The sequence below is a fragment of the Neoarius graeffei genome, chromosome 25 (genome assembly GCF_027579695.1).
Source record: "Neoarius graeffei isolate fNeoGra1 chromosome 25, fNeoGra1.pri, whole genome shotgun sequence".
NCBI lineage: Eukaryota > Metazoa > Chordata > Actinopteri > Siluriformes > Ariidae > Neoarius > Neoarius graeffei.
Window position 1 is genome coordinate 19,816,337 of NC_083593.1, and position 288,358 is coordinate 20,104,694.

General features: G+C 41.7%; 6 protein-coding genes across 12 annotated transcripts; 3 read left to right on the forward strand and 3 right to left on the reverse strand.

Moving 5' to 3' along the window:
* Positions 1 to 10,220: 10,220 nt before the first annotated feature.
* On the reverse strand, positions 10,221 to 62,120 carry si:dkey-5g14.1 (lysosomal proton-coupled steroid conjugate and bile acid symporter SLC46A3). Its single transcript, XM_060908313.1, has 6 exons — positions 62,027 to 62,120; positions 61,699 to 61,904; positions 49,679 to 50,546; positions 28,427 to 28,510; positions 27,997 to 28,153; positions 10,221 to 14,575 (listed from the first exon to the last, which is right to left on the reverse strand). The coding sequence occupies exons 2-6, from the start codon at positions 61,885 to 61,887 to the stop codon at positions 14,488 to 14,490; spliced, it is 1,386 nt and encodes a 461-aa protein (XP_060764296.1). The 5' UTR covers positions 61,888 to 61,904; positions 62,027 to 62,120; the 3' UTR covers positions 10,221 to 14,487.
* Positions 62,121 to 67,751: 5,631 nt separating this feature from the next.
* synj1 (synaptojanin 1) lies at positions 67,752 to 152,923 on the forward strand. Of its 3 annotated transcripts, none has more exons than XM_060908954.1 (29): positions 67,752 to 67,917; positions 79,881 to 80,034; positions 80,299 to 80,385; positions 80,703 to 80,970; positions 84,995 to 85,220; positions 85,335 to 85,418; positions 85,584 to 85,652; positions 91,981 to 92,042; positions 96,200 to 96,296; positions 96,632 to 96,807; positions 96,950 to 97,031; positions 98,463 to 98,615; positions 105,594 to 105,759; positions 116,396 to 116,587; positions 116,716 to 116,800; positions 119,505 to 119,645; positions 128,566 to 128,758; positions 128,895 to 129,053; positions 132,108 to 132,264; positions 132,399 to 132,516; positions 135,582 to 135,794; positions 135,990 to 136,068; positions 138,076 to 138,238; positions 138,328 to 138,513; positions 138,962 to 139,093; positions 142,428 to 142,468; positions 142,605 to 142,797; positions 144,962 to 145,281; positions 145,425 to 149,666. In XM_060908954.1, the coding sequence occupies exons 2-29, from the start codon at positions 79,911 to 79,913 to the stop codon at positions 145,434 to 145,436; spliced, it is 3,978 nt and encodes a 1,325-aa protein (XP_060764937.1). In that variant the 5' UTR covers positions 67,752 to 67,917; positions 79,881 to 79,910; the 3' UTR covers positions 145,437 to 149,666. The 3 variants fall into 3 exon arrangements, with proteins under 3 accessions (XP_060764937.1, XP_060764935.1, XP_060764936.1); XM_060908952.1 differs by lacking the exon at positions 145,425 to 149,666 and adding an exon at positions 149,673 to 152,923 and having other exon boundaries at positions 67,755 to 67,917; XM_060908953.1 differs by lacking the exons at positions 85,584 to 85,652; positions 145,425 to 149,666 and adding an exon at positions 149,673 to 152,923 and having other exon boundaries at positions 67,756 to 67,917.
* Positions 152,924 to 159,411: 6,488 nt separating this feature from the next.
* cfap298 (cilia and flagella associated protein 298) lies at positions 159,412 to 167,539 on the forward strand. 2 transcript variants are annotated; one of them, XM_060908202.1, is made up of 8 exons: positions 159,412 to 159,451; positions 160,025 to 160,191; positions 162,493 to 162,660; positions 162,747 to 162,814; positions 162,897 to 163,055; positions 163,604 to 163,735; positions 166,653 to 166,748; positions 166,941 to 167,539. In XM_060908202.1, the coding sequence occupies exons 2-8, from the start codon at positions 160,053 to 160,055 to the stop codon at positions 167,049 to 167,051; spliced, it is 873 nt and encodes a 290-aa protein (XP_060764185.1). In that variant the 5' UTR covers positions 159,412 to 159,451; positions 160,025 to 160,052; the 3' UTR covers positions 167,052 to 167,539. The 2 variants fall into 2 exon arrangements, with proteins under 2 accessions (XP_060764185.1, XP_060764186.1); XM_060908203.1 differs by having other exon boundaries at positions 159,440 to 159,499.
* Positions 167,540 to 167,564: 25 nt separating this feature from the next.
* On the reverse strand, positions 167,565 to 183,468 carry eva1c (eva-1 homolog C (C. elegans)). Of its 4 annotated transcripts, none has more exons than XM_060908200.1 (9): positions 183,202 to 183,468; positions 182,903 to 183,062; positions 175,966 to 176,123; positions 174,788 to 174,911; positions 170,936 to 171,088; positions 170,443 to 170,586; positions 168,425 to 168,502; positions 168,249 to 168,347; positions 167,565 to 168,125 (listed from the first exon to the last, which is right to left on the reverse strand). In XM_060908200.1, the coding sequence occupies exons 2-9, from the start codon at positions 183,045 to 183,047 to the stop codon at positions 167,755 to 167,757; spliced, it is 1,272 nt and encodes a 423-aa protein (XP_060764183.1). In that variant the 5' UTR covers positions 183,048 to 183,062; positions 183,202 to 183,468; the 3' UTR covers positions 167,565 to 167,754. The 4 variants fall into 4 exon arrangements, with proteins under 4 accessions (XP_060764183.1, XP_060764184.1, XP_060764181.1 ...); XM_060908201.1 differs by having other exon boundaries at positions 174,788 to 174,908; positions 183,154 to 183,468; XM_060908198.1 differs by having other exon boundaries at positions 183,154 to 183,468.
* Positions 183,469 to 200,923: 17,455 nt separating this feature from the next.
* On the forward strand, positions 200,924 to 213,535 carry mis18a (MIS18 kinetochore protein A). The gene is made up of 5 exons (XM_060909705.1): positions 200,924 to 201,209; positions 203,098 to 203,164; positions 203,330 to 203,452; positions 212,076 to 212,175; positions 213,210 to 213,535. Exons 1-5 carry the CDS (start codon positions 200,993 to 200,995, stop codon positions 213,288 to 213,290), a joined length of 588 nt encoding a protein of 195 aa, XP_060765688.1. The 5' UTR covers positions 200,924 to 200,992; the 3' UTR covers positions 213,291 to 213,535.
* Positions 213,536 to 235,812: 22,277 nt separating this feature from the next.
* hunk (hormonally up-regulated Neu-associated kinase) lies at positions 235,813 to 256,803 on the reverse strand. Its single transcript, XM_060909681.1, has 9 exons — positions 256,317 to 256,803; positions 252,418 to 252,710; positions 249,981 to 250,036; positions 248,735 to 248,870; positions 245,883 to 246,010; positions 242,773 to 242,899; positions 237,686 to 237,854; positions 237,237 to 237,390; positions 235,813 to 236,923 (listed from the first exon to the last, which is right to left on the reverse strand). Exons 1-9 carry the CDS (start codon positions 256,548 to 256,550, stop codon positions 236,199 to 236,201), a joined length of 2,022 nt encoding a protein of 673 aa, XP_060765664.1. The 5' UTR covers positions 256,551 to 256,803; the 3' UTR covers positions 235,813 to 236,198.
* Between the last annotated feature and the right edge of the window lie 31,555 nt (positions 256,804 to 288,358).

Consider the following 288,358-nt stretch of genomic DNA (forward strand, 5'->3'; position numbering starts at 1 on the left):
GAGATGGTAGCTATATAAACCTTGATGGTGGAGGCTGCAAGGCCTTTGTCAAGGCAGTACCAGAGAAAACTGAGAATTACTGGCATAGAACAGCATGTCGGTTCCTGATCTTGTGCATGGCACCATTCAGAAAAAAACTTCCATCTGTTAGTGTAGAACACATTGGTGGAAAGTGCCCAGGAGCTGTTGATGGTCCACACAACTGCTGGATTATAGGATCCTAACAATGGCTCATGCCCTTCAAAGGCCAGACCCAGAGTTGCAGCCGAGCTGGGTATGGATGCCAGATTTGACCCTCCAGCTGTGAGAGGGTCCTGTTGTACAGGGAGGCACCAGGGCTCCCTGTCCAGTAACCTGTGTAATATTGGGAACCACACTCTGCTGGGCCATCTGGGGGCCATTAGTAGCACCTTGTGATTCCGATTGAGGATCCTGACTAGAGTGGGCAGTATTAACAGTAGTGGAGGGAAAGCATACAGTAGCCAATCTGGCCACACATGAGCCAGCGCATCTTGGCCCAAGGGGTTTGTTGATTCCCCCAGACAATACCAGAGGGGATAGTGTGTTGTTGCCTGCGAGGTGAAAAGATCCAACTCTGCCTTGCCACATCTGTGCTAAATCTCTTGTACCACTTCAGATTGCAGTTGCTTCAGTTGGTCAGGTTGAGGCTCAGTAATGTTTTGGGGCAATAAAATGAAGTCAGCTGACAACCTGAATGTACTGAATGACCAGGTTATCACATCAGTGGAATTTTTTTTCTTCCCTGATGGCACGGGCATAAAATTAGGGCTCAGACTGTGAAAGAGTGGTTCAGGGAGCATGAAGAATCATTTTCATGCATGAATTGGCCACCACAGAGTCCCAACCTTAACCCCACTGAGAATTTTTGGGATGTACTGGAGAAGTTTTTATGCAGTAGTTTGACTCTCCCAACCTTAACACAAGATCTTGGTGAAAAATTAATACAACTCTGGACTGAAGTAAATGTTGTGACACTGCATAAGTTTATCGAAACAATGCCACAGCGAATGTACACTGTAATCAAAGCTAAAGGCAGTCCAACCAAAAATTAGCTTGCAAAGCTTTTTTTTTTTTTTTGGCAGGGCAGTGTATTAATCATGCTAACCGATAGTCAACTAGAGAAAAAATAGCCTATTTTGGTTTCATTTGTACACAACATTAACACAGAATAAAAATGTTCTCCAGATGAGGAAAATTATTTTCATACTTCAAAATCTGACTTTTGATGATTAATTCTTCAAATCTGGAATTAAGTTGCTACTCTTCTGCAGGCAGGCAAAGGATATTACTGAACACCCAATGTCTGTCACTGTTCACTTTATTAGCACAGTCATAGTCATCTAAATCAGCCACTCATATGGCAGCAGCATAATGCAATAAATAAATAAATAATCAATCAATCAATCAATCATGCAGATACAGGTCAAAAGCTTCAATTAATGTTCACATCAAACATCAGAATGGGGATAAATGTGATCTCAGTGGCTTTAACCATGGCATGGATGTTGGTACCAGATTTATTGGTTTGAGTATTTCAGAAACTGTTGAACTCCTGGGATTTTCACACACACACACACCAGTGTCTAGCGTTTACACAGAAAAGTGCTTAAAAGAAACTTGAGTATGAACATCATTAGAGTTTTAAGTTTCAGATTCTTGGATCAAACAGAAGTTATCGGCTGTTCAATGATAGAGACTTGAGTGTAAACTGTTTTTAGCAATTGCTGAAAGAACATCAACAGCCATCTTTATGGTGTATGTGTGGTACCATTCACAGTAAACCCATGGTGATCTCCAGGCTATCCATGTGGGGTTATCTTCAGCAGCAGCGAATGATTTTCAGATGAGCAAGGCTCCAAGCATCCATCAGGTCGGGAGGGCAGAAGGAGTCAGGATCACTGGTATACCAGGATACATACCATACTGGTATGTAGCTCGACAGAAACAGAGAACACCACAACCCTGAACAACTCCACAATACCGACTAAGATAAAGCGGTTCCTGAAGCGGGATTAATGAATGAATCATGTCCTGTGACTCAAAACTGCATAAACCCAATGTGAGCATCTAACATGGCACAACTACCCCCACCCCAATAACCCAGAATTAATGTGTAGTGTGTGGGCACTCACTAACAGCTGTGCCTTGCTTAATGACGTGCCCCACTGTTCTGTGTCTGCCTGCTATTAATGCCACCGGGGTGGTGTGTGTGGGTGTGAAACCTATATGGCAGATGAGAGAGCACACCACAAGCAGAGAGTGTGAGTGAGCTAGTAAATGAAAATGGTAGAGTGAGAGTGTACTTAAAAGAGAGAGCGTGCAAGAACAAAGCAGTCTCCCACAGCGCTGTGGTGCCGAGTCAGCTGCGAGGCAGAAAACAAAAAAGCCCACCATCCTCGGAGTCTAGATCTTGTATACTTCCCACACTTAGATGACTCCATGCATTCATGCATTACTGTTTCTGAACTTTTTCATCAAGCCCAAGGGAGGCTGGGAATGACACAAGAGAGGGTCTTGGTTTCAGGCAATAAATCATACATCGCACCAAATCATCTTAATATAGCTGATCTTATCTCCATAGACGATTCGGATTACTCTTAACTCCAATCTTACTTTGTGCATCTTCTCTGAAGGCATAACTGATATTTATACACTCCAAGTCTGATGTGTTTCTTTGGTAAACCTTAAGCAACACTACAACCCCGATTCCAAAAAAGTTGGGACAAAGTACAAATTGTAAATAAAAATGGAATGCAATAATTTACAAATCTCAAAAACTGATATTGTATTCACAATAGAACATAGACAACATATCAAATGTCGAAAGTGAGACATTTTGAAATTTCATGCCAAATATTGGCTCATTTGAAATTTCATGACAGCAACACATCTCAAAAAAGTTGGGACAGGGGCAATAAGAGGCTGGAAAAGTTAAAGGTACAAAAAAGGAACAGCTGGAGGACCAAATTGCAACTCATTAGGTCAATTAGCAATAGGTCATTAACATGACTGGGTATAAAAAGAGCATCTTGGAGTGGCAGCAGCTCTCAGAAGTAAAGATGGGAAGAGGATCACCAATCCCCCTAATTCTGTGCCGACAAATAGTGGAGCAATATCACAAAGGAGTTCGACAGTGTAAAATTGCAAAGAGTTTGAACATATCATCATCTACAGTGCATAATATCATCAAAAGAGTCAAAGAATCTGGAAGAATCTCTGTGCGTAAGGGTCAAGGCCGGAAAACCATACTGGGTGCCCGTGATCTTCGGGCCCTTAGACGGCACTGCATCACATACAGGCATGCTTCTGTATTGGAAATCACAAAATGGGCTCAGGAATATTTCCAGAGAACATTATCTGTAACACAATTCACCGTGCCACCCGCCGTTGCCAGCTAAAACTCTATAGTTCAAAGAAGAAGCCGTATCTAAACATGATCCAGAAGCGCAGACGTCTTCTCTGGGCCAAGGCTCATTTAAAATGGACTGTGGCAAAGTGGAAAACTGTTCTGTGGTCAGACGAATCAAAATTTGAAGTTCTTTATGGAAATCAGGGACGCTGTGTCATTCGGACTAAAGAGGAGAAGGACGACCCAAGTTGTTATCAGCGCTCAGTTCAGAAGCCTGCATCTCTGATGGTATGGGCTTGCATTAGTGTGTGTGGCATGGGTAGCTTACACATCTGGAAAGACACCATCAATGCTGAAAGGTATATCCAGGTTCTAGAGCAACATATGCTCCCATCCAGACGACGTCTCTTTCAGGGAAGACCTTGCATTTTCCAACATGACAATGCCAAACCACATACTGCATCAATTACAGCATCATGGCTGCGTAGAAGAAGGGTCCGGGTACTGAACTGGCCAGCCTGCAGTCCAGATCTTTCACCCATAGAAAACATTTGGCGCATCATCAAACGGAAGATACGACAAAAAAGACCTAAGACAGTTGAGCAACTAGAATCCTACATTAGACAAGAATGGGTTAACATTCCTATCCCTAAACTTGAGCAACTTGTCTCTTCAGTCCCCAGACATTTACAGATTGTTGTAAAGAGAAAAGGGGATGTGGTAAACATGACCTTGTCCCAATTTTTTTGAGATGTGTTGTTGTCATGAAATTTAAAATCACCTAATTTTTCTCTTTAAATGATACATTTTCTCAGTTTAAACATTTGATATGTCATCTATGTTCTATTCTGAATAAAATAAGGAATTTTGAAACTTCCACATCATTGCATTCTGTTTTTATTTACAATTTGTACTTTGTCCCAACTTTTTTGGAATCGGGGTTGTACATCAGACATACAGTTGCGATTAGAAGTTTCCATACACAGAGATGAATGTCATGGCAATATTGGCTTTCAGTGATTCTTCGAAACTGTTCTTTTTCTGTGGCAGAATGATTTTATAACATACATTTTTAAATGGGGGAAAAACAAGATTTTTTTTGCACAAGGTGTAATTTATTTTGGGTTTTCTGAAATCAACACAGGGTCAAAATTATACATACCATGTCAAAATTAAACATACACCCACATAGATTATTAATTCCATGGTGCTGAAAGTTCCAAAATGTCTTTAACTTGCCAAGACCGCTTAGCTTCCTGTTAGTGGTCATGACTGACTACAGCTGGTAGCTTCTCTGTGCACGACATAAAAAGGGTTTGTTTGACAGCATTCATCAGAATGACCAACACACAGCACAATTGGAAAGTCCCAGGAGCTCAGTGCAGATCTGAAAAAGATGATCATAGATTTACACAACTCTCTTGTGTAAATGTCTCTTGGAAACATTTCTAAACAACTGCAGACTCAATTTTCTGAAATCAACACGGGGTCAAACTTATGCATAACATGTCAAAATTATACATACACCCACATAGATTATTAATTCTGTGGTGCTGAAAGTTCCAAAATGTCTTTAACTTGTCAAGACTGCTTAACTTCCTGTTAGTGGTCATGACTGACTACAGCTGGTAGCTTCTCTGTGCACAACATAAAAAGGGTTTGTTTGACAGCATTCATCAGAATGACTAATTCTGACAACTGGAAAGTCCCAGGAGCTCAGGGCAGATCTGAAAAAAGATGATCGTAGATTTACACAACTCTCTTGTGTAAATGTCTCTTGGAGACATTTCTAAACAACTGCAGATTCAAAGATCATCATTTCAAATAATTGTATGTCAGTACAAGTTATTGACCAGCGAGTGGCCTAGTGGTTAGCGTGTCTGCCTCTCAATCGGGCAATCGCGAGTTCTACTCACGGTCGGGTCATACCAAAGACCATCATAAAAATGGTGCCTACTGCCATCTGGCAAGGTACGCAGCAATACAGATGTGAGTGGGGAGTCAAACTCTCGCTGTTACCAGAGGACTAGCCCCCCACTGTAACCCTAGCTATGTAATATAGGTGAGAGGCAGAGGGTTATGAAATGGAGATTGGCACCACCAAACGCGCCATGAATGGTGCGGGAAGGACTTTGACAAGTTATTGGGAGGTGTAGACACTTTGCTGGAAGAAGACCCAAATTGTCACCCTTAGCTGAGCGGAAATTGGTTTGGATGGTCAGGAACCACCAAAGCACAGGCCTGCCATGAACTGGAAGCTGCTGGAACAGTGTCTACAGTCAAGCGAGTTTTACATCGCCATGAACTGAGAAGCTGCCATCTAAGAAAGAAGCCACTGATCCAAAATCAACACCTTCAAACTCAACTAAATGTTGCAGCTGACCACATGGACAAAGAAAAGGCCTTCTGTATGAAGGTTTTATGGTCAGATGAGACAAAGATTGAGTTGTTTGGCCACAATTACCAGAACTACAGAAGAACACTATCAACTGTTAAGCACAGTGGTGGTCAAGGGCGGCTGGTGCATAAGGGCGATTGGGCAACGCACTGCCAAAACGAAAAAAAAAAAAGTTTTTTTCTTTTTTTAAAACAAACTTTCACCAGCGCTGCTCGAGGCCGTTTTAATCTGTCTCTGGGTATCATTGTCCAATCAGGGTGGTCTGGCTTCTAGAGTACCGCCCCTTTTGGGGCGATTTCAGTCACGCTGAAAATCGCCCAAGAGTTCACTGATAGAGTCCCATGTTAATACTGTATTTTTTTTTCTCCTGACTGACACTTCAATGCAATCTCTATGGGTTCCGGGGGGCTTGCCCTAACGTGCTTAAGTCACTGCGAAGTGTGGCAAAGTTGCGTTTGATCCGCTCAGTTTCTGAGGTGAGATGGATGCGGACATAGACATATAAACATAGACACCGCATTCTGCGTAGACTCATACGTCATCCTCGCTGCCATATTGGATGTGGCAAAGTGGAGATTCTTCAACCGCCTAGAATAAAGATGCCTCATTCATGTGCTGCGTTTAACTGTACCAACAGGTTTACCGTTCGAACAAGATCACATGGGATTACCTTTCACAGGTGAGACTGGAAAAATACTTTTCAATACTGTTCCTTCAGTCTTCAGTTTCCCAGCTCATCTCCACCGGGTAGGTGTATAGTTATAAGCAGTGAGAATAAGATAATACAGTGCCACACTATGATGAACATTTTTAACCTTTCTGAATGTGAAGGAATCAGTGATGTATTTTGTTTTGGTATGACGTTAGAACCTGGCCGAACTCAGTTTGGCGGTCATTCAGCTCACTTTATTCAACGAGAGTAGGTCTGTGTGGTGACTCAATAAATAAAACAGTAAATTATTTTCATTATTTCACTATTTCCAGTTTTTCCACTATTTCCATCATTTATCATATTCAGTCTTGTAGGTTGGTTATTGTGGCCTCAGGTTTTGGTAGCTTGCTACGGTATGCTGACTGATTAGCTTACCTGAGCTATCTATCGCGTATCTGTCGCTAGTTTGCAGTGTACAGGGTATTTCGCACACTATTTATAACCATCACATTAAAAGTTATGTGTTGTTTTGATGCCTGTTTGTTTCCCAAATATATACACGTGTGTGTCTTAATGGGTGAACAAAAGGCATCGAGTTAAATATTATTGTAGAAAGGGGCTTTATGAAGAAGTTCAGTCCATTTACTTGCATTGGTTTACGGGGAAGATTTGCCACATCAAATATGGCGGACACTCTGACGTATCCCAGCAACGGGGCCACCAGCTCAATGCGGCGTCTATGTTTATATGTCTATAGATGCGGAAAGCAATTCAGTGCAGTCCTTAAAAGAAGTTCCATTTAGTCAGCGATCAAATCGAGCTAAATTGGCAACAAAACAAGCTGGACCCCCCTCGACCAAATCTAAACATAAAACAAATTTCAACAAGGGGGGGGGGGGGGGGGGATCATATACTCGAGGTTTTACTTCAACATGGTCCCAGCGCAAATCCTGGCGAGCTGGCTGCGAGGACGCCTCAGCGGTTTTCTGCTCCCCCTGCTTATTTTTCCACCCTGGAGGTGGCTCCACGGACAACACTGCTTGGACGGTCACTGGAGTTTCGGACATGCATCATTTGTTGGAGAAAATAAAAAAACATGAGTCATCAAAGATTCACATGGGCAGCTGCCTGAAATTTTCGGCTTTTGGGAGAGTGAGCATCGCTACACAACCGGATGAGGGCTACAGGCTAGCAGTTCACCGCCACAACGATGAGGTGAGCAAGAACAGGCACATATTAAACCGGCTCACCCAATGCGTGAAATTTTGTGGAGTGTTCGAGTTAGCTCTACGAGGCAAAGACGAAACTGAGGGCTCCAGTCCCCGTGGTGTTTTTCTGGGTTTGGTTGACTATTGACTTGCTACCTAGGTCAATTTACTTCAGTCCTGTAGACATTTATGGTCCGTGTAGACATAACGGGGGAAAATTGCCCCCCCTGAAAAAAAATTCAGGAGCCACCACTGGTGGTGGTAGCATCATGCTTAGGGCCTGTTTTGCTGCCAGTGGAACTGGTGTATTGCGCAAAGTGGATGGAATAATGAAGGACCTCAGGATTCTTTAGCATTACCTCAACATATCAGCTAGACAGTTTAAACTTAGACACAATTTGGGTGTTCTAACAGGACAATGACCCCAAACACACATCAAAGCTGTTTCTCGTCCTGACAGGATGCAAGTCCTGACTGTAACCTTTTTGAAAATATGTGGACTGTGCTTAAGTCAGGTCTGTACCAGGAAACATACAAATTTAATTGAACTCTACCAATTCTGCCAAGAAGAGTGGTCAAATATCCAACCAGAATTTGGCCAGAAGCTTGTTGACAGCTCCCAAAAGGTGAAACTTGCTCAGGGACATTTAACCAAATATTAGGTGTGCTGTATGTATAATTTTGACCCTGTGTTGATTTCAGAAAACCCAAAATAAATTAAAACTTGTGCACCAAATCTTTGTTGTTTTTTTCCTATTGAAACTGTATGTTGTACAATCATTCTGCCAAAGAAAAAGAACAGTTCAAAGAAATCATTGAAAGCCCAATACTATTGCCATGACAGTCATGTCCATGCTGACATTCATATCCCTGCACGTAAACTTCTGAGCACAACCGTAGATCATGTGGGTTGTTTTGTCAGTTTTCAGCAGGACTGTTTAAATGTCTTAAGCCAGAGTTATGCAAAGATTATTAGTACATGGTGGTGATGATGAAACAGCCTCTTGTTCTGACACAAAAAAGATCTGGAACACATTAACGGAATAACATTTGTCAAACTCCATCCATCAGTGATTTTAAACAGCTAAAACATGTTTTTTGAACTTTAGCTTGTAATTAACTTTTAATTAGTTGCCGTCCATTTGGTATGTTACGTTACTTGTATACTATTGTAACGTGATTCGATTTTTACACACTTTTTTTTATTATACATCTAGAATATTTTATTATTTTCCTCTTATCACCGTTATTATTTATTTCACTGTTGAGCAGTCCAAAAAAGTAACTTCACAACTCAGAGATGCAAATAGTACCCTTTATTGTCCTAAATTGGAAGAAATCTGTTATTAGATGTTATTATGATGACAGCTCTACAACATAAGTCATAAACAGTAAAAGACAGTTGACTTTCAAAATAAAGTTGTTCAAACTGAGAAAAAATGTTTCAACTATTTAATGGGTCTTTTACTGAATAGCAGTGAAGAGACCAGGCCACATGGCTCATGGTGTGCTAATCACACACTGGCATCTAGTGGCCATTAAGAAAAGTGTATTGAATAAAGCAATATTTACAGTCAGTGGAAAACACCCTTTATTCATTTATGGGGGGAAAATATCCACCTTTTTTCCCTCCATAGTGAAAGTCCATACTTACAAACCAACTGTAAACACATAAAACATAACAGTGGTGATACCCAGTCACACTCCAAGGTGTAAAATTAGGGCTGGGCAATATGACAATATAATATCTATATCATGATAACTTATGGCATAGTACACTTTTCTGAGATATCATAGGTATAGCCATCTTTTATCTTTTTCTGTCTTTAAAATAGCAATCATAAACTCTGATCAAAAGCAAAAAATTTGATGTTAAAACATCTCATCTCATTATCTCTAGCCTCTTTATCCTGCTCTACAGGGTCGCAGGCAAGCTGGATCCTATCCCAGCTGACTACGGGCGAAAGGCGGGGTACACCCTGGACAAGTCGCCAGGTCATCACAGGGCTGACACATAGACACAGACAACCATTCACACTCACATTCACACCTACGGTCAATTTAGAGTCACCAGTTAACCTAACCTGCATGTCTTTGGACTGTGGGGGAAACCGGAGCACCCAGAGGAAACCCACACGGACACGGGGAGAACATGCAAACTCCGCACAGAAAGGCCCTCGCCGGCCCCGGGGCTCGAACCTGGACCTTCTTGCTGTGAGGCGACAGCGCTAACCACTACACCACTGTGCCGCCAATGTTAAAACATGTTGATTCTAAACCTTTAAAACAGTAAACATTTTTTTTTACACTCTTTTGTTGGCAGTTTCCTATATATTATGTAACATATCATGTACTGTGGGCGGCACAGTGGTGTAGTGGTTAGCGCTGTCGCCTCACAGCAAGAAGGTCCTGGGTTCGAGCCCCGGGGCTGGCGAGGGCCTTTCTGTGTGGAGTTTGCATGTTCTCCCCGTGTCTGCGTGGGTTTCCTCCGGGTGCTCCGGTTTCCCCCACAGTCCAAAGACATGCAGGTTAGGTTAACTGATGACTCTAAAATTGACCGTAGGTGTGAATGTGAGTGTGAATGGTTGTCTGTGTCTATGTGTCAGCCCTGTGATGACCTGGCGACTTGTCCAGGGTGTACCCCGCCTTTCGCCCGTAGTCAGCTGGGATAGGCTCCAGCTTGCCTACGACCCTGTAGAAGGATAAAGCGGCTAGAGATGATGAGATGAGATGAGATCATGTACTGTAAAAATGTCTGAGTATCATGATATTATATTTGTCATATCACCCACCCAAAAGTAAAATACAAGTAACATAAACTCATAAGGTCAGTGTCATTTCAATATAACAGAAGCCCATTAGAAAATCCTTCTAGGACTTGGATAATTATAAAAATGCAGGTGAACCTGACTTTTCTCTTGCATGGCGTAAAGTCAGTTTACGATGTGCTGCCTTCTTTTTTTTTTCTAAAATGTTTGGGTACTGAAATAATAATAATGCAGGGGTAGCAACCTCATTTTATGTAACAGGCCGCATAACACTAGGGGTCCAGTGAGCCAGAATACAACAAGCAGTTCAGTGGATCATCATCAACTCCTCTTAAACATGTGCACTTATTAGTATTCATCTAAAAGGCAATACATCCTGAATACACAAATTCATTGAACAGTTCCTTGCAAAAATATTTACCCTCCTTGAAATGGACTTCATTGGGTTTTCATGTCATTAATCTACGTGAAATACAAAAAAAAATACCCAACCAAACAAAAACACAATACAGCTAGCAAAGTCATTTACAAAATAAAAAAATAATTAAATATTATAATTGCACAACTACCAAAATATTCAGAGAAATGGTTACTGTGTCAGATATTTAGCTTTTTATTTAATACAGAATTATAGATCGTTCGCATATTTCGTTTGTAGAGGTCTTTATGGTACTGAGTTTATTGCTCTTTTTTTCCCTAGAGTCTAGGGTTTTTTGTTTTTCCCTTTTTCCTCAACTCTTTCAATGCACTTAAAGTCCACAAGATGATTTTAGTATTGAATATTTTATTCTAAATGCTTTTGGCTGGAACGGAACCTTTATTGGGCTGGTCCCGGCCCATGTGTTTGACACATCTGCCATAATATCTTATCTATTTATGACCTATTGCAACAAGCCAAATGTAGGGGGAAAAAAACCCACACAGATACAGTACCAGTCAAAAGTTTGGATACACCTTCTAATTCAATGGTTTTTCTTTATTTTTATGAATTAAAAGACACATCTTAAAGTAATGATGGATGTCATTTCTCTTTTCTTAGTTGTTCGGTTCTTGACAAAATATGGATTACTACAGTTGTGGAATTGGGCTATTTACTATATGTTTATTATTTACTATTTGATCTCAAATGCATTACGAAGGCAAGAAATTGCACTAATTAACTTTTGAGGAGGCATAACTGTTAATTGAAAAGCGTTCCAGGTGACTACCTCATGAAGCTGGTAAAGATAATGCCAATAGTGTATAAAGCGTCATCAAGGTAAACGCTGGCTATGCTGAAGAATCTAAAATATGAAACAGTTCGGTTTCTTAAACACTTTTTGTTTACCACATAATTACGGATATTATTTCATAGTTTTGATGACTTAAGTATTTCTCTACATTGTCAAAATACAGAAAACCCTAGGAATGAGTAGGGGTGTACAAACTTTTGACTGGTGCTGTAGAGGCAGAATGTGTTTAGTAAGATCAGCACCATGCAGGTTGAAATCAAGACCTGACATAGTAACCACTAAATACACCTGACATGACTTGTAACTCAGAGCCAGAATGAGAAATCCTGCATCTAGTTTACAATTTCATTTACACTTCATTTTACTTACAACACTTACACTTAACTTTTACAAAAACAGGATGAAAATGTTAATGTAACAATGTAGTTCAGCTTCTTCCTTTCAAACAGAAGGAACAAGGAGTGCTTGGAGAGCACAATATCCCCCACTGGCAACTATGCCATAACTCTGGTAAAATGCGACTGAATTGAACGAAATTGCAATATGCGTATTATCAACATCTAAAAAAGAATCCTGCCAAGTTTCGTGAAATTCCTCTAAAAGTTGTGAGAGGAGTTGATTTCAGAAAGTGAGTACCCCTCCCAGGATGGACAGATGGATGGACGGACGGACATCGCCACGATATAATCCCCTTCGGGCCTTATGGCAAGGGGGGAAATAAAACCTTTTTGCCAAATTACATGAAATTCCACCAAAAATTATGAGAGGAGTTGATTTCAGACTCTTTTAAACTCTTATGAAATTGCCAAAGTATAATTTTGTTAATCAAGGGCTGTAACTCTGGTAATATAGAGATTTAGGCACTGCCTAAAAGCGGAGCTCCCATCTGTTTCTGGATTGTAGAATTTTCTTATATCATAGCCAGCCTCTTTTGTTTTATTTCTTTACCGTTATAGTTACTATACTGTTTCCTTATGCTGTACAAAACATCGGGCGACAACAGCGACAAGTTACTCACTACTATACTGTCTCGACTACTACTCTCCTTCATACTTCACTACTTACTTCACTTGTTGGGTTTCCTGTGGTGGCAGGCACGCACGCACGCACGCACAGGACTGAAACCATCAGAAAACAACTCAATGGATTTTTTTATGTATCCACACTCTATGCCTATGGGTCTCTGCTAAGATGTGACCGAATTTAATGAAATTACAATATGCGTACTACCGACATATAACAATGCCTCTTGTCAGGTTTCGTGAAATTCCTCCACAAATTGTGAGAGGAGTTGATTTCAGAAGAACATACGCCCTCATGAAATTGTCAGCGTGCAAGTTATTTAATCAAGGGTCAAAACTTTGGTAAAAATTTCACAAACGAAATTAAATCGCAATACGTGTACTACCATCATATAACGAGGCCTTTTGCCAAGTTTCGAGAAATTTGTCCAAAAACTGTGAGAGAAGTTGAGGTCCGAAGGCAAGCACACCTTCATGAAATTGTGAAAACACAAGGTTGTTAATCAAGGGCCACAACTCTGGTAAAATGCAATCGAATTGAACGAAATAATAATATGCGTACTACCGACATATAACAATGCCTTTAACCAAGTTTGGTGAAATTCCTCCACAAATTGTGAAAGTTAATTTCAGAAGGAAAACACACTCTCATGAAATTGTCAAAGTATAATTTTGTTAATCAAGGGCTGTAACTCTGGTAAAATGTGACTGACTCTAACGAAATTACAATATGCATATTACTGACCTATAACAATGCCTCTTGTCAAGTTGTGTGAAATTCCTCCAAAAATTGTGAGAGGAGCTGATTTCAAAAGGTGAGTATCCTTTCCTGGGACGGACGGATGGACATCACCACGACATAATCCCCCTTCGGGCCTTTCAGCCAGCGGGGGATAAAAAGTAGAAAAGGTTTGACGATACCAGGACACTTTGTCCCTTCCCTTTATACCGTATTGGAATGACCTACTTCTGATATTGCCTTATTGCAAATGTAACCCGTATAAAAGGCACTTCATAATACCCAGAATCCCATAAAAACGATTTATAAAAATCTAACAATCTAATGATAATCAGGTTATTTCTAATGTTATATCTGATTTCATTCTCTTGTACAATGCTGAGGCTGTATAATATTTAATATTAATTTAAAGAAAATCTTACTGTACATTTGAAAAAGTACACACGTAGAAATCATTTTGAAACACTTCACATTTCACTGATAAAATTCTTCTGCAAACATAGTTTGCAAAGAACTGAAAATACATTTCCTCAGAAATGTGAAGTACAACATGGCCTGAAGTACCCTAAACTAAGTATATCTATCCTTCCTCAGCATTTTTGTAAATACCCTTTCTAAGCATTTTCACTTAGAATCACTGCATTCCTGAAGTCATGACTTTAGTCATATATAAAGTGCAAAAGAAAGTAAGTTACACTGCTCACAACTCCAAACACACAACTGCCCCAAGGCACACACACTCTAAAAAATAAAGGTGCTTCAGTGGTTCTTCAAATCTCTGGATGGTTCCATGGAGAGTCAAAACTCTGTGATGAACCATTACATTATGCGAAAGGTTCTTCACATTGGAAATGGTTCTTCAGATCCTGGCATTCTCTTCCCATTTGCTGGTCAATGCACATAGGCTATGTTTACACAAATCTGTCTTCACTGCTCAAACAAATGGTTTAAATGGTTCTTTAAAGAACTGTTGCATGAACGGTTCTTTGAAGCCCTGAAAAAGGTTCTTCTATGGCATCGCCCTGAAGAACCGGTACTGTCCCCATTATTTTTTAGAGTGCAGTTGTAGATAGAGTGATGAGAGGCTTCCTTCCTTTTTTAAACAACAGGTGTGCTGTCAGTTTCCTCTTCTGGCAAGAGTCTCTCAGTTTCATTGGCATTTTCTAGCCTGAAGCATCGAAGAGTGCTGAAACAAAAGGTGAAGTGAAACCTTAGTGAAACTTGCGTACAGCGGATATAAAAAGTCTAAACACCCCTGTCAAAATGGCAAAGGGGTTTTTTTTTTGAAGTAAGAAAAAAAACCCTGATGAATCATGTCAGAACTTTTCCCATCTTCAATGTGAACTTTAAAAAAAAAAGTATAAAAATTAAAGTCAACAAGAATCAGAAATATTTTAGGGAAAACAAGTAGAGAAAATGGAGCACCACGGTGACATTACCAAGAACAGGAAATCCCTCCAAAATGTACAAAAGGACAAGACAAAAACTTACCACGAAGGCTGCAACAACAAGACCTACGACAACATTAAAGTACTGAATCGTATCACAAAAAAACATCCAGGCCCAAATAAATCACCCTAAACCATGTAACGTGTTATGGTCTGATGAGAGCAATTCCAAAAGGTATAATAGCTCCATGATTCCAAGATACCGTATGCTTGGTACAAATAATAATAATAAATAATAATAATAATAATAATAATAAAGCACATCACCAAAAGATGTGCTTGTCATCAAAGCTGTCAAGTGCCGGGGGCAGCCATGGCCTGAAGGTTAAAGAAGCAACCTTGGGCCCAAAGGGTTGCTGGTTTGATTCCCAGGACCAGCAAGAAGAGTTGAGTGAATGAACAGCACTTTCCCCTCCCTCTGTATCATGGCTGAAGTGCCCTTGAGTAAGGCACCTAACCCTCAACTGCTCCCCAGGCACTGTACCATAGCTGCCCACTGCTCTGGGTATGTATGTGTGTGTTCGTGTTCATTGCTCATTTGTGTTTGCATGCATGTGTCCACTGCTTCAGATGGGTTAAATGCAGGGGAGGAATTTCACTGTGCTTGAGTGTACATGTGACAAATAAAGGCTTCTTCTTCTAAAATAAATAAATAAAATAAATAAATTACTTAAAATCAAGGTAAGCCGTGGCCATTTTAAAGAATCTAAAATATGAAACATTTTACCACAAAATTCCACATATGCTCCAGATGTTATTTCACAGCTTTGATGTCATCAGTATAGACAGTATAGACTTTTCTACAGTGTAGAAAAGTGTCAAAATACAGAAAAACCTTTGGATGAGTAGGGGTGTCTAAACTTTTGACTGGTACTGTGTATCAGCCTTCATAAAAGACTGAAGTGGAAGAACTCAGCATGATTATTTAGCCAACCGCTCCCTACACACACACACACACACACACACACACACACACATACAACTAAGAAACAGAAATAGAGTGAACAGAGTGACCATTCCCATAAAACTTTGTAAAATATTTCATCAATTAAATGTTAGGCTTTAAATCCATAAGAAATCAAAATTTAAACTGTTTAAAGCTCCACAAACCCATGTACAAACCAGGTTTGAAAGCCCCACATCAGTACGGGGCAAACTATTTATTTCAACTCAATGTGACTGTATTAGTTTGCTTTAAGGGGGACATCTTATTTAAAAAAATATATTTTTTCAGTTCTTATAGAAAGTAGGGTTGGTTTGTTACCAAAATTTGGGGTTCGATACGCTACTTGGAATGGTAACAGTACCAGTTTTGTACCAATGCAACCAACCAATCAATCAATATTCACACAAACTAGGAAGAAGAAGAAGTGTTTATTTTGGTCACACGTACACAAGCACAGCAAAATTCCTCCTCTGCATTTACATGTAACCCATCTGAAGCAGTGAACATGCATGCACACACAAGTGAGCAATGAGCACACACACATACCCAGAGAGGTGGGCAGCTATGCTACAGCCCCTGGGGAGCAGTTGGGGGTTAGGTGCCTTGCTCAAGGGTGCTTCAGCCATGATACAGCAAGGCACTTGATGAAACTGATGAAATTAATAAACATCAAAAATTGTACTGTATAAACACTGTATTAAATGAGTAAAGGCAGTGACTGTGCAATGTGTGCATTAATTTCTCATTCAGGCTTTTCAAAACAACAATAATAATAATAATAATAATAATAATATCCTCAGGCTTTTCAAAACGTACAACAGAGTAAATTCTGACCTTATTAGCATAGTCTGCACACGGTTTTTGGAGACTCCTTAAAAATGTAAATAACTAGATAGAACTTAACGCCAACGGTGTCGATGGGGATGCCTCCACCCGGTAGACTACATGCCTTATGAAGTTGTGATTTGGGGATGGACATTTGACCTCACAGTAATCTTGACCTGGTGAAATTACTTGTATCAGCCTTGGAGATATTGTGTTCGCAAGGTTTTCAGACAGACATTTGACCTCACAGTGACCTTGACAGACCTTTTGATCTCAAAATCTAATCAGTTTATCTTTGTCGCCAAATGCACAAATGCTGAAAGTTTGGTGAAATTCCTTTCATTAGCCTTTGAGATATCGTGTTCACAAGGTTTCGGGACGGACGCACGCACGGATGCACGCACAGACAGACAGACAACCCGAAAACATAATGCCTCCTGCACCTTACGGTGGTGGAGGCATAAAAATTTAGCCTAGGTCACAACTTTTACAACTCAACGTTAGCTCAGCTAATGGACACTCAAGACTGCAAATACTGTGAATAAGCTAACCATGGACAAATTTTGCTACCCATCCTTTAGACTATTTTATTTTTAACGGATTTGTGTGATCATCATGCACACCATTCGTTCTTGGAATCCTTTGTTTCAAGAAGTATATGTAGTCATGTAAAAAAAAAAAACTAGATAGAACTCGATGCCAACGGTGTCGATGGGGATGCCTCCGCCCGGTAGACTACACGCCTTATTAAGTTGTGATTTGGGGATGGACATTTGACCTCACAGTAATCTTGACCTGGTGAAATTACTTGTATCAGCCTTGGAGATATTGTGTTCACAAGGTTTTTGGACAGACATTTGACCTCACAGTGACCTTGACCTTAAACCTTTTGATCTGAAAATCTAATCAGTTTATCTTTGTCCCCAAATGCACAAAGGGTGAAAGTTTGGTGAAATTCCTTTGATTTGCCTTGGAGATATTGTGTTCACAAGGTTCTCGGACAGACATTTGATCTCACAGTGACCTTGACCTTAGACCTTTTGATCTCAAAATCTAATCAGTTGATGTTTGTCCCCAAATGCACAAATGGTGAAAGTTTGGTGAAATTCCTTTCATTAGCCTTTGAGATATCGCGTTCACAAGGTTTCAGGACGGACGCACGCACGGACAGACGGACAACCCAAAAAGAATGCCTCCTGCACCTTACGGTGGCGGAGGCATAAAAACGTACATCCCATGGAAATTGTAGACTTTTCTCAACATATTTAAACAAGCAAATATTTCACCCTTCTGATACAGTGCTGACAGATAAAGGTGATATACTTGAACAAAACAAGGAAAATTAGTGCTTTCAATACTTTATTCAACAAAAATAACAATAGATGTAATATTCTTCTGTGGAGAAAGTAAGTACACCCTTGACTTCAGAAGCTAGTATTGCCCCCTTTAACAGAAATAACTTCTTGTAGGCGTTTTGCATAATTGTCCACCAGTCTCTGACATTAGCTTGCTGAAATTTTTGACCACTCTTCCATGCAAAATTCCTTCAGTTGCAAGATGTTTGAGGGTTTTCTTGCATGTACTGCCCTTTTCAAATCTCCCTGCAACATTTCAATGGGGTTCAAATCTAGGCTTTGACTAGGCCATTCCATAACCCTCCATTTCTTCTTTTTGGGCCATTCCTTGGTGGATTTGCCAGTGTGCTTAGGACCGTTATCTTGTTGAAAGGTCCACCTCTGGTTCAACTTCAACTTTTGAACAGATGGCCTCACACTGTCTTCAAGCACTCTTTGATACGATTCAGAATTTATAGCTGAATCAATGAATGGAACTTCCCAGTCCCTGAGGCAGTGAAGCAACCCCAAACCATAATATTTCCACCACCATGCTTCACAGTTGGTATTAGGTTCTTCTCCTGAAAAGCCATCTTTGGTCTAAGCTACACATGTCCTCTTACTGTGGCCAAAAAACTCTACCTTTGATTCATCTGTCCAAAGCATGTTATTCCAAAAGGCCTGGTCTTTGCCTATATGTTCATTAGCAAACTGTAATCTTGCTTTAATGTTCCTTTTAGACAGCAATGGCTTTTTCTTGGCACACCTCTCCTGCAGGTCAAACTTGTTCAATCTCTTTCTGATTGTAGATGGAAACACTTTCATACCAACAGTTGCAAGAGTTACCTGCAGATCCAGTAATGAAATTTGGGGTTCTTGGAGACTTCTTTTAGCATCAAACGGTCTGCTCTTGGGCTGACTTTGCTGGGGCGGCCAGTCCTGTACAAACTGGCAATTGTTTGAAATCTATACCAATTGGAGATGATTTTCCTAACAGATTGTGGAATGATTAGATCTCTAATAATTTAGAGACCTTTTTAAATCCCTCACCAGGTTCAGAGGCATCCAAAACCTTTTTTCTGAGGTCCTTAGAGAGCGCTTTAGATCTTAGCATGATGACAACACACACTTCAATAGCAAAGAGAACGCCAGACCCTCAATGTCAGGTTTAAATAAGACGGGTTCCACCTGCACCTCCACCTGCAAGAGGTTCTAATCAATGCCCCCTAATCTGGAACACCTGATTCTAATTTTATGGACTTGAAAGTTTGATAAATGTAAGAGTGTACGTACTTTTTTTGACTGATTTTTTTTTCTAATTTAAATTCTGAAAATGACTACAAAATGTCAATTTTATGTGTTGTTTGTTGGAGTATATTACCTTTATCTGCAGGCATTGTATCAAAGAGACTGAAATGTTTACTTCTTTAAATACACTACCGTTCAAAAGTTTGGGGTCACTGAAATTTCCTTATTTTTGAAAGAAAAGCACTGTTCTTTTCAATGAAGATCACTTTAAACTAATCAGAAATCCACTCTATACATTGCTAATGTGGTAAATGACTATTCTAGCTGCAAATGTCTGGTTTTTGGTGCAATATCTCCATAGGTGTATAGAGGCCCATTTCCAGCAACTATCACACCAGTGTTCTAATGGTACAATGTGTTTGCTCATTGCCTCAGAAGGCTAATGGATGATTAGAAAACCCTTGTACAATCATGTTAGCACAGCTGAAAACAGTTGAGCTCTTTAGAGAAGCTATAAAACTGACCTTCCTTTGAGCAGATTGAGTTTCTGGAGCATCACATTTGTGGGGTCGATTAAATGCTCAAAATGGCCAGAAAAATGTCTTGACTATATTTTCTATTCATTTTACAACTTATGGTGGTAAATAAAAGTGTGACTTTTCATGGAAAACACAAAACTGTCTGGGTGACCCCAAACTTTTGAACAATAGTGTATGTTGAGAAAAGTCTACCATTTCCATGGGATGCACTTATTTTTTCACATGACTGCACACCAAATATTTCAACAGGTTACGACGTATTGCCTCCTCCCACCACGCATAACCTGAGGCATGTGAGTTTTTCCACTGTTAGACTTAGGTCAGTGCCCAAAAGCTGCTGGCTTAGTCTTAAAGGCTGGGTGCAAGAGCGAATTCTTAAACTCAAAGTGGAAAAGGCAGTGAAATGCAGCAACTTTAACTACCTAAATTTGCTAAATGTCAAATTTCAAATGTCAACTGAAGCAAACTGTGTACACATACATTTGGGGATCTGGAGTATCTACCAACCCACAAACTCTAAAATAAGACAACGCAGTCAGTTTCTTTCGGGCTGCCTATTTCAGAAGTCATGCTTTAACCAGCCTTTCAGATTTGGCTCCAGTTTCTCTGGGGAGTTCATTAGCATTATACCGCACTCCTCATATTATCTCCACTCACAGCTTGAGGGAATGAATATACATGAGGAAAGTGCTACCTGATTGGCTGGCAGAAGAGAGGAGATGGGGTGAGCAGTGGCTCATTATCATTTAAACATACAGGTAATCAAACTGGCTGCTCTGAACAGAGGTGGGTTTCCCAAAAGCCTCTTAATGCCAAGAGCATCTTAAAGTGTATGTAATGCCTTACTGCAAAGCTTTAAAATGAATACATGTCATTAGTAATGACCAAAATGAATAAAAGCAGGGGAAAATAATATTAATTATTTGTTATTTTATTATCAAGCCGGATCCCGGAAAAAGGCAGCATTGCCTCAGTGCTAATCTCGCATGATGTCATGTGTGGAACCCGGTTATCTGGGTAATTTCGGTTCATCTGACTCCGTGCTTGTTTACTCACTGAAATTGGATATTGTTGTTGGAATCTTACAAAAATAATGATGGGAAAGTGCTGCGTTGTGTTTGGATGCTCAAATCCATATAAAACAGGACATTCGGTTCATGAATTTCCGAGAAGAAGCACAATTCTAAAGCGACAGTGAGTGAGGTTTGTGCAAACGAAGCGGGCAGATTTCGTGTCGCCTACTAATAATAAATCTGATTCATCAAGTGTTCACCACCACCAGAACGACCACATGGGAATTATTGGAGCAAAAAGAAACCCATTTATTTAATAAATGATATTTGATCTGACATTTGGACAGTTCGTTGATTCCCCTATTATCACCCACTTCATATTTTCTTTCAGTAATTACACTGAATAAGTGTACGTTTTAAAGATTATATTTCTGCATTTATTGAGGTACATGTAAATATTTTCCCTATATTTCGCAGTGTCCAGCTTAGAATAAAAATCCAGAAACCAATCTGTGTTTCCAATTCTCTCTGGCTGGTGGTGCGCTATCGGCGGTGAGTGGGACTGTCGTGAATGGAGTGAACTGGCAGTTTCTCATCTTGGGGGCTTGAAAAGATAACCATTTACTCCGGAATCTCCTGGATAATCTTCTGCCCCTTCATCTGACATATAAGAATCCCAATCACTATCAGAATTCTCTCCAAAACGTGATTCCATATTGAGACTGGTCTAACCACTGCTGCATATGGGAACGAAATCGATACCGGAATTGTTACACGTGTGACGTCAAGCACCCCTTCAGGATCTTCCGGTTCAGTCTCGGCAGATTCCGTGAAAATCTGCTGATCTTATTGATTTTCCATTAATTTATGGCCTTTTGGATCAGCTATGGTTCAAAAACACATGGTCTATCAACATAATGATTGTTGCTTTGTACAAGGAAAAAAGTGGGGTTTAGGGACATTAAATTCACTTTAACTAGGAGAGAGAGCGTTCATTGTGCTGCTCCCTCTACCATTTAATGATGATCTTTGTGTTGCAATGTTTTTGGGAAATTCAGACCAGAGCTGTTTCGACAGGGTGAGAAGGATAAAGTACCACAGTAAGCTCAAGGTCCTTTTCTGGTTGGCATGTATTGACTTGGACATGCATGAGAGTCCAAACAGTTCAAATAACATGACTTTTTTTTTTTCCTATGTTTGTGAGCACTTGCCAAATTATAGTAAATTTAACAAAAAGCACCCACAAGTAAAAGATACATTTACATGAATTAATGTAGTACTGCTATTAAAGCTTTTAAGTAATTCTAATCATTTACTTTTTTGGGTATTTTTTTTTTCAGCATATAGAAGAAAATTGTAAACGGTAAAGTGTTGAGACTTTCAAAAAATTTGCCAAAAATATTCCTTTAATGTGGGCGGCACGGTGGTGTAGTGGTTAGCGCTGTCGCCTCACAGCAAGAAGGTCCGGGTACAAGCCCCGTGGCCGGCGAGGTCCTTTCTGTGTGGAGTTTGCATGTTCTCCCCGTGTCCACGTGGGTTTCCTCCGGGTGCTCCGGTTTCCCCCACAGTCCAAAGACATGCAGGTTAGGTTAACTGGTGACTCTAAATTGACCGTAGGTGTGAATGTGAGTGTGAATGGTTGTCTGTGTCTATGTGTCAGCCCTGTGATGACCTGGCGACTTGTCCAGGGTGTACCCCGCCTTTCGCCCGTAGTCAACTGGGATAGGCTCCAGCTTGCCTGCGACCCTGTAGAACAGGATAAAGCGGCTAGAGATAATGAGATGAGATGAGATTCCTTTAATGTTCAGTGACGTGTTCTTACTCTAACATATTATATTCTTGTACCTACGAACTGCTGCTGTAATCATCAAGACTGTCCTGTACTCCTATTCACAATAGCCTCAAGCTGAACATCCTTTCAACACAGTGAGTACTGTTGACTTTACAGTGTACAGTTGGGAAGTGTCGTCACGCAGAAGACGATGGGTTCCCTTTTGAGTCAAGCTCCTTGCAACGATAATTTCCCTGAAACAGTATGAGAAACTTTCCTTGTCACTGTTGCCTCTGGCTTACTCCTTTGAGATCTAAAACTAAAACATCTGTATTTCTGTAAAGCCGCTTGGTGATGGTGTCTAATGTTAAAAGTGCTACCAAAAAAAACCCTGAAGTTCTTCTCCAGCTATTAGTTTGACAATTAATCCTAATATTCGGTCACACATGATGATTGTGTGGCTCATGACTAGGCTTCATTTCCCAAAAGAACTCACTGACTTATACTTTTATGATGCTGACATAGACTTAACAAAATGTCATGTCATGATTGAACTGCTGTACAACTAGATATAAATGGTCCATGACTACTCATGACTGTATACAGCATCCGTAATGACAGTCATGATATGGTTGTGTCAGTTATAACTTGATAATCAGTCTGATAACACAAATTTGTGTAAGTAGCGCTGGATAAAGTTGTCTGCTAAATCCTGTCAATGTGAATATAAATCAAGGTAGAACTACTATAGTAATACTGATTAGGCCTCATACAAACCAGCATGATTTTTGGACTTTTGGATATTTGGGATGGAAGATATTACAAATATATCTTTTTTATGCCTCCGCCACCGTAAGGTGCAGGAGGCATTATGTTTTCGGGTTGTCCGTCTGTCCGTCCGTCCTGCAACCTTGTGAACGCGATATCTCAAAGACTAATGAAAGGAATTTCACCAAACTTTCACCATTTGTGCGCTTTGGGACAAACATGAACTGATTAGGTTTTGAGATCAAAAGGTCTAAGATCAAGGTCACTGTGAGGTCAAATGTCTGTCCGAAAACCTTGTGAACACAATATCTCCAAGGCTAATACAAGTAATTTCACCAGGTCAAGATTACTGTAAGGTCAAATGTTCATCCCCAAATCACAACTTAATAAGGCGTGTAGTCTACCGGACGGAGGCATCCCCATCGACACCGTTGGCGTCGAGTTCTATCTAGTATATGTTTGATATGATCATCACCAAGAACCTTTTTCGATAATAATAATTACTCACCATTATTTAAATGAGGAAGTATGATTCTAGCAAACTCGTGGCAGATCAAAACAGTGGTGTTTAACTGTGACTCAGTCAATGTTTTTTTTTACTCAGCATGGTAACAATAAATAACAAGTGCTCGGAGAGCACAATATTCCCCGCTGGCAACTATACCATAACTCTGGTAAAATGTGACTGAATTGAACGAAATTGCAATATGCATATTACAGACATAACACAAAGAATCCTGTCAAGTTTCGTGAAATTCCTCCAAAAATTGAGAGAGGAGTTGATTTCAGAAGGTGAGGGACAGACAGACAGACGGACATCGCCACGACGTAATCCCCCTTCGGGCCTTGCGGCCAGCGGAGAATAAAAATTGTGAGGGAAGTTGATTTCAGAAAGCAAACACACCTTGATGAAATTGCCAAAAGTATAACTTTGTTAATAATCATCAAGGGCATAACGCATAATGAAATTTCAATATGCATATAACTGTCATATAACAAAACCTTTTGCCAAGTTTGGCGAAATTCCTCCACAAATTGTGAGAAGAGTTGATTTCAGAAGAACGTACACCCTCATGAAATTGTCAAAGTACAAGTTATTTAATCAAGGGTCAAAACCAGGGCTTTGAACCAGAATTTTTTTCCTATTGGTTCGTTCCGAACAGAAACGGAATTTTAACGTTTCCAGTTTTGGGTTCCACCATTAAATAGACGTTCCCGAACCGGTTAGAACAAAAAAATTTCGTTCCCGGAACGGTTAATTACGTTCCCTGTCAGCTGTTTAACAAATGGCTATAAAATGATGTCTCTGTCTCATCCAGCTTAAGCCAAATGTAGGCTAATTCTATTACAACCGTCATTAAATAAGACAAGAAATAATTCAAAACAATTATTATTTCAAATGTTGGTGATTTGGATTCTCAGTATGTCTTCCCATCTACACAGACAGAAAAAGTGCCAAAAATGAAAGATAATTCGTTTAGTGTGTTACCAAAGGCTAGTCAGGCCCTATGCATTGATAGGCTAACAGAGGTTAACGTCATTTAATGTTCGCGAGCCTCTCATTAACGTGGACAAATATATTGATATCGTGTTTGAAATTGACGTTTTCGAATAACGATAGACTGCAATATTTACCTCTTATTTAAGATATGGAAACGTGATAGTAGTCCACCTTCCCGCTCTCTCCATTCAGTCAGCGAACGTCACACAGGAAGTGAACCCCAGCGGGTCATAGAAACTTGTGCAGGAGAAGAATTACTTTTTTATTTGTAGGCTACGGAAACTTTGAGGAACGAAATAAAAACCGGTATTAACCGGTTACCATTATTTTTAATAGGCGTTTCTGTTCCGGAACATAAAAAATAATAAAGTTCCCGGTTTTCGTTTTCGTTCCTTGAACCAGTTCAAAGCCCTGGTCAAAACTCTGGGAAAACTTTCACAAATAAAATTAAATTGCAATATGCGTATTACCGTTATATAACAAGGCCTTTTGCCAAGTTTCGAGAAATTTGTCCAAAAATTGAGAGAGGAGTTGATGTCAGAAAGCAAGCACACCTTCATGAAATTGTGAAAGCACAAGGTTTTTAATCAAGGGCCACAACTCTGGTAAAATAACCACTAACCACACCCACCAACTACTCCTAGCGATTTCGCGACTTCGCGCCCCCTTGCATTGTAGTGGTGAATAACATCGCGCACGCCTATTACTCCCCGCTCAACGATAAATTACAACTGTCTGTGAAAAGCTATCTGCGAAAGCCTTGTCGCAAGAGCATGCAGAGGCCTTAACTCTGGTAAAAGGTGACCCAATTTAACAAAATTATAATATGCATACTACCGACATATAACAATGTCTCTTGTCAAGTTTCATGAAATTCCTCCAAAAATGTGAGGGGAGCTGATTTCAGAAGGTGAGCACTCTTCCCGGGATAGAAGGACAGACGGAAATCGTCACGACATAATCCCCCTTCGGGCCTTTCAGCCAGCGGGGGATAAAAACTACCCCTAGCTCGCAGAAGATGACGACGACGACGACAACCTTTACTGTCACGTACCACAGCGCTGTTGATTTCTCTAATATGACTGGTCTGAATCTGAAGGTATTGATTAATAGTTCTGATAAAACCCAGCTTTAGTTTACCTTTTATGTATACATGAACACATGCTTTCTAATACATTATAGTTGCTATAGTAATAACACATTCACAGGGACTATGACCAATGATCTGCATAATCTAAAGACCCCATCACACTTATTCGGAATTAGCAGGAATCAAGCAGAACCAGCCGGAATGAAAATTTTTTCAAAATTCGTGCCACATTCGGGTGGGAATTTCAAACTGACCAACATTCTTACAGCTTTGTAAGAATGCTGTTCAAATACTTAGAACACGCTTCAAACGTGCCTCAAATGATTCTTGCACATTCTGGGTGTATTAACTTTCGAAAGCAGTTCAAATGTAGTTGGAAAACAGCAGGAATACCGAGAATGCTATTAGAATGCAGTAAAGAATGCACTTCGAATGCCGTACGAATGCAGTTCGATTGCTGCCCGAATACCACCTGAAGTCTGGTTGGAAGGTGCCTTGAATGCTGTACGAATTCACCTCAAATGCAGTCAGAATGCTCCCGGAATAACCGCTGAATATGTTTTGAACGTCTAAGGGCCCGTCCACACGAGTACGTTTTTGTCGAATCCGCATAAATACTTTATCGTTTTGTCCTTGCGTCCAGACGGATCTGGCTTTTTCGAAGTGTGAAACCGGTATTTTTTGAAAACGGGTCCCAGAGTGGGAAAATCCTAAAACGCCGCATAGCCTGGAGTCGTCTGGATGGCGAATGCGGATTTTTTCAGAAACTATGACGTATAAGCCCCGCCTCTCTAACCTTTAACCTCAGCCGCCGCCGCTAAACGCGTCATAACAACAACAATGGCGGACTACGGGCTTGTGCTCATACTGCAGAAACGTCCAATGTGACACGAAGTAGAAGTTCCACTTCATTGTCGGTCCACACAAAAGACTCTCCTCTTCTTCTCAGAGTTGCGCTGGCCATGATCATCCTCTTCTCGTGTTATGAGCTTGTTTGTAAACAGCGCGTGACCTTTATACGCATGCTCCATGGCTTCTCTTCCAGTTTTAGTGTATTGGTGTGGCAGCATCACAGCGCCACATACAGGCCTGGCATATGTACTATTGCATATTCAGGTTGTTTCCAGTGAATCCGTGTGGATGCAGATATTTCTGGAAACGACGCCGTGTTTACGGAGATTTTTTTCAAAACGACAGCGTATTGGGTGAGGCCACGTACTCGTGTGGACGGGCCCTAAGAATTCAAAGAGAACACAGCTCGAATACTTAGAATGTACTCCGAATATCCTGGAATATATGAAGAATTTTCATTCCAACGGCATTCCGGCTCATTCAGGACATTCTGGCAGGATTTGAAGTGGCTTGCCATTTCGATTTTTCCCTAGAACGCGATCAGAATGTTTCGAATGCTGTTGGAATGCCGTAAGAATATTTAGAATGCGGTCAGAATGCAGTCAGAATACACTTCGAATGCCGTTCGATATTTCTCCTCTTCAAATGGACCTCGAATGTTTTGAGCATGAGCAAAACATTTGGGCCGGCCACAAGAAGGGGCCCGAATGTTTGGAATGCACTCAGAATGCAGTCAGAATTTTTAGAATGCACTTCGAATATCCCGGAACATATGAAGAATTTTCATTCCGACGGCATTCCGGCTCATTCTGCCTCTAGTGTGACTCCCCTATAAGGTTAACAACCAGATTTTAAAAAACAGTTTTCAATGAAAAACATATAATCTTTCATAAGGCAAAGCTTTCCATAAAAGGAGGTGTTTAACGTTCATGGAAAGAGTCTTCAGCATCAGCATTTTGGAATTAAGTTACCGTACCTTTATTGCCCTGGGAGAATCTCCAGGATAGAGGACTTTGCACTTTCTGGCTTCTTGGTAATATGACACGACACTGGAAAGTGCAAAGTCCTCTGTTCTAAAGCTACATCATTTTTGTCTTATTAATTTAAAGAGGTAGGGAGAAACTGATGAGAGAACAACGGTTTATAATAGAAGTGAGAATTGGAACAGTACTCCATGCTGACCCCTTGGCCGCATCCTCCAGGGCACATGTTAACACCAGGAGTGAACAGGGCCTCTGTGTTGTCTAGAAAACCATATGCCTACATGCTTACCCCAGCAGACTCATGGGAATGAAGCAGACTCCAGCAGCGAGGAGGAAGGCAAAGCCAGGGAACCAAGCTACTGTAGCAGCATAGATGCTGTTAAATGCTGCATTTGCCAAGGTAGTTGTTAGGTTATCAATGGCCGTCACACAGGCAAAGAGTGCACCTTAAACAAGCATAGAAAAAAAGAAATATTACCCTATCATTGCTCTCGATGCTCAGATTACAGTATTTAAGAAATAATGCAACACTAATGGACATTTTTTTGTCCTGAGGTCGAGAATTTAATGACTATATATGGCTGAAACAAAAACTGCGCACAGTGAACGCACATTCCTATGAAACAGCAGGAATAACAGGAGAGCACTTATGACACAGAAACTTGACCGAGTAAGAGCTTTTAGTTGCGAAACAGTGATTTAGGTCTTTAAAAACATACCCTGCTCAGTCTTCGAGACCACCTTCGACATCATGGCGCGCATGACAGGAAACGGCATGATGGCCAGGAGCAAGGGAATCCTCACTACAGAAAATAAAACTGACAGACTTAGTTTAGCGTAAACTTGTATATCAAATATACAATTCACAAATACGCAGAGATCACTTAACCACAATAAAAGCACTAATGGAGATAACAGCTTGTCTTTTGGAGTTAAACATTTGTCAGAAAGTTACATAAGAAATGTTCACTTTGCTAGGTTTTGGTGGGTCATAGCTGATAAACACTACCAATTATTTCTCACAGTTGGTAGGGATTCCATTGAGTCCAGTGTAGAACTTGAAATTTCAAAAATATGTTTTTGTAATTATGCCATTATTAAGCGTAAACTGAAATAAGTGCATGTCCCTGGTGAAAATCCTTCAAGGACCTTCAAGGATCCGTAAAGTTCTTTGTGAGGGTCTTTGAGGATCTCAACAAAGATCCTCAAAAACTCTTCAAGGATCTTTAAAATTCTTCAGGAAATCTTCAAGGATCTTTAGCTTTCTTGCCAAGATCTTCAAAGATCTACAAAGATATATTTTCAAGATCTTCAAGGACCTTTAATATTCTTAGCAAGATCTTCAAGGACCTTTAATATTCTTAGCAAGATCTTCAAGGACCTACAAAGATCTTTTAGCTTCTTGCTAAGATCTTCAAGGATCTTCAAATTTTCTTGCCAAGATCTTCAAGGATCTACAAGGATCATCAAAGTTATTTTCAAGTTCTTCAAGGAGCTTTAGAATTCTTGCCAAGATCTTCAAGGAGCTTTAGAATTCTTGACAAGATCTACAAAAATCTTAAACAAAAAACACATTAAATTCCAAACAAAACAATTCTTTATTAATGCTACCATAACATATTATGAACACAAAGTTATGTTGAACATTCAGGAAAAAGCAAACAGATAGCAACATAATATTCGCATCAATCTGTTTGCTTTTTCCTGAATGTTCAACATAACTTTGTGTTCATAATATGTTATGGTAGCATTAATAAAGAATTCTTTTGTTTGGAATTGAATGTGGTTTTTGTTTAAGATTCTTGTAGAGCTTGTCAACAATATTAAAGATCCTTGAAGATCTTGCCAAGAATTTTAAAGACCCTTGAAAATCTTGCCAAGAATTTTAAAGATCCTTGATCTTTTGAGGATCTTTGTTGAGATCCCCAACAGGATCCTCAAAGACCCTCACAAAGAACTTTACGGATCCTTGAATATCCTTGAAAGACTTTCACCAGGAGTTCTTATGAAATATTTTTACTTCCTATAAATGAGTGCGACATGTCCCACTGAATTAGATAAATGAGATAAAAATGTTTCCCCTTGTATGTATGGGTTTTTTTATTAGTTTTATTGCTTGTTTTCCTTTTTTTTCCTTTCTATCCAAGGACAGCTTTAACGACAGGATTTCCTACATAATTTATTTTCAATTTTGTATGATGAGTTGTTTGAGATTTTTATTAGATTATTATTAAAGGGAACAATTTCTCTGTGACCTGGCGACTTGTCCAGGGTGTACCCTGCCTTTCGCCCGTAGTCAGCTGGGATAGGCTCCAGCTTGCCTGTGACCCTGTAGAAGGATAAAGCGGCTAGAGATAATGAGATGAGATGAGATAACAAGATGTTGCCATATTTGTTTTGTACATTTGTACTTTTTCAATAAAGTGTTATTTAAAAAAAATAAAAATACATTTAAAAATAGTGAGTGCTACATTTGCATCAGACAACAAAATGCAAGTGAACCTTGAGAATACTGGCCTTTTTTAAATACAGTCCCCTAGTTCATTTTCACCGCTTTGTTTCATTAATTGTCCATTTAAGTATATTCTCAGCTCAGGGTCCTTTGTGAGCTGTTTGTTATTTGGACAGTCATCAAAACTGCTTTCAGTGTTAATGGACGAATGCATGAAACCCAATGTACTCTAAGTACTGAGAGATTAAAAGGAATCGAACACACTGTAATCAGACACTCCGGCATTTAACTGTGGTTATAGAAAGCTGACAAAAGTCACCAAAATGATACAGAAAATAAAAAGACATTATGCTGATAGAAATGCAAAAAAAAAAAATCATCTCACAATGACAGTACCAGTCAAAAAAAGTTTGTACACCCCACTCCATAGGTTTTACAGTATTTTGACTATTCTCTACATTGTAGAACAATACTGAAGACATCAAAACTATGAAATAACACATGGAACATAATTCCATACATGTGGTAAACAAAAGTGTGACAAAAAAAACCCTAAAATTTTCATATTTTAGATTCTTCAAAAGTAGCCACCATTTATCTTAATGCCGCTTTGACCACTATTAGCATCATCTTAACCAACTTCATGAGATAGTCACCTGGAACGCTTTTCAATTAACATGCTTGCCTCGTCAAAAGTTAATTAGTGCAATTTCTTACCTTCTTAATGCGTTTGAGATCAAACAGAAAATAGTAAGTAATAAAAACACAGTAAATAGCCCTATTCCACAGCTGTCGTAATCCATATTATGTCAAGAACCGACCAAGTAAACAGAAACGACATCCATCAATACTTTAAGATATGAAATGTCTTTTAATTAATAAAAATAAACAAAAACATTGAATTCGAAGGTGTATCCAAACTTGACTGGTACTGTATACAAAAGCATGTGGACACCTGACCATTACACTAGTACAGTGGATACAAAAAGTGTACACACCCTGTTAAAATGATCGGTTTTTCTGATGTAAAAAAAATGAGACCACGATAAATTATTTCAAACCTTTTCCCACCTTTAATGTGACCTATAACCTGTACAATTCAATTGCAAAACAAACAAATCTGTTAGGGGGGAAAACATAAAAAATAAAAAATGTACAATAAGCTGGTTGCATAAGTGTGTACACCCTTAAACTAATACTTTGTTGAAGCACCTTTTGATTTAATTACAGCATTCAGTCTTTTCGGGTTCACGCCTGCCATCAATTAAAATGACTCTGATTAACCCCAAATAAAGTTCAGATATTTACTTAGTTGCATCCTCCAGCAAAAGCCAGGGTTCACCGAGAGCTTACAAAGCATCAAAGGGATCTCATTGTTGAAAGGTATCAGTCAGGAGAAGGGTACAAAAAAAAAACTTCCACGGCATTAGATATACCATGGAGCACAGTGAAGACAGTCATCAAGAAGTGGAGAAAATATGGGACAACAGTGACATTACCAAGAACTGGACGTCCCTCCAAAATTGATGAAAAGACAAGACAAAAACTGGTCAGGGAGGTTGCCGAGAGGCCTACAGCAACACTGAAGGAGCTGCAGGAATTTCTGGCAAGTACTGGTTGTGTACTACATGTGACAACAATCTCCCGTATTCTCCATACGTCTGGATTATGAGGTAGGGCCAAAGAAAAACATCCAGGCCCAGCTAAATTTTGCAAAAAAATACATCAACTCTCCCAAAAGCATGTGGGAAAATGTATTATGGTCTGATGAAACCAAGGTTGAACTTTTTGGCCACAATTCCAAAAGGTATGTTTGGTGCAAAAACAACACTGCGCATCACCAAAAGAACACCATACCCATGGTGAAGCATGGTGGTGGCAGCATCATGTTTTGGGGTTGTTTTTCTTCAGCTGGAACAGGGGCTTCAGTCAAGGTGGAGGGAATTATGAACAGTTCTAAATACCAGTCAATTTTGTCCCAAAACCTTCAGGTGTCTGCTAGAAAGCTGAAGATGAATTTCATCTTTCAGAATGACAATGACCCCAAAAAAGTTTTGAAATGGCCCAGCCAGAGCCCAGACCTAAATCCAGTTGAAAATCTGCGGGGTGACCTGAAGAGGGCTGTGCACAAGAGATGCCCTCACAATCTGACAGCTTTGGAGCGCTTTTGCAAGGAAGAGTGGGCAAATATTGCCAAGTGTAGATGTGGCAGGTTGATAGACTCCGACTCAAAAAGACTGAATGCTGTAATTAAATCAAAAGGTGCTTCAACAAAGTATTACAACCCCGATTCCAAAAAAGTTGGGACAAAGTACAAATTGTAAATAAAAACGGAATGCAATGATGTGGAAGTTTCAAAATTCCATATTTTATTCAGAATAGAACATAGATGACATATCAAATGTTTAAACTGAGAAAATGTATCATTTAAAGAGAAAAATTAGGTGATTTTAAATTTCATGACAACACATCTCAAAAAAGTTGGGACAAGGCCATGTTTACCACTGTGAGACATCCCCTTTTCTCTTTACAACAGTCTGTAAACGTCTGGGGACTGAGGAGACAAGTTGCTCAAGTTTAGGGATAGGAATGTTAACCCATTCTTGTCTAATGTAGGATTCTAGTTGCTCAACTGTCTTAGGTCTTTTTTGTCGTATCTTCCGTTTTATGATGCGCCAAATGTTTTCTATGGGTGAAAGATCTGGACTGCAGGCTGGCCAGTTCAGTACCCGGACCCTTCTTCTACGCAGCCATGATGCTGTAATTGATGCAGTATGTTGTTTGGCATTGTCATGTTGGAAAATGCAAGGTCTTCCCCGAAAGAGACGTCGTCTGGATGGGAGCATATGTTGCTCTAGAACCTGGATATACCTTTCAGCATTGATGGTGTCTTTCCAGATGTGTAAGCTGCCCATGCCACACGCACTGATGCAACCCCATACCATCAGAGATGCAGGCTTCTGAACTGAGCGCTGATAACAACTTGGGTCATCCTTCTCCTCTTTAGTCCAAATGACACGGCGTCCCTGATTTCCATAAAGAACTTCAAATTTTGATTCGTCTGACCACAGAACAGTTTTCCACTTTGCCACAGTCCATTTTAAATGAGCCTTGGCCCAGAGAAGACGTCTGCGCTTCTGGATCATGTTTAGATACAGCTTCTTCTTTGAACTATAGAGTTTTAGCTGGCAACTGTGGATGGCACGGTGAATTGTGTTCACAGATAATGTTCTCTGGAAATATTCCTGAGCCCATTTTGTGATTTCCAATACAGAAGCATGCCTGTATGTGATGCAGTGCCGTCTAAGGGCCCGAAGATCACGGGCACCCAGTATGGTTTTCCGGCCTTGACCCTTATGCACAGAGATTCTTCCAGATTCTCTGAATCTTTTGATGATATTATGCACTGTAGATGATGATATGTTCAAACTCTTTGCAATTTTACACTGTCAAACTCCTTTCTGATATTGCTCCACTATTTGTCGGCGCAGAATTAGGGGGATTGGTGATCCTCTTCCCATCTTTACTTCTGAGAGCCGCTGCCACTCCAAGATGCTCTTTTTATACCCAGTCATGTTAATGACCTATTGCCAATTGACCTAATGAGTTGCAATTTGGTCCTGCAGCTGTTCCTTTTTTGTACCTTTAACTTTTCCAGCCTCTTATTGCCCCTGTCCCAACTTTTTTGAGATGTGTTGCTGTCATGAAATTTCAAATGAGCCAATATTTGGCATGAAATTTCAAAATGTCTCACTTTTGACATGTGATATGTTGTCCATGTTCTATTGTGAATACAATATCAGTTTTTGAGATTTGTAAATTATTACATTCCATTTTTATTTACAATTTGTACTTTGTCCCAACTTTTTTGGAATCGGGGTTGTAGTTTAAAGGTGTGCACACTTATGCAACCAGCTTATTGTACTTTTTTTTTTATATTTTTCCCCTGAACAGATTTATTTGTTTTTCAATTGAATTGTACAGGTTATAGGTCACATTAAAGGTGGGAAAAGTTTTGAAATTATTTACCGTGGTCTCATTTACCTATCATTTTAACGGGGTGTGTACACTTTTTATATCCACTGTATGTCAGTTTTCTCATAACTGTTGTCACAAAGTTTGAAGCACACAGCTGTATAGAATGTCTTTGTATGCTGTAGTGTTAAGATTTTCTGAACTAAGAGAAAAACATGTTCCAGCATGACAACATCTCTGTGCACAAAGCAAGATCCATAAACACAGAGTTTACCAAGTTTGGTGTGGAAGAACTCGAGTGACTTGCACAGAGCCTTGACCTCAGCCTCACCGAACACCTTTAGGATGAATTGGAGGCACAATGACACCCCAGACCTCCTCACCCAATATCATTGCCTGAACTTGCTGATGTTTCTGTGGCTGAATGGATAAATCCCCACAGCCATGCTACAAAATCTAATGGAAAGCCTTCCCAGATGAGTGGAGCTTATTACAATAGCAAAGGGGTGACAACTCCATGTTAATGCCCATGGTTTTGGAATGAGCACACGTGTCTGTGATGGTCACATACTTTTGGCTATATGGTGTAATTAGAGTATGCTACGAAACTGAAATACAACAGACATGTTTCCAGGATACGTAACATGCAGGGGCAGTGTCTCCTTGAAATCAATATGCAATTTCAGCACATTTAGAAGAAAAAATAAAAATCATTTTTTTGTTGTGTCCTTAGAGATATGGCTAAATCAATGGGGGTTTGACGCATTACTGATCAGCATTTCACTCCTGTTGCTTTTAGCGATCATCTACTGTACATGTTGGAGCTTTTCTGGTTTAACAAAAGATAAAGGACTGGTGGGGAAATGAACAAAATTCACCTGTTTAGCTCCAAAACATCACAGCTACCTAGTCATCATTTTTATCAGAACAGTGGAAGTATGAACGTACTTTGTTATAGAGTTCTAATTTATGACTTCTACATCATCAGGTCAGTACAAAAACATTTTAGTGCTCCAAATGTTCATTTTCATCTCATTATCTCTAGCCGCTTTATCCTGTTCTACAGGGTTGCAGGCAAGCTGGAGCCTATCCCAGCTGACTACGGGCGAAAGGCGGGGTACACCCTGGAAAAGTCGCCAGGTCATCACAGGGCTGACACAGACACAGAAAAACATTCACACTCACATTCACACCTACGGTCAATTTAGAGTCACCAGTTAACCTAACCTGCATGTCTTTGGACTGTGGGGGAATCGGAGCACCCAGAGGAAACCCACATGGACACGGGGAGAACATGCAAACGCCGCACAGAAAGGCCCTCGCCGGCCACGGGGCTTGAACCCGGACCTTCTTGCTGTGAGGCGACAGCGCTAACCACTACACCACCATGCCGCCCCCAAACGTTCATTTTGCAGCACAAAATTAAATGTTACAGGGGAAAAAAAAACGTTTGTATCTGAGCAGCATATTACGTAAGAGACCACTTTTCAGATTAAAAAAGAAAACAATGATGAAGGCTACTGGGTTTTGGTGCAAAATTAAGAAGCGAGTGTGACCGTCAAAGTGTCCAGAAGAACTGTGGTGGGTTCTGCAAGATGCTCAGTAAAACCTACAGCTCATTTCCTTATCAAACTGCACTCACTGTACCTGAGACTATAGTCGTCTCACACCAAATACTGACTTTCATTAATTCTGGCTTACTGCTATTTATAGTTGGTTTGTTTGTGTTTTTTAAACATTTCATTTCATTATTTTTTAAGCCATTTATACTTAAGGTTAAAGTGCATATCCTGGACCAATTTCATTTTTTTTTTTTTTGGGGGGGGGGGGGGGGGGGGGGTTGTTATACGAAAGTACAAAAAACACTCATCCAGAAGGGTAATTTTGAACAAGGCCATCTGTCTACAGCAGAAAAAAATAAAATAACAAAACGCGTCTGGAAAAATCCCAAGGGAGTCTGGAGCCAGATTCATGACGGTACCTGCGGAAGCGCCAGCAGGCTGCGTGAGCTTTGCACGGTTTCAGTGCACAGCCTGTGTAGACCAAGCGCTCCCATTTCTCTCTCATTGTCCGGTCTTTTGGGAAACGATGAGTAGTAATCCCATCAAGATTGGTGTTGTTACACCCTCCTACGATACATCTGTTAACCATTTTAATAATTACATGATAACGTTGAAGAAATTTGCAGGAAACCACCAGGTCGTTTTCTCATAAACAAACCAGCGCTGACGTAGGATTCAGAGGGAGGCGTCCCGCACGCGACGTCACGAAAATCAACGTTTGCCAGGAAATTCAAATGCCAAGTTTTTTCAGAAGTGGACCAATTCGCCTCAAATGGCTTGATTTCAACTGAATTTTTCTGGTATTGCGCAAGGTAAAAAATTCCACAAAATGCAAAATGTGACAGATATTTGACCAAAGTTTAATATAAAATAGGAGAATTACATTGATCTTGCTCCTGAATTTACCCGTGATATGCACTTTAATGTAGTGAAGCATCTGCAAAACAAATCTTACGTTATAACAGCTATAAATGGCTGTTCCCTCCCCAGGCTCACTTTTTTATCTCTTGTGGTTAAGAAGAAAATAATGCAGCTTGTCCTGTTACCGATAAACCACATTGCTCTAGCAATGACTGCATATGCTTTCTGAATCCATTTATGTGAATTTTTCACCATACAAGTCCCTGGGCAAGTTGTTACTGTAGAAATGGTAATGTATTAGGACAGGGCTTTTCAAAGTGTGGGGTGCCAGAGTTCTTCAGGGCGCAACGTGAGAGACAAAATGGATCGGTTTTTAGTACCTAAAGCTACAGTGAGTGAGGAGACAAAGTCTGGGCCAAGCAAAAAAACAGAGCCTCCAGGATGTTGCGATTTGCAACTTCAGCGCAAATTCAACCAATCCCCGCGAATTCATGGCGGTGTTGCAATTATATCCAATCACCGCAACTTTCCCGCAAATTTGACCAATCGTTGGCGTCGTCTTGAGGTGACGTCGACAAACTACCTTCCGCCTTACTTCCGTGTGTTCAAGAGAAGCAGCATGCGCGTCGTGTTGCCAGATTGGATGATTTCAAGTGCATTTTGGCGGGTTTTGAACATATTTTGGACTGGAAAACGTCAGCAGTATCTGGCAACACTGAAGTGTGTTATGTTTACAGTGAAGGACTGTGTGCACTTTATTTTTTTTTTTTACTTAATGAAAGAAGTTAATGGATGCCAACATTTTTGCCAAAATGGTATTTTATTTTCCATTGTTTAGGCAGCTTCAGCATCATACTGTGAGATTCTGTTCAAATTGTTTTTTTTCTTCTATGAAGCCTGAGCCATTTATTTTATTAGTTTATAATTATTGTTTAATTTAGTCTTCAGGAGAGACTGCCTGCACACAGCACTAGTATTAATAGTTTTTTTTTCTTACATGAAAGCTGAGGCATTTATATTATATTTTAAGGTAACTTCATGTTGTGCTGTGAGGTTCTCTGCACTTTAACTTTTGAACCAACAGGTGCATTTGGATAAGTAAAGCCTATTTTTCTGCATTTTTGTAGTCCTGGTAATCTTTTATATTGGTAAAGTTGTTTATAGGACCATTTCTCTTTGTTTTTTTAATCAATAGTTTTTCAGTAATAACTTAATATTTAACATATCACTCAATTTTAATCACAAAAAGAGAAAATCGCAACAATTTCTCGCAACTTTCACTTCCTCCCACAATGCAATCGCAATAAAAACCTAAAAAACACCGCAACTTTCATCGCAATTTTTTTGGAAACCCCTGCAACATCAGACATTTTAGCCCACAACAATCACAAAAAAGGCCCGCGGAATCCTGGGGGACTGGAAAAAGAAGGAAGTATGACCACGATTATTTAAAGTTTGGATTTTCATGGACTGGATCTGAAGATGCTCCACTGCCACAGTGTGTTGTCTGCCAAGAGATGCTACCTAACGATGCTATGGGATGTTTAAAATGTGTAAAACAAGATGTTTTAAAAAGCACAGATGTTTAAAATGTGAAAAAGAAAAAAATAATGTGTACAACAACCATTTTTTTTTAAAAATACGAATGGAACATTAAGTATAGCAACAACAAAAATTGTAAGGGGGGGCGCTGTTGTTTATTTGCTCTCCGAGGGGGGGCTGACTCTCCCACACTTTGAAAACCCCTGTATTAGGACATAATCACGGATATAAACCTTTCAGGGAAATTACCGTCATAGTCCTGCCATTATAAACAATTATGCAACACCTTCTGACTGATCAGAATCAAGCACTGTGTTACAAAGCCATTTGCAACCAGGAACTGGCCGCCACGGAGTGCTTTTATACAAAGGGACTTGTGCAATACAGTTCAGATTGCATTCTTACCTTTCTGGATAAATTTGATTGCCATGTTAATAAATATACAACTGTACAGTGTCTTGCAAAAGTATTCATCCCCCTTGGTATTTGTCCTGTTTTGTTGCATTACAAGATGGAATTAAAATGGATTTTGGAGGGTTAGCACCATTTGATTTACACAACATGCCTACCACTTTAAAGGTGAACATTGTTGTTTTATTGTGACACAAACAATAATTACCTTACCTTACTGTGGCAGCGGGGGCGTGGTCAAGCGCCAGTCTGTGACAGGAGGGCGGAGTCGGGGAAGGTAAGTGGCAGAATCGCTACACCTGAGTGTAATTAACCTGTGTTTTGTGTGTTCTCCCCAGTAAACCGCGCCCTATTTAAGGAGGGAGAGTGAGAGCGGAGGGGAGCTTCCCGAGAGGAGACTACAGAGTGTGTGTGTGTGTGTGCGAGTCTCCGAGTGTGGCTTTTGAAGTGTCCGACTGTAAAGTGCGGCAATAAAGCCTGATATTTACCCTGATCTCTGTCCTGCCGTCTTCTGTGCTCCACCCATACCTGAATCTCACTACAGTGGTGCTGAAACCCGGGAAGGTGGAGCATCAGTCCTGCAGCCCCATGGAATCCTCCCCGTTCGCAGACTTGGTCCACGCCCTCGCCACGGCTCAGCAGAGCCAGCACCAGGCACTCGTCACGCTCCGGAAGGAGCAGGAGCGCCGCTACGAAGCCCTGGTGCTGGCTCAGCAGGAAGATCGAGAGGCGTTCCGGCGTCTCCTCGCGTTGGCGGGGTCCACCGGCGCCCCGGCCGCGGGCCCGTCTCCCCTCACCTTAACCAAGATGGGCCCGCAGGACGACCCTGAGGCTTTCATTACGTTGTTCGAGCAGGTCGCCGAAGACTCGGGGTGGCCGATGGAGCAGCGCACGGCACGCCTCCTCCCCCTCCTGACGGGAGAGGCGCAGCTGGCCGCACTACAGCTCCCCGCCGATCGCCGGCTGGCCTACGCCGACCTTAGCCGGGCTGTCCTCCAGCGCATGGGGCGCACGCCGGAGCAGCAGCGCCAGCGCTTCCGCGCGCTGCGGATGGAGGAAGTCGGCAGCCCGTTCGCGTTTGGCCAGCGGCTCCGGGACGCCTGCTGGCGGTGGCTGAGGGCCGAAGATGGCGACGCCGAGGGAATCATCAACCAGGTGGCGCTGGAACAGTTCATCGCCCACTTACCAGCCGGAACCGCGGAGTGGGTCCAGTGCCACCGCCCGGCGTCGCTGGATCAGGCCGTAGGACTGGCGGAGGATCATCTGGCGGCTGTTCCGGCGGCAGGACAACCAACGACATCGTCTTCTCTCTCCTCTTCTCTCTCTCCTCCCCCCCCCCCTCCTCCCGTGTCCCGTCCTCGCCCCATTCCCCCACCACGGAGGCGGGGGCCGGCTCCACCCCAGCCGGCCCGCCGCACCCGTGGTGCCCTCCCGTTTCTCCCTTCTGTGTCTGTCTCTCCCCCCCAGGTGAGTGAGCCTCAGAACACAGCTGCAGAGGGAAGGCCCGGGCCGGTTTGCTGGCGCTGCGGGGAACCGGGCCACCTGCAGCAACAGTGTGCAGCGATGGAGGTGGGGGCGGTGGTGCGGATCCCCGACGCGCCAGAGGCTGCCCTCGATCGGGCCAGAGCGTATCGCATACCGGTAAGTGTACAAGGGGCTACATATCAAGCGTTGGTGGATTCAGGCTGCAATCAGACCTCGATCCGCCAAAGCCTGGTGCAAGACGAGGCATTGGGGGGAGCACAAGGGGTGAAGGTGTTGTGTGTGCACGGGGATATTCACAGCTACCCGTTGGTGTCGGTCCACATACATTTCAGAGCGGAAAAATCAATAGTGAAGGCGGCGGTTAATCCTCGCCTTACCCACTCTTTGATCTTGGGGACTGATTGGCCGGGATTTCGGGGTTTGATGGCACACCTAGTAAAGAGTGGGTCCTGCCGGTTGATAGGGGAGGGTCCCGGTGTCGCTTTGGCTGGAGCTGCGGTCGCAGAGCCGTCTACGTCATCTCCGCGACAGAGTGAGGAGCGCCCGGCCTCTCCTCTTTCTAATGAGGAATCCCTCGCGGATTTCCCACTGGAACAATCGCGAGACAAGACTCTGCGACACGCGTTTGACCAAGTGAGAGTAATCGATGGTCAAACGCTCCAGCCGAACGCCACCCCCATCCTTCCCCTATTTTTCCATTTTGAAGGATAGGTTATACCGAGTGACGCAGGACACTCAGACAAAAGAGCGAGTCACCCAGTTGTTAATTCCAAAGAGCCGCCGGGAATTGGTATTCCAGGCGGCTCACTTTAATCCCATGGCTGGACACCTCGGGCAGGATAAGACACTCGCCCGGATAATGGCCCGATTCTATTGGCCGGGGATTCACGGCGACGTCCGTAAGTGGTGTATGGCGTGCCGCGAATGCCAGTTAGTAAATCCAGCGACCATTCCAAAAGCGCCCTTGCGCCCCCTACCATTAATCGAGACCCCGTTCGAAAGAATTGGGATGGATCTCGTCGGGCCATTAGATCGGTCAACACGAGGGTACCGCTTTATATTGGTTCTGGTGGACTATGCAACGCGATACCCGGAAGCGGTGCCTCTTCGCAATATCTCAGCACGCAGTATTGCAGAGGCCCTCTTCCACGTCATCTCCCAGGTTGGAATCCCGAAAGAGATTCTGACTGACCAGGGCACCTCGTTTATGTCACGAACACTGAGCGAACTGTATGGGCTACTGGGTATTAAGCCGATCTGCACCAGCATTTATCACCCACAGACAGACAGTTTAGTTGAACGGTTCAATCGCACCCTCAAGAATATTATCAAAAAATTCGTAAGTGAGGACGCACGTAACTGGGATAAGTGGCTCGAACCCTTGCTGTTTGCAGTGCGAGAGGTCCCCCAAGCCTCCATGGGGTTCTCTCCGTTTGAATTATTATATGGGCGTAAGCCGCGCGGCATCTTAGATGTACTGCGGGAAAATTGGGAGGAGGGACCTTCACAGAGCAAAAACGAGATTCAGTACGTTATGGATCTGCGCGCAAAACTCCACACGCTCACCCACCTAACTCAGGAGAATTTGCGGCAGGCCCAGGAATGGCAAACCCGCCTGTACAACAAGGGCACGCGCCTTAGAGAGTTCACTCCGGGAGATAAGGTACTCGTCCTGTTGCCCACGTCGAGCTCCAAATTAATCGCCAAGTGGCAAGGACTCTTTGAGGTCACACGGCGAGTCGGGGATGTCGACTATGAGGTTAGGCGAACGGACAGGGAGGGGGCGCTACAGATCTACCACCTCAATCTGCTAAAACTCTGGAACGAGGAGGTCCCCGTGGCGTTGGTGTCGGTATTTCCGGAGAAGGCGGAGCTGGGGCCGGAGGTCCAAAAAGGGACATTGGCATCTCGTACCTCTCCGGTCCCCTGTGGAGACCACCTCTCCCCGACGCAACTCACGGAGGTCGCCCAGTTGCAGGCCGAGTTTTCGGATGTGTTCTCGCCCCTGCCCGGTCGCACTAACCTCATAGAACACCACATAGAGACGCCCCCGGGGGTGGTAGTGCGTAGCCGTCCTTATAGATTACCCGAACACAAAAAAAAGGTGGTTCGGGAAGAACTTCAGGCCATGCTCGAAATGGGCATCGTCGAGGAGTCCCACAGTGACTGGAGCAGCCCGGTGGTCTTGGTTCCTAAGGCCGACGGCTCGGTCCGGTTCTGTGTGGACTATAGAAAAGTCAATGCGGTGTCTAAATTTGACGCATACCCAATGCCTCGTATTGATGAGCTGCTCGATCGACTAGGCATGGCTCGCTTTTACTCGACACTGGATTTGACGAAGGGATATTGGCAGATCCCCTTGACTCCATTACCCCGGGAAAAAACGGCCTTTTCCACACCGTTCGGCTTACACCAGTTCGTCACACTTCCGTTTGGGCTGTTTGGGGCGCCCGCTACGTTTCAGCGGCTGATGGACCGGGTCCTCCGGCCCCACGCCACCTATGCGGCCGCTTACCTAGACGACATCATTATTTATAGTAATGACTGGCAGCGGCACCTGCAACACCTGAGGGCTGTCCTTAGGTCACTGAGGCGGGCGGGGCTCACTGCCAACCCAAAGAAGTGTGCGATTGGGCGGGTGGAAGTACGGTATCTGGGCTTCCACTTGGGTAACGGGCAGGTGCGTCCCCAAATTAATAAGACAGCAGCGATTGCGGCCTGCCCGAGGCCCAAGACCAAAAAGGGGGTGAGGCAGTTCCTGGGGCTGGCTGGCTATTATCGTAGGTTTATACCTAATTATTCGGACGTCACCAGCCCGCTGACTGACCTCACTAAAAAGGGGGCGCCAGATCCGGTCCAGTGGACGGAGCAGTGCCAGCAGGCTTTCTCTGAGGTAAAGGCTGCACTGTGTGGGGGGCCACTTTTGCACTCCCCTGACTTCTCTCTCCCTTTTTTGTTGCAGACGGATGCGTCGGACAGAGGGCTGGGGGCCGTTTTGTCCCAGCGGGTGGAGGGAGAGGATCGCCCAGTCTTATACATCAGCTGAAAGCTGTCAGTGCGTGAGGGGCGCTACAGCACAATCGAGAAGGAGTGCCTGGCGATCAAGTGGGCGGTCCTCGCCCTCCGTTACTACCTGCTGGGGCGCTCTTTCACCCTCTGTTCGGACCACGTGCCCCTCCAGTGGCTCCACCGCATGAAGGATGCCAACGCGCGGATCACCCGTTGGTATCTGGCGCGCCAACCCTTCAATTTCAAGGTGGTCCACAGGCTAGGGGCGCAGATGGTCGTGGCGGACTTCCTCTCCCGTCAAGGGGGGGGGGGGGGGGGAGTCGGCTGCGGGCCGGACAGGCGCCCGGCCTGAGTCGGGCAGTGGGGGTATGTGGCAGCGGGGGCGTGGTCAAGCGCCGGTCTGTGACAGGAGGGCGGAGTCGGGGAAGGTAAGTGGCAGAATCGCTACACCTGAGTGTAATTAACCTGTGTTTTGTGTGTGTTCTCCCCAGTAAACTGCGCCCTATTTAAGGAGGGAGAGTGAGAGCGGAGGGGAGCTTCCCGAGAGGAGACTACAGAGTGTTTGTGTGTGTGCGAGTCTCCGAGTGTGGCTTTTGAAGTGTCCGACTGTAAAGTGCGGCAATAAAGCCTGATATTTACCCTGATCTCTGTCCTGCCGTCTTCTGTGCTCCACCCATACCTGAATCTCGCTACACTTACCTATCCTCCACGTGCCATGTGGCACATAGGGCCTCCACTGAAGCTTTCCATCTCTCTCTGTCAATCGCAACGCATCGCACCTCGTCCCACGAACCCCATCCTCCTTCTTTCATCTCTTTCTCCACCGTCCTTCTTCACGTTGTTTTTGGTCTTCCTCTTCTCCTTTTCCCCTCTGGTCTCCAACTTAGCACCGTTCTTGCATCGCTCGTTGTGTGCTGTCTTAGGATGTGACCAATCAATTTCCATCTTCTTCTCTTTACTTCCTGGCTCACTGGTAACATTTCTGCCCTTGTTAGTAATTCTTTGGTTGTGATATGATCTTACCATTGTATGCTATAAATCCTCCGGAGGCACTTGTTTTGAAACACGTCAAGAATGTGTTCATCACTCTTAGTTATTTTCCAGGTCTCACATCCATACATCAAGACGGGCAAGACCAGGGTCTTGTACAGTCTCATCTTCGTTCTTCTTGAGATGTTCTTGGAGTTCCAGATCTTATTTAGCCTAGCATACGTCCCTCTTGTTTTTGAAATTCTGTTCTGCAGATCTTCCATCCCGCCTCCTTCCTTGTTAACTTTGGCACCAAAATAAGTAAACTCTTCAACTTCTTTGATGTTTTTACCCGAAATACTGATTGGTTCTTGGTTCTTTGCATTGATTCGTATGATGTTGGTCTTGTCAAGGTTTATTCTAAAACCGACCCTTTTCGCTTCCATGTCTATTCTTGTGGTTTTGTCTTGCATTTGATTTCTTGTCGAGGATAGCAATGCTACATCATCTGCGAAATCTAGATAATTTAATTTCGTCGTTAGTCTCCATCTTATGCCGTTCTCTCCCTGGCCAACTGTCCTCCTCATACAAACAATAATTAAGATGAGAAAACAGAAATCTGGAGTGTGCATAGGTATTCACCTCCTTTCGTATGAAACCCCTAAATAAGAGCTAGTCCAACCGATTCACTTCATAAGTCACATAATTAGCTGATTAAGAGTCACCTGTGTGCAATCAAAGTGTCACATGATCTGTCACATGATGTCTGTATAAATCAACCTGTTCTGGAAGGACCCTGACTCTGCAACACTACTAAGCAAGCAACATGAAAACCAAGGAGCCTCCAAACAGGTCAGAGACAAAGTTGTGGAGAAGTATAGATCAGGGTTGGGTTATAAAAAAATATTCCAAACTTTGAATATCCCATGGAGCGCCATTAAATCCATTATCGCAAAATGGAAAGAATATGGCACCACTACATACCTGAGAAGAGAAGGCTGCCCACCAAAACTCACAGACCGGGCAAGGAGGGCATTAATCAGAGATGCAACAAAGCCACCAAAGATAACACTGAAGGAGCTGCAAAGATCCACGGCGGAGATGGGAGTATCTGTCCATAGGACCACTTTATGCCATACACTCCACAGAGCGGGGCTTTATGGAAAAGTGGCCAGAAAAAAGCCATTGCTTAAGAAAACACGTTTGGAGTTTGCCCAACAGCATGTGGCAGACTCCCCAAACGCATGGAAGAAGATTCTCTGGTCAAATGAGACTAAAATTTATCTTTTTGGCCATCATGGGAAATGCCACATGTGGCGCAAACCCAACACCCTGAGAACACCAATCCTACAGTGAAGCATGGTGGTGGCAGCATCATGCTGTGGGGATGTTTTTCATCTGCAGGGACAGGAAAGCTGGTGAGGACTGAAGGAAAGATGGATGGCACTAAATACAGGGCAATTCTAGAGGAAAACTTGTTTGAGTTGGCTAGAGGTTTGAGACTGGGACGAAGGTTCACATTCAAGCAGGACAATGACCCTAAACGTACTGCTAAAGCTACACTGGAGTGGTTAACCCTCTGGAGTCGAGAGTTTTGCCAGCGAAGCCTGACAGGTTTAGAATGAGTAGGTCATGTATTTAGATTAATATCTTTATGAGTTATTATCATACAAGCATGAGAAACATATTGACAAACTTTATACTTTCCAATGCGCCTACTGCCAAATACTATTATAGTTTTTAAATTACCTAAATTAGATGAAACATAAAACTTGTCACCTAACTCAGTCACACCGAAGTCGGATCGCTGAGCATGCACTTACGCATTCATAAAAGACTATTCACATGGTAACAACATGATAATCACTTTCATTCTTTCAGTTTCGATTGGTTTCTCTTTTGCGGTGGAAACGCCGACCGTAAACAGGATAAAGTCTGTCAGACATACAGTAGTTTAGGCTATTTGGAGGTAAAATCTGTTGCGAGACGGCATACAGGTTTTATGCGTTTCGGATGATTCAGGACAGCAATTCAATTCATGATTCATTTCATGATTCAGGACAGCAATTTGGTTCAATCTTGAGAACTGTGACACTAATGATGAGCGGTGCCTTTTTTCCCCCAAACTTCGACTCGATCCAGCCAAAGATCAACTCGAGTAACTGTAAATATTTTTTCTATTTATTATGAGCAGATCGGTTGATGTGTGTGCGCTGTAGTGCAGACACAGGAAAAATGACTGAGCAATTTTTTCCAGAGTTAAAAGTGTTTTCCTCAAAATAGTTAATTTTGCTCTATTTTGAGTTTAGAGAGTAAAATTTGGAGTTAGAGCAAAATTACAGAGCAATTGTGTAACAGAGTTGGTTGTGGCTCTAAACTGAGTAAAGTAGTACAAGAGTTCATTTCAAGACACACTGAATAGAGTCAAATACCAAAATAAAGTCAAATACCAGATAAATGAAGGTGTTGTAAAAAGCAGTTTTAGAATTGTGTTGGAATGTGTGAAAAAACATGACCTACCCATTGTGACTTGACCTGATGGGATTAAGAGTTAATCTGATGGGATTAAGAGATGGCAGTGGGAGAGGTTTTCCCTCTTCTCATTGAATGAATGGAAATTTTTACCCTTCCCACTGAATACCCCTCCCACTGAATACCCCTTATCCCAAAACAATAGGACATAAATTTTTTGATGGCCGGTTAATTGTCCAAATCAATGGACCAGAATTAAGTTTTTGTGCTTGATACATTCCTAAGACTGAACAGAATCACCTCAAGTGACCAAAACAGTTCGACAGAATGGGTAAGGTTATGTTTTATCACGCATTCCAACAGTTCTAAAACTGCTTTTTACAACATCTCCAAAATCTGTTGTTATTTTTTTTTAAAAGTACAATCATTACATAGATACTACATGGATATTATTGTAGCTGAACTTGCGCTGAATAAAAAAAAAAAAAAAGTCATATGACTTTGAAAATACTGCTTAGATTTGTTGAAATTGACAAAAAAATTAGAGTATGCCAATATCAGAGTGCCAGAAAATACCCTCAGACCCCAGAGGGTTAAAGGGAAACATTTAAATGTCTTGGAATGGCCTAATCAAAGCCCAGACCTCAGTCCAATTGAGAATGCGTGGCATAACTTGAAGATTGCTGTACACCAATGCAACCCATCTAACTTGAAGGACTTGGAGCAGTTTTGCCTTGAGGAATGGGCAAAAATCCCAATGGCTAGATGTGCTAAGCCAGAGTTGGGCAAACTACGGCCCGTGGGCCACATCTGGCCCGTTGGCGTTTTTAATCCGGCCCGCGGAAGACAATCATATAAACACGATTGAGCAGATCTATAAACTATAAGCGTCAGTGTTATCACGTAGACAGGTGTTCTAGAGATCCGTCTTTCCAGTCAGTCGTATTCAAGCGAGATTACATTTGCAGAGTGGTGCAGAGCGTGCCATGGAAATCATTCTGGCGCCCGTGCCACTGATGATCTCGAGAACACAGGATAAAACTTTACAATGAGTGGTCCTAAAAAAAGAAAAGTGGACAGTGAGTGCAGGGTGTTCAATAAAGAATGGACAACTAAATATTTTTTTGCTGAAGTCCGATCAAAGGCTGTATCCCTTATTTGCAAAGAAACCGTTGCAGTTTTAAAGGAATATAACATCAAACGGCACTTTTCCTCCAAGCATGCTAATTATGCTAACAACCAGTCAGCGCAAGCACGGACGAATACAGCTCAGCGGTTGCTGAGTGAATGGGAGTATTAACACTTTCTCTTTTTAAAACTATGTTGGAGCTGTAATAAGATGGTAGTCACATGTTTACAGACAATAATATAAAAAGTATAACTCTTAGTAATTTTGGTTGTCGTGGGTGGCTGCTGTAGTGCTGGTGTTTGTTTTTAAGTACCGTGTGCTTTTGGGTGTCTGCTCCGCCCCTCATTTATGTCCCTGTCTGCTATTATAGGTGTATTATGAGCAGCTGACCTTCCTTCTGCTTATATCTGTTCCTGGACTTTTGCCTGTGGAGGTTATTCTGATCTATGAGTGGCCTTTTGGAATATGAAAACCTGTTTGGAACCTGTGTTTTGATTTTTTGAGGACTGGAAATATTTCAGTGAGTGACTTTGAACCTGAAAACCAGTTTGGAGTTTTTTGCTTTCTTGAGCCGTTTTGTTTGATTTTGTGGGCTGGATGGATCCAGTGCCAAACCACTGAACTGCAAACATGTTGGCATGGTGTGGTACCCAAACTGTTGAACTGCAAACATGTTGGAATGGTGTGGTACCTCTCCTACTAATGGTGGTTGGTTGTACTGGCAGGCTGGAAGTGGATGGTTAAAAAAAAAAAACACTCGGGTGTAAATCTATGAGTTCAGTGAAATGTACAAAAATGATATGTACTGATATGTAATTTAGTTCAATTTAATGATATGCAGTTTAGTTGTATGTATAAAATGATACAAATATACAAATACACTGGCATCCTACTCATCCTGGCAGCTCAAAGATGTAATTTAAGAATTAAGTGTGCTACTTTTCTTACTATCATGTGTGTGTGTGTGTGTGTGTGTGTGTGTGTGTGTGTGTGTGTGTGTGTGTGTGTGTTACTTTTCTGGATGGATCCAGTGCCAATCTATTGAACTGCAAGCATTTTTCTGCTCTGCCTTTGTTGACTGAGAACTAAAATAAATGTCAATCTGATCTGCATTTGGGTCTCTGTCAGTGAAGGCCTTACAATAACACTAAAGCTTTTCCAGTTTATGTTCGATATGTATGAATTTGGTGCTGGCCCGGCCCGCCTGGCAAATTTCAAAAATCAATGTGGCCCCTGAGCCAAAAAGTTTGCCCACCCCTGTGCTAAGCTAATAGAGAAATACCCCAAAAGACTTACAGCTGTAATTGCAGCAAAAGGTGGCTCTACAAAACAAAGTATTGACTTTTTTTCTTTTTTTGGGGGGGGGTACCTATGCACACTCCAAATTTCTGTTTTTTCCTCTTAATTATTGTTTGTCACAATAAAACAACAATTTGCATCTTTAAAGTGGTAGGCATATTATATCTGTGAAGAATCTCAGTCATCCAGGTACATAGTAATCTGTGGTTGGTTGAAGAGAGCAACTGGACTTGCTTGAAGATTCTTGAAAACGTTTCACCTTTCATCCTAAAGGCTTCCTCAGTTCTGTCTGACTAATAGGGAGTATCCAGTATTTATCCTCTAATGGATCATCATAGAATCCAAATCAGAATGCTGATGGCTGCATTGTAGGTGGCTGATAAAAGATGACAAAAGAGGTGGGTGTCTATGACATCTTTTATCAGCCACCTACAATGCAGCCATCAGCATTCTGATTCGGATTCTATGATGATCCATGAGAGGATAAATACTGGATACTCCCTATTAGTCAGACAGAACTGAGGAAGCCTTTAGGATGAGAGGCGAAACGTTTTCAAGAATCTTCAAGCAAGTCCAGTTGCTCTCTTCAACCAACCACAGATTGGTAGGCATATTGTGTAAACCAAATGGTGCTAACCCTCCAAAAATCCATTTTAATTCCAGCTTGTAATGTGACAGAACAGGACAAACACCAAGGGAGATGAATACTTTTGCAAGACACTGTATATATTTTTTTAAAATGTCACCCTGTTTGAATGTATGCAGTCATAAGCAGATACTGTGATGAATTCATTGGAAACTTTACCAAGAAACATCAGAAGCGTGGTCTTGATGAAGGCCATCATAGCAAAGCCTGTGAAAACGGACAACATCCCAATGAAGATGATGCTCGTTTCAGAGAGGCAGCGTGAGAGCACGTACACACCAATGAAGCTGACAATGAACACAGCCGTGGAGAGAGCCGCGCCATAGCCAATGAGGATCTCGTTCCAGCAGAGTGGTTCATTCAGCTCATAAAGCGTGATCAAATTCAGGCCTCCAAAGTTCGCAAAGCTGAACGAGCAGAAGATGATAATCAAGAGTGCGAGCAGGTAGTTCCTCTTCCTGGTTCCCTGTGCAAAGAGGTTGTAGATCCCGAGTGTAAGCTTTGGCAATAGAGGACTGTTAGTTTCAGCATAAGCCACGCTGTCAATCTCCCTGCTCTCCTGCAGAATAAAGACTGCATAAACCAGATTGAGCACATGGAACATGGCAGCAGTGAAAATGGGCCAGTTAAATCCCGTCGCATGCATAAAGTAGCCAGTGGAGATTAAAGCCACGCCTGAGAGAAGCCCGAGCATCATGTCCAGCCCGGCCATACGCAGCATCTTCTGCTTTCCATCTTCGAACAAATCAGCCACGTAGGAAAAGCAGCCTCCCAGGATTGTGCCTATGCCACCGAAGAGTGAGCTGACAATGGCTGCTGCAATTAGCAGGTAGAGGTTAAGCTCAAAGAAGGACACTACTAGGAAGGACAAGCAGTAGACCAGAGAGCCGATAAGAGGGAGAATGATGGTGATTTTACGTCCACGCCGGTCGCTATAAGCCACCAGGACAAGGGTCACCAGGAGATTGGGGATCATGCAGAAAAGGTCCGAGTACATGAAGAACAGCGAGGCTGCTTTTTGCACTTCCTGAGAAAAGACAAAAAGTACAGTAAATGATAAACAAATAATCACAAGGATGAAACTGTGCAAATTGCCTAGGGGGAAAATACATGAGGTAGAAAACAATACTGCTGTCAGCCGGCGCAAAAGGTGCTTTTCATGGTGCTCGAAAAACAAAGTGGAAAGAGGAAGCAGAATGCAGAAGTTAGGAGAGGATTTAATAATATTTTGGCACAAGTACAGAGATTTGATGAAGTGTCAGAAAGCCTGCACCACGTCCCTCTGCTCTAGCAGACGGGCAAGGAATTTTTAAAGGAAAAATCCCCCATGAACGACTTTATGTGATCTTTGATGTTCAAGATTTATTTTGTAATGAAATTCCAAGTTGACATTTTTTTGTTTAATTAATTTGCATTGGGGGCGGCACGGTGGTGTAGTGGTTAGCGCTGTCGCCTCACAGCAAGAAGGTCCGGGTTTGAGCCCCGTGGCCGGCGAGGGCCTTTCTGTGCGGAGTTTGCATGTTCTCCCCGTGTCCGCATGGATTTCCTCCGGGTGCTCCGGTTTCCCCCACAGTCCAAAGACATGCAGGTTAGGTTAACTGGTGACTCTAAATTGAGCATAGGTGTGAATGTGAGTGTGAATGGTTGTCTGTGTCTATGTGTCAGCCCTGTGATGACCTGGCGACTTGTCCAGGGTGTACCCCGCCTTTCGCCCGTAGTCAGCTAGGATAGGCTCCAGCTTGCCTGCGACCCTGTAGAAGGATAAAGCGGCTAGAGATAATGAGAGATGAGAAATTGGTTTATTTTCACTTTGGTTCGCAGACAATTTGGTTAACGACATGACACACAATGTTGTTTGACTGCCTGTTGAAAGTAGCACCAAAGACCTTACTTCATCAGTACCTAAAAGGAGTGATGCAGCAGCACTTTGGTCTTTGAATCTGTAAGACTCCAAAGCATTCAAATGTCAGCTTGTAGATTGCTGAGTCACTGCCATAACTCAGCTGCTCAGTGTCCTGAGAGCTCGACATTAGATTCCTCGAGAATGTGAAAATAAGCCCTTGTTAATTTGCTTTTAGGAGCCAACAGAGCAACCTAATTACCCCTAATATTTGAAATCACGAGGAAATTTTCTCCTATTAAACACCTTTGTAGCTGCACTAGTGATGTCACCCTGTGATGTCAGCGTGACTCACAACATAACTTCCCACAGGAACAACCAGAATACCATATCAACTAACACATTAACACCAGAATCACAAAGCACATCACAAATATTTCAACCTAAACATAAATGTTAATACGTTAACGCTTACAATTAATATGAAAACTTTAATGTGATTAATTTCATCTCATCTCATTATCTCTAGCCGCTTTATCCTTCTACAGGGTCGCAGGCAAGCTGGAGCCTATCCCAGCTGACTACGGGCGAAAGGCGGAGTACACCCTGGACAAGTCGCCAGGTCATCACAGGGCTGACACATAGACACAGACAACCATTCATACTCACATTCACACCTACGGTCAATTTAGAGTCACCAGTTAACCTAACCTGCATGTCTTTGGACTGTGGGGGAAACCGGAGCACCCGGAGGAAACCCACGCGGACACGGGGAGAACATGCAAACTCCGCACAGAAAGGCCCTCGCCGGCCCCGGGGCTCGAACCCAGGACCTTCTTGCTGTGAGGCGACAGCGCTAACCACTACACCACCGTGCCGCCCGTGATTAATTTACGTTAAAAAAAAAAAAATCATGTTACCAAGTTTTACCCCAACTTCCTCCCATAATTCCAACGCAGACTCTTTAGAGAGAGTAGAGTGTACTTTATTGTCCCCAGGGGGGAAATTTGTATTAGGCTTAAACAGTCACTGCAACACATACAACATTCATACGGTACATTAAGACAATACATGGAACACATAAAAACATAGACCTATACATAAAAAACATAAAACTATATCTATATTAAAAAAAAAAACTGTGTACTGCATAGCATGGCTGCTATCTGTCATTGAGCATTTTGATGGCAGTTGGTAGAAAAGAGTTTTTATATTTGTTCAGTCTGCAATGTGGTGTTCTAAAACGTCTCCCTGAGGGTAGCAGTAAATTCCTGGTACAATATATGGGTGGGGTCATCTAAAATCTTCAGTGCCTCCCTGAGCACTGACTTTTCATAGAGAGATTGCATATAACCTTGATCTGTATGACCAACAATTTTAAGTGCAGTTTTGACCAGACGCCCCAACTTTGCTTTCAACTGGACAGTCAGATTCCCATACCAGGTTTCCATGCCATACTGTATCACACTTTCTAAAACCATTTGAAAAAATAAAAACAGAAGCCTGCTACTAACACCATACAGTCTTAGTCGTCTTAAAAAATACATCCTCTGCTGGAGTTTAGTGCATAGACTGTCAATGTGAACATGCCATGTAGCTAAGTGAGCTGTCCATGAGTACACCCAGGTATTTACACAAATAACACGATGACTGAGTGTGTTGAACAGCAAATTTCATTTTAAAAAGCTTCCAGATGGACGTTTAGATAAAACCAAACTTGTTTGCACATATTGCAGTGATGAACTGTCTTTCCACTGAAGTACAACAAGTCTGAAATATCATATTCAGGCAAAGCACGTCTTTTGCCCCTTTTCCACCAAAGCAGTTCCGGGGCTGGTTCGGGGCCAGTGCTTAGTTTGGAACCGGGTTTTCTGTTTCCACTGACAAAGAACTGGCTCTGGGGCCAGAAAAACCGGTTCCAGGCTAGCACCAACTCTCTGCTGGGCCAGAGGAAAGAACCGCTTACGTCAGCGGGGGGGCGGAGTTGTTAAGACCGACAACAATAACAAGACCGCGAAAGATCGCCATTTTTAAGCGACGAGAAGCAGCAGCTGTACAAACACGAAGTCATCCATTATTATTATTATTATTATTATTATTATTATTATTGTTGTTGTTGCTGCTGCTGCTTCCACGTTGTTTTTGCTTCGATATTCGCGCCAAGGTTTATGCAAACATAGCGACGTAACTGACGTATACAGCGACGTAATGACGTGTCTTCTCTTAGCACCGCGAGCGATGGAAAAGCAAGCTGGTTCTCAGCTGGCTCGCAAGTTGAACGAGTTGTGAACCAGCACCAGCACTGGCCCCGAACCAGCCCTGGAACTGATTTGGTGGAAAAGGGGTATTTGCAGATGTTAGCAAAGATGCTAGCACTGAGACAGTATCTAACGTTAGCCGTGTTCATCAAACTACATTGCCAGAGTGCAGGCCTGTCAACAAAGTGACAACAGCTCACAGTGTTCCCCCCAAGTTTACTGGTTGGGGAGGGGGGTCTGGTTAAGGATGGTCACCTGCAGGAACCTTCCCTGCGGCTCCTGTTAAAGAGCATTTGGACCCGAACAGTTAAAGGAGTCATATTTAAGTCTTCACATTTATTTTACAATAATTAGAACAATTTTTACAACAGATTTTTTTTTCCGGACCTTAAAAGTGTGTGTGTGTGTGTGTGTGTGTGTGTGTGTGTGTGTGTGTGTGTGTGTGTGTGAGAACCTCCCCAATATAATGGTAGGGGGAAACACTGGCTAATTAACCAATGCAATTGCTAAATTGATTGCCACATACTGTCAGCCCATCAACATTAGTGAAGACCAGGGAAAATTCAAGAAATGTTCCAGGTGATTACCCAGATTCAAGGACCTGCCCAGAGAAGAGGCACTCAGGTGCCTGCCCGGAGAAGAGAGGGAAGAGGTGTGGCGAAAGCTGAGTGAGATGCTGAAGGACAAAGAACCCTCCAGAGAGGAAACAGAACCAGAGGCACCAAAGAAGAAGATGGCCCTCCTACTGACAGGCAATGGCTAAAGGTTAGAGAAGCAGCCTTGGACCCAAAGGGTCGCCGGTTCAATTCCTAGGACCAGCGGGATAAGTGTGAGTGGACTTGAGTGAATTAACAGCACTTTCCCCTGCCTCTGTATCATGGCTGAAGTTCACTTGAACAAGGCATCTAACTCCCAACTGCTCCCCAGGGCTGTAGTATAGCTGCCCACTGCTCTGGGTATGTACGTGTGCTCATTGCTCACTTGTGTGTGCATGCATATGTTCACTCCTTCAGGTGGGTGAAATGCAGAGGAGGAATTTCACTGTGGGGGCGGCACAGTGGTGTAGTGGTTAGCACCGTCGCCTCACAGCAAGAAGGTCCTGGGTTCGAACCCAGCGACTGGCGAGGGCCTTTCAGTGTGGAGTTTGCATGTTCTCCCCGTGTCTGCGTGGGTTTCCTCCGGGTGCACCAGTTTCCCCCACAGTCCAAAGACATGCAGGTTAAGTTAACTGGTGGCTCTAAATTGACCGTAGGTGTGAATGGTTGTTTGTCTCTGTGTCAGCCTTGTGATGACCTGGCGACTTGTCCAGGGTGTACCCCGCCTCTCACCCATAGTCAGCTGGGATAGGTTCCAGCTTGCCTGCAACCCTGTAGAACAGCATAAGTGGCTACAGATAATGGATGAATTGACTGAAGTCTTTATTTGTCACTTGCACACTCAAGCACAGTGAAATTCATTCTCTGCATTTAACCCATCTGAAGCAGTGAACACATGCACATACCCCAGAGCAGTGGACAGCCACACTACAGCGCCCAGGGGAGCAGTTAGGGGTTAGGTACCTTGCTCAAGGGCACTTCAGCCCAAGGCCGCCCCAAGTTAACCTAACTGCATGTTTTTGGACTGTGGGGGAAACCCACGGAGACATGGGGAGAACATGGAAACTCCACACAGAAAGGCCAGAACCCAGAACCTTCTTGCTGTGAGGCGACAGTGCTAACCATTACACCACCATGCTGCCCGATGGATGGATGGATGGATGACTGTACATGTGACAAATAAAAGCTTCTTAAATACTTCCTTTGTGTTGATTCAACATTTATGCTGACTGCACATTATACATCATTACGAATAATGAATATACATTTTTACAAGCCTCAGGCTTCCAAAGAAAACTCGATTAATTGTGATTAATTGCAGCAAAATTGTATCGCTAATCTAAACATACAGTGCTCAGCGTAAATGAGTGCACCCCCTTTGAAAAGTAACATTTTAAACAATATCTCAATGAACACAAACAATTTCCAAAATGTTGACAAGACAAAGTTTAATATAACATCTGTTTAACTTATAATATGAAAGTAAGGTAAATAATATAACTTAGATTACACATTTTTTCAGTTTTACTCAAATTAGGATGGTGCAAAAATGAGTACGCCCCACAACAAAAACTACTACATCTAGTACTTTGTATGGCCTCCATGATTTTTAATGACAGCACCAAGTTTTCTAGACATGGAATGAACAAGTTGGCGACATTTTGCAACATCAATCTTTTTCCATTCTTCAACAATGACCTCTTTTAGTGACTGGATGCTGGATGGAGAGTGATGCTCAACTTGTCTCTTCAGAATTCCCCGTAGGTGTTCGATTGGGTTCAGATCAGGAGACATACTTGGCCACTGAATCACTTTCACCCTGTTCTTCTTCAGAAATCCAACAGTGGCCTTAGATGTGCGTTTAGTCATGTTGGAAAAGCGCACGACGACCAAGGGCACGGAGTGATGGTAGCATCTTCTCTTTCAGTATAGAGCAATACATCTGTGAATTCATGATGCCATCAATGAAATGCAGCTCCCCGACACCAGCAGCACTCATGCAGCCCCACATAAGGACACTGCCACCACCATGTTTCACTGTAGGCACCATGCATTTTGCTTTGTATTCCTCACCTTTGCGACACCATACAGTTCTGAAGCCATCAGTTCCAAAAACATTTATCTTGGTCTCATCGCTCCAGAGTATAGAGTCCCAGTAGTCTTCATCTTTGTCAGCACGGGCCCTGGCAAACTCTAGGCGGGCTTTTTTGTGCCTGGGCTTTAGGAGAGGCTTCTTTCATGGACGGCATCCATACATGCCATTCCTCTGCAGCGTACGCCGTATTGTGTCACGGGAAATAGTCACCCCAGTTTGGCTTTCTACTTCTTTAGATAACTGCAGTGAACTTGCATGCTGATTTTCTTCAACCCTTCTCATCAGAAGACGCTCCTGTCAAGGTGTTAACTTCCGTGGACGACCTTAATGTCTCTGTGAGACGGTTGCAGTTCCATCTTTCTTACATTTTTGTACCACTTTTGCTACAGTATTCTAACTGATAAGTAAAGCTTTGCTTGTAGCCTTCACCTTTGTGGTGTAAAGAAATTATTTTCTTCGGGGAATTCTGAAGAGACAAGTTGAGCATCACTCTCCATCCAGCATCCAGTCACTAAAAGAGGTCATTGTTGAAGAATGTTGCCAACTTGTTCATTCCATGCCGAGAAGACTTGGTGCTGTCATTAAAAATCATGGAGGCCATACAAAGTACTAGATGTAGTAGTTTTTGTTGTGGGGTGTACTCATTTTTGCACCACCCTAATTTGAGTAAAACTGAAAAATGTGTAATCTGAGTTATATTATTAACCTTCAGGGTTTCCCATACATAGACCATTGTGTGGCGCAGCGCCACACAATGGATTCCTATTGCCACACAATCAGACTCGCGATTTTGGAAGAAAAAAAAAAAATTCCGTTGCATATCGTTCCGTTCATTCATAGTGCTCTTTCTTCTCGTTCACGCGCACACACCCACACACAGAGACCGAGAGAGACAGAGAGGCATGTACACATGCCTGCCGTTGCGCATATACCCGGACTGCAAATAGGCCTGTTAGGCTAATTAAAAATAACACAGCCTTCCCGATTCGCCTTCCGACCCCTTATTTTAAAAGGTAGCCTACGTCGTGCTCGTGATGAGCTTTATCATAGCCTTCTTGGCTTACAGGAAACGGACATCCCTGAGTCAGGCTACAAACCAATTTTGATGCATACAGTAGCAGCTTGACGCGAGGAACCAGCCTTATTGCATTATCCTGTTTATCCCACTTCAGCATTCATGCAAGTTATTAATAATGGCTTGACATTCACAATAAATAAGGATTTCCCACTCGCCTAAATATGTTATACTCGCGGGGATGCCTAGTTGATGCTATCTATTTTATTATTATTTTGTTGTTACATTATACTATTTATTTCATTTTAGTATTGGTTGAGGTAAGTGTTGAGTTCAATATTTAAAATAAAAACCTCCAGCTTGTTTTTTGCAATTTATTCCTTGAATGTCAACTAAAGAATGATTGAAAGATTGCCACCAAAAAGGCAAAAAACTAAGGTAAAAACTAAACTTTAACTTCAATTTTGGTGAGTAATTTTCATAAATTTAAAAGACAGGTTTTCCACCAACATCAAGCCCAGCAAACTAATGGCCTGCCCTGTAATGTAAAGTTGGGTCAAGGAATGAAACCAGGCAGGGTTCTGGTAAAAATTGTTTTAGCTGTCAATCAGGGTACGCAAGCTAAAAATCACATTTAACACTTATTATCTTCAATATCAAAAGGCTTGATTAAATAAACTTGGTTGTTTATTGTAGCCCTGTGATAGCTCTATTTACCATGCAAAAAAAATTTTGGTGATAACATTATTTTTGGTGAATGTATGGCAATATATGTCATATTTAGCAAAATTACTCGTGTCATTTAGAAAAAGTGCTTTTTTGACCACAGGTAGCTCCAAAAGGGATGCACTTAAATCATTCTTTATATCATAAAACAAATATTTGGTTCCATATCATTGGAAACATAGTTAAGTTTTAATGTTGAATGCCAGTAAGTTTTCAGACTATTTTGATCAAATTAGTATGTAATTGTGTCAAAAAAAATGTCCTCTCCGAGACAGCTAATTTTTCAATATAAAATAACATATCTAAAATAATTATTTTCATCCTAAAATGTGGTCAAGATATTGGGACATAAATATTAGAGACAACTAACACAAAGCTTACAGCCTTATATTTAAAAGCACTATGGAAGTAGTGGATTCTGAATTGTCAAAAAAAAAAGTCCTCTCCGAGAATCACTTCATTTGTTTCTCCCATCTTATAGCAGATTACACAAAACTACCATACACATGTCAAAAAATTACCTGAAATCTGTTCTTTAACTTGTCCTTCACTTAAAAACTGGTACAAGAACCAGTTTGAATCAATTTGAATTTTGGACCCTGATTGTAAAATAACCCTTAAAGAACTTAAAAGAATTTAGATTGAACTGAATAATCTCAAATGCTTCTTGTAGCTTTAAAATAGTCCCAGCAGGTGACTCTGAAGAAAAATACTGTATGTTTGAACACCGCCCGCTGTAAACATTTTGCATACACCCCAATGACCGACTCCACCGACCGCCACGACACCACCGCGCACGATTCCCTCATCGGCACAGTGGAGCACCACAAATTGCTACCTGGTCTGTGGGAAACACTGACCTTACTTTCACGTTATAAGTTAAACAGATGTTCAGGCATGAAAACGGGTCAGGGGTGAAAAAGGTGAGAAGGGTGCGCGAGTGGTGACGTGGGTTCTGGTGTTGTTTTATTTTGTTTGGGGGGTCCTCCCCCAGAATAAATATTATAGCCTCCTTACTAAGTATACTGTATTGACATTTGCACAAGGACATACAGTACAAATACAAATTCAAATACATGTAGTTATAGTGAAATTATGCCCTGGAAAAAAATGTGAATAACAGAACGAAGAAAGTGGAGAACACACAAGGAATAGTGATCATTTTTTCCTTTTATTTGCCTGGACCACCAGTGTCTCCATGGCCCATTTTCGCCGAGTTGCCACATGTTTCAGCCTTGCCCACTTCTTTCCTTCAGCAGTCTGTTTCTTGGCCTGCTGAGCACTGCAAGTTGCTTGAGAGCCATACTTGCTCTGCTGCTGCTGCTTTTCCTCCTTGTTCACCCTCTGCTGGTGTTTGTATGTGGCTGCTGCAGAGTTAATGTTCTTGCACAATGTTCTGTCCACTTCCCCAAACTTCACGTCCTCCCTTCTAAAGAGCTGCATAGCTGTCTTCCCCCTGGACATCAGCGTGTACTTGACCATCTGTATTGCATTAAATGTTTCCACATTCATGTTGTCACTCCTCTGATCAATTACATCGTTCATCAGACTAAATGAGGACTCGACTCTAGGTCCATGAAAGATGGAGAGGCAACACTTAGCCAGCGCACCCAGGGAGGGGCACTTGTCTGGTTTGTCGAAGACATGACCCCACCACTCCACGATGCTCTCTCCCTCCTTGAAGCTGGGGATGGTCAGGTCAACACTGAACCGCACAAGTTCCCTCTAGATATCCTGGTCTGCTGGCAAGAGGTGCCCCAGCATACCACTCAGCCTGCCAAGATATGGAAGTACCTGCAGCTTTCAGTTCTTTTTAAATCAAGGCTGAATACTTTCTTCTTTGCTGCTGTCTTTTATTAAATCAAATTTGAGACTTTTAATTTGATTACTTTCAGCACGGACAGCACTACAAAATGGCGTCTCCACTATACAGTGCCCTATATAGTTAGTAGCGAGCAATTTCGGACACAGGGATTGTCAAAAGATGTACGCGCCCTCTTTCGAATGCTGACGTAATCAAGCCGGAAGTTTTGTTTGTTTTGATAGCGATCAGGAAAGTTTGAAAAAAGTAGGAAATTCAGTACGATGACTCAATCCAGCTTCCAGCTTCTGGTGGTCTGGTCTGCACTCTGACTGATGTCTGCATGCTCTGGCCAGCAGGAGAAGAGGCGCGAAATGATGCTGCTTGCCCTTCGCAGCGAGATGTACTCGTCGCTATGGCGTCAATATCAAAGCAGGAGGAGGAGGCGCAAACCGACACGAACTCTCTATGGGTGCGAAGCGACCTCCTTGCCCTTTGGGTCAATATCAAAACCCCCCCCAATTTTTTTTTCTCATCGGAGCTACACGATTCACGTAGGTCACCCATTTTGGTTCCAAAACGGCGAATTTCGCCGAAAGGTGAGGGATTTTCATGTATGGATGTTATATTAAACTTTGTCTTGTCAACATTTTGGAAATTGTTTGTGTTCATTGAGATATTGTTTAAAATGTTACTTTTCAAAGAGGGTGCGCTCATTTACACTGAGCACTGTAATTAATGTGTTGCAGGGAGGAGTTTTCCTTTAAGTAAAATGAGTTACCCAATACAAAAGTTGACACATACGCACCATGTGTTATGACAAAAGATTTGTTCATTGTAAAGTAATGTGAATCAGTTACCCAGTAAAAATGAAAAGTTCCTCCGATCATGATGCATTTTTGTTTTTATGTTCCTTTTGGTAAGAAAACACACTGGGTGAAATATTTTGACAAAATTCAAAAGTTTAATGGTGGCACCAGGAGCTTCAAGTTATGGAAAAAGCTGCTATTTTATGACAAAATTTCGACCACTTTTCATGAAACATTATGGCACCTTATAGAGTATACCAAATATCTTAGATACACATTTTTAGTACATATTCTAAATACATAATCAAGCACAGTTTGAGTTTTAGCTGTTCATTGAATCATTGTTCAACTACTTTTAAACAATGCAAATGTATTATGAATCACATTAATGCTGCTCAATCCCTTGCAAAGGTTCTTAACATGATCTCTGGGTCACAAGAAATCAATAAATGGAGTCCAACATTGTGATTCAAACCTTACGCGGAAACATAAAATAAGCGTTTTTTGGCAAAAAATGAACCTCATGGTGCCACCATTAGACTTCTGAATATGGTCAAAAAATTTTACAGGATGTCTTTAGGGCGGCACGGTGGTGTCGTGGTTAGCGCTGTCGCCTCACAGCAAGAAGGTCCGGGTTCGAGCCCCGTGGCCGGCGAGGGCCTTTCTGTGCGGAGTTTGCATGTTCTCCCCATGGGTTTCCTCCGGGTGCTCCGGTTTCCCCCACAGTCCAAAGACATGCAGGTTAGGTTAACTGGTGACTCTAAATTGACCGTAGGTGTGAATGGTTGTCTGTGTCTATGTGTCAGCCCTGTGATGACCTGGCGACTTGTCCAGGGTGTACCCCGCCTTTCGCCCGTAGTCAGCTGGGATAGGCTCCAGCCTGCCTGCGACCCTGTAGGACAGGATAAAGCGGCTAGAGATAATGAGATGAGATGAGAGGATGTCTTTATTGGTGAAAAGGAACACCCAAACAAAAATGCATCAGATTTTATGAAAGTGAGAGCAACTGATGCACCCTATTGTAGAGCTAAAGACTCACTCCGTACTGGCTGGACTGGTTGCTGCTGTTCGTGCCGCACTGGGAGGAAGTGCCCATTCCGGGGTACGATGTGTTGGTGATCTGCTGCCACAGACGGCGGTACACATACTGCTGCACCAGAGGATACACCATAAAACTGGCAAACGCGTACACCGCCACCACCGGCTCCACCAAGTACAAACCCGTCATTCCAACAGACACTGTAGCTGGAAGGGAAACACAAATGCCATTACATCTAAAACCACTACGATCAAATCCTATAGCGGTGTGTTAACACGCTCAAATTCACTATGTTTGCACCTTTCAAAGACACTAGAGAAATGTTTACCTAAGAAGCCTGATGAAGTAAGCACAGACGATATCGCGCATTTGTGATAAATAAAAACCGGGCAGCTTAGGAAATTATAGTGGCGTGTGTTGACTGATATGAACGCTTCCTATTTTCGGTGCGTCCTCGTATCTGATTGGACAACGATCAGCCAATCACATTAATGGGCGGGTCGAATAGCTCCTTCGTGCCTGCAAAACAGTCAAGTGCTCGACTACAGTATCTCCACTCAGAAAATAAAGTACATTATTGTATCTTTACGCGTACAACAGTTTGTCACTGAGACAGTGTCCTCTAAGGTACTTATTTGTACCTTTTATATACTGCTTAGGAACATATATATACCTTTATGGTCCTACAAAGGTACACATAGTTACCCTAAGGTCCAAAAATGAGCCCTCGGGGGTACATTTTACCTTGAGGGAAAGAAATGGACTCCTACTGTACTCCTCTTTCTGACAGTGTATGAGCTCTGGAGGGATGAAAGAGTACTAGATAAAATGGCAATATTAAGTAAATCTCATCTCATTATCTCTAGCCGCTTTATCCTGTTCTACAGGGTCGCAGGCAAGCTGGAGCCTATCCCAGCTGACTACGGGCGAAAGGCGGGGTACACCCTGGACAAGTCGCCAGGTCATCACAGGGCTGACACATAGACACAGACAACCATTCACACTCTCATTCACACCTACGGTCAATTTAGAGTCACCAGTTAACCTAACCTGCATGTCTTTGGACTGTGGGGGAAACCGGAGCACCCGGAGGAAACCCACGCAGACACGGGGAGAACATGCAAACTCCGCACAGAAAGGCCCTCGCCGGCCACGGGGCTCGAACCCGGACCTTCTTGCTGTGAGGCGACAGCGCTAACCACCGTGCCGCCTTAAACGATGACCTGATATACAATACTGTGCAAAAGTATTAGGCACATGTAAAGAAATGCTAAAGACTCAAAGATTTTTTATTTTCATATTCACTATATATCCAGGACATGTAGGAGAATCGAAATGCCATTTCTCTCTCACCTTACTTGTAAAAACAGATAAAGATTGCAAAAAAAATTATATTAAGAAAAGCAATATATATATATATATATATATATATATATATATATATATATATATATATATATATATATATATATAGGGTGGCACAGTGGTGTAGTGGTTAGCGCTGTCGCCTCACAGCAAGAAGGTCCGGGTTCAAGCCCCGTGTCCGCGTGGGTTTCCTCCGGGTGCTCCGGTTTCCCCCACAGTCCAAAGACATGCAGGTTAGGCTAACTGGTGACTATAAATTGACCGTAGGTGTGAATGTGAGTGTGAATGGTTGTCTGTGTCTATGTGTCAGCCCTGTGATGACCTGGCAACTTGTCCAGGGTGTACCCCGCCTTTCGCCCATAGTCAGCTGGGATAGGCTCCAGCTTGCCTGCAACCCTGTAGAACAGGATAAAGCGGCTAGAGATAATGAGATGAGATGACTATAGATAATATAGAAGGGCAGCACGGTGGTGTAGTGGTTAGCACTGTCGCCTCACAGCAAGAAGGTCCTGGGTTCGAGCCCAGCAGCCAGTGAGGGCCTTTCTGTGTGGAGTTTGCATGTTCTCCCCGTGTCCGTGTGGGTTTCCTCCGGGTGCTCTAAATTGACCGTAGGTGTGAATGTGAGTGTGAATGGTTGTCTGTGTCTATGTGTCAGCCCTGCGATGACCTGGTGACTTGTCCAGGGTGTACCCCGCCTCTCGCCCGTAGTCAGCTGGGATAGGCTCCAGCTTGCCTGCGACCCTGTAGGACAGGATAAGTGGCTACAGATAATGGATGGATGGATACACTCTAAAATCAAACAATGTACAAAATAGCAGTAGTGCAAATATAGTACAATATCTGTAATGGAGAAGGTGCTAGAAGAGTAGCTTATGAGGTGTATATGAACAGTAGTGCAAATGAGCAATAGCAGCAGATACAGCAGTAATACATATGATTGTAGTGTGATGTGCAAACGGATGAGATAGAGTTTCTTGTGTGAATGAGTGTGTTACAGACCAGGGGTAGGGGGTAGGTAGTGGACAGAGTTCAGCATCCTGACAGCCTGGTGGATGAAGCTGTTTAGCAGTCTTGTGGAGTGGGCCCGGAGGCTCTGGTACCTTTTCCCTAAGTGCAGGAGGCTGAAGAGTGTGTGTGAAGGGTGGGAGGTGTCACCAGCGATGCTGATGGCTCTGCGGGTGAGACGGGAGTGACAGATGTCCGTAAGGGAGGGCTGAGGGGTACCAATGATCTTGCTGCCCGTGTTTACTATGCATTGCAGAGTCTTCCAGCAGGAGGCACTGCAGCATCCATACCACGCAGTGATGCAGCCAGCGTGGACACTGAAATAGACCAAAAATGGCCTCAAAAAATAATGAAATTAAATGTTGAAACATTAAAAAAATACTACAAACAGTAGTAATCCATAATAAATGAAACAAAGCCAATATTTGGTGTAAGATGACCCTTTGCTTTAAAAAAGAACTAGTCTCGGTTACGGGGCGGCACAATGGTGTAGTGGTTAGCACTGTCGCCTCACAGCAAGAAGGTTCTGGGTTCGAGCCCAGAAGCTGACAACAGCCTTTCTGTGCGGAGTTTGTATGTTCTCCCCATGTCTGCGTGGGTTTCCTCCGGGTGCTCCGGTTTACCTTACAGTCCAAAGACATGCAGGTTAGGTTAATTGGTGGCTCTAAATTGACTGTAGGTGTGAATGTGAGTGTGAATGGTTGTTTGTCTCTATGCGTCAGCCCTGCGATGACCTGGCGACTTGTCCAGGGTGTACCCCGCCTCTCGCCCATAGTCAGCTGGGATAGGCTCCAGCTTGCCTGAGACCCTGTAGAACAGGATAAGCAGCTACAGATAATGGATGGATGGATGGATGGATGGATGGATGGATGGATGGATGGATAGTCTCAGATAGAGTTAGTGCAGTTTTATAAGGAAATGAGCTGTAGGTTTTACTGAGCATCTTACAGAACCAGCCACAGGTCTTCTGGACACTGTCAGACTTGCTTCTTAATTTTGCAGCAAAACCCAGTAGCCTTCATTATGTTTTCTTTTTTTAGTTTGAAAAGTCATCTCTTATGTAATATGCTGCTCAGATACAAACTTTTTTTCTGTAATGTTTCATTTGTGCTGGAAAATGAATGTTTGGAACTCTAAAATGTTTTTGTACTGACTCGGTAACACAGAAGTCATAAAATAGAACTCTATAACAAAGTTTGTATGAAAAAAATAGGGTGCCTATGACTTTTGCACAGTACTGTATACATAATAATCGAGCATAATAAGAATGAATAACCTATTATTATATTAGTATAATATTCCAATTTTATATTATTGCATTCGCATTGTATTTTGTCATATTTTTTCTCATTCACAATGTAGTATTGTGAAAGAGAGGCAGTTTTTATTTAAACTGGTTTATTAGGCTAAATGAAAATGTAAATTGAAACATTTAAATTAATCTTACTGAATTGCACAAATGTTTTATGTAATTGTGCAGTAGTGATGTCCAAATGTTAAATGTAATTTACCTTTATTATGTATTTGCAGTCTGCTCAGTAAAGCTTTTGCAAAATATGCATTATTATAGACGCCATACTGGGAAGATGGCAAAACATCCGCTTAATGCAAAACTCAGTCTGATGTTTGATGCAAATCCTCTTGCGCCTGTGCTCATGTTTTAGTCAGATTAATTTGATATTATTTCCGGCTGCTGCATTTTCAATCCTCCATCTGTCAGGCAGTCCAACAGGGCGGGGTATCTTTCAGGCAGTTCATCAGGGTGGGGCATCTCTCAGTCAGTCCATTGGGGTGGGGCATCTCTCAGTCAGTCCATTGGGGTGGGGCATCTCTCAGTCAGTTCATCAGGGAGAGGCCAAAAAAATTGCTCACAGTGTGAAACAAAGAGTAAACCTGTAGCCGGTTTATTTTGCAGTCAATATTTATGCTAAAGAAAGATGCTGTAAGGCGCATTTGGTAATAAACAAACCAATGGGCTCAGGGATTATTTGTGTAATATTTTTTGCTGACCAATCATACAGGCATGTTTGTTTTTTTAAGAGGCAGTGGATCCACAAACCTTTTAAAACACTGATTAAACACAGGCTTATGATTAGCTTCTCTGCTGCTTAGCAACATGCTTAGCATGTTATAACATTGTTATAAAAATGTTATAACATTTTTGGTGCTGTTGCTAAGCATGTCAAGGATTGTTCACAAACCAGACAGACTTCTCGTCCTGGTTAATAATAATAATAATAATAATAATAATAATAATAATAATAATAATAAATGTCTATTTTTAAAGTGATAAATGTTTTTTGTCAAATCACAAGAATATTTTGTTTCTTTTGCTTCGTATTCAATTGTTTTCGTTTTTTCTTATTTCTTTATTTAACGTGCAGATGATGATGCTGTTTTCAGGGACACCTGTCCAGAGAGACATGAGCTAAAGCAGCTGCTGCCCCCTAGTGCACTGTGACGGTACTGCAAGAAGCGCTCGACAGCTCAAGCATTCAGGTGTGTTTACATTTTCGAAAAAAAAGTTATTCCGTATTTGTATATTCAAATACAGTATATCTAGTCGTCGTTACGGCAAACATGAACAAACTCTGTTGGAGCATAAAGAAATAGCATTTTCAGCATCTGGTTGTACAACCAATAATAAACAGATTTTGCATGTTAAAATAACATTTTTTCCTCTGATTATTTACATTTCAGCCTAGACTAATGCACATACTGTATGTTTTGAGGATTTTTCCTGTATTTGTCAGCTTTTCACGCTGCTGTTTGGAAAAACTCAGTAGCGTAAAGCTACTACTAATAATAAAATAATAATAATAATAATAATAATAATAATAATTATTATTATTATTATTATTATTATTATTATTATTATTATTATTATTATTATACTTTATTATTAAAAATAATAATTGATCCAAGGACCGTTGAGCCTGTTTCCATTGTAAAAATGGAAACAGGATCAACGGTCCTTGGATCAATTATTATTATTATTATTATTATTATTATTATTATTATTATTATAAGAGTCTCGCTAGGAGCAGTAGCCTAGCCTAACAATAAGCAATACTGGACAATGTGCAATATAAAGTGTAATATCTATCCTGCTGCCCCCCCCTTTTTTTCTTCCCCCTTCCTCTCTTCCCCATATCGTATTCTTTTTATATTTGTATAAGTAAATAATTTAATTTATCTAGAAGATTTTTCTCTATTTTCTATTCTATGTTTATCCTGTAATGATGCTGCTGGAATCTTAATTTCCCTGAGGGAACCCTCCCAAAGGGATCAATAAAGTTCTAATCTAATCTAATAGTTGTAATAGCTGCGCCTGCTGTGGGCGGAAATGACGTAATTTGAAGGTTTTTAAAGTGGGCGGGCTTATTTATTAAGATACTCCAGTTCACAAGACCCGACTCAAAGTGGGTTATTGCCTTTCTTTCTTTCTTTCTTTCTTTCTAACGGACAAATTTGTGATGTTTTTCCCATTAATTGTTCTCACCTACCTATGATTTTTCATTAAATCATAATTTAATAACCCTGCATTCATCTGGTCATCACTAGAATTAGTACTGTATAAATCATCTTAGCCACACTGCCTCATACACACACAGTTCAGATGTTGAAAAGAGGTTTCCTTGGAAACAATTAGAACAAATGACACGACTGGAGCATCAGTACTTGGGATTAAAAACCCAGCGGTTCATGTACGCGATTCGATTCTCAACGTTGAGCTGAAAGAGCCGATTCAAAGAGCCGATTCAAAGATCCTATTCGTTCATGAACGACCCCACGTCAGTTGTCACTAACCGGACACGATTTTGGACTGTGTTGACACATCAGTGACAGGTAGAAGCTGATCAGATATTTTATGTTTTAAATGCAATAACTATGAATCGCGAATGTGTTGTGAGTTGTGTCAGTGTGGATAATCAGGGCTGACGTTGTGAAAAAGCCTGATCTGTTGGTGTAAACCTTCGAGCTGATGCTTGATGTCTAGCTGAAGGGTTCAGTGTTGCGTTTGCAGGGCAGTTTACTGGCCTTCATTCTCAGATCGCTCACTGCTGAAGGATTTCTCTTTAATATTGGCGAGTTTTGCGGCAGATTCTAGTTAGCCTGATTCATTCGGTCAGCGGTGGTCCAACCGGAAGATAATATTAGCTAGCAAACTAAGCTCAGCATTTTTATTTTATTTATTTATTTTTGCCCCATTCAATGGCTGAGAAAAATAACGACAATAAAAAGCTTTTATTTTTGTTGTTTTGGGTGCAATGTCAGTCATTTAAAATGAACATTCAAGACCTTACACACGGCTAATATGCCCAAAAGTGGCTATGCTAAGCTAATCTCACTTCCTCGCCCGCTGCTTTCTGTATAGTTAGCCTGCTAGCTGTTTTTTAATTAAGGTTATTTACTCTCCTCTACTTACTACTGTCCTGCTCATACAGGCTGGGAACTAATTTACTCATTTTCTTGACTGTCTTTCTTGCTCCATGCTGTGAAATATGAATGTTTAGCACATTAGCATGCTCGCAAAAAGCTGCTGGAGAATATACATACATATTTAATTCAAGTTGTAATCATGTTGTGGATCAGAGCACAGACCCCACTGACAGCCATTTTTGGCTGATATGATCTGAATTTCAAACTGTTAGCGTTCTGCTGTCACGGTTTACACTACCCTTGTCTGATTTTTTAGTAATCTGATGACAGACTGAGAATTGGATCGTAAGGAAATTTCCATTCTATCAGGATGATTGGACTGAAAGGTTGTGTTTGTACACCTGCTGTCTGAGTCTCTGCCTGGGGAGCTGCAGTGGACATTAGGTCCAGTAAAGGGATACTGGATTAGTTTCAGCTTTATTGGGATTTCACAGAGTACCAGTACAACAAAATCTATTTTAACATAAGTCCAAGACTACTAAAGTGTAAGCAGATCAATAGAAAGGCAGGGTATGTTCAGTACACGGTCAGAAAAATGAGATGCTAAACTGTACCTTTGCTTATCACTGTGGTGCCTCAAGTACACATTTTTTAACTTGGAGATTTACCGAGAAAAGTGATATAAGGTAATATATATACAGTGGTGCTTGAAAGTTTGTGAACCCTTTAGAATTTTCTATATTTCTGCATAAATATGACCTAAAACAACATCAGATTTTCACACAAGTCCTAAAAGTAGATCAAGAGAATCCAGTTAATCAAATGAAACAAAAATATTATACTCGGTCATTTATTTATTGAGGAAAATGATCCAATATTACATATCTGTGAGTGGCAAAAGTATGTGAACCTCTAGGATTAGCAGTTAATTTGAAGGTGAAATTAGAGTCAGGTGTTTTCAATCAATGGGATGACAATCAGGTGTGAGTGGGCACCCTGTTTTATTTAAAGAACAGGGATCTATCAAAGTCTGATCTTCACAACACATGTTTGTGGAAGTGTATCATGGCACGAACAATGGAGATTTCTGAGGCCCTCAGAAAAAGTGTTTTTGATGCTCATCAGGCTGGAAAAGGTTACAAAACCATCTCTAAAGAGTTTGGACTCCACCAATCCGCAGTCAGACAGATTGTGTACAAATGGAGGAAATTCAAGACCATTATTACCCTCCCCAGGAGTGGTCGACCAACAAAGATCACTCCAAGAGCAAGGCGTGTAATAGTCGGCGAGGTCACAAAGGACCCCAGGTAACTTGTAAGCAACTGAAGGCCTCTGTCACATTGGTTAATGTTAATGTTCATGAGTCCACTATCAGGAGAACACTGAACAACAATGGTGTGCATGGCAGGGTTGCAAGGAGAAGGCCACTGCTCTCCAAAAAGAACATTGCTACTCGTCTGCAGTTTGCTAAAGATCATGTGGACAAGCCAGAAGGCTATTGGAAAAATGTTTTGTGGACTGATGAGACCAAAATAGAACTTTTTGGTTTAAATGAGAAGCGTTATGTTTGGAGAAAGGAAAACACTGCATTCCAGCATAAGAACCTTATCCCATCTGTGAAACATGGTGGTGGTAGTATCATGGTTTGGGCCTGTTTTGCTGCATCTGGGCCAGGATGGCTTGTCATCATTGATGGAACAATGAATTCTGAATTATACCAGCGAATTCTAAAGGAAAATGTCAGGACATCTGTCCATGAACTGAATCTCAAGAGAAGGTGGGTTATGCAGCAAGACAACGACCCTAAGCACACAAGTCGTTCTACCAAAGAATGGTTAAAGAAGAATAAAGTTAATGTTTTGGAATGGCCAAGTCAAAGTCCTGACCTTAATCCAATTGAAATGTTGTGGAAGGACCTGAAGTGAGCAGTTCATGTGAGGAAACCCACCAACATCCCAGAGTTGAAGCTGTTCTGTACGGAGGAATGGGCTAAAATTCCTCCAAGCCGGTGTGCAGGACTGATCTACAGTTAACGGAAACGTTTAGTTGCAGTTATTGCTGCACAAGTGGGTCACACCAGATACTGAAAGCAAAGGTTCACATACTTTTGCCACTCCCAGATATGTAATATTGGATCATTTTCCTCAATAAATAAATGACCAAGTATAATATTTTTTGTCTCATTTGTTTAACTGGGTTCTCTTTACTTTTAGGACTTGTGTGAAAATCTGATGTTGTTTTAGGTCATATTTATGCAGAAATATAGAAAATTCTAAAGGGTTCACAAACTTTCAAGCACCTGTGTGTGTGTGTGTGTGTGTGTGTGTGTATATATATATTTTAAATGTTTCCTGTAAAAAGATAATTACGGTCTAATTATATACATTAAATCTATTTTAAACATACACTTTCAGGTGAACAATACAGCACCAAGTGAAAGTGCAGTTTAGTACACTTATTTACCGAGAGAGGGTTTGTACGGTGTAAATATAGGAAACTGTACGCTTTACTGTACCGCGTATTCAGAAATGTGTCATGCGGTATAACCCTAACCCCTAACCTTTCTATCTCTTACCATTTTCATTTTGGCACAGGCTTCACCCCTCCCTATATAGTTCCAGCAGTATGCTAAAGTGTAAATGATCCTAAATATGAACAGTATTAAAAGTATACAATAGAATAATATCAATAAAATCGCAATATACAGTTAGGTCCATAAATGTTTGGACAGAGACAACATTTTTCTAATTTTGGTTCTGTACATTACCACAATGAATTTTGAACAAAACAATTCAGATGCAGTTGAAGTTCAGACTTTCAGCTTTAATTCAGTGGGTTGAACAAAATGATTGCATAAAAATGTGAGGAACTAAAGCATTTTTTAAACACAATCCCTTCATTTCAGGGGCTCAAAAGTAATTGGACAAATTAAATAATGGTAAATAAAATGTTCATTTCTAATACTTGGTTGAAAACCCTTTGTTGGCAATGACTGCCTGAAGTCTTGAACTCATGGACATCACCAGACGCTGCGTTTCCTCCTTTTTAATGCTCTGCCAGGCCTTTACTGCAGCGGTTTTCAGTTGCTGTTTGTTTGTGGGCCTTTCTGTCTGAAGTTTAGTCTTTAACAAGTGAAATGCATGCTCAATTGGGTTGAGATCAGGTGACTGACTTGGCCATTCAAGAATATTCCACTTCTTTGCTTTAATAAACTCCTGGGTTGCTTTGGCTTTATGTTTTGGGTCATTGTCCATCTGTATTATGAAACACCGACCAATCAGTTTGGCTGCATTTGGCTGGATTTGAGCACACAGTATGTCTCTGAATACCTCAGAATTCATCCGGCTGCTTCTGTCCTGTGTCACATCATCAATAAACACTAGTGACCCAGTGCCACTGGCAGCCATGCATGCCCAAGCCATCACACTGCCTCCGCCGTGTTTTACAGATGATGTGGTATGCTTTGGATCATGAGCTGTACCACGCCTTCGCCATACTTTTTTCTTTCCATCATTCTGGTAGAGGTTGATCTTGGTTTTGTCTGTCCAAAGAATGTTCTTCCAGAACTGTGCTGGCTTTTTTAGATGTTTTTTAGCAAAGCCCAATCTAGCCTTTTTATTCTTGAGGCTTATGAGTGGCTTGCACCGTGCAGTGAACCCTCTGTATTTACTTTCATGCAGTCTTCTCTTTATGGTAGATTTGGATATTGATACGCCTACCTCCTGGAGAGTGTTGTTCACTTGGTTGGCTGTTGTGAAGGGGTTTCTCTTCACCATGAAAATTATTCTGCGATCATCCACCACTGTTGTCCTCTGTGGGCGTCCAGGTCTTTTTGCATTGATGAGTTCACCAGCGCTTTCTTTCTTTCTCAGGATGTACCAAACTGTAGATTTTGCCACTCCTAATATTGTAGCAATTTCTCGGATGGGTTTTTTCTGTTTTCGCAGCTTAAGGATGGCTTGTTTCACCTGCATGGAGAGCTCCTTTGACCGCATGTTTTCTTCACAGCAAAATCTTCCAAATGCAAGCACCACACCTCAAGTCAACTCCAGGCCTTTTATCTGCTTAATTGAGAATGACATAACGAAGGAACTGCCCACACCTGCCCATGTAATAGCCTTTGAGTCAATTGTCCAATTACTTTTGGTCCCTTTAAAAACAGGGTGGCACATGTTAAGGAGCTGAAACTCCTAAACCCTTCATCCAATTTTAATGTGGATACCCTCAAATGAAAGCTGAAAGTCTGGACTTTATGTCCATTATATAACTATAAATTGAATATGTTTCAGTAAACAGGTAAAAAAACAAAATTTGTGTCAGTATCCAAATATATATGGACCTAACTGTATATGGTATAAAGAAGACTTTATGGAAAAGGGACAAAGAAAAATGCACAACTAGGAGGGAAATCAGTAGGGTGCATATGAAGAAGAAACCTTTATTTGTCACATGCACACTTCAAGCACAGTGAAATTCATCCTCTGCATTTAACCCATCTGAAGCAGTGAACACGCGCGTGCACACAGCCAGAGCAGTGGGCAGCCACACCAGAGCGCCCAGGGAGCAGTCAGGGGTCAGGTACCTTGCTCAAGGGCACTTCAGCCCAAGGCCACCCCACATTAACCTAACTGCATGTCTTTGGACTGTGGGGGAAACCGGAGCACCCGGAGGAAACCCACGCAGACACGGGGAGAACATGCAAACTCCACACAGAAAGGCCTTCGCCAGCTGCTGGGTTCGAACCCGGAACCTTCTTGCTGTGAGGCAACAGTGCTAACCACTACACCACCGTGCCGCCCTCTGCCAAGCCACATATTACCAACATCAAAATCAAATTACTTGAACGTAGGGTCATACTTAATTGCAAGTTGGCCTAGTGGTTAGTGTGTCCGCCTCGAGATTGTGAGTCCTACTCGCGGTCAGGTCATACCAAAGACCATCGTAAAAACGGCACCTACTGCTGTCTGGCAAGGCACGCTGCGATACAGATGTGAGTGGGGAGTCAAACGCTCGTGGTTACCAGAGGACCAGCCCCCCACTGTAACCCTAGCTATGTAATAGGCGAGAGGCCGAGGGCTACAGAAACAGAGATCAGCGCTGCCTAATGCGCCATACGGTGTGGGAAGGACTTTAGGATCATACTAAAGCTGTACACCAAATTTCATCCAAATCCGTTCACTACTTTTTGAGTTATATTGGGAACAGATTTAAAAAAAAAAAAAACTTGATCCACATACATATCCGGATTTGCATCTTAATCTAATCAAATTTTCCTTGGCCCATGGCTCACCTTTCCTCAAAATTTCATCAAAATCTGTTTTGAGTCATGTTCGGACAAGACAGACAAACAAACAGAGGCGAAAACATAACCTCCTCCAACAAAGTTGGCAGAGATAAAGATGGGTATGTGAAAGGAGTAATGTGCAAAAAAAAACGTGGATTGGGGGAAAAGTATGTTAAGTATGATTAATTGATATGTATGTGTTATAATATATACAGCCATGAGGAAAAAGAAAGTACATGCTATTTCAATTCTATGTTATTTATTTATCAGGGCCTAAATAACAATGTGTGGTCCTTACCAGCTTCAGTAAACAAGCTGATGACCTCAAGTGACAACAAAGAACACAACAGATTTCAATCATCATTTTGGTCCAAAAAGTAAACCAACATTCAGAAACCAGGCGGAAAAACCAACTTTAGTCACGGTAACTTGAAGTGAATGTTTTCTGTAACAGTTTATCAGTCTCTCACATCGATTTGGAGAAATGTTGGCCCACTATTGTAAAGAATTACAGTAATCCTTCTTGGCCATTCCAGCACCTTGTTTTTTTTTTCTTCTTCTTTAGCCATTCAGATGTCAAATTGCTGGTGTACTTGGGATCATTGTCCTGTTGTTTGGCCCTGTTTCATTCCAGCTTATGCTACTGGACAGATGGCCTCCCATTTGTCTCAAGAATATTCTGCTGTAAAGTGGATTTCGTCATTGCCTCAATGAATATAAGGCCCTGTCCACACGGCAACGGATTCAGGTGAATCCGATAAAATTTTTTATCATTTCAGCCTGGCGTCCACACGGCACCGGCGTTTTGGGTGCCCCAAAACGATATTTTTTGAGAACGGTTTCCAGAGTGGAAAAATCTGGCAGCGGCACTGTTGCGAAGTCGTCTGGATGAGTAGAACGGATTTGTTTACGATGACATCACAACCACATGACTAGAACAAGCAGCACTCACTCATTCACGCCGGGTAGAAGAAGGGGTTTATGCGCACGCGTCCTACTTCTTCTATTGTTCTGGTGTCTCCGATGGGACCGTCTTACAGCGCACGTAGAGGTGTGGCATGTGTATTGCATCGTTTTCAGCAAGCATTGCGTTGCCATATGTACCTGATATTTTACTGATCCGTTGCCCATGTGCACGCGATATCTTTTTTTTACCCGCTAAAAAAAATCTCGTTGCCGTTGTCGTGTGGATGTAGCCTAAGTTTCTCAGGTCCTCTGGCTGTAAAACAAGCTGAAGTCACCATACTTGAGCATTGGTATGAGGTATTTGTGGTGATGCACTGTTTTGTCTTTTACCAAACATCTCCCCCTTGGCCTCATCAGTCCAGAGGATATTGTTCCAGAACTTTTGTTGTTTGTTCAGAGTCATGCTTCCATAATTTTTTCAGAAAGAAGGGGCTTTTTCCTAGCCACCCTTCTTTGAAAGCCATAGTTGTTTCGTTGTTTTTTTTTTATTGCGCTCTCATTGACATAAATATTTAATATGTTTACAGAGGCCAGTAGGCATATACAGTATTGAGCAAAAGTCTTCGGTACCTTATATTTTTAGTACAAGCTTTGTTATAGACTTTCTATTTTATGACTTCTACATTATGGAACCAGTACAAAAACACTTTCGATTTCCAAATATTAGTTTTCCAGCACAAGGTGGCACGGTGGTGAAGTGGTTACCACCGTCACCTCACAGCAAAAAGGTTCTGGGTTTGAACCTCATGGCCAACGGAGGCCTTTCTGTGTGGGGTTTGCATGTTCTCCCCGTGTCTACCGTATGTGGGTTTCCTCCAGGTGCTCCAGTTTCCCCTACAGTTCAAAGGCATGCAGATTAGGTAAAATACCCAGCCACTGGGGTTGTACAAGCCAGTGCGTACTTGGTGCCAGTTCCAAGCCCGGATAGGTTGGGGAGGGTTGCGTCAGAAAGGGCATCTGGTGTAAAACCTACGCCAAATCAGATATGCGGAATAGATCCGCTATGGCAATCCCTAACTGGAGCAGCCGAAAGTTGTTTTCCAGCACAAAATTAAATGTTACAGAAAACGTTTGCATGTCAGTAAAGAAAGCAGCATATTATGGAGCAACATAACGGATCACTTTTCAGACAAAAACATAATGAAGGCTGCTGTTTTTTTCTGCAAGAATAAGAAGGAAGTGCGACAGTCACAATCTCCAGAAGAACTGTGACTGATTCTGTAAGATGCTCAGTAAAAACTTACAGCTCAGTTCCTTATAAAACTGTACTAACTGTACCTGAAACTATTTTATTTTAAGCAAAGGGTCGCCACACCAAACATTGACTTTTTTCATCCATTACTGCTTTTTTTTTTAATTTAATGAATCCATCACCAAAAATACATTGCAATACGCATATAAAAAAAAGAACAATTATTGACTCAAACAGATAATTCAAACTAAAACGGGGGAAAGAAACAGAACTTGCGTCCCAATTGCAATCTAACCCCCTACAATACTACAACCCCGATTCCAAAAAAGTTGGGACAAAGTACAAATTGTAAATAAAAACGGAATGCAATGATGTGGAAGTTTCAAAATTCCATATTTTATTCAGAATAGAACATAGATGACATATCAAATGTTTAAACTGAGAAAATGTATCATTTAAAGAGAAAAATTAGGTGATTTTAAATTTCATGACAACAACACATCTCAAAAAAAGTTGGGACAAGGCCATGTTTACCACTGTGAGACATCCCCTTTTCTCTTTACAACAGTCTGTAAACGTCTGGGGACTGAGGAGACAAGTTGCTCAAGTTTAGGGATAGGAATGTTAACCCATTCTTGTCTAATGTAGGATTCTAGTTGCTCAACTGTCTTAGGTCTTTTTTGTCGTATCTTCCGTTTTATGATGCGCCAAATGTTTTCTATGGGTGAAAGATCTGGACTGCAGGCTGGCCAGTTCAGTACCCGGACCCTTCTTCTACGCAGCCATGATGCTGTAATTGATGCAGTATGTGGTTTGGCATTGTCATGTTGGAAAATGCAAGGTCTTCCCTGAAAGAGACGTCGTCTGGGTGGGAGCATATGTTGCTCTAGAACCTGGATATACCTTTCAGCATTGATGGTGTCTTTCCAGATGTGTAAGCTGCCCATGCCACACACACTAATGCAATCCCATACCATCAGAGATGCAGGCTTCTGAACTGAGCGCTGATAACAACTCGGGTCGTCCTTCTCCTCTTTAGTCTGAATGACACGGCGTCCCTGATTTCCATAAAGAACTTCAAATTTTGATTCGTCTGACCACAGAACAGTTTTCCACTTTGCCACAGTCCATTTTAAATGAGCCTTGGCCCAGAGAAGACGTCTGCGCTTCTGGATCATGTTTAGATACGGCTTCTTCTTTGAACTATAGAGTTTTAGCTGGCAACGGCGGATGGCACGGTGAATTGTGTTCACAGATAATGTTCTCTGGAAATATTCCTGAGCCCATTTTGTGATTTCCAATACAGAAGCATGCCTGTATGTGATGCAGTGCCATCTAAGGGCCCGAAGATCACGGGCACCCAGTATGGTTTTCCGGCCTTGACCCTTACGCACAGAGATTCTTCCAGATTCTCTGAATCTTTTGATGATATTATGCACTGTAGATGATGAGATGTTCAAACTCTTTGCAATTCTACACTGTCGAACTCCTTTCTGATATTGCTCCACTATTTGTCGGCGCAGAATTAGGGGGATTGGTGATCCTCTTCCCATCTTTACTTCTGAGAGCTGCTGCCACTCCAAGATGCTCTTTTTATACCCAGTCATGTTAATGACCTATTGCCAATTGACCTAATGAGTTGCACTTTGGTCCTCCAGCTGTTCCTTTTTTGTACCTTTAACTTTTCCAGCCTCTTATTGCCCCTGTCCCAACTTTTTTGAGATGTGTTGCTGTCATGAAATTTCAAATGAGCCAATATTTGGCATGAAATTTCAAAATGTCTCACTTTCGACATTTGATATGTTGTTTATGTTCTATTGTGAATACAATATCAGTTTTTGAGATTCATAAATTATTGCATTCCGTTTTTATTTACAATTTGTACTTTGTCCCAACTTTTTTTGGAATCAGGGTTGTACATTATGAATATACGCGAAAAGTAACATACAAGTAAATACGAATATGGCAATAGAGTAAAATGTATATCTAGCTAAATTAATATCTAACCTGGGGGACTATAAGTTCCTCGCTGAGACAAATAAATATTAATTAGATTGGTTTTAAAAGTAGTAAATGGGTTCATTTCCTTCAACAAGTTCCACAATTCAGCAGTCCTGACAAAGTATGATTTCCTATAGCAATCCTGATTATGTTTGCAAGTAAAATTATAGTTACTGAGGTCATAATTACGTACGATAATATGGTTCAAAAGTACACAGGTGGTTTCTAATATCAGTAGATATAAGGCCATTTCTGGACTTGAAAACTAGAAGTAAATCCGATATTTCTCTATGATATTCTAAAGGCAATAAATTAAGTTTAATTAGTCTCTCTCTGTCTGTCATGTTTTGAGGATTGAGCATGCTTACTGGTATTTTTTTTTTAACATAGAAACATTTAATTTCATTATTTTTGAAGGCATCTTTGCTCTACAAGGTTTCATTGCATGTGCTTAAAGTGCATATCATGGGTAAATTCAGGAGCAAGATCGATGTAATTTTCCTATTTTATATTAAACTTTGGTCAAATATCTGTCACATTTTGCATTTTGTGCAATTTTTTTACCTTGCGCAATACCAGAAAAATTCAGTTGAAATCGAGCCATTTGAGGCGAATTGGTCCACTTCTGAAAAAACTTGGCATTTGGATTTCCCGGCAAACATTGATTTTCGTGACGTCGCGTGCGGGACGCCTCCCTCTGAATCCTACGTCAGCGCTGGTTTATGAGAAAACGACCTGGTGGTTTTCTGCAAATTTCTTCAATGTTATCACGTAATTATTAAAATGGTTAACAGATGTATCGTAGGAGGGTGTAGCAACACCAACCTCGATGGGATTAGTACTCCATCGTTTCCCAAAAGACCGGACAATGAGAGAGAAATGGGAGCGCTTGGTCTACACAGGTTGTGCACTGAAACCGTGCAAAGCTCGGCCTGCTGGCGCTTCCGCAGGTGACGTCACGAATCTGGCCCCAGACTCGCTTGGGATTTTTCCAGACGTGTTTTGTTATTTTATTTTTTTCTGCTGTAGACAGATGGCCTTGTGCAAAATTACCCTTCTGGATGAGTGTGTAAAGGGACATTCTTTCATATAAAAAAAACAAAACAAAATGAAACTGGTCCAGAATATGCACTTTAAGACTTTTATACACTACTGTATAACATGATGTACTGTAGCTCTTGGGATTTTCTATCTCTTGAGCGTTAAACGGTCTGACCTTGGACCGTTTCTGGGAAGTCCAGTCATGGGAAGCCTCACAGCTGTCTTGAAGGCTCTCCATTTGCAAACAGTCCTTCTCGGTGCAGAATGGTGAATTTCAAATTGTTTGGAGATGGCCTTATAACCCTTCCCAGATGGATGAGCAGCAACGGTTGGTTCTTTGAGGCCTGCGGTCATTGCTGATGACATTTCTCCTTGGCATGACGTAGACACATACGAGTGCTCTAGAACACCAAACTGCCAAAAGTTCTGCTTTTAGAGATAGTCAAACTTCTTGATGATTAACTAATCTTGTGCATTTCATTCGTAATATCTGGCTGCTAATTACTCTCTTAATGATTCTGGTATCTGAATATTGGTTTATGTTTTTGGAAAGAAAATGACTACATTTTGAAATCTGTTGGGGTTTTTTTTGGGGTGTTGTCGTCACTGGAGGTTTTCTTTGTTTATAGAAGTTGGTGAGGACCACACAATTGTTATTTAGCCCACTGATAAAGAAAAACATTGACTTGAAGGAGGGTATACTTTCTTTTCACCTTGACTTTTAGTTGCAGCTTAAGAGTTTTTGTCACGGGTTTCTGATTGTGTCCAAAGAACGGTCTTGTAAAAACAGGACTGTGTGTGTGTGTGTGTACATCTGTTTCAGTAATCATGTTCCAGCTCGTACATCAAGATATTTGGAGTAATGCACAATGATTTGATGATGGTGTTTGAAAAGATGTCAGCAATTATTTTGAAGATCTCATGCATTATGTCTGTGATTAACAGGTTTGAATCCAGTCGTGTCGACCATCAGCCATGGCTTTCAGTAAAGGATATCGTGTTTATCACAAACTGGACCCGCCACCTTACAGTGTGATTGTAGAGACAAGAAACCGTGAGGAATGCTTGATGTTTGAGTCTGGAGCTGTGGCTGTTCTGTGTAAGAGAATGTTTAAGCACAGATTCTGCATTTGTACAGTTTGCTTTACAATAATCTAATCGTTGCTTTACAACTAGAGACGCATTGAAAGCTTTTTTTTTTTTTCTATTATCACATATAATCCCTAAATGAGTAATGTAATGACCTTGATATTAATACTGTTGCAGTGATCATTTAAAACATGTAGGTTTGTGTCATCACTCAAGACATGCTGTGAGCCGTAATTGTAAAATTCCCGGTTGTCAAGTTGCTGTTCATTTTCAGCGGCTGCAGAAAAAGATGCCGTCAAGAACACGTACACCAAGATGCTGGATGCTTACGGCATTCTTGGGGTTCTTCGTCTTAACCTTGGTGAGTGAGGAGAGTCTCCTGGATTCACTGGACAAAAATATTTTGCCTTTTTCGTTTTTGGAGGTGAACCACAGAAAGCGATCTGTTTTCATGAAGATATTTTTCACCTCTGCCTTCATTGTAAGGACACCAGTAGACCAATGTGCTTCATGGGAATTTTAGATTGCACAGACGTAAAGTGTAAAGTTTCCCAGTGTATTATTAGTTTAGTGCATTTATTACACTTTCAAATTACTTAAGGCAGTGCATATTTTACTGATGTTGACTGGCAACAAAACTTTTTTTTTTAATTTATTTTTTATTATTTATATTATTAGGAGACTCCATGCTGCACAGTTTGGTGTTAGTAACCGGGTGCAGCTCGGTAGGGAAAGTGCAGGAATCAGAAGTGTTCAGGGTCACAGCCACAGACTTCATCTCTCTGAAGAACGATCCGTCAGATGAGGACAGGATTGCAGATGTGCGAAAAGTTCTAAACTCTGGCAGCTTCTATTTTGCCTGGTCGTCCACCGGAGTGAGTATGGACCTGAGTCTGAATGCACACCGCAGGATCCGAGAAGACACTTCAGATAACCGTTTCTTCTGGTGAGTTCAGCAGCTTTCTGGACAGGAAATAAAGCTTTGCTTAAAAGTTTAGTTGTGGTTAAAAGAAAGCTCAGGCATATTGGCTTGAAGAGCACAGAGACTGCTTTAACAATATTTGAATGGTGTCCTGGGTGTGGTTTGTATTTGCATGTTCTGATAGATAACTTGGGCAGCAGTTTCCATTTCACCTTTGCAGCTAAAGTCCATTTGTCTTTTTTTTTTTTTTGACCGTGTCAGAGTCGCAAAATGTTTTCACAATAGAATTAGTCAGAAATAGTCGTTTAGAAATGCTGTGTTGCTGTTTTCCTGTTCGTGCCCCATCTTGCCCAAGTATCTCTCTGCAGAGAGCATCGACCGCAAAAAAAGTTCTCTCTAATTCTTTTCCTTTTGTACACTCACCCAAAGTGAATTTGCTGACATTAATGTGTCACTTCCTGGCTGACAGGCCTTTGCATGAAATAATTGTTTCAATGTCAAATACACAAAGCCTGTTCACTAACTTTATCTTAGCGGTTCATTGAAAGCTTTCATCATCAAATCAGAAGACACATGCTCGAAAACCTTGTATGTATGTATTTTTCCATTAAAGTGAATCTTTACACAGTCCCATCAGAAAGAATTTGAGTATCAAGGCCCATTTTTGTTGTTGTTGTTGCTATATGCTGAAGTCATTTGGGTTTGAGATCAAAAAATGAATGCTAGAGATCAGAATTTCAGCATTCATTTCCTGATATTTACATCTAGATGTGTTAAACTACTTGCAACATAACGTCATTACTTTTGAACCCACCTGTTCTTCGAGTGAGCAAAAATATTGGAACGCTCAACTGACCGGTGTGCCTTGTTTACATTGATTAGACAATTAATAGCTCTTAATATCTACTCTTGCCCTGTGTCTGAAATCACTCACTATATAAGGGACTATATAGTCAGTTCGCCATTTCGTAGTCCTGTCCGAATGTATAGTGAGAATTATTACACCCTATATAGTGGACTCCTGGTATTCACGATGAATTGTGGGAAAGTAGTGTACAACCGATGGTCACTTACCAAGCAATATATACCATCATGCATTGCGGTCATGCTGAAAGGAAAAAAAAAATAGTGTGTCGGGGGTGAATGAACGGAGGAAGAAACATATTATAAACGAACATTCAAGTACAATTAAAAATAGTAAGAGAATAGAAAAAAAAGCTAAAATAGAATAAGACAAGAATAAAAGCTAGAGTGGAGAGCAAGGAATTAATCAAAAGCCTCAAATTTGATTTCATCTCATTATCTCTAGCCACTTTATCCTGTTCTACAGGGTCGCCAAGGCAAGCTGGAGCCTATCCCAGCTGACTACGGGCGAAAGGTGGGGTACACCCTGGACAAGTCGCCAGGTCATCACAGGGCCAAATTTGATTTAATAAAAGAAAAAAAAATTTTCGCGCTCCGGTTTCCATCAAATCCTGGGCTCTGATTGGCTGGCGAGCGGGTCCGTATCCTACGATACGGACCCCAGATATGGACCTCTGGCGACTCGCTCGTTCACAACAACAACAAACATAGTAGCAATTTTTGTCAACATTTATTTTCGCATTTCTCAGGAGAATAGCATTAATTTTACAGCATGGATGGTGACAACGACGGTCTTCACAGCAAAAGCGAGTTTTACTACCCTGAGGAAGAAGAAATAAAACATTTCAGGAGAAAACTAAAAACCTGTAACTTGCTAACGCCGAGCAAAAACATGGCTGAATCCTGAATGGCTCAATTTTGTATAAATAGGGGACTACATAGGCGGCAAAATGTAGTTTTTTTTTTTTTCCTGCCATGGAAGTGCACTTGTATACCGAGGAGGAAGCCATTTGTATTACAGTCGTGAATGAGGATTCAAAATAGTATTAATTTTACATCATGGATAGCGATAACGACAGTGTTCACAGTGAAAGCGAGTTTTACTACCCTGAGGAAGACAAAATAAAAGAAAACATTTCAGGAGAAAGCTAAAAACATGTAACTTGCTAATGCTAAGCAAAAACATGGCTGAATCCTGAATGGCTCAATTTTGTATAAATAGGGGACTACATAGGCAGCAAAATTTAGTTTTTCCCCTGCCATGGAAGTGCACTTGTATACCGAGGAGGAAGCCATTTGCATTACAGCCGTGAATGAGGATTCAAAATGGCGGCTCGGCTCGGTTTTCCCTTTCGGGCGCTCTCGTTTTCTGTTAGAATTTGGTAAAGAAAAAAATTAATATATTATTTACCAGCTTAAGGTCGGTCCGTATGGTGAAATACCGTGACCTCGGCCTTGAATACTGACCTCAACCCAGAGGGCCTCGCTCAGTATTTTCAAGACCTCGGTCACGGTATTTCATGATACGGACCTCCCAGCTGGTAAATAACATGTATGTATGCAGCCTTGATTTAAAAGAACTGAAAGATGCACCAGACACAAAGTACTTTGTATTTATTAATGTGGGGAATATGCTCAGTATAATATATATTTATCACAAAAATACACCCATGTATTTATTATTTTGAAAACCCACTAGCCGACTGATCTGGCATGTTTTAATTGTGCGACAGTAATGACGTAAATAACAGCGCAGCAGAGTAGTATCCGAAAGTGTTTATTTTACCAATGAGCTCACTATATAGTCCTCTATATAGAATTCCCTATATACAGTAGATAGTAAGGAGTAGTGAATGAGTGAGTGATTTCAGACACAGCCTTTGTTTGAGCTCTGGGTTTTGCCTGCAAAGATTGCATTTGTTGTTAAAAAGGATAAACCACCATGAAGACTAGAGAGCTGTCCAAAGGAGAAAAACAGGGCATTCTGAAGCTGTGAAAAGAGGGAAAATCAATCGGAGCCATTGTTCAAGCATTGGGTACAGCCAATACGACAATTTAGAATGTCCTGAAGAAGAACGAAACCACTGGTATACTCACAACCAGACATTAAACAGGTCAGCCAAGGAGAACACAGCAATCGATGACAGAAACATTGTGGTGAGAGCTGTGAAGAAAAAAACAGTCCGTGACACACACAACCTCCACAGGGGAGGGGCGAAAGTAACACAATCCACCATTTGAGGAAGGCTTTGAGAGCAGAAATATAGCGGCCATACCACAAGATGCAATCCAAGGAAGAATCGGAAGGTCAGATTGGAATTCTCAACGAAATGTACTGTAGATTTGAGCCGCAAAAGTTCTGGAACCAAGATTAACCTCTACCGAAGTGACAGAAAGGAGAAAGAAAGTATCTGCTTGTAATCCAAAACACATTAGTCAAGCATAGTGGAGGTGGTGTCCTGTCTTGGGCTTGCATGGCTGGAAAGGGCTCACTGATCTTTCTTGATGATGTACCTCATGATCGTAGCTGCAGAATGAATTCAGAAGCCTACACAAACATTCTGTCTGTCAATTTACAGAGAAGAACATCCAATCTAATTGTGAGGAACTTCATCATGCAGCTTGACAATCACTCAAAACACACTGCCAACACAACAGAGGACTTCATCGGGGGGGAAAGTGTGCAGTTTCAGACTGGCCAAGTCACTTACCAGATCTTAACCAGACTAGGCGTACATTTCACAGCTGAAAATTGAAGGGAGGAACACCACCCCCTCCCCAAAACCAAACAACAACTGAAAGAAGCTGCAGTACAACCCTGGAAAAGCATCCTAAAAGAGGAATGCAACAGTTTGGTGATGGTGTTGGGTCTCTAGCTTGATGCAGTTAATGCAACCAGTTGTTAAGTGTCACTTCCTTTATTTTAAATTAAGACTATCTATTAATATACTTCTGCTCACCTAAAAATTGGGTTGTCTGTCACCAAAGGTGCCATGTTGTAAGTTGATTAACGCATCTAGATAGAAAAATCAGGAAGTGTAACCTGGTCTATTGTGTCATTTTCATCTTTTGATCTCAAACCCAAGCGTCTTCAGTGAAAAGCAAAAGAATTGCCGTTGTGTTTTCCTGTACTTCTGGAGGATAATTATACACAGTCCTTACATATTTTGTTGGACCGTATCAGGAATCAATCCCTGCATCTGCACCTAAAGCATTATGGTGTAAACTGTGATGACTGGCTGTTGAGGCTGATGTGTGGTGGAGTGGAGATCCGCACCATCTACGCTGGCCACAAGCAGGCCAAAGCCTGTGTCATTTCTCGCCTCAGCTCTGAGAGGGCAGGCACACGCTTCAACGTGCGCGGCACCAATGATGACGGCCAGGTGGCCAACTTTGTGGAGACCGAGCAGGTGGGCGGTTTTTGATTTTTGTAGTGGGCTTTTACATCTTCTTTATAAAGCCAGTCATTAGTGTGAGTATATGTAGCCGTTTATAATTACGTAAAAACGTTGTGTTGCCCACAGGTTATTTTCCTTGATGACAAAGTCTCTTCTTTCATTCAAGTCCGTGGATCTATACCGTTGTTCTGGGAGCAGCCAGGTATACAGGTAAATGCATGGACAATTTACGTGGCTCAATTGACATATTCCGTTAGAAATGGCATTTCAGGGTAATAATGCCATTACTGGATTCAGTAAAGGGCACTGAGTCAGCACATCTACACCAGCAGCTGCTGACCACCTTGTTCATGTTGTTGGAATAATTCTGTCCAGGGAATTTTGTCACATCTGAATCAAAGCCGCCATTCGGGCACAATCAGGAAGGACACAAAACACAGACTGGTATTTGCAAGGCTCAGTTCCACATCCATTTTGGTGTATGGTCTTTTTTAGGCTGTCACTTTGTGCAATGTCAGTGGTTTTAAAAAAAAAAAAGCTCTTTATAATAAGACCAAGCATTTGTGGTAAAGCACCCAGTTTTACGAGGCGTCCTATCTTAAAATGTTAAACAACACAAAGCAGGCCACAGAATGTCTTTCCACTGACATTGAACAGAGGTCATGACTTTACATGTGCCATTGGGGATTTCTGGAGGGCATCTTTTGCTTCTGCTTTTCTTTTGCTCCATGCTAATCCCATGTTGGGCCAATGTTCAGAATAGCAAACAGATATAAAAGCAAGGTTCTGATGTGTTTTTCCAAGAATCTGAGCGTAACCTGAGGTGCTTTGGATGCGACTCTGAAGATAACGTTAAATATTTACGGCAGAGACCTGCACAGAGAGGAGGTAGCTTACAAGTAGGTTGGACAGTCCTGCTACATGACGATGGTAAACCAACACCCAGTCTATACTAGTCACTGTATTCACCGAACACAAAGCACGCTTAGTCACAGAAACTCTGTTTGATGACCTCACTGTAATATAGTACAGCCATGTACAGAACTATTGGCACCTATTGTGAAAATGAAGGTTTTGAGATTTAGCATATAGGGATGCTGTGGAATTTTGTTTTTATCCAAGTAATCCCCCCCCCTTTTGTAATTACTGGCACCCATTCCATTACCTCGTTACCTGGTCCATTACCTGGATGGTGCAGACCAACACCAATTTGTGTGGTTTTGTGTGGAAAGATTTTTTTTAGTTTCCCCCTGGAGATGGACTTTTTTAAATAATTGTTTTACCAAGAATGACTATTTATTTGCATTCTTAAAATATTCTCTAGCAGTGCAAAGACTTTTTTTTTTTGTAATCCTCCGCTGGCCGAAAAGCCTGAAGGGGGATTATGTCGTGGCGATGTCCGTCTGTCCATCATGGGAAGGGTGCTCGCTTTCTGAAATCAACTCCTCTCACAATTTTTGGAAGAATTTCACGAAACTTGGCAGGATTCTTTGTTATATGTCGGTACTACTCAGATTGTAATTTTGTTAAATTCGGTCACCTTTTACCAGAGTTACAGCCCTTGATCAAAAAATTATACTTTGACAATTTCATGAGAGCGTGTTTTCCTTCTGAAATCAACTCCTCTCACAATTTGTGGAGGAATTCCACCAAACTTGGCGAAAGGCATTGTTATTTGTCGGTAGTACGCATATTTATTATTTTGTTCAATTCAGTCATATTTTACCAGAGTTGTGGCCCTTGATTAACAACCTTGTACTCTGACAATTTCAAAAGTGTGCTTGCCTTCTGACATCAACTCCTCTCACAATTTTTGGACAAATTTCTCAAAGCTTGGCAAAAGGCCTTGTTGTTGTACAACCCCGATTCCAAAAAAGTTGGGACAAAGTACAAATTGTAAATAAAAACGGAATGCAATGATGTGGAAGTTTCAAAATTCCATATTTTATTCAGAATAGAACATAGATGACACATCAAATGTTTAAACTGAGAAAATGTATCATTTAAAGAGAAAAATTAGGTGATTTTAAATTTCATGACAACAACACATCTCAAAAAAGTTGGGACAAGGCCATGTTTCCCACTGTGAGACATCCCCTTTTCTCTTTACAACAGTCTGTAAACGTCTGGGGACTGAGGAGACAAGTTGCTCAAGTTTAGGGATAGGAATGTTAACCCATTCTTGTCTAATGTAGGATTCTAGTTGCTCAACTGTCTTAGGTCTTTTTTGTCTTATCTTCCGTTTTATGACGCGCCAAATGTTTTCTATGGGTGAAAGATCTGGACTGCAGTCTGGCCAGTTCAGTACCCGGACCCTTCTACGCAGCCATGATGCTGTAATTGATGCAGTATGTGGTTTGGCATTGTCATGTTGGAAAATGCAAGGTCTTCCCTGAAAGAGACGTCGTCTGGATGGGAGCATATGTTGTTCTAGAACCTGGATATACCTTTCAGCATTGATGGTGTCTTTCCAGATGTGTAAGCTGCCCATGCCACACGCACTAATGCAAGCCCATACCATTAGAGATGCAGGCTTCTGAACTGAGCGCTGATAACAACTTGGGTCATCCTTCTCCTCTTTAGTCCGAATGACACGGCGTCCCTGATTTCCATAAAGAACGAATTTTGATTCATCTGACCACAGAACAGTTTTCCACTTTGCCACAGTCCATTTTAAATGAGCCTTGGCCCAGAGAAGACGTCTGCGCTTCTGGATCATGTTTAGATATGGCTTCTTCTTTGAACTATAGAGTTTTAGCTGGCAACGGCGGATGGCACAGTGAATTGTGTTCACAGATAATGTTCTCTGGAAATATTCCTGAGCCCATTTTGTGATTTCCAATACAGAAGCATGCCTGTATGTGATGCAGTGCCGTCTAAGGGCCCGAAGATCACGGGCACCCAGTATGCTTTTCCGGCTTTGGCCTTTACGCACAGAGATTCTTCCAGATTCTCTGAATCTTTTGATGATATTATGCACTGTAGATGATATGTTCAAACTCTTTGCAATTTTACACTGTCGAACTCCTTTCTGATATTGCTCCACTATTTGTCGGCGCAGAATTAGGGGGATTGGTGATCCTCTTCCCATCTTTACTTCTGAGAGCCGCTGCCACTCCAAGATGCTCTTTTTATACCCAGTCATGTTAATGACCTATTGCCAATTGACCTAATGAGTTGCAATTTGGTCCTCCAGCTGTTCCTTTTTTGTACCTTTAACTTTTCCAGCCTCTTATTGCCCCTGTCCCAACTTTTTTGAGATGTGTTGCGGTCATGAAATTTCAAATGAGCCAATATTTGGCATGAAATTTCAAAATGTCTCACTTTTGACATTTGATATGTTGTCTATGTTCTATTGTGAATACAATATCAGTTTTTGAGATTTGTAAATTATTGTATTCCATTTTTATTTACAATTTGTACTTTGTCCCAACTTTTTTGGAATCGGGGTTGTATGATGGTAATACGCATATTGTGATTTAATTTCGTTTGTGAAAAATTTCCCAGAGTTACAGCGCTTGATCAAAAAACTATACTTTGACAATTTCATGAGTGTGTTTTCCTTCTGAAATCAACTCCTCTCACAATTTGTGGAGGAATTTCACCAAACTTGGTAAAAGGCTTTGTTATATGACAGTTATACGCATATTGAAATTTAATTTAATTTGGATAAATTTTCCCTGAGTTCTGCCCTTGATTATTAGCAAACTTGTACTTTGGCAATTTCATCAAGGTGTGCTTGCTTTCTGAAATCAACTTCCCTCACGATTTTTATCCCCCGCTAGCTGAAAGGCCCGAAGGAGGATTATGTCGTTGGATTGTCCGTCCGTCCCAGGAAGGGTACTCACCTTCTGAAATCAATTCCTCTCACGATTTTTGGAGGAATTTCACGAAACTTGACAGGATTCTTTCTTAGATGTCAGTAATACGCATATTGCAATTTTGTTCAATTCAGCCACATTTTACCAGAGTTATGGCATAGTTGCCGGCGGTGGATATTGTACTTTCAGAGCACTCTTGGTTTTTTTTTTTTGCTATTTATGTTCTTGAGGGGACAAAAAGTTCTTATGGTATTTATTTAGCTTCTGCTGTTTCTCTGCTTGTTTGATGAAAAATGAATCATTGTGCGTACAGTTATTTTTGACCCTTCTCTTGAAGGCTGCCAATAATTCCCAAATTGACCGTAAGTTAGCCTGATAATGGACACAACCGCGCACTCTGTTGTTATTTGAGTGTTAACCTTGTTACATGATGTCAACATATTTTGGGGCTCTAACCCCTTAATCAGGACTGTCTGCAGTTTCTCCTGTCCACATGGACCAATTCATGAGAGATATCACTCGTGTATTTTGTCTAGATCAGTGCTCATGTCAACCCCTAAACACACATGGTGTCCTGGAGGTAATTCTTGTGGTCAGAGTTTAGTTCTTCGGGTTGTTTAGGGACTGTGTGATGAAGTATCATTAAGTTGTTTACAGTAACAGAGAGGAAGCAGTGAGGACAGTGTGCAGCGGGATGTGAACCATGTCGTGATCAGTCTCTCCCTCTCACGCATGCACGCGCACACACACAGACACACCCTGTTCCTCCTCCACAACGAGGACTAGTACAGGACTCGGTTTCAGCTATTGGTTTTGGAAACCTGTGTGTGAAATGCTGTTCTACAGCTATTTGTGTTCTTAAACATTTTGTACTTTTATCTCAAACTTTTTGCTTTTATCGTAAAATAAATTCCACAGAGCCCGTCACTGTTTATTTCATGGACGTTATTTGCACATTTTCCTGATTGTTTGGTTGTCATATCCCGCTTTGAGAAACTCTGCTTCTGTTCACTTGTAGGATTTAATTCTGAGGGAAAGCAAAGTACCAGTCAAAAGTTTGTACACCCCTACTCCTTCATAGGTTTTTCTTTATTTTGACTATTTTCTACATTGTAGAACTATACTGAAAGTCCTTCTCGCACCATTCGTGGCGCCAATCTCCGTTTTGTAGCCCTCTGCCTCTTGCCTATATTACGTAGCTAGGGTTACAGTGGGGGGCTAGTCCTCTGGGAACCGTGAAAGTTTGACTCCCCACTCACATCTGTATTGTAGCATGCTTTGCCAGATGGCAGTGGGCACCATTTTTATGATGGTCTTTGGTATGGTATGACCTGACCGTGACTAGAACTCGCGATCTCCCAATCGAGAGACGGACACGCTAACCACTAGGCCACTCGCCGGTATGAGAACAATACTGAAGACATCAAAACGATGAAATAATTCCATATAATGCTCCATATTTTATATGGTAAACAAATAAAAAAGTGCTAAAACAAAACATGTTTCATATTTTCTTCAAAGTAGCCACGATTAACCTTGATGCTTTGCGCACTTGGAATTATCCTAACCAGCTTCATGAGGTAGTCTCCTGGAACGCTTTTTAATTAACAGGTATGCCTCGTCAAAAGGTAACTAGTGCAGTTTCTTGCCTTCTTAATGCATTTCAGATAATCAAACAATACATAAATAGTAAATAATTAAAATACAGTAAAGAGCTCTATTCCACAACCGTAGTAATCCGTATTCTGTCAAGAACCGAACAACTAAGTAAAGAGAAACAACAACCATCATTACTTTAAGACGTGAAGTGACTTTTTTAAATTTTGAATTAGGTATGTCTAAATGCCAGGGGCAGCACGGTGGTGTAGTGGTTAGCGCTGTCGCCTCACAGCAAGAAAGGTCCGGGTTCGAGCCCCGTGGCCGCCGAGGGCCTTTCTGTGCGGAGTTTGCATGTTCTCCCCGTGTCCGCGTGGGTTTCCTCCGGGTGCTCCGGTTTCCCCCACAGTCCAAAGACATGCAGGTTAGGTTAACTGGTGACTCTAAATTGAGCGTAGGTGTGAATGTGAGTGTGAATGGTTGTCTGTGTCTATGTGTCAGCCCTGTGATGACCTGACGACTTGTCCAGGGTGTACTCCGCCTTTCACCCGTAGTCAGCTGGGATAGGCTCCAGCTTGCCTGCGACCCTGTAGAACAGGATAAAGCGGCTAGAGATAATGAGATGAGATGAGATTTCATAGTTTTGATGTCTTCAATGTTGTTCTACAATGTAGAAAACAGTCAAAATGCAGAAAAACCTACGAACGAGGAGGGGTGTACAAATTTTTGACTGGTACTGTAGTACTGTATATATTGATTAGTTATGCTGTTACGCAGTCAAGTGTTAAGCTTTCCACTGGTCATACCATAGTAACAGTACAGTACAGTGGGGTGTTGCAGGTTCTCAGGTCGCGTTTATCATGTGACCAAATGTGACGGTGGTTTAGTTTACAAAATGCAGTCGATTTAAGACCGAAAGCAGTAATTAGAAGCAGGGAGCTGTTTTTAAAGAATTAACATCATGCAGTTTTGTTTCGGTTGTGATATCGTTGTTTCACTGAAGGATTTTTGGGAAGAGAAGCAGGTGTGACCTTTCTAAATGGTAAATGAAATGAAGGCGTGTTGTGTGTTTGGTGGTGTAGGTTAGATGTTCTTTATCTCTTTGCATTTTAAGGCTGACATACAGCAAGCTGGTGAAATGGTGAATGTGTCTCTTTCTCTTTGGAACAAAAAAAAAAATTCCTACAAAGGCAAATATAATCACCTGACACAGCCTTTGGATAGTTTTGGACTGACTTTCTTTTGTTTCTGTCTTTCCACTTGTCCTTTACCGTGTCGTTTTTATATTCTTTTTTTTTTTTTTTAAATATGTGATGTGTGATATGCCTCTTTCTCTGCTTCCTCCATATCTAAAGGTTGGTTCCCACCGTGTCAAGCTGTCCCGCGGTTTTGAGGCCAATGCACCGGCTTTTGAGAGGTAATTAACGCATGCCGCTCCCTGCTGGAACACTGCAGCACAGTCAAGCGATGACATCATTGCTCTGTCAATGTCAAATGAGGAAAAACGTCCTTCAGGATTTTCTAACAATAAAGAGAAGCGTAACTTTGGACTGTGACTTAAATTGCAGTCAAACGTTTTTGAATACTCTACATTTCAGCTTTTTTTTTTTTAAATCACCAAAAACAAGGTATTTTTAGATATTTGGAAAATTTTAAAAGTCGAACCGAGGAATGTGTGAGTCGAGAATTTTTTATTATTAACGATTTAGTGAATTGAGAAATATTGATCAATATAGATCTAAATCTAATTACAAAACGCCAAATTCGATATTACTCTGATTAGGCATTGAATTGAAGCACAGCACACATTTACGTTATTTTACCCAGCATCTTATCTGTACATGTCATGCCTTAATGAGTTCCATAAAAATGTATGTTTTCTTCCAACCCCAAATCAGAAGAAGTTGGGACAGTATATTAGGTGTTCACACGGCAACTTTTACTCCGGTGTAGCACCGGGGCTGCCCCGGTAGAGCGTTCACACGGTACAAAGTTATACCGGTGTAGCCCCTGAAAGCTGCTTAAACCGGTGCAAATCTAACCCTGCTCGGGAGGTGGTTTAAGAAATTTACTCCGGAGTAAATGCTAGTTTGCGGGGCAGCACCGATATAAAATGGGACGTCTGAACACTACAGGGGTAGACTCGCTACGCGTCAGGAGAGTTGATTACATACGGGCATTGCATAATTTGCATCCTGGTATTTTGCGCTTCCAAAATGGCGAATATCAACAACAGAACTGCGTGTCTTCCAGTGTTGCCAGATTGGGTGGTTTTAAGTGCATTTTGGCGGATATTTTGGGCTGGAAAACGTCAGCAGTATCTGGCAACACTGGTGTCTTCATCCACGTTGTTTTCCCGGCACTTGGTGATGCCATGACAACCGGGAAAAGGAAGTACATTTTCACGCATGCACATATTTCATTTCTGCATTATTACTATCGTATAGCACGGTCGCAAAAACTGCCGTGTGAACGCAAGTGGGGCTGCACCGGTGCTAACACGCTTCTCTCTAGTAAGCAGGGTTGTGACGTGTGAACGCTCCACAAAATTTACACCGGTGTAAGATATATCGCAACAAAATACATCGGTGCAGCATCGATGCAAATATGTGCCGTGTGAACACCCCTATTGAAATGAAAACTGAAAACGATGGTTTGTAAATAATCTTTGACGTGTATTACACTCAAAACAATATTTAACGTTTTACCTCCTTGATTTTATTGTGGGTTCGTTTGTTCCCCCAAATAAGCACTTATTTAAACTTTGATTCTTTCAACATATTTCAAGTGGGACGGTAAAGCATTTGGCAATCGGTAATGTTGCCGTTCCTTCTCACAACACTCAAAAGACGTTTAGGGACTGAAGACACTTTGCAGTGAAGCATTTCCGGTGTTATTTTGTCACATTCTTCCTGCAAACAGGTCTTAAGGTATGCAACAGTACAGGGTGGTAATCATATTTTTTTCGTTTTAAAATTCACCACACATTCTCTGTTGGTGACAGAGAGGACGGGCACCCTCTTCTTCCACAGCTATGCCTTTGTAATGTGTACAGAATGTGATTTTGCATTGTCTTGTTGAAATATCCCTGGAAAAATGTCATCTTGAAGGCAGCATATGTTGCTCCAAAATTTCAGAGTGCTTTTCTGCATTCATGCTGCTATCACAGATGTGTGAGTTGCCTTTGCCAAGGGCACTGACACAACCCCATACAATGATGCACCCTGGCTTTTGGACTTGTTGCTGGTAACAGTCTGGATGCTCCTTTTCATCTTGGGTCCGGAGCACATGGCATCCATTTCTTACAAAAAAAAAGTGCTGGAATATGGATTTGTCTGACCCCAATACACATTTGCACTGTGTGATGGTCCATCCCAGATGCCTCCGAGCCCAGAGAAGTCAGCGGCACTTCTGAGCACAGTTAACAAAAGGCTTCCCCTTTACACAGTAAAGATTTAACTTGCGTTTGTGGATGTAACTCCGTATTGTAGTACTTGACGAAGTTTTGCCCAAGTAATCCTGAGCCCACGTGGTTATATCAGCTATAGATGAATGACGGTTCTTGATGCAGTGCCGTCTGAGGGATCAGCGATCACAAGTGTTCAGCTTAGGCTTGCGCCCTTGCCCTTTACGCACTGAAATTCCTTCAGGTTCCTTGAATCATTTAATGATGACATGCACTGGAGAGGGTGAAATGCCCAAATGCCTTCATATCTGTCTCTGAGGACCATTGTTTTTAAACATTTCAATAATTTTCTCACAAGTGTGTTTACAAACTGGAGATCTTCAGCCCATCTTTCTCCTCAAAGATTACGCCTTTCCTAGATACTGATTTTGTACCAAATCACCTGTTGAGATTACTTGTTTCAAATCACATCATTATTTAGTTGTTTGACCTCATTACTAGCCCTAAATTGCCCCCGTCCCAACTTTTTTGGAATGTGTTGTCAGCCTCAAACTCAGGAATGAATGTATATTAACGAATAAAATGAAGTTGATCGGACTAAATCTGAAATATCTTGGGTTCATGCTGTCTGCAATGAAGTACAAGTCAATTATAAAGGCTAAGCTTTTGTTTCAACACATAAGGACTCGGACTTACCCAAATTTTCGACTGGCTTGCTGGAAACACAGGGTCATTCCTTGACGAGGACTGGAGTAAGCCAGTCGAAAATTTGGGTAAGTCCGAGTCCTTACGTGTTGAAACAAAAGCTTAGTCTTTATAATGTCATTTACCAACATAGATGAGTCTGCACGCGAGTCCAAGTACATTTTGAAATCACTGCTTTCTATTTTTAATTTGCATTTTCTATACCGTCCCAACTATTTCTGATTTGGGGTTGTATTTAATTGCTATTCGGTCTCATTTTGTTTGGAAACGAGCACTCATTTTATTCTTTTCTTTCCTTATCCTTCCTAATTTCTCTGCAATATCACTTAGTTTTATCACCCTGTCCGTTTTTGGTGTGTAGTAGACCCCGAAGCCGTTTGTTTTCAGGATAATGGCTGGCTGATGAAATTATTGGCTGGCTAGCTGACTCAGCCAAAACCTTAATGGCTGCTGCAGCCACCAAAATGTTTATGGCTACAAATGGCTGATACTGGACGTCACTGTGTGGCATATATCCGGGCGAACGGATCAAACAAATGGGGGGAATAAATAGCAAATTACCACAGGTCCCCTGGTCTCTTACTTCATTGTAAATATAAATCTAGCAAGATTGTAGTTCAATGCTAATAATAAGCTAATCTGGATTGTTCGAGGAAGGCATCTAGCTATCTACTCTCACTAGCAATGACCAGTGAAGGACTGGCAGCTATCTTACTATGATGAAAGTAGAGTGGTGGAGTACTTTTTTTTTATCAATCTCGAAGTATGTGAAACAAACAAACAAACAAAAAAAAAATACCTTTACACTTTCCCTCAGCAGCGGCAAAGAATGCAGCCATCTCGTCGATATCGGAGTCGATTGATGCTCTGGGTGGGTTCCCGGGTTCCCCAGTGTATCGTGGTAACGGTGTGAGGGGCGGGAAGCCAGACAGGTAGTCACAACGGCAAGCTTGTGGTGGCTCTCTGTGCTGTGATATCAGTTCTAAATCTCTACAGTGTATGCCTATACGTCTCTATTGTGTTACTACTAGTGTGTACAGTTGATCATGTTTGTGTCACTTTTCTTGTAGCTCATGATGTGGGTAAACCCATTATTTGATGTACACAATTCTTAGTGGCTCAGCCAAATTTTATTAGATAGCGGCTCAAATTGGCTTACAAAATTATTGGCTGGCGGCGGCTCAAATTCTAAATGGCGGTTTTAGCGGCGCCTGGCGGCGGCTTCGGGGTCTAGTGTGTAGAGCAATATACAATACGCATCATTCCTACTATTTCCTAATTATGTCATTCCATTGAAATAAATGTTGCTTGATCATGCCCCAAGAGGTTCATCGAACTGAAAGTTACAGACTGTTAATTTGCCTTTCTGTTCCGCTTATGCTGTTTTTACGACTACGCTGTCCCTAATTGTACATGCTGTAAATATAAATGTGAAATTGTTTCTGGTCGTATCATCTTAACAGGCATTTTACAGCTCTGAGGAGGCTCTATGGTAAACAGTTGATCATTAACCTGCTGGGTATGAAAGAGGGGGAGCACATGCTCAGCAAAGCATTCCAGGTTAGTTATTGTTTTTCCTCAATTATTCTCCTGATTATTATAACTAAATTCTCCTCCATTTTGTTTATATAGCATTTTTAACAGCGGACGTTGTCCGATGCATCTTTCCATAAATCTGGATGATTATATTAGTATAATTTTTTTTCGTTTAGATATTTACATGCAATCTGATTTATTTCATGAAAAAAAAAAACTAGCATTCATGCTTGCATGTTATATTTGTAGTTCTGGTTGCTGGTTTGTTTTTGTTTTTTCTCTGAATGTGTTTTTAGTTTTGAGGTTTGAGTCTTATTTGTGTAAGTTTTGAGTAACAGATGTTCATCTGGTCCATGCAGAGTCACCTGAAAGCCTCAGAGCATGCAAATTCTGTGAAAATGGTCAACTTTGACTACCACCAAATGGTTAAGGGAGGGAAGACGGAGAAACTCTTGACTGTACTGAAACCACAGATCAGCAGGTTCCTGGACGACTGTGGCTTCTTCTGTTACTCTGCTGAGATTGGAATTGAAACGTAGGTTTATACACTCTAGTTTAAAGGGTTTTCCTACATCCTTTAATTGACTTTTAACCAAAGACGTCCTGATTTTTATATTTTCTCTCAGATGATCTTTGGAATTACAATTTGTTGTTGTTGCTGTCACTTTTCTCTCTAGATGTCAGTCTGGGACTCTACGAGTCAACTGTCTGGACTGCCTGGACAGGACAAATAGTGTCCAAGCCTTCTTTGCACTTGAGGTTTGCTAATATATGTGTGTGTGTTATTTACCAGCTGGGAGGTTTGTATCGTGAAATACCGTGACCGAGGTCTTGAAAGTACTGAGCGAGGCCCTCTGGGCCGAGGTCAGTATTCAAGGCCGAGGTCACGGTATTTCACCATACGGACCGACCTTAAGCTGGTAAATAATATATTTATTTTTTTCTTTACCAAATTCTAACAGAAAACGAGAGCGCCTGAAAGGGAAAACCGAGCCGAGCCGCCATTTTGAATCCTCATTCACGGCTGTAATGCAAATTGCTTCCTCCTCGGTATACAAGTGCACTTCCATGGCAGGAAAAAAAACTACATTTTGCTGCCTATGTCGTCCCCTATTTATACAAAATTGAGTCATTCAGGATTCAGCCATGTTTTTGCTCGGTGTTAGCAACAGTTAGAGGTTTTTCGCTTTCTCCTGAAATGTTTTCTTTTATTTCTTCTTCCTCAGGGTAGTAAAACTCGCTTTTGCTGTGAACACTGTCGTTATCGCTATCCATGCTGTAAATTTAATGCTATTCTCCTGAGAAATGCTGGCAAAAATTTATAAGATTTTTGATAATCTTATAAATAAATCTTATAAATGTTGACAAAAAAATGCTACGATGTTTGTTTGTTGTTGTGAACGAGCGAGTCGCCAGAGGTCCGTAACTGGGGTCCATATCGTAGGATACGGACCCGCTCGCCAGCCAATCAGAGTGCAGGATTTGATGGAAACCGGACCGCGAAAAAAATAATTAACAATTATTTGCCAAAGGCGACGTGAATATTGGTGAATAATAACCTCAACTTTGTCTCGGTTATTATTCACCGATATTCACTGAACCTGAGGCGGATAATTGTTTTAGTATAAATACACAGGTGATTTTATTTTTTAAAAATCGTATTAAAAAAAATCATTTCAAACTTCAAAAGCAGCATGCAAATGTAATAAAGGTGCAGCGCAGGCTTGTCACTTAAATATGCCGAGTCACAGAAAATACTTTTGTTTTGAAATAGATAAAATAAATCACAATTCCACCTTACCTTTGAATAGTTTTAGACCAGACTTCGTAGCATCTTCAGTGCTTTTAGGAACATTTTCTTTCATAATTTGTAATTCTTCCTCACTTGCAGTGACGAAGTGATTAGCCACCATTTTGCCGAGTCACTCGATGTAATCCTCGAGAAATAGTCAGATTTTCTGGACCAATCAGAGCACGTGATTTTCTATAATCACCTACGTATTTATACTAAAGGCATTTACTGACCAATCCACACCACCACCTTCTTGCCTTAAATTAAAAATATCCATGGCTTATCTGTGATGTGGAAACATCAAAGCTGTGAACTAGTCTCAATATGCATATTACAGACTTGTGTGTGTGTTTTTTTTTTTTTTTTAAGGTTTGCTTTTTCTCCTCTCTTGTGCCCAGATGTTGCCTAAGCAGCTGGATGCCCTGGGTCTTAAAGAGAAGCCCCAATTGGTGGCTCGCTTTCAGGAGGTCTTCCGCACCATGTGGTCACTCAATGGAGACTCGGTCAGCAAGATCTATGCTGGCACAGGTGCTCTAGATGGCAAGGCTAAGGTACAAACCTTTCAGAGGAATAGATTAAACTGGGACATTTGTGAAAGCAAAATACAGGTAGTCGTCGACTTACGACCTATGCGACTTACGACCGATCGACTTTACGACTGTCTGGTTATGACTGGCAAGTGTTTCCCAGCTGAGCTAGCTGAGCGTACGACAGTTTCCGCCCCAGCTCCCGGCAGCGCCTCTCGCCGCGTACAACAGTTTCCGCCCCAGCTCCAGGCACATGCGCAGTCTCTCGCGCACTCCGTCATACAGTTTCCGCCCCAGCTCCTGGTTTATGAAACGAGCAAATGCTCCCGCCAGCCCGAGCGCTGCAACAGCTGATGATGACGTAGACGACCCACAGCCAAGCACCAGTGATGCCAGCGGTCACTAAATTTTGTATTTTGCTATGTTTTACATTTGTATTTTGGTATGTTTCAAACTAAAATGTTTTTTCTATTTTTCACACCTGTATTTCGTATTTTTTGTTTTGCACATATTAAATGAATTGTACTGTACGCAGTGTAGTATGCAGTGTTGGACTTAAACCAAATAATGAGCCAAGGTAATGAAATAAGAAAATGTTGAGAAAATAAGACTTTAAGATGATTACAATATCATTACACATCACAATATACTTACGTTCATTTAACATAGGCCGACTTACGACCAGATCGGTTTACGACCGGTCAGTCGTAATCAAACGCAGTCGTAAGTCGACGACTACCTGTATTACGCAGTCTAAAATTTTCTTTCAAATAAAAGACAAGGACCTTACATTCACGTTCATGGTCCAGCCAAATTAGACACACCAATGAGTTCTTTACTGAAACGCCCTTTTGTAAGCTTCAAACATGTGTCTTCTTTTACACCACTGTGGACCTTTGTCTGTCTCTTAACTTTTGTATGTGTGCTATTGTCCTCTGCTTTCCTCTGGAAACTTCTCTACTTGTCTGGTAAGTTCATAAACCAACCACGCGGTCCTCCCTCTTTCTACTGTGTCCTCGTGTCTGTACTTTTGTGTATCTAGTGTCGTATTCACAAAGACTCTTGCCTTACCTCTAAGTCTTTTTGTAAGTGTCCCTAAAAGTTACTAAGAGGTTAGAAACTTCTTAAAACCTATTCAAGAAACTGTTAAAAGAAACATTTTTCAGGGATTTCTGAGTTAATAGGTGGGGAGTACACTGACTTCGTTACTGTGGATGATGTTTTATGAATGAATGAATGAATGAATATTGACAGGGATTGGCTGAAATTGCACAAATGATACTAAACTCATCAATAAAATGCAGAACGAATGATGTCATAAAGTGATAAACTGAAATCGTTAATCACATATCAGATAAATTTTCCATGGAGCCTCTATGGTGCATGGTTATTAAAGATCAGATTGTATTTTACTGGGCATTTAATTTGTACAGCCATTTTGTAACAGAATAAACCATAGTGTGCACATAGCTTTGGAATTTATAACTCCCTAAAATAAAATATACATGATTTCAGATTTTTGTCGATACTACTTCTTAAACTACTGCTACTACATTATTATTATTATTATTATTATTATTATTATTATTACATTGTGCAAAGGAGAAGACAATGGTAATTTTTTTTTTTGTGAAGACCTCAGCCACACACTGCCCATATTCCACATGTCCACATAAAAGAAAAAAAAGTCATCATTCGTCGCAATGATTGTGTTGTTAATGGCAGCACACAGGGCAATTGTTGTTGTTGTTTATATAAAATACGACTCGCATGCGATCTTCAATTTTCACTGCATGTGGCTAAGTAGCAGAGAGTTGTGTAAACTTTCAAATCTAGTGCAACTGCACTACTTTGTAACTAAGGTGAGCAAGTTTACAACTCCACAAACATACTCTCAACTCAAATATACTCCTGTAATCCACACAATAACTTTTTAGAGCTTGATGTCATTAAATATAACAAACACATAAACTTGACTGCAATGTTAAAAGCAGTGTTGGAGTCGAGTCCCTAAACCTCGAGTCCGAGTTCAGTCTTGAGTCCCTAGTGTTCAAGTCCAAGTCATTACAGAAAAGTCAGAGTCAAGTCCGAGAACAAGACTCCAACCGCACCATTTGACGGTGGCTGTTGCTGCCTTTATGTGAAACCGTTTACGGCGCACGCGCTGTCCAGAGCGCGTCTGAGAGTCTATCTGATGCACGCGCCAAGGCAAACAGGTGCGACACTCTTGCACGAAATACGTACAAAAATTCATGTAGATATAAATATCTTATGCCAAATTATTATGGCATGTTGCAAAAAATAAAGAAATAAAATCTAAGTCCTTGTCTACAATTTACGCCTCCGAATGCAGTTAATGTACGACTCTGCGTCATCAGTGCTCAAGTTCAAGTCAAGTCACAAGTCCTTAAAATTAGGGCACGAGTAAAACACGAGTACTACAACCCCGGTTCCAAAAAAGTTGGGACAAAGTACAAATTGTAAATAAAAACGGAATGCAATAATTTACAAATCTCAAAAACTGATATTGTATTCACAATAGAACATAGACAACATATCAAATGTCGAAAGTGAGACATTTTGAAATTTCATGCCAAATATTGGCTCATTTGAAATTTCATGACAGCAACACATCTCAAAAAAGTTGGGACAGGGGCAGTAAGAGGCTGGAAAAGTTAAAGGTACAAAAAAGGAACAGCTGGAGGACCAAATTGCAACTCCTTAGGTCATTTGGCAATAGGTCATTAACATGACTGGGTATAAAAAGAGCATCTTGGAGTGGCAGCGGCTCTCAGAAGTAAACATGGGAAGAGGATCACCAATCCCCCTAATTCTGCGCCAACAAATAGTGGAGCAATATCAGAAAGGAGTTCGACAGTGTAAAATTGCAAAGAGTTTGAACATATCATCATCTACAGTGTATAATATCATCAAAAGATTCAGAGAATCTGGAAGAATCTCTGTGCGTAAGGGTCAAGGCCGGAAAACCATACTGAGTGCCCGTGATCTTCGGGCCCTTAGACGGCACTGCATCACATACAGGCATGCTTCTGCATTGGAAATCACAAAATGGGCTCAGAAATATTTCCAGAGAACATTATCTGTGAACACAATTCACCATGCCATCTGCCATTGCCAGCTAAAACTCTATAGTTCAAAGAAGAAGCCGTATCTAAACATGATCCAGAAGCGCAGACGTCTTCTCTGGGCCAAGGCTCATTTAAAATGGACTGTGGCAAAGTGGAAAACTGTTCTGTGGTCAGATGAATCAAAATGTGAAGTTCTTTCTGGAAATCAGGGACGTCGTGTCATTCGGACTAAAGAGGAGAAGGACGACCCAAGTTGTTATCAGCGCTCAGTTCAGAAGCCTGCGTCTCTGATGGTATGGGGTTGCATTAGTGCGTGTGGCATGGGCAGCTTACACATCCGGAAAGACACCATCAATGCTGAAAGGTATATCCAGGTTCTAGAGCAACATATGCTCCCATCCAGACGATGTCTCTTTCAGGGAAGACCTTGCATTTTCCAACATGACAATGCCAAACCACATACTGCATCAATTACAGCATCATGGCTGCGTAGAAGAAGGGTCCAGGTACTGAACTGGCCAGCCTGCAGTCCAGATCTTTCACCCATAGAAAACATTTGGCGCATCATAAAAACGGAAGATACGACAAAAAAGACCTAAGACAGTTGAGCAACTAGAATCCTACATTAGACAAGAATGGGTTAACATTCCTATCCCTAAACTTGAGCAACTTGTCTCCTCAGTCCCCAGACGTTTACAGACTGTTGTAAAGAGAAAAGGGGATGTCTCACAGTGGTAAACATGGCCTTGTCCCAACTTTTTTGAGATGTGGTGTTGTCATGAAATTTAAAACCACCTAATTTTTCTCTTTAAATGATAAATTTTCTCAGTTTAAACATTTGATATGTCATCTATGTTCTATTCTGAATAAAATATGCAATTTTGAAACTTCCACATTATTGCATTCCGTTTTTATTTACAATTTGTACTTTGTCCCAACTCTTTTGGAATCGGGGTTGTACAAGCCTGGTTAAAAGCTCACAGCAGCTGTTTAGAACTGGTCGCAATTAGGACTTAAGTGTAGTCCAGAGGGCCTGCTTTTTATTATAAAAAGTAGGCATATCAGACGCTCGCTGGCTGTGCTGTGAAAATTGTGCATGCAGACGCTCATCTAAGTTTTCAAATCTGTCATTGCTTAACTCTTGAATATTTTCTGTCGTGAGTACTATCATTAAAAAGTTTATCTCTGCTTTCAAGAAATAAATTTATCTCGTTAAGATCTGTTCAGTCCTTTGGGAGTAATGACAGGTTGAAGTTGGTTCAACAGAGTAAAAACTCCGCTTCCAGGACGTCAGGAAACTGCCGGTGGTTTTTGAGTCACGGCAAAGTGTGTTTTATTACTCGAATCTCTTCTGATCGGTTTCTGACTGGATTACTCGTGAATATCAATCAGATAACTTTTATCGGGATGTTCTCTCGCTCTCACTGTTTCTGGTGAAGTATTCAGCAAAATTTTTTCATCAGCTAGTTTTCATGTCCTGATTCACTGGAGACTTTGAAGTGAGTTTTCAAAGCTTTACCTACTTTTTTTTTTTTTCAAATTGAACTGATTCATGTAAATAAATAACTATTTTTGAATATAACTGTCGTTGCTTTGATGAAAAATATTGAGGTCTTAGTGGTCAGAATGATATATTTAAAAAAACGTAAGTCAGAAACGCGAGTGTCAATTCAATTCATTTCTGTGGAATTGTTTATTGGATGTGGCTCACGCAGTTTTTTTCGAGGATAGCGTTGAAAGCTGTAAATATTAATCAAAATAATCATTTATATTCTTTCATATAAACACTATTAGGCCCTACTTAGAAATCGAAAGGCCTACAGAGCACAAAGAGGGTATTAGAAATATGATTTTATTACTTTTTTATTTTGATAAACAATGGTAGATGTGAATAACATTCAGTGCTTATTTATGCATATTTTATAATTAACATTGATTTCTCCTTCTTTGTGATGTATAAATGAGAGTTAAGATCAGCTTTATATTGTACAAATAAAGCCATTTGGTGAAACTTGGAAGAACAGAGTGTACCGATTTTAACATTTTACCTAATGAGCATAATTTAAGACTAATTAAGTAGTAATTTGCATAATTGGTTTTTACCCATTTTTTTAAAGCTTTGTATTCAGTATACAACCATCTATGTGCCTGCCGATTTCCATATAAATATCTTGAAAAATAGAAAAGTCATCTCATCTCATTATCTGTAGCCGCTTTATCCTGTTCTACAGGGTCGCAGGCAAGCTGGAGCCTATCCCAGCTGACTATGGGCGAAAGGCGGGGCACACCCTGGACAAGTCGCCAGGTCATCACAGGGCTGACACATATGCCGCTTTTCCACTACCAACGCAGCTGAGTTGGGCTGAGCCGTGCCGTGCTGAGTTGGGCTGAGTCGAGCTGAGTGGGGCTGTTGGGGTTGCATTTCGACTACAACCGCGCTGAACCATGCTGGCTGGAAGTGGGTGGACACATTGGGTGGAGTTAGCGAAAGTGGGTGGACGTCACATGATGTCGTTAGGCGGCGCAAACAGTGACATCAGTGACCTTTTAAGCAGTGGTCTCACGACCCGGATAGTAAACAATAAACATGGAGGACATGGAGTCGTTAGTGTTGCTGGTCTTGGTGCTGTGGCTTGTTGTCACCGACAACGCCAACAGATACTGGCAAGAGCGTATAGATGAGGCGAGGCACATAAGGCTTCGAATTACGAGAATTTCTGTAATTATTCTTCTTCCGGGTTTACGGTGTTTACAGATCCCAGCGTGCTCGCGGGGCGTGTGTGGGCATGTGAGGACACTCCTCCTCACCAATCAGTGCACAGGGGAGTGTCTGCTCACGCCCCTAGCCCCACTCGGCTCGGTTTGGCTCGCTTCAGCCCCACTCCAAAACCGTGCGAGTTTTGGGTGCTGAGTAGGGCTGAAGCGAGCTGAGTCATGCTGCTCTGAGGTCGTCGAAACGCGAGCCGTGTCGGGCTGAAGTGAGCTGAAAAAGGGTAGTGGAAAAGGGCCAATAGACACGGACAACCACTGACACTCACATTCACACCTACGGTCAATTTAGAGTCACCAGTTAACCTAACTTGCATGTCTTTGGACTGTGGGGAAAACCGGAGCACCCGGAGGAAACCTACGCGGACACGGGGAGAACATGCAAACTCCACACAGAAAGGCCCTCGCCGGCCACGGGGCTCGAACCCGGACCTTCTTGCTGTGAGGCGACAGCGCTAACCACTACACCACCGTGCCGCCCAGAAAAGTTATGAAGAAAAAAACATTTGATCTCACTGGTTAATGAGGCCCATTTTGGACCATGTGATCCTCGTACAGAATATTACAGCAGTTTTTGAAAAATGAAGCCATTTTTTCAATCTTTGATTTGTAATATCTCAAGAACGGATAAACATATTTTAATTCTGTAAAAAGTATGTTGTTCTGAGTTCAATGAGAGCCGTTTCAAGCAATTTGGATTGAATTTGAATTTTCACCTGATATGTCTATTAAAAGGTTTGTGAATTACACCTACACTGTCAAAGTCTGGATTTTAGGATTAACATGCCTGTATTTTTCATACTTTCCCTGGACAGTTAGGATCTACTTTTTTTACAATATTACCCTTGTTGTTGTAGAGAAGAGAAAAGGGGCAAGACGAAGACAGATAAAGCATTTCTGACTGGGTGATGAAATGTACACCTCAGTAGAGTAGTGTGCTGTTCCTTTGTCTTAAAGCTGACGTCACGTCATAAACTTTGAAGTCATCTGTTCTTGTGCATTTGACCCGTGCACTCTGTTTACTGCTCTCAATTTCTGGCTCTGTAATATTTTACATGGATCTATGCTATATGTTTTCTCCACATGAGCCAGTTGCTTATAAAGGGGTTTTCTGTGTGTTTTTTGTACTTGTGGTGGCGTGCAGGCTGGAAAGCTGAAAGACGGCGCACGCTCAGTCACCAGGACCATCCAGAACAACTTCTTTGACAGTTCAAAGCAAGAAGCTATTGATATTCTGAGGCTGGGTAGCACTCTAAACAGTGACCTTGCTGATAAAGCTAGAGCTCTCCTCACCACCAGCAGTCTGTATGGTATGTAAATGGCACTTCAACAATACAGTTGACTAACTTTAAAAAAAAAAAAAATGTTTATCAGTCAGGCATGGTGATGCCATGTGCATTTTATTTTCTTTCAACAAGGTTTCCTTGCAACTACCATGTACTGTAAATGCTAAAACCACACCTGTGAACTTGGCATGTAACGATTTATCATGCAACGATAAATCACAATACAAGTATATGATTTTGAATCGATGAAGTAAAGAATGAATCGCAGTTATTATCAGGCATATCTCTTAGTTTTTCCCAGCTATAATTGCATTCTATAGATAGCAAAGTGCCCAGTAACGTCCAATAGCATGCAACTTTACCCTAGGCGGAAGTAACACAGCTCTAATGCCATGAAAACACGCACAGAACAGATCTAAAATGGGAAAGGGGCCGTTGTGCGATTGACTGTACAAACAAATTTAACAAGAAATCAGAGCTCTTTTTTTTTTTTTTTACAGACTGCCAAAAGCTTAAGAGAAGAAAATGTTCAGAACTTCATAAGTGCATACCTTTTTTTTTTTTCATTTTTAATAAAATAATATTTTAAATAAACAGCTATTATATTTTACTCCAAGCTTTACATATGTGGGTGAATTATTGTTATTAAGAAAATGAAGCAATTTTTTAGTTTTTTATTATTTAACAAAAGGAACGTTTTAAGTTGATAAATAATAGGAAGATAAATTACCATTTTTGGTCATAAAATTTTCTTTTAATTTAAAACACAAATATAGGGGGAAAATCAAATCGTGAACCCAATATCATGAATTGAATCAAATTGTGAATTGGGTGAATCGTTACATGTCTGTTGCGGACACTTGATGCTATTTGGTTAAAGATTGCTCGGCATTATTTTGACTTGTACCACAGTGCAGATAAATTCCAAAGCCAACTGGAGTTAATTTTCTGGAACAGTGTGGCTCTGACGGTAGTGTGAGCTGTAATTCAAATCACAGCTTTATATTAAAGCAGACGTTGTATAGAGGCTTTGCACCGTCACATGACCCCATAACAACAGCAACTGATAGGGGACGCGCTTTTAGTGCTTCATTCAGCCGAGTTAGTTGTTATTGATCGGTGTGGGAAGGTTTTGCTGCGTTTTTTGGATGTGCAAATCGTTCTGAACAAAACAAAAACATCAGATTTTTTAATTTACCAAAAGTAATTCATCATCGGGGGGAAAAAACTAGAGAAATTTCTAAACGTCGAAGGGAAAAATGGGGGGGGGGGGGGGGCATTCAGCGGGACTCGGTGTCGAACCTTTCATTTCCACAAAGGTAAGAATTCCAAAAAAAACATAATAATAATTTTACAACTGCAGCAAGGTGCTCATTCTTATACAGCGAAGTGAACATAAGCAACACAGCGTCTCGGCAGAGTCTAACCTTCACTGCGACTTAAAAAATGTATTTGCAATCAGGGATCCTTCGGAGTGCGTTGTGCACGCACTTGGGACCCAGTCATTATAGGAAACACCTGATACTGATTTGAGTGCAATCAGCACGCACATATAAGGACATTGTTTTCACAGAGACTTTGTGAAGTATTCTGCCAAGTATGTAGCGGTAGACGGCTCTAAGTGCAGGAAGAGTGTGTATTAGCAGACGTGATATTTACAGAAACAAAACACAAATGAAACTGAAAGCAGGGTCATAAACATGGCTAGAACCAAATGTGACCATGATAATACTTCACAAAGCCTCTGTGTCCTTATATGCGCGTGCTGATTTGACCTCTCCATTTGACACCTGTTGAATGTTTTTTCCCCCCATTTTCCTTTCTACGTTCAGAAATTTTTCTCGTGGTTTTTTTTTTTTTTTCCCCAGATGATGAATTACTTTTAGTAAATTTAAAAAAAAAAATCTGATCTTTGTTTCGTTCAAAACGATTTTCGCATCCAAAAACACAGCAAAACCTTCCCATACCGATCAATAACAACTAACTCGTCTGAATGGAGCACTACAAGCATGCCCCCTGTCATGGCGGCGTAGTTACTGTTGCTATGTGGTCATGTGATGTTGCAAAGCCTCTATTACGCTATCAGTTCTGCAGTAACCGCTGCTCATTTACAAGGCGTTGTATAGAAAACACTCCACAAAATTTAAGGATAATAATAAAATTACTTTCCAAAAAAATGTTCTTATTCAGTAAAGACTTATAATTATTGATATATTCCAGCTTTAGGTAAGGAGGCATTTATTTAACATTTTGTTGAAGGAGTCTTGGGTGTCAGTGCTTTGTATTGGTGAGCAAGTTTTCCACCATGGGAAAGTCTTTCTGGTTTCTCAGTAACTTGACAATCTGAGTTTTTCTTATAGTTAGTTTCAAGAGAGGGGAAAAAGAAGCAACTTAATAATTGATATAATCTAAGTCAGGATTTGTCAACCTTTTCTACTTTAACTCTACGACGACATATGACGACCCCGTGTATATCCCATAATGACGACATATGACGCTGGCATGTATGCACCATAATAACGACATTTGACGACTCTGAATTTGCCTCTACATACAGTTAGGTCCATATATATTTGGACACTGACACAAATTTTGTTTTTTTACCTGGTTTACTGAAACATATTCAGGTTATAGTTATATAATGGGCATAAAGTCCAGACTTTCAGCTTTCATTTGAGGGTATCCACATTAAAATTGGATGAAGGGTTTAGGAGTTTCAGCTCCTTAACATGTGCCACCCTGTTTTTAAAGGGACCAAAAGTAATTGGACAATTGACTCAAAGGCTATTACATGGGCTGGTGTGGGCAATTCCTTCATTATGTCATTCTCAATTAAGCAGATAAAAGGCCTGGAGTTGATTTGAGGTGTGGTGCTTGCATTTGGAAGATTTTGTTGTGAAGAAAACATGCAGTCAAAGGAGCTCTCCATGCAGGTGAAACAAGCCATCCTTAAGCTGCGAAAACAGAAAAAACCCATTCGAGAAATTGCTACAATATTAGGAGTGGCAAAATCTACAGTTTGGTACATCCTGAGAAAGAAAGAAAGCACTGGTGAACTCATCAATGCAAAAAGACCTGGACGCCCACAGAAGACAACAGTGGTGGATGATCGCAGAATAATTTCCATGGTGAAAAGAAACCCCTTCACAACAGCCAACCAAGTGAACAACACTCTCCAGGAGGTAGGCGTATCAATATCCAAATCTACCATAAAGAGAAGACTGCATGAAAGTAAATACAGAGGGTTCACTGCACAGTGCAAGCCACTCATAAGCCTCAAGAATAAAAAGGCTAGATTGGGCTTTGCTAAAATCATCTAAAAAAGACAGCACAGTTCTGGAAGAACATTCTTTGGACAGATGAAACCAAGATCAACCTCTACCAGAATGATGGAAAGAAAAAAGTATGGTGAAGGCGTGGTACAGCTCATGATCCAAAGCATACCACATCATCTGTAAAACACGGTGGAGGCAGTGTGATGGCTTGGGCATGCATGGCTGCCAGTGGCACTGGGTCACTAGTGTTTACTGATGATGTGACACAGGACAGAAGCAGCCGGATGAATTCTGAGGTATTCAGAGACATACTGTGTGCTCAAATCCAGCCAAATGCAGCCAAACTGATTGGTCGGTGTTTCATAATACAGATGGACAATGACCCAAAATATAAAGCCAAAGCAACCCAGGAGTTTATTAAAGCAAAGAAGTGGAATATTCTTGAATGGCCAAGTCAGTCACCTGATCTCAACCCAATTGAGCATGCATTTCACTTGTTAAAGACTAAACTTCAGACAGAAAGGCCCACAAACAAACAGCAACTGAAAACTGCTGCAGTAAAGGCCTGGCAGAGCATTAAAAAGGAGGAAACACAGCGTCTGGTGATGTCCATGAGTTCAAGACTTCAGGCAGTCATTGCCAACAAAGGGTTTTCAACCAAGTATTAGAAATGAACATTTTATTTACAATTATTTAATTTGTCCAATTACTTTTGAGCCCCTGAAATGAAGTGATTGTGTTTAAAAAATGCTTTAGTTCCTCACATTTTTATGCAATCATTTTGTTCAACCCACTGAATTAAAGCAGAAAGTCTGAACTTCAACTGCATCTGAATTGTTTTGTTCACAATTCATTGTGGTAATGTACAGAACCAAAATTAGAAAAATGTTGTCTCTGTCCAAATATTTATGGACCTAACTGTACGTATTTTACTCTTTACAGGTATCCCAGGTGAATATTTATTACAAAATGTATGAATTTTGAAAAGATAATTGAACAACGTTATATAAAGCATCTTTGTAAAGTTGCAGTAATAATTTATTGTACACCATTTGACGTGAATTCTTCATGTAAAGTGTGAAGATTGGTTTTCACACAGGTATTACTCACCTTTAAGACACTGCCTGTGAGTTGGTGAATGTTGAAACACAACTTTGAGTGATTTTTGTATTCTGTGTCATGCCGTCTTTTAAAAAATGTGTATGTCATGTCATGATTGTTTCAACATAATGAAGGAGAAAACTGATATGAACAAAATCTTGTCTTTAGACTTTTTTTCTTGTAAATATGTTCTAAGGGTGAACAGTATATACATATACAAGGGTGGCTGTAGCAACTGCTTTAAGGGGTAAAGAGTTAAGGCCCACCTATTCATAGTGGTAACGAGTCGGGGCCGATTAAAAAAGAGCACCGATTATTTTCGGCTTATCTGTTCTATTAGAATTAAATAAATGCGATAAAAAACAACTGTTTTTAATTGTAGGTATTGTGTTTAAAACTGTATGGATGTGCCAGAAGCCAAACCATGCATGCAGGGCATTCTCAGCCAAAAGGGATTAATGATCCAAAAGTGGAGTCTGGTCGATTAACACAAGAACTTATTGCCGTGCACTCAAAAGGAGTGGATATATGGCCCTTTTCCACTACCCTTTTTCAGCTCACTTCAGCTCGCTTCAGCTCACTTCAGCCCAACACGGCTCGCGTTTCGACTACCAAAAAACAGCATGACTCGGCTCGCTTCAGCCCTGCTTAGCCCCTAAAACTCGCACCGTTTTGGAGTGGGGCTGAAGCGAGCCAAAGCGAGCCGAGTGAGGCTGGGGGCGTGAGCAGACACTCCCCTGTGCACTGATTGGTGAGGAGGAGTGTCCTCACATGCCCACACACGCCCCGCGAGCACGCTGGGATCTGTAAACACCGCAAACCCGGAAGGAGAAGAATTACGAATTACGAGAATTTCTGAAGCCTTATGCGCCTCGCCTCATCTATACGCTCTTGCCAGTATCTGTTGGCGTTGTCGGTGACAACAAGCCACAGCACCAAGACCAGCAACACTAACGACTCCATGTCCTCCATGTTTATTGTTTACTATTCGGGTCGTGAGACTACCGCTTAAAAGGCCACTGATGTCACTGTTAGCGCTGCTTAACGACATCACGTGACGTCCACCCACTTTCGCTAACTCCACCCAATGTGTCCACCCACTTCCAGCCAGCACGGTTCAGCGCGGTTGTAGTCGAAATGCAACTCCAACAGCCCCGCTCAGCTCGACTCAGCACGGCACGGCTCAGCCGCGTTTGTAGTGGAAAAGCGGCATTAGAAACCACTCAATGGGATTAGATCCTTACACACTAACAAAGAGGATTTTTCCTATGAGTTGGAAAATTATCCATCCATTGAGTTCTGTGACATCTCAAACTACCTGGTGCTGCAGACATCGTTCTACACAGACACACAGATGAAAACTTGGAAGAGTGTGGAGGTGTACAACTTTTTGTATGGGGCTTGGTTAAAGGACACTACAAGATAGACGGCGGTAGACGGATCTAAGTGCAGGAAGAGTGTTTATTAGCAGGCATGATATTTACAAAGAGCGAAAGCAAAACAGAAAGCAGAATCATAAAGCAGAGTATTTAAACATGGTTAGAAACAAACGTGACAGTGATGTACCGGTGATGTACTTCACAAAGTCTTTGTGAAAACAGTGTCCGTATCTGCACGTGCTGATTGCGCTTAAATCAGTATCAGGTGTTTCCCATAACAGTTAGGTCCCAAGAGCGCCCACAACGTGCTCTGTGAGCGTGCATGGCCGCTCAAGCTGCACTAGACTCATACATGTCAACCTTTGGTCAATCAAACCTGTATAACCAACCTCCAAAATCCGTATTTCCCTTATAAAATCCTTATAAGATGCAAATTAAAATAATTTACCTAAAATTTGAATAATTAACAATGATATATCCAAGTTACTTTTTATTCAGTATTAATAACAATAAACCTTCAGAATGAATACAAAGCTCCAATGTTTGACAAAAACACAAAGTGTCACTCTAATGTTCTGAATTGTACTCCATGACAGCTTTTTTAGCAGTCTGCACCAATACCTCACAAGGCTGCATGTCACAGCAAGTGTCCGTGTTGATCTTGCCGGAGTGCCCATTCAGAATCTTTTCAGTTGCTAGTGAAAGTTGCTCAGGTGGAAAGACGCTTTTCAAACAAAATGTTACTTCCCGGTTGGCGGGATTCTCGCAATGCAGTGTGCGCATGATCAGAAGTGGAACGAAGTCTTGCTACCACAAGATAAAGCGCGATTTCATAAGACTGTTTACTGGCTGTCTGTGCTTTCTGTGGTGTACAGTACGTTTGTAAATGTTATGTGCTCTTTTATCATCGTGGGAATTGATTATAGCTCTAAATAAATATTGAAGTTTTTTTAAAGAATCCGTATAACTTTATTTGTACGCCCATATACTACGTTTATTGAATCAAATCCGTATAAAATACGGACATTCCGTATAGGTTGACATGTATGTAGACTCCAGTGCGCAAAGCCATGACACTGAAGTGTTCATGTGCTGTGCGACCACAACTTTTAGCTCATGTGTATATCGCCACCAAAATGCCTCATTTTCATCGATAACCCATCACAAAGCATCGCCAGCTGTAGTGTGACCGTAGCTTAATGAGGCGGATGTGACGTCGGATGCAGCCCAGCAATTGTACCCTACTACGAGTAAAAATTAACTTCAACTTGGAAAAAAATTTCGCAGCCCAGTGGTTGAGAACCAGTGACCTAAGTGATAACTTGTGTCCCAGACGTTCCACAACATTAAATGTAACTAAAAAAATTTCTGAAAGTATGAAACTTTGTTCTTTAATTCCTATACATTTTGTAATCCTTTGCAAATTGCTGTGGTATGAGAAGAATAAAACATTTCAGCACGTGCTGCTTTTGGAAACTAATCAACTGTATTTTGCAACACGTCCAGTCATGTCCATATTGTAAATGGTATGTAGCTCTAGCTTAAGTTGCTAGTACCAGTGACATGTTTATGAATGTAGTGCTTCATGTCGTCTTGCTAATCTTTCTCCTCCAGCTTGCTAGGGTGTGAGATTAGCACTGAAACACTGTGCTAATGCTGTTATCTGCCTTGCTGGCTAACGGCTAACTGTGCTGCTTGTGTTCCTCCCTCTCTCTCTCTCTCTCTCTCTCTCTCTCCCTTTTTTTTTTACTGCCTACATGGTTAGTCTCTGAGCCCATTTTACAATCAGGTACAGTATGACAGTATGCGTAGCTCAGCCCTAACTCTCACTGATTCCTCATTTTATGAATTTCATTTTTTCTTGCGTTTGTTTTGGAATGCTTGCCTTATTTTCATGGCTCTTTTTATTTTTAACATCTTTTCAGCGCTGTTTGGCGTTGTCTCATGATGTCTGATGGAGGATATGTGCAAAATGTCTGGTGAAGTGTAAATAAGAATTATACGTAATGCAACATCAAAAGAAATGACACGAATTTAGGAACATACAAAAACAACGTTAATGAGGTGACTTCATCTTACCCTACCAGATATGGATAAAATGGTTAAGATCATTTGGGTTATTTTAGCGAGGAACCTAACGGCTGGAGCTTAAAAGCTGAACATGTCCGAGGCTGTCTTTATTTCCATAGCAGTAGAGTAGCATAGACGCTTTTGGAGAAGAGTAATGGGACAGGCAGCAGGGTGCTCGTGCATTGTGCTCATGCGTATACACAAACACTCACGCATATAAATATATATTGTGAGCCTCGTACTGTAAACTGGGGAGAATACGGACACACAACTCAATTCTCAATGCAAAAAATCCAGTGAATTTTAATGATAAACTAGTGTAGGGGTAGTGACCAGGGAGTGTAGAGTGAGAGCAGTGCAATCTGTGCAGGGGGCGGACAGCTCAAGCCGGCCTAGTGCAGAGTTGCTGGCTGCCACTGACTGTGTGCTGTCGTCTTCCCAGAGGCGGGGAGAGCGGGGGTGTTCGCCAGCAAAACGTGCAGCAGGCTCAAGCAGGCCCTGTCTCCTTGGCCATGCTGCTTCTGGCTGTCTAAAACAATAGTGCTGAATCACCGCTGTTTCTTCAGCACTGTAGGAGCGGTTGGGCAAGGAGCAGAGCGCTGGTTTGATGATGTTTTTTTGGAGCCACCACCACATAGAGAATGTTATACGGTTGCGCAAAGATATAAAGTTTACCTTCAAGTGATGAATGTACCGTATATTTCACGAGTGAGCAAAGCAAACGAGTGAAGCATTTTTCATCATGAGAAGATAAACTTCATATCTTCGCACAACCATCTAACGTTCATTATATTTTATTGCCACGTCCACAAATAAATATCCAAGTTAATCAAAAGAATTTTAGAAGAAACCAGTTCGCCATTTTGACGACGTGTTTCTAGTCAGCGGAAAAACACTGGGAGTGACGTCATCGGAGTGAAATATCGGAAAATATGTCACTCAGGTCCACGATGTATTTTGTATGAAAAATACTAGTTTTTATCCGCCGCTGGCTGAAAGGCCCAAAAGGGGATGATGATGTGCCGATGTCCATCCATCCTGGGAAGGGTGCTCGCTGTCTGAAATCAACTCCTCTGACAATTTTTGGAGGAATTTCACGAAACTTGGCAGGATTCTTTGTTATATGTTGGTAATACGCAGATTTTAAATTCGGTCACATTTTACCAGAGTTACAGCCCTCGATTAACAAAATTATACTTTGATAATTTCATGAGAGTGTGTTTTCCTTCTGAAATCAACTCCTCTCACAATTTTTGGAGGAGTTTCACTAAACGTGGCAGAAGGAATTGTTATACGTCGGTAGTACGCATATTGTTATTTTGTTCAATTCGGTCGGATTTTACCAGAGTTGTGGCCCTTGATTAGCAACATTGTACTTTCACAATTTCATGAAGGTGTGCTTGCCTTCTGACATCAACTCTTCTAACAATTTTTGGACAAATTTCTCGAAGCTTGGCAAAAGGCCTTGTTATATGACGGTAATACGCATATTGCGATTTAATTTCGTTTCTGAAAATTTTACCAGAGTTTTGACCCTTGATTAAATAACTTGTGCTTTGACAATTTCATGAGGGTGTACGTTCTTCTGAAATCAACTCCTTTCACAATTTGTGGAGGAATTTCACCAAACTTGGCAAAAGGCTTTGTTATATGACAGTTATACGCAGACTGAAATTTTGTTTAATTTGGGCAAATTTTACCAGAGTTCTGCCCTTGATTATTAACAAACTTGTACTTTGGCAATTTCATCAAGGTGTGCTTGCTTTCTGAAATCAACTCCTCTCACAACTTCACGAAACTTGACAGGATTCTTTGTTATATGTCGGTATTACACATGTAGCAATTTCGTTCAATTCAGTCGCATTTTACCAGAGTTATAGCATAGTTGCCAGTGGGGGGGGGGTATTGTGCTCTCAGAGCACTCTTGTTCAACACAAGAAGATAAACTTCATAACTTCAAGTCAGTGTGTGATTTTATCTTTTTATTATAGTAGTTCTTGCCCGTGAACCTGATTTCCTCTAAATGGTGCTCTTCACGGAGGCTAAATCGCTCCCCCCCCCCCCCCCCCCCCCCCCCATCTCCTCAGTGACGTAGACTTGGCCGTACCAGAAGTCTCCAGCAAGGAGCGCTGATTGTGAGGTCCCGCACAATTGCTCAGGCGAGTGTGTTAGCGCAAGCATGTAGCCCATGGGAAATGAATAGTGCGTTGGATTAGCACTAATCCCATGTTTTGGAAAATCGAAAATGTTGTCTTGGGCCCCTCTGGGGTGTCACCAATCCATGTGCAAAGTATGTGGCGTAAGTGCGTCCAGCCGTGTCGATTTGCATAGGTGAACAGACCGAGACAGAGAGACACAGCCTTCCTTTAGTCATATAGATATAGACACATTCACAAACAAAGTACCCAAATTTATCAAAACAATTTATCGATACCCTCACGAGTGAGGATATTGGAAAATATGTTACTCCGTGTCCTGGATGTAGTTTGTATGAAAAATACAAGTGGCGTATTTCCCTGTAAAACAAAACAGCATGTTAACAGGCTTAAACCCTACATTAAAAACATTTGTATTTCCGTTTCCCAGCTCGACGTTCTGCACGTATCTGGACATTATACAGATCATATAAAACATTGTGAAACATTATTCCACTTTTGTGCAGCCATTTTAAAGCTTTCTCATATCCTCCACCTTTTTTTTCCCATTCAGAAATGTGTGTGTTTAATAGCCATATTTTCCCCTTTTATGCAATTTCTTTAATATTTGAGATGCACTGGTTGCCGTAAGAGTTTCAGGGGTTTATTTACTGATTTTATTGATCTTTTTGGCCTCTAGCATCTCCCAGAGTTTTGCTGGGCATGTGTCAGAACCACCACAAATACACTCGGCCTAAAAAGATCCGTGTCTGTGTGGGGACATGGAACGTCAATGGGGGCAAGCAGTTCCGTAGCATTGCGTTTCGGAATCAGACCCTCAACGACTGGTTGATAGATGCACCAAAAAAAGCAGGCCACCCCGAATTTCAAGGTGAGCAGCTACTCAAAATAATTTATGAATTATTATATTACCTTACATGCCAACACTGCGTACTGTGATGAACATCCAGTATACTGTTTAGAGTGCTGAAATTCCTGAGTGATTGCTTTATATCCCAGACAGCAGACCCCAGCCTGCAGACATCTTTGCCATTGGCTTTGAGGAAATGGTGGAGCTGAATGCTGGCAACATTGTCAGTGCAAGGTACAGAATCCCTTCATCCTACAATCCCTTCATTTTAAAAACTGCACCGTATAAAAAATTCTGGAAAATACTTAATTAGCCAGTACATTAAGAATAATTTCCTATCCTTGATCATTCACAATCATTGCTCGCCCAAGGCTTGCTCTGATTGGCTGCTGGCAGTCAAAGGAGAAGAGAAATTCTGGGGTTGTTGCACATCAAATACTTCCAGAGTGCAGAGATTGCATCCATTTTACTAAAACATCAGAGAAATCACCACAATCTTTACCTTTGTATGAAGGTCTAGTAACCTTTTATAAAGTAAGGTGACTCATTTTAGATTTTCCGGATCACGGATCCTCCGACGGCAGTTAAATACTACCGCTAGAAGAAAAAAAGTCTGTGCGTATTTTTATTTTCACCGCTGAAATGTACAAAAAGAATTGTAAAAAAAAAAAGTCATATTTTTCTTGTAACAGCACTGTATCCCTGGTACTAGGTCATATTTCTTTAAGTAAAAAGTATTAGAATCACAAATACAAACGACAATGTGTGTTGTATATATCCACTTCAGCCGAGTCCGAAAACGAAACTATTTACGACATTGAGTATTCACTTGAATGTTTTTATGGTATTTACGACCGCTTTACGACAGTGTCAACCTCGTGCTGACCATGGCTGACGCTGACAGCATGGATTCCGAGCTATTGCCTCAACTGTACGTAAGCATAAAGTGTGGTAAAGAAAAGTCTTTTCACTGTCTCACTAACCAAAACGTGGGCGATTTCGTCTCTCAAGCGTTGAAAGTAAACAATGAAAAGATCAAAACGATCTTTGGTTCTCAGAAAGAAGGTGGTGATGTAACGAGCGCGATGCCGAATATGCCTGCCATAACGTTAGTTCGCGATTTTGGCTGCAAGTATCTGACTGTGGAATTAGAAGAGGATGGTGCCGCAGAGAGTCCTATCGAATCAAGTAGCACGAACGTATCAGCCTTCGATGTGCTCATGAGAGCTCAACGGTCATATGACCACATACCTTCAGAGAAGTACCGTATTTTTCGGACTATAAGTCGCACTTTTTTTAATGGTTCGGCTGGCCATACGACTTATACTCCGGTGCGACGTATATATGTTTTGTTTTGTTTTTTCACCGCGGAATAACTGGAGCTGATGCTGAGTCTGACGACAGCCACGCAGAAGAAGAGGAAACGGCGCTTCATCTGCCGCTGGAGGCAGAGTTGTTCAGAAGCGACACCGAGGATGAGGAATTCAATGGATTTGCTAATTTGGAGTGAAATCATCAGCTTGATAAACTTGATTGACCTGTGTTTTATTATTAATGATAGGCCTATAGTTATTTAAATAAGTTATGTAGTGATTTTAGGCAGTGCTTAATTTGTGAAGTGGGAGGTCCCAGAACGCAGGAGGTGGGTGGGTCCGGCGACTCAAAAAAAAAAAAAAAAAAGGTGGGGGGTGGTTTACTATAACTTTACACACATGCGCTTATTGTGTGTGTAAAAAAAAATAATAATAATAATAATATCAGACATTATGATCTTAGAAAACGCTTTAGTGACAAACAGTTACAGACAGTAATATGTCGTGATATTATATTATAAAATATTAATTTTTATTAGTCTATATATTAAATTATATATTACATTTATCTTCTAAAATAACAGACTGTACTCATCACAACCGGTTTATTTCACCATTGGAGATCAGATCACACAAGACATGAGTTAAATGACTCATTTTAAGGATTTAAGTAGGGGATTTAAAAGCGGTTGTTGTTTTTTTTTTTCACTAGACGGTTGTTTTTACTACCGTACCTGTCTTTGGAGATGATATACCTATAGCTTACTTGACCTCTGATTTGATGAAATAAAATTCGACAAAAATGAAGAATGACACTCCTCAATGATGACTACAGCTTTAATAACACAGATGAAAGAGCCATGGGGCGATAATAAGCCCTACCGGTAAAAATATTCTAAAAGCAAACGGATTAATGCATCAGTAATAGGCTACTAATATTGGTTATAATAATAATATAGGCTATTAGTAATAACGATAGTGATAGTATTAAAGATAGTAGTAGATATTTAATCAGACTAGGCTACTTACAGGGCAAAGGGCGCGTTATCACTGCTCAGCTGTTCGTTTATTAAATAAACAATGCAGTCGCGCAGTAACCACGCGCCGCTTATCAGATACAATCACAGATTCCATGGATAGAATAACCCTTCAAAAAAGTGCGACTTATAGTCCGGTGCGACGTATATATGTTTTTTTCGTCTTCATAATGCATTTTTTGGCTGATGCGACTTAAACTCCGGAGCGACGTATAGTCCGGAAAATACGGTAAGTACTGGAATGCTAGTCCGTGTTATAAACTTATACACAAGAACACACACACACACACACACACACACACACACACACACACACACACACACACACACACTATATGTGTGTGTGTGTGTGTATGTATGTATGTAAAGTGTGTCTCTTGAATTTAAATTATTTTATCATCTTAATCCGACATTGAAATTTTGCCATGCAAAAAAAAAAAAAAAAAATTAGACAAGGACACTTTTATTTTTATTTCGACCGACATCATCAAAAATACGTTGAAAAAATCCGTGAACCTAAAGATAAAAAATGGGTGGCCTAAAGGTAGACTATGATGACATTAGTTTTCTGAATCTTTTTCTGTACAGCACCACCAATCAGAAGCTGTGGGCAGCAGAGCTGCAGAAGAGCATCTCGCGGGATAATAAGTATGTGCTGCTGGCCTCAGAGCAGCTGGTGGGAGTCTGCCTCTTCATCTTCATTCGGCCCCAGCATGCTGCGTTCATCAGGTATGCTCACCTGGGCATCGCCTGAATTCATAATTTTAATAGAGACTATAACAACCTGGAAGGTCATGATGCCAGACCAAATACAAAACTCCTATGTCTTGGTAATGGATACAGTGTACCTACTTGTATATACACCACTGGCTATTTCATCGGGTAAACCTACCACTTTATCCACAACTTTCCCGAACTCTGACCTTTCCCATAATTCATTGCTGTGTCATAGCAGAAGCCGGAGTCTTTCTTCTGCTCCACTGTGTTGACATTTGTAGCTAACGCGTACTGCTAGGTAGGTAAGATCAAAGATGACTAAAAGATGGTTACACGGGTCCGAATTTCTGATGCACTCTGGGGATAATGTCATCAAAATGCCCCATCCGTCTACCCTCACGGAATGGACAGACGACATGAATTTGTGGCCTGACGTCAGCTACGTTGGCATTGTCAATTATCAGAATCAAGTTTATTGCCAAGTATGTTCTCACGTACAAGGGATTTCCTTTGGTGACTGGTGCTTGAACAGTTAAAATAGAAGAATTTAGCAAAGACAAAAAGCAGCTACATACATAGAAGAATCTGAAATATACAAATTTGAAAAGTGGACATATTTAAGGGGTATGTGCATGAGTTGTTGAAGTCCAAGCGGTACAGTATGTCTGGAATGTGCAAAAATAGTTCACATGATGATAGAAAAGAGTCATGATAAGAATGTGTGAGAGGAAGAGAATATGTGTAATGGGCTAAGTCAATAACCAAGCTAGACAGTGTGAGCTGGAATGTGCAATAAAGGTTCACAGAATAGAGATGTATGACATGACCTTGAAATGTGCAAAATCGCAGTTCAGAGACAAAGTGCATTAATGTTACAGAATGAGTCAGTGGGGGTCTCTGACCTTATTGATGAGGCCAGCTGCAGTGGGGAAAAAGCTGGCCTTATGGTGTGAGGTTTTGGTTGTAATGGACCGCAACCTCCTACCAGAAGGGAGTGGTTTGAAAAGTTTGTGTCCGGGGTGAGGGGGTCGGCCACAATCTTTTCTGCTCTCCTCAGGGTCCTGAACTCATACAGGTCCTGAAGAGATGGAAGGTTGCAGCTAATCGTCCTCTTAGCAGAACGAATGATGCGCTGCAGTCTGCCCTTGTCCTTGGCAGTGGCAGCAGCATACCAGATGGTGATGGAGGAGGTGAGGAGGGACTCAATGATGGTGGTGGATCAGACTTCTTCAACTGCCGCAGGAAATACATCCTCTGCTGTGCTTTCTTGGTGAGAGAGCAGGTATACATCTTCCGCTTAAAGTCCTGGGTAATTATAGTTCCCAGGAAGCAGAAATACTCCACAGAGGTCACTGGGGAGTCAAACAGGGTGATGGGGGAGGGTGTGGCAGAGCTCCTCCTGAAGTCTACAATCATCTCCACTGTCTTTAGAGCATTGAGCTCTAAGTTGTTCTGCCTGCACCAGGACACCAGATGGTCAGTCTCCCACCTGTAGGCAGACTCGTCCTCATCAGAAATGAGTCCAGTGAGGGTGGTGTTGTCTGCGAACTTTAGGAGCTTGACAGACTGATGACCTGGAGGTGCAGCTGTTTGTGTACAGGGAGAAGAGTAGAGGAGAAAGGACGCAGCCTTGGGGAGATCCAGTGCTGATGGTTTGGGAGTCAAAGACGTGTTTTCCCAGCTTCACGTGCTGCTTCTTGTCAGACAGGAAGTCAGTGATCCACCTGCAGGTGGAGTCAGGCATGCTCAGCTGGGAGAGCTTGTCCTGCAGAAGAGCCGGGGTGATGGTGTTGAAAGTGGAACTAAAATCCACAAACAGGATCCTAGCATAGGTTCCTGGGGAGTCCAGGTGCTAGAGGATGAAGTGAAGAGCCATGTTGACAGCATTGTCTGCAGATCTGTTGGGTCTGTAGGCAAACTGCATGGGGTCCAGGAGCAGGTCAGTGATGGCTTTGAGGTGGTAAAGCACAAGGTGCTCGAAGGATTTCATAGCCACAGAGGTCAGGGTGATGGGTCTGTAGTCATTTAATGCTGTGATCCTTGGCTTTTGGGGATGGGGATAATGGTGGAGGCCTTGAAGCAGGCTGGCATATGGCATGTCCCCAGTGAGGTGTTGAAGATGTCTGTGAACACCGGAGACAGCTGATCAGCACAGTGCTTCAGGGTAAACTGTGCAACTAAGTCGGGACCTGCTGCTTTGTGGGGGTTCAGCTTCTTAAAGAGCTTATTGACGTCCCTCTTCAGAATGGAGAGAGTTGAGGCTGTGGTGGTGGGTGGATGGGCCTCTGAGGTGTGAAGTTGTAGAGAGGCCCTGGCAGCAGTAGAGGTGGTGGGGAAGGTGGGCTGGAGCTGGAGTGTGGAGTCATAAGGGATGTTATCAGGACAGTCCCATTGTCTTTGAAAGTCACAGTAGAGCTCCTTCAGTTGGTTGGCCAGGCGCAAGTAGTTAACAGAGTGGGGGGCTGAAGGTTTGTAGTTAGTGAGATGCCTGAGCCCTTTCCAGACAGATATAGAGTCATTGGCTGAGAACTGGTGTTGGAGTTTCTCATACCCCTTTTCCACCAAATCAGTTCCAGGGCTGGTTCGGAGCCGGTGCTGGTTCACAACTCGTTCAACTTGCGAGCCAGCTGAGAACCAGTTTGCTTTTCCATAGCTCGCGGTGCTAAAGGAAGCCACGTCATTACGTCGCTGTATACGTCAGTTACGTCGCTACATTTGCATAAACCTTGGCGCGAATATCAAAGCAAAAACAACGCGGAAGAAGCAGCAGCAGCAACAACAACAATAATAATAATAATGGATGGCTTCACGTTTGTACAGCTGCTGTTTCTCGTCGCTTAAAAATGGCGATCTTTCGCGGTCTTGTTATTGTTGTTGGTCTTAACAACTCCGCCCCCCGCTGACGTAAGCGGTTCTTTCCTCTGGCCCAGCAGAGAGTTGGTGCTAGCCTGGAACCGTTTTTTCTGGCCCCAGAGCCAGTTCTTTGTCAGTGGAAACAGAAAACCCGGTTCCAAACTAAGCACTGGCCCCGAACCAGCCCTAGAACTGCTTTGGTGGAAAAGGGGCATCAGAGTACCATCATTTAGCTTCTTTCACCGTCTTGCTGAACCTGTTCCTAAACTCTTTTAAACCTGTTCCTGTCCCCACTTCTGAACGCTTCTTCCTTTTGCCACCTTAGCTGTCCTCACAGAAGCTGATGTAGGACAGCACAGCCTCTGTGTACTCATCCAGACTATTAGTAGCAGTCCTGAACACATCCCAGTTTGTACAGTCAAGCATGCCTGAAGGTTCTCCGCAGCCTCGTTGCTCCACATCTTAGATGTCCTCACAACAGGTTTCCTCAGCTTTAATTTCTACCTGTATGCAGGAATCAGGTGGACCATAACATGGTCAGAGTGGCCCAGTGCACCGTGGGGGATGGCGTGATGGGCATTGTTGACTGTAGTGTAGCAGTGATCCAAAATATTCTCCTCCCTGGTCGGGCATTTAATAAACTGTTTGTATTTTGGTAGTTCATAGCTGAGGTAACCTTTGTTAAAGTCACCAAGGACAATAACTAGGGAGCCCGCATTAGTCTGCTCCACACCCAGTATCCGGTCGGCCAGCATGTGCTGTGCATTCTGCACATGGGCCTGCGGTGGAATGTGAACACCAACCAGAATGAATGAAGCAAACTCATGCAGGGAGTAGAAGGGTTTACAATTAATGATAAATGATTCTAGGTCAGGAGAACAGTGTTGCAGGATCACTGACCAGCCGCTGTTTACATAAAAACAGATTCCACCACCCTTTGTTTTACTGGAGAGATCTGTGTTACAATCCACTGTGAAAAGTTGGAGTTCATCCAGTTTGTTGCACAATGAATGCATATTGGAGAGAATTATCACAGATAACGGAGTGCGAAGTCTGTGCCGACAGAGGCACACCAGTGCGTTTTCCTCTCCTCCAGCGTCTCACTGAGTGAGCAAAGATGAGAGCACATTTGACCAGAATGTTCAATATTTCCACAGAAGACACCAGAAAAGTTGGTAACAAGTTAGCTGGAGTTGTTCCCCTATGTTCATGAGCTCTCTTCTGGTGAAAGAGATACGCATATCGCAGCAGTGAACTGAGTTTACAAACAAAATAAGAGAGAATAATGCACACCAACACACCGAGGCAGCCATCCATGGTGCCGTCTTGGTGATGAAGATATTTTATTTTATTCTTAGTCAGGGCGTTGATGGGGGGCGGCACGGTGGTGTAGTGGTTAGCGCTGTCGCCTCACAGCAAGAAGGTCCTGGGTTCGAGCCCCGGGGCCGGCGAGGGCCTTTCTGTGTGGAGTTTGCATGTTCTCCCCGTGTCCGCGTGGGTTTCCTCCGGGTGCTCCGGTTTCCCCCACAGTCCAAAGACATGCAGGTTAGGTTAACTGGTGACTCTAAATTGAGCGTAGGTGTGAATGTGAGTGTGAATGGTTGTCTGTGTCTATGTGTCAGCCCTGTGATGACCTGGCGACTTGTCCAGGGTGTACCCCGCCTTTCGCCCGTAGTCAGCTGGGATAGGCTCCAGCTTGCCTGCGACCCTGTAGAAGGATAAAGCGGCTAGAGATAATGAGATGAGATGAGATGAGATGAGGGCGTTGATGGTGAGGAGCTAAGGAACTACAAAAGCACAGAGGCATACAATTATCTACACAGTAATAAAATTGGCAAAATTATGTGTAAAAGAGAGGGTGAGTTTGTTTGCTTAAAGGCTGAGGTTGAGCCTAGCCAGAGCAAAAAAAGGAAATCCTGTCCTGCAGCAGCTATCATCTGGAAGGTAGGCTATGTCAGAGTAGAGCGATTTTATTGGTTTATTAATAATGTAGTGTTTATATATTGTAAGTCGCTTTGGACAAAAGCGTCTGCCAAATACCATAACCATAACTATAACCATATTAACCATAAGCACCTAGATCTGGTCTAATAGAACTCTACCAGCCTACTGTACTATGATGTCTCTTGTACGGTATAGGCTCAAGAACCGAAAGCTAGGTCAGAGAAGCATAGGCTAACCATTTCAATGCAGATGCAAATGCTGTCAAACTTTGGAAACAATAAACATATACTTAAATAATTCCTTGTCTATGTATTTGTCCAAGCTTCTTCAACTTCTTAACTACCCTGATGGCATTTGTAGGCTGTTTGTTTACACTAGTATTTCAGCACTGGTCACCCTTGGATTCTCTTGACTACATGCACTTATTGTTAATCGCTTTGAATAAAAACGTCAGCTAAATGACTAATGTAATGTAATGTTTGAATAATGTACAATATCTAAACAACAATTGCATAGAATTAATATTGTTGATTCAGGTCCAAAATGCAGTGGTTAGTAGAAAGGCAGGAATCACATCTACAGATGCACAGCGCAGATGGTGCTGGACAACACTTCTTGCGAGTCCGTTTGTGCTCAAAACAGATTCCATTCATAAAATCTTTAAGCTTTCGCGAGTTGTTTGTGCACCTGATGATGGCACATGTTCAACCAGAAAAAGAAATAATTTAAAAAGACGTTATTCTCTGACTAAAACATGGTCGTCGTAGCTAGCGCTACTCGGCTACATTCGGCTCCCTCAGCCTCAGCTGCTTGGATAAACCGGAATTCAAAGACCGGCATCCGGGAGAGGCGGGTGTCATGGCAACCCCCATTGTCTCTCGCAGGAAAGCCGTGACTAGGTATACAGTTACCGACTACAGCCCATCCAATGCTGTACACAGTCCACACAATCCTCTACCCTGTCCATCACTGGAAAGGGATCACCATGAACACTGCTCATCAGAGATTATTTAGATGGTTGTCCCTCCCCATTGATGGATGGGTAAAGGGAGGTGATTTAGCAACAAAAGGGTTACAATGAGTTAATTGTAGCCCTATTGTTAGGTCAGAGATTCACCGTCTCTTCCTCTTGCCCCAACCGGAGCGATTACCCTCTCGCAGATCGGTCCCTTCGTGTCACCCAGAGCTCTGGGGCGAATCGTGAAACAGACAGGAACCCAGAAATTAGTTTCACCGTCTTTATTCACAGCTTCGCTGAAAGACAAAAGACTACAGCAGGCTTTATATGGATGTTGTGTGTGTGTGTATGTGTGTGTGGTGTGTGTGTGTGTGTGTGTTGTTGATACCTGTAACTGGGTCAGGCCAAGTTTACATTAGACCGTATCTGTCTCGTTTTCTTCGCGGATGCACTGTCCGTTTACATTAAAACGCCGGGAAACGGGAATCCGCCAGGGTCCACGTATTCAATCCAGATCGTGTCTGGTCCGGTGCTGTGTAAACATTGAGAATACGCGGATACGCTGTGCTGAGCTCTAGCTGGCGTCGTCATTGGACAACGTCACTGTGACATCCACCTTCCTGATTCGCTGGCGTTGGTCATGTGACGCGACTGCTGAAAAACAGCACGGACTTCAGCCTTGTATCACCTTTCATTAAAGAGTATAAAAGTATGAAAATACTGCAAATACTGATGCAGATACTGCCCATTGTGTAGTTATGATTGTCTTTAGGCTTGCCATCCTTCCACTTGCAAGTGGTAAGTGACGCACATGCCCAATATGCACTAGGATCACACACACAGCGGCTCAGTCCCGAATCACTGCTCGTGCACTTCACTCGCGCGCTCTGTGAGCTGCGCAGGGCCGGAGTGCGCACCCTCCAGAGGGCACTCGCTGTTCAGGGTGGAGTGATTTGGAGCGCAGGATGCCTGCGGAGCCGAGCGTATCCGTGTATTGGCGTTGCTGTGTGCACGCAAATCGTGTATTGGCGTTGCTGTGTGCACGCTAATCATTTTAAAAATGTTAATCTGATGATCCACTGATACGGTCTAATGTAAACACCACCTCAGTCTGTGAGCACTTATCAGCAGTTCTGCTCAATGTTGACTGAGAAAAGAATGCATGCTGGAGAGAGAGGCTGTAGTGATCATATTGCTACGGTCACTTAACTGATATTTCAGACAGAATGTTCTGATAGAATGTTCAGACAGATATCAAAGGCCATTTCTTGTCAATAATAAGCAGAATGTTCTGATGTACAGCCTGTTCTTAAGATAGCACAGGGCAATGGAATGTTCCACATAAGATTAAACACAAAATATTTGCACATGTCAGTCTTGGTTAAACTGAGATCAAGAATAAATCCTTACAATTAAGAATAAATCCTTACGTCTATAAAGTTCTCCTGTACAAAATACCAGATAAAATACCCAGTGCCTGTATATACAAGCATGTGCATCTTTATTATCTCGAGTGTTGATGTAATGCTTTGCACATTAATAGTGATTTTATTGGTTGAGTTTCTGGTTTTTGTCCCTCGCTTGCCAAAAGGCTGCAAGGGGGATTATGTCGTGGCAATGTATGTCCATCTGTCAGTCTCAGGAAGGGTGCTGACCTTCTGAAATCAACTCCTCTGATAATTTCTGGAGGAATTTCACAAAACTTGGCAGGATTCTTTATTATATGTCGGTACTACACAGATTGTAATTTCGTTAAATTCGGTCACATTTTACCAGAGTTACAGCCCTTGATTAACAAAATTATACTTTGAGGATTTCATATGAGTGTTTTTTCCTTCTGAAATCAACTCCTCTCACAAATTTTAGAGGAATTTCACCAAACTTGGCAAAAGGCATTGTTATTTATCGGTAGTACACATATTTTGGGGGGGGTGTTGTTCAATTTGGTTGCATTTTACCAGAGTTGTGGCCCTTGATTAACAAGCTTGTACTTTCACAATTTCATGAAGGTGTGCTTGCCTTCTGACATTAACTCCTCTAACAATTTTTGGGCAAATTTCTCGAAGCTTGGCAAAAGGCCTTGTTATATGACGGTAATACGCATATTGCAATTTAATTTCATTTGTGAAAATTTTCCCAGAGTTTTGACCCTTGATTAAATAACTTTGACAGTTTCATGAGGGTGTACGTTCTTCTGAAATCAACTCCTCTCACAATTTGTGGAGAAATTTCACCAAACTTGGCAGAAGGCTTTGTTATATGACCATCATACGCATGTTGAAATTTTGTTTAATTTGGGCAGATTTTCCCAGAGTTCTGCCCTTGATTATTAACAAACTTGTACTGTGGCAATTTCATCAAGGTGTCCTTCCTTTCTGAAATCAACTTCCCTCACAATTTTTATTATCCCCCACTGGCTGAAAGGCCCGAAGGGGGATTATGTCATGGCAACGTCTGTCCGTCCGGGGAAGGGTACTCGCCTTCTGAAATCAACTCCTCTCAGAATTTTTGGAGGAATTTCACGAAACTTGACAGGATTCTTTGTTATATGTCAGTAATACGCATATTGCAATTTCGTTCAATTCAGTCACATTTTACCAGAGTTATGGTATAGTTGCCAGCGGGGGATATTGTGCTCTCAGAGCACTCTTGTAGATTTAGATTATATGTATATCTGTTTGGGATATCTCTCATCTCCTGATAGGATTGGTCTCTTGCACGATGATCATGTCCCCATCAACAGAGCATGAATGGTTTGAGGGTGAAAATGATATGCAGCTTATGGTATGGCTTTTACAGTCAACAGATCTCAACCCAATGTAACACCAGTGGGAGGTTTAGCGCAAACGTGTCTGACAGCATTCTCCACCAACAGCATAATTCGAACACCAACTGAGACGATTTAGAATTTTCAAATCTGTGCCAAGGCATGCTGAACACTGACTTGTTGTGGTCTAAAACCTTGCTAAGACATTTGATGTTGATTTTTGTTTTAATTTGTCACCTATATACTGTATATCCCGCTACATTTTATAGAGAACTTTGAAGTCAGTCTTTTCTTGGCTCTGGAGCCCCTCACTGGTCACCATATTTGTCAGAGTCGTTGATTGTTGACGGGTGGCACAGAAAAAATAATGCAATTCTGTAATAATAGGAATTCTTCTTTTTTTTTAATAGAGATGTTGCTGTAGACACAGTCAAAACCGGAATGGGTGGCGCCACAGGGAATAAAGGGGGTGTGGCTATCCGCATGCTCTTCCACACCACCAGTATCTGCTTTGTGTGCTCACATTTCGCTGCCGGCCAGTCACAGGTCAAGGAGCGAAACGATGACTACAATGAGATCACTCGCAAGCTGTCATTCCCAATGGTAAATATTGCTTGTTTTTGCTAATAACATCATGGAAAGCAGACAAACCACATTTAGATGAAAAATATTGAAGCTTAGACCATCACAGTTTATCCAAGACAAATATATGCAGTTATTTTTCTGTTTTTGTGTGCAGGGCCGTCTACTCTACTCCCATGATTATGTGTTCTGGTGTGGGGACTTCAACTATCGCATCAACCTGCCAAATGAGGAGGTAAAAGAGCTGATCAGGCAGCAGAACTGGGATGCTCTGATCGCTGGGGACCAGCTTGTGGAGCAGAGGAATGCAGGCCAGGTAAGAAAGAATTACTATATTACAGTACATTGTATGGTACATAAACAATGCAGTATACGGTGTATTAAAATTTATATACAGTGTGTGTATGTACATTACAGTACCAGTCAAAAGTTTGGAGACACCTTTTAATTCAATGTTTTTTTTTGTTATTTTTATTAATTAAAAGACACTTCATGTCTTAAAATAATGATGGACTGTCATTTCTCTTCCCTTAAGCCTAGGTCACAATCGGCTGTATGGTACGTGCTCCTACGGCCGGTCTACGTGCAAAAAACGCAAGAAATGCACGGAGCGCGCGCGTGTGACGTGCTGATTTTCGAGCCGTAGACTGGCCGCAGACCGGCCGCAGAGGTTCTTTGTCATGTCAGAGAAACTCTACGGGCGCTTACGTTTTTTTCAGGTTGCAAGACAAACTTGCGTCCTTCTCCACGAACAAAAAAAACGCAACAATTTGGGAAACGCCAAAAATCGCACGGCCAAAAAATCGTACGTCCGGTTGTGACCTAGGCTTTAGTTGAGCATTTTTTTTGGACATAATATGGATTACTACAGTAATGGAATAGGGCTATTTACTGTATTTTTATTATTATTATACCCCTGCTCCGAAGGAGGGGAGGTATACTGGTTTACCTCTGTCCATCCGTTTGTCCATATCTCCGTCCATCTGAAACACCCTTTTTCTCAGCAACTGCAAATCATAGCCACTTGGTACCAAACTTCAGCTTGGGGTTCTATACCGTTTTCACATCTGTCACACATCAACTTCCTGTTTACCGACTGAATGTATTTACGAAACGCATAGCGTGGCTTTACAAAATTTTCGTCACACTTTTCTCAACAACTATAAATCACAACTGCTTGATATTTGGTACTGAGCTTCAGCTTGGGGTTCTATATCGTGTCTACCATTTTCAGGTCTGTCGCACATCGACTTCCTGTTTACCGACAATGTATTTATGAAACATATTGGGTAGATTTTGATGCTATTTCAAGAAGCAAAATGCTATTTCAAAATGACAGTTTACCAGGATGCTATTTGAAATCCCTGGGGAGAGACACTGCTCTTTACTTACTTGTTTGAGGGTTCATTATTTGTTGAAGTCAACATTCATAATAAGTGTCCTATTCCTTCGATTGCTTGCATTCTGATGTAAGCGAGAGCGGGGGGATATGTAAGTAAGCAGTAGCTCACAGTTGATCTTGTTATTTACTTGTTTATCTCAAACACATTAAGAAAGCAAGAAATTCCACTAATTAACTTGATAAGGCATACCTGTTAATTGAAAACCGTTTGATTATATATCGGTCATGTATGTCGAGCAGAAAACACTACCTACATTAAGAAGTTGTTATTTGCTAAACCAGCTAGAAAATACTACCATGATCCATGGATAAAATATGCAAGAATTCTTAACCTTACTGTTGATGAAGCAAAGAAGTTAACACAGTCTCAGTTGGAGTTCGCCAAGCCAGGCAATGATAAAACAAGCTTGTCTCATCCACTTCAATGAAGTAAATGGAGGAGCTCACACGTACAGGTAGGGTAGGTACTGTATGTATGTGATATACCAGTCAAAAACTTTGGACACACCTACTCCTTCATAGGGTTTTCTGTATTTTGACCATTTTCTACATTGTAGAACATCAAAACGATGAAATAACATACGGAACATGTATGGAATTATGTGGTAAGCAAAAAAAGCATTAAAGCTAGACGGCCTTTCAATTTCATAAAATCGGTGAAATTTAGTTCCCTCTGAAATTTAGTCACTGTGATATGTTTATTTCTGTAATATCTCACAAAATATCAAGCCATTCTGTGGCTAGGAAGTTATTTAATTTGAGGGGATTCCTGAGCAAATAATGTGCACGAAATCACTCGCTTCATGCAGTCAAGCAGACAGAGGAAGTCCGTGTTCGCATTCGCAGGTTTACCTTAGTCATCGTCATTTTCATCTTTAGGGTTTTATGGCAGCTGGCATCCAGTGTTGCATTACTGCCATCTACAGGTTTACCTTTGACCGTGCACTGACAGTTCCATCATTTTGTTGCGAAACGAACAGCTGATCACACCGCCGATATTTATTTATTAGTCTGGTCCTGCGTTTCCTTTCCTTCACAACATAACGTCTTTTCTTCTCGCTTTCCGTTACTGTAGCTGGTTTTTCACGTTTCATTCGCACACTCACGTCCTCCATTTTTCTCTCCTGTTTTAAACTTGTATCCCACAATGCCTTGTGGTGAACAGGGAAAGCCCACCACGTGATGCATGACATAGTATCTTGAATTGGGTCATGGCGAAGCAAGAAAAAATAGCGGAGAATTTAGGGCCCCGTGGCCCTAAATTAATTAATCGTTCTATTTAAAAAAACTAATAAAATTGGAAGTCTGTGATTCGAATTCAGTAGATTTTGGTCCACCAAGCAAAAATAATTGGGTGTCAGGGGAAAATTCTTTTTATGACCTACACTTGAAAAATCCGAAAGGCGGTCTACCTTTAAAAAAACAAAAAGTTTCATATTTTAGATTCTTCAATATAGCCAGCGTTTACCTTGATGATGCTTTGCACACTATTAGCATTATTTTAACCAGCTCCATGAGGTAGTCACCTGGAACGCTTTTCAGTTAACAGGTGTGACTGTTCAAACATTAATTTTGACCCCACTTATTATTGTCACCTCAGAGCTCCAGGGTCCCTGGTTCAACACTAGCTTTGTACAGAGTTTTGCATGTTCTCCCTGTGTCTGTATGGGTTTCCTCTGGGTTCTCTGGTTTCTTCATACCTCCCAAAAACAAGCTAGTAGGTGGATTGGCTATGCTAAATTTGGTCTAGATGTATACAAGTGTGTGTTTGTGTGTATTTTCCACCTCACACCCAGTGTTGCCTCGATAGGCTCCGAACCTGCCACAACTCTGACCAGCATAAAGTGGATACTCAGGATGAATGAATGGATGATGAAGCTTCATCTTTTAAAACGATATGAATAAATAAGTGATTTGAATACATCAACTAGACTAAGATCTTTAAGACCATTTTCCTCTTTGTTATAGGTATTCAGGGGCTTTATTGAAGGAAAGTTGGACTTTGCCCCGACCTACAAATATGACCTTTTTTCTGATGACTATGACACAAGTGAGAAATGTCGCACACCTGCATGGACCGACCGTGTGCTCTGGAAGAGAAGAAAGTGGGACTTTCAGAAAACTGGTACGAATGCTATTTATATTTTATAGCCCTGCTTTTGTATTTTTCAGTTTAAAACGGGCTCTCTGTGTGTGTGTGTGTGTGTGTGTGTGTGTGTGTGTGTGTGTGTGTGTGTGTGTGTGTGTGTGTGTGAGAAGCTGAGGAGTTGGAGCTGAATGTAGTAGGAGCACTACTAGATGAGGAAGATCAGCATCTGTGGAACCCTGGTGAGCTCAAGTACTACAGCAGAGCTGAGCTCAAGACCTCAGATCACAGGTACAGCAAACACCAAGCCCCCGGTGTTTATATACTACCGTTCAAAAGTTTGGGGTCGCCCAGACAATTTTGTGTTTTCCATGAAAAGTCACACTTTTATTTACCACCATAAGTTGTAAAATGAATAGAAAATATAGTCAAGACATTTTTCTGGCCATTTTGAGCATTTAATCGACCCCACAAATGTGATGCTCCAGAAACTCAATCTGCTCAAAGGAAGGTCAGTTTTATAGCTTCTCTAAAGAGCTCAACTGTTTTCAGCTGTGCTAACATGATTGTACAAGGGTTTTCTAATCATCCATTAGCCTTCTGAGGCAATGAGCAAACACATTGTACCATTAGAACACTGGAGTGAGAGTTGCTGGAAATGGGCCTCTATACACCTATGGAGATATTGCACCAAAACCCAGACATTTGCAGCTAGAATAGTCATTTACCACATTAGCAATGTATAGAGTGGATTTCTGATTAGTTTAAAGTGATCTTCATTGAAAAGAACAGTGCTTTTCTTTCAAAAATAAGGACATTTCAAAGTGACCCCAAACTTTTGAACCGTAGTGTATGCAAAACTGTATGAGGCACCAATTGCTTTATTTCAAGGATTGTAAATATTATTTAAAGTTTTAACAATGTTTTGAGATTTTTACATCCGCAGACATTTTTGGATGCATCCAGGACGAGAGATCCAAAACTGTGACATAAATTTCTCTCTCTCTCTCTCTCTCTCTCTCTCTCTCTCTCTCTCTATATATATATATATATATATATATATATATATATATATATATATATATATATATATATATAAAAACCCCGATTCCAAAAAAGTTGGGACAAAGTGCAAATTGTAAATAAAAATGGAATGCAATAATTTACAAATCTCAAAAACTGATATTGTATTCACAATAGAACATAGACAACATATCAAATGTCAAAAGTGAGACATTTTGAAATTTCATGCCAAATATTGGCTCATTTGAAATTTCATGACAGCAACACATCTCAAAAAAGTTGGGACAGGGGCAATAAGAGGCTGGAAAAGTTAAAGGTACAAAAAAGGAACAGCTGGAGGACCAAATTGCAACTCATTAGGTCAATTGGCAATAGGTCATTAACATGACTGGGTATAAAAAGAGCATCTTGGAGTGGCAGCAGCTCTCAGAAGTAAAGATGGGAAGAGGATCACCAATCCCCCTAATTCTGCACCAGCAAAGAGTGGAGCAATATCAGAAAGGAGTTCGACAGTGTAAAATTGCAAAGAGTTTGAACATATCATCATCTACAGTGCATAATATCATCAAAAGATTCAGAGAATCTGGAAGAATCTCTGTGCATAAGGGTCAAGGCCGGAAAACCATACTGGGTGCCCGCGATCTTCGGGCCCTTAGACGGCACTGCATCACATACAGGCATGCTTCTGTATTGGAAATCACAAAATGGGCTCAGGAATATTTCCAGAGAACATTATCTGTGAACACAATTCACCGTGCCATCCGCCGTTGCCAGCTAAAACTCTATAGTTCAAAGAAGAAGCCGTATCTAAACATGATCCAGAAGCGCAGATGTCTTCTCTGGGCCAAGGCTCATTTAAAATGGACTGTGGCAAAGTGGAAAACTGTTCTGTGGTCAGACGAATCAAAATTTGAAGTTGTTTATGGAAATCAGGGACGCCGTGTCATTCGGACTAAAGAGGAGAAGGACGACCCAAGTTGTTATCAGCACTCAGTTCAGAAGCCTGCATCTCTGATGGTATGGGGTTGCATTAGTGCGTGTGGCATGGGCAGCTTACACATCTGGAAAGACACCATCAATGCTGAAAGGTATATCCAGGTTCTAGAGCAACATATGCTCCCATCCAGACGACGTCTCTTTCAGGGAAGACCTTGCATTTTCCAGCATGACAATGCCAAACCACATACTGCAATTAACTCAATTACAGCATCATGGCTGCGTAGGAGAAGGGTCCGGGTACTGAACTGGCCAGCCTGCAGTCCAGATCTTTCACCCATAGAAAACATTTGGCACATTATAAAATGGAAGATATGACAAAAAAGACCTAAGACAGTTGAGCAACTAGAATTCTACATTAGACAAGAATGGGTTAACATTCCTATCCCTAAACTTGAGCAACTTGTCTCCTCAGTCCCCAGACGTTTACAGACTGTTGTAAAGAGAAAAGGGGATGTCTCACAGTGGTAAACATGGCCTTGTCCCAACTTTTTTGAGATGTGTTGTTGTCATGAAATTTAAAATCACCTAATTTTTCTCTTTAAATGATACATTTTCTCAGTTTAAACATTTGATATGTCATCTATGTTCTATTCTGAATAAAATATGGAATTTCGAAACTTCCACATCATTGCATTCCATTTTTATTTACAATTTGTACTTTGTCCCAACTTTTTTGGAATCAGGGTTGTGTATGTGTGTGTATATATATATATATATATATATATATATATATATATATATATATATATATATATATATATATCGCTCATGAGGAAATTGATGAATTGTTTTGATAAATTTGGGTACTTTTTCTTTGTGAATGTCTCTATATAATAAAAAGAACATCACACGTTGGTTTAAAGATATGAAGTTTACCTTCCCGTGTTGAAAAACTCACATTTTTCATACAAAATACATCGCAGATCTGAGTGATGCATTTCCTGATATTTCACTCCGATGACATCATGCCCAGTGTTTTCCCGCTGACTAGACACACGTTGTCAAAATGGCGAATCGGTTCAAAATTAAAATTATTTTGATTCACTTGCAGAGGGGTTTTTTTTTGTGTGTATGCGTACATATAAAGAACATTACACAGTGGCACGAAGAGATGAAGTTTATGTATATTCTCGTAGTAAATGTTTTCACGAGTGAGCGAAGCGACACGAGAAAATAAACTTCCTATCATAACTTCATATAATATTTTGCTAAACATTTTCTCTGATACTGTGTCTTTATGGAGAAAATGTTATCCAAGATTAAGTTTAATCTGTGTCTACAAAATGATTCCTAAGTGATTTTTAGTAAGTCTGTATTGTGCCTGTCTCTTCCAGGCCAGTGGTGGCCATCATCGATGTGGATATTCTTGAGGTGGATCCAGAAGCGCGGCATCAGGTGTACAAAGACGTGATTGCCCTGCAAGGTCCACCTGATGGCACAGTCCTCGTCTCTCTGTGCAGTTCAGGGCCGAATGACTACTTCGATGATGCTCTGATAGATGAACTGCTGGATAAGTTTGCTAACTTTGGCGATGTTATTCTGATCAGGTAATGGTTTTGTTGGGTGATGAGTCAAGATAGTAATATTATAGTAATATGCTTCTGAGCAAGGTATTTACTGCCAGTTTTCTTTGGAAACTTGTTAATCTAAATAAGTATTTTTATAATTATTATAAAGTGGAATAATTATGGAGCCATGATTTTTTTTTTTTAAAGTCTTCTTCTCTTTAATTTTTAAAACAGGTTTGTGGAGGAAAAGATGTGGGTGACGTTTTTGGAAGGGTACTCTGCACTGGCTGCCCTTTCACTGAGTGCCTCCACTGTAAGTAACAGGATTATAATTGTTTGGTTGAATTTACACTGAAATCACTTACTGCGTCTGGGATTGTATTAAAATTGGGCTAAACAGGACCACATAGCACTGCACAATATAGACACACTATAGACTTCGTTTACTGATGTCACAGGTTTTTGTTTTTCATGCAGCGTCCGCCATATTGCTGGGCAAACAAAGAAACAGCCGTGACAGTTAATAATGAAAATCGAGATGACTGCAGTCAGTGCAATTTCTCTGAAATGATTAAAAATTTAGATTATACCAGCAGATCGCGTTACATCCAAAAGCTGAAACATGCAGGCATCACAGATCCATATAATTTACCGACAGGTGTATCTATTTATTCTGTGTACTGCTCTCTCTCTCTCTCTCTCTCTCTCTCTCTCTCTCTCTCTCTATCTCTATCTATCTGTGTGCGTGCGCACGTTTACTGCTTCAGATGGATTAAATGCAGAGGAGGAATTTTGCTGTGCTTGAGTTTACATGTGACAAAAATAAAGGCGGCTGCTTCTTAATTTACCCACAAATGTATTTATTCCACTTGAAAAGTGTTCGGCAAACTACACATATATACGTCGCGCCAGACTACAAGTCGCACTTTTTTGAAGGGTTATTCTATCCATAGAATCTGTGATTCTATCTGATAAGCGGCGCGTGGTTACTGCGCGACTGCATCGTTTGTTTAATAAACGAACAGCTGAGCAGTGATAACGCGCCCTTTGCCCTGTAAGTAGCCTAGTCTGATTATTTTAAATATCTACTACTATCTTTAATACTATCACTATCGTTATTACTAATAGCCTATATTATTATTATAACTAATATTAGTAGCCTATTACTAATCGTTACTATCGTTATTACTCGCGGTGAAAAAAAAAAAAAATCATATATACGTCGCACCGGAGTATAAGTCGCATGGCCAGCCGAACCATAAAAAAAAGTGCGACTTATAGTCCGAAAAATACGGTAGGTACCGGATTTGAGAACACTATGACATCCTGAACTATTTTGTATTTGGAACTTGTAAATACACTGGAGATGCTAAAGGCATACGAAAGTACAGATGCCGACCAATATTTCGAAGCAGTTTTCGTACCGGAATGCTTTGGGAAATTCCCGATAAAGAAAAATACCTTATCACCACAAAGGTAAGCTCAAATGTGGACTTCTAATAGTAATAAACAAGCCAGAGCCTAGATCTAGCATATTTTATGGTGTTTAGCCAAGTCTATATTATTGGTACAGAACAAATATGCTGCTAGTCTAGCCAAGCATGCGGTCTAATAAAATGTATCACATCCAAAGCCCACATCCAGATATACATCTTAATGTTGCACAGGGCTTTCACACTAACCTGATTATAAAATGTTCTCCACACACACGGGAATACTTTGTTGGCATCCAGTCTTCCCATTTAACTGCAGCTCGCCATTTTTTTCATCATTCTGAGTTCGCCGGGAAGTGGTGAAAAGTTAAACCAAGCTTATCTCCACGTCTGTTATTACATCCAAAAGCACTACAGGTCTCTGGCTTTGTTCTTTTAGATGTAACTTCTACAAGTTTATCTGTAGATGTTTACTGAATTGGGCTCACAATCACTCGCGTACACTTGTGCCAGTTATTGTCCAACGCAAAGCTTGCCATGCAATATGGCCGCGTAAACAAATCCGCAGTCACGATGACGTCACATGAAAGTCCTCTATAGACAAATCATGCAGTAAGAATCATCAACTCATTGCTGAACAGTTAATGACATCACAAGTCTAGTAATTTGACTCGCCTCCCAAAAATATGATTTGTTATGCTGTTGTGATGCTTTTTGCCGATTGCAGTTTTCATTGAAAATAATTTTCTGACTTTTATATATCCTAATCTTGCAGCATTGCAGGTTTTCACTGCAACACCGTCTCAGTTGCTATTAAAAAAATCTAATTAAGAATTGTTTACAAAAAGAGATTTACTTATGTATAACCGTTCTCACTGTTTACTCAGGTGATGGGGAAAACCATAGACATTCGTTTAAAGAGCCCTGGCTGGATCAAGAGTCTGGAAGAAGAGATGAGTGTGGAGAGGATCTGTGGCAGCATCCCCACCTCCGCCAGCTCCACGCTGCTCGCCGAGGACAACGACATGGGAGACGAGTTTGACATGGAGGGTATGTCGCGTTATGATCACAGCTTTTTGTAAAACCAGAAAACCATTCAAGTCATCAGAAATCATCTTTGACCCTGTTGTGTTTTGAAGGCGATGTGGATGAGGAGGTGGAGAATATTCTTCCCCAGCACCTGCAACCTGGGGCTGGTATGGATGTGGGTATTTCCCCAGCACCCTCTCCCCGCTCCAGCCCGTGCCCCTCACCAACACATGGAGAGCCTGCACCCCCCTGCAGGCCAAGCAGAGCTCCACCACGTACAGCCGGACCCCCACAAGGTACAAAACCTGTGTTATGTAAAGCTGAAACGCTGCTCACATTTATGTTTTCCAAAGAAAATATGCAAAACTAAAAAGGTGAAGTAGCATAGTGTCACAGCGTTGTGAATTTACAACGATTTTTAAAATTGCATTAAATTGTTGTTTCTACTGACATCATTTATTTGTATTCTTCTAAATCTTTCTATCAATGTATTGATTTTACTTTTTCACTGTGGATGAAAGGCGGTCTCAGTCCGATCACATGTAGGAGGGAAAAGGCAGGTAAAGAGTGAAGCTTTTAGAGCTGCCACAGATGTGATGAATGTGTGCTGTAGGTTTTAAAGATGCTGGGAGAGCTTTTGCTGTGCCTATTTAGTGCTGCATGTTATGCCAAAGCTCATGATTTATGTTAATTATGATGGTGATCCTGATATTGATGGTGGTTATCGTTAATTGTTTCTTTTAGTTATTCCTTTAGAAAATCAGCTGGTAGGAGCTTCTGTATCACAAGGGCTGGAACCAAAACGCCCCCCTCCCCCACGACCCAACGCTCCCCCTGCCAGACCTGCACCTCCGCAGCGCCCCCCACCTCCATCAGGTAAAGCAGCCTGACCTAAGACTTATTATTATAAATATTACATTCTTCATTCTGTAGCACACCATTTTGGTCTAATGTAAATCGCCTGTTTTTGGAGTGTGTTACTGCAAAGGGTTAAGTCTAAACCATCTGTAATCATTTAGTCAGATCATATGGAGATTTTTTTTTTCTTCCCCCATATTGACTTATTGTAACTGGGTAACTGTGCACTTGTTGGTCACTTATCAAATTCCAACTTGTATTATTACCATTTTGGAAATATTTCTTCTTTTATCAGCCTGATATTAGACATTTATTTTTTTCACGGTGCGGTTTCCATCAAATCCTGCCCTCTGATTGGCTGGCGAGCGGGTCCGTATCCTACAATATGGACCCCAGTTACAGACCTCTGGTGACTTGCTCGTTCACAACAACAACAAACATAGCAGCATTTTTTGTCAACATTTCTCTCTTTTTTTTTTTTTTTTTTTTTTTTTTTTTAATAAGATTTATTTATAAGATTATCAAAAATCTTGTAAATTTTTGCCAGCATTTCTCAGGAGAATAGCATTAATTTTACATCATGGATAGCGATAACGACAGTCTGCACAGCAAAAGCGAGTTTTACTACTCTGAGGAAGAAGAAATAAAATAAAACATTTCAGGAGAAAGCGAAAAACCTGTAATTTGCTAACGCCAAGCAAAAACATGGCTGAATCCTGAATGACTCAATTTTGTATAAATAGGGGACTACATAGGCGGCAAAATGTAGGGGTTTTTTTCCCTGCCATGGAAGTGCACTTGTATACCAAGGAGGAAGCAATTTGCATTCCAGCCGTGAATGAGGATTCAAAATGGTGGCTCGGCTCGGTTTTCCCTTTCGGGCGCTCTCGTTTTCTGTTAGAATTTGGTAAAGAAAAAAATAAATATATTATTTACCAGCTTAAGGTCGGTCCGCATGGTGAAATACCGTGACCTCGGCCCAGAGGGCCTCGCTCAGTACTTTCAAGACCTCGGTCACGGTATTTCACGATACGGACCTCCCAGCTGGTAAATAACATATATGGATACTAGGGGTCTAACGCAGTGACTTCATCTGTATTTCTGTCTATTTAGTGCTCCAGTAATCCATGACTGTATTTAACCCTGAAGTGGTCTCAACAGGAAGTGTTTTCTTTTTTCTAATTATTAATTAATAAATAGGAATCATGCCACTATTCTCCCAGAAACACTGGAAGACACTGTGTGTGGGGGAACCCAGATTTAGAAATACTAACACTTTCAGTATTGTGTGCGATCAGGCTCTGACAGTTTGCAACATCACTCGAATTCACAACAGGTTTCAAGTCGTGATGTGCATGGGGCTGGGTTTTTTTTATTATTTTTATTTATTTATTTTTTAAATCAAGCTGACGTGGTTATTATCCTCCACCCAAACAAAGTTTGGCAGGGGATATAGAAATGGGTTCCGTGGATTTTTGAAAAAAAGTATTCTTCAAATTTTTACATAAAAAATAGATTTTGACTTAGTTCCTAAGAGCAACGTTCGTTTCCGGAGCATATATCCAAAACTATTCATGATACGGATTTGAAACTTGGTATACATGTTAATAAGGTGATATACTGTAGATGTGCCTTTTAGAAATGGGTTCTCTCTGTCCAGTCACGTTTTTGTTTCCGGGCCATATCTTTAAAACTACTGAAGATATCTTCATGAAACTTTGTATACATATCAAGCAACATGTGACCTGGTGCCTTTTGCTATTTTGGATTTTTGAAAAGAAGTATTTTTTTCAAATATTTACATAAAAAATAGATTTTGACTTCGTTTCTAAGAGCAATGTCCGTTTCCGGAGCATGGATCCAAAACTATTCATGATACAGATTTGAAACTCGGTATACATGTCAACAAGGTGATGTAGATGTGCCTTTTCATACTAAGAAATTTAAGAAATTTTAATTTTTCACGTTTCCATGGAAACAATTTCAGACTCTCAGGTTAGTCTTAGGGGGTAGGTTTTGTTTCCGGAGCAGAACTTGAAAACTATGACTGGTACGGTCTTGAAAGTTGGTATATGTGTTGAATAAGTAATATGTGCCTTTTGATACTAAGAAATGTGAGAAATTTTCATTTTTAGTTCACCTGGACCAAAGGTCCGGTGGGTTTATGCCATGGGCTGCTGAGGTCAGTGTAAAGAGGTAGGGTTGGCTTCCTGCAGCAGAACTTGAAAAATGTGACAAATAATATCTTGAAACTTGGTATATAGGGCGGGGGATAGAGATGGCTCTGTCTTCTTGTTATTTTTGTTTGCACCTGCCTGTGATTTATAAAGTTTGAGGGTTTTTTTTGTGTGTGTTACCAGTTTCAATGCACACCTCTAGTCTCATCCAGATACCCTGTGAACCTTTCAGCAAAAAAAAAACTAACAGTGCACCTCCTATGTTATAAGCACTACTACAAGCATTATCTGTTTATTCTAAAATGTATTCATATTTATTTACATTCCTAATAGATGCAATTTTTTTTTGATCGAATAATGTCTCAGAAAGAGCCCATGCATAGATTTTAGGGATTGTAAACATGTGCAGCTTTTATACATAGTATTATAAATGTGTAGTTTAAGAATTTGACGGATACACTGAAACTGAGATTAATAATAAAATCGCTTACTCCTCCATGCTGCGAAGGACCAAAAAGCCCTGCTTTACCCAGAGCAGATGTTGCTGGTAAGTAAGTGCACAGAGATTAAATGTCAGTTCTTTTACTACATTCAGAGAAAGCATTCAGGTCTCAATGCTGCGATCAGTGACTAGCTTTCCACGGCACTGGAATGGAGGGAGTTTTTGGGAAGTTAGCCAGTCTTCACCTGGTGGTCACAGATCAGTGCCAGGCTGCTGTCAGTAGCATTTTCCTGGCTTCCTTATACTGGCACTGTTGGTCATTTAAGTTGCGTGGGAAAGGGAGTATGCTCTTGCATGGGAGAATAGTACAGGGATTTGGCTACACATTTGGCCAGGACAGGGGCTGGTAATCCTGTGTGTGACCCCTTGTTGACCAGGAAGAGGTGAGTCAGGAGGGTGGAGGAGATTGCTTTAGGATAAGAGCACTGCAGCAGTTTCTGCATACAGTTGCTCAGGTGTTTGTCTTTACTTCAAAGACGTTCTCAGGCTTCCAGCAGGCTCAGAAAGTTATACACATGAAAAATATGGCTTTGTGGGGATGAAGGAACAGGGTGAGATAGCAGGATGGTGTAGGGGCTAAATCCATGAATGGTAGTGGCAAAGTAATGAAAAACTTTTTTGAGGATGACCGAGAGTGCTTTTAAGTGTAAGCATGATACCTGCTGTTTTTCAGGACGAGGCCAGTCTACTGGAGCAGCAAGCAGTTCAAGGCCGGTGGGTAAACTTTGTAAAAGACTATATAAGATAACTTATTGATGATGCGGAAATTAAGAGGCTGAGAAGTTTTAGCCAGACCAGAAGAATCCACCTCAATAAATCAGTCTAAAGTCATAAAAAATTATTGTTTCAGAACATCCCTCCTCGGGCGGGTGTTATCAGTGTGCCACCACAATCAAGACCACCACCACCTCCTGCCCACCCCGGAGCTCCCAGACCCATAGCAGAGGTTCACCCAGGAGCCCCGCGATCCACCACAGATAACCACCCTGGAGCCCCGAGACCCGTTCCAGACGCACAAAACAAACCAGCAGAACTCCCTCTGGGTATGTGAACAATCACGGTAAACAGAAAAGGATATGAAACTGCTTAATACTACTCTTTTTATCTGACTTAATATTCTGACCCTTCTGTTGTTAAACTGGCTGCTTCTAGCTATAATTTAGCTATTTCTAAATTAGAGTTCCCTCATGCCTGTATTGCATGTAGTTATAAATAAAGCTTCTAGATTGGCTCTCAAAAAAAGACAATATGTCCGTTTCCTTGCTTCCAGTATAATGTACGGTGGTGCTTGAAAGTTTGCGAACCCTTTAGAATTTTCTATATTTCTGCATACATATGACCTAAAACATCATCAGATTTTCACACAAGTCCTAAAAGTAGATAAAGAGAACCCAGTTCAACAAATGAGACAAAAATATTATACTTGGTCATTTATTTGAGGAAAATGATCCAATATTACATATCTGTGAGTGGCAAAAGTATGTGAACCTCTAGGATTAGCAGTTAATTTGAAGGTGAAATTAGTCAGATGTTTTCAATGAATGGGATGGCAATCAGGTGTGAGTGGGCACCCTGTTTTATTTAAAGAACAGGGATCTATCAAAGTCTGATCTTCACAACACATGTTTGTGGAAGTGTATCATGGCACGAACAAAGGAGATTTTTGAGGACCTCAGAAAAAGCGTTGTTGTTGCTCATCAGGCTGGAAAAGGTTACAAAACCATCTCTAAAGAGTTTGGACTCCACCAATCCACAGTCAGACAGATTGTGTACAAATGAAGGAAATTCAAGACCATTGTTCCCCTCCCCAGGAGTGGTCGACCAACAAAGATCACTCCAAGAGCAAGGCGTGTAATAGTCAGTGAGGTCACAAAGGACCCCAGGGTAACTTCTAAGCAACTGAAGGCCTCTCTCACATTGGTTAATGTTCATGAGTCCACCATCAGGAGAACACTGAACAACAATGGTGTGCATGGCAGGGTTGCAAGGAGAAAGCCACTGCTCTCCAAAAAGAACATTGCTGCTCATCTGCAGTTTGCTAAAGATCATGTGGACAAGCCAGAAGGCTATTGGAAAATTGTTTTCTGGATGGATGAGAACAAAATAGAAATTTTTGGTTTAAATGAGAAGCGTTATGTTTGGAGAAAGGAAAACACTGCATTCCAGCATAAGAACCTTATCCCGCCTGTGAAACATGGTGGTGGTAGTATCACGGCTTGGGCCTGTTTTGCTGCATCTGGACCAGGACGGTTTGCCATAATTGATGGAACAATGAATTCTGAATTATACCAGCAAATTCTAAAGGAAAATGTCAGGACATCTGTCCATGAACTGAATCTCAAGAGAAGGTGGGTCATGCAGCAAGACAACGACCCTAAACACACCAGTCGTTGAATAAAGTTCATGTTTTGGAATGGCCAAGTCAAAGTCCTGACCTTAATCCAATCGAAATGTTGTGGAAGGATCTGAAGTGAGCAGTTCATGTGAGGAAATCCACCAACATCCCAGAGTTGAAGCTGTTCTGTACGGAGGAATGGGCTAAAATTCCTCCAAGCCGGTGTGCAGGACTGATCAACAGTTACCTAACTGCACAAGGGGGTCACACCAGATACTGAAAGCAAAGGTTCACATACTTTTGCCACTCACAGATATGTAATATTGGATCATTTTCCTCAATAAATAAATGACCAAGTATAATATTTTTGTCTCATTTGTTTAACTGGGTTCTCTTTACCTACTTTTAGGACTTGTGTGAAAATCTGATGATATTTTAGGTCATATTTATGCAGAAATATAGAAAATTCTAAAGGGTTCACAAACTTTCAAGCACCACTGTAATATATTAAGGTTTTGTTAACTGTTTTTAAAGTATCACAATTGGCACAACTTTATATTTCTATTATTTTCAGTCCTCATTAGGTCTCTTTTCTCATTACATTTTAGGTTCTCCAACCAACTGTCCATTTTGCGGTCCAATTAAAGTTTAATGGCAGTTGGTAATTGTAGTTTCTCTTTTGCTGGCCAAAGAAGTTTTTAATTAGCTGTTTTCCTGTCACTTATGCTTTTTATTCCTGTCTTAAGACCCATCTTTGTCTTTGGCCTAGGAGTCTTTGCTTTATGAGTGTATCACTAGTACATGAAAATGGGGGGGTGGAGGAATCTCTCCGTAGTGAGACTAACAGGCCTGTGTCGTTTTATGCCCTACAGCACCTCCTCCCTCACTGCCCGGCCCCATGAGGCCTCAGATGGTCTCTCCAATGCAGCCTCAGGCCACCTCCCCCATTCGTCCACCAATACAAGCCCAGCTGCCTCAACCCATGGTACCCACATTGCCCCCACCCATGGTACCTACGCTTCCTCCTCCTATGGTGCCAACAATGTCGGCCCCTCTGCAGCCGCAGCCAGCTTCTACAAGCACCGGAGCAGCCATGCCACCTCAGCCTGGCCTGGCATCACCCAAACCACCACCCCGTAGCCGCTCCTCACACGCCCTGCCACCAGAGGCTTCTCCTGCTCCTGCATCTCAGGTTAGTCCTGTCCTTTATATAATGCAGTTCACACGTCTGTCAGATGTCTTAATTAAAGACTAGCAGTGGCAGGGGTTTAAATCTCTTTCCGACACCTGAGCCGTTTGTTCACGTAAATGGTGAGATGTGTGTTTGTCTTTCAGCTGTGTGTATGAAGCAGACAGGTAGGTTCCACTGCACTACAGTTTGTTGAGGCTGTACTATAGAGGAGGTGATTATCAGTATCAATGAACATTAATCTTCTTAATGAAGCACAGACACAATAACCCGAATGCAGGGATGCTTATATGCACATTTTGTAGCTTCTTGTCGATTTTACAGTTATTAAAATAGATTTTATCAAATGTACTATTCTTTTGTTAATTAGACGGTAGAGTCCGATTTCCTTCGAGAAGTTCAGGTGCTGAAGAGAGACAGCTTTCTCATCATCACTAGCAGGAGTTTTTGAGTTTCCATTTCCACTGATGGGCTGCTATGAAAAACATTTCCCCTTTGTGTACACTGCATTGTACAGAGCTTTTACTATTGACACTAAAAGATGAAACTCCAGTCTTTAGGGCTTGTTTTTTTGACTCCTCTCTTGTTGCCAACATCATTCCAAGTTAATACATTCATCTTAAGTATCAGCGTTATACTGGATAGGGTTGTAGTGGATCCAAAGCCTATTCTGGAAACACACTCCTAGTGGGAATACACCCTGGAGGGTTCTCCAGTCCATCGCAGGCCAACATGCACACAACACACAACACATTCACACACTCATTCACAACTTGCATAGCCAATCCAGGAGGAAACTGAGAATCCTGAGGATACACAGATACAGGTGTGAATGTAACCAGTTGGAAATATAGATCACAGAGAAAAGAGAAAAAGGACACCACTTTTTTAAAAAGAGCAGAACACGATTTGCCCCTGGTTTTCTACAAAGCACATTTTTAAGCGTGGCAAATTCACATTAAACTTAAGACACTAAACGTAAAACTTTTTCTTTTTTTTTAGGCTTGCTGTTATCGAAGAAAAAGCTTACAGTTCGGTCCATATATATTTGGACACTGACACAAATTTTATTTTTTTACCTGTTTACTGAAACATATTCAAGTTATAGTTATATAATGGACATGGACATAAAGTCCAGACTTTCAGCTTTAATTTGAGGGTCTCCACATTAAAATTGGATGAAGGGTTTAGGAGTTTCAGCTCCTTAACATGTGCCACCCTGTTTTTAAAGGGACCAAAAGTAATTGGACAATTGACTCAAAGGCTATTACATGGGCTGGTGTGGGCAATTCCTTCGTTATGTCATTCTCAATTAAGCAGATAAAAGGCCTGGAGTTGATTTGAGGTGTGGTGCTTGCATTTGGAAGATTTTGCTGTGAAGAAAACATGCGGTCAAAGGAGCTCTCCATGCAGGTGAAACAAGCCATCCTTAAGCTGTGAAAACAGAAAAAACCCATCCGAGAAATTGCTACAATATTAGGAGTGGCAAAATCTACAGTTTGGTACATCCTGAGAAAGAAAGAAAGCACTGGTGAACTCATCAATGCAAAAAGACCTGGACACCCACAGAAGACAACAGTGGTGGATGATCGCAGAATAATTTTCATGGTGAAGAGAAACCCCTTCACAACAGCCAACCAAGTGAACAACACTCTCCAGGAGGTAGGCGTATCAATATCCAAATCTACCATAAAGAGAAGACTGCATGAAAGTAAATACAGAGGGTTCACTGCACGGTGCAAGCCACTCATAAGCCTCAAGAATAAAAAGTCTAGATTGGACTTTGCTAAAAAAAAAAATCTAAAAAAGCCAGCACAGTTCTGGAAGAACATTCTTTGGACAGATGAAACCAAGATCAACCTCTACCAGAATGATGGAAAGAAAAAAGTATGGCGAAGGCGTGGTACAGCTCATGATCCAAAGCATACCACATCATCTGTAAAACACGGCGGAGGCAGTGTGATGGCTTGGGCATGCATGGCTGCCAGTGGCACTGGGTCACTAGTGTTTTATTGATGATGTCACAGGACAGAAGCAGCCGGATGAATTCTGAGGTATTCAGAGACGTACTGTGTGCTCAAATGCAGCCAAACTGATTGGTCGGTGTTTCATAATACAGATGGACAGTGACCCAAAACATAAAGCCAAAGCAACCCAGGAGTTTATTAAAGCAAAGAAGTGGAATATTCTTGAATGGCCAAGTCAGTCACCTGATCTCAACCCAATTGAGCATGCATTTCACTTGTTAAAGACTAAACTTCAGACAGAAAGGCCCACAAACAAACAGCAACTGAAAACTGCTGCAGTAAAGGCCTGGCAGAGCATTAAAAAGGAGGAAACACAGCGTCTGGTGATGTCCATGAGTTCAAGACTTCAGGCAGTCATTGCCAACAAAGGGTTTTCAACCAAGTATTAGAAATGAACATTTTATTTACAATTATTTAATTTGTCCAATTACTTTTGAGCCCCTGAAATGAAGGGATTGTGTTTAAAAAATGCTTTAGTTCCTCACATTTTTATGCAATCATTTTGTTCACCCCACTGAATTAAAGCTGAAAGTCTGAACTTCAACTGCATCTGAATTGTTTTGTTCAAAATTCATTGTGGTAATGTACAGAACCAAAATTAGAAAAATGTTGTCTCTGTCCAAATATTTATGGACCTAACTGTATATACAGTACTGTGCAAAAGTCTTAGGTACATGTAAATAAATGCTGTAGACCCAAAATTGCTTAAAAAAAATGAAAATAAATGTTTCGACATTAAAAAAATATATACTATAAACAGCAATAAGCCATAATAAATGAAACAAAGGCAATATTTGGTGTAAGACGACCTTTTTGCTTTAAAAAAAAAAAAAGCAGTCTCGGGTACAATGAGTGCAGTTTGATAAGGAAATGAGCTGTAGGTTTTACAGAACCAGCCGCATTTCTTCTGGACACTTTGACTGTCAGACTTGCTGCTTAATTTTGCACCAAAACCCAGGAGCCTTTATTATGTTTTCTTTTTTTAATCTGAAAAGTGGTCTCTTATGTAATATGCTGCTCAGAGACAAACTTTTTTTTTTTTCTGTAACATTTAATTTTGTGCTAGAAAACGAATGTTTGGACTCTAAAATGTTTTTGTACCGACTTGATAACGTAGAAATCATAAAATAGAAATCTATAACAAAGTTTGTGTGGAAAAAAAAATAGGGTGGCTAAGACTTTTCCACAGTACTGTATGTCACCAGTGAAACCAGTTGGCCTTTTTTTTCTTAATTAAAAAGAAAAAGGACTGTATTAACAGTGTTTGTAAATGAATTATTGATGTGATAAATGCCGGAAAGCAGTTTCGGACCCGTATGAAGCAAAAGAAGCAGCCATGACTGTGTTCCAGTGTATTGCATTCAAATGCAGTCATGTTGCTGGTTAAGTAAACAACATGTCAACTGTAAATTCATGCTGATCATACTGCTGTTTGATTCTCAACAATAAACTTGTTGCGTCATGTCTTTTTTTTTTTTTTTCTTCTTTGAAATGCTAACGGACCTGAGAAAGATGCGATATAAATTAAGTTCATGAATTTTTACGTTTCATGAAGCACTTTTGCTCCTGGCTGTTTTGGACTGACATTTTTATCCCAAATTTCTGTTGATTTCCCAGCTTTTCTTATCTCTTACCCTTACTGTTTCTGTGATTTCCTGCTTTTGTTGATGGGTGTATGTGTGTTTATTTTTCTCTCTGTCTCTCTCTCTCTCTCTCTCTCTCTCTCTCTCTCAAGCAGGAGCAATCCTCAGGTTGAAAGGTATTTAATGCAAGTTCTGGTCTCCGCATTGTGCTCACAGAACCATATCCTCTCTCCCAGTCTATACTCATACATTATAGTGACCTCCATGTTCTAGTTGATTTTTTTCCCCCCTTTTCATGTTTCAGTTGGCTGCTGTAAATTCCACTGTATAGGTGGTTTATTATTTTTGGTAGTATGTGTGTTTTTTAGGGCGAAAAAACTTAACTTGAACCTCTTAGCCATGTGTTGTATCAGTAAACGATGAGTTTTACAAATGGTTCAAGGAAAGTTTTTGTCTTTTGTCACCGGCTTTTGTCTGTCAATGGTTTCAGTCATCGTTTTGAGCATCTCCTTAGTGCAGACTTTAAACTGAGCCTTATGGATACATTACGGCACCTTAATCCATAATTCAGAGTATATGAGGCTCTACTTTTGATCAAACAAAAGTCTCATAGACTAATAACATTCATGTCTTTAATGAAACTGTAACACAGGTGTATTGCTTATATTTATATTAATATTTTAGTCAACTATGTTCATTTTGAGCATTTTGCATTAATTAAGCCTCCATTTTCCTGCTGAAGGTCAGTCTCGATTGGTTCTATTGGTGTGTGTTTCCTCTACAGACAAATGGAACGAATGGAATCCGAAGAGAAGCACAATTGGAAATGGGCCCCCTTGACCCGCTCACCATCGATCTGTTCTCCTCCACTTCCTGGCTAAACAGCCAATCCCTGTCTAGGAATTCTTCACTCCACAGCTCCTTCCACTCATCCACCAGTTCACGGTCTCTAAATTCCACTCCAGTTCCTCGGTTTCCCCAGTCTAATCCACAGAAGACCCTTGACCCCACACCAGCTTTGCTGGCCCCACCCCCTCCTTCCCGCAGCCGCTCACAGGAAACCCTCCCAGTCTCCTCGAACCCCTTCTTGACTGATGTTCAATCTAAACCCAACAGTATCAACCCATTTACTGGCACCATGGCAGCATCACAGCATCGCTCACTCACGCCTGACTTCGACACCAAGCCGGGCCTCCACAGAGCCGCATCTGCCCTTGTTCACAGCTCAACTCTGCCTTCATCTTTCTCCAGACCACCTCAGCCAGCTTTAGCTCCGCCTCCACCCAAAGTCCAGCAGTGGGTGACCTTTGATGATGAGTCAGACTTTCAGAGGTCAGGAAAAGCTCCAGCATCAACTGCAACTCCATTGTCGTCCAGTGCTACATTCCAGCAGCCCCAAAGCAGCTTCTCCATCTCTGGGTTTGACTCTGACGGTAACTGGGCTTCCCTTACCACATCCACATTGCCAACACTGCCTCCTCCTGTGTCAGGCAGAACTAATGCTAACGCAACCCCAAGAAACCCCCTCCTCCCTGAGTTCACGGAAAGATAATATATATTGTAATGTTCTACTGATGTTGAGGTGTGTGTGTGTGCGTGGAAAAACTCAAGAAATTGCTTATTTATGTGTGTGGTTTGTACACAAGTATGCTGTTCGAGTCATGTCTCTCTGAAACGGATAAATCAGTAACGCAACCCGGAGCAGGCCTAGATTAAACATGACCTCTCTGATGCTTCTATCTGTACACATATTTAGAAATACATACACACACCTGTGTCTGTGTGTGTGAAATTCTGTGCAATATTTTATTTTTCTTCAGTCAAATGCTTATCGAATATAATCGCTTTTATGCATTTGTTTTACCACTATTTGATTGTGCAGCATTTACAGCGGAGTCGCAAGCTGCAAAAAAATGTCTGTTGAATGCACAGCGTGTTATTTAGATTCTTGGATGGCGAAAGCTACTAGACCTTTTAATATTGCCTCTGGAATTTTAGTTAAATAATAGCTACAGCACATACTGACTCTGTAACCCCTTGCTATGATTTCTCTCTCATTATGAATGTATGCTCAGTCTGTTTTTATGTTTAACGTCTGTATTTTACACCAAACTTAGTGCATATCTTTCGCTACTGTGCAACACTGATCATTTCTCTCTCTCTCTCTCTCTCTCTCTCTCTCTCTCTCTCTCTCTCTCTCTCTCTTTTTTCTCCTCCGTGTTCTTATATCTCTAGCTCAACATGCTGAAGTGTACAAGTTGTGGATCTATGTATTACATAGCCTTCGATGTGGTTTTAAAAAAATGTACAGCAGTCTACAATTTGTGTATATATTATATATTTGCTTGTAATATGTACCTGCCATACTGGTATTGCACTGAAATGCTCTTATCCTTTAGGTCTTCAAGTGTACTTTGAAGCCAGAGTTTCGAGTTTTCAGGTTTGAGAAAGCAGAAAGCACATGTTTCCCGGCATTTCTGCTGTATCTCGTTGCGTCTGCCCGCAATCAAGCGAGTATTCCTTTTGCTTCTGTTTCACATAATCCAAAGCATTCAACAGAACTGCTGCGCATTTAATGAATGTGCTTATTTTAGTGAGTTCACGTGTTGGTCTATGATTCCGAGATGTGCGACTCTGACCATACCACAAAGCTACGTGTACTTAATCTTACATTATTCAGTTCAGCGAGCTCGTACGTCACGTCAGTTTCACTGGGAATGTCGTACTTTTTTGTTCTTTGCGTGAGGAAAATAATATGCCGTGTGTTCTGTCTGCATATATGCATTGTGTACGTCTGTACGAATGGGGTGAGGGGTTTTTTGTTGTTTGAAATATTTATCTAGCAGTTTGACTTCGTGCGCATCCATTAATCAAACAGGGCCTTTAAGCATGTTGAAACATGCACAGGAGGAAAAGGATATCAGTTACACGTTCCTTATCCGATTAGCATTTACCTTATTGATAGTCAGTGTTGTCGGTTACCTCCACTGTGCAAGTCGTGTCATTACCAGTCTGGAAGTCCTATTACTTTCTGTGCATTCCATACTGTATTGTTGTTTTGATCTGGTGATTCGTTCTTGATATTTTCTTGGCATTTGGGGATTCATATCTTTTACTTGTGCAGTGTTTCGTTACACCACAGTCAGGCTTTGTTGAAGTGTCGGTGTTGGTACTGCTTTATTTTCAGTATTGACATTTCAGTCATTCTTTAGTTACACAACTGTATCACCGAATACGTTTAATTCTTACCTTGTTACATTTAAATCATCTTAAGAGGGCATTCTATGGAAAAAAATCTATCTGACCGGGGGCAAAGGGTATGGGAGACAAGCAAGCCACCTTATTTTATAATGAGTGTCACGCTTTTTGACACTTTTTCAGGTTGTTGGTTTTTTGTTTGTGTGTGTGTGTGAGAAATGTCATGACATTTCATATATCAAAGTGTCGATTGCATATGTAGTGCTTTCTTATTGGCCAGACAGAAAGTCGTGCAGGTAGAGCAGGTAGGCTACAGAAACTGTACCTTTTTAAAGCAGATGTTGTTTGCACACTTTACTTTTTTTTTTTCTTTTAAAGGATGTAGCCATCACAAAACTTGAATGTTTCCCTTGAGGCAACCCAATGAAAAGGAGATGCCCATGAGTGCATCAGTTCTAAATTTAACCTCCTCTAAAATATGATTGAATGGGACATTTTTAGCTTTAGTTTGTTTTTGCTGTTGGAAATAATGTAACCACTGGAAATAATAGCATTACATGTACTGTTCAGTTGTATTCAGCTAATAATCAAATCATGTCATGCAAATATTTAACTCTTAACTCATTTTGTGATGGTGACATTTAAAACGTTCGCTCAGTAGTAGAGATCCTTGTGTTGTTAACCGTGACTATAGGTATACACACAAACCATGGCTGCAGTTTAGTACTTGGTATTCAACCTGTGATTTAAGTTCATATCAAATTGCACAAATGTATGGAGTAATTGATGTTGTACGTATGCAATAATAAATGTAAATGTATTAATGTAAATGTATAAGTAGTCTTTGATTATTCAGTACAAAACGGTATTGTGTGGGACAGAGCTTCTCAAGGTCTCTAGATCTATGGTTCTCAAAGTGGGCTCTGGAGACCCCCAGGGGATGTTGAAGCCAATGGGTTACTGATTTAAAAAAAATTAAGTGGTGGAAATCACAACCCACAATTATGAAACGGACTGTATTTATGATTTAATTTTTTTAGCCTGTTTATCTGGTCACTTGATTTGAATGTGTACCTCAGTAACTTAAAAGCAAGTAGGGTTTTTTTGTGGGAAATTCATGAATAAAAATTCTGTGAGCAATAAATAAAATTATTGCACACAATTAAATAATGGGGCGGCACGGTGGTGTAGTGGTTAGCGCTGTCGCCTCACAGCAAGAAGGTTCTGGGTTCGAGCCCCATGGCCGACGAGGGCCTTTCTGTGCGGAGTTTGCATGTTCTCCCCGTGTCCGCGTGGGTTTCCTCCGGGTGCTCCGGTTTCCCCCACAGTCCAAAGACATGCAGGTTAGGTTAACTGGTGACTCTAAATTGACCGTAGGTGTGAATGTGAGTGTGAATGGTTGTCTGTGTCTATGTGTCAGCCCTGTGATGACCTGGCGACTTGTCCAGGGTGTACCCCGCCTTTCGCCCGTAGTCAGCTGGGATAGGCTCCAGCTTGCCTGCGACCCTGTAGAACAGGATAAAGCGGCTAGAGATGATGAGATGAGATGAATATTTGAAGAGTTGGTTTATGTTCTTAAAATAAATCAGAGTGGGGAAACAGAGGTGGACAAAGTACCCAACTTCATTACTTAAGTCAAAGTACAGATCGCACTGGTCAATTGTTACTCCGATACAAGTGAAAGTTGTCCAGTCAAATTTTTACTGAAGTTAAAGTACTGAAGTGCTTGCTTTTAAAAATACTTAGGTATTAAAAGTACATTTTCTGTCAGTGCATCGTTGTATTATTGCCGCAATGCTTACAAAACCTAATGCTGTTACCAAAGACAGAAATGTGAATTCACAAAATGAACACATGCTGTTAAGCTAGCTAGTCAGTGAAACTCCACCTGACATGCTAGCAAATGCTTTTCAAACTCAAAATCATATTGGGTAGCTAACGCTACTAGAAAAGAAAGATTTCTCCATTCTGTTTACTTGGAAAGATAATGCTAAAACATATTTTTTAAAGGACTTCAGATAAGTTAACGTTATTCATCTTAGCATAACTCTGTTTTTACATGCTAACTTACGGTGTCCAAGTTAACTAGCTATGTGTAAACGTTAGCCGTGGATAAGGCTATGGCAACTTGGTGGGCAAATCCATAGAAAGTCATTTGACTAACCAGACTGCGTAGCTATTGCAACGTTATCGCTAGCTATAAAAGCACAGACAAATTCGTTGCAAGCTTTCTCTTGGAATAAAATGTTTATATACCTCAATATGCTTCCGCGGGGGGGCGGCATGGTGGTGTAGTGGTTAGCACTGTCGCCTCACAGCAAGAAGGTCCTGGGTTCGAGCCCAGTGGCTGATGAGGGCCTTTCTGTGCGGAGGTTGCATGTTCTCCCCGTGTCCACGTGGGTTTCCTTCGGGTGCTCTGGTTTCCCCCACAGTTCAAAGACATGCAGGTTAGGTTAACTGGCGACTCTAAAGTGACTGAGAGTGTGAATGGTTGTCTGTGTCTATGTGTCAGCCCTGCGACAACCTGGCGACTTGTCCAGGGTGTACCCCGCCTCTCGCCCATAGTCAGCTGGGATAGGCTCCAGCTTGCCTGCGACCCTGTAGGACAGGATAAGCGGCTACAGATAATGGATGGATGGATACTTCCGCAGGTTGGACGACGAGTTTTTGTAGGCCGTGATGTGCTCCGTTTTCAGCAAACAAAGCAAATGTTTAAAATGAAACGAATCTTTGTGGTAATCCCTTATGGGATTACCACCTTATCGTGGTGGGGTGGTTTGAGTGTCCCTATGACCCCTAGAGCTATGCCGGCGGCAGTTGTGAACTCCTGGCAGGGTCACCTAAGCCTGGTAGGGTCACCTAAGCCGGACAGGTCAAAGGGTAGGGGCCTGACGAAGAGTGGTCCCCTGGTCCTCCAGGTTGGGGGTTGGTCGTGGGGTTAACTTCCCCACACCATAAAAAATAGTTAGTTATGGAAACCATAAACCAAGATGATCAAGATATTGGAATACACCGGACCAACAGTGGTGATCACCAGGCTTTAAATGGGTATATGACTGCACAACACACGATATGACCATCACTCTTGAATCCAAAATGTGTGTTTTTTATTGGAACATGGAATGTTCGAACTATGTACGAAGTAGGAAAAACTGCACAAGTAGAACGTGAGATGAGTAGATACAACATATCTATCCTTGGTGTTAGTGAAAGTAGATGGACAGGAAATGGAATGATTACATCATCATCCAATAATACTATAATCTACTCAGGCAGAGAGGATAACCATCACGCAGAAGGTGTTGCCATAATCATGAATACAACAGCAAAGTTTAATTGGATGGAAACCTATAAATGAAAGAATAATAACAGCACGATTTAACTCTAAACATACAAAGATGACAATTATACAATGTTATGCCCCAACCAATGAAGCAGAAGAAGAAACAAAAGACAGACATTCTATCAACAACTGCAGAAGATAATCAACGATGTACCAACGCACGATCTACTAATACTAATGGGTGATTTAAATGCGAAGGTAGGGAACAAGAATGAAGGAAGAGAGAAAAATATGGGATCTCATGGATGTGGTGACACGAATGAGAACGGAGTGCTGCTGGCAGATCTCTGTGGAATGAATGATCTTGTAATAGGTGGCACCATCTTTCCACATCATGAAATACACAAGAAAACCTGGATATCACCGAATGGATGGGACAGAAACCAGATCGACCATATTATGATCAATGGTCAGTGGAGACATTCCCTCCACGATGTAACTGTAAGACGAGGTGCAAATGTAGGTAGTGATCACCACCTACTGCTAGCTAAAATTAAACTCCATCTTAGAAAAGCACGAACAAATGTAAAATCAACTCAAACACAAAGGTTTAACACAGCACAGTTGAAAGAGCCGAAGATAAGCAAAAAATTTAGCCTTGCCCTCAGGAATAAATACCAAGTCCTGGGTGATACTGGAGAAGGTTTGGATGGAGATGTTGAATCTACTAGGAACAGTATTAAAGAGGGATATATCCATGCATGCAAGATTGTATTGGGAAAGAGGAGGAGAAAAGCCAAAACTTGGATAACAGAGGAAACATGGAATCTCATAGACAAGAGAAGGAGTCCCAAGGAGAAGAAACAGAGTGCACGATCTATCAGACTGATTGAAAGGTACAATTTACAATATATTGAAACCAACAAAGAGACAAAAAGGAGACTACGACAGGACAAGAGAGCTTATTACGATCAATTGTCAACAGAGGCAGAGAGGGCAGCAAATCGGGGTGAATTGAGTGAAGTTTATAGGATTACAAGAGAACTGTCTGGAAGATTTACTATGGACTGTAAACCAGTGAAGGACAAAAACGGTGTGAAAATTATGCAAGAGGAAGAACAACTGAAAAGATGGGCAGAACACTTTATACAAGTACTAAATAGACCGGAGCCAACAGAAACAACTACCATCAATGAATCCTTTGGAGATACTTTTGACATCAACTGTGACCCACCAACAAAGGAAGAGATAACAGCAGCCATCAACAGATTGAGAAATAACAGGGCACCTGGAATAGATAACATTACTAGCGAAATGCTGAAAGCAGACATAAAACTCACTACAGACTTACTTTTCCATCTGTTTACTAAGATGTGGAACTCAGAAACATTGCCAAGCGACTGGTGCCAGGGTCTCATTGTTAAGTTACCTAAAAAGGGGGATAAAACTATCTGTACAAACTGGCGCGGTATAACACTCCTCTCGGTGCCAAGTAAAGTTTTCTGCAGGATTATCTGTATGAGGCTAGATGGAGCAATTAACAACTTACTTCGCAAAGAGCAGGCTGGGTTCAGGCCAGGAACCGGGTGTATTGATCACATATTTACATTGAGGAATATTATGGAACAATCTATTGAATGGAATAGCAAGATTCACTTGAATTTTATAGACTTCGAGAAGGCTTTTGACAGTTTACACAGGGAGACCCTCTGGAAAATCCTTGAATCATATGGTTGCCCAGATAAATTCGTAACCACCATTAAATTATTCTATGAAAATTTCTCCTGTAGTGTAATCCACAACAACAAGATGTCAGACTGGTTTAACATCACAAGTGGAGTGCGACAAGGCTGTGTAATGTCACCTATGCTATTCCTTGTTGCTATCGATTGGGTCATGAGGAAAACAATTGGAAACAAACGTAGAGGAATAAGATGGACACTAACATCTATGTTGGAAGATATCGATTCTGCCGATGACATAGCTCTATTGTCAAGTAATAGAAAACATCTACGGGAAAAGACTGATGACCTTGGAAAAGCTGCAGAGTGGGTAGGCCTAAAAATTAGCAAGAAGAAGACGAAGACCATGCAACTCACTGATGCACCACCCATAATAACTTTAGAAAATGATGCGCTAGAGGAAGTAGACGAATTTACATACCTTGGCAGTATAATTAGTAAAGACAACGCTACAGAGAAAGACATTACCAACAGACTGCAGAAAGCGAGAACATCTTTTCATGAACTAAATAAAATATGGCGAACTCGTAACATCACAGAGAAGACTAAGCTAAGGATTTATAACAGCAACGTTTTGTCAGTACTCCTTTATGGTGCTGAATGCTGGATAATTGTACAGAGGGAGAGCAAAAGACTGTCAGGGTTTCATTCATCGTGTCTGCGAAAAATTTGTAGCATATACTGACCTAATAAAATATCGAATCAAGCACTATATGAACGGACAGGTCAATGCGACATCATGACACAAGTTAAAAGGAAAAGATGGAAATGGTTAGGGCATGTGATACGCAAAGATCCAGAGAATATAACAAGACAAGCTTTGAAGTGGACACCTGATGACGGAAAGAGGAAAAGAAGAAGACCAAAAGAGACCTGGAGGCGTACCATTGAGAAAGAATTCAAGAGCATCCAAAAGACCTGGGGAGAGATCGAAAAGAAAGCAAAGAACAGAGAAGTCTGGAAAATATTGGTGGAGGAGCTATGTGCCACCTAGGCACAATGGCGAAGGAGAGAGAGAGAGAGAGAATCTTTACTCCTTTCAGAAAACTGAAACATAAGTTCTAGCCATCGAGAGGAATCAGCTGAGGTGGCTCGGGCATCTTTTTCGGATGCCTCCTGGACGCCTCCCTGGGGAGGTGTTCCAGGCATGTCCGCCCGGGAGGAGGCCCCGGGGAAGACCCAGGACACGCTGGAGGGACTATGTCTCTCGGCTGGCCTGGGAACGCCTCGGTGTTCTTCCCAAGGAGCTGGCCGAGGTGTCTGGGGAAAGGGAAGTTTGGGCTTCCGTGCTCAGACTGCTGCCTCTGCGACCTGGCCCCGGATAAAGCAGAAGAAGACGAGACGAGGTTCTAGCTATAGCCATGGATGCATGCATTCCACAGAAGAACCACCTCATTCCATCCTGCCATCAACTGATCGTGTTCAAATAATGCTGATGAGAAATTGCTGAACTTGGTTTTATACAGTCTATGGACGTGACGTGACCCTAGTGATTACTGATCGGCTCTCAGTGTCACCTGCGGAAAAAAAAAAATCACGTTTTAGAAAATAAAGAAAAAAAACATCCACTTTCAAAGCTGCTTCATAGTAATGAGTAACGAGGACCTTGATAGAAATGTAGTGGAGTGAAAAGTACAATATTTGCTTTTCAAATGTCTCATCTCATCTCATTATCTGTAGCCGCTTTATCCTTCTACAGGGTCGCAGGCAAGCTGGAGCCTATCCCAGCTGACTACGGGTGAAAGGCGGGGTACACCCTGGACAAGTCACCAGGTCATCACAGGGCTGACACAGACAACCATTCACACTCACATTCACACCTACGGTCAATTTAGAGTCACCAGTTAACCTAACCTGCATGTCTTTGGACTGTGGGGGAAACCGGAGCACCCGGAGGAAACCCACGCGGACACGGGGAGAACATGCAAACTCCGCACAGAAGGGCCCTCGCCGGCCCCGGGGCTCGAACCCAGGACCTTCTTGCTGTGAGGCGACAGCGCTAACCACTACACCACTGTGCCGCCCCTTTTCAAATGTAGTGACGTTAAAGTCATAAGTTTCCCCAAAAAAATAATAATAAAGTACAGATACTCAAAAAGTGTACTTAAGTACAGTACTCAAGTAAATGTACTTCGTTACTGTCCACCTCTGTGGGGAAATTATTTTACACTTAAAGCGAACCATGGCTGCAAAAAGTTTGAGAGAAAGCTCTTGCTCTCAGTGCTCTGTATATACGGTATATGATTGTTTAGAGAGCGTATATACCAAAACATACGGCCGGGGACGTCACTATGACGTTGCACCAGCCGGAAGTTGTCAGTCTGTGCGTCTTTAGAGACGGTAAGAGTTTCTAAGTGTGAGTTTTGGTCAATAAAGCGATATCTTAAGGTACAAATACAAGACTAGATATGTGATTTATGCATATTTACACATGAACTGTGTCAGCACTTTAAACGGTAACTCTTAGCAGTGCTAATAAGAGCTAATATTTATAATGTATATTATAGATACTGTTTATTATAGCCTATGTAGATATGGTATATGATACAGATATTTTAGACATACTGTATATGATATAGGTATTGGATATTATGTAGTATCTAATAGTTGTTTTGCATATTTATTTAGACTGTAATGTCTATATTGTACATTACATATATATATATAAATGCATTGTTCTTATATATACACGTCAGTTACATGCATATTCAGGGTTTTTTTTTTTTCAATAAATTTGGCCAATGAATATGGTTCTGGTTCTGAATCTAAACTAGAATAGACCGGTTCTAGAACATTCTCGGAGCGGGACTAAAGTGTTGTGGGTACCATAGCAACGCAATCAAACAGGCGGCGCGTGCTGTTATAATAGTGAGTCTGATTTCACATTAAATTTGTTTATTTTTTTGCTGATAGTCTTTTCCAGACTATCGTATTTGTAATTATGGTCCAGCTTCACGTTAAACGCGGAGATGAGAGCCAGTTTCTGTTCAACACCGCCGTGGATATTTCCATAGAGACGCTCACTCAGCAGGTCACTCAGGTCTATAATGGGAGGCTGAAGGTGGACAGGATTTGCTCTGGTGAGTCTACACTGCTTCATACAGTTAGAGCTGGGAATTTCTGGTGAATTATGGGTAAATGTGTTTAAACCTCTCTTCCAGTTGACTGTTCTAGACCAGTAGGCCTGGATCTGTCACCATGTCCTGTGTACGTTGTTGTTGTCGTCGTCACGGTTCGGATACACATTAAATCCGTCATCAAAGAATTCCCGTGCAGGGATTGGCCAAGGATGGATCACGTGGCATAAAACGTGCATGCACGTTCCAGCAATTTATTTTTTTCGCGGTCTGCTTTCCATCAAATTCTGCGCTCTGATTGGCTGGCGAGCGGGTCCGTATCCTACTATACAGACCCCGGTTATGGACCTCTGGCGACTCGCTCGTTCACAACAACAACAAACATCTCATCTCATCTCATTATCTCTAGCCGCTTTATCCTGTCCTGCAGGGTCGCAGGCAAGCTGGAGCCTATCCCAGCTGACTACGGGCGAAAGGCGGGGTACACCCTGGACAAGTCGCCAGGTCATCACAGGGCTGACACATAGACACAGACAACCATTCACACCTACGGTCAATTTAGAGTCACCAGTTAACCTAACCTGCATGTCTTTGGACTGTGGGGGAAACCGGAGCACCCGGAGGAAACCCACGCGGACACGGGGAGAACATGCAAACTCCGCACAGAAAGGCCCTCGCCGGCCACGGGGCTCGAACCCGGACCTTCTTGCTGTGAGGCGACAGCGCTAACCACTTCACCACCGTGCCACCCAACAACAAACATATTAGAATTTTTTGTCAACATTTATCTTTTTTTTTTTTTAATTATCAAAAATCTTATAAATTTTTGCCAGCATTTCTCAGGAGAATAGCGTTAATTTTACATCATGGATAGTGATAACGACAGTGTTCACAGCGAAAGCGAGTTTTACTACCCTGAGGAAGAAGAAATAAAAGAAAACATTTCAGGAGAAAGCTAAAAACCTCTAACTTGCTAACGCCGAGCAAAAACATGGCTGAATCCTGAATGACTCCTATTTGTATAAATAGGGGACGACATAGGCAGCAAAATGTAGTTTTTTTCCTGCCATGGAAGTGCACTTGTATACTAAGGAGGAAGCAATTTGCATTACAGCCGTGAATGAGGATTCAAAATGGCGGCTCGGCTCGGTTTTCCCTTTCGGGCGCTCTCGTTTTCTGTTAGAATTTGGTAAAGAAAAAAAAATCTATTATTTACCAGCTTAAGGTCGGTCCGTATGGTGAAATACCGTGACCTCGGCCTTGAATACTGACCTCGGCCCAGAGGGCCTCGGTCAGTACTTTCAAGACCTCGGTCACGGTATTTCACCATACAGACCTCCCAGCTGGTAAAAAATATTTTTTTAAAAATGGATATGGTGTGTCTCAGTCATGGTATATCCTGGATATACCATGAACTGACGTTACAATTTCAAGCTATGCGGCCGACTTGAGTCACAGCTGTGGCTCCGCAAGCATTTCTGTGTGTGTACTGTAGATCTACGTATCATGATCATGCCCAACAAGGTAGGCGATGGCATGGTACGTTACACATGCGCAGGTCGAAGGTCACTCCGACGTAAACAACAACCGTGGCTGCCTCCAGTGAGTTTATGCAGAGATTCAATCTTAACACTTTTAGTTTGGAATTTTTTGATTAGGGATATAAATCAAATATATCATGCACTGGGGCGGCACGGTGGTGTAGTGGTTAGCACTGTCGCCTCACAGCAAGAAGGTCTGGGTTCGAGCCTAGCGGCCGTCGAGGGCCTTTCCGTGTGGAGTTTGCATGTTCTCCCCGTGTCTGTGTGGGTTTCCTCCAGTTTCCCCCACAGTCCAAAGGCATGCAGGTTAGGTTAATTGGTGGGTCTAAATTGACCGTAGGTGTGAATGGCTGCTTGTCTCTGTGTCAGCCCTGCGATGACCTGGTGACTTGTCCAGGGTGTACCCTGCCTCTCGCCCACAGTCAGCTGGGATAGGCTCCAGCTTGCCTGCGACCCTGTAGAACACGATAAGCGGCTGGATATCATGCACTGAGATATGATATAGTAGCTATAGCACTATGCCAGTCACCTCAGAGAATCCATAATTTCAACCAGAGCCTCTCAGTGTGTGGTACATTTGACTACTATCCAACTTCTTAGCTAGTGAACAGGCCCTTCCTGGCCAACACCAAAATGCACAGGACAAAGGAACTCTGTGAGCAGGGGTGGGAATCACTGATTTTGAGTATTGTAAATACAAAAATCTAGCCCTGTTGGGGTGGGATAAATGTCGTGAACCTGTCCTCCATGTGTGCCTCTCCAGAGATTCATGAACTTGCAGATCATGGCATCACGCTTCCCCCCAATATGCAAGGCCTGACAGATGACCAGATCACAGATCTGAAGTTAAAGGATGAATGGGAAGAAAAGTGCATCCCCAGCGGTGGGGCAGAGTTCAAGAAGGATGAAATAGGATGTAGGAACGGACACGGTAAACACCCTGTGCAGCTTACAACATGGCTTTTTCTACATTTAAATCCAACAGCTGAAACGAATTTCCCTTTTCTCCTCCTTTAGCACCCAATGAAAAAATGACGAATGTTTTGAAGAAGACTGTGGAAGAAGCCAAAGCGTTGATCTCAAAAGTAAGTTTAGGACTAAACCTTGTGCTTTCTTCGCTTGCACATGCTATATACTGTGTCTGTAATATTTTTATTTTATTTCAAGAAACAAGTGCAGGCGAATGTGTGTGTTACCATGGACATGGTAAAGGAGGCTCTTGATCAGTTGCGAGGAGCAGTGATGATCGTTTACCCAATGGGTCTGCCGCCTCACGATCCCATCAGAATGGAGTTCGAAAATCAGGAAGATCTTGCAGGAACACAGGTTGTTTGACAAAATGTTTGAATTTGGATTTTTTTGAAAAAGTCACCCCAGGGGTTGCTTACCAATCCTGAAGTGATCTTATTTTTATTTACGCTAATCTAATTAGGTGTCTGAAAGCATACATTTTTTATTTCACTGGTAGCAGCTACACAAAATTTTACCACTCTTTACTCCTCTTTTACCGGATCAGTGTTTTTCATATGCAAAGTCAGTATGTAGTAATGTGTAATGTATTTCCTTCATTCATCTGTGAAAGAGTAATATGCAGTTTCGACTACAGTGACTGCTTATGAACAAAATAAATTGGTGATCGTTTGACTTGATTATATATGGAATTTCCCTGACCTAATAAGATAAATATTAGGTGAGGGGAAATTCCATATATAGAAAACAAAAGGTTGTAAATATCCAGAAGCTGAGCATTGACCTTTCTGCTTAGGCCAGGTCACTATGCATGTTACCTTCTGCTTTTGGCTATTGATTTTATAACATGTAGTAATGAAAAATAAAAGGAACAAATTAATTCTAACATGATGGACATCCTGCAGGCTTCTCTACAGGTGATCCCAGAGGTAGAAGCTCAGCTGTGGTGGGCAGGGAAAGAGTTGCATCGGGACAAAAAACTACAAGATTACATTGGGAAAAATGAGAAAACAAAGATTGTTGCGAAGATCCAGAAGGTGAGTATTGATCATCTTTCTGCTTAAGCCAGGTCACTATCACTACGTTCAGACTGCAACCTGAAACGACCCATATCCGATTTGTTGTGAAATCCGATTTTTTTGTGAGGCCGTTCACATTACCAATCATATGAGACTTGTATGCGATCTCCAATATGAACGGAAAACGACCCAAAAGTGTCCCGCATGCGCAAATTGACACGTAATAAGCACATCTACGTAATACGTAAACAAAAAAAAAAGCGCACTCTTCAAGTTTGCAAGTAAAGCATGGAGATGAGGCGAGACCTGGCGATGTGGTTTTTGTGGCGGCGGCGGAACTCACACAATAAGCTGATTAACGTGGGCAGCAGACTAATGAGACCGAAGGTGTCAAATTACTGGAAATTTCCAGAACAATCCAATACCATCTTGTAATACAGGATGGTTTAAGTTATAAATCAGTTATAGAAGGGCGGCACGGTGGTGTAGTGGTTAGCGCTGTCGCCTCACAGCAAGAAGGTTCTGGGTTCGAGCCCCGTGGCCAGCGAGGGCCTTTCTGTGTGGAGTTTGCATGTTCTCCCCGTGTCCGCGTGGGTTTCCTCCGGGTGCTCCGGTTTCCCCCACAGTCCAAAGACATGCAGGTTAGGTTAACTGGTGACTCTAAATTGACCGTAGGTGTGAATGTGAGTGTGAATGGTTGTCTGTGTCTATGTGTCAGCCCTGTGATGACCTGGCGACTTGTCCAGGGTGTACCCCGCCTTTCGCCCGTAGTCAGCTGGGATAGGCTCCAGCTTGCCTGCGACCCTGTAGAAGGATAAAGCGGCTAGAGATAATGAGATGAGATGAGATCAGTTATAGAAACTGTTTTATTTAATCAGGCTAACAGATCAACATCCAGGTCCCTACCAAATCCACCATTAGCTTGATCAATTCTATAAAAGTCTACACTGTGTGCACAATTATTAGGCAAGTGAGTACTCTGACCCTACCATTATTTCTATGCATGTTTTCCAACCGCAAGCTAGATACACTTGAATGCTAATTGGATTTAAGCATTCTCAGGTGGTATTTATTTGTGTAATGAGGGAGGGTGTGACCTAAAGTCATTAATACTCTATATTAAGGTGTGCATAATTATTAGGCAGCTTCTTTATCTCAGGCAAAATGGGCCAAAAAAGAGATTTAACAGACACTGAAAAGACTAAAATTGTAAAATGCCTATCAGAGGGATGCAGCACTCTTGAAATAGCTAAGCTATAGAAATGTGAGCACAGAACAATCAAATGTTTTGTTGCAAATAGTCAACAGGGTCGCAAAAAATGTGTGGAGAAGAAAAGACAAATTAACCGCAAAAGACTTGAGAAGGATTAAACATGAAGCTACCAGGAACCCATTATCCTCCAGTGCCACAATATTCTAGAACTGCAACCGACCTGGAGTGTCCAGAAGAACAAGGTGTTCGGTGCTCAGAGACATGGCCAAGGTAAGGAAGGCTGAAACACGACCACCACTAAATAAGACTCACAAGTTGAAATGTCAAGATTGGGCCAAGAAATATCTGAAGACAGATTTTCCAAAGGTTTTATGGACGGATGAAATGAGAGTGACTCTGGATAGACCAGATGGATGGGCCCATAGCTGGATAACTAATGGACACAGGGCACTTTGACTCAGACACCAGCAAGGTGGTGGAGGGGTAATGGCATGGGCTGCTATTATTAAGGATGAGCTAGTTTGACCATTTCAGGTTGAAGATGGACTTAACATCAACTTCCAAACCTACTGCCAGTTTCTAAAAGATACATTCTTCAAGCAGTGGTATGGGAAGAAGTCTGCATCATTCAAGAAGGCCATGATTGTTATGCAGAACAATGCACCATCACATGCACCCAAGTACTCCACTGCTTGGCGAGCCCGCAAAGGCCTTAAAGATGACAAAGTAATGACATGGCCCACTTCCTCACCTGACTTAAACCCTATTGAGTACTTGTGGCCCCTTCTTAAGCATGATATTTACAGCGAGGGAAGACAATACACCACTCTGAATAGCATCTGGGAGGCCGTGGTTGCTCCTGCACAAAAAGTTGATCGTCAACAAATCAAAAAACTAACAGACTGGATGGAAGGCTCATGGCAGTTATTGAAAAGAAGGGTGGCTATATTGGTCACTGAATATTTTTGAAATGCTAGAAGTGTTTATTTGTTAATTCTGAGTTGTTTATTTGTTACACTGAAAATTAAAATAAACAAGTGAGATGGGAAACTTTAAGCTTTTCATTTAGTTGCATAATAATTCTGCACACTAAATGTTGCCTAATAATTCTGCACACTTATATATTCCCCTGAGAAGGCCTAAACTCCCCTTTCCTTTGTTAATCATTCTGGTTTTAGGTTTATTAACAATTTGGATTGACTGAGAGCACTGTATTTGTTCAACGATAAAATTAATCATCAGGAATACAACTTGCCTAATAATTGTGCACACAGTGTATTTAAATTCTGAAAACTGTACAAATGTTGTTGTTTTCCACCAAAGAGGCGGGATTAGCCGACGCAGAATAGTGACGTTTGTCTCTTGTTGATGACGTGTAGGTCGCATGAATGCGACCTGTCCGGTCAGACTGCAGTCGCATGTGAAAATAACGGATATGCATCGGAATTAGGACCACATATCCAAGCATGTGAAAAAAATCGGATCAGTGTCGTTCAGATTGTCAATAACAAATCAGATACAGGTCGCATATGGGCAAAAAAATCGGATATGGGTCATTTCAGGGTGCAGTCTGAACGTAGTCTAAGTATGTTACTTTCTCCTTTTGACTTTATTCCATGTAGTAATTTCATATGGCATTGCATAACTGCATTTACTAAGTGAATGTGTCCATTTGACCAAAAAGTCTCATAATTAATGTTTATGACTTGCCCTTTACTTCAGAAAGGCCAGGGGGCGCCAGCACGGGAACCTCTGGCCAGTGAGGAGGAGCACAAGCAGATGATGCTGCACTATTACAAAAGGCAGGAGGAACTCAAGGCAAGGCTCTTGTATAATTTATTCTGTTTTCTGTTATTGGAACAGTGTGAGCTCCAACTCAAAAAACTGCTTAAATTCAGTGTGACTTTTTTTTAAATCCTCTGTCCAATTCCAGAATCTCAGACATAAAAGGTGTCATCTTTCTTATATAATTGAACCTGAGAACTGGATTCTTTCTTTCTTTCTTTGCAGAAGCTGGATGAAGCAGATGATGACTCCTATCTACAGTCAGAATGGTCAGACAAGCAGGCTTTAAAGAGACAATTTCAAGGACTAACAAATATCAAATGGGGCCCAAGATAAATGAATCTTACTGACTTTATCTCGGAGACAGTTTTGCAAATATCGATGCCTTATAATATAAAATCTTCCATATCTTTTCAAAAATAAAATAAACGCAGCTTGTGATGACTGACTGACGGTGAATGTAAATGGCCATGTATTGATACTAATTGAACATCTCTGAGCTCCCCCACCAAGAACATGGAGAAAGAAGGATGCAACACCTTTCCTGTCTTTGTCTGTGATCGTTCCACTGGCTTCACTGAAATCCAGTGCTGTTTACAGGCAGGAAATTGCATCACAGGCCTCAGGGATACAGAGGTCATCCAAGGAGTGGAAGGAAAGAAAAACAGCTTCAGTCCCTTCAGTTTAAAGGAAAAGCTGTGGGATGGTAGTGCACAGTGGTACTCTCTACAAAACATCTCTGTATCGTAACTCGGTTTTAAAGCTGATAACTTAAGTGCAAGACTTTTTATTAAAGTGTGAAATAAAGGGTCATTGGTATTAAAGTATGGCTCTTATGGAGACTTAATATTTATTAGTGTCTTTTTTTTTTATTCAGCATTAAATAACTCTTATTTTAATAATAAAGGCATACAATGAATTGCAGAAGATGCACAAGTAATAACTGTTTAATGACCACACAGTGATCAGGCTGGCTGAGGATTTTTTGCTTTAAACTTCTACATTCTGATTTCATCGCTGGCAAAACAGCCAGTGTGCATCAGTGCAGAGTGCAGGACGTGCCATTGAGGTATGCGTTCATCCTGATCTCCTGGATGATCATCTCTCGACGTTCCAACCTCTCGATCAGTTCCGCTGCCTCGGTCGTATACATCGCCTCTTCCCAACAATACACTTTCCTGCCTACCTCGGAGATCGTTGACCTGTCCATCAATGGCTCTGACTCTTCGTCATCGCTGTCTTCATCATTGTCTTCATCTTTTGGTTCCACAGTGACCGTCTTCTTGTTTCGGCAGCTCACTCCTTCATGATGCCTGGTGCAGGTTATCCTCATAGAAATGGCCAGTAAGACAAGGAACAGTCCCAGACACACACTTGAGACGAAAAGCAGGCCGACCTTTTCAGGATGTTCTACAAAGTAAAGTGTACTTAATTTTATCAATACCCAGGAATGCTTAATGGTTTTGGATTAAATTGTCTGCTAAAAGAATAAAATATAATAATTTTGAAGTAGGAGCACTAGACTTACTCTACCTTTAATGTATCCATATGCCATAAGAGAGTTGCTCACAAGATTGCCATTTTTATCTGGCAGTCTAGACTCCCTGACATCTGGACGTTTCCCTGTGAATACTAAGTAAAAATCACACAGTTATGTTGACATGAACACTTGAATCGAATCCACAAATCATTTAACTACATGTCCTTACCAGCTCTGGTTGTTTTCTGGGGAATTGTGGTAGTTTGGAAAAACTGGGGGTCAGCCTCTTTAAGTAAACTCTGTGGAACTGTCAGTAGGAATAGAGAAAAGGTAAATGTAAAATGATATTCATCAATAAATGAACCATGTGGCCATGCCTGATGTATTTTAACTTTTCATGCAGTTTTTACTTTTAAAAAATTGTCAAACAAGCTTAATTTTATTCAGTAAAATATGCAAAAACACTACACATAGTGCCCTTCACAATTATTGCTTTTCAATATCTATATGGACTTCGTTGTCAGGATAGCACGTCATGAAATTAAGAAGGTATATCCAGAGACGGGCTTCAAAATGAAGTACCAAGGGAACTCTGAAGGAAAACTCGAGCGATAGGAGAGAATCGAATAACTGAGCTCCTGTATGCGGACGATCAGGCCATTTTTGCAGAGTCCATAGAGGAACTGCAAAACATTCTCCAGATTTATGATAACACCCGTTTTGGGTTGAAAATGTATGTGAAAACAGAAACTATGGCATTCAATGTGGACGAAGACATCAAAAGTCAAAAGAGTATCATTTGCATTAATGGTAACAAGATCAAGAATGTACGAAGCTTTAAATACCTCGGTTACACTATTATTAACTCCAAAGAAGAAGAAACACATCTTGACACGAGGATTGGATCTGCATTCCAGAAATGGAACGGATTAAAACGTACTCATGGATCACCACATTTATTTACCAACAAGGGTGAAGTTTCTTACGACCTGTGTCCGACCCCGTCTTTTGTACAGTGTACAAACATGGCAGCTATCTGCCAACGAAACCCAAAAGATCGAAGTAGTCCGGCACGGCTTCTTATGCAAGATGATAAAGGGAGGCTACAAAAGGAAAAGGTCTCCTAAATGTAATGATCCAGAATACGGTGGTCTCAATGGGGAATTGGATTAGAGCTTTAAACTGTCCAATAAATGCGGACTTGCGAGAGAAAACTAAGACCCAGCCCATAAAGCTATTCCGTTTTGAACAACAACTAAAGTACCTGGCACACATTTGCCGAACGGACAATAGTGAACTCCAAAACAAACTTCTATTTGACACGTGATCTTCTAGATGGACAAAGTCTGAGAATCTTCTGGGGTTAGACGCACAACAAATTAGAAGAATAATGATGCTGGAAGTCTGTCTTATCCAACTGTTGGGCCGAGTCCTGACAGGAGCACCCCGAGGAGTACGGTACTCCACTAGGGAACTTGACTGCTCCCCCCACCACATTTTTATTATTGTGGCACATTTGTTTTTGCTGAAAATAATTTCTTGATGAGGGATTTGTTTTTCTCTGAAGAAATCTATTGCAATTAAAAGTTGGATTTTTCTCATTTTTTCAGTACGAGATGAAGCTACTTCACCAAAAGGTGGATTTTTTTCTAATCCTATTTACTACTCTTTACAGGGGGGCAATAATCATGTGCGGGCACTGCAAGTTACTCTATAACTATGAAAAAAAAAACAAAGCAAGGCTAAATCACTTTGTTTTTTTAAATATCCAGTGTTCAAAGAGTACAGGGTGAACTTTTAACAACTCTCACAGTTCCGCCTGAGGAATCACTCTGGCAAGGAAATACACCATCCCCAGAGACCGATGAGTAATACTATTCTCCATTTAAAGTGTCCAATGCCAATCGGAAACAAAAGCTTGATATTTTAACTAATCACCGGAAGTCCTACAGGAAGCACATGAAGTCCTGTAAAGGCATGTGCTTTCTCTACCTCTATTCTATTCAACTCAAAATGAGTTTTTATTTTTGTCGTTGTGCGTCAGGAAAAAATGTATAATATTTAAAAAAGACCCATGGAGTTCATGAAACTTCAATTTCCCACACTCTCAAATAATACACATACAGAGGAACATGCAATAATCTAGAGCACCAGGGAAACTCCAAAACTGAATAACGGTATGTCTAGGATTTACATCCATATGTTTATTTCTTTTTACTATGTAGTATATACATGTTATACCCATACCGCATGAGTAGACAACACTGAGGTACTTCTTTGTTTCAGGCATGCAGGGATTTCTGAATTGTTGATCATTAATGATAAAAAGGCACCGCTGCTTTCCATAGCACAGGTTTTTTACTGTGTCTAGGGCTCCATGATACAAGCACTCTGTTAAACACAAATCAACATAAGCACAGTTAAAATGCAATTAAACCAAACATGAGAGTACGGATAAGTATTATTTGCCTTCATGGTTGGGACATTTTAAGATTATCAGTTAGTCAGTTTTGTCCTGAAGATGAAATCAAAGAGATTCTACCATTAAGAGGATCGTTTTTTTTTTCTGGTTCTATACATATTGTTCACACTGCCAATTTATGTAATATACATTTATAATAAGGTTAACTTAAAAGTAAAACCATCCACAAGCTTTATGTAGTTTAGCTGAGTGAATGTATGCATTTAAAAAAAAAAAAAGGACCAACTTTTGAAATTCTTTGGATTTAGACTGACTCACCAAAGGGAGGTGGTTGCTCTTCCTCTGTAAGACAAGCTGCTTTCTCTCCCAGTTCCCGCCCGTACACAGCCGAATAAATGTTCAGCAACTTTGGGTACTTACAGTGAAGCAGCATTTGATCTCCCTCACATCTTGTTCTATTTTTATTTTCAGCTGAAAGAAAAAAAGTGCATAGCTTGATTAATAAGAGAAGAAAAAAAAAAAACGGCCACTTTATTAGGAACACCTGCTCATTAATACAACTATCCAAATCAGCAGCAGAAGTGCGATGCATGAAATCATGGAGATACAGGTCAAAAGCTTCACTTAACATTCAGATAATAACCAGTTTGGGGGAAACGATGATCTCAGTCACTTTGACTGTGGCATGGATGATGGTGCTAGATGGACTGTTTGACCATTTCGGGGGGTGGGGGTGGGGTGTAATTGTTATTCCTCTACATAGCTAGTATACATGGTTTCTTCAGGATTATGGTGTAACACAACAGTACAGGTAAACAAGACTACATACACTCACTGACACTTTATTGGGAACACTAAACCAACACTGGGTAGTGCCCCCCCAACGCTCTCAAAACAGCCACAATGGCATGGATTCTACAAGAAACGTTCCTTTGAGATTCTGGTCCATGTTGACATGACTGCATTATGCATTTTTCAGGTGCACTTTCATGCTGCGAATCTCCCGTTCTACTTGATTCAGATCCAGTGATAGGGAAAGCAACTGAAGAACATGCTAGAGTTTACACAGAATGGGGCAAAAAGCATTCACATCGGTCCCAAGTTTCCAACTTCCAAATGCTGGTCCATTTCTGAAGTGAGACCAGAGGCTGAGGCAAAAGCCTCAGCAGCAAAACTGCTGGGGAGGGTATCCCCCTCTTGCCAGGGGGTCTCCCTCAGGAAAAAAAAAATTGAAATATACAATTTCCAAGCATTTCAGCTTATTTTTATGAGTTATATTGGTATCAAGACTTGCAAGTAGATTGTGTATCTGCTGACAGTTTATAACAGCACATGTTTAGTGTCTGACAACACTGAGCAGTGTTTATTTTGATGGTGCAACGACCCAGACATCTCATCTCATTATCTCTAGCTGCTTTATCCTGTTCTACAGGGTCGCAGGCAAGCTGGAGCCTATCCCAGCTGACTACGGGCGAAAGGCGGGGTACACCCTGGACAAGTCGCCAGGTCATCACAGGACTGACACAGACAACCATTCACACTCTCATTCACACCTACGGTCAATTTAGAGTCACCAGTTAACCTAACCTGCATGTCTTTGGACTGTGGGGGAAACCGGAGCACCCGGAGGAAACCCACGCGGACACGGGGAGAACATGCAAACTCCACACAGAAAGGCCCTCGTTGGCCACGGGGCTCAAACCCGGACCGTCTTGCTGTGAGGCGACAGCGCTAACCACTACACCACCGTGCCGCCCCGACCCTGACATACATATATAAAATCATAGCTCTGGAAAAAAATTAAGAGACCAATTTTTTCTTAAATCAGCATCTCTATTTATGGTACGCATTTCATTCCAGTGTCTGTGCTGGAATTCTAACAGAAGCACACCTCATTTTACTTAATGAGGTATTGATTAGGTGATCACCTGAACCAAATCTTATTTAACAAGGAAAAGTATCAAAACCACTGCTGTGATCATCACTATCCTCTTGCAATAGGGCCAGTTTGGATGGCAAAAACAGTGCTAGTAGTACCTTAAATTTAATTGGAACACAGGAATATCTATTCAACATGCCAAAAGAATTAAAAAGAAAAGTTTTGAGTGAGAAAAAGAAGGGTTCAATTCTGGCTTTACTGGCAGAGGGATACAGTGAGCGTCAGGTTGCTTCCATCCTCAAAATTTCAAAGATGGCAGTTCATAAGAACAAGGTCAAGCAGCAGACATTGGGGACAACAAAGTCACAGACTGGCAGAGGGCAAAAACAACTCTTCACTGATTGGGATGATTGTCAACTCCTTTGAATGTCATTCAACAACTGTAGGATGACATCAAGTGACCTACAAAAAGAATGGCAAATGGTAACTGGGGTTAAGTGCACGGCAAGGGCGGTTCGAAACAGGCTCCTTCGGGTGGAGTTGAAGTCACGCAAAGCTAGAAAAAAGCCCCTCATCAATGAAAAGCAAAGAAGGGCCAGGCCGAGGTTTGCTAAAGACCATAAGGATTGGACCGTAGAAGACTGGAGGAAGGTTGTCTTCTCTGATGAGTCCAACTTTTAGCCCCCCCCCCCCATCACCTGGTCATCTAATGGCTAGATGAAGACCTGGAGAGGTCTACAAGCCACAGTGTCTCACATCCATTGTGAAATTCGGTGGAGGATTGGTGATGATCTGGGGGTGCTTCAGCAAGGCTGGAATAGAGCAGATTTTTATTTGTGAAGGACACATGAATCAAGCCATGTACAAGGTTATCCTGGAAGAAAACTTGCTTCCTTCTGCTCTGACAATGTTCCCTAACTCTAAGGATTGGGTTTACCAGCAGGACAATGCTCTATGGCACACAGCCAGGTCAATCAAGGTATGGATGGAGGACCACAAGATCAAGACCCTGTCATGGCCAGCCCAATCTCCAGACCTGAACCCCATTGAAAATCTCTGGAATGTGATCAAGAGGAAAATGGATGGTCACAAGACATAAAACAAAGATCATTGAATTTTTGTGCCGGGAGTGGCATGACATCGCCCAAGAGCAACATGAAAGACTGATGGAGAGCATGCCAAGACACATGAAAGCTGTGAGGGTATAACGTCAGGGTTATTCCACCAAATATTGATTTCTGAACTCATCCTAAGTTCAAACATTAGTACTGTGTTGTTTAATGCTGAATATGATCTTGATTTCTGTGCATTATTCAAGGTCTGAAAAACAATTCATCTTCTTTGTTATTTTGACCAGTTGTCATTTTCTGAAATTAAATGCTCCAAGTGACAATATTTTTATGTGAAATTTGGGGAAATGTGAGTAGTTTATGGAATAAAACAAAAATGTTCATGTTCCTCAAACACTTACCTATAAATAGTAAAACTAGAGAAACTGATAATTTTGCAGTGGTCCCTTAATTCTTTTTCCAGAGCTGTACACATGCACACTTGTTTAAGCTGTTAATCAGTCCATAAACAGTTATCGGCAAGTTTAAGCTTCGATAAATCCTGACGGATCACTGCCATTACACTTTAGATTTTTTTGATGCAGTGTTTTTTCATGTCTTGTCAAATCAGCTGGTTTGGATATCATTTTGTGGGTCTGACCCACCAGATGCGGGTCACTTTGGTGGTCTGTATTCAGTGAGAGACCCATCTGCAGGCAGAAACACCTTGCTGTTGAGACAGATCAGAGAATGGCCAGACTGATCCGAGCAGACAAGAAAACTACAGTAACTCAAATAACCACTCTTTACAAACATGGTGAGTAGAGAAGCATTTCACAGTGCACAACATGGTAAACTTTGTGCTCTGGTTTCCACTCCTGTCAGCCAAGAACAGGAATACGAAGCCCCTTTTACACAGTGATCCCACAATATTGCCATAAAGAAGACCCTCAATATGCCGGCTTTGGTTGTCGACACTGAACCAAACAAAGGTGGCATAAAGTTATGCCAGTGTGTGACCAACATCTATGCTGCAGTAAAAGTGTCTGAGATCACATTTTTCCCAGTCTGATATCTGGTATGAACATTAACTGAAGGTCTTGACCTGTACCTGCATGATTTTATGCATTGCATTGCTGATACATGATTAGCTGGCTGGTTAATTGCATGAATAAGCAAGTGTAAAAGGGGTCCTATTAAAATAGCTAGTGAGTGTCAATAATGCACATGGATTGTACTCACTGGGTTTGCAGCTGTATGACACATGAAGGTGTTTGGTGGTTCCAGGACAGGGGTCAAGGCCAAACAGACGGTAATTTACCAAGACTTGACAGTTTCTCCGGTCTTGGCATTCTGATAGCATCTTCTGTTTAAAAAATAAATAAATATAAAAAAATAAAAACTTTTAAACTGTAGTACATTAGTGCTAGCTGCCTAACATGGCAGAATTTAGTGTTTAGACAGCCCTCGTTTTATTTATTTATTTAGCTTCGCCTGGTAAGTACAATGACAGATAGGCAGGGACACCACAACAGTGAAAACCAATTACTGTGGGCCCAAAAAAGTATATTACAGTAAGAATACAAAAATACAACATTAATAGCAGCAGGTAATTTGGCTCGCGAGACTTCTTGCAGTATTACATTTCAAACAAATTGACTTAAAGCTACAAGAATCCTCATGATTGTAATTGGAAAGAGCGTCATTATAGTATTTCTTGAGTAATGTTTTAAATTGCAGCAGGTTTAAGTTCTTGCATCTTAAGTTAGATGGTAGACAATTCCAGACACGTGTAACTCGGACAAGATAGGACCGTTGAAAAGTTGCAGTCCTACATTTGCGTGGCCGAAAGAGAATCGTGTTTGTGTTGGACGTAGATCTTGTCGCTCATCTAGGAATATCAGGGGATGGTAGCACATCAGCAGACAACTGAACAAGGCCATTTGTAGCTTTAAAGAAGAAAACAAGGTCCATGTATTCATGCCAGTATGAAATTGGCATCAGCTCCAATATAGTAAGCCTGTCTGTGTATGACTCACAACAGAGGAAGGGAAGATTCAATATGAATTTTGAAGCCCGTCTCAATGCGCTTGATCAGCTCGATGGTCTGAGGACACCAAATCTGACTTGCATAACCAAGGATAGGGCGAACCACAGCAAGATAAAGGGCGCGACGAGTCCTTGTGCTTGTGATTTCAACTGCACTTCTTCATAAGAACCCCAGTAGTTTGTTGGCCTTGGCACATCTATCCAGTACGTGCTTGGTCCAGGTGAGATCGTTTGATACCCAGATTCCAAGGCACTGGGTATACGCAACCTGTGTTGGCATCTATTCAGTTTCAGAATCAGTGGCATAAATTTAATACCACAGAATGAATTCAACCCTGAAGATGTTTATGTGTATGATTGAAGGCTCTCACCTGCAGTGCTGTAGGTGCATTGCAGTATGTGCGAGGTGCGTGAGGTCTGTAGAAGGCAGACTGCACAGAGATGGTGGAGTGGCGTGGACAAGAAAGCAGCAGAAGCTCACCATCACGGGCATGTGCTGAGTGACTGATGATGATCCTGAATAAATAAGCTGGGCAACAGACACAAATGGGAAGTGGAGATTTTATTTTATCTTGCACATAGAAAGTTCTCATCTCATTATCTCTAGCCGCTTTATCCTGTTCTACAGGGTCGCAGGCAAGCTGGAGCCTATCCCAGCTGACTACGGGGGAAAGGCGGGGTACACCCTGGACAAGTCGCCAGGTCATCACAGGGCTGACACATAGACACAGACAACCATTCACACTCACACTCACACCTACGGTCAATTTAGAGTCACCAGTTAACCGAACCTGCATGTCTTTGGACTGTGGGGGAAACCGGAGCACTCGGAGGAAACCCACGCGGACACGGGGAGAACATGCAAACTCCGTTGGCCACGGGGCTCGAACCCGGACCTTCTTGCTGTGAGGCGACAGCGCTAACCACTACACCACCATGCCGCCCGCAACCAGCTTATTGTACTTTTTTTTTTAAAATGTTTTTCTCCCTAACAGATTTGTTTGTTTTTTAATTGAATTGTACAGGTTATAGGTCACATTAAGGATGGGAAAAGTTATGAAATTATTTATTGTGGTCTCATTTTTTTTTTTACATCAGAAAAACCTATCATTTTAACAGGGTATGTACATCTTTTATATCCACCAAGTCTCTGTGGTGAACTTTCATTTCATTTGGACATTTACTGTATTTTTCTTTTGTATGATACACATTAACCATGTTGTAAAATATTTCACGGGAATTTTACTCACGGTTTGTTTTTATTCACAACGTGATTCTGTCCCCCTTATCATGTCCAACTTGTTTTATTTCAATTTCATTTCTTTAAATTAATTTATACTTCAAGTTTTACCGGATTCATCAATATTTTACTTTAGTTCCTTCAGAAGCTTTGAATTTGGAGGAGTCTAACTCTTAAAACTGCAGATCAGGTAATGGGTTATAACAACTCATGCATCATAATGGGGCATTGGATAGTTTTTATTTATTTATTGTTAAAGTTTTATTGAAAAATTAACACTCATGAAAGCATAATGATTATCCTAACTATACCTGCTTTGTGATAAACTTTGTTAAATCACCTTCTTTTCACTGAACTAGTAAATACATAGTGATAAAAAGGTTATAGTCAGGACACAAGTGAAAAATCTTTCTGCTTGTCCGACTGGAAAAGTGGATTAAAAAGTTAATGTCGAGCCCTGCAGTATGTGAATACACATGTCAAGATCTTCCAGTTAGGTCATGAGGTTAAATGTATGACACAGTATTTGCTATAAATACCATACTCCTGTCATCTCCTGTTATCTCCACAGCCGAGGTGAGTGAAATTTTTCATACTTTCGATGTCCATTTAGAACTCCATAACTGATGGAGTGAGATTCCTTCATTACTAGACTATCCCTGTTGCCTATAATTCACTGTGCTGTGCACAAATACCTACAAACTGTTCTTGGCACTCAAGAAGTGCAATATCAGTATGGCACTCATTTCTCTGTCCCTTGCCAAGCGAGGGCTGCCTGAGTACTCTGAACTTTTCACACCACCTACACCTGCAAGCCTGCGAATATGTGCCACTATAATGTGGTTGGGTGATCCTCCTTTTCCATGCTTGTGGAAGTTAGCTGGACTCCAAAACCATGCATACAGGAGCCAGAATGGCTTCAGCTCAGTTCTTCAGCTCTCAACAATGGCTTGGCTTGAATAAGCACAGCTAACATGATCAAGTATAATTTTCCTCACTACACAACCATTGCTAGCTAGCTGAACCACTAAGACACAACAATGGGACTGGAGTAGACTTTTCAGATTTTAGCTGTGACTAAAACTATTCAGGACCAGCACAGTTATCATGGGAAATTCACTAAAATGTTCCAGGGAAAATGGCTGTAAGCCAACAGTGTTTAGAGCAAATACTATATTATACAGTTACGACTTTGTTGAATGTTCTCAGCATGAGTTCTCACATACTGTATGCACAAGATGATATCCAAGTAATATTCACCGTCCCAGGTGATTATCCAGTGTTAACAGAACCACAGGTAGCATTCAGCAACTGCCACAGAGTAAGGCCCTGTCCACACGGCAACGGATTCAGGTGACTCCGATACAATTGCTTATCGTTTAGGCCTGGCGTCCACACGGCACCGGCGTTTTGGGTGCCCAAAACGCAATCTTTTTGAGAACGGGTTCCAGAGTGGAAAGATCTGGCAACGTTGCCGTTGTGAAGTCGTCTGGATGAGTAGAACGGATTTGTTTACGATGACGTCACAACCACATGACTGTCAGTGCTTCACGCCGGGTAGAAGTGTAACGAACTCGATGCGAGTTGTCAACAAATCCTATAACTTGGTTCATGAAACGCGCTTACAAAATATTTTCACTGTGAATATTTATTGTGTAATGGTGCAAAGTGAGAGAGAGACTCTGCCCTTAGGGCAGAGTCAATCCCGCCAGCAAAAATAGGAAAAAAAAAAAGGAGCGATCTTACCTCTTCAGATGTGGGTTTAAGTCCTACAATACATTCCTCAAAAAGGGCGTAGAAGAAATTAATCCATCAACGTGCATCATTCAATTTATTCCGGACAATTAAAGACACCGCCTTCCGCGTAGAATCATACGTCATCCTCGTCGCCATATTGGATAGGTCAAAGCGAAGAATAAAGATTCATGTGCTGCGTTTAACTGTACCAACAGGTTTACCGTTGTTGTACCAACAGGTTGTACCTGTTGTACCATTGTTGTACACTGTTGTACCAACAGGTTTACCGTTTTCTTTTTGGAACCCGTTCTCAAAAAGATTGCGTTTTGGGCACCCAAAACGCCGGTGCCGTGTGGACGCCAGGCCCAAACGATAAGCAATTGTATCGGAGTCACCTGAATCCGTTGCCGTGTGGACAGGGCCTAAAAGTACCAGTTTGGAATTAGCATTGTGGGAAAATGTCCAAAATAATATTCGCATAACCTGTAGTTTACAGCTGCTTTCTTCACATAGACTTGGACTACATGTTAAGTTACATATCATTGCAGTAGCAGTGCAAGGATTCTATTCAATCATTTGTTTAGTATTTGTTTAGCACCTACGATATTAGGGCGCCAATTTATAATTATGCTTTTTATTTTCACCAGAACTGTTTGTTCTTAATTTTTTTTTTAGGATGACCTCAGTTCATGTGGGGTCATCAGGTGAAGTGGGGCATTTAATAATTTTCTTCCACTGTGCTATTAAAATCATTTATGAAAATTGTGAATTAAACTAACTTTTTAAATTAAAAAGTCACTGTTGCCCAGGTGTAATTATTGTGGGCATTGTGACTATAAAAATGTATTCTCAGTGATGGTAGGGGAGAGCAGGAAGACTTGGGACAAGTTTTCAGCTTTTGTAGATTGTGTGAAATTCTTTGCAGGTAGCGTCACATTCAGATTAGAGAACATGTACTATAACCTCTTACCACAACATTAGTTTCTCAGCTTGTCACATATAGTGGCCTTCAGGCTTCACTTTTTCTGTCATTATTTTTTGCGGCGAGACTTGGGACATAGTGGGGAGACATGGAACAAGAATAAAATACCGAGGCCTACATGCTTAATTTTTATTTATCATCAAAACTTGTAACATATGAACTGTATGAACACACAATGCTGGTACAGCCATAGAAAAAAAATATATATATAAAATCGGTTTACCCAAAACCTGACGCAACAAAACAGTTCCATTCTCAAGAAGGAATGAAATAAATTTAATCCTCATCCAGGTACACCCACATTTTTAAGAATTTTCTTTTTTTATATTTGTAAACCACAAGAAAAAAAAAACCCTGCAACATGAACTGTCCCAACTCTCCCCATCTGGCCATTTTGAAAAAAAAAATCCTTAAATGTTTTTTTTTCCTGATAATTTAATTTAATAAATAATACTATACATGGTAACTCTAGGCTACATGTTTTAATTCCTAACAAATCGTGAATTCACCATGTACATTACGCCATAGAATGGAGATGGAGTCACCATCTCCATTCTACGATGTGATGTACATGGTGAATTCAGGAACTGTTAGGAAGTAGAAAATACACATTTTGGTTGACAAAAATATTGAACTGCACAAACCTTATTGCAGTGTCCAGCTTTCCATCTCAAAAGAAAGTAAGTTACTCTCAGGGGCAACATGTAACTTCTGATGTAATCTAAAACCTGATTGGTTGAAAGTAATTTAGGGGAATACAAACTGTCCCCAGTCTCTTCTGTCCCAAGTCTCCCCACTCTCCTCTACTTCTAAACTTAAGTACTCTAATGGTCATAACTTGGGTAGGTATTGAAATGTGGTGTCTCCTTATAAAACAACATAATTTCACATCAGAAATGGTTTAGCCACTTCATCCAACTATAACTATGCTGTATGCATGATAAATTGGGCCACTTATTCCACTTAACCTGTCAGCCTAAATATAAAAATATCCAAAATGTAAAAGTCAGAAATAATTAAACAAAAATAAAGTGAATTTGCTTCAACTGATTGTTTTAATTAGGCTACTAAATATCTCACATTATTATACATACAGGACACTTTTTCTCAATGGAAAAAAAAACGTATTCTATTCCCTTCTAGCAGGTTCTATTCAGTTGGTTTGATAGCATATTAGCATATCGCTTATCCTATGTGTATTACATCAACCTACCCAATGGAGAATGAGTGTTGAATATCCATCCATCCATTATGTGTAACCACTTATCCTGTGCAGGATCGCGGGCAAGCTGGAGCCTATCCCAGCTGACAACAGGCGAAAGGCGGGGTACACCCTGGACAAGCCGCCAGGTCATCGCAAGGCAGACACATAGAAACAAACAACCATTCACACTCACATTCACACCTACGGTCAATTTAGAGCCACCAATTAGCCTAACCTGCATGTCTTTGGACCGGAGCACCTGGAGGAAACCCCCCACAGACACAGGGAGAACATGCAAACTCCACACAGAAAGGCCCCCGTTGGCCACTGGGCTCAAACCCAGAACCTTCCTGCTGTGAGGCAACAGTGCTAACCACTACAACACTGTACCGCCCAGCGTTGAATATGGTTTATGAGATTGGATGGTTGTCAAGACATGACGTCACACATCAGAGATGCAAAACTTCCATGCTAGCGAGGACTACGACAATTTGTAAACAAACATGGCTGCCAGGTTTGCGTCGTTACATACGAAAGAGAAAGGTGCTGAACACCTGAAAGGAACGTGTATTATAATAATAATAATGGCTTTTTTCACAGTATATCACATATACTCCATTCAGCTAGCATGATATTGAACTCCTCTTCGACTCATTCAATATCATACTAGCTGAATGGAATATAACCGATATACCACGAAAAAAGCCAGCCAATATTATTTAAATAGACAGAGGTGGGCTGGCACAGTGATGTAGTGGTTAGCACGGTCACCTCACAGCAAGAAGGTCCTGGGCTCAAGCCCAGCAGCCGGCGAGGGCCTTTCTCTGTGGAGTTTGCATGTTCTCCCCGTGTCTGTGTGGGTTTCCTCCAGGTGCTCCGGTTTCCCCCAAAGTCCAAAGGCATGCAGGTTAGGTTAACTGGTGACTCTAAATTGACCGTAGGTGTGAGTGTGAATCGTTGTCTTTGTCTATGTGTCAGCCCTGTGATGACCTGGTGACTTGTCCAGGGTGTACTCCGCCTTTCACCCGTAGTCAGCTGGGATAGGCTCCAGCTTGCCTGCGACCCTGTAGAACAGGATAAAGCGGCTAGAGATAATGGATGGATGGATAGACAGAGGTGGCTGATGGACCCTTCATATCAGCTCATGTGTGATTCAGAAGAAGAAACCTTTATTTGTCACATGCACACTTCAAGCACAGTGAAATTCATCCTCTGCATTTAACCCATCTGAAGCAGTGAACACACACACGCACAGCGACACTACACCTTGCTCAAGGGCACTTCAGCCCAAGGCCGCCCCACGTTAATCTAACTGCATGTCTTTGGACTGTGGAGGAAACCCACACAGACACCATGCAAACTCCACACAGAAAGGCCCCCGCCGGCCACTGGGTTCGAACCCAGGACCTTCTTGCTCTGAGGCGACAGTGCTAACCACTACACCACCGTTCATATCCATTCCCTTGTATGACATGTACAGTATAATGATAAACCTTGCTGGACCGTGTAAGAGTTAATTGACCAGCGCAGGGTTTGATTTCAATCCTGAAAGGGTTAAATGAGCAGTGAGGATTTTGCTGGGTGGGATTCTTCCTGATGACTCATCCCTTTAATCACTATCTGGGCTAGTTATTTTTCCTTCATCATAAATAACTTGATTATGTTGTAAACACCTAGCCATCATGTCAGTCTCTTAATCAGTGCTGCTATTATTATTATTGTTATTATTATTATTGGCGTGAGAAGGAGCCTGGGGCGGCACGGTGGTGTAGTGGTTAGTGCTGTTGCCTCACAGCAAGAAGGTCCGGGTTCGAGCCCCGTGGCCGGCGAGGGCCTTTCTGTGTATAGAGTTTGCATGTTCTCCCCGTGGGTTTCCTCCGGGTGCTCCGGTTTCCCCCACAGTCCAAAGACATGCAGGTTAGGTTAACTGGTGACTCTAAATTGACTGTAGGTGTGAATGTGAGTGTGAATGGTTGTCTGTGTCTATGTGTCAGCCCTGTGATGACCTGGCGACTTGTCCAGGGTGTACTCCGCCTTTCGCCCGTAGTCAGCTGGGATAGGGTCGCTGCCTGCGACCCTGTAGAACAGGATAAAGCGGCTACAGATAATGAGATGAGAGAAGATGAGAAGGAGCCTTGTACTAACTTGAGAAGTCGGAGAGTCCATGCATTTCCTCACTGCCCAGGAGGAGAACACTGTAGAGAATGTAGTGAAAACTCCAGCCGCCGGAGGCGCCTCTGTGGGACCTGCAGCCGCTCACTGACTCCACCGAGATCATCTTCATCTTCATCAGTGCTCGGGTTCTCTGTTAAAGCCATTCAGGAGGAGTTATTATTATTATTATTATTATTATTATGCCAAGAGTTAGAATAGAAACAAAACCAAAACACACCTACGTGTAGCTCATGGAGTTTCTAACAGCTTTCTCCTGTCTGATCATATACCTTTCACAGCTGTCCGGTAATTTATGGCTCCTTTCACACGCGTGGTATTCGGAGGAAATTCAGACCAACCGTGAGCTCGGAAGCAGAACATCCGCGGATGACACAGAGCCGCATGTTTCAGTCCCAGTGGGAGAAAATAACAAGTGCGCAACAAGTGAAACGTGTCCTGTAAAGGTCGTTTCCCCGCGACTCAGTTGGTTTTCATGTCTTCTCCGTCAGAGTTGAGTTCTACTCTCAGCTTCCACCGACGGTACCGTAATAACTCCTGTCACGCTTTAATATTTAAAAGAATAACATAACTCTGGTTTGAGTACTGGTGGGGGCGTGGCACTGACTGCCTCCCATCATTATAGGCTCAAGTGGAGTCGGATAATTTGCATACAGCAACCTAATGTCTTGGCAAACCCCGCCCCCACGCCATAAGCCTTATAAACAAAGTGTTAACAGTAAAATGAGAAGAATTAATTCTACCAGCCGACACTTTATTTTGTTTTGCTTCATAATGATGCAATTTTTCGTTCATTTAGTCATTTTAAGAAGAAACCTAGCGGCTAGAGATAATGAGATGAGAAGTCATTCTACTTGCATGTTTTTGTAAGGTGGGATGAAACATGACTGGAGGAAAGTTTTAAAGAGACCAAGAATGAAAACTTGAATGATTTGCTGCTTGTAACACCATCATGACACCCTTCCATTTTTCATATCTATATTATCCATCCATCCATCCATTATCTGTAGCCGCTTTATCCTGTCCTACAGGGTCGCAGGCAAACTGGAGCCTATCCCAGCTGACTATGGGCGAGAGGCGGGGTACACCCTGGACAAGTCACCAGGTCATCACAGAGCCGACACATAGACACAGACAACCATTCACACTCACATTCACACCTACAGTCAATTTAGAGTCACCAATTAGCCTAAGCTGCATGTCTTTGGCCTGTGAGGGAAACCGGAGCACCTGGAGGAAACCCACACAGACACGGGGAGAGCATGCAAACTCCACGCAGAAAGGCCCTTGTCGGCCGCTCTGCTCGAACCCAGGACCTTCTTGCTGTGAGGCGACAGTGCTAACCACTACACCACGCCTATATCTATATTAGAGTTTTAATTATTAGTTCATAAACAATACTGACACCCATCTAGTACACAATTAGGACTACTGGTTGGAAGGTTTTGAGTTCAAATCCCAGCATTGTCAAGATGCCACTGCTTGGCCCTTGAGCAAGGTTTTTGTTTGTTTGTTGTTTTTTTGTTTTTGTTTTTTTGTTAGAGAACATATCTAAATAAACAGCATCATGAAACTCAATGAGCTATAAAACAAGTCTGGGATAATTCCATCATCACAGTCATTGCCGTGCGGTATGCCATTACCTGAGATCGAGGACAGCGTATGCTTTCCTGGCATGTCACACCAGGACCTCGGGATTTCTGCTCAACTATATTTTCCTCCACTGCGAACATTCGGGAACAGAGTAACAGTATTTCTGTGCCTTAAGGTAGCACTGCCCTACCTGACCATGCCACCGCTGTACTCTACTTCACATCTTCATAACCTTAACAACCACCAACACCCAAACTGTTTGGACATTCTAAAAGAAGTTGGAATACTGCACCGAGGCCATCCTCCTCACAGAGGCTCAGGTTGTATGTTTACATATTGTGCCACTTCTCCAAACTCTATTCCATCATGATGGTCTTGTCATACACCAACTTCCTCATTACGTCATCACAACAAACCATACATGAATCCTCCATCGCCTTCCTCAGCTCATACAATCAACCACAAAGCAACGTCACCTGAAAATGGCCTTGCTTAACATTCGCTCCTTTAATAAAAATTTTTTTTTTTTTTGAATGAATGAATTTATAACTGACAGTAATCTTGATGTCCTCTGTCTGATGGAAACTTTGAATAAACCCCTGGACTATTTCTCCCTAAATCAGACTACTCTTCCTGGCTTCACCTACATTGACCAACCTCGTCCTGAAGGGCGTGGAGGTGGTGTTGCTGTTGTTTACAGAGACAACATTAAAACGACCAGCATCTCCATTCCTTCGAACACCTCGCCTTCAAACTTTCTGGACCCACTCCTGTGGTCACAGCCATTATCTACCACTCTCCTAAGCCAAGCCTCTCCTTTCTCTCTGATCTTTCAGACTTTATTACCCAGCTATGTGCTATCTCACCTTCAGTTCTCCTCCTGGGTGATTTTAACATTCATATTAATGGCACAAACAGTAAATTTTCTGTTGAATTTATGGAATTACTACACTGCTTCAACTTCACACAACATGTCAATTTCCCAACTCACAGCCGTGGTCATACACTGGACTTAGTCCACTCAACTGGAGTCACAATACACCAATACACAATACACATAGTGACCACTTGGCAGTCACTATGCACACTGATATTCCTGCTCCAACCCCGAAAGACAAACGCAAAATATCCTTCAGGAATCTCAAATCCATCTTTCCCTCAGCTCTCTCATCTGTTCTTGCCAGTAAAATCTCTGCCTTCCCTCCCCCACTTTTTGATAATCCATCTGAACTGGTCAGCTACTATAGCAACACCCTCTCCTCCTGCCAAGATCAGCTGGCTCCCATTAAAACCAAATTTGTGTCATTTACTCACTCAGCTTCCTGGTATACTCCTGAACTTCACCAAATGAAATCCTGTAAGCGACAGCTTGAACGACTCTTCAAGAAAACTGGTTTAACAGTGCATCTTCATGCCTACTCAGACTACCTTCAATTCTACAAAGATACCCTCACCACAGCCCGGTCCAACTACTACTCAGACTTCATACATTCTCGCTCCACCAGTCCCAAGGATTTCTTCTCCACAGTAAACAAACTTCTCAAACCCACTGACAACACCTCCAAATCCTTTACAGTTGAAAAATGTAACTCATTTCTCTCATTTTTTCAAACCAAAATTGACAGTATCTACAAAAATCTGGCCCCCCTCCCCACCCTCCCACCTGTTTCCCCTCAATTTACCACCCAGCTTCTATCTCAGTTCTTCCCCATATCTGAACCGGTCCTGTCAGAGCTCATCACTGGGATGAAAAACTCCACCTGCGTCCTAGATCCAATAACATCCAAACTCATGAAGGACTGTTTCCCAGCTATCTCCACACTCATCACAGGAATCATCAACTCCTTTCTCCACTCTGGCTCTGTTCCCCAAACACTCATATTGGCTGCTGTCACTCCCATCCTCAAAAAGCCTGGACTCGATCCTGATGACATGAGTAATTTCCGCCCCATCTCCAACCTTCCCTTTCTGTCAAAAATACTGGAACACGCTGTTGCCTCTCAACTTGAAGCTCATCTAACCTCCAGTAATCTGTTTGAACTATTTCAATTCGGTTTCCACCCTCAGCACAGTACTGAATCAGCCCTCCTCAAAGTCACCAATGACCTCCTCCTCTCCTCTGATACTGGCCACCTTCTTGACCTCTCTGCAGCTTTTGACACTATCAACTACACCATTCTTCTCTCTTGCCTTGAATCTTCCCTCAACATCACTGAAACCGCTCTCTCCAGGCTGAAGTCTTATCTCACAAACCAGCAACAGTTCATCAACATCAACAACTGCATTATCCCCTACACTGTAAAAAATGATGGGCTGATTTTACTTAAAAAATTAGCGCAACATTTTTGCATCCATAATTATATGTAAAAAATACATAAATTTTGGGTCATTTTTACACATAAAATTACGCTGGCTTTATTAAAAAAAATCTGAATTTCACTTCATGTCTTTACTTAAAAATATAGGTTTCTCCAGCCAGTAAAATTAAACTGTTTCATTATTTTAAGTTGTATATGTACAATATACTTCTGCCTTCTTATATGACAAATAAATTAACAATCACTATATAATAACGTAACTTTCAAATCATCGTGCCCAGAAAACTAGATCAACGGTACTGTTAACTAGCAAAAGCACACAGGTGCAAACTTACATCAATGATGACTTCACGATATAAACCAGTAAAACCCGAGAAGTTCGAACATGGTCGTATTTAAGGACATCTCTGGTAAAAGACTGAATTAATTATTTGAAAAACTGACGCCACTTAGATTGGCTAATTTATCAGTGCTAGCTCCACTTTGCTAGCCTAGGCTTCCTCGTGTTCCCTGCCAAGCCAGCCTTGCAGTCAAAACACCTTTTGATGTAGATAAACAACACCCTGTAAAACATTACGTCAGTTGTTTGAAACAAGCCAACAAAAAAACCCTCATAACTGTAAACACATAAAAATTAACAGTCCGATGTGCCCTTACCTACACAATTCTTCCTTTCGGTGTCGTGGCAAACGGTCCAAATGCTTCAAAGTTGACAGAGTATGGTCTAATGGTGTGGTGTCAGAAGATCTCAAAATATTTAGTGTTCCCAAATCTCCTGAATGTAGGTATTGCTAAAAATTATAGGCAATGTTTATGCAAACTCTTCAAGACACTTAACACACAAAATAATGAGCTGTACTTATTCTTTTAATTGAGCCAAGTTCAGATAACAGCATTTTACCGTAAGTAAAATCTTTTCTTTTTTATAAGCAATTTTTAATGGGCTGAAGAATCATTTTTTAGAGTGTATACTTCTCTGTCACAAGGTGTCCCCCAGGGTTCGGTGCTTGGTCCCTTCCTGTTCATCCTCTACATGCTTCCCCTTGGTCATATCATATGCCACCACAGATTCCATTTCCATTGCTATGCTGATGACATCCAGCTCTACATGTCCACCAAATCCATCACCGCTGCTACCCACTCCACTCTGACCAGGCACATCACAGAAATCAAATCATGGATGCAAGCCAAATTCCTCAAACTCAACTTCAGTAAAACAGACATGCTTACACTCAAAAAAATGATTCTTGGTCCAGGTAAATATTAAGAAATGGTTACACATAAAATTTAAGTAAAGTTTATAAAATTGAAAATATATTCAATTAAATCATATAAACGCTATTTGAACTGGCCTACTACGAACTATATCTAAACAAATCATGTATACTTTACTTGATGAGATCTTGTAGGGACTGACATGCACATCACACTCCCGCACAGTAGATGGCAGGTGGCAACATTTTCAGTTATTGTGTCAAACTTCTTCCTACTAAATCGTGACCTTATTGGTACAAATAATTATATTTAAAATTTCAGAAACAAGATATGTGAAATTCAAGTCACAATTCAAGCGGGATCAAAAAAATCATTTTAATTTCACCATTGACTCATGGGGGCGTCGTGGCTTAGGTGGATAAGGCACCATACCATAAATCCGGGGACCTGGGTTCAATTCCGACCCGAGGTCATTTCCCGATCCGTCTCTCTCTCTCTCTCCTGCTCATTTCCTGTCTCTACACTGTCCTATCCAATAATAAAGCTGAAAAAAGCCCCAAAAATATCTCATCTCATTATCTCTAGCCGCTTTATCCTGTTTTACAGGGTTGCAGGCAAGCTGGAGCCTATCCCAGCTGACTACGGGCGAAAGGCGGGGTACACCCTGGACAAGTCGCCAAGTCATCACAGGGCTGGCACACAGACAACCATTCACACCTACAGTGGGGCAAAAAAGTATTTAGTCAGCCACCAATTGTGCAAGATTTCTTCACACAAGCAGCTTGTGTGAAGAAATCAACTGTGGGAGCAATTATTAGAAAATGGAAGACATACAAGACGACTGATGATCTCCCTCAATCTGGGGCTCCACGCAAGATCTCACCCCGTGGGGTCAAAATGATCACAAGAACGGTGAGCAAAAATCCCAGAACCACACGGGGGGACCTAGTGAATGACCTGCAGAGAGCTGGGACCCAAGTAACAAAGGCTAACATCAGTAACACACTACGCCGCCAGGGACTCAAATCCTGCAGTGCCAGACGTGTCCCCCTGCTTAAGCCAGTACATGTCCAGGCCCGTCTGAAGTTTGTTAGAGAGCATTTGGATGATCCAGAAGAGGATTGGGAGAATGTCATATGGTCAGATGAAACCAAAATAGAACTTTTTGGTAAAAACTCAACTTGTCGTGTTTGGAGGAGAAAGAATGCTGAGTTGCATCCAAAGAACACCATACCTACTGTGAAGCATGGGGGTGGAAACATCATGCTTTGGGGCTGTTTTTCTGCAAAGGGACCAGGACGACTGATCCGTGTAAAGGAAAGAATGAATGGGGCCATGTATCGTGAGATTTTGAGTGAAAACCTCCTTCCATCAGCAAGGGCATTGAAGATGAAACGTGTCTGGGTCTTTCAGCATGACAATGATCCCAAACACACCGCCTGGGCAATGAAGGAGTGGCTTCGTAAGAAGCATTTCAAGGTCCTGGAGTGGCCTAGCCAGACTCCAGATCTCAACCCCATAGAAAATCTTTGGAGGGAGTTGAAAGTCTGTGTTGCCCAGCGACAGCCCCAAAACATCACTGCTCTAGAGGAGATCTGCATGGAGGAATGGGCCAAAATACCAGCAACAGTGTTTGAAAACCTTGTGAAGACTTACAGAAAATGTTTGACCTCTGTCATTGCCAACAAAGGGTATATAACAAAGTATTGAGATGAACTTTTGTTATTGACCAAATACTTATTTTCCACCATAATTTGCAAATAAATTATTTAAAAATCAGACAATGTGATTTTCTGGATTTTTTTTTCTCATTTTGTCCCTCATAGTTGAGGTTTACCTGTGATGAAAATTACAGGCCTCTCTCATCTTTTTAAGTGGGAGAACTTGCACAATTGGTGACTGACTAAATACTTTTTTGCCCCACTGTATGGTCAATTTAGAGTCACCAGTTAACCTAACCTGCATGCCTTTGGACTGTGGGGGAAACCGCAGCACCCGGAGGAAACCCACACGGACACGGGGAGAACATGCAAACTCCACACAGAAAGGCCCTCACCGGCCACGGGGCTCGAACCCAGACCTTCTTGCTGTGAGGCGACAGCGCTAACCACTACAACACCGTGCCACCCCCCAAAAATATCTTTAAAAAAAACATTGAGTCCATTTATCCACATAAGGTTTATTTTAAAAAAAAATCCATAACCATTATGTAATTTATTTGCATTAACTTAACATGGTTGAAACGTGTACCATAAAGCTCGGCATTTACTTAAAGTTTATGTGATAGAATTGCATGGAAAATTGTCATGTGATTAAATTACATAAAGTCTATTTTTTAGGGTCAATTAGTTTTTTGAGTGTATCATTGGCCCCAAATCACTCACAAAAAACACTCAAAGTTCTCCCTCACTATTGACAACTCCACCCTGTTCCCCTCTCTGCACATCCAGACTCTTGGAATCACTTTTGACAGCAACCTCACCTTTGAACACCATGTCAATCTAACCACTAGAACAACCTTTTTCTATCTAAAAAACATAGCATGTTTCCATCTTTCATGCTCCTTCCCTGCTGCCGAAACTTTGATCCACGCTTTCATCACATCCCAACTGGACTACTGCAACAGCATCCTCGATGGTACATCAGCCAAAGTCCTCAATAAACGCCAATATGTTCAGAACTCTGCTGCACACCTGCTCACTCACTCCCGCCCCTGTGATCACATCACCCCGTCCTCAAAAAACTTCACTGGCTGCCTGTACCACAACGGATTCAATTCAGAATTCTTCTCTTCACCTACAACATCCTTCATAAGCAAGCCCCCCCTCATCTCACTGACCTGCTCCATCATACTCTCTCCCACACCCTCCGTGCTTCCAATGCTAAACTCCTATCCATACCTCTCAGGATCAAACACCGGACTTAGGGCGACAGCCTTTTCCACTGCTGCCCCTTCCTTCTGGAACTCCCTCCCCAAACACATCCGTGACTTCACCGACCTGTCCAGTTTCAAATAATCTTTAAAAACTCACCTCTTCAGAACTGCATATAATCTATAATTACAATTTGGACTTATGTTTTATGGTGGCACGGTGGTGTAGTGGTTAGCACTGTTGCCTCACAGCAAGAAGGTTCTGGGTTTGAGCCCAGTGGCCAACAAGGGCCTCTCTGTGTGGAGTTTGCATGTTGTCTGCGTGGGTTTCCTCTGGGTGCTTCGGTTTCCCCCACAGTCCAAAGGCATGCAGGTTAGGCTAATTGACCGTGAGTGTGAATGGTTGTTTGTCTCTATGTGTCAGCCCTGCGATTGACCTGGCAACTTGTCCAGGGTGTACCCTGCCTCTCGCCCATAGTCAGCTGGGATAGGCTCCAGCTTGCCTGCAACCCTGTACAGGATAAGCGGTTATGGATAATGGATGGACTTATGGCTTATATGTTTTTATGTATTGTTTATTCCATTGTTTTAACCTGCCTTAACCTTGTTTTTAGTTTGTAAAGCATCTTTGAGTATTTACAAATGTGCCCTATAAATAAAATGTATTATTATTATTATTATTATTATTAATAATAATAATAATAATAATAATAATAATAATAATAAAAGGCCCTTTACCCTCAACTGCACAGTTATATAAATGAGATAAATGTAAGTCCCTCTGGATAAGGGCATCTGCCAAATGCCATAAATGTAAATGTACAATGTGAGCATGCATTTAAGCAAGGTGTGTCTTGTGTTCGTGTCTAAAAACTTTGTTTTGTCAGTCATCATAATCCATTAATGCCATAAAATACACCAGGTCTAATTCAGTACCTATCCAGCATTTCAGGCCAATATTGGCACAATAGATACCAATACAGTGTCTGATCAATGCATCCCTGTTATACTGTATATGCTATATTTCAATTTTTAATTATTTGCCATTTGTTGAAAAAAGTACTTTGGATTCAAATAATATAGTTTATCTTTGAGACACATTTACTTTCAGAATGAAAAATAGCTAGAGGCCTGATTGAACTCCATGATTCAGCTCTATGATCTCATCTCATTATCTCTAGCTGCTTTATCCTGTTCTACAGGGTCGCAGGCAAGCTGGAGCCTATCCCAGCTGACTATGGGCGAAAGGCGGGGTACACCCTGGACAAGTCGCCAGGTCATCACAGGGCCGACACATAGACACAGACAACCATTCACACTCACATTCACACCTACGGTCAATTTAGAGTCACCAGTTAACCTAACCTGCGTGTCTTTGGACTGTGGGGGAAACCGGAGCACCCGGAGGAAACCCACGCAGACACGGGGAGAACATTCAAACTCCGCACAGAAAGGCCCTCGTCGGCCACGGGGCTCGAACCCGGACCTTCTTGCTGTGAGGCGACAGCGCTAACCACTACACCACTGTGCCGCCAGCTCCATGATCTACATTACAATCAATTCAAAAATGTACAATTTAAATGGGAAACATGCTTCAGTTACATGCACTGGGTTCAATTTACTTTCCAGGGGTGCCAATAATAATGGCACGTGTTTTTGTTGAAAATGATTATTTCTTTGAGGAATTTGTTTTTCTCTGAATGATTTTATTTCAATTAAGGATAGGTTTTTTTCTAACCCTTTTTACTAATCTTTGCAAGGGGTGTTAAAATTACAGGACCCTGTACAAATAAAATAAATAAATAATTATATATATATACACACACACACGTGGGCAGGACGGTGGTGCAGTGGTTAGCACTGTCGCCTCACAGCAAGAAGGTCCTGGGTTCGAGCCCAGCGGCCGACAAGGGCCTTTCTGTGTGGAATTTGTATGCTTTCCCTGTGTCCGCGTGGGTTTCCTCTGAGTGCTTCAGTTTCCCCCACGGTCCAAAGGCATGCAGCTTAGGCTAATTGGTGGCTCTAAATTGACTGTAGGTGTGAATGGTTGTCTGTGTTTCTGTGTCAGCCCTGCGATAACCTGGCAACTTGTCCAGGGTGTACCCCATCTCTTGCCCATAGTCAGCTGGGATAGGCTCCAGCTTGCCTGCGACCCTGTAGAACAGGATAAGCGGTTACGGATAATGGATGGATGGACAGAAGGATAGATATACGTACACACACACACACACACCAGCCTGTATTAGCCATACCATTCAAGGACCAGACTGGCACATTGGTTGCATCTTTGTCTCAGAGTCCCACTACCAGAAGTGAGATTTCAATCAGTTCCATCACAGAATCATAGAGCGTTCAACTGTTGCTGATTGGAGTGACCAATTAAGTGATGCCACAATTAAACTAGCAATAAAATTGCTTGTGAGCTGTCTGTATGTGCCATACGCTTGGCAATATCAGTATTTTGGGTATTTTGAGAATACCCTCCAGCACCGGCACTCGGTGCTTGGGCAGTGTATATCTGAATCTTATGCTTTATCTAACAAAGCCACAGGTGGGGCAATGCAAGAGTCAACAGCAGGCATGTGGCCCAGACCAATCTGCTCACCATTTGTCATGTTGCCTAGAGCACAAGCCACAGAGCCTGGATACAGTGCTGCAGATAAGTTGGAGCCTATTTTTGCTCTCAATGCAGTCTTTGAATTGTGGCACATCCTTCGTGGAACCCTGTAATCCTGGCACTCTGGAAAACATTTGTGGTTGGAGTTGCAGAAAACAGTGCATTTAGTGCTGTGTGCTGGACTATAGACATTAGATGTTGCTGGAATTGACAAAAACTGCAATTCAATCAGCAGGTCCCCCCCCTCCAGACAGGAAGCATCTCCCAGAGGTGGCCATAGATATAAGATCCTTGCTCTCTTTGGATGAGAAGCAGGCAGGTGGATCAGCTCTTGAGTTATGATGAAAACTGTGCTAAAAAACACAAATCCTTGCTGCACATTCATGGCTTCAGTACTAATATCAATTTCAGCCTCATTACATCTGACACCATGTCATCTATATACCTAAAAAGAGATTCTAAACCTTTTTTCTGCTTTTTATTTTACAATTCCATTTCCAAAAATAGTTGGGACACTGTGTAAAATGTAAATTAAAAAAAGAATGTGATTATGTGATCCGGGTGGCACGGTGGTTAGTGCTGTCGCCTCACAGCAAGAAGGTCCGGGTTTGAGCCCCGGGGCCGGCGAGGGCCTTTCTGTGCGGAGTTTGCATGTTCTCCCTGTGTCCGCATGGGTTTCCTCTGGGTGCTCCGGTTTCCCCCAAAGACATGCAGGTTAGGTTAACTGGTGACTCTAAATTGACCGTAGGTGTGAATGTGAGTGTGAATGGTTGTCTGTGTCTATGTGTCAGTCCTGTGATGACCTGGCGACTTGTCCAGGGTGTACCCTGCCTCTCGCCTGTAGTCAGGTGGGATAGGCTCCAGCTTGCCTGCGACCCTGTAGAACAGGATAAAGTGGCTAGAGATAATGAGATGAGATGAGATTATGTGATCCCCAAATTCTTTGCACTTTTACATTGAAAAAATAGATCTGGAGGGTCCTCAGACAGAGTGTTTTGGTAAACTGGGATGTATGGATGCTGTCAGTCCCCCACTTGCTTGCTCACTCAAGTTTGTTGATGGTGTAGTGGCTGGCTGCTTTATGTCCTGGGGCTCCCTCATGCCTGTGTTACCTTTTTGGCTCTCCCCTTTTAGTTATGCTGTCATAGTTAGTTTTACTGGACTCCCTGCTTGTACTCAGCTCAAAATGTATACTGTTCCTACTTATTCTGGTGACATTGGGCATACCTAACAACCTGTGTTTTCTCCCCCCTCAATCTGTCCCTCTGAGTTACACGTCAATCCTGAGATCGAGATGCTGACCTCTTCTGCTCCTCGGACCTGCCTGATGTCTGATTGAAGTCTCATCACATCGCTCCTGTGGAGGACGGCCCCATATGGACAGTTGAAAGTCACACCTGGAAGATGCTCTGGACACTTACAGTAATGCTTTTATGGCTTAGGACTGCAGTTGTCATGAACAGTTTTGCACTCAAGTTTCCATCAATGAAGAGTTATAACATCAACGAAATTGACTTCATGTTAAAACTGTTAATGTTATAGTCATGTTGTCTGTTGTTGCTCAAATGAGGATGGGTTCCCTTTTGAGTCTGGTTCCTCTCGAGGTTTCTTCCTCATGTCATCTGAGGGAGTTTTTCCTTGCCACCGTCACCACAGGCTTGCTCATTGGGGATAGATTAGGGATAAAATTAGCTCATGTTTTAAGTCATTCAAATTCCGTAAAGCTGCTTTGCGACAGTGTCTATTGTTAAAAGCGCTATACAAATAAACTTGACTTGACATGACATTGAGGAACATTATTCTTAAACTGTTGCACTATTTGCCCATGCAGTCTTTCACAGAGCGGTGAATATCAACATCTTTACTTCCGAGAGACTCAGCCTCTCTGGGATGCTCTTTTTCATACCCAATCATGTTACTGACCTGTTGCCAATTCACCACATTAGTTTTCTTTAACATTATACAACTTTTCCAGTCTTTTGTTGCCCCTGTCCCAACTTTTTTTAAACGTATTGCTGACATCAAATTCAACATGAGTTTCAACATTCAAAGATTTCAACATTTGATATGATGTCTTTGTACTATTTTCAGTGAAATATAGAGCTTCCATGATTTGCAACTCACCACATTGTTTTTATTTATGTTTTACACAGTGTCCCAACTTTTATGCAAATCAAAAGTATTGTAATAGCATCACTACAGTTACTTCTCTGATGCCCATCCTCAACTTCCAGAGAGTTCAGGCATTGGCCACATGACCATCAATCTCTCATTATAGCTTGTTAGTTACTTGGAGCTCAGACTACCATCAGTGGGAACCAGCAATTCAGTGGTCCACAAAAAGGAGTGCTATTGCAAGGGAAACCCACCCAGAAGCAATAGTGAGTGAAAACCACAGGTCCACTACTTCCTCAAATAGTGGAGTATGTTAAAACTTAATTAATTGCTGAACAAAAACTAAAATAAATGCTCAGTGGAGAAATATAGAAAATGGATAGCGTTTGGTTCCAAGCTCACTCTGCTGGCAATGATCCAGTCGACGGAGTACATTAGCTGTGAGTGATATAGTCACAAGCCCACTAACGTGGACATTGCAGCCTGTGTGGGCTGAGCCGAGAGAGGCCCTACTTGATGTCAATACAGGAAAATATAGAGGGCAACCCACCCCTAAATGTGAGTGCATACTTGCAGTACCCACTGAGTTTGTGAGCACAGAAGAAGAAGAAGCTTTTATTTGTCACACGTATACTCAAGCACAGCAAAATTCCTCCACTGCATTTAACCCATCTGAAGCAGTGAACACACGCATGCACACACAAGTGAGCAATGAGCACTCACACATACCCAGAGCAGTGGGCAGCTATGCTACAGCGCCTGGGGAGCAGTTGGGAATTAGGTGCCTTGTTCAAGGGCACTTCAGCCATGATACAAAGGGAGGGTAAAGTGCTGTTCATTGACAGAACTCCCCTCACACTTATCCTACTGGTCCTGGGAATCAAACCGGCAACCATTTGGGCCCAAGGCTACTTCTCTAACCTACAGGCCATGGCTGCCCCTACAGTATAATGAAGGAGAGCCCCCGGACCTGTTAGCAGATATCACAGGACTGACGTGTCCATAATACAAAGGAAAATAAAAGCATAGATTACCGAGGGTGGCACGGTGGTGTAGTGGTTAGCACTGTTGCCTCACAACAAGAAGGTCCTGGGTTTGAACTGAGTGGCCGACGGAGGTCTTTCTGTGTGGAGTTTGCATGTTTTCCCTCTGTCTATGTAGGTTTTCTTCAGGTGCTCCAAAGACATGCAAGTTCGGCTAATTGGTGGCTCTAAAACTGACTGTAGGTGTGAATGTGAGTGTGAATGGTATTTTGTCTCCATGTGTCAGCCCTGCGACGACTTGTCCAGGGTGTACCATAGTCAGCTGGGATAGGCTCCAACTTGCCCACGACCCTGTACAGGATAAGCAGTCATAGATAATGGATGGATAACCGAGGGCATTTTATAGCAAAATACTATGTTAGATGATCAACAGGGGGCAGAATGGTGGTGTAGTGGTTAGCACTGTTGCCTCACAGCAAGAAGGTCCCGGGTTCGAGCCGCATGGCTGGCGAGGGCCTTTCTGTGCAGAGTTTGCATGTTCTCCCCGTGTCTATGTAGGCTTCCTCCAGGTGCTCCGGCTTCCCCCACAGTCCAAAGACATGCAGGTTGGGTTAACTGGTGGCTCTAAATTGACCGTAGGTGTGAATGGTTGTCTGTGTCTATGTGTCGGCCCTGTGATGACCTGGCGACTTGTCCAGGGTGTACCCCGCCTTTCGCGCTGGGATAGGCTCCAGCTTGCCTGCGACCCTGTAGAACAGGATAAAGCGGCTAGAGATAATGGATGGATGGATGGATGGATGGATGGATGGATGGATGATCAACAGGCGACTTTGTGGTAAGGTTTCAGTATATGCGCGTGCACATGTGCAAGAAGGTGTACAGGCAGGGGCGTATCAAGCTTTCCAAAAGTGGGGGTGTTCTGGAATGGGGAAGCCATATCATTAGAAATCGGTTTATGGCTATATGCACGCCCGGCGTGTACACTGTGATGTACTGTCAATGACCGATATGGAACTTTTTCATACCCATGGTCCATGGATGCAAATGAAAGGGAGGACAGCAGAAAGCCTATAAATCCAGTTGACTCCAGCCAAGTTCTGCATTTCATGCAGAGATCTATCATGTTGGGTTTTGGTGTTGTTACTGCCAGGGCTATGTAATTATTCAGTAAGTGAAGGCAAAAAGTATTGAGTGATAATTCTAGGTAACAGGACACTGTTCTATAACAGAGATGTCAGTATTGCTGCCTACACTGGTATACACTGATATAAACAAAACCAAAAACTTCACATAGCCCAAGAAGTCATACACAGTGTATAGATCATACACCATCATGCATAACAGTTTGGACTGGGATCGCTTTGTGTGAGCAGGAGGCATGGCTAATCAGTTCATGTTGGAGAAGCGCAGCATCCTGGAAGGACCTCTTTAGTATAGCATTCAAATAAGACGGGGCAGTTCCTGCTTTTAATGTCTTTAATTATTCAAACTCGTGTACAAAACTTGTTTGCATCATGCATTACATCAGGTTTAATGCATAAAATTTGAAAATGATGCAGTAGACTACACATACAACAAACACTTAATGGCCAAATAACATTACTGTACAACAATTATTGAACATTCATTCGATTTGAATTGCCTTTAAATCTCAATTGAAAAACTCTTCTAAAAAGTGATAAGCAGTTATCATGCATGAAAAGTAGACTTGGTACAAACACACACACTCGTAATAAAAAACTTGCCTCAACTGACTTTACAACAAGTAACTACTATTAACACAATCTTTTAGGGCATGGCACCTGGGACAACTGTTTGAACGACGGCATCGCAAGCGCTTTGAGAAGGGTCTGTGTGCAGAGCCAGGCACAGTAAGCACCGCATGCGACGTCAAACCTGGAACGGTGAATCAGGAGCGGTAAAACTGGTGTTGGCTCTGCAGCTCTGCAGACAGATACTGTATTATTGAGCGCTTTTGGCACGCTACGCAAACTGGCTATTATATTCACGCAACTGCTGATTGGTCAGGTGAGAAAAACTGTTTTGAGTCCGTTGCGTGGCTGTTTTTTGTCTAATGTTATGGCAATAGTTTACTTCCTTGTTACACATTTTATAGTCTCATCTCATCTCATTATCTCTAGCCGCTTTATCCTGTTCTACAGGGTTGCAGGCAAGCTGGAGCCTATCCCAGCTGACTACGGGCGAAAGGCGGGGTACACCCTGGACAAGTCGCCAGGTCATCACAGGGCTGACACATAGACACAGACAACCATTCACACTCACATTCACAACTACGGTCAATTTAGAGTCACCAGTTAACCTAACCTGCATGTCTTTGGACTGTGGGGGAAACCGGAGCACCCAGAGGAAACCCATGCAGACACGGGGAGAACATGCAAACTCCACACAGAAAGGCCCTCGCTGGCCCCGGGGCTCGAACCCAGGACCTTCTTGCTGTGAGGCGACAGCGCTAACCACTACACCACCGTGCCGCCCACATTTTATAGTAGTTGTATAATTTTCATAATGATGTCATTTTAGGGCGGCACGGTGGTGTAGTGGTTAGCGCTGTCACCTCATAGCAAGAAGGTCCTGGGTTCGAGCCCCGGGGCCAGCGAGGGCCTTTCTGTGTGGAGTTTGCATGTTCTCCCCGTGTCCGCGTGGGTTTCCTCCGGGTGCTCCGGTTTCCCCCACAGTCCAAAGACATGCAGGTTAGGTTAACTGGTGACTCTAAAATTGACCGTAGGTGTGAATGTGAGTGTGAATGGTTGTCTGTGTCTATGTGTCAGCCCTGTGATGACCTGGCGACTTGTCCAGGGTGTACCCCGCCTTTCGCCCGTAGTCAGCTGGGATAGGCTCCAGCTTGCCTGTGACCCTGTAGAACAGGATAAAGCGGCTAGAGATAATGAGATGAGATGAGATGAACCATTCACACTCACATTCACAACTACGGTCAATTTAGAGTCACCAGTTAACCTAACCTGCATGTCTTTGGACTGTGGGGGAAACCGGAGCACCCAGAGGAAACCCATGCAGACACGGGGAGAACATGCAAACTCCACACAGAAAGGCCCTCGCTGGCCCCGGGGCTCGAACCCAGGACCTTCTTGCTGTGAGGCGACAGCGCTAACCACTACACCACCGTGCCGCCCACATTTTATAGTAGTTGTATAATTTTCATAATGATGTCATTTTAGGGCGGCACGGTGGTGTAGTGGTTAGCGCTGTCACCTCATAGCAAGAAGGTCCTGGGTTCGAGCCCCGGGGCCAGCGAGGGCCTTTCTGTGTGGAGTTTGCATGTTCTCCCCGTGTCCGCGTGGGTTTCCTCCGGGTGCTCCGGTTTCCCCCACAGTCCAAAGACATGCAGGTTAGGTTAACTGGTGACTCTAAATTGACCGTAGGTGTGAATGTGAGTGTGAATGGTTGTCTGTGTCTATGTGTCAGCCCTGTGATGACCTGGCGACTTGTCCAGGGTGTACCCCGCCTTTCGCCCGTAGTCAGCTGGGATAGGCTCCAGCTTGCCTGCGACCCTGTAGAAGGATAAAGCGGCTAGAGATAATGAGATGAGATGAGATGTCATTTTAATCTGACAAAAGTGCGGGGGATGAAATTGTGTTTCAACAAAAGTGGGGGCCGGGGGGATGAAACGTACGCATCCCCCGCGGGTGATACGCCCCTGTGTACAGGTGTTAAAACAGCACCCCTGGAGGATCAGAGGGTAAACTCAGACCTTTTTGGGATGTACAAGGAGCACTATTTTTGTCTAAACTTCCAGATTGTTTGTAATGTTTTTTTTTTTTTTAATTTAATGTTATGTTTCGTTACAGCGGCACGGTGGTGTAGTTAGCGCTGTCGCCTCACAGCAAGAAGGTCCTGGGTTCGAGCCCCGGGGCCGGCGAGGGCCTTTCTGTGCGGAGTTTGCATGTTCTCCCCGTGTCCGTGTGGGTTTCCTCCGGGTGCTCCGGTTTCCTCCACAGTCCAAAGACATGCAGGTTAGGTTAACTGGTGACTCTAAATTGACCGTAGGTGTGAATGGTTGTCTGTGTCTATGTGTCAGCCCTGTGATGACCTGGTGACTTGTCCAGGGTGTACCCCGCCTTTCGCCCGTAGTCAGCTGGGATAGGCTCCAGCTTGCCTGCGACCCTGTAGAACAGGATAAAGCGGCTAGAGATAATGAATGAATGTTTCGTTACAAATTTGAATAATTTCTCTGGCGTAAATGAGCCTTTAACTCTTCCAGAGCAGCAGGTGGCGGTGAGGAGCTCTGACTCTCAGCATTGAGGTAAAGAAGAACAGTAAAAACCCGCGCGCGCAGAGTTTTGTAAACAAGTCGTATTTTGCACTTATACAATGGCGCGGCAAGTCGGCCAAGTTGACCATGATCATGACAGTGATACGTACGTGGTTTCGGAGGGTTTATCTGTGGTTGACAGCAGCAGCAAAGTAGAAGATGATGGAGGAGGAGACGCGCCTGCTGTTTTTCTGTGCGGAAAATGCAGGCTGCCTTTCGGCGACTCGCTCTCATGGGCCGGGAGCGACGACGAGCAGAATCAGATCCTGTTAAAGCGTATGATAAACATCTACTTTTTACACACGTGTTCATTCATCTAACTTCTGTTTCAGATTCACGTTAGTCGCTGGAGAGTTTGACTGTTTGAAGGTTGTTGAACGAGTTACTTTCACCTGACTGTTTTGCTGATAATACAGTGGTGCTTGGAAGTTTGTGAACCCTTTAGAATTTTCTATATTTCTGCATAAATATGACCTAAAACATCATCAGATTTTCACACAAGTCCTAAAAGTAGATAAAGAGAACCCAGTTAAACAAATGAGACAAAATATTATGCGTGGTCATTCATTTATTGAAGAAAATGATCCAATATTATATATCCGTGAGTGGCAAAAGTATGTGAACCTCTAGGATTAGCAGTTGATTTGAAGGTGAAATTAGAGTCAGGTGTTTTCAATCAATGGGATGGCAATCAGGTGTGAGTGGGCACCCTGTTTTATTTAAAGAACAGGGATCTATCAAAGTCTGATCTTCACAACACATGTTTGTGGAAGTGTATCATGGCACAAACAAAGGAGATTTCTGAGGACCTCAGAAAAAGTGTTGATGCTCATCAGGCTGGAAAAGGTTACAAAACCATCTCTAAAGAGTTTGGACTCCACCAATCCACAGTCAGATTGTGTACAAATGAAGGAAATTCAAGACCATTGTTACCCTCCACAGGAGTGGTTGACCAACAAAGATCACTCCAAGAGCAAGGCGTGTAATAGTCGGCGAGGTCACAAAGGACCCCAGGGTAATGTTTAAGCAACTGAAGGCCTCTCTCACATTAGCCAATGTTCATGAGTCCACCATCAGGAGAACACTGAACAACAATGGTGTGCATGGCAAGGTTGCAAGGAGAAAGCCACTGCTGTCCAAAAAAGAACATTGCTGCTCTTGTGTGGACTTGTGTGAAAATCTGATGATGTTTTAGGTCATGTTTATGCAGAAATAAAGAAAATTCTGAAGGGTTCACAAAATTTCAAACACCACTGTAGTTATTCTTGGAGAAACAAACAACACAGAGAGAGTAACTCTATTTATACTGAAATTTGAATAGAAATTTCGTCAGACGGTCAGAGTTTAAATGGCACATACTTACCTGCTAGCACAGGCTGAGTTGGACTAACTGACAAAAAGGAAACATTTTCTGAATTACTACAACTAATAGAACATAGTGGACAAGTTGTTTTTAAGAAAACAACACAACATTAAGGTTTAGATTAATTCTGTAACACTTATTGGTCAATTTATTCAAGTAATAAGGAAGCTGGAAAACCTGCCTGCTGGCAGAATTGGGCTACCCTGTACCATGCTGGAGTTTTCAGCACTGGAGTAGCCTACATCAACCTCCTACCTCCACTTTGTTGCTTCTGCTGAACCCGATCCGGGCTTGAGGCGAAGCGTGTTTTGGTTGACTTGGCCAGAATTGCAGCAGTAGGGTGTTTGGTTCCTTTCTGTGCACTCTCACATTTGCACCTGTGGTTAATTTAGAGTAGCCAGTTAACTTAACTGCATGTCTTTGGACTGTGGGGGAAACCAGGCCACCCGGAGGAAACCCACGCAGACACGGGGAGAACATGCATACTCCACACAGAAAGGCCACTGCCATCCACAGTGCTCGAACCCAGAACCTTTTTGCCGTGAGGCGACAGTGCTAACCACTGCACCACCGTGCTGCCCGCATATCTCTACTTATGGGTCATCTAAGAGTTTAGCCTAATTGATGTAATAGTTGATGGAAGTTGCCCTTATACTATAGATGTGGTGGACAGAGATTAGGCTAAAATCATCTGAACATTCAAAAAGCTGGAGTTTATTATTTGCAGCTCAAAATCCTGATGTGTATTATTTCATAGTAAGTATATTTTGTCTTAACCTGATGCTTGTTTTCTATTTTCAGGTGCTAATGCCAACATTGTGATTGGCAAAGAAACTTTTGTCTGTGGAAAAACTGATGAAGTAAAATGGTAAGGTTTCTGCTGGTGTTTTCATCCCTCCATCTTATTGAACTATGGTGGTAGTAAGTCAAGGCAGCTTGTGGCATCAAGTTATATTGCTCAATCTGCCAAACCTGATGATTCTAGACAGTTGAAAGGTTCGTAGTTTTCATTTCCATTGTCATTTTCTTTTAGCCTTGCTGTGAATCTCACCTGTCGTGGTTGCAGCTTCAAACTAGGACACATGTACACATCCACTCCAAAGTCCCTGGACTACAAAAGGTCCATTTTCTGCCTCATGGTTGAAAATATTGAGAGGTAAATGGAAACATTTCAGCTTGGTACAACACAATTTCTGCAGACTATTATTTTACAGGAAATTAGATTCTATCATATCTCATTTGGCTAATGATAGAATCATATTTCCTGTAAAAAGGAAAATGCACTACAACATGGGTTCCTGACCCAAGTGCTGGAGTATCTCCTTTAGGTTAGTTGAATCGGGTGAGTTAGAGGAAGGACAAGATTAAATGCGCAGGAGAGGGTTGGGAGTGTGTGCGTTGCAGCTTGTAGATGCAGTAACAGAAATATACAATATATGTGGACTGAAAAGAAAATACAATGTCGTTTACAGTGTCTTATTTAGAAAAGGTCTCGCATACAGCTGACATTTAGGAAAAAAAGTAACTTATTTCTCTTAAGAGAACCCCTTTTTAAAATACAGTTCTGAAGATAGTTTATATCGTAATCTAACGATTCATGTGAATAATTGAAAATAAGGAGCTCACACAACTAAGATATCCATCTCCGAAAGTCAGTTTCTATGCAGAATGGACAATTTCATGGAGCCTGCCATTGAAAATATTTTAACCAATCAGAAAAATCTCCCCCGATTGTTTCCGGCAGTGCTCTGACATCATTTGGGCGCAAGACACGGAAGCTCCGCATAGCGAGTAAGACTTGAAGCTGCTGCTGGCTGGAGATTATTTCATTAAAAGTTTATATGAAAAAAATTTAAATTCCATTTCTCTAACAAAAAAAGTGGAAAGGGAAAGATAATACTGATATCACTGATGAGCAGCGAGGGGAAAAGTGAACAGCTGATCTACTCCTATGTGACTGAATGGAGGGAGGTAACTTTCCATATTTATATCCCCAGTACAAGTAGTGCTGCCATGACAGCCTCGTTCTGCGGACTGTAACCTTGCTAGACTACCCACGAACAGATCTGCATATAATCTGACTTACCTAAATCTGTTGAAGAGGCAAGTGCGCGAGTTTTTCCACGTTCCTGGAAGCATAAGCACTCATTAGCACGCTTAACATGCTCTTTTTCATTCATGAAAAACTTCAAGACGTCACCAGACTAGCCTACCGTAATTACCGTAGTAGACAGTCCAACCCCTGGCGCAACGCAGAAAGAGGGTAAACAAACACTGCTTTACGCAGCTCGTCTGCTCGGAAGATTTTGAAGAAAATTGCTTCACTCAAACAACTCTGATGCCCCGGCATTAGGAATACTGTACAAGCCAGCGCTGAATCCAGATGCGGTTCCCGCAATCTTCGGCCAAAAAGCAGACAAGACAAACAAGACAACACGGTCAGTAGTCCACAGAAGAGAACTTCAAAAGGTAAGAAAACACTTTTTATGGCTTCCCTAACTTTTCATTAAGCGTGATGTGTTATTTTGAGTTTCTTTGTGCATAAATGTAATAATTGCTGATGAGGCTTGATGTTTGTTGGGTGTCTTGCTTTGATTTAGTGTTGCCAAAAAAGCCTCGGTAATGACTGACTAAAACAACTTTATAAATATTGTTCACTTGTGTGTAACTAAGTGATACAGTAATGCTTGTTTATCATGATCATCGCTATTCGTGTCATTGTCTGAAATACTTGAGGAAATCAGTGAAGAAATGTCGCTGGTGCTATGGTCCATTTTGTCGAATATGGCCGTGTATGCTAAGTGACATCACACTTTACGGAAACCATTCGGAGTTCTTTTAGGTATACAGGAATTTGTTTGGAATAGCCGACCTCGATCAGTGCAATCTAGTCAAATGTGATCGTTTTAAGAAATAGGTGAAACAGTTTTTATGGAGTAAATTCCAAACCCAGTTTTGTGTGTATATAACTAATTTTTAATCATTTTAGTGCCATTTCTGTAATCTAGTTGTACTCTGTGATAGTTAGCATATATTATATAAGAATATAAATTTTAAAAAAAATTGACTCATCATTGTTTATACAATTGTCAATTTATTATTGTCTCGTATATTTTGTTTCCTGCTGTCAAGAGGACCACATTGGAAATAAGTGTACAGTGGTGCTTGAAAGTTTGTGAACCCTTTAGAATTTTCTATATTTCTGCATAAATATGACCTAAAACATCAGATTTTCACACAAGTCCTAAAAGTAGATAAAGAGAATCCAGTTAAACAAATGAGACAAAAATATTATACTTGGTCATTTATTTATTGAGAAATGATCCAATATTACATATCTGTGAGTGGCAAAAGTATGTGAACCTTTGCTTTCAGTATCTGGTGTGACCCCCTTGTGCAGCAATAACTGCAACTAAATGTTTGCGGTAACTGTTGATCAGTCCTGCACACCGGCTTGGAGGAATTTTAGCCCATTCCTCCGTACAGAACAGCTTCAACTCTGGGATGTTGGTGGGTTTCCTCACATGAACTGCTCGCTTCAGGTCCTTCCACAACGTTTCAATTGGATTAAGGTCAGGACTTCGACTTGGCCATTCCGAAACATTAACTTTATTCTTCTTTAACCATTCTTCGGTAGAACGACTTGTGTGCTTAGGGTCGTTGTCTTGCTGCATGACCCACCTTCTCTTGAGATTCAATTCATGGACAGATGTCCTGACATTTTCCTTTAGAATTTGCTGGTATAATTCAGAATTCATTGTTCCATCAATGACTGCAAGCTGTCCTGGCCCAGATGCAGCAAAACAGGCCCAAACCATGATACTGCCACCAGCATGTTTCACAGATGGGATAAGGTTCTAATGCTGGAATGCAGTGTTTTACTTTCTCCAAACATAACGCTTCTCATTTAAACCAAAAAGTTCTGTTTTGGTCTCATCTGTCCACAAAACAATTTTCCAATAGCCTTCTGGCTTGTCCACATGATCTTTAGCAAACTGCAGATGAGCAGCAATGTTCTTTTTGGAGAACAGTGGCTTTTTCCTTGCAACCTTACCATGCACACCATTGTTGTTCAGTGTTCTCCTGATGGTGGACTCATGAACATTAACATTAGCCAATGTGAGAGAGGCCTTCAGTTGCTTAGAACTGGGGTCCTTTGTGACCTCACCGACTACTACACGCCTTGCTCTTGGAGTGATCTTTCTTGGTCGACCACTCCTGTGGAGGGCAACAATGGTCTTGAATTTCCTCCATTTGTACACAATCTGTCTGACTGTGGATTGGTGGAGTCCAAACTCTTTAGAGATGGTTTTGTAGCCTTTTCCAGCCTGATGAGCATCAACAACGCTTTTTCTGAGGGCCTCAGAAATCTCCTTTGTTCGTGCCATGATACACTTCCACAAACATGTGTTGTGAAGATCAGACTTTGATAGATCCCTGTTCTTTAAATAAAACAGGGTGCCCACTCACACCTGATTGTCATCCTATTGATTGAAAACATCTGACTAATTTCACCTTCAAATTAACTGCTAATCCTAGAGGTTCACATACTTTTGCCACTCACAAGTATGTAATATTGGATCATTTTCCTCAATGAATAAATGACCAAGTATAATATTTTTGTCTCCTTTGTTTAACTGGGTTCTCTTTATCTACTTTTAGGACTTGTGTGAAAATCTGATGTTTTAGGTCATGTTTATGCAGAAATATAGAAAATTCTAAAGGGTTCACAAACTTTCAAGCACCACTGTATTTTATACTTTGTGTTATCCTCTGTGTTATTTATACTGTATCTTTTTACATGTATGAAGTTTACCAAATAAATCCATACCAGCAGCATAGCTGCCAACTACTACGAATAAATCGTATTTATTACGATTTGTCGTTTTGATTACGAAAATACGAATTTGCTACAATAAAATACGATTTTGCCAATTTTCATGGGTCATTTTCAAAGTCTATCACCGGTGGGATTCGTATTTGATAAAACACCGCTTCATTCCAAGCGGCAGATACTACGCCAAATTTCATTGGCTATTGCTTGTTCTCTCAGCCAATCAATGATGCTATAGACCCCTTCGCAGTAAACGTCATTCTTACATAAGCGGAAATTGCGCGCGCAGCCTGGACTCAAAAAAGACTCAGCGATGCCTAGTTGTTGTGTTTTCCGGTGTCAGAATCGCAGCAGTGATGGGGTTAAAATGTACAGAATTCCAGCAGGATCTCACCCATTCCAAAAAAAATCGCCGACGTCTATGGCTACAAGCCATCAAACATGTAGACTGGGATGAAAGCACCATCAAAAATGTGCGGGTTTGCAGCGCCCACTTCATCACAGGTAAGATCAGGCTATTTATTAAATCTTTCTTTTTTATTCTTTCTAGTCTTCGTTTACTGATGTAGCAAAATACTTTGGTAACGTTTGTCTGATTAGCTGGGTCATAGTTACACAATATAATGAATATTGTTAGCATGTTAACTTGGCTTTGGCCAAACAAAATATGTGTTTCCGGTTACCCGACCGACCCTGTAAAAACACTGCGACCCTTCAACTGTTTATGACCACGATAAACAAACTATTTCTCGCGCCCGACCCTACCTGCTTGGCAGCCACCTGGCGAGTCAAACGAGAACCTTTAGGGCGTGTCATATAAACCACTCGGTATTTGCTGAAAGACACGAGGCCCGTCAGGAGTAAATTGGGGAGGCTGGGACCTCCCCTGCCCGAGTTACGAGCGTCCAAAGTCGGACAGGAGCCACCGATAGAAAAACGAAACTAAAGCCGAGCACCGTGGCTAGCCCGCCCTGCCCGCGCTGGTTCTTTGTGGACAGGGTAGAGGTCTCATGCGGGGAAAATAATTTAGTGTGGATATGGCTAGATAGTGATTGAAATAATGCATACATCACAAGGAACTGTTTGCTCAGGGTATAAATCAGGTATTCAACACGTCCAATGCTATTCTATACTCAACTTAAGATATCTGAATTGATAATAAATCTGAAATTGGAGGAGTTTGTGTCAGTGAAATGATACATTCCTTGATTTCCTCCTGATTTAAACCTTAGAGCAAATAGTATGAACCATGGACTAACAGGGCTGAAAAATGAAAGCATTTGCATTTATTTTGCAACACAATTTACAAACACAGAATAGGAAACTTAAATATAGGAAATTTTAGTTTCTTTATTTGAAAAGAAAATGGCACCGAGCAGCTGTATTCATTAGAACAACATAAGTGAACATTGCATTCATAGACAGAATAAGAAAAAACATGAAGCAAATATAATGTCATTAAGGCCGAGATGTTAGGCATGCACCCAATTTTGATAAACACACAAGACATCAGTTTTAAGCATGAAAGTCCCCACTAGTATATAAAAATATATTTTGGAAATGTTCAGAACTGAAGGGATAGATCTAGGTACTGGACCACCACCACCACTCTGGCCACCACCAAATAGATCATCCACCAAAACATTCCCATTTTACCTGGAAAATGAAAGTATGCCATCATTATTAGAACAATTTATATACAAGTGCATCCGTATATCATCAACGATATCTGATGACTAGGTTTAGTTTTGAACGAGTATTTTGCAAAAAAAAAAAGTTTTCAAAGGAAACTTCTCACTTTTTCCTACCTACCCTAGAAAATTTGTTGTAAACTTTTGGGATAAACAATTTTTTTTTTCCCTACCTACCTACCCTATTTTGAAAACCCAGGAAAAACACATTTTGTTTGGCCTTTGCATGCAATTTTGTTTGTAGGAGAGGTCTCACTTGACTCAAGCAGTCCAGATTTTGTGCCATCATTATTTGTGTATGCCTAAAATCACAATTTTAAAGCAAGGATGGAAAGGTAAAATTGTGTGCCCTCACTCTAAATGCCAACTTGCGTTGACTGCTCTAACCTAGCTCCCGCTCGGTTTTGATTTGTAGTCATGTGAAGAAGCAAGTTGAAATTGACACTTTTTTGAGCTGTTTCACTTAGTATTTTTAGCTAATTTGCTTTGGGCTCAGCTTGTTTTTTATCTTTGAAGTGCCATATTCATTGCCAATTTTCACATTTTGTTGTATATTTAATTTTGATGACAAAGTTCATAATATTTTTTTGTATCAACTTTCATTGATGTAATATATTCTTAATTCATTTTTGTCTGTGACTAATGAATGAATGGTGTTAGATATTGCCAAGTTTGTGATGCAATAACATCAACTGTTGACTGAGTAAGCTCTAGTCTATTTCTCTAATGTGTACTTTGTCAAAAGTTATGTGTGCCAATTGCATTGTTTGAAGTTTTTGCCTGATTCCCTCACTATTTTCATACATTGTTGAAAAGAACTTTGCAAATTAATGTAAGATGATAGTTTAGTTTGTAGAATAAATTTTGTCAAACTATTGTTTGTGTAATTTTTTTTTTTTCTTCCCAGGGTAGTTTTGCTAGAAAGCTTTGGCAGCGGGGGGGGGGGCAAAGCCCCCTCCCCACCAAGACTCAGTACCCAACCTTGTATTACTATTTACAATTTCGGAATGTTGGCAGCTATGCAGCAGCTCGGGTGTTTCTGGCAATATTTCTGCCTTTTTTTGTACAAGTGCATCTTCCTGTAATGTTCACATGAATCCTGTATAGTAAAGCAGTGTTTGTTTACCCTCTTTGTGTTGCTGCGGGGGTTGGACTGCCTACTACGGTAATTACGGTAGGCTAGCCTGGGGACGTACTGATGAGAGTTTTTCATGAATGAGTCGAGAGCATGCTAGTGAGTAGTATAACGCATAGTTTCAGCCTCGTTTTACAGATAGAGTTCAGGTTTGTCCATAAGTCAGGGTTACAGCTCATTAATACACCATTTCAGATGTACAGTGAAAAAAATCGACATTGTCACCTTAGTAGACCTTTCGCTTTGCCCCTTCAGTACTGAAGTATACACTCAGCCTTGCACCCAAATGACATCGCACATTGCCTTTCCAACAGGCAACATAGCAGCCTCCTGGTGGCATGAGAGCAGCGATTCAAAAACGCTCATAACTTTCTTATAAATGGTCAAACATGCCTGAAACTTTTCTTACAGGCTCTCAATATTACAAGCTACCAACCCATGCATGTACAGTGGGGCAAAAAAGTATTTAGTCAGTCACCAATTGTGCAAGTTCTCCCACTTAAAAAGATGAGAGGCCTGTAATTTTCATCATAGGTACACTTCAACTATGAGAGACAAAATGAGAAAAAAAAAATCCAGAAAATCACATTGTCTGTCTGATTTTTAAAGAATTTATTTGCAAATTATGGTGGAAAATAAGTATTTGGTCAATAACAAGTTCATCTCAACACTTTGTTATATACCCTTTGTTGGCAGTGACAGAGGTCAAACATTTTCTGTAAGTCTTCACAAGGTTTTCACACACTGTTGCTGGTATTTTGGCCCATTCCTCCATGCAGATCTCCTCTAGAGCAGTGATGTTTTGGGGCTGTCACTGGGCAACACGGACTTTCAACTCCCTCCAAAGATTTTCTATGGGGTTGAGATCTGGAGACTGGCTAGGCCACTCCAGGACCTTGAAATGCTTCTTACGAAGCCACTCCTTCAGTGCCTGGGCGGTGTGTTTGGGATCATTGTCATGCTGAAAGACCCAGCCATGTTTCATCTTCAGTGCCTTTGCTGATGGAAGGAGGTTTTCACTCAAAATCTCACGATACATGGCCCCATTCATTCTTTCCTTTACACGGATCAGTCGTCCTGGTCCCTTTGCAGAAAAACAGCCCCAAAGCATGATGTTTCCACCCCCATGCTTCACAGTAGGTATGGTGTTCTTTGGATACAACTCGGCATTCTTTCTTCTCCAAACACAACAAGTTGAGTTTTTACCAAAAAGTTCTATTTTGGTTTCATCTGACCATATGACATTCTCCCAATCCTCTTCTGGATCATCCAAATGCTCTCTAGCAAACTTCAGACGGGCCTGGACATGTACTGGCTTAAGCAGGGGGACACGTCTGGCACTGCAGGATTTGAGTCCCTGGCGGCGTAGTGTGTTACTGATGGTAGCCTTTGTTACTTTGGTCCCAGCTCTCTGCAGGTCATTCACTAGGTCCCCCCGTGTGGTTCTGGGATTTTTGCTCACCGTTCTTGTGATCATTTTGACCCCACGGGGTGAGGTCTTGCGTGGAGCCCCAGATCAAGGGAGATTATCAGTGGTCTTGTATGTCTTCCATTTTCTAATAATTGCTCCCACAGTTGATTTCTTCACACCAAGCTGCTTACCTATTGCAGATTCAGTCTTCCCAGCCTGGTGCAGGTCTACAATTTTGTTTCTGGTGTCCTTTGACAGCTCTTTGGTCTTGGCCATAGTGGAGTTTGGAGTGTGACTGTTTGAGGTTGTGGACAGGTGCCTTTTATACTGATAACGAGTTCAAACAGGTGCCATTAATACAGGTAACGAGTGGAGGACAGAGGAGCCTCTTAAAGAAGTTGTTACAGGTCTGTGAGAGCCAGAAATCTTGCTTGTTTGTAGGTGACCAAATACTTATTTTACTGAGGAATTTACCAATTAATTCATTAAAAATCCTACAATGTGATTTCCTGGATTCTTTCCTCCCATTCTGTCTCTCATAGTTGAGGTATACCTATGATGAAAATTACAGTCCTCTCTCATCTTTTTAAGTGGGAGAACTTGCACAATTGGTGGCTGACTAAATACATTTTTGCCCCACTGTATTTACTTTGCATTTTCTATTCCTTTAACCAAATCTTAAACCTAAATTATGATTATTTTGTGTAGTTATGTTTTAGATTCTCCTGACCAGCAGGTGGCAGCAGTGGGCAAAGAAAGGCCTGTGACAGTGGAGTATGTGGACAACGTTGAGCAACAGATGACCAAGGTAACCCAAGAAAGGGGGAAAATAAATAAATGTCATCAATAAAAACAGTAATCAGGTCTGTAGATGTGAACAGCAACTGTAGGGATATATATATATATATATATATATATATATATATATATATATATATATATATATATATATATATAAAATTTATTTAAACTGTAGTAGATGTAATTCTTTTTCATTTCTCTTTACTGAATAAAATGCATCACAACAATTCTTGTCCTGGTGAATTCCTCTCTTCTATCATTTAGTCTCTGTGCTTGCGTACAAGGTTTTTTAGGCCATTTTGAAAACAAACTTGCTCAGTGAGAGACTGATAGAAATAAAACTCACACCAGAGCAGAAATTGAGCCTCGACTATAGTCGAGTTCACAAGAAAATTTGTGTTCTTTCCGAATTTTTGTTGTAGATATGGGTCACGGATGTAAATAACATTCAGTAACGGCAGGGTGAGAGAAGTAAGCGTAAGTCAGTTTGATTTGATTTTAAAAATCTTTTTACTGCTTTTGCTGATCTGCTTCACAAAAATAATTCTGGCATTTCCACTACACTCAGTATAAATATCTGAACACACGTGCTATTTTTCTGTTGGGTTTGTACAGTAGATGGCGCTCTTTTTTGGTAGAGAAAAGTTCTTTGTTAGAGGCCAAACAAAGAGCCATTAGGACCTGCTCAAGAATGTCATCCTCAAGGAAGCAGACACAGTGATGGCACCTGATCACACCTCCACACTGATTCATGTTACCATTTATTCGATTTAAAAACCAAGTGCAAATAAGTGTCCTTTCTTTTGTGTTCACAATATTATAACTAAGCATGTCTGTCTTAATGGCACGTTCAAGATTAATTGTGAACTATTCCTGAGAGTAAATCAATGCAAAAATGCCTTTAGCTATTTACTTTGTGTTTTTAATTGGGTTTAGTAAGATATTTGATTAAGATGAACAGCTTCCATTTTGGGATAAGCAAAGTATTAGACTGTTATTCACTGTTCTGTTCTATGTTTTGTTTGTTTGTTTGTTTTGCAGATAAAATCTCTCGCAGTGACAATAGGAAAGCGGCTGTTGGAGATCGAGGTTGATCTCCAGTGCAAGTCTGGGGCGACTTAACACTTAGCCGGTTCTTTCCACAAGGCTTTGCTACGGTATACCATGTTGTTGGTTGTGCCCAAATCTATTATTTGTTAAAAATCTGGAAAGTCACCTGACATTACTGTCAAACTAATAATACACACCAAATTATGTTATTTGCTGCTGTTGTATATCTCACTGCTTTCTGTATTCTTTTCAGGATGTTTCAGAAGTTCATTTTGTAATCCTTTGTATCATGTTATATTAAAAAAAAAAAAAAAGTGTTACTGAGTTGTTTTTGTTTATCCACTTCCTTCTGTTTGCCAAATATTTGGGATTAAAACAGAAGATCCCTAACTCCTCCTCCCTCGCACCACCATTTTCATAATTTCACTAATCTTTAATCAAAGGTGTGGCAAAGTCTTTTGTTTACAGTTCCTGTCTAATGTGCCTAGCAACACTTTATGCCAGAAAGGCAGACAGATCCTCTCAAACCCTCCCAATCTAAAGCACTGGAGCAGCATAACAACAGTGGCACGGATGTTGAAATCAATCTGCACGGACCAACCAGTGGCCTGTATCCAAGGCCTGGCTGCCATGGAAACAGGCTACTATGCTGCATGCCTGTTACCACGGTGCTGACCGTTTCCTGGATTCAGAGCCAGCCAGCCAGCTTGCTCGCTTGCCTGTCTGTCATCCAGAGGGGTGGAGTCATTGCTTCTCTAATCCCCAAAGGTGTGTGTCTCCTCCCCCCCTCTTCTTTTCCTTTCTCTCTTCAACTGTTCCCTCCCACCCCTCCTTTCTCTCCCTTTCCAAAGGGGGGGGGGGGGGGGGGGGGGAGACCTGCTAGATTAGGAAAGATAAAAAGAGAGAGATAAATAATCAGGCAGAATGCCTTTGATGGCAATATGATCATGTTTCCTGTTTCACCAGCAGCTACTGTTGCAGCTGACTGTTTTTGAGACCACTGTCCAGATGTTTGGGTCTGGGCTTTTGTTCTGGGATTTTTCTTCCAGTCTCATTATTCTGCCCAGCACGCCACACAGTCATTTTGATTAATGTGCTTGGCCCAACGTCTGGGCGCTGCGTCCCACTGAAGGTGAACTGCTGGTGCTTGGTGCTTTTTTTAGTGCGATCGATGCAGACTGATCACCTCCCCGCTCACATACGTCCTCTCACTCCTTCACCTCAAGAACCAAATGCATTTAGGCATGGATATGTTGCATGGTGATAAATAATGGAGACGTGTTGGTGGAGGAAGGTAACCTCTCTTCTGAAGTAATCAAAGAACTGTTGCACATAGGAATAGGACCTCCAATTAAAACAAGCTGCCCAATCCTTTTTGTTGTGTTTTGTTTCTGATTTTTATTTCAAGGCCACTGAAATCTCCCCCAAGACACCCCCCAGCAGTGATCTCATTTTCTCATTAGTGCTTTAACCTTTTAAAAAATTATTTTAAATGCTTTTTAACGATATTGGTATTTGCCAAATTTTTTTTGTTTAGCTAATGTTTTTTTCTGGAGATATGAAAATAATGTTTCTAACAAAGATACATGGCTTTAACATTAATTATCTGCAGGCATCACATGCATTTCATATGAAGAATAAAAGTAATATTAGTGGATGACATTGGAACATCAATTCCAGTCTCATACCAATTCAGACTTTTAGGTCAATATTTGATCAGATACTGATACTTAGATACTGATACTTGGATACTCAGATTAGTGTCTCTGAAGATTCACTATATGACCAAAAGTTCATGGACACCTGTCTATCACACCCATTATGTGGTTTTTGAGTATTCCATGACTGAGTCCTCTTTGCTGTTAAAGTATCTGCCACTCTTCGGGTGAGGCTTTCCACTAGATTTTGGAGCATGGTTGTGTGGATTTCTACTCAGTCACAATAAGACAATTAGTGAGCTCCAGTACTGTTGAGTGAGGAGGCCTGGAGTGCAGTTGGTATGGCATTCCAATTCATCCCAAAAGTGTTCAGTGGGGTTGAGGTCAGGGCTCTGTGCAGGCCACTTGAATTGTTTCATTCCATCTTTGGCACATCACGACTTCATGGATCTCATTTTATGCTAAGGGGTATTGACATGCTGGAACAAGTTTGGGGCTCCTTATTTCCAGTAAAGGTAAACTGTAATTCTACAGCATACAAAGACATTCTAGACAGCTGTGTGCTTCCTATGCCACTTACTTTGTGACAATAGTTTGTTGGAGGCCCACATATGGGTGTGATGGTCATGTGTCCATAAACCTTCGTCCATGTAGTGCATCTCAAAATATTGTGTCATCTGCTGTAGAAGCTCATCCTACAATCAGATTCTTTGTCCTGTTTTCAGACAAGCTATTACTTCCCTCAACTGGAAAAGCCCTTTATGAATAGGATTAGTGGCAGTCAATTTCTAAGCCTGAACAGATTGAGCAGGAAGAGTGGCCACTACACTGTGAGACGCCAGTGGTTTGATGCCAGGAAAAGCTTACAACTGTTTTAACAACTAGGCTGCAGACTTACAGGGTATCTGTACAGCATGCAATCATGATCAGCAGTGATAGAACAAGCCCTAATTTTAATAATGCACACAAGTGCAGCCACTTGATTAGCTATCATGAGTAGCTTTAAGTGCTTAAAAGTCCAAAAGCACGTCAAGCTCCATTGAGCATGGGCAGCCAATATGGCGTCCAGGATGTGACGTCAAGTTGTCGATAGCCGTACTGAAATTTAAGTGTAGTCAATGTAAACATACTTCCAACTGTGGCTGATATCTCTGGTTTTATTCAAAAATCAAAATCTTCTATCTGCCAGTTACAGCCTCAATTCCAAAAAAGTTGGGATGCTGTGTAAACTGTAAATAAAAACAGAATGTGATATAAATGACGGAAACTATATTTCATTGAAAATAGTACAAAGACAACATATCAGATGTTGAAACTGAGATGTTATTGTTTTTTTGACAAATATACGCTCATTTTGAATCACTGTGTTGCATCACCTCTACTTTTAACAACACACTGTAAATGTTTGGAAACTGAAGAAACCAATTGCTGTAGTTCTGTTATAACCACTTTCATCAAGGAACATTTATTTACATTGCAATATTTGCAACAAGTAGTATTTGGTGGGTGGCTCTGTTCTGGGATCTCCCTTTCCCATGCATATGTAGAAAGCCTTGGGGTAGGGAGACCATACCTCCCTGCCCTACCATGTACCTACATGGAAAAGCCTCTACTTTTAATGACAATCTGTAAACGTTTGGGAACTGAGGAGACTAATTGCTGTAGTTTTGAAAGAGAAATGTTGTCCCATTTTTGCCTGATGCGCAATTTCAGTTGCTTGACAGTTTGGGGTCTCCTTTGTCGTATTTTGCTTTTCATACTGCACCAAATGTTTTCAATGGGAGATAGGTCTGGACTGCAGGCAGGCCAGTTTAGCACCCTTACTTTCTTACTATGGAGCCATGCAGTTTTAATACGTGCAGAAAGCGGTTTGCCATTGCCTTGCTAAAATAAGCAAGGCCTTCCCCAAAAAAGACCTCGTTTGGATGGCAGCTTGTTTCTCCAAAACCTGTATATATTATTCAGCATTAATGCTGCCTTCCCAGATGTGCAAGCTACCCATACCATGTGCACTAATGCCCCCTGTACCATCACAGATGCTGGCTTTTGAACTGTGTACTGATAAGCAGAATGGTCTCCTCTCCTCTTTAGCCTGGAGGACGCGGTGTCTGAGTTGCAAAAAGAATTTCTGATTTTGATTCGTCAGAACACAGGATAGATTTCCACTTCACCTCAGTCCATCATAAAGAAGCTCAGGCCCAGAGAAGGTGGTGGTGTTTCTGCATATTGTTTATATATGGTTTTAACCCCCATTTGTGGATACAGCGATGAACTGTGTTCCTGAACCCATGCAGCAATTTCTACTGCAGAATTGTCTGTTTTAATACACTGTCTCCTGAGGGCCTGAAGATCACAGGCATCCAATGTATAAGTTTTCGTCCTTGTCCCTTGTGTACAGAGATTTCTCTGAATCTTTTAATGATATTATGTACCACAGATGATGTGATCCCCAATTTTTTTGCAATCTTACACTGAGGAACGTTATTCTTAAATTGTTGCAATATTTTCCCATGGAGTCTTTTCACAGTGATGAACCTCTCCCCATCTTTACTTCTGAGAGACTCTCTCTAGGATGCTTATTTTATACCCAATTATGTTACTGACCTGTTGCCAATTAACCAAATGAGTTTTTTAGCATTACACAACTTTTTCAGTCTTTTTTTTCCCTGTCCCAACTTTTTTGAAACGTGTTGCTGACATTAAATTCAAAATGAACATATATTTAAAAAAAAAAACTAACTTTTCAGTTTCAACATTTGATATGTTGTCTTTGTACTATTTTCAATGAAATATAGGGTTTCCAAGATTTGCAAATTATTGCATTCTGTTTTTATTTACAGTTTACACAGCAATCCAATTTTTTTGGAATTGGGGTTGTAGACCCCCTTCCTACTCATCTGGTAAAAGCTTGTTTACCCTCCCTTTCCTCTGTAATAACTGACATCATTCATTCCTCCTTTATTAGTCATCTTGTATCTACATCTCCCAAAACAGCTGCAATAAGCTCTTATTCTTAAAAAACCTGGTGCTGGTCCCAATAATCTGAATGATTATCATCCAAATTCAAACTTATCTTTCCTCTCAAAAAAACTTGAAAAATCTGTTCTGGCTCAGGTTCACTCTCATCTTACTGACAATCATTTGTTTGAACAATTTCAGTCTGAATTTTGTCCATTTCACAAAACAGAGACAGCTTAGGCCAAAATCACCAATGACCTGCTGATGGCAACTGATTCTGGGCTGTTAACCATACTCGTGCTCCTTGATCCAAGTTCAGCCTTTGATGCAATCTCTAATATTTTCATTGAGTGATTAGCGTCTGTTGGCATCATTGGTACTCCCCTTACCTGGTTTAAATCATATGTCTCTGGTCATACACAGTTTGTACAATTAAAAGATTTTACAGTCTTGCCCAGCTATAAGCAGTGTTCCCCAGGGCTCTGTTTTAGGCCCCCTTTCATTTATTACTTATCTTCCACCTCTTGGCCCCATTTTTAGAAAATTTGGTATTCGGTTTCACTGTTATGCTGATGACATCCAGTTCTACCTGTCTACCAAGCCTAATTTCACCCTTCCACCCTGTTCCCTTTGTGATTTGTTTAATCAAAATTAAATATTGGTTGACCTCTAATTTCCTCAAACTTAACAGTAAAAAAAGAAAGAGGTTCTCCTCATTGGAACTAAAACTACTTTGGCCAAACCTAACAGCTTTTCTCTAACTATTTACAATGTCGTATCTCCTTCCTCTTAGGTTAAGAGTTTGGGCATCATTCTTGACAGTTCTTTACACTTTGAAGCACATATTAATAATATCACTCCATCTGCATATTTTCATCTGTGCAACGTTAATTGATTACGTCTGTCTCTTACACCTCATAGCACTGCTATTCTTGTATATACCTTAGTTACATCTTGCATTGATTATTGTAATTCTGTTCTCTCTGGTCTTCACAAACACCTTAATAAAGTTCATCTGGTTCAGGATTCAGCTGACTGTATCATTACCAGAACCTCTTCAGGAGAATATATTATTCCTGTCCTCCAGCAGCTTCACTGGCTTCCTGTTAAACGCCATATTGACAAGATTCTGCTTCTCACTTTTAAGGCACTTCATAACCTAGCACCTCCACATCTCTCTGACTTGCTTCACATCTGCACACCTTCTCACACTCTTAGATCCTCTTCTTCTATGAATCTCATTACATGGAACATCCAGCTCATTTACCTACCATGGGGGTTGGGGCCTTCAGTCGTGTTGCCCCTCACCTCTGGAACTCTCTTCCTCATGACATTTGTAATGCTGATTCTCTTCCAACTTTCAAATCCAGCCTTAAAACACACCTTTTCAGACTTGCCGATTTTGTCTGAAATCAGTGCTAATGACTTTTGCAGTTTTATTATATTGTATTTTAGGCCTTGTATGGTTGAGTTTTATTGTGTGCTATAAGGTGTACTTGAGTGCCTTGAAAGGTGCCTACAAATAAAATGCATTTTTTTATTATTATGCCCTGTGATGACCTGGCGACTTGTCCAGCCTTTCGCCCGTAGTCAGCTGGGATAGGCTCCAGCTTGCCTGCGACCCTGTAGAACAGGATAAAGTGGCTTGAGATGAGATTATTATTATTTTGTCCACTAAACTCATTCCACCGGGTGTTCTTGGACTGGTAGTTTTGGACCCCCAAGTTTGAGTCCTATTCAAGGACCTATGAATTTTGGAGGTACTTGCACAAGATGTGTGCAGTTCCTAGTGGTGCTGCTTTCTGAAGTTTGTTGTGGTGTGATCTTATTGAGCTCCAGTGTCCTCAGATGTTTTTCAAGGTCTTTGGGTATTGCTTCCAGCACTCCAACCACAACTGGCACTACCATGGTTTTCTTTCCCCATAGTCTCTCAATCTCCACTCTCAGATATTTGTATTTAGTGATCATCTCTATTTCTTTCAGTTCAATTCTGCTATCTCCTGGTATTGCCACGTCCACAAACCATACCTGCTTTTTTCAATAATGGTGATGTCAGGCGTGTTGGATGTCAAGTGCTTGTCAGTTTGGATTTTGAAGTCCCATAGAATTTTGATGTCATCTGTTTGAAGGACCTTTTTTTTTACTTTGTGCTCACACAATTTCTCTGCTCCTAAGATGTTATATTTCATACATAGATTCCAATGTGGCGGCACGGTGGTGTAGTGGTTAGCGCTGTTGCCTCACAGCAAGAAGGTCTGGGTTCGAGCCCCGTGGCTGAAATGGGCCTTTCTGTGCAGAGTTTGCATGTTCTCCCCATGTCCGCATGGGTTTCCTCTGGGTGCTCTGGTTTCCCCCACAGTCCAAAGACATGCAGGTTAGGTTAACTGGTGACTCTAAATTAACCGTAGGTGTGAATGTGAGTGTGAATGGTTGTCTGTGTTTGTGTCAGCCCTGTGATGACCTGGCGACTTGTCCAGGGTGTACCCCGCCTTTCGCCCGTAGTCAGCTGGGATAGGCTCCAGATTGCCTGCGACCCTGTAGAACAGGATAAAGCAGCTAGAGATGATATGAGATTCCAATGTAACATTGATGCTACCTTACTGTGCCTTTCCAAGTAGTCTGTACAATCTTGTTACATGAGCTAATAAGGTGGTCCACCATTTCCTCTTTCTCTTTGCACAATTGGCACTTGCTGTTGTCACTTGTGTTATCAATCAAGGCCTTAATGGCGTTTGTTCTGAGAGCTTGATCCTGAGCAGCAAGTAACAAACCTTCAGTTTCTTTCTTCAAATTTCCATCCTTCAGCCAGCTCCAGGTCCTAGCCTCATCCACTTTACCTTTGGTATCTCTAGGATACTGCCCATGCAAGATCTTGTTCTGCCATTTTTCTCTGTGGTTTATGAATGAATGAATGAGCCCTTTATTATCACTGTACCAGTGAAATTGACCATCAACCTGTCCTTACATACATACATACATACACATAATTGACAGAGGGGGAGTAGGCAGGACAGGAAGACAGAGAAAAAAGAAAATTACAGAGTAACGAAAGGAAAGGAGAGGAGAAAAAAAGCAACCCCCAACCTATGCTCCTGTGAGGAGTACAGTGTGGGAGCATTAAAAAAAAACCTCAGCACATAAGCACAAAAAAAACCACAAGTACACTTTACAACATGAAAACCACATAAGCACAAAATAACACAAGTACACATTACAACATGAAAACACGGGACTTGAGGGGTTTTCTTCCGGTAGTCACTCTTTGTGCCCTCTGTTCTCAGCAGTAACTCTTTGGTTACATCTTTCAGGACACTTTCCGAGCTGCTACTTAAGTATTCATTGAGAACTAGCTTCTCCTCTTCAACTGTCTGTCTCACCTGCAGAAGACCTCTTCCACCTTCTTTTCTAGGCAAATAGAATCGGTCCACATCACTCTGTGGGTGGAGGGCTTGGTTGGCTGTCATAATTTTCCTGGTCTTATGGTCTATGTTGTCCAGCTCTTCTTGTGTCCAGTCCACTATCCCATCAATATGTCTGATCACCGGTACTGCCTAACTGTTGATGGCCTGAATGGTGTTCCCACCACTGAGCTTGGATTTCAAGATCTTTACTCTCTTCACATATTCAGCACAGGTGTTCTTCTTTACGTTGCCATGCTTGATGCCTTCGGCTTGGAGGATATCAAGATGTTTGTAGCTTTCCACCAGTCTCAAGCTCTTAATAGTCTGCCCATTTGGTAGGTTTATGCTTTGAGTCTCAAAGACTCTTCCCCAATTGACTGTAAGGGTCACACATTTTTTCAAGCCAAATTCCATGCAGATATTGTTGCTGAATATTCTGACTGTGTTTGTGAGTAATCCAGTTCTGCTTTGGTCTTGGCATAGAGTTTCAGGTCATCCATATACAATAAGTGTGAGATCTTTGCAGATGAGTTTGAAGTCTGGTATCCCAGGCACATCTTTCTCAAGATGATCGATGTAGGTATTAGGGATATTATGAATAGCAGCAGGGACAGCGAGTCCCCTTGGAATACCCCCCTATGAATGTGAACCTGGCCCAGTGATTGTCTATTGACTGTCAGTAGTGTATTCCATGACTGCATTGCTACCTTCAGGAATTGTCTGATCTTGCTACTAGCATTCAGCATTTCAAGGCATTTCACTATCCAGCTGTGTGGAAGGGAGTCAAAGGCCTTCTTGTAATCTATCCAAGTTACTCATAGGTTCATCTTCCACCGCTTGGTGTTTTGTAGTATCATTTTGTCGATGAGAAGCTGATCTTTTGTGCCTCGAGAATTTCTGCGGTTGCCTTTCTGCTCCCAAGGAATCAACCCATTTTCTTCTAGATAACTTTAGAGAGCATTGGCAATGATGGTTGTCATAGGCTACGTTCACACTGCAGGCTGAAGTGACTCAAATCCGATCTTTTCGCCCATATGTGACCTGTATCCGATCTTTTATTGACAATATGAACGACACAGATCTGATTTTTTTCAAATCCGACCCAGGCCGTTTGGATATGTGGTCCTAATTCCGATTCCTATCCGCTCTTTTCATATGCGACTTCAGTCTGAACCGCCAGGTCGCATTCATCCGACTTACACGTCATCAACAAGCCACAAACGTCACTATTCTGCGCTGAAGTAGGCGGCGGGTCTCTCAAAAAAGTTACAACAACATGGCGCATAATCACGGGCGCAGATAGAGGGTGGGACTCGTCCCACCCAGATTTAAATTCACCTCGCTCGGTCCCCCCCACTTATAGGGAGGAAAAAACGTCTATGCTGTCTTTCTTTGCATAAGGCAAACCTCACGGAAAAATCAAAAGACTAATTACCATTCGGTTTATTGAGGTGCACAGCAGTGTATACATAGTTGCAACAACTCACATAAAACAAAACAAAGACTGATATTCGGTTGGTTGAGCTGCGCAGACTGCACAGGTTGCGAGCTCGAGCTTGGTTGCTATGGTTACTAACAACAAGTTTGACAGGCATATCGGGGTTGGGGTTGGTTTGCTGGCAGCTTTGTCCCCCCCAGTTTTTTGTCCCTCCCAGTTCAAAAAACATATCTGCGCCCCTGCGCATGACATCAATGCGAGGGACGCTTCGGGCTGTGAAGGTTCTGAATCTTCTCAATGGAAGGACGCAGAGGTTAGGGAGCTGATTTCCATTTGGGGGGAATGCAGCTATTCAAGCTAGATTGGATGAGTCATACCGCAACCGGGCGGTTTTACTTCCGTAAACACTGGCCATGCTCACTGCGTGTGACGTCGTCGTATCCTGCAATGCGCATGCGGAACACTTTTAGGTCACTTTTCGTTCATACTGAGGATCACATACAAGTCGCATATATTTGTTAATGTGAATGACCTCACAAAAAAATCGGATTTCACAAAAAAATCGGAATTGAGCATTAAGCCTTGCAGTGTGAACGTAGCGATAAGCTTAAAGGTTGTGGGGAAACATGTTAGTGGATGATAGTTGCTTGGTATGGCACCTTTTGTCCTTGTTCTTCATTAACAGTGTAGTCTTGCCTCGCCATCCAGTCCTCGATGGTGCCACTCTGAAGAAGAGAATTTATCTGCTGTGCCAGTCACTCATGCAGGCTGCTAAGATGTTTTAACCAGTATCCATTTACTTCATCCTTGCCCGGCACTGTCCCGTTTTCAGAGGTGGACAGTAATGAAGTACATTTACTTGAGTAGTACAGTAAGTCACCAAAATCCTTATGGATAATAAAAGATCAAGGACCGTGACGTCGACTGGTATGGCGCAGCTGGGGCCCCACCCTGGAGCCAGGCCCGGGGTTGGGGCTCGTATGCGAGCGCTTGGTGGCTGGGCCTTTGCCCATGGGGCCCGGCCGGGCTCAGCCCAAAGCGGTGATGTGGGCCCAACCTCCTGTGGGTTCACCATCCACAGAGGTAGCCGTAGGGGGCCGGTGCAGTGTGGATTGGGTGGTAGTCGAAGGCAGGGGCCTTGACGACCTTATCCCCGAACACAGCAGCTAGCTGTTGGGGCATGGAATGCCACTTCGCTGGGGGGGGAAAGAGCCTGAGCTTGTGCGGGAGGTTGAGAGGTACCGGCTAGAGATAGTCGGGCTCACCTCCACGCACAGCTTGGGCTCCGGAACCCAGCTCCTCAAGAGGGGCTGGACTCTCCACTTCTCTGGAGTCACCCATGGTGAACAGCGGCGGGCTGGTGTGGGCTTGCTTAGAGCTCCTCAGCTCAGCTGCCATGTGTTGGAGTTTACCCCAGTGGACGAGAGGGTCGCCTCTCTGCGCCTTCAGATCGGGGAGAGGGCTCTTGCTGTTGTTTGTGCCTACGGGCCGAATAGCAGTATAGAGTATCCAGCCTTCTTGGAGTCCCTGGGAGAGGTACTGAGAGGTGCTCGGACTGGGGACTCCATTGTTCTACTGGGGGACTTCAACACTCACGTGGGCGACGACAGTGACACCTGGAGGAGCGTGGTTGGGAGGAACGGCCTCCCCGATCTGAACCAAAGTGGTGTTTTGTTATTGGACTTCTGTGCTAGTCACGGTTTGTCCATAACGAACACCATGTTCGAGCATAGGGGTGTCCATAAGTGCACGTGGCACCAGGACACCTTAAGTCGGAGGTCGATGATCGACTTTGTTGTCGTTTCATCTGATCTCTGGCCCTATGTCTTGGACACTCGGGTGAAGAGAGGGACTGAGCTGTCAATTAATCACCACCTGGTGGTGAGTTGGATCCGCTGGTGGAGGAGGAAGCCGGACAGACCTGGCAGGCCCAAACGTATGGTGAGGGTCTGCTGGGAACGTCTGGCCGAGCGCTCTGTCAGGGAGGTCTTTAACTCCCACCACCGGGAGAGCTTCTCCCAGCTTCCAAGGGGGGCGGGGGACATTGAGTCTGAGTGGACCATGTTCTCTACCTCCATTGTAGACGCGGCTGTTCGGAGCTGTGGCCGCAAGGTCTCTGGTGCCTGTCGTGGCGGCAATCCCCGAACCCGGTGGTGGACACCGGAAGTAAGGGATGCCGTCAAGCTGAAGGAGTCCTATCAGGCCATGTTGACCTCTGGGACTCCTGAGGCAGCTGACGGGTATCAGCAGGCAAGGCGTGCCGCAGCTTGGGCAGTTGCAGAGGCAAAAACTCGGAACTGGGAGGAGTTCTGTGAGATTATGGAGGAGGACTATCGGTTGGCCTCGAAGAAATTCTGGCAAACCGTCTGGCGCCTCAGGAGGGGGAAGCAGTACTCTGCCAACACTGTTTACAGTGTGGGTGGGGAGCTGTTGACCTCGACTGGGGACATTGTCGGGCGGTGGAAGGAATACTTCGGGGATCTCCTCGATCCCACTGTCACGTCTTCCATTGAGGAAGCGGCGGTTGATGACTCAGAGGTGGACTCGTCCATTACCCAAGCCGAAGTTACTGAGGTGGTTTACAAGCTCCTCAGTGGCAAGGCACCGGGGGTGGATAAGATCCGCCCCGAGTATCTCAAGTCTCTGGATGTTGTGGGGCTGTCTTGGCTGACACGCCTCTGCAACATCGTGTGGCGGTCGGGGGGAGTGGCAGACTGGGGTGGTGGTCTCTTTTTAAGAAAGGGGACCAGAGAGTGTGTTCCAATTATAGGGGAATTGCACTTCTCAGCCTCCCCAGGAAGGTTTACTCCAGGGTACTGGAGAGGAGAATTCAGCCAGTAGTCGAACCTTGGATCCAGGAGGAACAATGTGGTTTTCGTCCTGGTCGTGGAACACTGGACCAGCTCTATACCCTTCATAGGGTGCTCGAGGGTTCATGGGAGTTTGCCCAACCAGTCCACATGTGCTTTTGCGGATCTGGAGAAGGCATTTGACCATGTCAGGGCTCTACATTAACTTTTGAAACCACTTGTCCTCTTGGGCAAGTTGAAAGGAAATTTACTTGTCTGAATATGAAGTTGACTTATCCAAAGAAAAATTTGAGAAAAAACCCCACAAATAAACCATTTGTAATAAACAAATTTCACCAGAGTTACTTTAACACAAAAATCTATTCACTGCAGAAAAAAAATTGGACTCCATCAATCATTAATTTATTTATGAGAAATTTAAAACCAGAAAATTAAAATTATATTTTCATTTTTAAATTATTAACTTTGGGGAAAAAAAAAAATATATATATATATATATATATATATATATATATATATATATATATATATATATAAAATATCTCACTAATTGTTGTCTAATTATTTAGTGTGGCTCTTGTATGGTATTTAATGGTTGCGATGAAAGTTGCGGTGTTTTTTAGGTTTTTGTTGCGATTACATTGCAGGAGGAGGTGAAAGTTGCGAGAAATTGTTGCGATTTTCTCTTTTTGTGATTAAAATTTAGTGTTAAATATTAAGTTATTACTGAAAAACTATTGATTTAAAAAAAAACAAAGACACTGAGAAATGGTCCTATAAACAACTTTACCAGTATAAAAGATTACCAGGACTACAAAAATGCAGAAAAATAGGCTTTACTTATCCAAATGCACCTGTTGGTTCAAAAGTTAAAGTGCGTAGAACCTCACAGCACAACATGAAGTTACCTTAAAATATAATATAAATGCCTCAGCTTTCATGTAAGAAAAAACTATTAATACTAGTACTGTGTGCAGGCAGTCTCTCCTGAAGACTAAATTAAACAATAATTATAAACTAATAAAATAAATGGCTCAGGCTTCATAGAAGAAAAAAAAAACAATTTGAACAGAATCTCACAGTATGATGCTGAAGCTGCCTAAACAATGGAAAATAAAATACCATTTTGGCAAAAATGTTGGCAGCCTTTAATTTCTTGTATTAAGTAAAAAATAATGTGAAGTGCACACAGTCCTTCACTGTAAACATAACACATCAGTAACAGAACTTAAGCCTATATAAACACTGACTCGCACATGCTTCTTCTCTTGAACGTACCGTATACATGGAAGTAAGGCGGAAGGTAGTTTGTCGACGTCACCTCAAGACGACGCCAACGATTGGTCAAATTTGCGGGAAAGTTGCCATGATTGGATATAATTGCAACACCGCCCTGAATTCACGGGGATTGGTTGAATTTGTGTTGATGTTGCAAATTATGTTGCAAACATCGTGAAATCCTGGAGGGTCTGGTAAACTACCGTTTACTTTTCAGCTCAAATACACGAAGCGGTATTGGCCGGTTTCGCAAGCGGAATATTGCGCATGCGCACATCTCTCTTTCCGAAGAGAAACATCCGGCGATTCATCAAAACAATATGTCGAGTGAGATGCTTCGGAAATCATGTGAATAAAACTGATAAATTTGATATGTAACCTGAATATCGGTGTATTTTGGCACTTGTCCAATCGGACAAGTAACTGAGATGATGAACTTGTCCGACATAAAGGATCACTTGTCCCAGACAAGCGGACAACCGTTAATGTCGAGCCCTGCATGTCCCTCATGGTATTCTGTGGGGGGGTGCTTCGGGAGTATGGGGTTCAAGGCTCTTTGCTAAGGGCTGTCTGGTCCCTGTACGAATGGAGCAGGAGTCTGGTTCGCATTGCTGGCAGTAAGTCAGACCTGTTCCCAGTGCATGTTGGACTCCGGCAGGGCTGCCTTTTGTCACCGGTTCTGTTCATAATTTTTATGGACAGAATTTCTAGGTGCAGCCAGGGCCCGGAAGGAATCCTGTTTGGGAACCACAGGATTTCATCTCTGCTTTTTGTGGATGATGTCCTGTTGGCTTCTTCAAACCAGGACCTTCAGCATGCACTGGGGCGGTTTGCAGTCGAGTGTGAAGCGGCTGGGATGAGAATCAGCACCTCCAAGTCCGAGGCCATGGTTCTCAACCGGAAAAGGGTGGCTTGCCCTCTCCAGGTTGGTGGAGAAGTCCTGCCTCAAGTGGAGGAGTTTAAGTATCTCGGGATCTTGTTCACGAGTGAGGGAAGGATAGAGCGTGAGATCAACAGGTGGATTGGTGCGGCCTCCGCAGTGATGCGGTCGCTTTACCGGTCCGTCGTGGTGAAGGAGCTGAGCCAAAAGGCGAAGCTCTCGATTTACCGGTCGATCTATGTTCCGACTCTCACCTATGGTCATGAGCTTTGGGTAATGACCGAAAGAACAAGATCGCGGATACAAGTGGCCGAAGTGAGTTTCCTTCGCAGGGTGGCTGGGCGCTCCCTTAGAGAGAGGGTGAGAAGCACAGTCACTCGGGAGGAGCTTGGAGTTGAGCCGCTGCTCCTTCACATTGAGAGGAATCAGCTGAGGTGGCTCGGGCATCTCTTTTGGATGCCTCCTGGACACCTTCCTGGGGAGGTGTTCCAGGCATGTCCCCCCGGGAGGAGGCCCCGGGGAAGACCCAGGACATGCTGGAGGGACTATATGTCTCGGCTGGCCTGGGAACACCTCGGTGTTCTTCCCGAGGAGCTGGCCGAGGTGTCTGGGGAAAGGGAAGTTTGGGCTTCCATGCTCAGACTGCTGCCTCTGCGACCTGGCCCCGGACAAGCGGATGAAGATGAGACGAGAGACTGTACTTAAGTACACTTTTTGAGTATCTGTACTTTACTTGAGTATAAAATGTTTTGGCAGCTTATGACTTTAACTTCACTACATTTGAAAGACAAATATCGTACTTTTTACTCCACTACATTTCTATCAAGGTCCTTGTTACTCATTACTATGAAGCAGCTTTGAAAGTGGATGTTTTTTTCTTTTCTTTTCTAAAACATAATAGGCTGTCTCCGTGTCACCTGTGAAAAAAAAAAAATCAGTAATCACTAGGATCACGTCACATCTATAGACTGTATAAAATCAAGCTTAGTGATTTTTCTCAACAGCATTATTTGAACACAATCAGTTGATGGCAGAATGGAAGGAGGTGGTTCTTCTGTGGAATGCATGCACCGATGGCTTTACCTAGAGCCCATGTTTCAGTTTTCTGAAAGGAATAGAGTCATTTCGTTTTAAATGTTTGCTTTGTTTGCCTAAAACGGAGCACATCACGGCCTACAAAAACTCGCCGTCCAACCTGTGGAAGCATATTAAGGTCTGTAAATGTTTTATTCCAAGAGAAAACTTCCAGTGAAGTTGTCTGTGCTTTTAGAGCTAGCAATAATGCTGCAATAGCGATGTAGTCTGGTTAGTCAAATGACTTTCTATGGATTTGCCCGCCAAGTTGCCATAGCCTTGTTCACAGCTAACGTTAACACATAGCTAATTAACTTAGACACTGCTAGTTAGCATGTAAAAATGGAGTTACACAAACATGAATAACATTAACTTATCTGAAATCGTTTCAGAAATGTTTTAGCATAATCTTGCCAAATAAACGAAATGTAGAAATCTTTCTTTTCTACTAATGTTAGCTACCCAGTATGATTGAGTTTGAAAAGATTTTGCTAGCAAGTCGGGTGCTCTGGTGGGGCTTTACTGACTAGCTAGCTTAACATTAAACCACCATGATTCCAGAGACAGATTCATATGTGCATGAATACATAACACTTGCACGTGCACGAGACCTGTGAGATGGACAGTATTGTACTAGTCAGTCACAACAAATTGGGCAGTTATTAAGCTCGAGGTGTGGACCTGGGTTTTAATCAGGTTGGATTGTGACTTTATTTTCTGAGCAAGCTGCGTTTACAGCTATTCCACTGTTTAACTGATTAACATACACATGCATGTGTGCACACACTGCCAGATCTGGGTCAGAACACTACCATGCTGCTTTGTGGGGGTGGGGAGGAGGGTTACAATTAAAAAAAAAAAAAAAAGACAATGGTTCTTTTCAGTTCAGTTGTGTTTCATTTTGTAACATTCTACCAGGTGTTTATTCTACAGGTTCTACAAGCTATTCAGTAGATCCAGTTGGTTGCTTCAGAGGCATTAGGTTGTGTAAGCGTTGTGGCAATAAAGATAGATAGATAGTTTATTAAAAAACTCACATAGCAGTCACATGACTGAATTGTGTGACATGTACACAGTTGAAAAAATATACATACAACAAATTTATAAATACATTTGAATAATTTATAAAATTTAGAAAATAGTTTAACTAAAATTTATACAAGATGTTCTCCATTATGAAAACTGCACTGTTTAGAAATGTACTGCCGCACACAAGTCTGAGTTGGAAATGGTCTATATACAGGTTATGATCGCTAGGTATGTGAGAAGACTAGCAGCAGATGGAGAACTCACAAATTGGTAAGCAGCTCACTATATATAGAAAGTCAGTGTGTGCGTGTGTTTATATACACTGCTCAGCCATAACATTATGACCACTGACAGGTGAACTGAATAATGTTGATTATCTCATTACAATGGCACCTCGCAAGGGGTGGGCTATATTAGGCAGCAAGAGAACAGTCAGTTCTTGAAGCTGATGTGTTGGAAGCAGGAAAAATGGGTAAGCGTAAGGATCTGAGCGACTTTGACAAGGGCAAAATTGTGATGGCTAGATGACTGGGTCTGAGTATCTCCAAAATGGCACATCTTCTGCAGTGTTCCTGGTATGCAGTGGTTAGTACCTACCAAAAGTGGTTCAAGGAAGGGCAACCAGTGAACTGGCAATAGGGTCATGGGTGTTGAAGGCTCACTGATTCACATGGGGCACGAAGGCTAACCCATATAGTCCAATCCCAGAGAAGAGCTACTATAGCACAAACTGCTGAAAAAGTTAATGCTGGCTAAAACAGAAAGGTGTCAGCATGAACCTTTTCAGCAATTTGTGCTACAGTGCAACATACTGTACAATAACCTAAACCATAATAATTCAACCCAGGACATTTAGATTTACTGCGAAGTACATAAAACACTTTTAGCTAATAGTATTTGATTATGAATATTTTCAAAGGAAAAGGAAGGAAACTCTGGTCTGTTTCTCAGATGTACTGTAGCTGTTGTACTAGTGCATCTCAAAAAAATTAGAATATTGTGAAAATTTTCATTTTTTTCACAATTTAATTCAAAAAGGTAAACTTTCATATATTCTATATTCAATACGTGCAAAGTGAAAAAAATTTAAACCTTTTTTAACTTTGATTATAGCTTATAGCTCATGAAAATCAGAAATCCAGCATCTCAAATTATTAAAATATTTCCTAAGATCAATCAAAAAAAGATTTACAATACAGAATTGTCCAACTTCTGAAAAGTATGTTCATTTATACACTCAATACTTGTGTCAGGATGCAGGCATTTATGGATGCAAGTGCAGGGGAGAGCGGGTGCATTGCAAACGGTCAACAAATCCAAATCAGTAAGCTGAAGACATAGGAATGGGCATGGGTTGGTTGATCAGCAAATGAGATGTCAAAGGGCAGGCAAGGAAACTGAGTCGGGAAATAAATGTAAACAAAGTCAAAACACGAGTAGTCAGGCAGGAAGTCAGAAGGCTTGGTGTGATCAGGTACAGAAACACAGAACGTTACTTAGCAATAGGTGTTTGTGACTGCTGAGCTTATATAGGGAAGTGATTAATGGCAAATAGGAGACCGGTGCACTTGTTAGTACTCTGGAGATGAGGGGTGCTGTGGTGCTTGGCAGATGTAGTCTGGAGTGACCATGTTTGGAGGCTGTTCAGAATTCCAGTTTTCAGTGCTGTTACTGATGGGTTGGGGCTCCTTTACCATGAATTACTGCATCAATGCGGCATGGCATGGAGGCACTCAGCTTGTAACACTGCTGAGGTGTTACTGAAGCCCAGGTTGCTTTGACAGCGGCCTTCAGCTCATCTGTATTTTTGGGTTGGGTGTTTCTCATCTTCCTCTTGACAGTACCCCATAGATTATTTATGGGGTTCAGGCTAGGTGAGTTGGCTGGCCAGTCAAGCACAGTAATATTATGGTCGGCAAACCATTTGGTAGTAGTTTTGGCACTGTGGGCAGGTGTTAAATCCTGCTGGAAAAGGAAATTGGCATCTCCATAAAGCTTGTTAGCAGATGGAAGCGTAAAATGCTCTAAAATTTCCTGGTAGATGGCTGTATTGACTTTGGACTTGATAAAAGACCAGTGGACCAACACCAGCAGATGACATGGCATCCCAAATCATTACAGACTGTGGAAACTTCACACTGGACTTCAAACACCTTGGATTCTATGCCTCTCCACTCTTCCTCCAGACTCTAGGACCTTGATTTCCAAATGAAATACAAAGTTTCTTTCATCTGAAAAGATGATTTTGGATGACTGAAAAACAGTCCAGTTCTTTCTCTCCTTAGCCCAGGTAAGATGCTTCTGATGTTGTCTCTGGTTCAGGAGTGACTTGATATTAGGAATGCGACAGTTGTAGCCCCTTTCCTGAAGATGTCTGTGCATGGTGGCTCTTGATGCACTGACACCAGCCTCAGTCCACTCCTTGTGAAGCTCTCCCAAGTTCTTGAATTGACTTTTCTTGACAATCCTCTCAAGGCTGCGGTCATCCTTGTTGCTTGTGCACCTTTTCCAGCCAGCCTTTTCAGCAATGACCTTCTGTAGTTAATTCTCCTTGTGGAGGGTGTCGATGATTGTTTCCTGGACAACTGTCAAGTCAGCAGGCTATCCAATGATTATGGCTGTGTGTATTGAACTAGACCAAGATATACACAATATTTATACTGTTTTACTCAAACTCACAATGAAATACTCTAATAATTTGAGAGACTGGATTTCTGATTTTTATGAGCTATAAGCCATAATCATCAAAATTAAAACAAAAAAGGTTTGAAATATTTCACTTTACGTGTAATGAATATATGAAAGTTTACGTTTTTAAATTAAATTACAAAAAATGAACTTTTTTTCACGATATTCTAATTTTTTGAGGTGTGTGCGCGTGCGTGCGTGCGTAAGCTTTGAATGTTTATCTATTCTTGTTAATCAGCTTGCATGGCCTGAATCCGTTTTCCATGGACAGTGTTGGAATATTGTTGGCACAGCATCGGGTTTGAGTCTAATGTGACTTGGGCAGCCCAAGAGCTCAGCCTGTAGATTCCTTTCAAAGCAATCAGGCTCAAAATGATCCTTGCAAACAACAGAATTTCTACCAAAGGAGAGTGTTTCTAAAGTGTGACCTGTTCGCACATTCAGTAGCCACTGTTTAGCAAGTCATTTACATTGCTCGGTTGTCTGCAACGGAACACAGAAAAAATGCTTTCCCTTATTATCATATTTATTATCTTTGCAAACATGGACTTTACACTCTGCTATTTTTCAATAATGTTTTGTACATCCTGCTACATTGTGGTATCAGGAGTAGCGAGCCAATCAAGATGCAGGAAACCTATCAATGATACTACGTCATGCTGACATTTGATACCGCCTACACAATGTCAATATGGCTGCGCCCTTGAGTGAGCAGGAATACAAAAGAATTTTAAATCACTGCTTTATGCAATACAGTGTGACAATATAGTGTAGTCAAAATGCATTTGTGCAAAATGTGTAGCATTTCTAACCTCTGTTGATTTTTCACTGTGGGTACACTTTAAGCAAGGAAAGTCACGAAACCATCATCTTGCCAGGGCTTGGTTTCATCTACTCCCCCATTGTGTTGCTGTGCATTAGTCAAAGACTTTTATTTCAAGATGATTCATTATGCGTGAGTTTTGGAAGACATCCATTTTGGGTGGGTGTGTTTGTATGGAGACAGATTAAATGTGTTATTGCCGTAGTAGTTTGTGAAATAGTAATTAAAGCATTGTGCTACGTTTTTTTTTTCTCTTTTTCTTTTCCAAATTAACTTAACAGGCCAATTAAATAAATAGAAAATGTTACTAATAGTAATTTTGTTGAACACATTAAACAGACTGACTGACTGATTTCATTTGCAACATTTATTCTTATAGCTGACCATAACACAATACAAATGTGTGTAATAAAAGCATGACCAATCAATCAAAGAAAGATGACATATATTTTGCTCACAGTCGAGTGAACAGCCTGATCACTCAGAGTCAGGGTGTCTTGACTAAAACAGTAATGAAAGTACTGTATTCATATTAAGGCCAATGAAAGGTGTTTTTTTTTTAATACTCAATTATTTTGCCCTCTGCCTTGTGTTGTGCAAGGATGATTCCACAATTGGCTTGTCATTTGTGTCCCACCGATGTTGATGTTAAAAAATATGTAAAAGGTAAGACATTTCAAATGTATAAAGTGTCCTTCGCAACAACCAATGTACATGTTCCAGATAAATAACTAAAACTAACTTAAAACATGCGTACGAAACAGCATTTTTGAATTCTTGGTATCTTTTGCATTAATTTTTTTATCCGTTTAACATCTCATGCCTGAAACATCCTTTTCTGAGCCACCAATTATACAGTACATGTACATTTTAATTCCATAACATTCACTCAAACACCTTCACCCCTATGAGATATTTGGAAGAGTCAAGTTCAACAAGACATTTGCATCATCTAATTTTCCCATTATTTTCCCATTATCTTGAAGTCAACCATGTTAGCTAAGTTATAGATTGAAAAATAATTATTAGTTTACAATACTAAGGATTCATTAGAATATCCTTAATGTCAATTCTATTATTTTTAAATGAGCCCCAGGCCTTTCTTGGTTAGCAAAGGGAAAAAAAAATATTGTTGCTTAAGATGGGTTAACCCGGTTTTGAATGGTTAAATGTCTGTTTTTAGAATTAATGTTGAAAAAATGCCAATAAAAATGACAAAGTTATAATTGGTATCCTAATTGTGGAATCATCCTTAAACCATTGGGATCTTTGTTCACTGACCCACAGCTTAGTTACTCTGACTTATCCAGGACTGGCGTGTGTGAACACCCATATCATTTATCAGGGTGTAGCAAGTAGGTACGCATACTGTGTGTGCATATGTTGGGTATTTATGGTGCTGCTGCACAGCTGACTGGATTAAATGAGACCTATGGGGTTGTTCAGCTGTCACTTATTTCACAGGTGTCCCATGAGAAAGTGGACAGCACAAAAATGCCCCGCTTCATGTTACAGGCATATGGAAAAAAGCATTTTCTTAATACGTGAGGTAGTAAAATATGCTATAATAAAAGTACTGTAATATTCTCAAAGTTTTATTGTGTAAGAAGTGTCATAAAAGCAGTGTGTGTTTAGTGCAAAAGGAAAACAGCACAAATACTCGTTTTTAAAATATAAATATTAAAAAAATTTTACAGCATAAAAAAATCTCTTCTCACTTATGCACGTTATAAACTTTACAAAAAAGTCCTCAGAATTCAAAAGACTTTAGACCTCAGGTTCATTGCTCACTGTAACAAAACCACGTCCGACAGCCTACAAATCATTGGAACAATGTCTTTTCGCATGCAAAGAGGAATTTCATGTTAGAAAAAGTTAAACAAAACAGTTCATAGCCTTCTGTTCAAGTAAACACTTTGAAAGCTTTTTACCTCAACTACGGTAATGTGCAATGAGTGAAGGTTTCAGTGTACTCACAACATGAAAGACACACCAAGTTTATATTTACAGGCGGTTCTCACATCACAGGGGCAGATCTGTTTTACGAACAAAAAGCATGTAGATCAACACTGGGTACAAAATGATGCACTGTTGCACACAGTCTACTACGCCACTCAACATGATGGGTTACAACATGATGAAACCCCACTTCCTCCCCAAAAATGCATGTATTTATTTAGACTGATAGAACACAGGCTACACAATGAAACAATACTTCAGATTGACCCTATTTTGACCAAAGGGCTTTAACACATGGTATTTAAGGCTATACAAAGTTCAACAATCTCTTTCAAGGTAAGCAAAAAGCTAATGGTGACAGTAATTCACAGCAAGAATAAGGAGAGATTTTCTTTTCTGTGAAGTAGACCTGAGTGTCTGTAACTTGTGAGGTGGAAATGCAGCAACAGCTTCACTCATGCCAATAAGTAATAAAAACAATCTCAGGGTGCTTTGCTTCACAGGTGCTCCGAGGTACATAGTAAACTGGCAGTGATGCAGCATCTTCTACTAAAAAAAAAAAAAGTGGTTTAATGAAAGGTCTTTATATGATCGTCAAATGATGTTTGCAGTAAAATGAAAATATTACAATTAGCACATAGTTTGTGACCCATGTGCCACATTAGAGGTAATTAATAACACAGTGCTCGGAGTTGGGGTGTGCCCAGGCATCTACAGGCATCTATCTGTGCATATCAAGGACAGCTCTCTCCCCAGAGGACTCAAGTTTGATTACCCCTCCACATTGGAAGCCCTGGCGCTTCGAACGGAATAAAAATTGGTGGTAGTTAATATGAGTTTACTGCATACGTTTTCTGTTTTAAAAGTGTGTTTACTTAGGAATACGACAGTTCTTAAGATCTATTGGTGAAACAGCAAAAACACTGCTTTTAGTCTCTTTAAAAAAAAAAACCTTCATAAGATAGTTCAAATGTGCCTTCATCATCAGCATAGAGTCTTGAGTGCCCCAGAGGCACACAGTAGAGTCTGCATGTGGTATGGAGTCGGCGACTCTACCTCTACGGCTGGCTCGGGCCTGAACAGAGGTGCTGGAAAGGCAAAGGGTTGAACTTTCTTCTTCAAGATCTGTCCAATGCCCATGGAGGGGAACTTAGCACGGTGCTGTGGGCTGCTGGGCTCCTCATTGCTGCTGCCCCCGCTGCCTCCACTACTGCCCCCATTGCTTCCTCCACTACTAACCCCACTGCTGCCCCCACTGCTGTACCCACTGGTGCCTGACTCAGGTTTGCTGTGTCGCTCTGTGCTGGGGGGACTATTCTTGGGCTGGGGTTTTACAATGACCACTGGGACACTGGGGATGGTGGCCTTTTTGAGGTAGGAGCTATCTGGCTGGTGGAACGCAGAAACATGTCGTGGTGGTGAGAGAGCTCCATTGGTGAGCTTGTACCAGGGTGATGGTGGGTCATCTTTGCTAGGCTCTTTGCTTGCTGACGCCCAGGAATGTGCACCTAGAGACGAGGGAGGCCTTGCAGGCACGTCCACCGCTCTCGGGCCGTCTTTCTTAGGCGGCTGGGCTTCAAGATGCCTCCCTCCTTGAGATTTTTGTGGAAATATTGGGTGAATTTCTAGGTATTCTAAGGAGGAGGAGGCAATGCAGCCACCCTGTCGTGAGTAAGCGTCCTTCAGGCCGGTCATTGCTTTAAGAAGCCCTGAGAAAGAGAGAGACACTCTTAAATCTGGCTAAGCCCACAACAATGAGCAATACTTCTCAACCTAGGACAGAGAGTTATCCAAAATAAAATGACAGCTGGAATCAGTTGGACAATAAATATCCTATTATTCAGTTTCTTCAGACTTTAAGCCAACATCTAGTTCACTGAAAGGAAATTTTTGATGTTTTTCATAATGCTACTCGCATTCATAGTACTACTCACACCACATGTCTTGGGTGCTGTGGACGGACACCAAAAAGGCAGCTTTTAAGCTATTAAGTTGCTGTTGCCACTAGTCTCAAGCGCTCACCTGTTTTCTGTTTCTTTTCTTTGGTGGGACCTTTGCTCACAGCCAAATAGACTGGTGTCTGCTTTGGGGGAATGGTGATCTTCTCAATGTGTTTCCTCCACTGTGTTTGGAAAAGCTCACTCTTTTTCTCCTTTTCCATAGTGTACTGCTTTTCCTGGGAAGAAATAAAATATGGGTTTCGTTACAGGGTTCCATTCAGCAGATGGGCCATCTGATCCACTTGCCCATTTATAATGCATGTTCGGATGAAGGATAGAAAGTAAATCTTGACGAAACCTGATTATATCTGATTAGAAACCTGAAAATATCTGATTAGACCTGATCGGACATTGCTCCTGATAATGAACAGAAACTACTGAATAGTATTCTTGCGTTCATCAAAATGGTAAATTAAATGACAAACATCTCTAAACAGCTGATCAATTAGACCACGGAACAATCACACTCACCCGGTATTCTTTGGACAGTCTTTTCATTTTCTTGTTAAGGAGGAAGTAGACAGCAAGAGTATGACAGGCTCGGTTGGTGAGCACAGCACTGAGGACTTCGCTGTGCTTGTAACCCATTCGTTCAGTCATATGCAGAAGAACCGTGTGGTTGATTTCCTCAATATGGATCCTGTGCAAGGTAACATTAGATGATACGTGAGAACAGATTGGTCGACCCAGCTGTCTCTGGTATGTATGTATAAATAAATTAATAACACATACATATACATACACACACATTATATATATATATATATATATATATATATATATATATATATATATATATATATATATACACACACAACCCCGATTCCAAAAAAGTTGGGACAAAGAACAAATTGGAAATAAAAACGGAATGCAATGATGTGGAAGTTTCAAAATTCCATATTTTATTCAGAATAGAACATAGAGGACATATCAAATGTTTAAACTGAGAAAATGTATCATTTAAAGAGAAAAATTAGGTGATTTTAAATTTCATGACAACAACACATCTCAAAAAAGTTGGGACAAGGCCATGTTTACCACTGTGAGACATCCCCTTTTCTCTTTACAACAGTCTGTAAACGTCTGGGGACTGAGGAGACAAGTTGCTCAAGTTTAGGGATAGGAATGTTAACCCATTCTTGTCTAATGTAGGATTCTAGTTGCTCAACTGTCTTAGGTCTTTTTTGTCGTATCTTCCGTTTTATGATGTGCCAAATGTTTTCTATGGGTGAAAGATCTGGACTGCAGGCTGGCCAGTTCAGTACCCGGACCCTTCTTCTACACAGCCATGATGCTGTAATTGATGCAGTATGTGGTTTGGCATTGTCATGTTGGAAAATGCAAGGTCTTCCCTGAAAGAGACGTCGTCTGGATGGGAGCATATGTTGCTCTAGAACCTGGATATACCTTTCAGCATTGATGGTGTCTTTCCAGATGTGTAAGCTGCCCATGCCACATGCACTAATGCAACCCCATACCATCAGAGATGCAGGCTTCTGAACTGAGCGCCGATAACAACTTGGGTCGTCCTTCTCCTCTTTAGTCCAAATGACACGGCGTCCCTGATTTCCATAAAGGACTTCAAATTTTGATTCGTCTGACCACAGAACAGTTTTCCACTTTGCCACAGTCCATTTTAAATGAGCCTTGGCCCAGAGAAGACATCTGCGCTTCTGGATCATGTTTAGATACGGCTTCTTTGAACTATAGAGTTTTAGCTGGCAACGGCGGATGGCACGGTGAATTGTGTTCACAGATAATGTTCTCTGGAAATATTCCTGAACCCATTTTGTGATTTCCAATACAGAAGCATGCCTGTATGTGATGCAGTATCGTCTAAGGGCCCGAAGATCACGGGCACCCAGTATGGTTTTCCGGCCTCGACCCTTACACACAGAGATTCTTCCAGATTCTCTGAATCTTTTGATGATATTATGCACTGTAGATGATGATATGTTCAAACTCTTTGCAATTTTACACTGTCGAACTCCTTTCTGATATTGCTCCACTATTTGTCGGCGCAGAATTAGGGGGATTGGTGATCCTCTTCCCATCTTTACTTCTGAGAGCCGCTGCCACTCCAAGATGCTCTTTTTATACCCAGTCATGTTAATGACCTATTGCCAGTTGACCTAATGAGTTGCAATTTGGTCCTCCAGCTGTTCCTTTTTTGTACCTTTAACTTTTCCAGCCTCTTATTGCCCCTGTCCCAACTTTTTTGAGATGTGGTGCTGTCATGAAATTTCAAATGAGCCAATATTTGGCATGAAATTTCAAAATGTCTCACTTTTGACATTTGATATGTTGTCTATGTTCTATTGTGAATACAATATCAGTTTTTGAGATTTGTAAATTATTGCATTCTGTTTTTATTTACAATTTGTACTTTGTCCCAACTTTTTTGGAATCGGGGTTGTATATATATTGTAAATATGCACTCATTCTGAATTGATGCCTGCCACACATTCAAATAAGACTGAGGTAAGGGCATGTTTATCATGGTGTTACATCACCTTTTACAGTTTTAACAATCATTTTCACACGTGTGAAAAATAAAGGCTTCTTCTTCTTCTACACTTGCCTCAGTAACACATTCACCATATCCATACACTATGTGAGCTAAACTGAGAATACTTTTGCGTTGCTTTCATACAAAATGCATTCAGTGACAACTTCTTTCAAAATTCATAAATACCTCCCTCACCACCAGCAAAATTCTGTACAACAATTTTTGCAGACATTTAGAGACTCTGTTCAAAACGGTTAACTTTCAGTTCAAAAGCTAACAAAATTTAAATCACTTTAGATGGAAATATGCTTCATTTCAACAAATGAAACTACTGTAAAAGCATGAATTACTGTCAGATTATTCTGATGTTAGCTGAAAGTCAATTCAGTTTATTTGCAGCCTTGTTACCATCTGGACAAAAGTGATTATAGTATATTGCAGGTTTGCACATGTGAAATTCATAAAATTTTTACTCAAAATTCAGCAGATGGATAAGCTGTTTCAGCTAAAGACCTATCCAGAGATTTCTGTTTGTGCCCTGTTACCACATATATAAAAAAGGAGCCACCTTTGTAGTGCCATTTTCTTTCCTTATGTTGTAGTGCATGTGAGTAAAATGGATGCAGCAAGAGGCAGATGTCAACGCAGAAGAGCAGAACAGTTGTTTCTGATGAAATCAGAGCCACAATAATCGACCATGTGGTAAATCATGGTCTGTCCTTGAGGGATGCAGGTCGAAGGGTTCAACCGAACTCACCTATATCCACCGTGGTATCAATAGTGAAGGTTTTCAGACAAACCAACAGATACTATACAGTATAACGAATGAAGGCATCTGATTGATATGTATATAGTAGAAGTACTGTAATCTGACAGTGTCTTTGGCTCACTACTGTAGGACACAGCAGTTACTTGCCGCAGAGGGAAGGGGAAGAATATTTATGCATCAACAGGATGATGCAATAGTTGATGAACTGTATGAAAGACTTTGAGCAGAGATGCAGAATTTAAGTATTTGTGATTGTCCCATACAATGTGGCTTTTCATCACTCCCGCCAGGTCACAGAGTGGTTTACAGCTCATCCCAGGATGAGGTCATTATTCCTGCCACCATACTCTCCCTTCCTCAACCCCACTGAAGAATTTTTTTCTGCATAGAGATGGAAGTTTTATGACCACCGCCCACATGAACAGATGTCCCTTTTAGATGAAATGGCTGCTGGGTGTATGGACAGAACAGTAGAGGACATCCAGGACTGGATAAGGCACTCTAAGAGATTTCCTTCCCCCCTGTGTATGGCAAGAGAAAGCATTCGGTATGATATTGATAAATTTATGGCCAAATGCAGAGGACAGGATGGATTAGGCCAGACCAACAATACACTGAGACACTGATACATGTATACATTATATATGTATACAGTAAAAGCTTGCTAGTTGGCATTTTTGGTATTGAATGTAATGTATTTTCAGTAATTGATTGTGATTCATTTGTCTTTTACAGTATATTGCACATACAGCTGACTTTCATATTTATTTGGTATTACAGTACTGACTAAGAGGAGTCATACTTTTTTTTTTTTGCAATGCAACACAATGTAAAAATATAGGCTACAGCAACTCATATATGCATTTTGCAATGCTTCAAGTTGTTTGTGGGTTTTTTTCTTCGTTCATTGTACTTTGAGAGACAAAGTAGTCTTATGGAAGAGTATATGCTATAGTTATGGCAGTATGAGTCACTTTTGGGTTAAGTGTTTTGGTGGTTTTAGTGCATTTTGCACCAAAAGTTACCTGATGTGCTCGGGTGCATGTTTGTAAAGCACACTGAAGAATTTTGAAAAAGTAAACATGGTATTGAGACAAGAGTGAAAACGATTGTAAAAAAACTAACAATATTCAATAAACATTTGGGAACTGAGGAGACTAATTGTTGAAATTTTGAATGTGAAATCCTTTCCCATTCTTGCCTGATGTACAGTGTTAGTTGTTCAAAAGTCTGGGGTCACCATTGTCATATTTTGCACTTCATAATGCACCACACATTTTCAATGCGAGGCAGGTAGGCCAGTTTAGCACCTGCACTCTTCCGACAAAGCCATGCTGTTGTAATACATGCAGAATGCGGCTTGGCATTGCCTTGCTGGAATAAGCAGGGACATCCTGCTTAAAAAGACATTGTCCGGATGGCAACATATGTGGCTCCAAAACCTGTATGTACCATTCAGCATTAATGGTACCTTCACAAATGTGCAAGTTACCCATGCTATGAGCACCAACCCCCCCTGCTCCCAGACCATCACAAATGCTGGCTTTTGAATTTTATGTTGGTAACAATCTGGATGGTTCTTTTCCTCTTTAGCCCAGAGGCACAATGTTTTTGGACATGGACAATTTGAAACCTGGACCCGTCAGACAACACCACACTTCTCCACTTTGCGTCAGTCTGTCTCAGATGAGCATTTCTGGATGTTGTTGACTGGCTTTCACGTTGCATGGTAGATGCAGTGACAAACTGTATTTCCTGGCAACAGTTTTCCGAAGTGCTCCCAAGCCAATGTAGTAATAGCCTTTATACAGCCGTATCAGGTTTTAATGCAATGCTTCCTGAGGGATCAAAGGTCACAGGTGTTCAATTTTGGTTTTCAGCCTTGCCCCTTATGTACAGAGATTTCTCTCAATTCTTTGAAGCTTTTGATATTATGGATTGTTGATTGTGAAATCCCTGAATTCTTTGCAACTGTACATTGAGAAATGTTGTTCTTAATCTGTTGGACTATATTTGCCTATGTGTTTTTTTTCTTTTTTCACAAAGTGGTGAACCTCACCCAATCCTTGCTTGTGAATTTGACTGAGCATGCATCAAATTCAGAATGAATTTGATGAATACAAAAAAGTTAAAACAGTCTGAACAATAAATATCTCGTCTTTGTATTGTATTCAATTAGGTCAAAAAGGATTTGCAAATCATTGCATTCAGTTTTTATTTACGTTTTACACAGCATCCCAACTTTTTTGGAATCGGGGCTGTATTTTTTGCTTCTTTTACCTGTTTAAGTAAGGGATTCCAGTGTGTGGGTTGCCCAGCTGTAGCCATGAATCACCCATAACTTGGTGGATGTTCGGTCTTTTAGCAGGGTCTGGTTCCAAAAGGCTCTTCAGTAAACTAACTGCAGCTGTAGGCAAAAATAATTAACTGCATGTCTGAGTTTATTAAATTACATTTGATTCAATGATGGTCTTGACTGTTGTATTCTCTACTTCATTAAACCACAGACACTGAAATCAGCAAATCTATAGACCCTTTTCACGTGCCGTCACGACAAACGCGGCCGCCATTTTGGACATGTACTACCAGTAGTTTACCACAGCCAACATTGAGGAACGGCAGCAAAGAAAGTGTTTATTTTCAGCAAGACTTCCATCATGCCACTATATTGTTGTGCACCTGGATGTAGTAACCATCAACAAACAAGGCAAGGGTTATCATTTTATCGGATCCCGACGGAGAAGATGGATAGCCGCCATAAACAGGAAAGATTGGCAGCCCTCGGCATACCAACGCTTGTGTAGTGACCACTTTGTTGGAGGTAAGACGAATAAAATTAGCCAGAAAAGGCATTACATTGCTGTTAACATTCTGTGGCGGCGAGTGTGTAACCAAATAGGCTAAAATAACCCATTGTAACCTCTGTTCTTCTGTAGTAGCTATTAGCTAACGACATTAGCTAGCGTTGTGTTCCTTTGCTGTTGGTAGACTGTAGGACAGATCAGAGGCAGTGTCCTACAAACAGCGCTTAATTTGAGGGGGAGCAAGCCGGAGCGCGCTCCGGAACTTCGGGCGTTGGCTCCGACAGCTATTTACACTGGATCCGGTGATCCGACACCTCTTTTGACTATGTAAAAAAAAAAATTTAAATAAAAAAATGCAAGTTTATTTAGTGTTAATGTCTGATTTTGATATCTGTCTTGTTGGTGATTTCTCTCATGAAACGACATCCACAAAATATCTGCAGATGAACTTAATTTGCAGTGTTATTACAAAACATGCCCAGAAGCGCAGCGCCGCGCCCCCCTCCCCCCTTCTTTTTTTCCGCACCGGAGCCGTTCAACCTCTGCGCTCCGGGACCTCCCACTTTACAAATTAAGCACTGCGCTACAAATAAGTGTTCAAAACAAGAGGAACATGTATTTGTCTCTTAAATCCAGGCCGTTCCCTGTAATCTGTCACAACGGTTGGAGAAAGTAATGGCAAATAGTGAGTGCACAAACCGTAGAAGGTAAACTGTACACAGTGCCAGGGCAGTGTGATGGTATGTCTACTTTTAGATTGTGTTAGCTTATCAATGAACACACTCGTCACTCGACGAGTTTCACGTCTTTACGACGGATACTTAAATGTGTGTTAGGTATTATTGTTGCAGTCTAAGCAGTCATTGTAGCAGCTAGATGAGTGAGAACCGAAAGGGTCTGTGCCATAAACCGTTATTTCTGTACGGCGTTGCTAATGTGTCGTTACTGTTGTTATTTCTCCCTCTGCTCGCCCTGTAAATGCCCTACGTCACTGGATAGTGAAGGTATTTTCTGCATCTCGCTCCTTTTTCTTGTATGTTCTCCGTTTGTCGCCTTCCTCGCATTCAAACCAATTCGAGCCGAAGTCCGCTACATGTCCAAAATGGTGGTCGCGTTTACAAAGGTCACGTGACTGAAAAGGGTCTATAGCTGACCTTCAGTGAACCAATCATTAGAACTCTAGACAGAGATCACATATAGAGAACAATGTATTCCAGTCTCTTAGTACAATACAACACCTCTCTCATAACCAGGATAAAACAATGCTGTCCCAACTCTATGTGGTAAGATCCAATTAACCCAGTACATTCCACCTTGTGTGTTACATAAGACTGATGAGACGACCCATTTACGTCCATGATAATATCTGTTACATAAGCAGGATCACCTTATTTCAGTACTGTGCATTATAGCGTATGGCCTACTCCTTTAACATAGCAGGTGACCAAAAAAAAAAAAAAAAAAAAATGGTGGCTCTGTTATTCTGTGGAGATTATTCTGCTGGCAAGGTTTTTGTCCATATAGGGGACTAACAGTTACTGCAAATCAGTTAAAGCTTAGTGATTGATTGATCACCTTTATTTTATGATGAAACACTTCTATCCTAAGGGACGTACTTGAGGGTTCAATAAATGATTTCATGTGTACAAAAATGATGTAAATCTTGGACCAGTGTCAGACAGTGCTTTTCACTACAATCAAGATAACGGAGGGAATATCTTTGGAAGAATAGTGTTCATCCATCTAGTTCGGAGACACAACACTTTACTAAGATAATATATAGACTTTACAGTAATGAATATTCTGTAATGTTTAATTTCTCTATAGATAAAATTGTTTCTATGTCAATATCGATGTTCTGTTCTGAAACTGTTCAAATTGTTGAACACCTCACATGCTGTTTTAGTTCATTTCTTGGGGCATTTCCTATTTGATGTAAACCAACTCTTCTGATAAAGGACTTTTGTCCAGCATAAAAATTGATGGACACTAAGTACACTACCATTCAAAAGTTTGGGGTCACTTTGAAATGTCCTTATTTTTGAAAGAAAAGCACTGTTCTTTTCAATGAAGATCACTTTAAACTAATCAGAAATCCACTCTATACATTGCTAATGTGGTAAATGACTATTCTAGCTGCAAATGTCTGGTTTTTGGTGCAATATCTCCATAGGTGTATAGAGGCCCAATTCCAGCAACTATCACTCCAGTGTTCTAATGGTACAATGTGTTTGCTCATTGCCTCAGAAGGCTAATGGATGATTAGAAAACCCTTGTACAATCATGTTAGCACAGCTGAAAACAGTTTAGCTCTTTAGAGAAGCTATAAAACTGACCTTCCTTTGAGCAGATTGAGTTTCTGGAGCATCACATTTGTGGGGTCGATTAAATGCTCAAAATGGCCAGAAAAATGTCTTGACTATATTTTCTATTCATTTTACAACTTATGGTGGTAAATAAAAAAGTGTGACTTTTCATGGAAAACACAAAATTGTCTGGGTGACCCCAAACTTTTGAACGGTAGTGTACGCTAAGGAAGTGTTGATTTCAGTGTGTACTACATGGTAATTGCAAGTTTATTTGTACCTGAGGAGAGTGAAGGAGGCAGAGGGTTCATATCCTTGTCCACCATTCTCTGGTGCAATGCTTTGAGGTTGAAAGGCTCCACCGTGAAAGGAAGGGTGCCAGTGAGCATGGCATACATGTTGACTCCACTGCATTAGAACAGAGGAAAAAAAAAAAGAAAAAAAAAGTGCAGGTTATAAGAATAGCCTGCTGAGTAAACATTACCTCTTATGTTCTGTTTTATATATGGCGGCACGGTGGTGTAGTGGTTAGCGCTGTCGCCTCACAGCAAGAAGGTCCTGGGTTCGAGCCCTGGGGCCGGCAAGGGCCTTTCTGTGCGGAGTTTGCATGTTCTCCCCGTGTCCGCGTGGGTTTCCTCCGGGTGCTCCGGTTTCCCCCACAGTCCAAAGACATGCAGGTTAGGTTAACTGGTGACTCTAAATTGACCGTAGGTGTGAGTGTGAGTGTGAATGGTTGTCTGTGTCTATGTGTCAGCCCTGTGATGACCTGGCGACTTGTCCAGGGTGTACCCCGCCTTTCGCCCATAGTCAGCTGGGATAGGCTCCAGCTCGCCTGCGACCCTGTAGAAGGATAAAGCGGCTAGAGATAATGAGATGAGATATATATAAGTGTCATGATACGGAACTATCTTTATTTTCCACACTTTATGGGTTTGGAACAAGTGCTCCAATTAATGCGTTAACAATTTTTCCAAAATTACATCTGTCAGTTTATATTCAGGCCATTTGTGTGAAATAGAACTGCTAAAACTGAATCACTTTTCTTGAATATGAAAAACATTTTAGTCCAGTGGCGGAACAACTGCACACAAGGACCCGGGGCAAAACACCAATCAGGCCCCCCCATGGCGAAATTGCAAACAAACAAATAGGCTTGCGGCATATAGGCCTACTCAGGCTATATCTAACAAAAAGCAGTTTAAGAACGTAGCCTTTGGACCTAGCCATGGCGAAATTGCAAACAAACAGAAGGCTTGCGGCATATAATCAGGCTATATTACAACAGAACTTGCTCAAAGTTTTTTTTTTTAATTATTTTATTTTTTTCATAGCCTGTATTTTCCATTCATTTTTTATGTTCCAAATAGACACTAAACAACAACAAAAAAATCCAGCAATCATGAATGATACACCCTCATTGTGTAAGCACGTCTTCAACTACAAAGCCGACATGGAAACCTGCGTTCGTCATTAAAAAGGCATTCGACGCGCCTTGCGCTCCGCAAAGTCGTAGACTATTTGAGGGATGTTAAGCGCTCTTGCTCGCTCATTCTCAATCGATAAAATGGCCAATCCACAGAGTCTCTCTTGACCCATTGCGCTCCTGAGATAATTTTTTATCAATTTTAATTTGGAGAAAGAGCGCTCTGCTGTCGCAACTGAGACGGGGAAAGTGAGAAAAAGCAAGAAGGCCGCGCACACCTCACTAAATGTAGAAGTTACTGCTGGATGATCTACTACCAGCAACCTGGCCAAGCTAAGCACAGATGTGTGTCTCACTATCTGCTCCTTGAAACAAGCCCTAAATGACACTAGTTGACCAGGAAAGCTGGAGTCAATATCCCGACTATAGTGATCACACAGTCGACAGGCCACTTCGTATAGCTCCTCGTCCTTGGCATGCTGGAGCGTATTTGGATGAATAGCCTCAAACAAATGAGCAGTCCGATTTAAACTGACAAACCTTTGTGACAGCTGCTGAATGATTACATCAAGGCATGCATAGAACACATTCACCCAAAAATAACATTCTACATCGGAAAGCCGACTGTATTCGCTAAGGTGATCAAAGTGGCGCTTCACTTTTTTCAACCTGCTGGCTACAAATTGCGTTTGACTGCCCCATTTCACAGCCAGTGCCAGAGTGGAAGCCTTTGCCTCATCAAACTGCTCCCTGTACTCCTGTAGAGTTCGTACAGCATTCTGCAATAATGCAGACGCTTTGAGGAGATCAGTGGTCTTCTCCTGCAGTAACTTTGAGATGGCATTAGTGCACTCCAAAATCTTTGTCTGAAGGCTGATTAAAAACATGAACTGAAATTTAGTAATGGCCTTTTTAAGTGCATCTGCCTCATCTCGTTCATTCGTTTTCTCGCTTGTAAGTGAGAGCTTTAATGACGTCTCCATATCTGTACTTTAACGCAACAAGCACACAGTAGTGGGAGGACCAGCGGGTTGGGCAGAGGCGTTTCAAGGTCTTGTTGTATGTCGTCAGACGGATGAGGACGTTAGGCAGCCTTTAGATCCTACCCATCATGCATTGCAGTTTTTTTTTGCAAATTTCTCAAACGAAGAACAATTAAATACAAAAGGAACAGCTTAGTTTAGCTTGAAAACATTACAATTTATTATATTTTAAAGTTTGTTTAGGGATTTCACAGGGTTTTTTTAATTTTATTTTTTTAACCATGATAAGAATGTGTATCAAAAATTATATATATAGGTCAACTAGTCTGTAATCATGTGAAAACTTGTAGGTTTCAAGGAATTTCCAATGAAATTGCATAAGGCACATTTATTAGGAGGGTCTGAATGTCAAAGGGTGGGGCCCTGTATGGCTAGGGGCAATGGCCCCAGGCCCAGGGGCAATGGCCCCGCCCGCCCCCTTTAGCTCCGCCCCGTTTTAGTCCCCGTCACATTATCTCCTTTCCAGTTTTACATCTAGCTACACACACAGAATTATAAATCCTGATGACAGGTGGGTCTTTCCACAAGATTGCTATAACGGAGATGAAGGTGTATCTAGTATTGTAAAACCTGTATTTGCATTTGCAGGACTGTAAAATCAAGAGAAGACTTGGCTCAGTGTGTGAAATAAATTGAAATCATGTGGTGCAGGCTACGTGAACTCACATTGACCAGACGTCTACTTTGGGCCCGTACTTCTTCCTTGAGAGCAGCTCAGGGGCGGCATAGGCTGGGCTGCCACACTGTGTGCTAAAAGGGTCAGAATATCCCAGGATTCCTGCACAGTTGCTAAGTCCAAAATCTGGGTTAATGAAACAAAGGGCAAGGGAAGAAATTTGAACAAACTGAACGTTGCTTAAAGTGCATATCACGGATAGAGCAAGATCAATGTAATTCTCCTATTTTATATTAAACTTTGGTCAAATATCTGTCACATTTTGCATTTTGTGTAATTTTTTTTACGTTGCGCAATACCAGAAAAATTCAGTTGAAATCAAGCCATCTGAGGTGAATTGGTCCGCCTCTGAAAAAACTTGCCATTTGGATTTCCCGGCAAACATTGATTTTCGTGACGTCGTGTGCGGGACGCCTCCCTCTGAATCCTACGTCAGCGCTGGTTTGTTTATGAGAAAACGACCTGGTGGTTTTCTGCAAATTTCTTCAACGTTATCGCGTAATTATTAAAATGGTTAACAAATGTATCGTAGGAGGGTGTAGCAACACCAATCTTGATGGGATTAGTACTCATCGTTTTCCAAAAGACCGGACAATGAGAGAGAAATGGGAGCACTTGGTCTACACGGGCTGTGCACTGAAACTGTGCAAGCTTGCGCAGCCTGCTGGCGCTTCCGCAGGTAACGTCACGAATCTGGCCCCAGACTCCCTTGGGATTTTTCCAGATGCGTTTTGTTATTTTATTTTTTTCTGCCGTAGACAGATGGCCTTGTGCAAAATTACCCTTCTGGATGAGTGTGTAAAGGGACATTCTTTCATATATAAAAAAAACCAAACAAAACGAAATTGGTCCAGGATATGCACTTTAAGCTTACAGACTATGCTGCTTATGTTAGTGACATATCCAAAAAAAAAAAAGAAAAAAAGAGAGTTATCTGGGCTTTTTTTTGGGGGGGGGGGGGGGGGGGGGATAGCTGTCTAACACCAAGCCTACCTGTCACACTCAGCTGTTAACTAGCAACTCTGTATGCTGAGGCAGGCTTTCGCAGAGTCCTCACCACATGCCAAAGAAGACCATTTTAATTATGCTACAAGTTTAGATTAGAACTGGGCTAATGTTGCATTGTAAAAAGTCCTGTCTTGGAAACTGGGTTTTGTTAAGAATAATACTATCAAAATCACATGCAATGGAAAACAGTATTTAACAAAAGATTTGAGAGTGCCTATACTCACTTACCTATAAGCTTTATGTTGTCTTGCTCATCGAGCAAAAGGTTTTCAATCTTTAGGTCTCTGTAGGAAGGAAGAAAAACAACAGTATTACTTCAAATAGTTATCTTGAGTCAATGCGACAATCTAAGCTACAGAGAAGCCAACAAAGTTAATTAGCACATCGAGCATTTATACCAGGGGTCACCAAACTTTTTTCTCTGGGGGCCACATTGTCGTTCCTGACTGTGATGGGGGCCGGGGTCAGGTCAGCTATATCACATAGAATTGTATAACCCAGACAAATATGACCACCAGCAGGCCTCATTGTGTAGTAGAGATTACTAGCCTGGCACGGCCATCCACACTACTATATCCATACTACTATATCAACACTTGATTCCTGGCACATATTTGTTTATCTTTACTAGTGGTTTGCAAAAGTAGTAATCGAGTCTTCACACTTTGTTTTAATTTGAAATACCACTGATATTCCATTTATTTATTTTCTAATAAAAATAATATCAAAGCTGTCAAGGTAAGAAACATCTGCCTAGTCGAGGTGATTGACACTGGCAAAGGTGAGTGGAAAATTATAAATTGTAGGTAAGCCTGTTGTAATATTAATAATAATTGTATGCAGCACTTAATAAAGGTCAAATAAATAGGCCTATAAAATAAATACATTTTAAAAAACAGTGAAATTATAATAATATGAGCAATAGATCAATAGATCACAGCAGTTGTGCTACGTGTCCTGCACGTCATTACTCTCATCCATGGCCAAAGCAAAAAACTCGAATTCTGATGCTCTCTCATTCAGCTGGTCATACACGTTGTCCCCCAAATCTTCGGTTCGCCTGGTCATGGTAGGTGCGGAGAGACTCACCGCATTGAGCGCATCCTTCTTGTCGGGACACACCTCCTCGGCCACAGCAAGCATGCATACTTTAACAAAGTCCCCATCAGTAAACGGCTTTCCATGGGTAGCTAGTAGGTGGGCTACCTTATAGCTAGCTCGGACAGCAGCCTGGTTGATCTGGGTTTGGCGAAGGAATACATTCTGTTGTGCAGCCAGTCCACATTTCATCCTCCGAATCCTGTCTTCTCTTGTTTGCCCTCGCAAACTAGCATACTCTTTGTGGCATAGTTCGAATTACGTGGGAGCCAATGGGAGCTGAGCTCCCATTCCCTCAGGCTCCCATGAAAGAAGCAAACTTAATTTTCTGTGGAAGTCTCTCAAATACGTCATATATCACCATAATAAGCTTGAATAGCCTATATCACCATATAAATATAAATGAAATGAGTTTTATTTCCGATCACCATGCAGCCATAACTTTGTATTGAACGTGTTATTAAACCGCAACATGTACGGCTGTACTTCACCACCACACCACTATGCGCGCAAACTGAAATTTGCAGCCTGCGAAATCGAATGTGAAGTTAAGTCCGAAGAAGACTTGTCCTCTATCTCACAACGATCTTCCTTTGTTTAAATATATATATATATATATATATATATATATGCAACACCGCGTGTGTGTGTGTGTGTGTGCGTGCGTGCATGCGCGCGCCTGTGTGTGAAAGCTGTGCACTGCAGTGCGCAAAAGTGCGCTGGTCCAGGAGAGCGAGTATGCATTGCTTTTTTTTTTTTTAAATAGAGACCCCCATAGGGTCAAATTTATAATTCGAACCCTGCTTTGTGGCGGGTTTCATAGTGACGACGCAGATTATATTCTCTGAAAACCGGCACACTTTCTTTACATACAAGACAAACTGCACGGTCCTTACACTGAACGAAAAAATAATCGGTGGTCCACTGTTCTTTAAAAACTCTGCACTCTCTGTCAGCTTTTCGCTGACCGCTAGCCATTTTGCTGTCCTGAACACTGACAGTTCTCTGCGCGTGCGCTGCCTGTCACTGCTTGATCGCGAGCATATGACGAAAATTCGGAAAATATGAATAGTTCATTTTATAACTAAATATCAATTTTAATTGATAAAATCAACAAAATACAAGATGCAGACATGTTATTATTTGCCAAAAAGCAATTTAAAAAAATAGGCCATGACCACTTTTGGGGATATGCCTCATAGGGCCGGTTCAAGTGATGGGGGGCAGAGGGGCTGGGGGGCCGGTCAAAGGGGGGTGGCGGGCCGGATCTGGCCCGCGGGCCGTAGTTTGGTGACCCCTGATTTATACCATCCATACTTTTCACAACAGAAGCCACGCAAGGTGATTTCTGATCCTACTGTGCTTTTCTGGTCGACTCTAAATCTCGTAAAATCAGTGCATCACCAAAAACCAACTCCCTGAAAATATTCTGAGTATTTATTTCTCCACAGTACCATACAGAAGTGGCAATGAACTTGAGTTGAAGGTGCTTGAGCTATGATAGAGTAAATCATACTAATTTTAAAAAAAATCACACATTCTGCAGGTTGTGACATTTGTCTCTCACCTGTGTACTACCCCAGCCCTATGCAGGTGCTCCACAGCCATGACTAGCTGGCGGACGTATTTCTGTGCCTCCCTCTCATCGAGTCGCTTTTTCTCGTAGATGTGGTTCATTAGGTTTCCTCCTGGGCAGAGCTCCATCACTAGATAGTAACTGTTTTCAGTCTCCAGGATGTCTAGTAGTTGTGTGATGTTGGGGTGGCGAATCATCTGCTGGATCTGACCCTCTCTGCGCAGGTTTTTGGTAACATACGAGTCCTTCTTGGCCTTTCTTTTGTCGATCACTTTCACTGCCACCTAAAAAAAAAAAAAACAGACAGAGAAGACCTAGACCTTTAAAACAACTGAATGTCTGAAGAATAACAGGTTTATATTATTTATTTACCAAAAAACTAGAGCAAAAACCACCACAAAGACCTTTAACCTTGTGGAGAATTCAAAGAATCTATGAATATGCATTTAAAAAAAATAAAAAATAAAAAAAACTGCTTGTACCATCAGATTCTAGTTACCACGTAATTGTTCTTCAAAAATTTAAATATTTTAGTATAATGTATGCATCCAGCCAACAGTATACAAGACGTGATCAGATTCTCATTATACCGGTATATAAACTGTGCGTTACACCCACAGTCTAATGGTCACTGAAGCCTGTAGAGAAGGAGGTAGTGGGGGAGGGTTCTGGACAAATGACTAGCATAATAGCCAAGTTCCCGAGCCTTATACACCATGTACACCCAAAGCCTGGGACCCCAAATGACTTGTTAATGCCATCCATTTGTCACAACAGACATCACAAACCACTAATGATGAATAAACACCCAAGCTAGCAGAATGGTGACAAATGTATTAATGGCGGTCTACACTATCAACACTCTTAGGTTCTACATAATGCCTCGATCACAACTGGCCGTACGTGCTCCTATGGCCGGTCTACGTGCAAAAAACGCAAGAAATGCACGGAGGGCGCGCGTGTGATGTGCTGATTTTCGAGCCGTAGACTGGCCACAGAGGTTCTTTGTCATGTCAAACAAACTCTACGGTCACTTACGTTTTTTTCAGGTTGCAAGACAAACTTATGGCCAACGTGCGCCTTTCTCCACGAACAAAAAAAAAAAAAAGGCAGCGATTTGGGAAACGCCAAAAATCGCACGGCCAACAAATCGTACGTCCGGTTGTGACCTAGGCTTAATAGATGCCCTTGCATTAATAATAGCTCAACCCTTTGGGGAGGATGAGCTTCTAACTTAACATCCAAATTCTTTATGACGGGAAACCTGTTTGGACTCAAACAACAGTATCTGAAATAAACCTTTAAAAAAAAAAAAAAAAATCATATTAGAAATAGTCTACATGGATATTTTATTATGGAATTTCATAGTACACCCGTTTCTGCTAGAGTAGCAATTATTTAAATAGAAGTACAGATTAATTGTTAATTATGAACAATTGAGGTTATTTTCATGACATTAAGTGTTTTTCTTTATTATCTTAGCCGTATTTCCGAGGTCAATATTTAAATTATGTTCTGAGAATGTAAAACAGTGAAGAGCCTGGGGGATATCTGTTCCACTGCTGATCAAAGTGCTCATCTCTGTATTTGCAAATGAAGAGGATTCAGAAGGTGGCTTGCAATACCAGGGCAAATCAGAGAATAAAGAATCCTGTGAGCAAGCAGGTCATACATGACCAATTGAGCAAGTAATTACACCAATTAGACCAACAGAAGGGCTAGAGAGATGAAAGAAAGACCTTAAAAGCGTTCCTGCGACAGATCCAAAACAGTCAACGAAATGCAAATGTACAACACTTGCACTTGATCCATCCCCAATAATCAGCTCAGTCTCGCCAAATTGGGCTGTCGGGGGTTGATGGTAAGAAGGGGGGCGCAGAGCTTAAGGCTAACATGCTTATCTTCTCCACAGACAAAGGATGAAAATGGGTTATACATGATGAAAACACACGAGAGAAGCATGTGCTATGTTCCCAGCGCCCCACCCAGGCCCCCCGATGATGTCATCCAAGTAAGGGCGAATGAGAAGGGAGAACAAGGCACGCTCACTCCTGGTTGAGATTTCTGGGGTTTGCATCATCAATGATACAGACGTTTTTTGTCCCCACAGCAACAGTAAAAGGCGAATTTGGAAGGCTGGACGAATCCTTAACATAGCGTGTAGGATTCTGAGGTCACTTTAACAAAAGGCAAACAGTAGGAGATAGCCATACATCTTCCTCATCTTCATTGAAAGAATATTATATTATGAAAATACTATTGCATTATTCTCAAAAAGCTTGCAACAAATTTCTTTTTAATACCCATTATTTCTATCATCACCCATGTCAATTCTAAAATACCTCTGAAGTTCATTGTGAAAGTTGGCTAATACTCGAGTCACACTGAACTTGCTGAAGCAACAAAATATGACTTCAAAGCTTTGATTGCTTTCTGGGTTAATCTAAGATTAATTCAGACACCTCAATCTCAATAAGTCTAGTCGAGTGCCTTCATTACCCAATACTACATCCAGCAGGTGCTTGTGTGCTTAACTGCAGGTTCCCGTGCACTCCTGAGGTGGATTGTAATTAAGGTGCAACCAGAGAAAATCTCTCCCTTTTTTTTTTTTTTAGAATGCGAATCCAAATTGCATGCCAAGCTGAGTGCTCATGAGTAATGAGGAAGCCTGGTGACTTTCAGAAAGAGACGCATATGTAGTATAAGAAGATATTAAATGGAAAGCTTGGCTGCACCTCTGCTATTAAGTAGTATTAGGAACTGTTAGTGCTAATTTGTGAGGGGGTCAAAACATTAAAACACACAAATTTAGACATCTGACGTGCACTCAGCTACAGATTACTGACAGTTTTTCTAGATCAACAGTTCATATTTCAGCTTACAACAAGCACATAACACACAACAATGCAGCTCTGTGTATAAAAAAAAAAAATATTACACACATACATATATATACACACACACACACACACATTATGTATGTGTATACATGTGTATGTATAAATAAAATATACATACGTGTGTATATAACATACACATTTATGTATAACACCCACAACTTGTAACGTAGCACCAATAACCTGTTTGTCGTTATATTTGCACTACTTCACCACTACTACCTCTGCCATCTCTCATCGATGCAATTACGTGCAATTAATATAGGCCCTAAACTATTTTTATGCATACATATATACATATTATATATATACACACACACACACTTTATATATATATATATATATATATATATATATATATATATATATATATATATATATGTGTGTGTGTGTGTGTGTGTGTGTATATACAGAGTCTACCTGTAACGTGCAATTTTTCTATACTTTTTCATGGTAGATAATGCAAATAACCCTCTGTATTTAATCCTTTGTTTGTCTAATTTTTATTTCAGTTTTATTTGTTATCTGTTTGACATTTTCTTGCTACTGTAACACGTGAATTTCCCCGATGTGGGATGAATAAAGTGAATCTAATCTAATCTAATACATACACGTGTATACATACATAATGTGTGTAATAAATAAATATATATATATATATATATATATATATATATATATATATATATATATATATATATAAAAATTAATTAATTAATTAGTGTGTGTGTCTATATATATATATATATATATATATATATATATATAAATAAATAAGTGTGTGTGTGTGTCATATATTTTATATATATATATATATATATATATATATATATATATATATATATATATATAAACACATTATGTATGTATATATACACATCATGTATGTATGTATGTATGTATCACAAAATTTTAAGCCATTTTCAAACGATATTTGAACTATTTTAATGTGGATTAAAGTGAACTGTATGAAATCAGTAACAGTGAAGTCACCTTCTCTCCGGTGAGCGCGTGCAGCCCCTCGCGCACTTTTGCGAACGAGCCCTCTCCCAGCTTCCTGCCGATGAGGTAATTTCCGACTCTCTTGGTGTGGTAAAAGTTCCGAAGGATATCTCCCGACGGACCGGCCGACAAAGACGGCGGTGGGATGTTTTCCGTGCCGATGGAAGCCGAGGTTTTCAGCTCAAACAGTCGGTCCATATTCATGTCAGTTCCAGCTTCGGGCATCTTGGCGCCTTCGTGTGAAATTCAGCTTTCGGTGTAACGGATTAATCAATCAATCTGGGTCGAGTGTGTGGCGTTATAAAGACGCTTCTCGCTTTAAATGCGCTAAACTCGGCTCAGCCTTGTCTGAGCGGGACATCTGAAACAGGAACTCTCGGATAATCAAACACTACTTTTGGTTCAGGAGGAGCGCTACCTAATAACACCATCCCCAGCACCAAATTACACAAACCGCTCACTGGATCCCTTCCGGTACCGCACTCAGCCCGCTGCACTGCTCACCGCCTCACGCGCTCGTTTAAGTGATTTTCCCGGTCCAGGGAGGGGGCGTTTCCTATTTGCTCCAGACTGGTTTTTCAGTCGCTGGGTTGAAATCTTATCCAATCCGAAGCCGCGGCACGATGAGCTCAGACTCCGCCTCGTCTAGTTGTAAATAAGCCCCGCCCCTCGCCGGTGCACGCCGAGACAACAAAGAACACGTTTTGAAGCCTGATGGACTGTTTATCACATTTAGGCTACCTGGTGATAGTTAATCACACAGTGCAGGCATTTAATTCACGGTCAGAAACGTATTATTAACTTAAATCAAATTCATGAAAAAATTCCCAATATACTGGAGTTGTAACAGTGTTATCAAGACTTTAGTACAACAGGCATCTGTCTCTGTCACGGAGCAGACACAATAAGAAAAGTCATGCGAATTGGTTTATAATCTGTAACAAGAATAATTTACAGTTAGGTTGCTAAATGTAAAGTAATATTGACACTGAAAAACATAGCTATTCTTTAAAGTTATGGATGTCTTTTGTATTCACTTTGCTTTAAAGACTTTATGCAGAGTTCTTATTTAAAAAAAAGCTGGATTCATAAATATAAAAATTGATATCAAGATCATTTCGAAAGTCCTCATAAGTCTTACTCGGAAAGTGTTTTGCATTGAGTGTAGTAATACCTAGTGAAATGAGGTGAGGTCATTGTTAACACAGTAAACATTACCACGTGCTCATAACAGTCTGGAATTTCTCACAAAACAATGGGAAAATAAGATCACTGGGACATCTAGTGGTGGAAACAGGTAGTGCAGCCACCCTCTTCTAGAACGTGTTTCAGGAGTTTCGGTTCCTAAAAAGTTTTCTCAGACTGAGCAGAGGTGGACAAAGTACCCAACTTCATTACTTGAGTCAAAGTACAGATCCCACTGATTAAATATTTTCTCTGATACAAGTGAAAGTTGGACAGTCAAATTTTTACTGAAGTTAAAGTACTGAAGTACTTGCTTTTAAAAATACTTAAGTATTAAAAGTACATTTTCTGTCAACGCGTCGTTGTATTATTATTGCCACAACGCTTACAAAACCTAATGCCTTTACCAAACACAGAAATGTGAATTCACAAAATGAACGCATGCTGTGCCATCATGGTGGTTTAATGTTTAGCTAGCTAGTCAGTGAAACCCCACCTGACATGCTAGCAAACTCTTTTCAAACTCGAAATCATATTGGGTAGCTAACACTACTAGAAAAGAAAGATTTCTACATTCTGTTTGTTTGGTAAGATTATGCTAAAACATATTTCTGAAAGCACTTCAAATAAGTTAACATTATTCATGTTAGCGTACGCGTAACTCCGTTTTTACATACTAACTTACAGTGTCCAAGTTAACTAGCTAGGTGTTAACATTAGCTGTGGACAAGGCGATGGCAACTTGGCAGGCAAATCCATAGAAAGTTATTTGACTAACCAGACTGCATCAGTACTGCAATGTTATTGCTAGCTCTAAAAGCACAAACAACTTCACTGCAAGCTTTCTCTTGGAGTAAAGCATTTACATACCTCAATATGCTTCCACAGGTCGGACGGTGAGTTTTTGGAGGCCGTGATGTGGTTCATTTTTGGCAAACAAAGCAAACATTTAAAATGAAACAAATCTTTAATCCTTTCAGAAAACTTCACCATGGGTTCTAGGTATGGACGTGGGTGCGTGTATTCCACAGAAGAACTGCCTCCTTCCATTCTGCCATCAACTGATCGTGTTCAAATAATGCTGCGGAGAAATCATTGAACTTGATTTTATACAGTCTATGGACATGATGTGACCCTAGTGATTACTGATAGACTGTAAAACCAATCACGTTTTAGAAAGAAAAGAAGAAGAAACCTTTTATTTGGTCACATGCACACTTCAAGCACAGTGAAATTCATCCTCTGCATTTAACCCATCTGAAGCAGTGAACACACGCACACACTCAGAGCAGTGGGCAGCAACACCAGAGCGCCCGGGGAGCAGTCGGGGTCAGGTACCTTGCTCAAGGGCACCTCAGCCCAAGGCCACCCCACGTAAACCTAACTGTATGTCTTTGGATTGTGGGGGAAACTGGAGCATCCGGAGGAAACCCATGCAGACACGGGGAGAACATGCAAACTCCACACAGAAAGGCCCTCACCAGCCACTGGGTTCGAACCTGGAACCTTCTTGCTGTGAGGCGACCGTGCTAACACTACACCACCGTGCCGCCCATAACGAGTAACGAGGACTTTGATAGAAATGTAGTGGAGTGAAAAGTATGATATTTGTCTTTCAAATGTTGTGAAGTTAAAGTCGTAAGTTTCCAAAAAAAAAAATACTCAAGTAAAGTACAGATACTCAAAAAGTGTACTTAAGTACAGTACTCAAGTAAATGTACTTCATTACTGTCCACCTCTGAGACTGGGTAAATCATAATACTTTCTGCTCTGGAAAAAAAAGAAACATTTCATTGTTATTTTTATTTGTCTTTTTGTCATGTTTTTTCATTTTCATTTGTGCTTTTCAGATATTGTAATTAAGCACTGATAGTGTAAGGTTGCATCTGGTCTCAGTTAGCAAAATAATTCTGGCCCAAATTTGGGCAAATCTGACTTGTAGAAGTGGCACAGATACTGCAAAGAATCACTGCCCAAAATTGGCCCAAAGTGTATTCACAAAAAAAAAAAGGTCTCATGCCACAGAAATGCCAACATCAGGCCAAACTTAACCCACAACTTAACCTGCGCTCAAGACAGAATAATGCCTTCATTGACAATAATGCCAGATCTAGTGTAGGCTTGGTTTATGTCCAATTCAGTTTGATTTAAATTAGTTACATCCAAATTGATCCACTTTCAGTGTTTTACCAGCATCAAGAACAGAATTTCCCAAAAATAAATATACAAATTTAAATAAAAGCATCATGACAGAAAGGGGCAGAGGTGGACAGTAACGAAGTACATTTACTTGAGTACTGTACTTAAGTACACTTTTTGAGTATCTGTACTTTACTTGAGTATTAATTTTGTTGGAAACTTATGACTTTAACTTCACTACATTTGAAAGACAAATATCGTACTTTTTACTCCACTACATTTCTATCAAGGTCCTTGTTACTCGTTACTATGAAGCAGCTTTGAAAGCGGATGTTTTTTTCTTTTCTTTTCTAAAACATGATTGGTTTTTTCGCAGGTGACACTAAGACAGCTGATCAGTAATCACTAGGGTCACATCACATCTATAGACTGTATAAAATCAAGCGTGATGTAGTGGTGGTGTAGTGGTTAGCACTGTTGCCTCACAGCAAGAAGGTCTGGGTTCGAGCCCAGCGGCCGTCGAGGACCTTTCTGTGCGGAGTTTGCATGTTCTCCCCGTGTCCGCGTGGGTTTCCTCCTGGTGCTCCGGTTTCCCCCACAGTCCAAAGACATGCAGGTTAGGTTAACTGGTGACTCTAAATTGACCGTAGGTGTTAATGTGAGTGTGAATGGTTGTTTGTCTCTGTGTCAGCCCTGTGATGACCTGGTGACTTGTCCAGGGTGTACCCCGCCTCTCGCCCATAGTCAGCTGGGATAGGCTCCAGCTTGCCTGCGACCCTGTAGAACAGGATAAGCGGCTACAGATAATGGATGGATGATACAGTCTGATGTGAAGCGTTCATTTTTCTACAACTGCACAGCCCAAAGTGTATTATTCCTCTCACACCATAGTGTTTTAGCAACAATTTTCATTTTATTAATAAACAGAATTAAAACATATGAGCCTGTGATCATTTTGGGATTCCCGACATTATCTGCAATTAGATTACATTAATTAAGACTGCTAACCATCTTTATATGCTAGCTTAGCCGCTGTAGCGGCTCCATCCTTCCATGATGCTGCACAGAGCTGCACATGCACTGGTGGTCCAAGTTTTCTATCTATCAACATTACAAAATATTTATGATGCATTATAGTCTAGGCCATGCAGAATTAATGGGACTAGGACACTTTATATGATAATCTACAATGTTAACAGGTTTACACTGATATGATGGTGAACACAGGCATCCATGTGTTACGGTATATTTATTTATGACATATGAACACAGAAAAGAACGAAACTATCAGCCACCACAAGTGCAAACTGAACAGGTCACAGTGCTGCATCCAGCCTCAGGGTTCCGTACAGCTGACCACAAATACATTATATTCAGTACTATAAAATGAATAAATCCTGTGCACAGAACACACAGTGCATATCGAAGCTTCCTGTGTATGAGGCTACGCAGACTGGTCAGAGTGCCCATGCTGACCCCTGTCCACTGCCAAAAGTGCCTACAATGGGCAGGTGAGCATCAGAATTGGACTATGGAGCAGTGGAAGAAGGTGGCCTGGTCTTGGTTCTATGGGAACTTTTGGATCATGACCTTCATGTGGATGTACCACCTACCAGCACAGCTGTCCACTGCTCTGGGTATGTGTGCTCACATCCACAGATGGGTTAAATGCAGAACAAGAATTTCACTGTGCTCTAATGTACATGTGATGAATAAAGGCTTAAATTCCTTAATTCCCTACTTAAAAATTGTTGCAGATGGACTACACCCCTTCATGGCAATGGCCTGTAATGACAGTGGTCTCATTCAGCAGGATAATGTGCCCTGCCACACCGCAGAAATTGCTTAGGAATGGTTTGAGGAACAAGACAAAGAGTTCAAGGTGTTGACTTGTTCTCCAAATTCCCCAGATCTCAAACCAGTTGAGCATCTGGAAGATGTGCTGGACAAAAAGATCCAATCCATGGAGATTCCCCACCTTGCATCTCACAGAACTTGCTGTAAGGATCTGTTACTAATGTCTTGGAGCCAGATACCACAGTACACCTTCAGAGGTCTTGTGGAGTCCATGACTTGATGGGTCAGAGCTGTTTTTGGTGGAACAAGGGGGACCTACACAATATTAGGCAGTTGGATTTAATGCTATGGCTGATCAGTGTAGATAGATAGATAGATAGATAGATAGATAGATAGATAGATAGATAGATTAGTTTATTAAAATTTGCCACAAATATAAACATATAAGCATTTACAAATAAATAACAAAAGTGACAGGAGAAGAATACAGGGCAAAGCTCCAATTGAAATTCAACCCCTTACAAAATATATAAATTATATTCAAACAATTAAGAACAAAAAAAACAGTATAATGTAAAAATATAATTATCAGCCGACTCTGCTCGACCACATCTCCAAACTGACTTATTCAATTCAAAAAACGCGACCAGAGTCAATTGACAATAAAGGTATGTATAGAATTAATTTCAGATATACCAATATAACTGATTAACTATGGCAGGATGTATAGCTTTCGCTTGTCTTTATATTGAAAATAAAGTAAATTCTTAAATTGATTAACTGTATTGCCATATTTTATAAAACTAGGCAAATAGACAGATAGGTTCGAACCCAGTAGCCGGCGAGGGCCTTTCTGTGTGGAGTTTGCATGTTCTCCCCGTGTCTGCGTGGGTTTCCTCCGGGTGCTCTGGTTTCCCCGATTTCTTTGTCCTTGTGTGTGTTGAATGTACAGTATAAGTATGTGTCTTAAGAGCTACGGGATGTCAAAATTTCCTTTTGGATCATGAAAGTATCTATCTATCTATCTATCTATCTATCTATCTATCCATCCATCCATCCATCCATCCATCTATGTAGGCCACATTAGCCCGCCATCCGCAGCATTATACTATTTATAGCCTACTCTAAGCGAGGAAATATCCCTTTGTCTTATTTCCACAGTGATTGTACAGGATCCCTCAGGATTCTTGACTTGTCAATTGCAAGCAAAAGTAAAAATGTTTACCTCCAAGCTTCTCCTTTTTGCTTGAGTGTTGCTGCTCCGTTTCTTCTTTGACTGCTTGATTTTGTTTCACGCGCACAATCCACACTCTCTGCCTCGTCTCCTCTTTCGGAAAAAGCCAACCCACTCTCTCCGCCTCTTCTCCTTTTTTGGAAAAAGCCAACCCTCTTACTCCGCCTCTTCTCCTTTTTCGGAAAAAGCTAATCCTCTCACTCCGCCTCTTTGCCTCTCTCGGAAAACAGTAAAAACTTCTTTCTGAACCAGTCCCGTTGTTACAGTTCACTGCACAACAATAAGGCGTGGTTTTTCTTTGGAAATTCCTGAATGCATGTCTGCACTCAAGCCGAACGGCAATGTAAGTAAACGGAAGTGGACTTAACTCCAGCGGTTTGTTTGGCTTAAATGACGTCACGCGCCGAGTGGTCACGGAAATAGCCGAACAGAAATTCGCCATGATCCGCACTAACTTATTTTAATTATTACTTATTAACAATACTTCTTGGGACCAGAAGAAAATTACAGAGGGTTTTTTAACATATAAAGTTTCAAATGTGCATAAAATCCATAAAATTAAAACCGTTGCCTATGAGCTTTAATGTCGGGTAACATGATGCAGCTACACATTCATACACCAACATTCTTACAGACCTGAACTATATTTTTTGAAATGTATTAAAAGGATTACTGTCATGGGAAATACTTGGCTCTATGAGCTGCATCTTAGTTAGCTATACGAAAAAGTTACATAGTTAGCAAGAGGAAGAAAAAATATTCCCGCTTCATGACGCTGAATAATTAGTAGACTTTATAGTTCTAGCCAGGCTCTTTAATAATACCAAGTACAAACTAAATGTTAATAAAAATGGCACACAACTACATAAAATCTCACAAATTAAATTTCTATCTTATAAGCTGAGCAACAATACTTAAAAAAATCTCCCCACCGTATTTGTGCCATGTTAATTAGCTGCCTGTGTCATTTTGACATTAAAGTTAATATCAAATAAAATACAAATCAAATCAAATCAAATCAAGTTTATTTGTACAGCGCTTTTAACAATAAACATTGTCGCAAAGCAGCTTTACAGAATTTGAACGACTTAAAACATGAGCTAATTTTATCCCTAATCTATCCCCAATGAGCAAGCCTGTGGCGACGGTGGCAAGGAAAAACTCCCTCAGACGACATGAGGAAGAAACCTCGAGAGGAACCAGACTCAAAAGGGAACCCATCCTCATTTGGGCAACAACAGACAGCCTGACTATAATATTAACGGTTTTAACAGGTATAACCCTCAACTGTCCTCATGGGGCCGTCCTTCACAGGAGTGGGGCGATAAAACTCCGACCAGACACAGGGCACCAGGATGGATCAAGCAGGTCCGAGGGGCAGAAGAGGCCAGCATCTCAATCCCAGGATCAACATGTAACTCAGAGGGACAGATGGGGGGGGGGAGAGAGAGAGAGAGAGAGAGAGAAAGAAAACACGTTGTTAGGTATGCCCTAAAAATGACAAGTATTAAATCTGTGTGGTAGGCTCGCAGAGACGAGAGTCTTTACATCAGGCATGACGCACAATGGCATGTTAATATGGTAAAAAATATATCATGACCTGCTCTGGCTGGATGCTTGATTGGGTGATGGGAGCACACTCCTCAGCAATGATGAGATGCAGATGGGACCCTTAGGCCTGGCCAAGACAATTCAGTTACATTTCACCGGGTCTGGGACATGCGACAGAATGTCTGACAGCCGATTCCCTGCAGGCTACGATAGCCAGTCGAGGTCCCCACCGTCTCCACCAAAAGATTTCCTGTTGACTCCATGTAACTCAGAGGGACAGATTTGGGGTGGGGGGGGGGGAGAGAAAGAAAACACAGGTGGTTAGGTATGCCCAATGTCACCTGAATAAGTAGGAACAGTATACATATTGCACCGAGTACAAGCAGGGACTCCGGCAACTAACTATGACAGCATAACTAAAAGGAGAGAGCCAGAAGGTAACACAGGCATGAGGGAGCCCCGGGACATAAAGCAGCCAGCCACTGCACCGTCAACAAACTCGAGTGAGCAAGCGAGTGGGGACTGACAGCATCCATACATCCCAGTTTACCAAAACACTCTATGTCTGAGGACCCTCCAGATCTACTCCTTTACCTCATAAACACCATTAACAAAAGGCTTGACTAAACAGATATGTTTTCAGCCTAGACTTAAATGCTGAGACTGTGTCTGATTCCCGAACATTACTTGGAAGGCTGTTCCATAACAGTGGGGCTTTGTAAGAAAAGGCTCTGCCCCCTGATGTAGCCTTCACTATACGAGGTACCAGCAGATAGCCTGCACCTTTTGATCTAAGTAGGCGTGGCGGGTCATAGAGGAGCAGAAGTTCACTCAGGTACTGTGGTGCGAGACCATTTAGTGCTTTAAAGGTCAATAGTAGTATTTTATAATCAATACGAAATTTGATTGGGAGCCAATGCAGTGTGGATAAGACAGGCGTGATGTGGTCATATTTTCTAGTTCTAGTAAGGACTCTTGCTGCGGCATTTTGAACTAACTGGAGCTTGTTTATGCACTTATTGGAACATCCAGACAGTAAGGCATTACAATAATCCAACCTGGAGGTAACGAAAGCATGGACTAGTTTTTCTGCATCATGCAATGACATTAAATTTCTTATCTTTGCAATATTTCTGAGATGAAAGAAAGCTATCCGGGTGATGTTATCAATGTGAGTTTCGAATGAAAGACTGGGGTCAATAATCACTCCGAGGTCTTTTACTGCTGCACGTGAAGAAACAGAAATACACATCTAACAGTTCTCATAGAAACCAAACTAAACCAATATTAAAGATAACAGCAACAGAAAATGTTATTCTTGCATGTAAATATATGTTAAACGAATGGAAAATGTAACGTAAATACATGCATGGGTTGGTACCCCGATAGCAGAGGGTCGTTGAAACGACGTAGAGTTTTGGTCAGAATGGTCGGTTTCCGTCGTACGTCAGAAAATCAACGTTGAAACGGCGCCGTGAAACGTCGATTTCTCCGCCGTCTGAGAGGGTCGATTTATCACCGTTGAATCAACGTGGGTAAAGGTTGATCTGTCGACCGTCAGAGAAGGTTGAATATACGACGTTGAACCATCGTCACTTTTGCCGGCCAGTTTTCAACATTGGTAGGATGAGCAACTGGCCCGTAGCCAGGGGGGATCGGAGGGTTCGTTCGATCCCCCCCCCGCGACACCGCGCCCCGGACACACACGCCCCTCAAGATTACTCAAGATTTATTCATTTGTTCATGTCCGATGAATATACATTGATTCACATTTAAATTTACAATATCAAATCCAGACTAATCAAAAAAGAAAAGTAGACTAAGTGAGGACGAGTTAGAAAAACGGGTTCATTTCTCCTATGTTTATGTTTACACGTTTTGTTCAGACTGCTTTACACCCCAATCCAGTGGGTGGCGGTAATGCCCCCATTAGACCCCTTTCACTGACGTCACCCGAAACCGGAAGTAAACAAACCCTGCGCCACATTGGAAGACCAACAAACTCGTGATTTGGGGGAAATAAAGGCAGCGCGCGGTATGTGAACCCACGAGGCACTTGGATCATCATAAGGCTGCTGGGCCATAGAAGGTTCACGCTGCACGCTGCATGCTGCACGCTACACGCTACACGTTCACGTGAAGAACCGGACCCTGGGCCATTAAACTTCATGCTTGGATGTTCACGTGTTGCGTCTGTTCTACTTTGACCGAGTAACCAACAATACGGACTCTTCGGATGACGACGATTGCCTCATTCTGCTTTTACTGAGACAGAGGAAGAGAAAAAGGAACAGAATTTGGAGCCGAGAACACTTCCTTCTGAGAGAAACCCGTGGTGAATTTCACCGAACATTCTATAATCTGCTTGACAATCCCGATGAAGAACTATTTTTCAATTATACCATTCAATTATATTTTTTCTGAAGTTTTCCCCTGAAAGCATAGAGTTATCTCCCTAGACCCGTTCTGATTGGCTGGCGCGGCGGTGACCGCATGCATTGACTGGAATTTCCATCTTCACGCCTAGAAAAAAGTGTGCATGTTCATTTCACGCTTCACGCGTGAAGTGTGCAGCGTGCAGCGTGCAACGTGAACGCCGTTCTATGGCCCAGAGCAAGTCATGCTACGTTTGTCCACTTTTCTTTACACGCGTGTAGCGTGTAGTGTGCAGCATGCAGCGTGCAGCGTGAACCTTCTATGGCCCAGCTGCCTAAACCTACAATGGTAAACTTTTGTGCTGTATTAGGGTTCTAACAAAGCTGATGGGAAAGGTGAAAAGAAGTCTTTCTCCAGAATACCAGCTGTGATTGAGACACAAGCAAACCAAGGAGCTTTCTGCCAGGAGACAGAGAGAGGATTTAGCTGCTTTATGCAGAGCGGATCTGAATACTTCAAGTCTATTTTGTTACTGGTAAGTCACTAGGCTAGAGTGTTGTAGAACATTTTTTTAAATGTTTACTGAATAAAAACATCCTTAATTTTATCAAATATTCTCTACTCTATATTTCATTTCTTTCTTTTGTTTTAATTTTCCTCCCTCCATCCCTCTTTGGATTTTAAATATAGTTTTTCCCCATGTCCAAATAATGAGGTAGGGTGGCATTTAGAAACCCATAGCCTACTGCTGACTTTCTTTATCAATGCTGCATCAAATTAATTTTGGTTATGTTTTTCTGTTTCCATGTACAGGTCTGCGCCGCAGGAGGAATAGGCCACAATTATAAATAAATCATAAAATGTTTCTAAGAACTTGTTCAAGTGTGTTCTGTTCCTTATAAATGTTAAAAGTTATGCCTCATAGATAGCTTGACAAACATTAGGAGAGGTGCATTGTTGCATGCATTTTTATATCCTGTTGTACATTAAACAGGACGTAGCCTACGCACATTGATATAAATTAAGTTTCACTTTCATGGTTGAAGTATGCATGTGTGTGTTCATCCTAGGCAAGAGCCCCGATGCTTTATTGTTAGCTAGTTTAATTTAGCCTGTTTTGCTTAATTTGTAGCCTTCCTGGTGTACATAAAACAGGAAGTAAAGTTGGATGAATCATCGCCGAAAATTAAACTATAAATCGACCGAAATACGTAGTTGAATAAAGGGTGAAAGGGGGTCTATTCTCTGTCGACCACCAGCCACTTTTCAACGTCGTTTCAACGGAAACTCGTATGAGCAAAGCGGTGTTGAATCAATGTCGGTGATCGACGGTGATTCTACGGCGTATAGGTCGAAGAACATGCCGATGATTCTACGTCGAATCAACGACCCTCTGCTATCTGGGTAGCTTGTAATATTGAGACCCTGTAAGAAAAGTTTCAGGCATGTTTGACCATTTATGAGAAAGTTGTGAGCGTTTTTGTATCGCTGCTGTATTGCCACCAGTAGGCTGCCATGCAGCTTGTTGGAAGGGCAATGTGTGACGTCAGTTGGGTGCAAGGCTGAGTGTCTCTCTTCAGTACTGAAGGGGCAAAGCGTTCAGCATTAATCAACTTCCGCAGACCAGGGCGAGTCACCTAGTCGCAAGTTGACCTGTTAAAGTGCATATCACGGGTAAATTCAGGAGCAAGATCAATGTAATTCTCCTATTTTATATTAAACTTTGGCCAAATATCTGTCACATTCAAGATTCCATTTCAAGATGGCGGCGCGTACACATGCAGCGGCTCCTCTCCGTCCCGAAAGAACGGTGTTTTCGTGTTTTTTGTGTTTTAAAACAGTGTGTATCTGTTTGTCTTTGTCGCATCCATCAGTCTCAAGGCACACATACTCCCGTGAGTTTCTGCTCGACATCCGCAGAACTATATTCACAGATATAAATCCAGCGGATGCGGAAGTGCTATGCGGCTACGGTTTGCTCCGGAGGCCTGCTCAACCACCGACCCCCACTCCTGCATCCAGCCCACAGTGGAAGCGCCACAGGCGGAACATGCGGAAGCAGAAGAGGGGCAAGCGTGGAGGTATCCAGGCTAGGCTAGCGGCTAGCCCTCACCGGCCAGCTATCCCTACCATCACTCTGGCCAACGTACGCTCGCTGGACAACAAGCTGGATTATGTCCGCCTGCTTTGCTCATCTTCCAAGTCTGTGAGTGAGTGTTGTGTCCTTGTGTTTGTGGAAACATGGCTTAACGACAGTGTCCCGGACTGTGCCATTCAGCTAGCCTGGCTAACATGCTACTGGTCAGACAGAGTGCTAGCCGAGGGGGGGAAGACTCGCGGTGGAGGACTCTGTGTTTATATCAGTGATGTCTGGTGCTGCAATGCTGTCGTGGTCTGCAAACACTGCTCACCACTGGTGGAGTTTATGATTATTAAGTGCCGGCCATTCTACCTGCCGAGGGAATTTACAGTCATATTGCTGGTAGCAATATACATCCCTCCTGGCTCCAATAACAACAGGAGTGAAGCACTGAATGAACTCTATCAGCACATCAGTGAGCAGCAGACAGCCCAGCCAGATGCTTTTCTCATCCTGGCTGGGGATTTCAATCATGCAAACCCCAAGAGCGTGTTTCCAAAACTCTATGGACATATCAACTTTCCCACACGTGGAAACAATACTCTGGACAATGTTTACCCCTTGCACCAAGACGCCTACAAAGCCCTCCCCCTCCCCCACCTTGGGGCCTCAGATCACTCCACTGTTATGGTAATGCCAGCATATAGGCCGCTGGTTAAAGTCACCAAACCAGCTAAAAAGCAGATACATGTGTGGCCAGAGGGGTCATCAGAGGCACTCCAGGACTGTTTTTCTACCACTGAGTGGAGCATGTTCAGACAGGTGGCCACCTACAACAACTCCACAGATCTACAAGAGTACACGGAGACCATCACTGCCTACATGAGGAAGTGCATGGACAACGTTACGGTCACCAGAACCATCTCCATTCAGGCCAGTCAGAAACCATGGCTGACAGGGGAAGTTCACAGGCTCCTGAGGGCTCGGAACACTGCCTTCAGAGCTGGGGATGAGGTGGGCCTGAGGACAGCTAGAGCCAACCTGTCTCGAGGCATCAGGGTGGCCAAGAGACAGTATTCAAAGTACATTGCTGACTATTTCAATGACAGCAGAGGCACCAGGAACCTGTGGTGGGGGATTCAGACCATCACAGATTACAAGCCCTCGCCGCTGATCTGTGACTACTCCACGTCTCTGCTGAATCAGTTGAATGACTTCTTCACTCGCTTTGAGGCAGACAATAGCACCACAGCACAGAAGACCCCACCACCTCCCGGCGATCAGGTGTTGATGCTGTCCCCAGACAGCGTGAGGAGAGCTCTCAGGACGACAAATGTATGGAAAGCCCCGGGTCCTGATAACATTCCTGGTCGTGTCCTGAGAGACTGTGCCGAGGAGCTCACAGATGTCTTTACAGACATCTTCAACATTTCATTGAGCCAGGCTGTTGTCTTCATGTGCCTCAAAGCCACCACCATCATCCCAGTCCTGAAGAAGCCATCCCCCTCCAGCTTCAATGACTACCGCCCTGTCGCACTCACTCCCATCCTCATGAAGTGCTTCGAGCGGCTAGTCATGCGGCATATCAAGTCTGCCCTCCCCCCCACCCTGGACCCTTTCCAGTTTGCATATCAGTTCAACCGTTCGACCGATGACGCCATCTCCACTGCCCTCCACTCAGCCCTCACCCACCTGGAGAAAAAAGACTCGTATGTCAGAATGCTGTTCATAGACTTCAACTCAGCATTCAACACAATCATTCCGCAGCAGCTCATTCATAAACTGGACCAGCTGGGACTCAACATCTCCCTGTGCAACTGGCTGCTGGACTTCCTGATGGGGAGACCACAGGCTGTATGGGTCGGCAGCAACTCCTCCAGCATCATCACGTTGAACACGGGGGCCCCCCAAGGATGTGTGCTGAGCCCCCTCCTCGTCACTCTGCTGACCCAAGACTGCACACCAACATCCAGCTCAAATCTCTTCATTAAGTTTGTGGATGACACGACTGTAGTGGGTCTCATCAACAATGGCGATGAGACAATCTACAGGAGTGAGGTGAGCCGCTTGGCCATGTGGTGCAAGGACAACAGTCTCCGCCTGAACATGGAGAAGACAAAGGAGATTGTTGTGGACTTCAGGGGAGCGCACACCCAGCATGCTCCACTATCTATCGACGGTGCTGCAGTGGAGAGGGTGAGCAGCACCAAGTTTCTGGGTGTGCACATCTCTGAAGACCTGTCCTGGAACAACAACACTGCATCACTGGCCAAAAAAGCCCAACAGCGTCTGTACTTCCTCCGTAAACTGAGGAGAGCAAGAGTCCCGGCCCCCATCATGCACACATTCTACAGAGGCACCATCGAGAACATCCTGACCAGCTGCATCACTGTGTGGTACGGCGCCTGCACCATGTCCTGCTGCAAGACTCTGCAGCGCATCGTGAGAACAGCTGAGAGGATCATTGGTGTCTCTCTCCCTTCTCTAATGGATATATATAACTCCCGCCTCACCCGCAAAGCCATCAGGATTGCAGGTGACCCCACCCATCTCACAGCCTCTTCAGCCTGCTGCCATCGGGGAGGAGACTGCGGAGTCTCCGGGGCAAAACCAGCAGGCTCAAGGACAGTTTCTTTCACCAGGTGGTCAGGAGGCTCAACTCCCTCCCTGTTCTGCCCCTCCTCCCCCCTCTGCCCCCTGCCACAGATTCTGCTCGCACACCCCTCTGCCCCCCATTCAGCATCTGACATGTCACCCTCACAGTTCCCACTCCCCCAACACACACACACACACACACACATATATATATATATATATATATATATATATATATATATAGTAGGTTGAATTGGGATTAATTAAATTATAAATTATGTAATAATTGATAATTGAATTAATCCATTTATAAATAAAGATCAGTCTCATAAAATCTTAAATTGTTAATCTTAATACTCACCGTGAATGGTTACATTCAAGATTAATGGTAGCTCTGCATTAGATGGGAAACCCAGTTGTATACAAAAGCTAAATTTTGAAGGAAAAAGGAGTTCTAAATAGTTGACCTTGTGAATAAACAACAGGAACAAGTAAAATGTAATTCAATTTGATTAGCTTTTATTTGTCTACTACTCACTAATAATAATCTCACAAAATACATTCAATGTCGGGCAAAGGTAATAACAAGACAAAACAATGGAACAATTACACCTGGACCATAAATTTGAGGGAAAGAGAGAGAGAAAGATAGGAAAAGAGAATCCCTTGTGTGTGCGTGTGTGTAGGTGTGTGTGTGAGACTAGGGCAAGCCGATGCGTGCGTGTGTGTAGGTGTGTATGTATCTGTGGGCAGATGCTAACGACTAGCCACTCTGGCAATGCTTAAACAAAATGGCGGTCAGTGCCTAGGTGTCGTATCACAGGTAACTCAATGAGGGAGGTACCAAAATGGCGTCGGGAAATATGGCGCCTGCAGGCCTAGTCGAGAACACAAGCCTACCAGCTAGCGTATCACCCTGAGGTAGCTAGCAATAAGTTGCTAAGGAGAATCTGACCATGTTACAGCTGGATCCAAACACTGTACTTAACAACAATTTCCAACAGACTATCTAGGCAAAGAACTCAACGCGAGAGAGAGAGAGAGAGAGAGAGAGAGAGTGTGTGTGTGTGTATGTGTGTGTGTGTGTGTGTGTGTGTGTGTAATAGGTGTTGGATGGAGAGGACTAGGCCTTGTAGCGGTCCAGCCTCGGAGCTTAAAATAACAAACTTGTCGCTGCGCTGCTAATCAGATAGGGAAGCTAGCAATGGAGTTAAGGAAAGATATCATGCAAGATACCCTGTCTAACAAGTTCAATGAAAAAAGACAGAACCAAAACAAACAATAAAAAAAAAAACACCTTCCGTGTCTGAGCGGGTATGCTAAACAGCTCAAAGCTTAAACATGACCCTAACGACCATCTGAATAAGCTACAAATTAAAATTTTCCAAGTGCCTACTCAATGCGATGGAAGTTCGTTCTCCGATGTCCGCGCTGAGGGTCGCGGTCCGAGGAGAGGAGGTTAGCGGCGAGTTGCGTCCAACCGCGGCTAACGAAGCAGGGAGATGGAGGCCTAGTTGGCCCACGGTGCTTCGGGAGAAACCTCCGGTGATGCGTCGACGAGAAAAAGGCTGAGAGGAGCGAAGCTGTCCGCAAATGCCTCTTAGCGTGGAAAACTACTTAACTGTAGTTAAACTTTGCAAAGGTTTAGAATCAAAACCACTATACCACTGAAACTTAGCGGGTCGTTCAAAAGTTCGGCCGAAACTAATTTGAACAGGCTGTTCTCAGACAATAGCGGTTAGTCTCAACACTGTAGGCGAGTGTGCCAACAGTCCATCCGACCACTCCAGTAACCAGAACACGAGAGGATGACTCGAGGCGCTCTCGATACAGTTAAAGCAGTTCCACTTTACGTCACATCCGGGTGGAGCGCGCAAGGAATTGTGGGATCGTTATAGGGGGCGCTGGCAAGTTACCAACATATAGTGTATATATATATATATATATATATATATATATATATATATATATATATATATATATATATACTCTCAACGTTCATTAATACACTGAACTCAGGGACTGCACATTTCACTTTACCTCGCTCATTTGCACTATTCCGCACTACCTCATCTTAATAGCTATTAGTTTGTTTATTCTGCTTATCTCATGTTTACCTGCTATACCTCAAGTGCCCTTGAATGTTTTTTTGCTTCAATATGTATGTATGTATGTATGTATGTATGTATGTGTGTGTGTGTGTATATATATATATATGAGTGTTTATCTATGTCTAGTTCTTATCTAGAGTGTTTATACTGTTTGTGTTGTTTATTTCAATTATTCTATTTTTATTTATGAGTGTTTAGTCTGTCAAGTTCTTATCTAGAGTGTTTATACTGTTTGTGTTGTTTATTTCAATTATTCTATTTTTATTTATGAGTGTTTAGTCTGTCAAGTTCTTAGAGTGTTTATACTGTTTCTCATCTCATCTCATTATCTCTAGCCGCTTTATCCTGTTCTACAGGGTCGCAGGCAAGCTGGAGCCTATCCCAGCTGACTACGGGCGAAAGGCGGGGTACACCCTGGACAAGTCGCCAGGTCATCACAGGGCTGACACATAGACACAGACAACCATTCACACTCACATTCACACCTACAGTCAATTTAGAGTCACCAGTTAACCTAACCTGCATGTCTTTGGACTGTGGGGGAAACCGGAGCACCCGGAGGAAACCCACGCGGATACGGGGAGAACATGCAAACTCCGTACAGAAAGGCCCTCGCCGGCCACGGAGCTCGAACCCGGACCTTCTTGCTGTGAGGCGACAGTGCTAACCACTACACCACCGTGCCGCCCGTTTATACTGTTTGTGTTGTTTATTTCAATTATTCTATTTTTATTTATGAGTGTTTAGTCTATGTCCAGTTCTTATCTAGAGTGTTTATACTGTTTGTATTGTTTATTTCAATTATTCTATTTTTTATTTATTGCATTGCCTGTTTGCACCGTGGGTCAGAGAGGACTGTAATTTCATCTGTGCTGTATGTCAAGCATGTATAGCATATTTGACAATAAAGTTGACTTGACTTGACTTGACATTTTGCATTTTGTTCAATTTTTTTACCTTACGCAATACCAGAAAAATTCAGTTGAAATCACGCCATTTGAGGGGAATTGGTCCGCCTCTGAAAAAACTTGGCATTTGGATTTCCCAGCAAACACTGATTTTCGTGACGTCGCGTACAGGACGCCTCCCTCTGAATCCTATGTCAGCGCTGGTTTGTTTATGAGAAAATGACCTGGTGGTTTTCTGCAAATTTCTTCAACGTTATCACATAATTATTAAAATGGTTAACAGTATCATAGGAGGGTGTAGCAACATTACATTCTTCATCCAAAGGTGAAGTAACATTGCGCTCAGGTGACAATTCCATATTTCAATGCAAAATCGCTAGCTGCTAAACTTGGTCTACACAGGCTGTGCACTGAAACCGTGCAAGCTCTCGCAGCCTGCTGGCGCTTCCGCATGTGATGTATGAATCTGGCTCCAGACTCCCTTGGGATTTTTCCAGACGCGTTTTGTTATTTTTTTTTTTTTCTGCTGTAGACAGATGGCCTTGTGCAAAATTACCCTTCTGGATGAGTGTGTAAAGGGACATACTTTCATATAAAAAAATCCCCCGAATTTGGTCCAGGATATGCACTTTAATGTTATGGCTGACACATCACTGCCATCAGTTCAGTTTTAGGGGGTCTTGAATGAATATACAAAGGGTCCAAAACTATGGAAAGAAATCAGAATTGCTCCTTCAAAAAGGCCATGTGATGTGGTTCGTGCTGAGCAATAATAGGGCATCAAGCAATCAGTTTGTGCATTTGGTCTTCCTAACGCAAATAGGTCTAAACAGACAGACTGACAAAATTACTTTTACTAGATAAAAACAATATAAATACCTCTTTAATAATGCCCTCCCTTTCTCATTTTCGTATCCTTGACACCGTACTTGCATTGTGGAAATATGTCTGCTTCCAGGTTCTATTCTAAAATGTCTCATTAAGGAGTATTTCACCAGTGAGAAAGAAAAAGCTATAAAAACTTAAGCAATTCCTGATGAACAAAGCAATGTCCTTGGCAAGAGTGCAGTTCTTCTTTTTAACCACAGTTTTTCTAACTAATTTAGTCTTGGCCAACTCCCACCCACCAGCCAACTCTCCCATATCATATGACGGCTACCAACTTTTTCAAACGGCTGCTCATGCTGTGTCACAGGGTGGCTTAATACCTCCCACCACCCTCAGAGGAAAGAGACCTCCTGGCTTCACTGAGGTCATTGCTTCTCCTCCTGCCTTTGTGGATGATATGCCAGCTCCTGACTCCACAGAGGTCATTGTCATCTCACTGCCTCCTCTGAACTCCCCAGAAGATGTCTGCTTCACACTGGAAATTGCTGCTCCCAGACAATGCCCACCTCAAGCCCTCTGGCAGCCTGTGGAGTTTCTGCTGAAGGGTCCAGGATCTCCTCTTTTGACAACGTTGTGCTTTTGGAGCTGCATTTTACCCAGCATGGTTTCCACTGGTTGTGCTCTTATTTTGACATGTTTTGTTTATATTCATATCTTATCATAGTTATTATGGATTTAGATGATGCCAACAGCTGAGTAATGACCTGTACATGTCAAAGTTTGATTTGAACAGAAATCAGTCCAGCTGATCATGGAACCCAAACTGTTCCAGCAGCACTTTTAAAGTAACTGATAATCTGGACCAACATTTCTATTTATTTTTTTTTATTAAAAATATGGAATAACATTTATGGAAAAAAAAGTACAGAAAAAATCTATCTTCACCAGGGATGCAGAAATTTGACCACATGTAAGCTCATCTAATGAAATAACTAGAACTAAGCTTGGTTCACATAGATTTGAAAGATTCTCCAAAGATGGAAGTCACTCACTCGAGCCACAGCCAAACTCCTCCAGATCATGTTCAGGCAAAGCATCATACACTAGAGATGAATTCACAGACGTAAAAGTCACAGTCATTAAAAGTGTACAATTAGAAGTCATCAACAAATAAATCAGATGCCTCCCCATGGGTGGTGAAATACCCAAACAAAGTTTACTCAAAAAAACAAAAACAAAAATCCCTAAGACTCTTCACATTTCTGTTATACCAGGTCAAGGCCATGAAAATGTTGCTCAACAATGTTGTGCAAAATGGAATCTTTGTAACTCTGACATGAGGTTCTCATCTCATCTCATCTCATCTCATCTCATCTCATCTCATCTCATTATCTCTAGCTGCTTTATCCTGTTCTACAGGGTCGCAGGCAAGCTGGAGCCTATCCCAGCTGACTACGGGTGAAAGGCGGGGTACACCCTGGACAAGTCGCCAGGTCATCACAGGGCTGACACATAGACACAGACAACCATTCACACTCACATTCACACCTACGGTCAATTTAGAGTCACCAGTTAACCTAACCTGCATGTCTTTGGACTGTGGGGGAAACCCACGCAGAAACGGGGAGAACATGCAAACTCCACACAGAAAGGCCCTCACCGGCCACAGGGCTCGAACCCAGACCCTCTTGCTGTGAGGCGACAGCGCTAACCACTACACCACCGTTCCTTTTTTAAAAACCAAGTGCACCACAAATAAACGTAAGAAAAACATACAGGACAGTATGAATAAGTGAGGCTGGGGCTGTTTTTCCCCCAAATCCACACTGACTTTAATGCAACATATGACAGGCCATGACAGGTGATCACATTGAGAATCCCCTCGATTCTTCAGCCCTTCATGGTGGGGTAGTGGTTAGCACGGTCGCCTCACAGCAAAAAGGTTCTGGGTTCGAACCCAGTGGCCGGCGAGGGCCTTTCTGTGTGGAGTTTGCATGTTCTCCCCGTGTCTGCGTGGGTTTCCTCCGGGTGCTCCGGTTTCCCCCACAGTCCAAAGACCTGCAGGTTAGGTTAATGTGGGGCGGCCTTGGGCTGAAATGCCCTTGAACAAGATACCCGGGAGCTCTAGTGTGGCTGCCCACTGCTTTGAGTGTGTGTGTGTGTGTGTGTGTTCACTGCTTCAGATGGGTTAAATGCAGAGGATGAATTTCACTGTGCTTGAAGTGTGCATGTGACAAATAAAGGTTTCTTCTTCTTCCATGTCGTTGATGCAGACGCATGTGAAATACAGTTACTATTGAAATGTGAATGAGACTATTTACGATTTACTTCTCATCAACCCCCTCTACATCATAAAAAAAGCCTTTAGAGAAGAAACCAAAAGTAGATAAACTAAGCTCACATTGTCTATAGTGCAAATTACACCAAAGAACAGATGACAGAACCATAAGTTTAGTGTTTTTGATTTGAATGGAAGGGTTACAGTTTTTCTGTTTAGCATGTTTAGTATTTGGTGGAAAAAGCATGAAGTCAGCAGGGCATACGAGACTTGAAGCACTGTGTACTTAATAGTCTGTCCCACTTGTTATGCCATTGAAGAGATATAAACACATTGCTCAACCCTAATAGATTAATTATCAAGCTGCTGATTAAATTTTAACCCTCTCATTTAATTTCATGCCCATCCATCTGTGCCTGCTACTACCACCACTACCACTATAACAACAACTATAACAATTAATAATAATGTATTATTTTTATACGTTTAAAATAATCCAAACTTTTATAGCGTAATAGTTTGTAATAACAAACAATGACAGACAAGAGCAGTGAAAATAAACAAGACAAAATAAGTACGACATAAAAGTAGTCTGAAGTATAAAAGCAAGTGACAGAACATCCAAAAAATTTTAAAGCAGGGGTATTAAAAGTAAAAAAAAAAAAAGTTTGGTTTTGACATTTTTTTGTTAAACTGATAATCAAGTCACTGAATATTGAGGCAATATTAATATTCCAGATTACTAAATAATTGATCATTATTATGAATTTATTTTATAGCTCAAATATTCTGTGAAAGTAATGAACTGTAATCTTTAGGCTCTCATACGGTATGCCTTTCTGTATTGTAAAACTGTAGTGCTCGTGCACAACTGACCGCTAGTGGGCGTCAGTGTCACTTATTCTTTATTTTGAAGAAGAAGATCAGTAATGCAGAAAGCACGAGCTTGGAGTGCATCATAGGATTCAACTGAACGTCGTTTCGACGCACAGCGCTATGATAATGTGCGTTTATAATGTTCAGTGAGCATTTTGCCATGACTAAACACGAACCCGTGGTACTTGTCAGAATTCTGTCCTGCTTTCTAGTACCATGTTTTGGTGAGTAAACAGGATTAAAACAACATACGCGGATTCAGGAGGTGGAGTTGTGCCGTAGCTCATATTGATGCTGCTGTTTGTCATGGAGACCCCTGACTGCATGCTATACTAAACACCATTTGTGTGTGTGTGTTAGGGTGACCATTTCCATAACACCAAAAAGGAGGACATAATTTGGACGGGGGGTCTGGGGGCCCTCCCCCAGAAAATTTTGTATTTCTTAGATGCAATTTCCTGCATTCTAATCAATTTTAGGGTGAATAATGGCAAATCCCATCTGATTCACCTCATTATCTCTAGCTGCTTTATCCTGTTCTACAGGGTCGCAGGCAAGCTGGAGCCCATCCCAGCTGACTACGGGCGAAAGGCAGGGTACACCCTGGACAAGTCACCAGGTCATCACAGGGCTGACACATAGACACCCATTCACACTCACATTCACACCTACGGTCAATTTAGAGTCACCAGTTAACCTAACCTGCATGTCTTTGGACTGTGGGGGAAACCGGAGCACCCGGAGGAAACCCACGCGGACACGGGGAGAACATGCAAACTCCACACAGAAAGGCCCTCGCCGGCCCCGGGGCTCGAACCCAGGACCTTCTTGCTGTGAGGCGACAGCGCTAACCATTACACCACCGTGCCGCCCCCCATCTGATTCATAGCCCTCAAATTTTTATGTAAACCACAGTGGCAAGATTGAGAATGGATTATTTTTATGCAAGTCACTCAAGTTTGGTGAAATCAACATCACAATTTTGTAGGGTTAAAGATTATGATTGTGGGGAAAAAAGAGTAAGGTCAAAGCATTCATAGTAATTCATGTATTAGCTCTTAATTGGCTAGAACACACAGTATTTATATTTATTAAAAACATTGTGGAGTTAACAAACCACTAAAATTAAACTTAAGGTGCTGAGTACCAAAAAGCACAACATTTGTAGATTTACAAAGAACAAATAGGCAACATAACCAGCAACATTATAAAACGTTTTAAAGCATTCATAGTATTTATTATAATTCATGTATTAGCTCTTAATTGGCTAGAACACCATATTTGTCTCATCTCATCTCATTATCTCTAGCCGCTTTATCCTTCTACAGGGTCGCAGGCAAGCTGGAGCCTATCCCAGCTGACTACGGGCGAAAGGCGGGGTACACCCTGGACAAGTCGCCAGGTCATCACAGGGCTGACACATAGACACAGACAACCATTCACACTCTCATTCACACCTACGGTCAATTTAGAGTCACCAGTTAACCTAACCTGCATGTCTTTGGGGGAAACCAGAGTACCCGGAGGAAACCCACACGGACACGGGGAGAACATGCAAACTCCACACAGAAAGGCCCTCGCCGGCCCCGGGGCTCGAACCCGGACCTTCTTGCTGTGAGGCGACAGCGCTAACCACTACACCACCGTGCCGCCCCACCATATTTGTATTTATTAAAAACATTGTGAAGTAACAAACCACTGAAATTAAACTTAAGGTAGATATAGTAGATGTGCATTTGCACTGTCATTCATATCCTAACAAGTTAAGTTGTGAGCAGCTGGTCTACCGGACAGACTTGTGTTTCCAAGTCCCAGCCAGGGGCAGGGCACTAGGCACGCGCCAGGAAGATCATCAAAGGATAGAGCGCAACGCGTTCTAGAACGCAACGCCTCGCGGTGCGGAGTTCGCATTGCATGCCAAAAAACATCGAGCCATAGACTCTTTATTGTAGATTACTAGTGTGCAGCACAGATCTGCAGTTTCCCTACAAAACGTTATTCTAGAACTCTGCTCTTCCAGTCTGGCAAGTCGATATTATATAATTCCACTCATCGTCTCTAAAAGGAGGACAAATGTGCGTCCGGCTTGATGCTGTGCCGGACGCCGGACAAGACATTGAAAAGCCGGACGGTCCGGCCTAAAGCCGGACGTCTGGCCACCCTAGTGTGTGTGTTCCTGCAGTTCCTCTGTTCAGCACCGTTCATGAAGAGACAGCAGGTGGCTCTCAAGTGAGAACAAACTGCTGGACTCAGAGCTTTTCATTTGCGAGCCTACTTGATGAAAGAACTGCTGTTTCTTTTAATTACATACATCGATACTGCATCAAGGAAAATACTTGAAAATGCTCTAATTGATTTATTCTTATTTTTGGTTTTATATTTAACATCAGCTACATTTTGTTGTTGTTGTTGTTGCTTCTACTCAAGAAATAATACTCATATACCTAGACAACTATAGACACCACTAAGGTCCTGGTCACACTACAGCTTGCGATAGGTTTGCGAATACTTGGTGATGAAAAATTGGTAGCACTGTCACAGATGGATGGCGAATGTTCTTTGAGCTTTGTGAGTTGTTTTTGGTGTGTCTCCATCTCGTGAGTGACCAAAAATGTCATGAAAAATTTCAATGCATGCATTGAAATTTGGTGGCAATGTTTTCATCGGCAGACTAAGCGGTGAATACTTGCAGATGGGTTTGGGAAGACTTCTTGAAGCTTGGGGAACCTTTGTTGAGCCTCTTGAGATGTATTTGTCTCAAATCCATGTCCCTGATTCTCGTGGGAGCCTCATCAACAGAGCGGTTTGGCATAACCTAACCTTCGCCGAGACTTAAAAAGTGCGTTTACATTCGGGGATCCTTTGGAGCACGTTGTGCACGCTCTTGGGACCCAGTCATTATGGGAAACACTCGATGCTAATTTGAATGCAGTCAACATGTGCATATAAGGATGCTGTTTTCACAGAGTCTGTGCAAGTATTCTGTCAGGTTTGTGGTGGTAGATGGATCTAAGTGCAGGAAGAGTGTTTATTAGCAAGCGTGATATTTATAAAAACAGAACACAAACAAAACCAAAAGCAAAACAGAAAGCACTGTCATAAATAAAAGTATTTAACCATAAACATGGCTAGAAACAAACGTGACAATGATGATACTCAAAGCCTCTGTGAAAACAGTGTCCTTATATGCGCATGCTGATTGGCTCAAATCAGCATTAGGTGTTTTCCATAACGACTGGGTCCCAAGAGCGAGCATGGCCGCTCGAGCACACAAAGGCGTGACAGTCAAGTGTTTGCCTGCTGTGTGATTACAACTTTTAACTCACCTGTATATGCCCATGCATTGTCACGAAAATGCCTTATTTTCATCGATAACCTATTGCAAAGCATTGCGAGCTGTAGTGTAATTGTAGCTTAATATTCCTTTACCAGTTTATTCATTCAGCTTCAGTAACCTCTTTATCCTGATCAGTGTCACAGTGAACCAGAGACTATCCCAGAGACACACCCTGAATGGGATGCCAGTACATCACAGGGCATCATGCACACACATTCACACCTTCACAAGCAGTTTAGTTTTTGTTTGTTTGTTTATTTGTTTTTGGACATGGGAGGAAACTGATGTTGAATTGCATAGAAAACGCCACACAGAGAGTAACCCAAGCTCAGGATCCAATTGAGGACCCTGGAGCTGTGAAGTGGCCGCTCATTTAACAGTGTACCTCCATTAGAAGTTGTGAGTTAATTGTAGTCTCAAGTCACCAGGAGTGACATCAGCATGAGCAGTGGTAAGGCTTATTTGATTGATGGTTTGCCAAAAAGATATAATTGTGCCAGTCTGACACAAATACTTGTACAGGTACCAGCTGCTTTAGTAGAACACTAGTACGCCAGTACTTTCATTTAAGCATCCAATCAGCCAATCATGTAGCAACCCAATGCATACAATTGTGCACAGAAAACAGATGTTTTTCCAGTTTTAAACTGTGCAGTTTCAGTGAGTCTGTGTACCACTGTAGCCTTATGCCATGTACACACGTAGCCGGGTATTTTTAAAACCGAACATCCCCCCCGTTTATAAAAATGTTTTATCCACACCACCTCGTCTTCGAAAAAAATCCCTTCCACACATAACCGAACATCTGCGTTTTCAATCACATTCATAAGCATTCCAAACCTGTAGATGGCATTATTTCCCCAAATCCTACCCCCTAATCACATCGCCTGTGCTCTTGGAGCAGTAGTTGGGCTTCTAAAATTAAACATGTAAATAGCACCTGCACAATAATTAACGCTTTCAAGGCACTACTCCGATCCATTACTCTTTAGCTAGCCGCACACTACGCTGATTTTCAGCGTACCGAGCCAACTGAAGTCGCGAGTCAGGCGTAAAGACTAGTTTTCGATGGTACCGACTCATCTCACAGCCGATTTGAAAAACTAATCGGGAGCCAGACTGATCGGCGAGAGTCGCTAGCAATAGCCAATCATATCTTTCGCATATAACACGTGACATCATTAAACACAATTTCCAGCGCGAGAAATACGTGTTGGTAGCACCTAATGCAGGTATATACTGTAATTCCATAGACTGAAGCTTTATCCATAGACACAGTGGGCTGGAAAGCCACTCTGCTCAAGTTGTGTGGCTGAATTCCAAATCGCTTTAACTCCCCTATATAAGTGCACTATTTAAGGTTGGGAATAATAGCTCATGCAGCCTAGATAGTGCGCTACATATTCCATGTTGTGTCATTTGTAATTCAGCCTGTAGCATCTTCAAGTGTTGGATTTAACAGTAACTATATCCAATAGCCAATCACAAAGCTATTAAGTTGTCACGTGTCGCTTCAATCGCGACTGCACTCGTCAACAGTCGGGGGATATGTGCGTGTCCTGTCGGGAGTCGGCTCTGAAATGGGTCGGTTCGGTACCGCGTGGATCGCCGCTTAATCTGGCTTCTGCAGTAAACAAAGGTCGCACGTTTGACGTCAGGGCGGATTTGTTGTCATTTTTTTGGTGCAGATTGTGACGTTCTAAAACGCAAAACTCCGGTTATCTCTGTCTACACGAAAAGGCATACACGGAGTTTTCAAAAATCTTCACTTTGCCCGGAGTTTTTTTAAATATTCGTTTTTGATGTGTTTTCATGTGGATGACAGGCCAAAACGTAGAAAAACATCTTCGATTTAGCAGATACCCGGCTACGTGTGGACGGGGTCTTATATGCCTGTTCTTGGCTAATAGGAGTGGAACATAATGTGGTCTTCTGCTGTTGTAGCCTTCAAGGTTTGGCGTGGTGTGAGAGGTGTTTTTACTCACCAGTGGTTGGTTGAGTTACCATAGCCTTTCCAGCTCTTCAGTTCTGTGCTTCCAACAACAGAGCTGCCACTCCTTTGATGTTTAGCAATTTCCTTAAATTGCCCAAGTTTCCTTGGAGATCAACAAATTTTAAGAGCATTTTCACACCTACTCTTCATTTGCTGTAGTCCAAATCAGGTGATGAGTTTGTTAACTTGGAGTGTTTTCCCCTTGGGGGGAATATGGTCCTGTGTTCAAGAATAGTGCATATTTCTATGAAAGAAACATTGCTATGCACCATATTGGATGCATAGCAATGTTTATAGCAATATTGGATCATTTTCCTCAATAAATAAATGACCAAGTATAATATTTTTGTCTCATTTGTTTAACTGGGTTCTCTTTATCTACTTTTAGGACTTGTGTGAAAATCTGACGATGTTTTAGGTCATATTTATGCAGAAATATAGAAAATTCTAAAGGGTTCACAAACTTTCAAGCACCACTATATGTCAGTGCATTGTTGTATTATTGCCACAACACTTACAAAACCTAATGCCTCTGAAGCAACCGACTGGATTTACTGACTAGCTTGAAACTTGAAATCATATTGGGTAGCTAATGTTACTAGAAAAGAAAGATTTTTACACCCTGTTTATTTGGCAAGATTATGCTAAAGCATATTTCTGAAAGGACTTCAGATAAGTTAATGTTATTCATGTTAGCATAACTCCATTTTTACATGCTAACTAACAGTCACTACGTTTACATGCACATAGAGAGAATCGAATTTCTGCCGTTGCTCGACTGAAATCGAAGTTCAAAATGCCATGTATACACCTTAATTCGGCTGAAATTGAACCGAACTTGATTTCTCGGAATCGAGCTACACGACCTAGTTTATGCGATTTCTGCCGAGCTATTTTGCGCATGTATACCCTATCGAGCTAGTTGTCGAGCTACTTCCGGAAGTGACGAGTGACAAGACCACAAGCGGGAAACACAACAGCCTCGGTCGGCATGACAATGAATCATGACAACGGCATGAATCTTTTCTTTTTGTGGCATTGTTTGCACTGTTAAAATTTAGCTCACTTACTGTATCACCAAATACATCTGTACAGCTGTTGCATAGCTGTGAATTGTGTACATAAACAAGTCATTGTATTTGTGTGTGTGTGTGTATATATGTCCAACATCTGAAGAATGTCAATAAAAACAAAACAACTGAACTTTTTGTGTTTATTAAGACATAAGTTAAATTGTAAGCAAAAAAAAAAAAATTTTTTTGTAAGCAAAAAATGGACTTTAGAAAAATATTATTGTGCAAAATAAGTTGTCTTACAAAACAGTGGTCTGCGCCGGACAGTTTGTAGCCATAGTCTGTTAGAGCAAGCCTAACAGCTTGAACACGGAACTGCTAGTGTTGCCAGATTGGGGGTTTTAAGTGCATTTTAGCGGATTTGAACATGTTTTAGGCAGGAAAACGTCAGCAGTATCTGGCAACACTATAGCTCTTCTTCATGACGACAACCGGAAGTGTACCAACACGATGGGGCATGTAGCGCCACGTGTGGCTCGGGTGCACAATGCACCTTGCACAATAGCCCGATTTCACTTGTGCATGTAGGATTGGATTTCTCTGGCACCCCTGCTGGGACCCTTTGCTCGATTACCAACAGCAGCTCGATTTGGACGTGCATGTAAACGTAGTCAGTGTCAGCCATGGACAAGGCTATGGCAGTTGGGCAGGCAAATCTATTGAAAGTCATTTAACTAACCAGACTGCATAGCTACTGCAACGTTATCACTAATTTTAAAAGCACAGACAACTTCATTGCAAGCTTTCTCTTGGAATAAAACGTTTGCATACTTCAATATGCTTCTGCAGGTTGGACGGTGAGTTTTTGTAGACTGTGATGTGGTTCGTTTTAGGCGAACAAAGCAAACATTTAAAACGAAATGAATCTTTAATCCTTTCAGAAAACTGAAACATGAGTTCTAGCTATAGCCATGGGTGCGTGCATTCTCCAGAAAAAACACTTCCTTCCATTCTGCCATCAACTGAACAATCGTGTTCAAATAATGCTGCGGAGAAATTTCATCTCATCTCGTTATCTCTAGCCGCTTTATCCTGTTCTACAGGGTCGCAGGCAAGCTGGAGCCTATCCCAGCTGACTATGGGCGAAAGGCAGGGTACACCCTGGACAAGTTGTCAGGTCATCACAGGGCTGACACATAGACACAGACAACCATTCACACCTACGGTCAATTTAGAGTCACCAGTTAACCTAACCTGCATGTCTTTAGACTGTGTGGGAAACTGGAGCACCCGGAGGAAACCCACGCGGACACGGGGAGAACATGCAAACTCCGCACAGAAGGGCCCTCGCCGGCCACGGGGCTCGAACCCAGACCTTCTTGCTGTGAGGCGACAGCGCTAACCACTACACCACCGTGCCGCCCTGCAGAGAAATCTCATCTCATCTCATCATCTCTAGCCGCTTTATCCTTCTACAGGGTCGCAGGCAAGCTGGAGCCTATCCCAGCTGACTACGGGCGAAAGGCGGGGTACACCCTGGACAAGTCGCCAGGTCATCACAGGGCTGACACATAGACACAGACAACCATTCACACTCACATTCACACCTACGGTCAATTTAGAGTCACCAGTTAACCTAACCTGCATGTCTTTGGACTGTGGGGGAAACTGGAGCACCCGGAGGAAACCCACACGGACACGGGGAGAACATGCAAACTCCACACAGAAGGGCCCTCGCCGGCCCCGGGGCTCGAACCCAGGACCTTCTTGCTGTGAGGCGACAGCGCTAACCACTACACCACCGTGCCGCCCCTGCAGAGAAATCATCGAACTTAATTTTATATAGTCTATAGATGTGACCCTAGTGATTACTGATAGGCTGATAGATTAGGGATAAAATTAGCTCATGTTTTAAGTCGTTCAAATTCTGTAAAGCTGCTTTGCGACAATGTTTATTGTTAAAAGCGCTATACAAATAAACTTGACTTGACTTGGCTGTCTCAGTGTCACCTGCGAAAAAACTAATCACGTTTTAGAAAAGAAAAAGCATCCACTTTCAAAGCTGCTTCATAGTAACGAAGTCCTTGATAGAAATGTAGTGGAGTAAAAAGTACGATATTTGTCTTTCAAATGTAGTGAAGTTAAAGTCATAAGTTTCCAACAAAAATAATACTCAAGTAAAGTACAAATACTCAAAAAGTGTACTTAAGTACAGTACTCAAGTAAATGTACTTCGTTACCGTCCCCCTCTGGTTGATTGCCTATTACTTAATGGACAAGCACAACAGTTTTATTGTGTGTAACTTTTTCTTTTTCAAGTATTTAATAGATTTTGAAAATTCCCATGACATTTACCATTATTTGTGTTGTTTCAGGGTGGTGTGAATTTAGTTTTGAGGATGAAGTCATTTATGACTTAATGAATTCATCTGTCTGTTTGTCTGATTCTGTAATGCTCCTGTCAAGTTTAAAATTCTCTTCTACCTTTTACTATCATGACATAATTTTGAAATATGTCCTACAAATAATACACTTTTCACCTCAGCTCCTCTCTTAGCTCTGTTTGTTCACAGTTAGGTAATGGATATCCAGTGACCTTTTCTTCATCCAGCCCATTTATATGGCTTCCATTATTACTCACCTTGCTTATGTGAAGTTGTGTTACATACATGCATTTGTATGAATACAGATATTAGAAAATGTCACTGGTGGGGAGTATGAACTTGGTGATGATGAGACATTGCTCTGTCTTCCTTTCTTCCATCCTTTCACTTGTTCTCTCTGTGTCACAGGAAGAATAAGGCTGTCTGTTCCTAATAGAGAGCTGTCAGAGTGCTCTACTTATTCCTTTCTCATTCTTCCCTGTTGATTTCATGCTCCAAGAGGCTGTTTCATGGTCTGGTTTTGCCTCTTATGCCTGTCTATTTCCTGAAAGTGTGCCTCCTTTCTCAGTAATATTTCCTTTGTATTCTTCCTTATGCCTGTATGTTCCATAAAATGGCTGCTGTTTGTGCCACATCATTAGTAAAGCCCACTATGGAATGGTCTAAATAGTGTAATGATCTGAACTTTTCTATAGATTGCCCTGTATATTTGGGAGGAGGGAAGAGGACCTGCTTTAACTGCTGTGCATGAGTTCTGCTCTGAACTTCATGACTCGCCACATAATGAACATTGTGCTACCACTGTCAACTCTTACCTGCCGAGCTGTGTAGGTATATTATTTAATTGCTTTTTTATTTCTTTGCATTCTTTTGTTTTGAATATGCAGATTGTACGCAAATTGTTAAAGAATTAATTCAATTCAATTAAATTCAATTCAGAACACTTTATTTGTCCCCCAGGGGCAATTTAAAGGCACGGAGAGAAGTCCAGTTAAACACATAATAAATGTTTAAAAAACAAACAAACCCTTAAAGGGCGGCACGGTGGTGTAGTGGTTAGCGCTGTCGCCTCACAGCAAGAAGGTCTGGGTTCGAGCCGCGTGGCCGGCGAGGGCCTTTCTGTGCGGAGTTTGCATGTTCTCCCCGTGTCCATGTGAGTTTCCTCTGGGTGCTCCGGTTTCCCCCACAGTCCAAAGACATGCAGGTTAGGTTAACTGGTGACTCTAAATTGACTGTAGGTATGAGTGTGAATGGTTGTCTGTGTCTATGTGTCAGCCCTGTGATGACCTGGCGACTTGTCCAGGGTGTACCCCGCCTTTTGCCCGTAGTCAGCTGGGATAGGCTCCAG

Bases quoted from the DNA above. Each gene is read 5' to 3' on its own strand.
- eva1c (XM_060908200.1), bottom strand. From the start codon at position 183,047: ATGAAGATGAAGATGATCTCGGTGGAGTCAGTGAGCGGCTGCAGGTCC. The intron at 171,089-174,787 runs GTGAGTACAATC...TTTTTCTTTCAG, and splicing joins GTCATACAGCTGCAAACCCA to CTGAAAATAAAAATAGAACA. The intron at 168,126-168,248 runs GTAGAGTAAGTC...TTTACTTTGTAG, and splicing joins GGCATATGGATACATTAAAG to AACATCCTGAAAAGGTCGGC.
- cfap298 (XM_060908202.1), top strand. From the start codon at position 160,053: ATGGTCCAGCTTCACGTTAAACGCGGAGATGAGAGCCAGTTTCTGTTC. The intron at 162,661-162,746 runs GTAAACACCCTG...CTCCTCCTTTAG, and splicing joins AGGATGTAGGAACGGACACG to CACCCAATGAAAAAATGACG. The intron at 163,056-163,603 runs GTTGTTTGACAA...GACATCCTGCAG, and splicing joins AAGATCTTGCAGGAACACAG to GCTTCTCTACAGGTGATCCC.
- synj1 (XM_060908952.1), top strand. From the start codon at position 79,911: ATGGCTTTCAGTAAAGGATATCGTGTTTATCACAAACTGGACCCGCCA. The intron at 96,297-96,631 runs GTTAGTTATTGT...TGGTCCATGCAG, and splicing joins TGCTCAGCAAAGCATTCCAG to AGTCACCTGAAAGCCTCAGA. The intron at 132,517-135,581 runs GTACAGCAAACA...TGTCTCTTCCAG, and splicing joins CTCAAGACCTCAGATCACAG to GCCAGTGGTGGCCATCATCG.
- hunk (XM_060909681.1), bottom strand. From the start codon at position 256,550: ATGCCCGAAGCTGGAACTGACATGAATATGGACCGACTGTTTGAGCTG. The intron at 246,011-248,734 runs GTGAGTTCACGT...GTTCTAATGCAG, and splicing joins AAAGTAGACGTCTGGTCAAT to TGGAGTCAACATGTATGCCA. The intron at 242,900-245,882 runs GTACAAATAAAC...TTTTGCCTACAG, and splicing joins GCCTCCTTCACTCTCCTCAG to CTGCAGTTAGTTTACTGAAG.
- mis18a (XM_060909705.1), top strand. From the start codon at position 200,993: ATGGCGCGGCAAGTCGGCCAAGTTGACCATGATCATGACAGTGATACG. The intron at 203,165-203,329 runs GTAAGGTTTCTG...ATTTTCTTTTAG, and splicing joins AAAACTGATGAAGTAAAATG to CCTTGCTGTGAATCTCACCT. The intron at 203,453-212,075 runs GTAAATGGAAAC...TATTTTGTGTAG, and splicing joins ATGGTTGAAAATATTGAGAG to TTATGTTTTAGATTCTCCTG.
- si:dkey-5g14.1 (XM_060908313.1), bottom strand. From the start codon at position 61,887: ATGACGGGTTTGTACTTGGTGGAGCCGGTGGTGGCGGTGTACGCGTTT. The intron at 28,154-28,426 runs GTATGTTTTTAA...TGCTTGTTTAAG, and splicing joins GGTCTCGAAGACTGAGCAGG to GTGCACTCTTTGCCTGTGTG. The intron at 14,576-27,996 runs GTAAGCATGTAG...CTTTTGTTTCAG, and splicing joins ATTCCCATGAGTCTGCTGGG to CACTCTTCGATGCTTCAGGC.